The sequence below is a fragment of the Pelobates fuscus genome, chromosome 11 (assembly GCF_036172605.1).
Source record: "Pelobates fuscus isolate aPelFus1 chromosome 11, aPelFus1.pri, whole genome shotgun sequence".
NCBI lineage: Eukaryota > Metazoa > Chordata > Amphibia > Anura > Pelobatidae > Pelobates > Pelobates fuscus.
Window position 1 is genome coordinate 51,765,031 of NC_086327.1, and position 288,358 is coordinate 52,053,388.

The 288,358-nt window shown below is 42.5% G+C and overlaps 1 protein-coding gene across 1 annotated transcript; it reads left to right on the top strand.

Moving 5' to 3' along the window:
- The first annotated feature begins 74,160 nt into the window (after nucleotides 1-74,160).
- Nucleotides 74,161-238,525, top strand: CACNG6 (calcium voltage-gated channel auxiliary subunit gamma 6). The gene is made up of 4 exons (XM_063435874.1): nucleotides 74,161-74,929; nucleotides 210,819-210,893; nucleotides 236,327-236,464; nucleotides 238,204-238,525. The coding sequence occupies exons 1-4, from the start codon at nucleotides 74,611-74,613 to the stop codon at nucleotides 238,428-238,430; spliced, it is 759 nt and encodes a 252-aa protein (XP_063291944.1). The 5' UTR covers nucleotides 74,161-74,610; the 3' UTR covers nucleotides 238,431-238,525.
- The last annotated feature ends 49,833 nt before the right edge of the window (nucleotides 238,526-288,358 follow it).

Consider the following 288,358-nt stretch of genomic DNA (forward strand, 5'->3'; position numbering starts at 1 on the left):
TTTGACGTATGCTAACCGTACTGTAACCGCTATTTGTAAAAGACGATGTTACTAGGGTGTGTTATAGACGGGTAATTCATATATAGAGAATTATAGCGTGGGTGACTGTATAGTTACGCCAAAGGGCATAATATTGATTATTTAGTGACTGGTGTAACAGCTGTGTGTGTACGGGAATTCCCTGAGTGTTTATTGTGTTATTGTATACGTTTCACTTGGTAACTGTACCACGTGGTGCTGTTGCCAGAGGAAACGGGTGTGACTGTTGAATAGTACGCGTGCATAGTATTCGTTGTCGACGACGTTCCATTGTTAAGTATGGGTGCGTCGCAGTCAACGATTCCGGATCCCTTAGGTTGTATGGTGAAGAATTTTAAAAAGGGATTCAAGACATGTGATTTTGGGGTTAAAATGTCTCCTGTACGTTTGGTCACTTTGTGTACTAGGGAGTGGCCTACTTTGGTTGCGGCATGGCCGCCACGTGGCAGTTTGGATCCAACTCTGGTACAGCGCTTACACGTGGCTGTATCGGGTAGGCCTGAACTTTACGGCCAGTTTCCTTATATTGATTGTTGGAGACAGGCCGTAAATGACTCGCCAAAATGGCTCCAGACATGCCACGAGGAGCAATGTCGCCTCATGGTAGCTAGGACTTGTTTGTCCACTAGGACTGGTGTTAGGCCCATTTTGGACACGCCCCCTGAGTCCGAGATCCCTTTGCCGCCCCCTTACTTTCCGTTAAGAGGAAGTGACGCAAATGCAGGAAGTCCTGCAACCCTCCCCTCATTACCTCCATCCACTTCCGCTTCCTCCTCCAGTACAGGATCCACCCCCCCTCGTACTAAATCTCCCCTTCCGGAATCAGAACCAACCCCCATTAAAACCGAATATCCTGATTTGGCGCCACTTCAGACTTCCGGTCAAGCTTCTTCTAGCTCGGCTCGAAGTGTTTTATTTACAACCTTTTCCCAAAACCAAGCTCCCATATCCCCATACCCTATTTCTCCCCGACTGGAACCTATGACTGACGCCCCTCCACGTAGCCCCATACAGAACCGACAACTAACCGGTGCCCAACAATTAAAACACTATCAGATGCCTCTTCGTCTGAATCCTGGGCCAGCCTATATCGATGCCGCAGGCCAAATGGCACATGCTGACCCAGTCTTTGTATATGTCCCATTCACGACAACCGATCTCTTAAATTGGAAGACCCACAATTCCTCGTATACTGAGAAACCACAAGCTATGACTGATCTGTTCACCTCAATAGTACAGACACATAACCCGACATGGGCTGATTGCCAGCAGTTATTAATGACTTTGTTCAACAATGAGGAAAGGACAAGAATTAATCAAGCAGCCATTAAAGCACTAGAGGATAAAGCCCGTACTTTAAACCAAGCCAATCCATCAGCATGGGCCGCAACACATTATCCCAACACCGATCCCGATTGGAATGTAAATGGTGCTGATATGGTTCAACTCAGAGCCTATAGAGACGCTATAATTGCTGGCATGAAAGCCGGAGGAAAGAAAGCTATTAATATGTCGAAGACAGTTGAGGTGATTCAGAAAAGTGATGAAGCGCCCAGTGTCTTTTATGACCGAATATTGGAGGCGTACCGCTTGTATACCCCCTTTAATCCGGAAGACGCAGATAATTCCCGAATGGTGAACTCCGCCTTTGTCAGCCAAGCTTACGGAGATATTAAGCGCAAGCTACAAAAGTTAGAAGGGTTTGCAGGTATGTCTATCACCCAACTAATGGAGGTAGCGAATAAGGTATACATGAATAGGGAAACAGAAAGTAAGAAAGAGGAAGAGCGCAAGATGCGTAGAAAGGCAGACATGCTAGCGGTAGCGATCGCAGGCGTAGATAGACGGGGCCCAGATAGAGGCGATAGTAAGTGGAATGAGGAACCTCTAAGTAGAAATCAGTGCGCATACTGTAGGGAAGAAGGGCATTGGAGAAATGAGTGTCCTCGAAGAGAACAGTGTGAGAGAGACAGACCTAGGACAGGTTATGGAAACTTTAGAGGCAGAGCGAGAGGTAGAGGAGGCCCCGGAGGGAGTAATGGTAATAGAGGGAGTAATGGGAACAGAGGAAGTGTTAGGGAAGATAGGTATATCCCAGCAGCGCAAAGGTCCCGCGATAGAGAAGGCAGGGACTTTGTAGGATTGGCTGACACGGTCATGGAGGACTATTGATACCGACCGGGCTCCATCCCCCTTGGTCGAGCGGAGCCTATGGTCGATGTATCAATAGGGGGAAAAAGGAGTGCGTTCATGATCGACACTGGTGCTGAACATTCAGTGGTGACTAATCTAGTTGCTCCTCCATCTGGAAGGACTATTACTGTAATAGGAGCAACTGGAAGAAGTGCTGAAAAACCGGTTCTTAAAAGTCGACTCTGTACATTGGGAGGCCACGTAGTAAAACATCAATTCCTTTATATGCCTGAATGTCCAGTCCAATTGCTGGGACGTGATATGCTATCAAAATTACAAGCGCAGATTACGTTCCTACCAAATGGAACAACATCCTTAAAGTTTAATGGACCTTCAGGTATCATGACATTATCCGTACCAAAGGAAGAAGAATTGCGACTTTATACAGTGTTGACTAGCCAAAACCCTAGGAGTGATGAGTCCTTATTCAACATACCAGGAGTTTGGGCAGAGAACAACCCACCAGGACTGGCCCGCAATATTCCACCTATTAAAATTGAACTAAAACTTGGGGTTTATCCAGTGAGCCTAAGACAATACCACATCCCGCAGAAGGCTAAGAAGAACATCCAATCTTATCTGGATAAGTTCATACGGTATGGTATCCTAAAATTCTGTACTTCCCCCTGGAACACCCCATTGCTGCCTGTTCAAAAGCCCGGTACAGATGAGTATCGACCTGTGCAGTACTTGAGAGCAGTCAATGATGCGGTTGTTAGTATACATCCAGTTGTACCCAATCCATATAACCTGCTTGCTTTAATTCCGGGTGGGGCTACTTACTTTACAGTCTTAGACCTCAAAGACGCCTTCTTTTGCCTCTGAATTGCCGCAGAAAGTCAATGTATTTTCGCTTTCCAATGGGAGAACGCTGTAACGGGCTCAAAACGCCAAATGACTTGGACAAGACTGCCCCAAGGGTTTAAAAATTCACCTACCCTATTTGGTTCAGCCCTAAGTCAAGATCTACTGGATTTCGAGTCCATCCCAGGAGAGTGTGTATTGTTACAGTATGTAGATGACTTGTTGATAGCAGCAGTTACAAAAGAAATCTGTCAGCAAGCAACGCACGATCTACTACACATTCTCTGGAAGGCAGGATACAAGGTGTCTAGAAAGAAGGCTCAGTTGTGTTTGCCAACTGTCAAATATCTGGGATTCCATATCTCTGAAGGTCAAAGAATTATGGGGCCAGAGAGAAAAGAAGCTGTCTGCCAAATACCGATACCCAAGAATAGAAGACAAGTGCGAGAATTCTTGGGGGCAGCAGGCTTCTGTAGGATATGGATTCCCAGCTACGCGATACTGGCAAAACCTCTGTACGCAGCTATCAAAGGTACAGAGCACGACCCCTTCTTATGGACTCAAGAACAGCAAACGGCATTTGAAGATGTGAAGAAGGCTTTGATGAGTGCCCCAGCATTAGGTCTACCTGATCACACACGACCATTCTACTTATATGTACACGAGCAAAGAAGAATGGCTGTGGGAGTATTGACACAGTACTTGGGATCATGGCAAAGACCTGTTGCCTACATGTCTAAGCAATTGGATGCAGTGGCCAGCGGGCTTCCACCTTGTCTAAGAGCCGTAGCTGCAGCCGCCCTGCTAGTAGCTGAAGCTGACAAACTCACTCTGGGTCAAGAACTTTATGTACGAGTCCCACATGCAGTACAGACGTTGTTGGATTACAAAGGAAATCATTGGTTTAGTAACAGCCGTATGACCAAGTATCAAGCAATGTTGTGTGAAAACCCCAGAGTGCATTTAGAGACTGTAAACACCTTAAATCCAGCTACCCTTTTGCCACAACCTACTGAAAGTCAACATGATTGTTTGGAAGTAATGGATGAAGTATTCTCAAGTAGACCAGATCTTCGTGATTTTCCCATCCAGAACCCCGATGTTCAATATTATACCGACGGCAGTAGTTATGTGAAAGAAGGGATCCGCTATGCAGGATATGCAGTAACAACAATAGACAAGGTGATAGAAGCTCGGCCACTGGCGAAAGGAACATCAGCACAAAAGGCAGAATTGATAGCACTGACACGAGCGTTACAATTGGCTGAAGGTTTAAGAGTGAACATCTACACGGACTCCAAATATGCGTTTTTAACCACTCATGCCCACGGAGCTTTGTATAAAGAAAGAGGACTACTGAATTCAGAAGGAAAAGAAATCAAATACGAAGCTGAAATCCTACAACTATTGGAAGCAGTGTGGGAGCCGAAAGAAGTCGGTATCATACATTGTCGAGCGCATCTGAGAGGAGATGGTGATGTAACCAAGGGAAATCGGATGGCAGATAGTGCAGCCAAGCGTGCTGCTGAATCAGGAAGACAGGAGTATGTGGGGCATATAGCTGCTCTTATACCAACTCCACTGTCCCAATGGACTCCAGTTTATACAGCTCAAGAAGAGGAGTGGTTAAAGACTGAACAAGGAAAGTATTTGGAGAACAAGTGGTATCAGCTAGAAGATGGAAGAATAGTCATACCAGCATCACTAGCGGTAGAAATTGTCCAAAATTATCACAACGGGACACATTCTGGGAGAGACAGCACTGAAGAATCTCTCAGAAAACATTTCTACATACCAAGATTGTCCAACTTGACTCAGGCCATTGTACGAAGATGTGTAACGTGTGCTAAAAATAATGCAAGACAAGGACCAGTAAAGCCACCAGGAGTCCAGTTTATGGGGGGACTCCCCATGTCCGATTTACAAATTGACTTTACAGTGATGCCTAAATCGGGTGGACATCGTTACCTGCTGGTAATTGTGTGCACCTATTCAGGCTGGGTAGAAGCATGTCCTACTCGTACAGAGAAAGCAGGAGAAGTTGTGAGATTCCTGCTACGAGAAATAATACCTCGATATGGACTACCCTGTTCTATAGGATCGGACAATGGTCCAGCTTTTGTTCATCAGTGCCTACAACAACTGACTCATATGCTTGGTATAAAGTGGAGGCTTCATACGGCATATAGACCCCAGAGTTCTGGTAAGGTAGAGAGAATGAATAGAACTATTAAGAATCAGTTGGCTAAAATGTGTCAGGAAACCCAACTTAAGTGGAACGTTCTCCTACCCATAGCTTTATTGCGAATCCGTAGTACCCCTACCAGAAGGATGGGCCTCTCTCCTTTTGAAATCATGTATGGGCGACCACCTCCCGTACTTGGTAACTTAAGGGGGGACTTGAGTCAGTTGGGAGAAGGAATTACCCGGCAGCAGGTTGTAGAGTTGGGTAAGACTATGGAGGAGGTACAGAAATGGGTACAAGATAGATTACCTGTGAATATTTATCCCCCAGTTCATAGTTATCATCCAGGAGATCAAGTGTGGATTAAAGAGTGGAATAATGTACCGTTAGGGCCCAAGTGGAGAGGTCCTTATGTTGTTCTTTTGTCTACCCCTACAGCGATAAAAGTAGCCGAAGTGACTCCGTGGATACATCACTCCAGGGTTAAACCAGCAGCAGTCGATTCTTGGCAAGTTACAGCAGATCCAGAGAATCCCTGCAAGATCCGGTTAAAACGCACTACTCAGTCGGAGTAACGAGGAACTATTGTGGATTACAAATTTTATTGTTACAGGGATTTGGTGAAGTGAGTGTTTTTAGACGGCCATAATAAAGCCTGTCCGCTCACCGACATATAGTTTATAAGCCAGGGAAAGTCTCGAAGGGACTCCTGTGAAGACGAGCAGAACTCCATTCCCTGCAGCCCTTACATCCTGGAAGCTGAGGTGCCTTCGCACGGACGAAGACTGAGGATGACGGCGAAAGATGTGTTGATGATAGTGTTTATTTATGTGTATTTTTATATTCAGGAAGGTAGAGGTACCGACACTCCTAGCTGTGAGGTATGCATTAAGACTACAAGAACAGGTAACCATATTTCCCAAACCCTAATTTGGCATTCACAATACGAGTGTAAAGGAGATGTATCGAGATGTAGATACCTAAATATAGACTATAGTGTGTGCCATTTAGGAGTAGGAGAACCTAAGTGCTTCAGTCCAGAGTATCAACCTCGTACAATTTGGTTGACTCTCAGGAATGGAGATCCTCAGGGGACCCTAATTAATAAGACAGTGTTAGAATCCGTACATTCTTCGGGTGTTCTGCTATTTGATGCGTGTAAAGCAATATCAAGTGGTAGAAAGCCGTGGAATGTATGTGGGGATCTTAGATGGGAGAGGACGTATGGGTCTAATGATAAATATATTTGTCCCAGTAGTAAAAATAAATATGTGAGTCCTAGATGCCCAAATAAAGACTATAACTTTTGCCCATATTGGTCTTGTGTGGGGTGGGCGACTTGGGGACAGACAGTAGACAAAGACATGATAGTGACTAAGTTGCCTACCAGCCCATATTGTAAGTCTATGGAATGTAATCCCATCCATATACTTATAAATAACCCCGATAAGTTCTTAGACAAATATGGCAATTTATTTGGGTTTCAGATATACGGGACGGGTTTAGATCCTGGGACAGTATTGTTTATAGGGATAGAGACTGATACGGTATCCTCCCAAACTCATCAAGTATACCATTCCTTTTATGAAGAGATGAGTATAGATAATAAGATCCCCCATAATGCTAAAAACCTGTTCATTGACTTAGCTGAAAGTATTGCCGGTAGTCTTAATGTTACCAACTGCTATGTGTGTGGAGGTACTAACATGGGAGACCAATGGCCTTGGGAAGCAAAGGAGGTAATGTCCGGTTCTGAGGCAGTTGACCAATTAATATCTACACAAGCCGATTATCATATGAGTGTTAGAGGTAAATCTGAGTGGAGATTAAAGACCTCCATCATAGGTTATGTTTGCATAGCAAGGAAAGGAATAATGTATAATACTTCTGTAGGAGAATTAACTTGTCTAGGGCAAAAAGCTTATGATGATGATACAAAGAATACAACTTGGTGGTCGGCTTCAAATGTCTCAGAACCACCTAACCCGTTTGCTAGATACGCCAATTTAAAGGATGTGTGGTTTGATTTATCCATCACATCTACCTGGAGAGCCCCAGCAAATTTGTACTGGATCTGTGGTAAGAAAGCCTATTCGGAGTTGCCACAGGACTGGGAAGGGGCATGTGTGTTGGGTATGCTCAAACCATCCTTCTTCTTGTTACCGATTGAAACAGGTGAGACTTTAGGTGTTAAAGTGTATGATGTGAATCATAGGAAGAAAAGGGGACCCATAGAGATAGGCGCCTGGGAAGATGATGAATGGCCTCCCCAGCGTATCATAGATTATTATGGGCCAGCCACGTGGGCAGAGGATGGTACCTTTGGTTATAGAACCCCTATTTATATGCTCAACCGTATTATAAGATTACAGGCGGTGGTTGAGATTATTACTAACGAAACATCACAAGCGCTCAATCTTCTAGCGAAGCATAATACCAGGATGAGGACAGCAGTCTACCAAAATAGATTAGCCTTGGATTACCTTTTGGCAGTAGAGGGAGGTGTATGTGGGAAGTTTAACCTGAGCACATGCTGTCTTCAAATAGATGACGAAGGGCAAGCAATAGCTGAGCTTACTAGCCATATGGTTAAACTAGCGCATGTGCCTACTCAGGTATGGAAAGGGTATAATCCAAGTAGTTGGTTTGGTAGCTGGTATGAGTGGTTTGGAGGGCTTAAGGCAGTGGTAGGTGGAGTCCTACTGATTTTAATGTTGTGTCTACTCCTGCCGTGTCTTATACCCTTAGTAGTTAGGTCTGTGCAAAGCCTGATAGAAAATATAGCAGAGAGGAAGGCTGCTGCACAGATAATGGCGATTTATAAGTATAAGGCTCTAGATCAGGGAGAACCAATGCAGGAAGATGAGTGTTGAAGATTCACATCATAGATAAGTCTGGTCTGGTTCATGGTAACTTGCGGTGTATGCAAACCAAGGTTAAGTGATGCCTCAAGTAATTGTGAAATATCAAGAGGCATCAAAGGGGGGAATGTGGTGGAATCTCGGTAAAAATAAATTTAGTAGGCCGAGATTACCACGTGGCATGTGTACGTGCATATGCTGACGTATCGATCAGTTGGTTGCACGAGGCAAGATACGATCAGTAGTGTACGGAGCATGTGCAAGAATACAGGATGTAGTATTCCCCCTCCTCCATTGTGCTGGACAAGCCATGCGGTCAAACAGGAAGTTAATTCTTATTTGTATTGATTGGTCAAGAGAATGTGCGGGTGGAGCTTAATATGGGAGGAGTTATGTGCCTATATAAGGAGCCTGCACTATTGTCCGGGGCTCAGAACTTGTGGTATTTTGGTGACGCTAGTCCCTCTGAGTCCCGATCGGTGATCCAATAAAGAATTTCTTCCTTCCTGAAGAAACCTGTGTCCATCTCTCTGTGCTTCGCTTCCGTCAGTTTCTCCGGTATCACAACTGCACATGTGTAAATCCTTCAGGCATGCCAAATACATGTTCCCAGCTCTCCCTGGGATAGGACAACAGGTAGGTCAGTACCCTCCTGCAGTGGATGTGAGAGCATAGGTAAGAAGATGGTAAACACAACACAACAAAATTATATTTACCTGCTATTTTTCAGCCTGCAGAGACTGTTTCATTCAATGCTAACACTTTTGAATGAGATAGCTTTCTCAAAATGATGCATGCCTTTTTATAAAAGTGTGCAAGCATTGTGCATTATTTCTCAAAGTCAAACAGAATGTCAAAATAGTAAATAAACCAGGCACCAACCAATTTTGCAACACAAACACCTGTTTTTTTTTTCTTTCAATTTGACAATTTGTATTGGTTCATCATAATGCAACTGTCACAACGCACTCTACTCCAAGAGAGTGTGTGATGTAGTTGTGGTGGTGAAAGGGTTAAAGTTCACTATTTGTCTGCACCAGACCGGAAATAATGACAAAATCCCCCCTTTAACACCACCCACACTTACCATAATAATATAACTATTACTATTTTAACGCTGCCACCCGAAAGACAGTTTATAAATGGGGTGCCTTGGCCCCCCAGGTAAATCAATAATAAAACACACCAAATATTACTTAAGGAATTGCAAAGGTCTCTTCAGGTAACGTGATTCTTAACCAGACGAAGGCAGAACTTTATAAATGAATATTGATTATGAGCAAAAATAGTCACAGTGCATATACAAATATATGATGAATTATTTACACCAAGAACAGATAAAAACAAAAATGATAAAATACAGAAGTCCTAATTACTCACTTAGGTTTTCAAAGTACAACTTCTGCCCAGGGGGTCTCTGGCAAGGAAGGATGATGGTCACTCACTCACTCAAAATTAGATCTTTGGCCCCAAGCGAGTTCACCAACACCCCTCCAAATCATTGGATATATACCCTGTGGATTGTCAAGTCTTGCCAAGGGGTGGATTTAAGCTGTACCTACAGAAATAATTAGTTCCAAACCAACGTCAATCCAAATGGATACTATTGGCTCTAACTTCTCTTATGTACCCGCCACAGAAATAATAATTGCCTCTATGAATTTGTTATTATTTTCCCATTCTATACATATGTTGCATGCCGGCCTTGCGATCTAATAGGATGGACACCACAATTCCTTCCCCTATGGTCAAGTTAGGCCACTCATGTTTGGACTTGTTTAGAAGATGGAGCTTATCACATTGAAATTTATAACAAAAATGAGGCTTACTTATCATTCTGTGGGGTTAATATGACTTTTTTGTCCTTCCTTTGGATATTATACTGCAACAAGGCTAATGGCATTAACATATTAAAATAGATTGACTCATCACTTACAAGGTATTTGCCAAATGGATGAAGAGACATTCAGACTTTTTCCAAGTGTAGAACCTCACACCTTGCAGAGTCTTGATTTCTTCATATCCATATGATAAAATCCTTTTCACATTGCTATGTCATTCATACTACCCCTTCTGTCATCTGGGGTCCCAGCTTCAAAAGTTGTAACCCCTTTTGACCTCGACAATACCATCTCTGCCAGGCCATCAGGTCCTTAATATACTACACAAATTAAATGACAATATTCCATAGTGTAATAATAAATTATGCACGCTTGCCATGACACCTGCCCCAAATAAGAGATGCAATGGGAGAAGGCTCACATGCCTCTACCTTGCGTATCAATGTGGTGGAATCTCGGTAAAAATAAATTTAGTAGGCCGAGATTACCACGTGGCATGTGTACGTGCATATGCTGACGTATCGATCAGTTGGTTGCACGAGGCAAGATACGATCAGTAGTGTACGGAGCATGTGCAAGAATACAGGATGTAGTATTCCCCTCCTCCATTGTGCTGGACAAGCCATGCCGTCAAGCAGGAAGTTAATTCTTATTTGTATTTGATTGGTCAAGAGAATGTGCGGGTGGAGCTTAATATGGGAGGAGTTATGTGCCTATATAAGGAGCCTGCACTATTGTCCGGGGCTCAGAACTTGCTGTATTTTGGTGACATTAGTCCCTCTGAGTCCCGATCGGTGATCCAATAAAGAATCTCTTCCTTCCTGAAGAAACCTGTGTCCATCTCTCTGTGCTTGGCTTCCGTCAGTTTCTCCGGTATCATTTGGTGCATTGGCCGGGAAGCTCATCGTTCAACGGTAGCTGAGAGGCAGAGGCGTGAGACGGTCTATCTTTGCCCACGTTCTCTACGGCTGCACCCCTGAACTTCTGTGTGGACCTCCCTTCGTCTCGGCGCCACTGGTCTGTTGTCCAGGAGATCATCGGCCTCTACGTAAGAAGTGCTGGGGTGTCCCTGTCGATGAATGTGAACTCAGGTTCAGGAACGAGGAGGTAAGACAACTGCTGTTTTAGACGGCAGACCCACTAGGGGTATACCGATTGTGCGGTAGGCCCAAAAGGGGTTTAAATCTGTGTATGGAATCTGCCCCCTCTGTCGGAGGGAAGGAGCGAAGGCGCACCGCTCAATCGAACGCTCTTTAGTAAGACCGTTTGATTTGGTTTGGAGTCAGGCGGGGTTCTGTGTAAATAGCCCTAGCCGGACACCGGTGTCTTGTCTAGACTAGCGTTCTAGGGTGTATATTTTGTTCGCTAGGTCGGAGGGACCGGGAGACTAAGCGGCGTCTGTGTAAATTTGGTTCGCTAGATCTCAACCTATCTTGGCTAAGTGGGAAGGCGTGTAAATTTGGAACCCACTAGATTTTTGATAGAGTAAATAGACTAAGAGGGTTCTGTTGTAAATTCCGCCCTCTAGTTCGCTATATGTGGTGCTTGGGCAGTGTGGCTAACCAAAACGGATGTAGATAGTTTTAGGTAGTCCATTCAAGGTACTGGCCAATAGTTTAGTTGGGATTGTAAATGTGTTAAAGATTGTTAGTAAAGTGTATATCTTGTTAGATAGCGCGAGCTCAGCCGTCTAGCGAGAGTGTTAATAGTGTGTTGCTGTATCATAGTGCACGGTACCATAACCCTGTATATTTACTGACACTGTATATAAGTACTAATCATTGTCGTCCATTGCATGTTTAACACCATAACCACTAATAATTGTATTGTGACCTTAAATTGTGCTTTGACCTATGCTAACCGTACTGTAACCACTATTTGTAAAAGACGATGTTACTGGGGTGTGTTATAGACGGGTAATTCGTATATAGAGAATTATAGCGTGGGTGACTGTATAGTTTCGCCAAAGGGCATAATATTGATTATTTAGTGACTGGTGTAACAGCTGTGTGTGTACGGGAATTCCCTGAGTGTTTATTGTGTTATTGTGTACGTTTCACTTGGTAACCGTACCACGTGGTGCTGTTGCCAGAGGAAACGGGTGTGACTGTTGAATAGAACGCGTGCATAGTATTCGTTGTCAACGACGTTCCATTGATAAGTATGGGCGCGTCGGAGTCAACGATCTTGGATCCCTTAGGTTGTATGGTAAAGAATTTTAAAAAGGGATTTAAAACATGTGATTTTGGGGTTAAAATGTCTCCTGTACGTTTGGTCACTTTGTGCACTAGGGAGTGGCCTATTTTGGTTGCGGCATGGCCACCACGTGGTAGTTCGGATCCAACCCTGATACAGCGTGTACACGTGGCTGTGTCGGGTAGGCCTGAACTTTACGGACAGTTTCCATATATTGATTGTTGGAGACAGGCCGTAAACGACTCGCCAAAATGGATTCAGATATGCCACAAGGAGCAATGTCGCCTCATGGTGGCCAGGACTTGTTTGTCCACTAGGACTATGGTTAGGCCCATTTTGGACACGCCCCCTGAGTCCGAGATCCCTTTGCCGCCCCCTTACTTCCCTATAGAAAGAGGTGACGCGAGTACAGGAAGTTCTATACCCCTCCCCTCATTGCCCTCATCCACTTCCGCTTCCTCCTCCAGCACAGAATCCACCCCCCCTCGTATTAAACCTCCCCTTCCGGAACCAGAACCAACCCCCGTTAGATCTGAATATCCTGATTTGGCGCCACTTCAAACTTCCGGTCAAGCTTCTTCTAGCTCGGCTGGGAGTATTCTATTTACTAGCTTTTCCCAAAATCAAGCTCCCACATCCTCATGCCTTATTTTCCCCCGACTGGAACCCATAACTGACGCCCCTCCACGTAGCCCTATACTAACCCGACAACTGACCGGTACCCAACAACTTAGACATTATCAGATGCCTCTTCGTCTGAATCCTGGGTCAGCCTATCTCGATGCCGCAGGTCAAATGGCACATGCTAATAGGTATTATGACATTATCCGTACCAAAGGAAGAAGAGTGGCGACTTTATACAGCGTTGACTAGCCAAAACCCTAGGAGTGATTAATCCTTATTCAATATACCAGGAGTTTGGGCAGAGAACAACCCACCAGGACTGGCCCACAATATTCCACCTATTAAAATCGAACTAAAACTTGGGGTTTATCCAGTAAGCCTAAGACAATATCACATCCCGCAGAAGGCTAAGAAGAACATCCAATCTTATCTGGATAAGTTCATACGGTATGGTATCCTAAAATTCTGTACTTCCCCCTGGAACACCCCATTGCTGCCTGTTCAAAAGCCCGGTACAGATGAGTATCGACCTGTACAGGACTTGAGAGCAGTCAATGATGCGGTTGTTAGTATACATCCAGTTGTGCCCAATCCATATAACCTGCTTGCTTTAATTCCGGGCGGGGCTACTTACTTTACAGTCCTAGACCTCAAAGATGCCTTCTTTTGCCTCCGAATTGCCGCAGAAAGTCAATGTATCTTCGCTTTCCAATGGGAAAACGCTGTAACGGGCTCAAAACGCCAAATGACTTGGACAAGACTGCCCCAAGGGTTTAAAAATTCACCTACCCTATTTGGGTCAGCTCTAAGTCAAGATTTATTGGATTTCGAGTCCATCCCAGGAGAGTGTGTATTGTTACAATATGTAGATGACTTGTTGATAGCAGCAGTTACAAAGGAAATATGTCAGCAAGCAACGCACGATCTACTACACATTCTCTGGAAGGCAGGATACAAGGTGTCTAGAAAGAAGGCTCAGTTGTGTTTGCCAACTGTCAAATATCTGGGATTCCATATCTCTGAAGGTCAAAGAATTATGGGGCCAGAGAGAAAAGAAGCTGTGTGCCAAATACCGATACCCAAGAATAGAAGGCAAGTGCAAGAATTCTTGGGGGCAGCAGGCTTCTGTAGGATATGGATTCCCAGCTACGCGATACTGGCAAAACCTCTGTATGCAGCTATCAAGGGTACAGAGCACGACCCCTTCTTATGGACTCAAGAACAGCAAACGGCATTTGAAGATGTGAAGAAGGCTTTGATGAGTGCCCCAGCATTAGGTCTACCTGATCACACACGACCATTCTACCTGTATGAACATGAGCAAAGAAGAATGGCTGTGGGAGTATTGACACAGTACTTGGGATCATGGCAAAGACCTTTTGCCTACATGTCTAAACAACTGGATGCAGTGGCCAGCGGACTTCCACCTTGTCTAAGAGCCGTAGCTGCAGCCGCCCTGTTAGTAGCTGAAGCCGATAAACTCACTTTGGGTCAAGCCCCACATGCAGTACAGACGTTGTTGGATTACAAAGGAAATCATTGGTTTAGTAACAGCCGTATGACCAAGTATCAAGCAATGTTGTGTGAAAACCCAAGAGTGCATTTAGAGACTGTTAATACCTTAAATCCAGCTACCCTTTTGCCACAACCTACTGAAAGTCAACATGATTGTTTGGAAGTAATGGATGAAGTATTTTCAAGTAGACCAGATCTTCGTGATTTTCCCATCCAGAACCCCGATGTTCAATATTACACCGACGGCAGTAGCTATGTGAAAGAAGGGATCCGCTATGCAGGATATGCAGTAACAACGATAGACAAGGTGATAGAAGCTCGGCCACTGGCAAAAGGAACATCAGCACAAAAGGCAGAATTGATAGCACTGACACGAGCGTTACAATTGGCTGAAGGTTTAAGAGTGAAAATCTACACGGACTCCAAGTATGCGTTTTTAACCACTCATGCCCACGGAGCTTTGTATAAAGAAAGAGGACTATTGAATTCAGAAGGAAAAGAAATCAAGTACGCAGCTGAAATCCTACAACTATTGGAAGCAGTGTGGGAGCCGAAAGAAGTCGGTATTATACATTGTCGAGCGCATCTGAGAGGAGATGGTGATGTAACCAAAGGAAATCGGATGGCAGACAGTACAGCTAAGCATGCCGCTGAATCGGGAAGACAAGAGTATGTGGGGCATATAGCTGCTCTTATACCAACTCCACTGTCTCAATGGACTCCAGTTTATACAGCTCAAGAAGAGGAGTGGTTAAAGACTGAACCTGGAAAGTATTTGGAGAACAAATGGTATCAGTTAGAAGATGGAAGAATAGTCATTCCAGCATCACTAGCAGTAGAAATTGTCCAAAACTATCACAACGGGACACATTCTGGGAGAGACAGCACAGAAGAATCTCTCAGAAAACATTTCTACATACCAAGATTGTACAACTTGACTCAGGCCATTGTACGAAGATGTGTAACGTGTGCTAAGAATAATGCAAGGCAAGGACCAGTAAAGCCACCAGGAGTCCAGTTTATGGGGGGACTCCCCATGTCCGATTTACAAATTGACTATACAGTGATGCCTAAATCTGGTGGACATCGCTACCTGCTGGTAGTTGTGTGTACCTATTCAGGCTGGGTAGAAGCATGTCCTACTCGTACAGAGAAAGCAGGAGAAGTTGTGAGATTCCTGCTACGAGAAATAATACCCCGATATGGACTACCCTGCTCTATAGGATCGGACAATGGTCCAGCTTTTGTTCATCAGTGCCTACAACAACTGACTCATATGCTTGGTATAAAGTGGAGGCTTCATACGGCATATAGACCCCAGAGTTCTGGTAAGGTAGAGAGAATGAATAGAACTATTAAGAATCAGTTGGCTAAAATGTGTCAGGAAACCCAACTTAAGTGGAACGTTCTCTTGCCCATAGCTCTATTGCGAATCCGCAGTACACCTACCAGAAGGATGGGCCTCTCTCCTTTTGAAATCATGTATGGGCGACCACCTCCCGTACTTGGTAACTTAAGGGGGGATTTGAGTCAGTTGGGAGAAGGAATTACCCGGCAGCAGGTTGTAGAGTTGGGTAAGACTATGGAGGAGGTACAGAAATGGGTACAAGATAGATACCTGTGAATATTTATCCCCCAGTTCATAGTTACCACCCAGGAGACCAAGTGTGGATTAAAGAGTGGAATAATGTACCGTTAGGGCCCAAGTGGAGAGGTCCTTATGTTGTTCTTTTGTCTACCCCTACAGCGATAAAAGTAGCCGAAGTGACTCCGTGGATACATCACTCCAGGGTTAAACCAGCAGCAGTCGATTCTTGGCAAGCTACAACAGATCCAGAGAATCCCTGCAAGATCCGGTTATAGCGCACGACTCAGTCGGAGTGACGAGGAACCTTGTGGATTACAAATTTTATTGTTTCAGAGATTTGGTAAGTGAGTGAGAAGGCCATAATAAAGCCTGTCCGCTCACCAACGAGTGTATAAGCCAGGAAAAGTCTCGAAGGGACCCCTGTGAAGACGAGCAGAACTCCATTCCCTGCAGCCCTTATACCTGGAAGCTGAGGTGCCTTCGCACGGACGAAGACTGAGGATGACGACGAAAGATGTATTCTTAATAATGTTTTTATATGTGTATTTTTATATTCAGGAAGGTAGAGGTACTGACACTCCTAGCTGTGAGGTATGCATTAAGACTACAAGAACAGGTAACCATATTTCCCAAACCCTAATTTGGCATTCGCAATACGAGTGTAAAGGAGATGTATCAAGATGTAGATACTTAAATATAGAATATAGTGTGTGCCATTTAGGAGTAGGAGAACCTAAGTGCTTCAGTCCAGAGTATCAACCTCGTACAATTTGGTTGACTCTCAGGAATGGAGATCCTCAGGGGACCCTAATTAATAAGACGGTATTAGAATCCGTACATTCTTCGGGTGTTCTGCTATTTGATGCGTGTAAGGCGATATCAAGTGGTAGAAAGCCGTGGAATGTATTTGGGGATCTTAGATGGGAGAGGACGTATGGGTCTAACGATAAATATATTTGTCCCAGTAGTAAAAATAAGTATGTGAGCCCTAGATGCCCAAATAGAGATTATAACTTTTGCCCATATTGGTCTTGTGTGGGGTGGGCAACTTGGGGACAGACAGTAGACAAGGACATGATTGTGACTAAGTTGCCTACCAGCCCATATTGTGACTAAGTTGCCTACCAGCCCATATTGTAAGTTTATGGAATGCAATCCAGTCCATATACTTATAAATAACCCCGATAAGTTCTTAAATAAATATGGTAATTTATTTGGGTTTCAAATATATGGGACGGGTTTAGATCCTGGGACAGTATTGTTTATAGGGATAGAGACTGATACGGTATCCTCCCAAACTCATCAAGTATACCATTCCTTTTATGAAGAGATGAGCATAGATAATAAGATCCCCCATAATGCTAAAAACCTGTTCATTGATTTAGCTGAAAGTATTGCCGGTAGTCTTAATGTTACCAACTGCTATGTGTGTGGAGGTACTAACATGGGAGACCAATGGCCTTGGGAAGCAAAGGAGGTAATGTCCGGTTCTGAGGCAGTTGACCAATTAATATCTACACAAGCCGATTATCATATGAGTGTTAGAGGTAAATCTGAGTGGAGATTAAAGACCTCCATCATAGGTTATGTTTGCATAGCAAGGAAAGGAATGATGTATAATACTTCTGTAGGAGAATTAACTTGTCTAGGGCAAAAAGCTTATGATGATGATACAAAGAATACAACTTGGTGGTCGGCTTAAAATGTCTCAGAACCATCTAACCCGTTTGCTAGATACGCCAATTTAAAGGATGTATGGTTTGATTTATCCATCACATCTAACTGGAGAGCCCCAGCAAATTTGTACTGGATCTGTGGTAAGAAAGCCTATTCGGAGTTGCCACAGGACTGGGAAGGGGCATGTGTGTTGGGTATGCTCAAACCATCCTTCTTCTTGTTACCTATTGAAACAGGTGAGACTTTAGGTGTTAAAGTGTATGATGTGAATCATAGGAAGAAAAGGGGACCCATAGAGATAGGCGCCTGGGAAGATAATGAATGGCCTCCCCAGCGTATTATAGATTATTATGGGCCAGCCACGTGGGCAGAGGATGGTACCTTTGGTTATAGAACCCCAATTTATATGCTCAACCGTATTATAAGATTACAGGCAGTGGTTGAGATCATTACTAACGAGACATCACAAGCGCTCAATCTTCTAGCGAAGCATAATACCAGGATGAGGACAGCAGTATACCAAAATAGATTAGCCTTGGATTACCTATTGGCAGTAGAGGGAGGTGTATGTGGGAAGTTTAACCTGAGCAATTGCTGTCTTCAAATAGATGATGAAGGGCAAGTAATAGCTGAGCTTACTAGCCATATGGTTAAACTAGCGCATGTGCCTACTCAGGTATGGAAAGAGTATAATCCAAGTAGTTGGTTTGGTAGCTGGTATGAGTGGTTTCGAGGGCTTAAGGCAGTGGTAGGTGGAGTCCTACTGATTTTAATGTTGTGTCTACTCCTGCCGTGTCTTATACCCTTAGTAGTTAGGTCTGTGCAAAGCCTGATAGAAAATATAGCAGAGAGGAAGGCTGCTGCACAGATAATGGCAATTTATAAATATAAGGCTCTAGATCAGGGAGAACCAATGCAGGAAGATGAGTGTTGAAGATTCACATCATAGATAAGTCTGGTCTGGTTCAAGGTAACTTGCGGTGTATGCAAACTAAGGTTAAGTGATGCCTCAAGTAATTGTGAAATATCAAGAGGCATCAAAGGGGGGAATGTGGTGGAATCTCGGTAAAAATAAATTTAGTAGGCCGAGATTACCACGTGGCATGTGTACGTGCATATGCTGACGTATCGATCAGTTGGTTGCACGAGGCAAGATACGATCAGTAGTGTACGGAGCATGTGCAAGAATACAGGATGTAGTATTCCCCTCCTCCATTGTGCTGGACAAGCCATGCGGTCAAGCAGGAAGTTAATTCTTATTTGTATTTGATTGGTCAAGAGAATGTGCGGGTGGAGCTTAATATGGGAGGAGTTATGTGCCTATATAAGGAGCCTGCACTATTGTCCGGGGCTCAGAACTTGCTGTATTTTGGTGACATTAGTCCCTCTGAGTCCCGATCGGTGATCCAATAAAGAATCTCTTCCTTCCTGAAGAAACCTGTGTCCATCTCTCTGTGCTTGGCTTCCGTCAGTTTCTCCGGTATCATCAACACTTGTTCCTTTTTGCCCCTCCCCCCCCAAAAAGGCTTGCCTTTAGTCACAAAGCCATATCCACAACACAAATGCCTGATTTGTCTAATTTCATTTCCCACTGCTCTCTGGTCACATCTCTCAGGCCACACCCACTGCACCCATGTAAGTAGCTCTGTTTTACATCAAACCAATTGTTGTTTGCTTGAGTATCTGCCCCCTGTCCAGATTGAAAAGAATGTGTGCACGCTCTGAAGTAAATCACACTGAGACACAGGTTTCAGGTTACTGAAATATTTTGGAATGTTTAATCAGCGGAGGCGGCAAGCCCCTTATAAAGCAGAAAATACATCATATGCAAAACATGAGATAACAGAAAGAATGCATCTTTAATTGGTCAAGTGTTAAGTGTCTTATCTAATGCACTTCCTCCTAAGTGTGATATCACCATCATCCTGGGTGCTTCTCTCCCTGGGAGACGCCATCTTAATACATGACATTCTTTAGTCAATGGGGGGGGGGGCTCCAGCAGCCATTTTGAGTAGTTAATAAAGGCACAGATGCACATAGTAAATAGACATTTTACTAACAATTATTTCTATCCATAAAAGCTCTAAGGGGACGAAACCAACCGATTTTTGCAGTACTCCCCTGTAAGCACACAAAAGATGAGACAGAAAACACTCCCAGGGTACCTGCGCTGTATGCACACTCCTTATCTCTTTTATTATGTGGTCTGTCTGCTGGGCTCGTTGCACTTTTTGACTCTGAAACTTTGGTTCAGAATAAAAAAATTTGCTTAGAGACAGACTCCTGCACCTGAGCTGGCTTGGGTGTATGTGTAAGGTGTAATTGTGATAAGCTGACAAGGTACCTGGTTCCCCCATCAGCATGCCCACTGCAGCCATTCTCCCTGGACCCACAGGCTGAGTCTGTCCCTGCCCCTCACTTTGGGCAGGCCATGGACGGGTCCCCCTTCCTACCGATTGAACCTCTGTTTCTCCCTCACTTTCACTCCATGTCCTCACACATACAGAAACTTGGGAACTGACTGAGTCTGGCGCAGAGTAAGGCTCACACACACTCTGCCCTCCGTGCTTTCCCTCCACACTTTCACACAGCCCATCTGATACATTTGCTTCAGGCACATATATTCATTCATCCCTCTCTCCCTAGAAAGCTTTTCCTGCACATTGTCACATAACACTTTTGAACTTTTGACACCCCTTGGTCAGGCACATGATGTGGTACACACTCACATAATCTCCTTTCCCAGCCAGGCCATCCTCCCACAATCTCACATAGCCACTCACTTTCTCCTTGTTCTGGCACCTGACATACTCCTGACCAGGGGAGGGCTGGCAGCCTTAGGCTTGGGGGGCAAATCCAGTCAAGTGGCCCATTGCACCAAGAGAAGAGTAAAAACAACTTTCCCATGTGATTGAAGAGGGGGGGGCGGGGAGGAGCAGTCACCTAAACAGACACTCAATGACAGGCACACATACACACTTGCTGATTTGGCACACACTAAAAACACACACTCACTGACAGGCACACAGACACACACAGAAAGACACACTGTTACAGAAATACCGACTCAAATAGACAGACATACTGACACACACACACAGGCATACTGGCTGACAAACACACAGAGACATACTTGCACACACACAGACAGACAAACTGGCACACACATAGACAGACATACTGGCGCACACACACAGAGACATACTGACACACACACACACACACAGAGACATACTGACACACACAGACATACTCATACACCCAAACGTTACACTTTTAAAACCAGTAGACAGGGGCTGAGTAAGGGGACAGGGCTGTAGTGGGGGGGGGGGGGGGGGGCAGGGGCTGTAGTGGAGGGTATAAGCTGCAATTGGGGGTTTAGGAAATGTAGGAGGGGATAGGGGCTGAAGCAGGTTGATGGCTACAATTTGGGAAAGGGGCTGTTGTGTGGGTGATATGGGCTGCAATTGGGGGAGAGGAGCTGTAGTGGGATGTTATGGGGCTGAGGAAGGGGGCAGGAGCTGAGAGAGGGGAAAGGAGCAGGGAAAGGGTGGGACATGGGCTGAAAGGGTGGGACAGGGGCTGAGGAAAGGGGCAGGGGCTGGGCAAAAGAGGACAGGGGTTGAGGAAGGAGGACAGGGGTTGAGGAAGGAGGACAGGGGTTGAGGAAGGAGGACAGGGGTTGAGGAAGGAGGACAGGGGTTGAGGAAGGAGGACAGGGGTTGAGGAAGGAGGACAGGGGTTGAGGAAGGAGGACAGGGGCTGAGGAAAGGGACAGGGGCTGAGGAAAGGGACAGGGGCTGAGGAAGGAGGACAGGGGCTGAGGAAGGAGGACAGGGGTTGAGGAAGGAGGACAGGGGTTGAGGAAGGAGGACAGGGGTTGAGGAAGGGGGACAGAGGCGAAGAAAGGGAAAGGGAAAGGGGCTGAGTAAGGGGACAGGGGCTGAGCAAGGGCACAGAGGCTGAGCAAGGGAACAAGGGCTGAGGAGGGGAAAGGGGCTGACTAAAGGAACAGGGGCATGGGGAGGAGGGGGGACAGGGGCCGAGGAGGGGGGACAGAGGCTGAGCAAGGGGACAAGGGCTGAGCAGGGGAAAGGGGCTGAGGAGGGGACAGGGGCTGAGGAGGGCACAGGGGCTAAGGAGGGGACAGGCAGGGCCGTTTGAAGGAATTTGGGGGCCCCAAGCAAAACGGACATGGAGGCCCCCCCAAACTCCAACCCCCCCCACCCCCCACATGCACGCAAGGCCTACAGGGCGCCTGCACCCGGGTCCTTACCCCCCCCCCCCTCCCAGTCCGCCCACAGGGATGCAGTGTCTGCACGGCCGGTGCAAGGATTTTTGCCGCCCTAGGCAAAAGTAAAGTTTGCCGCCCCCCATGTGACATCACAGTGCCCCACCCATATGATCTGCCATGTTAACTAACACAGTGCTGCAGTGCCGCCGTGTTTACAATAAAAGGCCTGCAGGGACAGGCTATAGACACCAGAACCACTACATTAAGCTGCAGTGGTTCTGGGGAATATAGTGTCCCTTTAATGTGAGGTAAATTAGAGATTAGTGCCACGAATAATATAGTAGATTGCTTACTTACAACCAGATGAGGATGATGATGGGCTTCAGCTGCCGTCTGGCTCCACTGGTCTGGTGTAGAACAGGCTCTCTGGAGGCAGTTTGTAACTGTGGTCACAAAAAATCAATGTTCTGGGAGAACGGGAAGCAGCTCCATTTTTTGAGGGCCATTTACACAGCTCAAGGTCTGGGTCCAAGGGTCCACCTTCATGTTCCACCAATGAGTTTGTTCACAGGGGTGTGTGTGTGTGGGGAGGGGATGTCCTGATGTGTGTAAGGAATGCATTGTGTGAATCTGTGTTTGTATGTGTAAGTGCCAGTGTGTGTGTCTGTAAGGCAGTGTTTCCCAACCCAGTCCTCAAGGCACACCTACCAGTCCAGGATTTAAGGATTACCCAGTTTTGTCTAAGGTGTTTTTAGAAAAAAAAGAAAAAACACCTTAGACACAACTGGGTCACCCCTAAATCCTGGACTGGTAGGTGTGCCTTGAGGACTGGGTTGGGAAACACTGCTGTAAGGGATGCACTGGATCCCCCCCACCCACTCAAATTTCCTCCCTCCCTCTCCCCCCCACTCCCTCAAATTTCCTTCCTCCCTCCCTCTCCCCCCACCCACTCAAATTTCCTCCCTCTCCCCCCCACCCACTCAAATTTCCTCCCTCCCTCTCCCCCCCACTCCCTCAAATTTCCTCCCTCCCTCTCCCCCCCACCCACTCAAATTTCCTCCCTCCCTCTCCCCCCCACTCAAATTTCCTCCCTCTCCCCCCCACCCACTCAAATTTCCTCCCTCCCCCCCCACCCACTCAAATTTCCTCCCTCTCCCCCCCACCCACTCAAATTTCCTCCCTCTCCCCCCCCCACCCACTCAAATTTCCTCCCTCCCTCTCCCCCCCACTCCCTCAAATTTCCTCCCTCCCTCTCCCCCCCACCCACTCAGAATTCCTCCCTCCCTCTCCCCCCACTCCCTCAAATTTCCTCTCTCCCTCTCCCCCCACTCCCTCAAATTTCCTCCCTCCCTCTCCCCCCCACCCACTCAAATTTCCTCCCTCTCCCCCCCACCCACTCAAATTTCCTCCCTCTCCCCCCCACCCACTCAAATTTCCTCCCTCGCCCCCCACCCACTCAAATTTCCTCCCTCCCCCTCTCCCCGCTCAAATTTCCTCCCTCCCTTCTCCCCTCCCCCCTCAAATTTCCTCCCTCCCCCCTCAAATTTCCTCCCTCCCTCCCCTCCTCCCCCCTCAAATTTCCTCCCTCCCTCTCCCCCACCCCCACTCACTGAAATGTTATGTCCTCCCTGACACCCGGCAGGCGCTCGAGGGAGCACTCTCCCTGGCTGAGTGCTTCCTCTTCAGCACCCTCGCGCGCCGCGTACTGATGCCGGAGCCGGAAGATGACGTCATCTTCCGGCTCCGGCATCAGTACGGTGCGCGAGGGAGCGGAAGTGGAAGCACTCAGAGGAGAGTGCTCCCTCGCGCGCCTGCCGGGTGTCAGCAGGGCCAACCTCTGGGGGGCCCTGAGGTGAACGGCTGCTGGGCCCCCCAGGAGAAGAGGCTGGCCCAGTGGGTACATACCAGGGTCGCAGGACCCCTGCGACCCGGTATGTACCCACTGAATGTGGGGTCCGGACGACCTGCCGGCTCTGCTTGGGGCCCCGGGCCAGCTCAGGGCCCCAAGCAGTTGCTTGATTTGCCTGTCCGGTAGCAACGGGCCTGGGGACAGGGGCTGACTAAGGGGACAGGGGCTGACTAAGGGGACAGGGCTGAGGAGGGGGGACAGAGGCTGACTAAGGGGACAGGGCTGAGGAGGGGGGACAGGGGCTGACTAAGGGTACAGGGCTGAGGAGGGGACAGGGGCTGACTAAGGGGACAGGGCTGAGGAAGGGGGGCTGGGCTGAGGAGGGGAATAAAAAAAAAACTAAAGTGTATTTCCCCCCTTCCTGAGTCTTACCTTAGGCCAGTGAGGGGTGGGCAGCAGCCAGCAGGAGCAGCAACCAGCATACAGTAGCAGCCAGTGAAGTCGGCCTTTCCTGATGATGTCAGGAGGAGGGGGCGTGACTTCCTCTGCTCTTCTCCCAGACTCCCCAGCGATCCTGTGATAAATCAATGAAAGTCACGCCCCTCCTCCTGACATCATCAGGAGAGGCCAGCCGACTCCACTGGCTGCAGGGAGAGTGAGGTAAGTTGAAAAATCTGAGTCCTCAGCCAGAGGCTTCAGATTTTTCTTTTTTTGCTGGGTGTGGACGGCCCTGGGTTTAGGGCGGCCTGGGGGGCAATTGCCCCTTCCCAGCCCGCCCCTGCCTGAGATACAGGTGAACACATCAACTCATCCTGCCCTGACTTCCAATGGTTTGATCCACTTGTGTTTTCACATGGCATCTCAAACAACCCTGGCTCTGACATAGATAGGCACACATGCTCATCCAGCCCTACCTCCCGGTGCAGTTGTTTTTGTCCACTCACACATGGTATTGCAGGCACTCCTGGATCTGGCACAGATTGACACACAATTCCCTGGCAGACCTTTACCTTGCACCACAGACAGCCCTGGTTTTAGCCCAGCCTGGCATGCATGCTCATTCTGCCCTCTCTCCCAACAACTTTGTCTTGGAACACTCTCACATGATATTGCAGACGCCTCTGGTTCAGGCACAGACCCGCACACATGCTCATTCTGCCCTCCCTCCCAGCACAATTGTCTGCATACATTTTCACAAGTTTCCACAGACACCCCTGGGTTAGGCACAGATTGACACACATTCTGCCCTCCCTCCCAGCAAAGTTGCCCTGGCAAACTTTACCCTGGTACCACACACAACTCAGGTTTTGGCACAGCCTGGCACAGATGCTCATTCTGCCCTCCACCCCAGCAACGTTGTCTTTGCAAATTCTCACATGATATTGCAGACACCTCTAGTTCAGGCACAGACACACACATGCTCATTCTGCCCCCTCCCAGCAAGGTAGTCTATGTACGCTTTTACATACTGCCATCTGCACAGTAGGGCCCCTATGAGGCTTGGGTTTATTGATACCGGAGAAACTGACGGAAGCCAAGCACAGAGAGATGGACACAGGTTTCTTCAGGAAGGAAGAGATTCTTTATTCGATTCACCGAACGGGACTCAGAGGGACTAATGTCACCAAAATACAACAAGATCTGAGCCCCGGACAATAGTGTAGGCTCCTTATATAGGCATGTAACTCCTCCCATAATAAGCTCCAGCCACACATACTCTTACCCAATCAATCGAACAAGAACTAACTTCCTGTTTGACCGCATGGCTTGCCCAGCACAATGGAGGAGGGAAGTACTACATCCGGTATTCTCGCACATGCTCCGTACACTACTGATTGTATCTTTGCCACGTGCAACCAACCGACCGATACACCAGTATATGCACGTACACATGCCACGTGGTAATCTCGGCCTACTAAATTTATTTTTACCGAGATTCCACCACATTCCCCCCTTTGATGCCTCTGATATTTTCACAATTCCGGAGGCATAACTTAACCATAGTTTACATATACCTCAGGTTGCCATGAACCAGACCAGACTTTGCGATCAATGACATGAATCCCTCAACATTCCTCTTCCTGCACTGGTTCTCCCTGATTTAGAGCCTCATATCTATATATGGCCATTATCTGTGCAGCAGCCTTTCTCTCTGCTATATTTTCTATAATGCCCTGCACAGACCTAACTACCAAAGGAACAAGACATGGTAGGAGAAGACACAGCATTAAGATTAGCATGACTCCACCTACCAATGCCTAAAGTCCTCCAAACTGCTCATACCAATTACCAAACCAACTACTTGGATTATACCCTTTCCATACCTGAGTAGGCACATGCGCTAGTTTAACCATATGGCTAGTAAGCTCAGCTATTGCTTGCCCTTCATCATCTATTTGAAGACAGCAATTGCTTAGGTTAAACTTCCCACATACACCTCCCTCTACTGCCAATAGGTAATCCAAAGCTAATCTATTTTGGTAAACGGCTGTCCTCATCCTAGTATTATGCTTCGCTAGGATATTGAGCGCTTGTGATGTCTCATTGGTAATTATCTCAACCACTGCCTGTAACCTTATAATACGGTTGAGCATATATATATTGGGGTTCTATATCCAAAAGTACCATCCTCTGCCCATGTAGCTGGCCCATAATAATCTATAATACGCTGGGGAGGCCATTCATTATCTTCCCAGGTACCTATCTCTAGGGGGGCCCTTTTCTTCCTATGATTCACATCATACACTTTAACACCTAAAGTCTCTCCTGTTTCAATAGGCAACAAGAAGAAGGATGGTTTGAGCATACCTAACACGCATGCCCATTCCCAGTCCTGTGGTAACTCCGAATAGGCTTTCTTACCACAGATCCAGTACAAATTTGCTGGGGCTTTCCAACCAGATGTGATAGATAGATCAAACCACACGTCCTTTAAATTGGCATAACTTGCAAACGGGTTAGGTGGTTCTGAGACATTTGAAGCCGACCACCAGGTTGTATTCTTTGTATTATCATCATAAGCTTTTTGCCCTAGACAAGTTAATTCTCCTACAGATGTATTAAACATCATTCCTTTCCTTGCTATGCAAACATAACCTATAATGGAGGTCTTAAATCTCCAATCAGATTTACCTCTAACACTCATTTGATAATCGGCTTGAGAAGATATTATTTGTTCAATTGTCTCAGAACCAGAATACATTACCTCCTCTGCTTCCCAGGGCCATTGGTCTCCCATGTTAGTACCTCCACACACATAGCAGTTGGTCACATTAAGACTACCAGCAATACTCTCAGCTAGATCAATAAACAGGTTTTTAGCATTATGGGGGATCTTATTTTCTACACTCATCTCTTCATAAAAAGAATGGAAAACCTGATGAGTTTGGGATGCTACGGTATCGGTCTCTATCCCTATAAATAATATTGTCCCAGGATCCAAACCCGTCCCATATATCTGAAACCCAAATAAGTTTCCGAACCTATCTATAAATTGTTCAGGATTATTAATAAGTATATGGACTGGGTTACACTCCATAGACTTACAATATGGTTTGGTAGGCAACTTAGTAACAATCATATCCCTATCTACTATCTGTCCCCAAGTTGCCCACCCCACACAAGACCAATATGGACAATAATTATAATCCCTATCTGGGCATTTTGGATTTACGTACTTGTTTTTACTACTGGGACAAATATACTTATCATTAGACCCATACGTTCTCTCCCACTTAAGATCCCCGCATACATTCCACGGTTTTCTACCACTTGATATCACCTTACATGCATCAAATAGCAGAACACCCGAAGAATGTACGGTTTCTAATACTGTTTCATTTATTAGGGTCCCCTGTGGGTCTCCATTCCGGAGGGTCAACCAAATTGTACAGGGTTGATACTCTGGATTGAAGCACTTAGGTTCTCCTACTCCTAAATGGCATATACTATACTCTATACCTAAGTATCTACACCTAGATACATATCCTTTACACTCATATTGTGAATGCCAAATAAGGGTCTGGGAAATATGATTACCTGTTATAGTAGTCTTAATGCAAACCTCACAGCTAGGTGTGTCGGTACCTCTACCTTCCTGAATATTTAAAATCACAAAAATATACATTATCAAAAGCACTTCTTTCGACGTTTTCATCCTCAGTCTTCGTCCGTGCGATGGCACCTCAGCTTCCAGGATGTAAGGGCTGCAAGGAATGGAGTTCTGCAGGTCCTCTCTTCCCTTCACAGAGGTCCCTTCAAGACACCCTGGCTATGACACGTGGTTAAGTGGTCAGGCTTTATTATGGCCGTCAAAACACTCACTTGCTGATCTCTTTAAACACACTTGAAATCCCGATATCTCCTCGTCACTCCGACTGAGTCGTGCGCTTTAACCGGATCTTGCAGGGATTCTCTGGATCTGTTGTAGCTTGCCAAGAATCTACTGCTGCTGGTTTAACCCTGGAGTGATGAATCCACAGAGAAGTCCACCTTTATAGCTGTAGGGGTAGACAAAAGAACATCATAAGGACCCCTCCACTTAGGCCCTAACGGTACACTGTTCCACTCTTTAATCCATACTTGATCTCCTGGATGATAACTATGAACAGGGGGATAAATATTCACAGGTAATCTATCTTGTACCCATTTCTGTACCTCCTCCATAGTTTTACCCAACTCTACAACCTGCTGCCGGGTAATTCCTTCTCCCAACTGACTCAAATCCCCCCTTAAGTTACCAAGTACGGGAGGTGGACGCCCATACATGATTTCAAAAGGTGAGAGACCCATCCTTCTGGTAGGTGTACTACGAATACGCAACAGAGCTATGGGCAAAAGAACATTCCACTTAAGCTGAGTCTCTTGACACATCTTTGCCAATTGGTTCTTAATAGTTCTGTTCATCCTTTCTACTTTACCAGAGCTCTGAGGTCTATATGCCGTATGAAGCTTCCACTTAATACCAAGCATATGAGTCAGTTGTTGTAGGCACTGGTGAACAAAGGCTGGACCATTATCCGATCCTATAGAGCATGGTAGTCCATATCGGGGTATTATTTCTCGCAACAGGAATCGTACAACTTCTCCTGCTTTTTCTGTGCGAGTAGGACATGCTTCTACCCACCCTGAATAGGTACACGCAACTACTAGTAGGTAGCGATGTCCACCGGATTTAGGCATTACAGTATAGTCTATTTGAAGATCGGACATAGGGAGTCCCCCCATATACTGGACTCCCGGTGGTTTCACTGGTCCTTGCCTTGCATTATTCTTGGCACATATCACACATCTTCGTACAATGGCTTGAGTCAAGTTGGACAATTTTGGTATATAGAAATGTTTCCTGAGAGATTCTTCCATACTATCTCTTCCAGAATGTGTCCCGTTGTGATAGTTCTGGACAATTTCTACAGCTAGTGATGCTGGAATAACTATTCTTCCATCTTCTAACTGATACCATTTGTTCTCCAGGTATTTCCCAGTTTCAGTCTTTAACCACTCTTCTTCTTGAGCTGTATAAACTGGAGTCCATTGAGACAGTGGGGTCGGTATAAGAGCAGCTATATGTTCCACATACTCCTGTCTTCCTGATTCAGCGGCACGCTTAGCTGCATTATCTGCCATCCGATTTCCTTTGGTTACATCACCATCTCCTTTCAGATGCGCCCGACAATGTATGATACCGACTTCTTTCGGTTCCCACACGGCTTCCAGTATTTGTAATATCTCAGCTGCGTACTTGATTTCTTTACCTTCTGAATTCAATAATCCTCTTTCTTTATACAAAGCTCCGTGGGCATGAGTGGTTAAAAACGCATACTTGGAGTCCGTGTAGATGTTCACTCTTAAACCTTCAGCCAATTGTAACGCTCGTGTGAGTGCAATTAGTTCTGCCTTCTGTGCCGATGTTCCTTTTGACAATGGCCGAGCTTCTATCACCTTGTCTATGGTTGTTACTGCATATCCTGCATAGCGAATCCCTTCTTTCACATAACTACTGCCGTCCGTATAGTACTGGACATCAGGGTTCTGGATGGGAAAGTCACGAAGATCTGGTCTACTTGAAAATACTTCATCCATCACCTCCAGGCAATTATGTTGACTCTCAGTAGGTTGTGGCAAAAGGGTAGCTGGATTTAAGGTGTTAACAGTCTCTAAATGCACTCTTGGGTTTTCACACAACATAGCTTGATACTTAGTCATGCGGCTGTTACTAAACCAATGATTGCCTTTATAGTCTAGCAACGTTTGTTCTGCGTGCGGGACTCGCACATAGAGTTCTTGACCCAGAGTGAGTTTATCAGCTTCGGCTACCAGCAGGACAGCGGCAGCTATGGCTCTTAGACAAGGTTGAAGACCACTGGCCACTGCATCCAGCTGTTTGGACATATATGCAACAGGTCGTTGCCATGATCCCAAGTACTGTGTCAATACTCCCACAGCCATTCTTCTTTGCTCGTGTACATATAAGTAGAATGGGCGTGTATGATCAGGTAGACCTAATGCTGGGGCACTCATCAAAGCCTTCTTCACATCTTCAAATGCCTTTTGCTGTTCAGGGGTCCACAGGAAGGGATCGTGTTCTGTACCTTTTATAGCTGCATAAAGAGGTTTCGCCAATATCGCATAACTGGGAATCCATATCCTACAGAAGCCTGCTGCCCCCAAGAATTCCCGCACTTGTCTTCTATTCTTGGGTATTGGTATTTGGCATACAGCTTCTTTTCTCTCTGGCCCCATTATTCTTTGACCTTCAGAGATATGGAATCCCAGATACTTGACAGTTGGCTGACACAACTGAGCTTTCTTCCTGGACACCTTGTATCTTGCCTTCCAGAGAATGTGTAGTAAATCATGTGTTGCTTGCTGACAAATTTCTCTAGTAACTGCCGCTATCAACAAATCATCGACGTATTGCAATATTACACACTCTACTGGGATGGACTTGAAATCCAGTAAGTCTTGACTTAAAGCTGATCCAAATAGGTTAGGTGAATTTTTAAACCCTTGGGGCAGTCTTGTCCAAGTCATCTGGCATTTCGAGCCCGTTACAGCATTTTCCCATTGGAATGCGAAGATACACTGGCTTTCCGCAGCAATTCGAAGGCAAAAGAAGGCATCTTTGAGATCTAAGACAGTAAAATAGGTAGCCCCGCCCGGAATTAAAGCAAGCAGGTTATATGGATTGGGCACAACTGGGTGTATACTTACGACCGCATCATTGACTGCTCTCAAGTCCTGCACAGGGCGATACTCATCTGTACCGGGCTTTTGAACAGGCAACAATGGGGTGTTCCAGGGGGAAGTACAGAATTTTAGGATACCATACCGTATGAACTTATCCAAATATGATTGTATGTTCTTCTTGGCCTTTTGTGGGTTGTGGTATTGTCTTAAGCTCGCTGGATAAACCCCAAGTTTCAGTTCGATTCGAATTGGTGGAATATTGCGAGCAAGTCCTGGTGGGTTGTTCTCTGCCCACACTCCTGGTATATTGAACAAGGATTCATCACTCTTAGGGTTTTGGCTAGTCAACACTGTATAAAGTCGCCACTCTTCTTCCTTTGGTACAGATATTGTCATTATACCTGAAGGTCCGTTGAACTTTAAAGATGTTGTTCCATTAGGTAGAAACGTTATCTGTGCTTGTAATTTAGACAACAAATCACGTCCTAGCAGTTGGACTGGACATTCAGGCATATAAAGGAATTGATGTTTCACTACGTGGCCTCCCAATGTACAGAGTCGACTTTTAAGAACCGGTTTAGCAGCACTCCTTCCAGTTGCTCCTATTACGGTGATAGTTCTTCCAGATGGAGGAGCAACTAGGTCAGTCATTACCGAATGTTCAGCACCAGCATCGATCATGAACGCACTCCTTTTTCCCCCTATTGCTACATCGACCATAGGCTCCGCTCGGCCAAGGGGGATGGAGCCCGGTCGGTATCAATAGTCCTCCATGACTGTGTCAGCCAACCCTACAAAGTCCCTATCTTCTCTATCGCGGGGTCTCTGCGCTGCTGGATAGTACCTGTCTCCACTAACACTTCCTCTATTGCTACCACCATTCCCTCCAGGACCTCCTCAACCTCTCGCTCTGCCTCTATAATTACCATATCCTGCCCTAGGCCTGTCTCTCTCATACTGTTCCCTTTGTGGACACTCACTTCTCCAATGCCCTTCTTCCCTACAGTACACGCATTGATTCCTACTCAGGGGTTCCCTATTCCATTTACTCTCGCCTTTATCTGTTCCCCTATACACTTCCTTTTCCCTTCTATCTATGCCTGTGATCGCTACCGCTAGCATATCTGCCTTTCTACGCATCTTGCGCTCTTCCTCCTTCTTTGTCTCGGTTTCCCTATTCATATATACCTTGTTTGCTACCTCCATTCGTTGGGTTATGGACATCCCTACAAACCCTTCTAACTTTTGTAGCTTGCACTTTATATCTCCATAGGCTTGGCTGACAAAGGCAGAGTTAACCATCTGGGAATTCTCAGGAGCCTCCGGATTAAAGGGGGTATACAAACGGTATGCCTCCAATAATCGGTCATAAAAGACACTGGGCGATTCATCACATTTCTGTAATACCTCAGCCGTCTTAGACATGTTAATCGCCTTCTTTCCTCCAGATTTCATGCCAGCAATAATAGCATCCCTGTAAGCTTTTAAATGGACCATGTCTGCACCATTGACATTCCGATTTGGATCGTTGTTTGGATAATGGGCTGCGGCCCATGCTGCTGGGTTGGCCTGATTTTGTGTACGGGCCTCTTCTTCCAGCGCTTTAATTGCCGCTTGATTTATCCTAGTCCTTTCCTCGTTATTAAACAATGTCATTAATAATTGCTGGCAATCAGCCCAAGTGGGATTGTGTGTCTGGACTATTGAGGTAAACAAATCCATCATGGCTTGAGGCTTTTCAGTGTAAGAGGAGTTATGGGTTTTCCAATTAAAGAGATCGGTGGTTGTAAAAGGGACATAGACGAAGACTGGATCAGCATATTGTATCTGGCCGTCATCGTTAATGTGTGTCGGGCCAGGAGTCAATCGAAGAGGCATTTGATAATGTCGGGGTTGGAGGGTACCGGTCAGTTGTCGGGTTAGTATGGGGCTTCGTTGAGATGCGTCAGTTAGGGGTTCCGGTCGAGGGGTAGTAAGACAAGGGGATGGGGACGCTTTACTAAGGGGAAGGTTGGTGAGTAGAATATTCCGGGCCGGGCTAGGAAGAGCCTGACCGGAAACTAGATATGGCGCCAAATCTGAGTATGTGGAGTTAACGGAGGTAGGTACCGGAAGGGGAGGGTTTGAAACAAGGGAGCTGGGCTCTGAGCTAGAGGAGGGAGTAGTTGGGGACAACGGGGCAAGGGGAGGAGCGTTTCCAACAGCACCTCCTCTTCCTCTTCCGGTGGAGGAGGAGTAAGGGGGTGGCATGGGGATCTCAGACTCAGGGGGCGTGTCCAAAATGGGCGTGATTACGGCCTTAGTGGACAAGCGAGTCCTGGCCACCATGAGGCGACATTGCTCCTCGTGGCATACTCGGATCCATTTTGGCGAGTCATTTACGGCCTGCCTCCAACAATCAATATATGGAAACTGGCCGTAAAGTTCAGGCCTACCTGATACAGCCACGTGTACACGCTGTATCAGATTAGGATCCAAACTGCCACGTGGTGGCCATGCGGAAACCAAAGTAGGCCATTCCCTACTACACAAAGCAGTCAAGCGTGCTGGAGACATCTTTACCCCAAAATCACATGCAGTATATCCCTTTTTAAAGTTTTTTATCATACATCCTAAGGGATCCTAAGGGATCCAAAATACTTAACAATGGAGCATCGTCTCCAACAGAAACTACACAAACACTCTTCCAACGGTCACACCCGTTCCCTCGGCAACAGCACCACGTGGTACAGTTACTAAGCGAAACGCACACAACAAAACACTCAGGGAATTCCCGTACACACACAGCTGTTACACCAGTCACTAGGTAACTAACATAGGCGTGCGCACGGGGTGTGCCTGGGCACACCCTAATCCCCGCGGCACGCCTATGTATTGAGACCGGCAGGGGAGATCTCAGGATCTCCCCTGCCGGCTCATGCAGAGCCGGCGCTATCCGATCGCCGGCTCTGCTCTCAGCCTCCCTCCCCACCGACCCACAGGCAGGGAGGGAGGCAGGAGAGGACCCGGGGAGCTCAACCAGCAGCTCCGCCGGGTTCCTCTCGCGAGATCTGAGCGTTGCCGCAGCAACGCTCAAATCTCGCGAGAGTGAACTCTAGCCCCGCAGGGTAGAGTTCACTCTCCATTGGACCACCAGGGATGGCGGTAGCATGGTCCCCCCTCCCTACATAAGGTAACAAGGGAGGGGGGATATTAACTAAACAGCACCTCACCTCCACTGGACCACCAGGGAAGGCAGCAGGAACAAAAATCCCCCCTCCCTACATAAGGTAAGAAGGGAGGGGGGATATTAACTAAACGGCACCTCACCTCCACTGGACCACCAGGGAAGGCAGCAGGAACAAAAATCCCCCCTCCCTACATAAGGTAAGAAGGGAGGGGGGATATTGAGTCATGTACCCCCACCTCCACCCCCCACAATCACCCACACACATACAGCACACACACCCACAGCACCTACACACATACAGCACCTTCACACATACAGCACCTTCACACATACAGCACCTTCACACATACAGCACCTTCACACATACAGCACCCTCACACATACAGCACCCTCACATACAGCGCACACACATACAGCACACACACATACAGCACACACACATACAGCACACACACATACAGCACACACACATCACACATACAGCACCCCCACACACACACAGCACACACACAGCACACACACAGCACACACACAGCACACACACACATACAGCGCCCTTACACACACGCACAGCACCCACACACGGCGCCCTTACACACACACACACACACACAGCGCCCTTACACACACGCACAGCAGTGTGTGTGTGTGTGTATAAATATATATATGACCTTGTTTATATATATATATATATATATATATATATATATATATATATATATATATATAGGAAACATGGGGGGAAGGTTGCACTCACCTAAACATGCTTAAATGGGGTGCTGCTGGGGCCATATTATACAATAAACAATACACAAGATCCAGCGCACTCTCCTATCTACTAAACAGCAACTTCAATGTTGACAGATTTTATTAGTTTGTAAAAGTTTTTTTTAAAAACACCTAATCTAGGCAAAAAAAATAATGGGGATTTAGTTACATTATATGATCATACATTGCATAAGCCTGCCACAACGTCAATGTACCCCATCTTTGGCAGGTCCTACTCTCACAGTCTAATGTCTGCTCTTATGAGATTAACCACTTACTTGGGAAAAAAATTCCATCTGAGGCTCTCTGCAGTACAAGGCTAAATAGGGACCTGAGATGAGGCACGTGTAACAGGGAGGGGTGCAAAACCAAGGAGTTGGCTAGACTCCCAAATATATATAGGAAACATGGGGGGAAGGTTGCACTCACCTAAACATGCTTAAGTGGGGTGCTGCTGGGGGCCATATTATACAATAAACAATACACAAGATCCAGCGCACTCTCCTATCTACTAAACAGCAACTTCAATGTTGACAGATTTTATTAGTTTGTAAAAGTTTTTTTTAACACACATACATACACACATACATATACATGCGGCGTGTGTTTGTGCTTTAGGGTGCACACCCTAATGCAATAGGCTGCGCACGCCTATGGTAACTAATACTGTGCCCTTTGGCGAAACTATACAGTTACCCACGTTATAATTCTCAGTATCTGAATTACCCGTCTATAACACACCCTAGTAACATCGTCTTTACAAACAGTAGTTATAGTACGGTTAGCATTGGTTAGAGTACAATTTAAAGTCACAGTTCAATTAGTAGTGGTTATGGTGTTAAACATACAACATAGACGACAATTATTAGTACTTATTTACAGTGTCAGTAATTATACATGGTTATGGTACCGTGCGCTATAATACAATTACACACTATTCACACTCTCGCTAGACGGCAGAGCTCACGCTATCTAGCAAGATATACACGCTACTACAACAATCTTTAGCACATTTACAATTCCCAACTAATCTATTGGCCAGCACCTTGATGGACTACCTAAAACTATCTACATACGTTTTGGTTAGCCACACTCCCCAAGTACCACATATAGCAAACTAGAGGGCGGAATTTACAACAGTACCCTCTTAGTCTATCTACTCTATCAAAAATCTAGTGGGTTCCAAATTTACACGCCTTCCCACTTAGCCAAGATAGGTTGAGATCTAGCGAACCGAATTTACACAGGCGCCGCTTAGTCTCCTGGTCCCTCCGACCTAGCGAACAAAATATACACCCTAGAACGCTAGTCTAGACAAGACACCGGTGTCCGGCTAGGGCTATTTACACCAGAACCCCGCCTGACTCCAAACCAAAATTAAACGGGCTGACTACAGGGCGTTTAATTGAGCGGTGCGCCTTCGCTCCTTCCCTCCACTGGAGGGGGCAGATTCCAAATAACCCCTTATGGGCCTACCGCACAATCGGTATCCAATACCCCTAGTGGGTCCGCCGTCTAAAACAGCGGTCGTCTTACCTCCTCGTTCCTGAACCTGAGTTCACACTCATCGACGGGGACACCCCAGCACTTACTACGTAGAGGCCAATGATCTCCTGGACAACAGACCAGTGGCGCCGAGACGAAGGGAGGTCCACGCAGAAGTTCAGGGGTGCAGCCGTAGAGAACGTGGGCAAAGATAGACCGTCTCAGCTACCGTTGAACGATGAGCTTCCCGGCCAATGCACCAAATGATACCGGAGAAACTGACGGAAGCCAAGCACAGAGAGATGGACACAGGTTTCTTCAGGAAGGAAGAGATTCTTTATTCGATTCACCGAACGGGACTTAGAGGGACTAATGTCACCAAAATACAACAAGATCTGAGCCCCGGACAATAGTGTAGGCTCCTTATATAGGCATGTAACTCCTCCCATAATAAGCTCCACCCACACATACTCTTACCCAATGACCGCATGGCTTGCCCAGCACAATGGAGGAGAGGAGTACTACATCCGGTATTCTCGCACATGCTCCGTACACTACTGATTGTATCTTTGCCACGTGCAACCAACCGACCGATACACCAGTATATGCACGTACACATGCCACGTGGTAATCTCGGCCTACTACATTTATTTTTACCGAGATTCCACCACATTATAACACACATTACTTTCAGGCACATACAGGGATAACAATCTACCTATATCAGTACCAAGTAATACATTTGCAGGGATATTCTCATCTATCCCCACATTTCTGAAACCCTTCCCTGCTCCCCAATCGAAATAAACGTGTGCCATTGGCACTACAAGGCATACCCCCCCCCAATTCCTTTAACTGCCAGGAATTAAGTCCTCAGAGCGCACTAGCTCTGGACGTAGAAGAGTCACATCTGCCCCAGTGTCCCTGAGTCCCACAGTTACCTCTCTTCCAACTGTCACAGGTTGCAGATTCACATTGTTGCGGCCCTCTGATCTGTTTACAAACAACACAGAGGACATTGGTAATGAGAAGTATCCCCCCCCAGCTGATGATGCTGGCTGCCATTTCCCGGGGCAAGCAACACTAATGTGCCCCACTCGGTTGTAAATAAAGCATCTGCGACTATCTCTTTGCGCAGAAATGGCACTAGCTGCCCCTCTCCCTGAGGTAGGAGCTGAAGCAAAAGATGGCTTGCTAGGCCTGGTGATGGGGAGTTGTGGTGGTGTGGTCTTCCAACTGGATGCTCCCTTAGCAAAACCTGTGCTCCGGTCCACTGGTGCTCGCTTGGCAGTGTGGAAATCTGCCAGCTTACCCGCTTCCAATGGTGTCTTGGGTTTCTGGTGCAGCAGCCATTCCTGTACATCGGCTGGGCAGAGCTGCAAAAACTGTTCTTTTATTAACAGATCTTGCAAACCTTCTAAAGTGGTAATCTCCAGCCCTGTAGTCCACTGAATACTGTCGCCAGGTGCCCCACAACTGCTGCATAACTTTCTGTGGGATGCTTTTGCAAAGTCCTGATTTTCTGTCGGTACACCTCAGGAGTGAGGTTGTACCTTTCCTGCTAGGCAGCCTTAATTGCATCATAGTCCTGGTCAAATTCTGTTGGAAGTGCAGAAAATGCTTCCAGTGCAGGACCTCTGAGACCAGGGATGGAGGTATTTTGACCACTGGCCCTTTGGTAGCTGGTACTGCCTGCAAACCTTTTCAAAACTTTGCAGGAAAACATCCAAATCATCTTTGTCCAAAACTGGAAAATGTTCTGCACGTGGTTTGGGTGCAGAAGAGTGTCTTGAATTAGTACCTATAGGGGAGGCATTCCTCCTCTCCATTTTTAGCTCATGCTCTCTGACCGCTTGGCGCTCTTCTTTTTCCCTCTCAGCCTCCTGATAGTTAAGGATAAGCTGAAGTCTTTGGTTGGCATCTGCTGAGTCCACATATTTAAACACAGTTTGCAAGCAAGAATCCAAGGGATCTACAGATCTAGGTACATCATGGACAAAAACTGCAGGTACCTCCTCTGCAGTGTTTGAGGCATCACTTTGCACTGCTTGTTGCATATCATAGTCCACCCGTGCTTGTAATAGTTCCTCTTTTGTTTTTCACAGACAGGGAATAGAGCTCTCTCGGCAAAGCTGGTCTAGCGCTGCCTTGGACTGCGCCTGGTACTCCATTTAGTAAATAAAAGTTAGCAAAGAAAACAGAGAAGAGGTGGGGGGGACTGTTGAGGTGTAAATAAATTATATATGCACTGAGTTCAGCCTTTGGAAATTGAGACACAATTTCTTTTAGTGCCTGGATAAACCGACAAATCCAGCAACACTAAAATCTGGTACCAAAAGATAATTTTGTTTTTAGTTATCCCACTGCAAAACACCACCCACACTTAAACATAATAATATAACTATTACTATTTTAACTCTGCCACCAACAAGATAATTTATAAATGGGGTGCTTTGGTCCCCCAAGTAAATTAATAATAAAACACACTAAAATGGGGGGGGGGGGGGGGGATACTTGCCAGCCTTTTACCCTGTGACTATGACCCTTTAATGTATTGTGGTTAAAAAACCCTATGTAATGATACTGATGTTACAAAGTTTTTGACTCCAGTAGCCAGATCAGCAATGTTTTCTGCCAGAGGTAGCCACTCGTTACCCAGGTGGTTGAGCCCCTGAGACTTGAGTGGGCGTCTGGTCTTAAGCAGAGATGAGAGACTGGAACAGAAAGATGATAATCATAGTGAGGCAAGCCGAGATCAGTGGGAAGGAGAAGCAGCAAAGTCAAAACGGTCCAAATTCAGCAACAGGTAGGAGAAACAGGAACAAGCTTGATTAGAGAGTACAGGAACCACAATAATCTGGCAAAGGTACAGAGACAGGAAGTGGCTTTTATAGGCCAAGAACCAAACAACTGACCAGACACAGCTGAAGAGAGTTGTCACTGATACCATTGCTTGTAGAGTCAAGGTTATCAGATCTCAGGTAAATTTGCAAAAGGCAGGCTGGTGTACTGGTAAGGAAGAGGTTTAGCAGCATGTAAACCAGGGTTTGAAACCCAGCAGAGTCAGTTCCTCACACCCTATTTGTACCTATTAGGACTTTGAACTTTCAAAGTGGTTTGAAGTACCACCAAACAGCAGGACCACATGCAAGTGGAGTGTGCAGCCTATTTACCTCCCAGGCTGGTAGTTAACTGCAGCCAAATTGTCGAACGGCTGGGTGGTTGCCATTCGTATAGTTGAACACGCGGCGGCCATTTTGTTTAGTCGAACGTGTTCAGCTGTGTTTTGTTGTCAAGTTCATGGAACTCAAATCGGACACGTGACAGCGAACACTGCTGAACAGTTACATTCCATGGAACTTCAACTATTCGAACGGGAGTCTATCGTGTTCGGTGGGCAGAAGCCCATGAACAATGGACATATACTGACTACATTCACGAATGGCTACGTTCGGTAATTCGAACGGTATTTTGACTATTTGAAATAGACCAGCCATACAGCCTGATTCTCTGGAACTGTTTTGGGCATGAAACCATGTGTGCAGTCGGTTAAAAAGAGACTTGCAGGAATTTCCTGATCCTCTCCTCTGATCAGGGTGATTTTTGGATATGTTGTTTACCCAGATCAGGACTATCAGGGAGATGCCGTTTATGGGGATATATTGTGTTTTGGGGTACTTATGGGACTTTATAAAATATGTGTTTTTTCTGCCTGGAGATAATTGAGTTACATACAGTACTTTACTCAATTATCTCCCATGTAGAGGGCAGGGATTGTGTGCTGTGTGTGGGATGTCAGGCATTGTAACACTGTTTTTATTGGTTTGTCAACTTTGTAACCCTGTGCCCCATCAGGTCCAGATGGGTGTTCCCTTGCATGGCCAGCTGTGGCACTATTAAAAGTGAGTCCTGCTTAACCCCCAACACGTAGCTTGGTCTCCTGATTGGAGGGGAACTGCTATATCACTAGCTCTTATAAGAGTTATATAGCTATATCACTAGCTCTTATAAGAGTTATATAGCTATACTCTCCTGGAGGAGAGGTCTTTACCACACGGTACTGGATATCAGAGGTTGTTCCAGGGTGGGAGGAAGACGGTGAGATCCCAACTAAGCTACGGCGGTTGTGGAGTCTGCGGTGCTTGTGGTATCCAGTGCAGTGTCAGCTAGGAAGCATCTGTTGTCGGAGGTGCCCAGTCGGGGTGCCAGGTGATCCGTCACATTGGTGGCAGCTGTGGGATGGCTTCCTAGTGAGTGGAACAGCATCCTGGAGAAGGAATAATTACAGATTGATATGGAGGGATAGAGCCAGCCACTGTGCAGCATCCCTGTCTACAGTGATATTGAACTTGCTAGTCCCTGCCAGCGTTCGAAGTGGAGGAAGAGTTTCCCTGGAGGTTGCAGAACCTTTTGACCCTACAAGATGGGCCGGTATCAGAGGCGGCCATGTTGGACTACAGAGAGACCACCAGAAAAGAGCTACGGGGCGAAACCCTGGAAGGTGTACAGCGTTGGCGAGGTGAGCAACTCCCCAGCAAGAAGCAGCAACTACAGGCCCGAGTGGCAATGTGGATGCCTATGCTGGGAGAGCAGCCCATGAGGGAGTGGGTGAAGCAGCTTGATTTACTGGTATGGAGGGAACTGTGGCTCGATGACGCATACCAGGTGCTACGGTGGTACGCAGTTCAGCGTGTCCCCAGGATTGCTAAGTACGACAGACCTGAGGGCAAGGACTACAATGGTCCTGGCCTGTTATGGGAGGCCTTTGCCGAACCAGAGTTCGGGAATGCTGCAGAGTCACGGCTTTGGGACATACATGACTACAGAGAAGCCATGCTGGATCTCCCTAGTGCTACCAACCTAGGGCCAGACCTGATCCATTTGGCCGTCAGGGAATGGGATCTGGAGCAGGAGTACCAGCACCTACTCAGCTCAGGTTAGCCCCAATATACCCTGTAGGCAATGCTGGAGAGCAGGGTGGCAGATCTAGACCTAGAGCCCTTCAGCCGGGAAGACATCATAGACTGGTTCTGGAATGATCCCCAGATGGTAGGTGGAGATGGGACCGAGGTCTCTCCATCGGCCCTGTACCAAACCTGAAGGGATGCTGGATGGCCAGTCCAGATCCCCAACCAACCCCACAGGAATATCAGGAGGAGGAGGAGGTAGGCCTCCTCTCGACAGCCGATTCCCAAACAGGTCCTGGGGCTATTGGAGGAGACAGCAATACCCACTGACCCCCTTCCAGCAGAAGAGTTGGCATCAGGGCTGAGCACCGCTGGCCTCTGCCCTCCCCTTTTCCTTTGTCCAGGGCCTGATTACCAGACCTGATCCATTTGGCCGTCAGGGAATGGGATCTGGAGCAGGAGTACCAGCGCACCTACTCAGCTCAGGTTAGCCCCAATATACCCTGTAGGCAATGCTGGAGAGCAGGGTGGCAGATCTAGACCTAGAGCCCTTCAGCCAGGAAGACATCATAGACTGGTTCTGGGATGATCCCCAGATGGTAGGTGGAGATGAGACCGAGGTCTCTCCATCGGCCCTGTACCAAACCTGAAGGGATGCTGGATGGCCAGTCCAGATCCCCAACCAACCCCACAGGAATATCAGGAGGAGGAGGAGGTAGGCCTCCTCTCGACAGCCGATTCCCAAACAGGTCCTGGGGTTATTGGAGGAGACAGCAATACCCACTGACCCCCTTCCAGCAGAAGAGTTGGCATCAGGGCTGAGCACCGCTGGCCTCTGCCCTCCCCTTTTCCTTTGTCCAGGGCCTGATTACCAGACCTGATCCATTTGGCCGTCAGGGAATGGGATCTGGAGCAGGAGTACCAGCACCTACTCAGCTCAGGTTAGCCCCAATATACCCTGTAGGCAATGCTGGAGAGCAGGGTGGCAGATCTAGACCTAGAGCCCTTCAGCCAGGAAGACATCATAGACTGGTTCTGGGATGATCCCCAGATGGTAGGTGGAGATGGGACCGAGGTCTCTCCATCGGCCCTGTACCAAACCTGAAGGGATGCTGGATGGCCAGTCCAGATCCCCAACCAACCCCACAGGAATATCAGGAGGAGGAGGAGGTAGGCCTCCTCTCGACAGCCGATTCCCAAACAGGTCCTGGGGTTATTGGAGGAGACAGCAATACCCACTGACCCCCTTCCAGCAGAAGAGTTGGCATCAGGGCTGAGCACCGCTGGCCTCTGCCCTCCCCTTTTCCTTTGTCCAGGGCCTGATTACCTGCAGGCCACTCCAGCAGAAGCGCTGGCAACCGAGCAGAGCACAGTTAGCTTCTGCCCTCCTCTGGTCCTTGATCCAGGAACTAACAACTCCCCCCACTATGCAGCTGTAACACTGACTATAGGACAGAGACAGACTACTAAGTCACCAGGTCCAGCAATTGCTTATTGTGGGTGGGCTACTAAGCGACTAACTCAGGTACCAACTGACAGGAGGTCAGATACCTGCTTAGTCTCCCCTTGGGAGGGAAGATGTGTGGTGAAAGCCACTTTGCCACTGGGGTTTGGACGGGACTATTTGCCAGCCTTTTACCCTGTGACTATGGCCCCTTTAATTTATTATGTTTAAAAATCCCTATTTGAACCTATTAGGAATTTGGACAATAATTCTTCGAACTTTCGAAGTGGTTCAAAGGGCCACTTCGAACCAACAAACAGCCGGACCACACACAAGTGGAGTGTGCAGCCTATTTACCTCCCAGACTGGTAGTTAACCACAGCCAAATTGGCGAACTGCTGGGTGGTTGCCGTTCGTTTAGTCGAATACGCGTGAGGCGAAACTTGTTTAGAAATTGTGATTTTATTCTGTTTTATTTAATAAAGGAATTTGTTGGCTACTTTTATGTGTTTGCCATATTCCTTTTTATTTATTTTATACGTTTTATTGCCTGACATCTTTACCCACTGCTCCAAAGAGGACTAAAAGAGTCCAAGGTGGGGATTATACCACCAGTGATCTTCACATTGAGCAGTGAGCCTGCTCAGCCAAATGTGAGTATATTTTCTATATTACAATACTCAATATTGGTCTTAAAGCTACAGTGAGCTCTATATTTTGTTACCATTTTTATCTTTTCGATATTACCATATCATTGGAGGTTTTTGAAATACCACGCATATCCCAGAAGTGGGGATTATATCACTCTATGCCCTACAAACCAGAGCTGAATTTAGCTCTGGCAAATGTGAGTAATATTTACCTCATATATACTTTGATATAATTTTCACATACACACTGTACCATTGGAGTCCTTATTTCTGTTTTATTATATGAACTATTGGATCCCAAGTTGTGTTTGATATAGGAACTTCTATCAGCAATTTTGCTGCTTCCCCTCCGAATCTACCTCTTAATTTGGAGTTTTATTATTTTATGTACTTTTATCTATATATGCGCTACCCTTTCCTCTCCTTTCATCCTTATCTGTTTTGTGGGGTTTGAGAGGGAACACCATTTGCATAGGTGAGCTGCCATCTCTTGTGGTCTGTTCCATTTCTGATTTTTTTTTATCGTATGGTATAAAAAGTAGGAAATATATCCATGTGGATATACAGAATTTATGTATATACACATGTTTAAAGGCCATTAGGCCTGAATTTGTGGGAGGAGCTATGGCCCCTACTTAAACCCCTAGACCCTACTCACCTTTGCCGTGCAAGTTGATTGACTCACCTTGGCAACCAGCACGTCCGGTCTGAGTTCCCGCCAGAAAAAAACTACCGACGATAGTAGGAGTCTTGTCACTGCTGTATCCTCTGCCTCCGACCTCCGGTCCTGCCACCCGGCTTCTCCCCGGTTACGCTACTCTGCTTCCGGTCACAAGATCGGCGCATACACATTAGCATAAACGTAGGATAGCATTCGGCTATTTCCCACGTTCGGGCCTAAAAACTTAGGGGTAGGCTCCCTTTCACTATTAACTATACAAATTGTGGTTCATACGGCTACACAGTCGACAGGCATACTTACGTTCACTTAAGTCATGCGCGCGGTTAAACTACCGACCGCTGTAAATTTGTTTGCAATTATTAGTCTCACGATCATACTGTTCGTTCATACGAATGAACACCTCACTATATGTTATACTTACGTTCGTTAAAATTTTCTAAGTACAGCTAAACAGCCGAACGCAGTCTCTATGTATTCTTGCAGTTTTCATGCATAATAATAAATATTTAGCTGAGCGCCAGCCTTTTTGTACTAATGTCTTGTTGCTTTGTGCCTATGTTGCTGTTCGTTCATTCGAACGTTCAATGCACTACATTATGTATACTTATCCCCCGGATTCTGATAATCTTAAATAGAGTTGAGCGGACACCTGGATGTTCGTGTCTGGCGTGTTCAGTCGAACTTTGAAAAAAAGTCCGGGTTCGTGATCGAACTGTACCCTGAACTTGACCCCGAACCCGAACCCCATTGCCAATGCCTCTAAAAAAGTCCTGGAAAGGGCTAGAGGGCTGCAAAAGGAAGTAAAATGGGGGTAAGAGTAGGACAAGTGCCCTGCACACAAATGTGGATAGGGAAATTACTTAAAATAACATAAAATACCTAAAAATAAAAAATACAGCTGAGCCATAAAATAGCACTAGATCGAATCTTTGATTTTAGCTTTGGAAGAACATAAATCAAAATCTAAAGAATGGCTGTCAGGAGGATCACCAGAATTATCCATTTGAGAGAGGGTTGGAGTGCAGGGTATTCTCTTTCATTGTTCAAACTGAGCTCAACTCCTGATGCATGGAGAAAAGGCCTTCACAAGCCTCTGCTATTGTGTACATAGTTTATACTACGTGACCCATAGTTTGAGGCGGTGACCATGGTGGTGTAGGTGGAAGCGGCGGTGGAGGAGGAGGAGGTAGCCAACACTGTTTTTTAATTTTTTTAATTTTTTTTATTGTGGTAGCCCCCAAAATATTGGGACATATAAAAAAAGAAACATTTGCGGCCTGCGGTGCATTTCTTGCAGTCCTGATGCATGGAGACATTCTCAACTCCTGATGCATGTAGAAAAGGCCTTCACAAGCCTCTGCTATTGTGTACATAGTTTATAATAAATGACCCATAGGTTGAGGAGGCGGTGACTGTGGCGGTGTAGGTGGAAGCAGCGGTGGAGGAGGAGGAGGTAGCCAACACTGTTTATATATATATATATATATATATATATATATATATTTTTTTTTTTTTTTTATTGGGGTAGCCCCCCAAAAATTGGGACATATAAAAAAAAAAACAAGTTACCCTGCACCAGATCCTGCTAATACATTCCACACTGTGACTCCTAACTTCAACATCGGGCATACTGGGTCCCTGTCGTCCAACCGCCGCCTAAACAGTGTCTGGGTCCCGGTCACCGGACTGCCCCCCTGGCTGTGAAACTGTGAATGGCTCGTTAAAGCTGTTATGGTTCCTTTTATCGCTCCATCTGTTACTTGGATAACTGTGGGAATTCTAAAGATAATACATGCCGACGAGCGCTAGGGGACGGCCACTCCGCTTTTGCACCCTGCTCCCTCTTAAGCTGTGCTGGTGCCTCTGTGTGACCAGTGCCTTTCCTCCAAACTGCACACGTCACTCGCATGACCTTCATTCCACGTTGTTTTGGTGTTTGGTTTTTAACTTTGTAGTTGTGTCTTTGCACAATATAGAAATGTATATTAATGCTTCTGTATATTAATGCTTCTGTAAATGAAGTGATCACAATAACACTTATTTTTCACTTTTTTAAAAAGTCTTTAGACTTTCTTGAGAAGCGATAACTAGCCAGTGTTGCACACATATACACCAGATATGAAGTGCAGCCACCAAATTGACTTTTTAGCACCTAAAGAATTTGAATGTTTAAAAATGTGCTGTAAACACAGTATTTGACGGTTCTATTTGACACTCAGATATGAAGTGCACCGCAGGCAGCAAATGTACTATTTAGCAGCAAAAAAATTTGAATGTTTAAAACAGCTATGTCACAGCAGTATTTGACGGTTCTATTTCACTCTCAGATATGAAGTGCAGGCACCGAATTTACTTCTTAGCACCTAAAGAATTTGAATGTTTAAAAATGCGCTGTAAGCACAGTATTTGACGGTTCTATTTGACTCTCAGATTTGAAGTGCAGGCACCAAATTTACTTTTTAGCACCTAAAGAATTTGAATGTTTAAAAATGCGCGGTAAGCACAGTATTTGACGGTTCTATTCGACTCTCAGATATGAACTGCAGGCACCAAATTGACTTTTTAGCACATAAAGAATTCAAATGTTTAAAAATGCGCGGTAAGCACAGTATTTGACGGTTCTATTTGACTCTCAGATATGAACTGCAGGCACCAAATTTACTTTTTAGCACCTAAAGAATCCAAATGTTTAAAACTGCAATATAAGCACAATATTTATAAATCTTTATTTTTCAGTGCAATAAAGAATGCAAGTTATTGGTATGGCCACAACAGCCGTGTCAAAATATACAACATTCAACATTCAAATATGGTATATGTCCATATATTAAATACACAAGATCCAGCGCACTCTCCTATCTACTAAACAGCAACTTCAATGTTGACAGATTTTATTAGTTTGTAAAAGTTTTTTTTAAAAACACCTAATCTAGGCAAAAAAATGGGGATTTAGTTACATTATATGATCATACATTGCATAAGCCTGCCACAACGTCAATGTACCCCATCTTTGGCAGGTGGAATTTTTTTCCCAAGTAAGTGGTTAATCTCATAAGAGCAGACATTAGACTGTGAGAGTAGGACCTGCCAAAGATGGGGTACATTGACGTTGTGGCAGGCTTATGCAATGTATGATCATATAATGTAACTAAATCCCCATTTTTTTGCCTAGATTAGGTGTTTTTAAAAAAAACTTTTACAAACTAATAAAATCTGTCAACATTGAAGTTGCTGTTTAGTAGATAGGAGAGTGCGCTGGATCTTGTGTATTTATTGTATAATATGGCCCCCAGCAGCACCCCATTTAAGCATGTTTAGGTGAGTGCAACCATCCCCCCATGTTTTCTATATGTCCATATATGTTGCACCTTTTAAATATGGGTAAAGGTCAGATAGGTCTTAACGAGTTGTAGTAGGTTGGCATTAAGGGTTTATAGCCCTCTGAGGTCGTCTGCAGCGCTGTTGGGGCCAGCTTTTGTCTAAGCTAGGTGGACAGGGTTGAGTTCTGGGATTTCCTCGGTGGTTATACCTGGCGTCCCCGTAATAGCCTGTTAAGGTTGGACCCCCACGGTTTTGAGAGCAGTCGGCCCTCTGTGTCTAGGAGTGAGTCGCTGAGGTTTGTGCTGCCGTATGTCTTGTAAGTAGGTGTGAGGTGTGCATGGGCTGGGAGATATGCTATTGTCTGTGACATTTGTTGTGTGTGAGGTATAGCTAGTCTCTATAGTCTGTGTAAAGTGGGGCCTGTGTGAGCGGTTGTGGTCCGACTATGTGATTTGCAGGTTGCAAAGACGTGTGAGGGCAGACCAGTAAAGGGCTCATGTAGGGAGGCTCCATGGAGTGAAGCACCCCTGTACCTTGGGGCCTGGGGATGGGGGGGGTGCAGTATCGTGCACCAGAGCACAGTGCCCAATCTCTGGGTGTGGCAATCAGCTTGTACCAGCTTGGTGGGTAAGGTAAGGCAATTAACTTGTGTGAGATATGCCCTGCTATCAGTATATGAAGGCTAAGCAAAAAAACAGTAACATAACATAACCGAACATAAAGTGTCCTGGAGTTAAAACAGAACTTTGTGGCAGTAGTCTTGTGGTCAGGTAGTGTTGCCTCGTTTCCCTCTGGGTGTGGGGACGTCTGTGTCCTCCATGGGCGTAGTTCGAGGGCGAGTGGCGGCAGCTTCAGGTTAGTCAGCTAGGCCCAATGCGGCCAACAGGGCCGGGCCCTCCTTGGGATCTGAGGCCTTATAGTTTTGGCCTTCCTTAGAGACCCAGAGGGTTTTTGGTGTTGCCCATCTATAGGTGATTCCTGCGTTCCGCAGCTGTGCGGTGAGTGGCTGCATTGATTTGCGCCATAAGAGTGTGTCCCTGCTTAGATCCTGAAAAAGGGATATTTGGCTTGTTTCAAAGTCAAGCGGCCATGAGTCCCAGCTTGTCTGTCATCGAGCAGCATCGGAGGATGAGGTTGCGTGGTGCCAGGGTAGGTGCCTGTGGTGACTTGGCAATCCTGTATACCCGTCGTATAGGAATTGCTTGGCCTGTTTCGCCGACAGAACGGAGCCCACTAGGCGCCTGATGTAATGAGGCAATTCTTCTAAGGAAAGCGTCTCAGGGATCCCCCTTATTTTTATGTTTTTCCTCCTGCCCCTGTCGTCCATTATATTAAGCTGTCTGGCCATTGTGGCCTGTGTGGTTTGGATTTGTTGGACTTGAGGACTCAAGGTACGGTAGTCCTGTGTTAGGCCTGCGAGGCCTGTCTCATTAGCTTGGGAGCGCACTTCCACTGCTTGTACTGTGGTGGTTAAAGCTACTAGATCTGCCTTCCACATCTGTTTCAGGTTACTTTGCAGGCCTGCTAGCATGCTTTATATGGCTCTTTTAGAGGCCGGGCTGTGATCCCCTGCCGTGTCTGTTGGTGCAGGGTGTGGGCTTGAAGGTGAGCTGTCTAAGTGAGTCTCATCAACCGAGGACTTAGGGGAGACCGGCCGTGGTGGTAGGGCCTGTTGCAAGGGGGGAGTTGTCAGCATGTGGCTAATGTCCCGGTGCTGTTTGGGGGCTTGTGTTGGAAGTTTCTGTGTCTTGCGCCCCATCTCACCTTCCTCTCGGAGGCCCAGGTATTCCTGTATGTCCCAGCCTCTGAATTGTCTGGTAAGGTCTCCCGGCAGGCAGCCCACGCGGTAGGCCTTAGCGCCGCGGGTTCGGGTTTTCGCGCTCGGTGCGGCAAAGAAGGGCATCTGCAGTATCGGCAGTAGATGCTGCAGCTGTTCCCGTCGTTTCCAGCCTGTGTTTGTGCAGGATGCTCTCGCATTTTGGTAGATTGGGTTTTTCTGTGCCGGAGCTCACAGCAATGGTATCCGCTCTGGTGCGGTAACAAGCCCCGCCCCCCTATAAGCACAATATTTGACGGTTCTATTTGACTCTCAGATATGAAGTGCACCGAAGGCCGCAAATGTACTATTTAGCAGGAAAAAAATTTGAATGTTTAAAACTGCTATGACACAGCAGTATTTGACGGTTCTATTTGACTCTCAGATATGAAGTGCATGCACCAAATTGACTTTTTAGCACCTAAAGAATTTTAATTTTTAAAACTGCAATGTAAGCACAATATGTGACGGTTCGATTTGACTCTCAGCTATGAAGTGCAGGCACCAAATTGACTTTTTAGCACCTAAAGAATTCAAATTTTTAAAACTGCAATGTACGCACAGTATTTGACGGTTCTATTTGACTCTCAGATATGAAGTGCACCGCAGGCTGCAAATGTACTATTTAGCACCAAAAAGTTAGATTTTTTTAAACCAACAACAGTAGTATTTAAGGGTTTTATTGGACTGCAAGAACTGCAGTACGCAAATGTACTATTTAGCACCAAAAAAATTGCAGTATTTAAAAATGCCTAGATGTTGCCTACTGAGCTACCAGAACAGGATTAAAGTAGTGTGCCTGGCACACATGCAGTTGCAAGTGCACTGCACTCTCTGTGGCACTGGGCTCAGGGCAGGGTACCAAAATGTAGTATTATAGCACCCACAAAAATAATCGCTGTAGTTTGAATAATCGCTGTAGTTTGCAGATTCAACACCAGAATTCTTTCCTAATCTGTCCCTAACAGCTGCAGCATCCTCTCCCTACACTAATATGAGCTCATGTGCGTGCGGCACTACGCGACTCCAGCTTATATATAGAGGCTGGGTCACATGCTGCACTGGCCAATCACAGCCATGCCATTAGTAGGCATGGCTGTGATGGCTTTAAAGGGCACACGAGTCAAACGCCTGTTGATTGGCTGCCCTGCAGCCTTTCAAAACACACCATTAAATTGCCGAACACTGAACTCCAACCCGAACATACAGTGATATGTACGTGTTCGGGTCCGGGGTCCAAAAAACGTAATGTTCGGTACGAATCCGAAATTTACTGTCCGGGTTCGCTCAACTCTAGTGTTGAATATACAATGGTGAATATTGAATATACAATGTTGAGCATACAATGTTGAATATACAAACGTCCATTCTTTAGTTTATTACTGTATATAAATAGATGACAACCTGTCTCTGTATTGCGTAGAGCATGATTGGCTTATGATGTGTTACCTCAGAGGGTTCTTGGTATAACTCTTTAAGAGTATATTGGTCTCTCTGGTTTTTACCTCTATGGTGTGGACCTGGGTGGGTCTAGGTTTGTCTTGTTTTCTCTTCTCATACCTATAATATTGGTGTATTTTGTCTAGTAGCATCAAAACCTTTTTATAGTACATTTACATGATTATGAAGCTGAAGTGGAAGCACAGCTGACTTAATTATGAAATTCACTTTGAATTCCTAACATTGCTCATGTTAGTAAATAACTCTTTGTATTTTATACTATATTTATACTATATTGGTATAAATAGTGATGCACTACACTGCTCAAAAAAATAAAGGGAACACTTAAACAACACAATGTAACTCCAAGTCAATCACACTTCTGTGAAATCAAATTGTCCACTTAGGAAGCAAGTAGCAACACTGAGTGACAATTAATTTCACATGCTGTTGTGCAAATAGGATAAACAACAGGTGGAAATTATAGGCAATTAGGAAGACACCCCCAATAAAGGAGTGGTTCTGCAGGTGGTGACCACAGACCACTTCTCAGTTCCTATGCTGATGATGATGTTTTGGTCACTTTTGAATGCTGGCGGTGCTTTCACTCTAGCAGTAGCATGAGACGGAGTCTACAACCCACACAAGTGGCTCAGGCAGTGCAGCTCATCCAGGATGGCACATCAATGCGAGCTGTGGCAAGAAGGTTTGCTGTGTCTGTCAGGGTAGTGTCCAGAGCATGGAGGCGCTACCAGGAGACAGGCCAGTACATCAGGAGACGTGGAGGAGGCAACAACCCAGCAGCAGGACTGCTACTTTGTGCAAAGAGGAACAGGAGGAGCACTGCCAGAGCCCTGCAAAATGACCTCCAGCAGGCCACAAATGTGCATGTGTCTGCTCAAATGGTCAGAAACAGACTCCATGAGGGTGGTAGGAGGGCCCGACGTCCACAGGTGGGGGTTGTGCTTACAGCCCAACACCATGCAGGACGTTTGGCATTTGCCAGAGAACACCAAGATTGGCAAATTCGCCACTGGCGCCCTCTGCTCTTCACAGATGAAAGCAGGTTCACACTGAGCACATGTGACAGACGTGACAGAGTCTGGAGACGCCGTGGAGAAAGTTCTGCTGCTTGCAGCATCCTCCAGCATGACTGATTTGGCAGTGGGTTAGTAATGGTGTGGGGTAGCATTTCTTTGGGGGGCCGCACAGCCCTCCATGTGCTCGCCAGAGGTAGCCTGACTGCCATTAGGTACCGAGAAGAGATCCTCAGACCCCTTGTGAGACCATATGCTGGTGCGGTTGGCCCTGGGTTCCTCCTAATGCAAGACAATGCTAGACCTCATGTGGCTGGACTGTGTCAGCAGTTCCTGCATGACGAAGGCATTGATGCTATGCACTGGCCCGCCCGTTCCCCAGACCTGAATCCAATTGAGCACATCTGGAACATCATGTCTCGCTCCATCCACCAATGTCACATTGCACCACAGACTGTCCAGGAGTTGGCATATGCTTTAGTCCAGGTCTGGGAGGAGATCCCTAAGGAGACCATCCGCCACCTCATCAGGAGCATGCACAGGCGTTGTAGGGAGGTCATACAGGCACGTGGAGCCTTATTTTGACTTGTTTTAAGGACATTACATCAAAGTTGGACCAGCCTGTAGTGTGATGTTCCACTTTAATTTTGAGTGTGACTCCAAATCCAGACCTCCATGGGTTGAAAAAGTTGATTTCCATATTTTAATTGTATTGTGATTTTGTTGTCAGCACATTCAACTATGTAAAGAACAAAGTATTTCAGAAGAATATTTAATTCATTCTGATCTAGGATGTGTTATTTTTGTGTTCCCTTTATTTTTTTGAGCAGTGTATAAAAACTAGTGATGTCGCTAACATGAAATGAAATGAACGGGCAAACCGGGCGAACCGCCATAGACTTCAATAGGCAGGCGAATTTTAAAACCCACAGGGACTCTTTCTGGCCACAATAGTGATGGAAAAGTTGTTTCAAGGGGACTAACACCTGGACTGTGGCATGCCGGAGGGGGATCCATGGCAAAACTCCCATGGAAAATTACATAGTTGATGCAGAGTCTGGTTTTAATCCATAAAGTGCATAAATCACCTAACATTCCAAAATTGTTTGGGATAACGTGCTTTAAAACATCAGGTATGATGTTGTATCGATCAGGTAGTGTAAGGGTTACACCCGCTTCACAGTGACAGACCAAACTCCCCGTTTAACGCACCGCAAACAACCGCAAACAGTCCATTTGCACAACCGCAAACTCCCCATTTGCACAAGGTTGTATACCAAGCTAGCCATGTCCCGTTCCTTGTCCTCACTGATGTCATTGAAGGTCTCTTCCTTCACCCAGCCACGTACAACACCAAGGGTCCCCGGAAGGTGACAACAAGCCCCCTGTATTTTTTTTTTAAATGCACACTACTGTTACACCAGAACACTACTCCTAAGATTGGGTTGTATCCATGTCTCGGGTCTTTCATTTAGAAAAGGGGCAGCTTCGGTCTCCTTCAACACTGACACTCCAGTGCATATTATTAAAAGATTGGGCAGATGGAAATCCTCAGTCTACAACCGATATATTCCTCATCCCGAGAAAGAAATGAGGAAAGCTTTTAAAAGTTTGGCTTTGTAAATTTGATGCAATAAGTGTGTTTTTCTTTAATACCTTTTCACCCTCTTTGCATGAACCCGATTTACATATATTACTAATATGTTTCTGAACATATATATTATATTATTCACTCACTCACTCACTCTCTGGGCTGGCCTAAGACTTCATGCTGCCTAGGTCCAACGATAAATGACTATGGGGATAATGTATAATAAACACAGGTTACTGGCTATGGGGGGATAATGTATAATAAACACAGGTTACTGGCTATGGGAGGATAATGTATAATAAACACAGGTTACTGGTTATGGAGGGATAATGTATAATAAACACAGGTTACTGGCTATGGGGGGATAATGTATAATAAACACAGGTTACTGGCTATGGAGGGATAATGTATAATAAACACAGGTTGCTGGCTATGGGAGGATAATGTATAATAAACACAGGTTACTGGCTATGGGGGGATAATGTATAATAAACACAGGTTACTGGCTATGGGGGATAATGTATAATAAACACAGGTTACTGGCTTTGGAGGATAATGTATAATAAACACAAACACACACAAAAAATAATAATACAAAAATAAAAAATAAAGCATGCAGCTTCAGAATTAATCTAAATTGTATGCTGTCTAGGAGGTGGGAGGGTCTGGGAGGGAGGGTCTGCTGCTGATTGGCTGGAATGTGTCTGCTGACTGTGAGGTACAGGGTCAAAGTTTACTCAATGATGACGAATAGGGGGCGGACCGAACATCGCATATGTTCGCCGTCCGTGGCGACCGCGAACATGCGATGTTCGCCAGGAACTATTCGCCAGCAAACCGTTCGGGACATCACTAATTAAAAATTACACTTTTAGGGGGTTTAAAGCCGATCTCCTTAAAACATAAATACTTGACATGGGTTTTTGACAATTGTACTAATATTTTCATTTTTCATCTATAGTATATAATACAATTGTTATTTGTCTTATTACATTGTTTTCTGAAACTATTCTTTAATTATACATTTATTAGCGAAAATTTTACGTAGATGGTGATCTTGACATAGGAGGGGCCAGTATCTCTCTAGAATAGTCTTGACTTCTTTCCAGCGAGCGTCGAAGGTGTCAATGCACCCGGTGAGATCTTTGTGACCAGATTGTTAATATGGTTTTATTAGGAGATCTTCCCTAGTGTTGTGTTTTGCTTGCTTGTATATATGATTGAGGCACCTTCTAGGATACCAATTGTCCTTAAACCAGTTATGTAAAGAGTTGGATTTGACTTTAAAGTCATCACCAAAAGAACAATTTCATCTTTATCTGAGATTTTGTCTGATTGGTATGCCTCTTTTGAGAGACATGAGTCTATCAAGTTCAGCCTCTCTCACATTTGATTTTTGCTGTTGATCCAAAAAAAGGCAAACACCCCAGCCTGAAGCACTTCTAATTGTGCAACAAACTAGGGGGGAAAAAATCACTGTTGACCCTAGAATTGCAGTCAGATTTCTCCTTGGATCAATAAGCTATTACCCCACTAATTAAAATTTATATCACTGTATATTATGTTTTTGCAAGTATTTATCCAATTGCTGTTGTTGGGATGGTGACTATGTCAATTCACAAGTTGTTTATAGATGTAGGTTTACAGAATAGCATAGTCTTTATTTTTTCCTCAATTGTGATGTCGAGAAAATTTAGGGTCATAAAACCTATTCTGTCGTCAATCTCAGATTGATGCCATTTAAATTAAGGTTATCAACAAACTACAAAGGCAGTTCTTTGGTCCCTGTTTACACTATAAGTATGTCATCGATATACCTCTCTCACAAGGTGACATACTGAGTGAATTTCTGCATATGGTACTGAACCCTTGTGCATCTCCCACCAACCTAGGAAGACATTAGCATATGTAGGGGCACAAACCATCTCCATAGTTGTCCCCCTCACCTGATGGTAGTAGGAGCCATTGAAAATTAAGTTATATTATATCAGAATGAAGTGTAGTAATTGGACCACAAAGGCGGTATGTGCAGAGAGGCCTGGTTTTGTTTCTCCAAAAAACATAATGTCTGTATAACCCCAAGTCATGAGGTATTGACTTACAGAATCATTTGAAGTCTAACCTACAGTATTGCACCATGTGATGGTATGAAGGTTGGGGGGCATAGTCTGTTTAGTGTCCCTGAGATGTGACAGAAGTGCTGCTACCACGTTCCATAGTATGTGGTTAACATATACACTAAGGTTTTTAGTTTTAGCATTGTCTAAAATAAGAGGACATAGTCTTAAATTAGAGGGGCAAAGGTTTAAAAATAATTACAGGAAGTATTACTACAGAGAGAGTAGTGGACGCATGGAATAGCCTTCCAGCTGAAGTGGTAGAGGTTAACACAGTGAGGGAGTTTAAGCATGCGTGGGATAGGCATAAGGCTATACTAGACTTAAGTCAAGGCCAGAGACTAAAAAGTATTTTTTTTTTAATTCTTTATTTTTGTTGTGCAGGTGAGTACATAGGTTAGTCATACGCCACAACAGCGTGTATTTATACTTGAACATGAACAGGTGAAACAGTGGCATAGAGAGTTTGCACATATTTTGTTTTGAATAGCATAATGAAAAGTTAGGCAGTTATGTCTGAACTATAATAAACAATTTGTTAAGTAACTCGCTTGTTTTAGTGAACAGTGGAGGGTTTGACAGCTAATTCTGTCACATGACTAAAAGGTAACTTCGCTGGTGTATCTAGACTGCTAATTTTGAGGATCATAGTGTAACATTCAGGCTATGTCGCACAGGCTTAGTCTAGCTTTTTGTAAACTAAACAGTTAATTTGCAGAGTAGGCTTGAATGAAATAAGGTAAAGTTAAATACAACAAAAAAAGCTAAACGTTGAACATTGCTAGATTGCTTATTTTAGAGCAGGTATAAGGTAAACACACTTTAAAGCAGTGTCTTGGTACAATACAATGCCTATAGACGCTATGCTGTAAGCGTTTAGGCTAAGAAACCTTGCTTCGTGGATAGTAGCGTTAAACCTTGTCTTTCAAATAGGCAGGTATATCCTCAAAAATATGCCTATATCATGCTGGGGTACATCTACTGGGGTACATCTACTGCAGTATAGAGGGTGTCTGTTAAATAGGCAGGTATGCCCTCTGAAGTATGCCTATGCTATAGTGCGTGCTAGACAGAGTGTGGGTACAACATTCTTAACTATGTGCAGTCTTAGCTAGTACACCATTATAGAGCAGTTTAGGCACTTGAGTAGTGATTATGTATCATGGAAGTTCGTTTGGGGGCATAAAGGGCTGAGTGCCAGTGGCTACTATGCCTCACATTAAGTTCAAGTCCCCGTCGCATCAGCCGATGCCTCTTCGTGACTGAGTGTGTGCCCCTCGGGATGGTCGTTGCAGCTGTTCAAAGGGTCCTGGTGAGTTACATAGTTACATAGTTACATAGTTAGATAGCTGAAAAGAGACTTGCGTCCATCAAGTTCAGCCTTCCTCACACCTGTTTTTTGCTGTTGATCCAAAAGGCAAAAAAAAAAAAAAAAAACATTTTGAAGCACAATTTTGCAACAAGCTAGGACAAAAAATTCCTTCTTGACCCCAGAATGGCAGTCAGATTTATCCTTGAATCAAGCAGTTATTACCCTACATTGAAAGATTATATCCTTGAATATTCTGTCTTTGCAAGTATGCATCTAGTAGCTGTTTGAACATCTGTATGGACTCTGATAAAACCACTTCTTCAGGCAGAGAATTCCACATCCTGATTGTTCTTACAGTAAAAAAACCTTTCCTTTGCCTTAGACGAAATCTTCTTTCTTCCAGTCTAAACGCATGGCCTCTTGTCCTATGTAAAGTCCGGTTTGTGAATAGATTTCCACACAATGGTTTGTATTGGCCCCGAATATATTTGTATAATGTTATCATATCCCCTCTCAGGCGACGTTTTTCTAAACTAAATAGGTTTAAATTTGTTAACCTTTCTTCATAGCTGATATGTTCCATTCCTTTTATTAATTTTGTAGCCCGCCTCTGCACTTTTTCTAGTGCCATGATATCCTTCTTTAGAACAGGTGCCCAAAATTGCACAGCATATTCAATATGTGGTCTTACCAGTGATTTATAGAGAGGCAAAATTATATTCTCGTCCCGAGAATGAATGCCCTTTTTCATGCATGACAATACCTTACTGGCCTTGGCCACTGCTGATTGACATTGCACATTGTTGCATAGTTTGTTGTCTATAACAATTCCCAAGTCATTTTCGTGTGTTGTTATCCCTAATTCACTTCCATTAAGGGTATACGTTGCTTGTGTATTCTTTACGCCAAGTGCATAACTTTGCATTTTTCAACATTAAATTTCATCTGCCATTTGAGTGCCCAGTCCTCCAGTCTATCTAAATCCTTCTGTAGTAAGGTCTGTATGCTTTTGGGACGAGGTTCTCCTCCATGTGGGTTGCTGTGGGGCGTTCCGCCCGTTTCTCTTTCTGGCATTCAACTTCCCTGTCTCTCGATCTGCAGCGCGGCCGGAACTGTGAATGTTCAAGCGTGGGGTTGCGCCCTGCTGGGCAATGGCCGTTAGGGCCGCTGATGTACTGGCGGGTCTCACATGTTGGTGAGGTCCCCTCCGGTGTGTGCGGGCTTTAGTGTTGGTGCCCAGGGCACCTGGTTTAATTTCTCTCTGTGTTGGTCTCCTGCTCCGCCGGGGGGCCTCTCTGGAGATCTGAGGGGGGTTCCCGCCTAATTGGCGCCGTAGTGCCGGGCGGATCCACGCCGCCACCTCTGTGATCGCCATCTTGTAGGACCGTCTCTGGGCCTGAAGCCTCATCCACAGGCTTGCGCAGATCTGCTCGTAGAAGTCTCTTGTGTGCATAGGAGGCTTGATTAGAGGACGTTTTTTGTCAGGCTGAGTCAGTGCCACCCTCCGGTGTGGGCCTATGCATGCTCATGTTGCTTTGGGTGTTGTCGTTGGGTCAGACGGTGACTTGGGGGTGATCATCCCCAGCGAGGACCGGGATATCCCCCACCGGTCCAGAGGGGGGGGGCAGCAGGGTCGTGTCGGGTTCACGCTTGTGAGCAGCTCCCGTGCCGGGGGATCGGCCGTCTCCCCCAGGCCTCAGGCTCCGCTCCATTATAGGCCGCACGGTCGGAGTGAGTCGTCCCGCCTCGCTTTGGTGCCGGATCGGTATCATTCTGTTACGCATGTCGTCGTGAATAGATCTCCGGCCACCATGAGTTGCTAGCGTTAAGGGGTCGATCTGTGGTAGCATGTTTGTGCCCTTTACTGCAGGAGCTCTTGAAGTGTGCGACCGGCCATCTTGGCTGTCAGGCCCCGCCCCCCGACTAAAAGTATTTTGAAAAAAAAATAATTGGACAGACTAGATGGGCCAAATGGTTCTTATCTGCCGTCTCATTCTATGTTTCTATGTTTCTAAAATCTTTTTCGCATCTAGAACCGCCAAAAAACTCCTGTGATAAATAGTTTAAGAATTTTGTTTAAAGTTTAGAAATACCCAATGTTAACATGTTCTTAGCTTTTTTTGGAAAGTCATAAGGCAATAAGTATAAGTAGCACTTTGCTATTTCCAAACCATTTTTTTTTTCTTGAAAATTAACGAAAGTTGCATTGTAACACTGATATCTGTCAGGAATCCCTGAATAACGCTTCGTGTGTATATATTTTTTAAAAGAAGACAACCTAAGGTATTAACCCCTTAAGGACCAAACTTCTGGAATAAAAGGGAATCATGACATGTCACACATGTCATGTGTCCTTAAGGGGTTAAACTTGGGTTATTTTGACTCTTTTCATGTAACTATTTTACCACCAATCTATGCAAAATTAAAAAAAATATATATATTTGGTAATTTTATTTTGTCACACATAGCAATTTAAGAATACATGTACTGAGAACTTTAAGGATTACTGCCAAAGAACACCCCAATATGTGTTCAGCAACATCTCCCAAGTACAGTGATGCCACCCATGTATAGGTGTGTCAGGTTCTCTGGGGGCTAAAATACCTTATTTGGAGGGTGCACATTCCAGTTTGCCAACTTGGAATTTTCACAGCTGGTCATCATGCACCCATGTCCTATTTGGGACATTTTTTTAAGCCAGCCAATGTAATTTACCCCCATCAAACCATATATTTGTGAAAAGTAGACACCCTAGGGTATTTAAAATGGTGGTATTTTTTTATGTATCAACAATTTTTATTGAAGTTTTTATAGGGGTACAGAAGAGAAAGGGGGGTGGGGGGAATATTGTTAGTACCGTATCATACATACATTTGCTTAAAAGGCGGTAAGCTTTATACATACATATTATGGTCAACATATTGATACGTAATCGGCGTGTCGTGTTGGGTGTGTTTGACATGTCAGGTTTTCCCAGCGTTGTGGGGGGGTGTTAGGTCGAACCTTGCGAGGTTCCCCTCTTTGTCCTGAATTGTTTCGTTTCTCTATGCCATGAGCACCCCATGTGTGGGGGAATTGGGGGGGTGAAGTGATAGATAGAAGGGAAGTAAAAGGGGGTGGGGGTGGTGGGGTTTTAGGATTTTCCCAGGTTCCTGTTCAGTGATGAGTGCATCTGTCAGGTTGTCGTTTTCCTAAGTTGGCGATTTTGCAAAGATGGAGTGTCCATTTTCATTGTGTGGTAGTTACGTTACTTTATAGTTACATATGTCAGTCGACTTTATATTGCATGTACATTTGGTTCAAGGAAGGGCACAGCTGTCGGTCCGTAGGTTTCTGCTTCGATCGTCTCATGTGGGGGGTATGGTATCACGCTCCATATATGATTGCCATATATTCCAAGCTTGCGACCAATCTTTTTTGGGGCTGCTGGAGCGCCTGGCTGCAAGCTCGTATATCTTGGTCGTTTCTATAGTTTTGATACATTCTGTTGCTGTGGGCAGGGTGGTGGATTTCCAGTGTCTGCTTATAGTTGTTAGCGCAGCTATAAGTATATGGTATATTAGATATTTTTGCTTACCCTGTACGTGTGTGGACAGGAGTAGGAGCAGATATGTCTCTGGCTTGCGGGGTACAGAAGTGTTGGTGCTATCATATATGATGGCTGTGATGTCGTCCCAGTATTGTGTTAAGGAGGGGCAATCCCACCAAATATGGAGCATTGTGCCTTTATGTTGTTGGCATCTCCAACAGATGTCGGAGGCGTGTGGGTAGGTGGCTTTGATGCGTGTGGGTACTAAATACCACCGGTATAGTATTTTCCTAGATAGTTCTAAGTGTGAGGTGCATTTAGAGAGGGAATGATGTGCGTGGAGTATCTCGCTCCATTGTTGTTCATCAAGAGAGTATTTAAACTCTTTTTCCCATGCTGCAATAAATGAGAGTTGGGCATGTGTTTTAGGGGTTTGCAAATTTTTGTATAGTTCCGAAAAGAGTTTTTTAGGGGTTGCGAGACGTGCGCATATTTTCTCTACTACCGTCAGCTGTAGCCCTTTTACATTCTTAGACCCTGTCAAGGTTTGTTTGAGTAACCATGATCTTAACTGCATATATGAGAATGAGGCTATTTGGGACAGGTGGTACGAGGTTGCTAAGTCTTTGAAGCTTCGAAGTGTGTATTCCTGAAGTAATTGGTGCAAATGTGTCACTCCATGTCTGTGCCATACCATATAGTTGAAATTTGGTATTAGGTAGTGTAATGCCTTCATGGGTATTGCTGGTGAGATTTTGTCTAGCCAGCCCACTGTGCGGCAGTATTGGTCCCAGATGGACAGGGTGAGAGCTGTGGTAGGTAGTAGGTCGGTCCTTGCGGGCCTGTTGCGTCGGGGTAGCCATGCTAGTATCGACAAGGGAATATTGTTAGCATGTTGTGCCTCCAGATCCATCCATTGGGTTGGGCTCTGTCGGTTGCAGGCTGTTAGTAGGGGGCCTAGGTTGGCTGCTCTGTAATAGTTAGATAAATTTGGTACTCCCATGCCCCCTTTATTGCGTGATAAGTATAACGTGCTTTTAGCCACTCTTGCTTTGCGTTTGTTCCAAATAAAGTTTAATAGCGTTTGTTGTGCATCTTGTAAGAATTTTGGTGGAACTTTTATAGGTAGTGTTCTAAACAGGTACTGCAGTTTTGGTACAATAATCATTTTGAGTGCGGCTATTTTCCCAGACCAGGAGATGAATTTCCCCTTCCAACCCAGTAGGACATTTTTTATTTCATTCAGTGTTTTCTGATAGTTAGTTTTGTATAAGTTTGTTAAGGTTGGCGTGATATGGATTCCTAGGAATTTTAGGTGGTCATTGCGCCAGTCGTAGTTGAAGGAGGAGCGTAGTCTATTTAGGTTGTCAGACGGGATATTGATGCCCATTGCTTGGGTTTTAGTCATGTTTAGTTTATAGAAGGAGCATTTGCTGTATTGGGAGAGGGTGTCGTGAAAGTTAGGTAAGGATATATGTGGTTGTTCTAGCGTCAGGAGTATGTCGTCAGCGAAGAGTGTGAGTTTATATTCTTTCCCTTGTCTTGTGATGCCATGTATATTGGGGTTATCTCTAATGAGTTGAGTGAGTGGCTCCAGGGACAGGATATAGAGGAGGGGTGACAGTGGGCAACCTTGTCTTGATCCATTGGTTATGTGGAATTGTTTCGAGCTAAATCCGCCGTTTGTGACTTTTGCTGTCGGTTTAGAGTATAGTGCTCCCACTAATTTCAGGAAGGTGTCTGGGAAGCCGTATTTAAGTAGGACAGCGCGGAGGAAAGGCCAGTGCAGTCTGTCAAATGCTTTTTCAGCATCCAGTGATAACATAATGCACTGGGTTCGCCCCCCGCGTCCCCCTTGTAGTAGATCTAGTACCTTTCGGGTCCCGTCTGCCCCTTGCCTGCCACTGACAAATCCCACCTGATCTTCGTGTATCAGGGTCGGGATTATGTTCGTTAATCTGTTGGAGAAGATTTTCGCCAGCAGTTTAATGTCTGTGTTGAGAAGTGAAATGGGTCTTAAGTTTTGGCATTTCATGGGGGGTTTACCTGGTTTTGGCAGCGTAGCGACATGCGCCATGAGCATGTCCTGGGGCATTTGTCCTGTTGTGAGGATATGGTTGAAGGTTTTTCCTAAGTGTGGAGTGAGGATTGCAGCTAGCCGTTTATAGTAAGAATTTGTAAGCCCGTCGGGTCCTGGTGATTTGCCGTGGGGGAGTGAGTGTATGGCTGTTTGAATTTCTTCGTGTGTGATGGGGTTTTGCAGTATAGTTTTCTGTTGTTCCGTCAGTGTTGGTAATTCAGTCATTTGTAGGAAGCTTTGTATTTCCTGGGGTGTGGGTTGGTGTAGATTAGGGTCGTCTTTGAGGTTATATAGTGTGTGGTAGTAGTCTGCCATGGAGTCATTGATATCTTGTGGGTTGTGTATTTTAGAGCCTTTGGGTGTTAACAGGTATGGGATTTTTGCATTGGCTAGTTTCTGACGTAGTGAGGTTGCTAGGTATTTGCCTGCTTTATTACCTTGTGAGTAGAAGTTTTGTTTTAGCCTGTGTGATATGCGTGCTGTTTTAGAGATTGCTAGGTTGTTAATACTTGTTGTGGTGTCCTGTATTAGTTTTGTTAAATGTGCTGAGGGGCTCGCTATGTTCGCTGCCGTTGTGTCCCTTAAGGTGCGTAATAGGGTTAGGTGTTCCTGTTGTGCTTTCTTTTTTAAATAGGACGCCCTGCTAATCATAAGTCCTCTAATAACTGCTTTATGGGCTTGCCATACAGTGGTTGGAAGCACTTCTTGCGTGTCGTTAATTTGGAAGTATGACGTTAAGGCTTCTGATGTTTCGTCTGAGAATGTTTTGTCCTGTAAAAGGGAATCATCCAGTCGCCATGGTGGTCTGCCTCTATGTTGATAGTCCGCAGTCAGTTCTACTGTGGTCGGGGCATGGTCTGACCATGTGATATCCCCAATCTCACTATGGGTCACCCTAGTAAGTAGTGGTCCGGTCATGAAAATAAAATCGATCCTTGAGTAGGATTTATGTACTGCTGAGTAGAAAGAGAATGATTTCTCGTTTGAATGGAGTGTTCTCCAGGAGTCGTATAGGCCGTGTTCCCCTAGTAGTTTGTTAAGTGCTTTGCTCTGTGTCTTGAGCGTTTTGTGTCTAGGGGATGTGGATTGTAGCGTAGTGTCCATGTGTGGATCGAGGGGGTGGTTCAAGTCTCCACATAATAAGATTGAGGCTGTTTGACCGGGTGGGAGTTTGGAGAGTACCTTATGTAAAAAATTCCTTTGATGTACGTTAGGGGCATAAAAACTTATAATGGTATATGGCAAGTTATTTATGATACATTGCAGTAGTACAAATCTGCCCTGTTTGTCCCTAATGACATGTAACGTTTCAACCGTTAGTGAGGAGTGCAATAGGATAGAGGCTCCCCTAGATTTGGAAGAGTGCGTTGCATGAAATTGGTGCGGGTAGTGGTGTACGCCTAGTGTGGGCACTTTGGAATTAACGAAATGAGTCTCTTGTAGACATACAACGTCTGCCCGACTCCGTTTGGCTTCCTCTAGTACCATACGCCTCTTGTGGGGGGTGTTTAGTCCCCTACAGTTGTGCGAGTATATTCTCATGTTATGGGAGAATGGTAAAGTGTGTTTAGGATCAGTTCGTCACATTCAATATGGTGATGTAGTGTGAAGCCAGTGTGGTTGCTGAGCAAGTTATGCATCGACATTCCTGAGGTGGTTTTGTGCCTGGGAATCATAGGATCAAGGGGGGTAGGGAAACAGGATGAACAGTGGGAGTGAAAACAAAGTATATACAGGTGGACCCAAACGTGGGTCCTGGCACTATGGCGTTGTGCCATGGGGGATGGACGCCCAAGTAGCGTCTGTAGTGATGTGGCCAGTGGGCTCTCTTAATTTTACTTTTCACGTTTCTTCCCAGAACCATAGGTCAGTTGTTATACGGGGATTGTGTGTGCGGTCGTGGTGCCGACCGGTGAGCCTAGCTCATTGTGCAGTTATCTTATGAGTAAAACAGTAATTGGGCATATAGTGTCGTCACCACATTCTCTTATATACAATAATCTGTTTGCATTCAGTAACATCTTTTATCACATTATTTCCGTTAGTCAGTGATGGTGCGTGCATTTTGCAACCTGCATTACATTCAGCATGAAATTTGTGAAGTACCCTCAGTGTACTTGAACCGTCTATGTTGTCCCACTGCACGTTACTGGCATGGCATGTGTAGCGATGTGTATTATAGACATAATATGTGTGGAAACGTTTGTTTATTGGGTAGTTGGGGTACTTTGTGGTAAGTGGCTCCTATGACGCTAAAGAGTGAGGTATGGCGCTTACTGGTGCCATCTTTATGTGTCACTTGTGGCCCACGTGCAGGTCATGATTATCTGTTCTTGCGGACACGTGATATAGTTGTATGTGTGTCCCTCTCGCCCCTCTAATAGTATACACATCATGTGCGATAACATTCAATGGGTTAAGTAATACAATTGTGTGTGGAACAGACATTTACAGTTTTATCTGAATAAAGACACCATACTTCGCAATCTGCTATGTGGTCTTATATAACCTTATTACAAACATGGCGGCCCAGATCGCCGTATATCTATTGATATGCTAGGTGGGGGTATCCCCTTCTCCCGCGTTTAGCGCGTGATGGGAGATAATTTGATTAGGTTTGTGAACGTAGTGCTAATCAAAGCAATTAACCTCATTGGAAAAGAATAATCATAACTATGGTAACGATCAACTACCGAAATTATAACATAGAGAAATCTCACGTGTCCCTGGTTATGGCCGTGGCGGCCTAGTCCAGCGTTAGGCTCAAGGGGATTTAGCTTGTGTTGAGATCTGGCGCCATTCCGGAGTCAGTCGCCTGGGTGGGCTTGCTTGAGTCGCGGGGAGACCTTGGAGGAGTCCCCATTCTCGCAGCAGGCGGGTGCCGTCATCTGGCGTATGGATGATTTTGAGCTCGTTGTTTTTTGTGATCAGCAATTTCGTAGGGTATCCCCAGCGGTATCTGATCCCTGCGCGGCGTAGTTCTTCTGTTACAGGGTGGAAGTCTCTTCTGCGTTTGAGGGTTGCAGCAGATAGGTCCGCCAGTATCTTGATTTTCGCGTAGGCCTCAGGCGGTGTCGTGCGGTTTCTGCTTGCCTTCATTACTGCTTCTTTTATGTGGTAGTAGTGTGCTCTCAGCAAGACATCTCGCGGGATGGAATCAGGCAGATTGCGTGGTTTTGGTACTCTGTGTACCCTATCTATTAGGAACATATCAGTGGGTATATCTGGAGCGTAGGCCCGCAGCAGGCTTTGTACGTATACTTGCAGGTCTTGTGGTAGAATATTCTCTGGGACTCCTCTGAGTCTGATATTGTTCCATCTCGAGCGGTCTTCGGCATCAGCCATCCGCGCTTCCATTTGTTCAATTTTTTGCTCCAGCGTCGCGACATGGTCAGCCATATCATTGTGTGCTGTGGCATATTCGCTTAGCTTGTTTTCCAGGTGCGCGGTTCTGTTGCCGACGTCCTGTATTTCCTTCTGGAGTTGAGCTATGGAAGATTGCCACGTTTTGATGAGTCTGTCTGCCATGGCGTTCATTGCCTCATCGAGGTGTGTTTTGGTCAGACATTCCTGGGTATTGTGTAGCGGGTCCGCGGGTGAGATGCTTCCCGCCGTTTGAGTAGTGGCGCCATCTTGGATCACCTCGCGGTCGTCTTCTTGATTATTTGCACTTTTCTGGTGGAAAAAGTTAAGTTTTTCATGTTTCTGCATGTTCTTCTTCCCTTTAGTGCTTGCCATTTTGAGTTTGTTGGTATTTTCAGTAGCTCTGGGAGGCGATGTTAGTGGATTTTGAGAGCCCGGGTGCCGGAGCAAATTCCTAAGCTGCCAGGTTGCTCGGCGGTTGGCCACGCCCCCAAAATGGTGGTATTTTAACACTTCCCATGCACAAATTTACCACCAGTCTTTGTCAAACTTTTGGGTAGTCATTTTTTTGTGTTATTTTGTACAGGTTTTATGGGTTTTTGCAAACTTACAGGGGTCAAATGTAGGGCTTTCCCCTTTTCCATGTTTGCACATTGAAATTTGACAGATTGGTTTGCTGGGCCTATGTTGCCTTTGAGACCGTATGGCAGCACAGGAATGAAAATTAACCCCATCATGGCATACCATCTGTAAAAGTAGACAACCCACAGTATTCAAAATGAGGTATGTCTAGTCTTTTGTAGTAGCCACTTAGTCACAAACCCTGGCCAAAATTTGCGTTTATATTTGTTTTTTGCATTTCTTTACACAAAAACTGTACTTTTACTGGTGACTTCATTGTCGTGATAAGTTTTACTGTTTTAAACACTAATATTTGTGTTCAGCAAAGTCTCCCGAGTATAACAATAACCCCCATGTACAGGTTTTATGGTGTTTTGGAAAGTTAAAGGGTCAATTTGCCCAATTCGGTTTGCCAGATTGGTTAGCAGGGTCTATGTTGCCTTTTGAGACCATATGGTTTCCCAGGAATGTGAATTAACCCCATCATGACATACCATATGTCCAGTCTTCATTTCAAGTTACTGGATTAAATATAGGGCTTGCCTATTAAATTCTCCGGACTGTCTGTCTGGGTTGCCAGGCAGGTCCCTCAAGTTATAATTTATAAAATCAAATAATTATGTATTTAATAGTTATATATGTAGAATGTGTGTGTGCATGTATATATATATATATATATATATATATATATATATATATAAATAAAATGTTTTTTTCAAATTTATTTATACACACATATACATATATATATATATATATATATATATATATATAATACGTGTGTCTGTGTGTATATATATATATATGTATATATATATATATATACACACACATATACATATAATACGTGTGTGCGTGTGTATATATATATACATATACACACGCACACTTATTTACTATATATGTATAATATATTATAATTAAAGCATTTTATAATATATTATACATCTAAAATGCATATATGTGTATATATCTCAAAGTACACTTATAATGAAATCATATATATGCATTATACATTATAAAATTCTTTAATTATTTTATAATATATTATACATATAAAATATATGTATAATATACATTTTTTTTTACTTTTTAGCAGCCTGTGGGACTGCCTGGCAGCTCAGAGAATCCCCCTGTTGGCAGCTCCATAGACTCCTATTGTGGCCATGTGATCATTCTGAGCACCAGGTTTGCACACATCTCAGGAGGGATTTTGCAGATCCCCTCCAAGTCAAGTTTCGAGACTGATGTTTGGCAAATCGAACCTTCAGCTCCCTCCTCAGATTTTTAATGGAAATAAGATCTGGAGACTGGCTAGGCCACTTAATGTGGCCTAGCCTTATTAAGAAATAAGGGTTGGGGAGAAAAGAATAACTGATCTCAAAGTTATAAGTGCCATGTGGGAGATTAACGAGATGTAGGGTTAGTTCTTGAGCAACTCCTTTGTTGCCTTGGCCGTGTGTTTTGAGTCATTGTCATGCTGGAACCCCCATCCACGACCCATTTTCAATGCCCCGGCTGAGGGAAGGAGGTTCTCACCCAAGATTTGACGGTACATGGCCCCGTCCATCGTCCCTTTAATGCAGTGCAGTTGTCCTGTCCCATAAGCAGAAAAAGACCCCCAAAGCATAATGTTTCCACCTCCATGTTTGACGGTGGGGATGATGTTCTTGGGGTTATAGGCAGCATTCCTCATTCTCCAAACACGGCAAGTTGAGTTGATGCCAAAGTTCAGACAGGCCTGTACATGTGCTTTCTTGAGCAGCGGGACCTTACAGGCGTTGCAGGATTTCAGTAGTGTGTTACCAATTGTTTTCTTGGTGACTATGGTCCCAGCTGCCTTGAGATCTTTAACAAGATCCTCCCGTGTAGTTCTGGGATGATTCCTCACTGTTCTCATGATCATTGAAACTCCACAAGGTGAGATCTTGCCTGGAGCACCAGACCAAGGGAAACTGACAGTTATTTTGTGTTTCTTCCATTTGAGAATAATCGCACCAACTGTTGTCACCTTCTCACCAAGTTGCTTGGCGATGGTCTTGTAGCCCATTAAAGCCTTGTGTAGGTCTACAATCTTGTCCTTGACATCCTTGGACAGTTCTTTGGTCTTGGTCTTGGTGGAAAGTTTGGAATCTGATTGATTGTTTGTGTGGAAAGGTGTATTTTATACAGGTAACGAGCTGAGATTAGGAGCACTCCTTTAAGACACCTGGGAGCCAGACATCTTGCTGATTGATAGGGGATCAAATACTTATTTCACTCATTGACATGCAAATCAATTTATAACTTTTTTGACAAGCGTTTTTTGGATTTTTTCAAAATCAGCAGAGGATCAAATCCCTCACTGTATATAATATACATACATATACAATACATGGGGCAACACATATAAATAACATAGGAGAATATATATGTGAAAGGATTATCGAAAATGTGGGGAAATTGTTTCTTATCTGTAACTTTATTATTTGGAAAATAATTTTTTGCTCAACCAAAATTTTCATTGTAGTTTACAATAACTCCTTCACATCTGCAGTTATGCATACACCCCACAATACATATATACATGATTAGCATAATTGCAAGCTAGATATGTTTATTGTAAATTACTTTAGTTTGCAAATTATGCAATCAGAGAGCTCACAACGCAGTGGCACAGGGAGCCGCAACACTGCCAGCCACTAACGATGAATATAGAGACTACCTCTCTATCCAGTGCTGCAAGTCTGCCCTTCAATATGACTACGACTCCTTACACACACACACAACGACACCCCAATTTTTCACTATTGGTGATAGTGGGGGCTTCATGTTTGAGTTTCTTTTAAAGCCTCCCAAAGGCTAGATTCACTACTGATCTCACTACACTATAAACACACGTATTCTCCTTTATGCTGGGATTGGCTATTCAAGCGCTACTTCATTCTTTAGGAGACATGACTAACAAAATATCAACCATCCTGCTTTTGTTTCAAGGCTCCTCCTACTCAGTTGCCTTCCAGTCCCTAGCCCACCACAACAGGAAATAACACGTTGCTTGAGGTTTGAAGCCCAATATCTGTATTAAGCCATCCCCATGTACTCTCCTTATATTCAACTAACTGGCCTGCTCAACTGACAATGATTTGCCTCCAACTCTGGGGTACTACATGCGTTCATTTGAGCTTTTCCCCCCAAATATTAGTGTCGTCATTGCCTCTTTTTTTAATCCCACCTTTTCATGACCTCTCTCTACCAAGTCTATCTTTAATTTCAACTTTGCCACACTGTCCTGTTTACTCATACTCTTTTAGTTTAATTTAATGTGAGCTTCCTCACAACACTATCATTCTTTTTATTTGTGCTCTGCCTTTAAATGCTAATTGTCTAAAATAATCCCCAATATAACTTCCTATCCCTATATCTTCATGTCACTTAGCCAGCTGGACACATCATAATATACCCATACTTGTATTGGATCATGAATGAGATTTAGGGTTTTTCGACCTTCATGCTCACATGCTGCAGGGGAGGATCTTTTAGGTTGTGCCAGTATTTTTCTTTTTAGATTTAGAATACACTGCAATGCCGACGCCGGCCAGTGTGTGTGGAGAGAGGCAGGGATAGGAAGCTACTTCTTACCCCTGCTTCTCTTTCCTGACTGAGTCTGCGGGGGAGCAGCACAACGTGAGCCATCAACTCCCAGACTGCAGAGAAAGCCTACAGATCAGGCAAGTGAGGGATGGGGAGCAGCCTACAGGAAGGGTCAGCAAGGAACAGGAAGGTAAAGTAGGAGAAGGATCAAAAATGAGCAGGAAGGGGCAGAAAGGAGCAGAAAGGGGCAGGAAGGGGTAGCAAGGAGCAGGAAGGGTCAGCAAGGAGCAAGGAGCAGGAAGAGTGTGTGCAAGGAGCAGAAAGAGTCAACAAGGATGAGAAAGGGGCAGTAAGGGACAGAAAGAGCACAAAGGTAAAGGATATTGATGTCGCGGACATAAAATTTTCGGTTCGCGAACCGCAAACGTGAACTTCCGCAAATGTTCGCGAACCGGGCGAACCGCCATAGACCTCAATAGGCAGGTGAATTTTAAAACCCACAGGGACTCTTTCTGGCCACAATAGTGGTTGAAAGGGGGGGAGGAGACCTACTGGCCATAATGATAATGAGGGGGGACCTACTGTCCTCCCCCCCGGCCCCCACCCCTGGGCGGCGGGTGGGGGCCATAAAGATAATGAGGGGGGGGACCTACTGTCCTCCCCCTCTAAGGCCCCCACCCCTGTGCGGCGGGTGGGGGCCCTAAAATTAACAATAAGGGAGGACTTACTGTCCCCCCCGGCCCCCACCCCTAAGCGGTGGGTGGGGGACCTAAAATTAAAAATAAGGGGGGACCTACTGTCCCCCCCGGCCCCCACCCCTGTGCAGCGGGTGGGGGCCCTAAAAAATAACAATAAGGGGGACCTACTGTCCCCCCCCCGGCCCCCACCCCTGAGCGGCGGGTGGGGACCCTAAAATTAAAAATAAGGGGGACCTACTGTCCCCCCCCGGCCCCCACCCGTGAGTGGCAGGTGGGGGCCCTAAAATTAACAATAAGGGGGGACCTACTGTCCCCCCTCCGGCCCCCACCCCTGAGCGGCAGGGTGGGGGCCGGGGGGGACAGTAGGTCCCTCCCTTATTGTTTCTTTTATGGCCCCCACCCACCGCTCAGGGGTGGGGGCCGGGGGGGACAGTAGGTCCCCCTTATTGTGTTTTTTAGGGCCCCCACCCGCCACTCAGGGGTGGGGGCCGGGGGGGAGGACGATAGGTCCCCCCCTATTGGTATTTAGGGCCCCCACCCGCCGCTCAGGGGTGGGGGCTGGGGGGAGGACAATAGGTCGCCCCCCCTATTGGTATTTAGGGCCCCCACCCGCTCAAGCTCAGGCTGCTCACTGTTTAATAGACATGCCCCTACTCGCGGTATTGCGAGTAGGGGCACAATTTACTAATACTAAGTAATTTTTACTTAGTATTAGTAAATTTGGCCACAAAAAAAAATAGGGGGCAGACCGAACATCGCATATGTTCGCCGTCCGTGGCGAACGCGAACACGCTATGTTCGCCAGGAACTATTCGCCCGCAACCGTTCTGGACATCACTAGTAAAGGAGCAGAAAGAATCAGGAGTGCAAAGGTAAAGTAGGAGAAAGAGCAGAAAGGAATAGAAATGAGCAGGAAGAGGCAGCAAGGAGCAGGAAGGTAAAGAAGGAGCAGAAATTAGCTGAACATGGCAGCAAGGAGCTGGACGGAGCAGCAAGAAGCTGGAAGGGGCAGCAAGGAGCTAGAAGGGGCAGAGGGAGCACAAATGTAACGTAGGATAAGGAGCAGAAAGGGTTTGCAAGGAGAAGAAAGGGATCAGAAAGAGAAGTGAGAAGAAGGGCGCAAAAAAAGCAGAAAGGTAAAGGAGCAGAAGGAGCCAAGGAGGAGAGAAGACAGTGTCAGAAGAAAAAGAAGACTGTGTCAAATGAAGGAGAAGAAAATGAGATTGGAGCAAGAAGGACAACTGAAGTGATCCCTCCACTTAATTCTGGACACCACATCATAAGGCTTTTGTACCTGGGCCTGGCTGGGAAACTTTGCACCTTCTCATCATCCTCTCATTAGGAAGCATAGAGTGCCACAGGGTAGGGGTCCCGCTAAATGGCTAGAGCGGTCAGCTGGAACTCTAAGCCAATCAGTAGCTCCCCATTCATAAAAAAAGTGAAACATTTTTATAAACTGGGACATAGCGTTTGTCTTGGAGCGTCTACTGACCACTCTAGCCAATTAGTGGCACCCATGCCTGACGTCAGACTGCACTTCCTGACACTCCATTTCATACCACTGAGCGACCTGGAGATCTGGAGCTGGAGGAAGCCTTTGGGGTTATACCATTTGAGAGCGGTTAAACCCCTTAAAGGAAAGAGAGAACCCAGGGGCCTCCTTGCATCATAGCATTTTCATTTAGATAAAGTTGTTACAAGAATGTTCCTTTAATTTGATTAAATGAACACTATAGTGTCAGGAAAACAAATATATTCCTGACACCATAGTTGTGAAAACACTATTTACCCTGGCTTTATGTGATAATGACTATGCCCCTCCCCTTCATGACACTGCCAAGCATGGATGTCATTACAATTATGCCTCCCCTTCCTCCCTCCCCCCCATGGAAAAAAACCCTGCAGACACCCATGCATGTAGGTAGAGCCTTCAGCATAAGTGCCAATTACAGCAATCAGCCAATGACATCATAGTGTGTTGCAATAAGCCCTACCCAATGATCTCTAATAAGAGGGGACAGACAACATGATTTAGCATGAATTTGCTCTAAATGTGCTCTCCCTGAAAAGGGGCAGATGATAATTATTCATGTATCTATGTGTGAATAAGTGTGCAAAATTAATGATGTGTGTAATGAACATGATTTGTATGCATATGATAAATGCAGATACCTAAATAGTGAGACACATACATAATCGAGGAGACACATTGGGTGAGCATGGCACAAATTGAAGGCGGTAGAATTGAAAGGAATATATTGACATATTTATAGAAAGAGAGCATTGTCCATTTAAAAAAAAAATTTTTGTTAAAAAAACAACAAAAAATATTCTTTGTATCCTTGCCACCCTATTCACTGGCCTAACTGGCCTATGGATAAATATGTCACTGAGCAAGCACAGCATAGATGGATGAAGGAATGGGGGTTGGTGTTTAACACTATAAACCTGGGATTATGGTGACAGTGCTGGAAAGAAGGCATTTCATTAAAAACCTTAAAACATAGAATTTATATTTTATCTTTATGGTAGATTAAATATATTTTTCTTAAGGATACAACATTATTGTGTCAGGTTCACTTTAATTGAATGATTGTTTTATGAATTAAAAACAATTATAAAATTAACTAAAAAAAAAAATACCCTGAATGTTCGTGATTGCATAGAGATAAGTTTGTGAAGCGGACGAGGCTTTGTTTAAAAGACATCAAGAGACAACTTTCACTGCAATATACAACCAACAGAAAAAAATGCAGAATAAATGCCGTAAATGTATTTTTTCTAAATAAGATGAACAAGACTGCAATAGATATACTCATTATCCTAAAAAGAACAATACATCTTGTATATATATATCATTGATTGGTGGTGCTATCAGTATGTTTTAGCAAGGTACATAAAAGCAGTTTTCCTAATATATTGACATTACATAATATTGATATGCAGCATCAATATACAACGGAAGGAGATAACATTCAGCTCATTGGAATTGATAAATCAATCTACATAGGAGAATAATAGAATACCATTAAAAATAAATCAATACATAAATAAAATTAAATAAAGAAAAAAATCAGAGCAGCTCTAGATAAATTTGCAACTGAATGTCTTCTCGGTTATTCTGGTTTGCATTTCTGTTTCACCAGACTGGTTTTAACTGGAGGCAGTTTTGGTCCTGACAGTGCATTACAGAGCTGCCTACCCTGTTTGTAAGAGCTCACATAATTCTAGCCACACAGATGCAGTGAACAAAAAAAAGCTATTTTTTTTTTTCCCTATGTGCAGTCGCAGGATTTCCCAGCAGTATTCTTTCTGGAAAAAAAGAAAATGGATGCTTTTCACACTCTTTGTTCCATTTCTTTAAAAAGCATCATTCTGCATGTTTGCCTCTGATCAATAAATAATTTGCCGAGGGACATCTTGGAAGCAGGGGGCCAATATATTTTCTTGTGTTTATAAAACAGTCTGCTTCGGTTCTCACAAATTATTTTATTGTAGCTATTATTTAGGTATTTTAGAAGAAATCCTGGATCAATAATATGCGATAGACAGCAGAGAATTAGGCCATGATTAAACACTAAGAATAATAATAAAAAAAAAAAAAGCTAGTCAGTAGACTAGCAGCAATGCATAAGTGGCTCTGGGATTTGAGGAAAGTAGGAGCTACATCGAAGGAAGCTGAAAGCAAAGCGTATTAAAAGCCAGAAAAAAAAAAAAAATACAACAGCTTGGCATGTGAATATGCAGCACAGACACGGATAGGATGTAGCAGAAGCCAGGGCAGGTGCACACATTATCGAGGGCTGAACTGGGATAAGTTTACTTCATTTCTGTCTTAGAATGATTCTGATCTCTGGCGTTTGTGCATCATAAGGCTAGTGCCTTTAAGGGAACCTTAAAATAACAGCACTGCCTTGGAGATCTGATGAATGTAACAGGTGCAGAGATTATTTCCAGGCCATGTGTGTGCGTCTATGTGTAACAGCAAGAGGGGGAGAGGAAAAGCAGAAAGGGGAAGAGCACATTGATGTCCCTGCTGCGTCTCTGTAGCCTGTGAAACTTGCATCAGATTGCCTTCAGCAACCTAAACACTGGAGAGAAAAAAATAGAAGGAAGATCGGAGAACGGAGGAAAAGGGTGTAAACCTAAAGGGTTACTGAATCCAATTCTCTTCATTTCAAGGAAGAAAGGGGAAAAAAAAACGATTTCACAAATGATGTGGCCTAATTTTTTCATGCAGGAAGAGGAGCAGCGCTTCTCGGGAAGAGGTAGAGGGCAACGTGGAAAGGGCCTTACCGATGCTCAAGAGGGCAAGATTAAGCTGGCCTTCTTCGTGGCCCTCGTTGGGGTTACTCTCACTGTGTTAGCAGTTGGGACAGAATTTTGGGTTGAGGTGAATACATATAAGCAAAATAACACCGTAAGCTGTGAGGCAGCTCATTTTGGTCTTTGGAAGTTCTGCTACAAGAAACTATTGCTTATAGATGTGGATGACTACCGTGCAACCTGTGGCCCCGCAGAGCTTCCTGGAGGTACGGTATTTTTCTTTATGTTCTACTTGTACTGCTTACACATGTGCCAAGTTAGTGCCACTTTTGCTTCAGGGCATGGCAGAGTTCATAGAACAGTGTTCTGACTCCCAGGGGATAGCAATCTAAACAAAGTGGCATTCTGCTGAACGCTTCATGGAATTTTAAATCTAGAAATAATTGCACGAAGCACTTTAGAATACAGCTAGACATAATGGTATCTCTTTACTGATTTAATGGTTTTCCGGCATTAGTCAGACTTCTGCACTTAAATTTGATATGTATGAGTAACTAGTTACAACCAAACAACATGTGCAGACAGACTACATTTTCACTTTTATTGTCATATTTATTCATTTCAAATATTTGCATGAGAGTGATTGGCAAAGGCCATTTCAGTAATTACCAGATATATTGAAATGTATCTTACAGATAGGATGCGTTTTAGAAATCCCCCATTCTCAAACAAACACATATTAGAACAAAGCAAGTCGATATAGCCCTATAGTATAGAAGAAAAACATTGAGAACTCAGCAATGCCAAAACTATAATAACAGTTAAGAGAAAATATGCATGATACACTTTTCATTGCAATAACTCACTATCAAATGGGTGCATGATAATTTAATTACTACAGTGTTGTACAGTTTTAATTAACAAGGTAGAATGATAAATTCTAAAATAAATTGCAATCTCCTGTATAAACGGACTCGGTACATTTAGGTAAAGTTACTCACAGGGTCATTCACTAAACTTCAAATGGTAGCAAATTAAATCCTATTAAATTACAGAATTTAAATAACAATTGCTGCACTGAAAAAAAGCATCCAGCTAAGCTCTAATTTAGCTAGTTTACCTAAATTTTACAATTCAGTTCTTAATTTGGTTAATTGTCGTTTCATGAATAACCCTGGAAAATTCCAAGTAAAACCGCAAACAACAAAAGTTATTTCATATGTTTATTTTTTTGTTTGCTTTTCTGGTTTGTCTACGTGAAATTGCTCTATTATTCACAAAATTAAAAATAAATGAGTCATATGCGTGTTTTAAATTTCTTAACTTGCATTGTGCATTAATGCAAACCTTTTGAAGATCAATGTATAAATATTAATAGTAATATTACTATAAATATTGGTAGCAATAGTAAGTAGTATTAGTATTACAGATCACTTAGGAAAGGATAATAGCTGTATTACAGATAAAGTGTGTGCATACAATTAATTTCCTAAAACTATAATACATAACATAAAAGGAGATCATTCTTGTTAAAATGACAGTAAATATTTACATTCATTTTTCTTTAATAATAGGAGCGAATGAAAGTGTATTTGGAGCACAGTAAAATGAAAAGTATCATTGTATTATTTTAGACATATGCTGTTTTTACACAGACTGTGGCCTGAAAGCTCATGAGGTTGGGGTAGTCTACTGCCACCATCAACATGCACCCTAGCCAATCAACAGGCGGTCTGTAGGCTGCTGTCACAACAGCAGTGTAATGACTGTCTCTCACTGTTCCTCTTGTGAAAAATACTTTTTTGTATGATATCAATACAGGGAACCTGCCTGTGGTCCATTCTATAGAATACGTTTAAAACAACATTTTATTCACTTTGAGTAGCATTGAGTAATTGTCAGGTGCTACAGTATCCTGCATATTTCAGTGAGAAACTTTTGTGCAGGGGGAAAACGCATGTGTGGCAAATGTTGAACCAAACGCTAGCTCCCTGGCAGAGCACCCCGTATTTTGGACACAGGAGCTCTTGGAAGTTGACCTGCAAAAGCACCAAATGACCTGGAACTATTTTGGGCATTGGACCACGTGTGTGGCTGGCCAGAACTTTAACACGATGGCATTTCCCCTACATTGCATGAATCTGAGCGCTATTTGCAGAACTTGAGCGCTCAGATCAGGGCTATTTGGGGATGTATAATATGTGGGGTTACTGTATATTTTTATGATGTTTTGGCGTATCTTTATATTTTATGCTTTTGTGTTCCTGGGAGATAATTACCTTACCGGTCTCTCTGTTCCTGGGAGATAATTACCTTACCGTCTTTAACGCAATTATCTCCCAGGCACAGAGATCTCTGGGAGGGGTTTGTCTTGTATTGACTGGAGACCGCATTTGGGGGGCTGTGAATATAAGCAGGCAACTTGGCCATAATAATACAGTTCCTTGCACCTTTCACTCAGTCTCGACTAATGCTTGGGTGAACCAGCTATACAGCTATTCTCTCTGCAGGAGAGGTTTAATCACTTGAAGCTACATCCAGGACCCTGTTTCAGGGTGGGAAGCGACAATGAGACCCTGGGCCAAGCTGCGGCGGCTTATGGCTGGAGCGCTGCTGGTGTCCTGGTGATAACTTGGAAGTGTGTTTGGTGGAAGTACCCAGTTAGGGTACCAGGCGGTCCGTCATAGCATGTATATTGAAACATGACCATTTTACGTCATAGAAACTGCATTAGTTATAACATTTACTTAAAATAATGAAGAAGAGCATGTGTGTTTTTGTGTAGGAAAAGTAAAATGTGCTAGTAAAAAAAGAATAACCTAAGCCATTGAGATTCAGTCATTTCAGGCAATCATGCTAAACCACTTGGATCAATGGTTCTAGAGAACCAGATAACCAAAGTGCAAAAGTGTCTCAGAAGAACTTCCTTAATACGAATAGGTCCAAATAGAATTTATCCAGACAAAATAACACAGTGGAGCACTTTTCAACACACAAAAGATTCAGCTAAACAAAATAGCAAGTGCTCCGCTGTTTTATTTTATGTTGTAATGTTATTTTGTTTGCTTGACTCTTTTGCATGTTGAGAAAGTAGCACATTACGGTGCAGTAGCAGCTATTGAATTATTATTCGACCAATACAAATTAAACTTACCACATCCTGCGAAATGGCAGTTCACCTTTAAAAACCCGGTTATAGAAAAGAGAGATGGCACTAACCGAGTGGGTAGGCAGCGTTTTAAAATGCAGTGCATGGATCCCAGATGGCAATCCCAACATAGATATCACAAACAAAAAAAATCCAGCACTTATAATCTCCCAAAAACAGCATTTTTTTATTTGGAAGTTGATGGGTGGTTACCAAACAAACATTTCTGGGAGATTGTGAGTGCCAGATTTTTTAGTTAGTTAACAATTTAAAACCCTAAACTGATTGCACTTGATGTGATGAATGTTAATAATTGTGAATAATAATGTCAAAGTTGCTGTCTTACCTTTCTTTACAAAACTAACTTAGACTACCATACTTCTTGTATGTTTCTACTACAAGTGTTCAAGGTTTTTTTTCTAAACTACTTCACTCTATTCATACCTACATCAACATATTTATCTTGAAGAATGCATTGAGTTTATGTTACATAGTTACATAGCTGAAAAGAGACTTGCGTCCATCAGGTTCAGCCAAGTTCAGATCCAAATGTTGTTAAATTTTAACAATGCCTACCTCAATGGTAATATTTACATGTACCTTGGAAAAATGGAAAACTAAAACCACTTCTTTGGGAATGGAGTCTTGGATTCCAGTTGATGCATTTACCAATTGAACTGATGTAACATCTTTTGAGAGCAGAGGTGGTAGGCAACCTTCGGCACTGCAGATGTTGTGGACTACATCTTCTCTGATGCTTTGCCAGCATTATTACTATAAGAGCATTATTTTAGATGTATTTTACAAAATCTGGAGTGCAGAAGGATGCCTGCTCCTGCTCTTGAGAGCTCATTCCTAAATTCCCCACATTTCACAATATTTAATTCTCTTGAGAGCACTGCATCTGTAAAGTAATCCTGCACAAGACTGGTTTTCATGAATTATATATTATTCTATAAATATTGTTTTCATTTTACTAATGTGTCTTGTAAAAACATCCATTTAACTTTTTCCCCCCAATTAAGACAGTGGTTTCTTCTTTAAGCCTTCATCACTGAAGCACATAGTATATATAAATAGAATTAGATCTAGAAAAATACATTTGGTTGCATTAGACCGTGGCTTAAAGTCAATATTAGACAAAACCAAATTGATTGGTAGCCTTCTTCACAATGTGTACAACGTCTTTCTGATTCTATTAATCAGCTCAATTTATTGTGAGTATATGAGCAGGCTAACTGTTAGACTGGTGCTAGGGTATATTATATGTCGTAACTTTTAAATCTAAACTCTTAGCAAGTGGATGAGGTTAACAAATAAGCAACTTTAATAGTCAAATCTTCAATTCAATGTATCTTCGATGGCAATATGGCAGAATTGCTGTATGTGATGTATTATTTGAAGTAAACATGTTACCGTATATACTCGAATATAAGCCGAATTTTTCAGCACATTATTTGTGCTGAAAAACCCCAACTCGGCTTATACTCGAGTCAATTGTCTCTATTATGGCAATTTACATTGCCATAATACAGACTGGGGTCTGGCAGCGAGCGCTTACCTCTCCTGCAGCTCCTGTCAGCTCTCTCCTCCTCCGCGCCGGTCCTTTCAGCACCTCTGTCAGCTCCCAGTGTAAGTCTCGCGAGAGCCGCGGGGTCATAGTGCGGCTCTCGCGAGACTTACACTGGGAGCTGACAGGGGAGCTGCACGGACCGGCGTGGAGAGGTAAGTGCTCTCTGCCAGCCCCCCTACCCCCCCACTGAACTGCCAATGCCACTGGACCACCAGGGAAGGAGAGCCTCCCTCCCTGCCATGTATCAAGCAGGGAGGGGGGGACGAAAAAAAATAATAATAAAATAAAATAATAAATAAAATAATATTAAATAAAAATAATAATACAAAATAATAATATTATAACAAAAAAATTTAAAATAATAATTTTAAAAAAATAATAAAAAATGCCCACCCCCCACCAAGGCTCTGCAACACAAACACACACACACACACACTCACACTGCACTCATACACACTCACACTGCACTCATACACACTCACACTGCATTCATACACACACACTGCATCTCACACACACTCAAACTGCATTCATACACACACACTGCATCTCACACACACTCACACTGCATCACACACACACTCACACTGCACTCATACACACACACACACACTGCACTCATACACACACACACACTGCACTCATACACACACACTGCACTCTTACACACACACTGCATTCTTACACACACACTGCATTCATTATATACACACACACTGTAAATAAATATTAAATTAATATAATTTTTTTAGGATCTAATTTTATTTAGAAATTTACCAGTAGCTGCTGCATTTCCCACCCTAGTCTTATACTCGAGTCAATAAGTTTTCCCAGTTTCTTGGGGTAAAATTAGGGGCCTCGGCTTATATTCGGGTCAGCTTATACTCGAGTATAAACTGTATTACAAATTGTGCCCTAAGTTTTTTTTCAAAATGACGCATCCATATGGTGTCTTATTAAAATTACAATAAGCCGTTCATGTTTGTAATAATTTCTACCCAACAGCAGAGAGTAATTTGTTTTATTGCCCTAAAGACATTTGCAAGCAATACTGTAATATTTGTTCTAAAGAAGCCAATAACTATTTTAATGTATGCGGTTATCAACATTGTAGACATATTATCTATCATTGTAGATACATTATATATCTTGTATGCCAAAGAAAGTTGCCTAACCCGGGGATCGTAATAAATTGCTCTCACTAGAAAAAATAATACAAGACAATTCTAATGTAAACAGAAATGAATCTGGTTTATATTGTATATATGTGACTAGTTCTGCAAGGATGTTACTAAGCACCCAAGAATGTTGCTCATAAATATCAGTAGCCCTGCTTCTCAATATATCATCGGAGTATCAGAATTCACTTTTTTTTCTATATTTTTACTGAACTTATTACAAGAAATTAAATGAATAACCTTTATGTTAAAATAATAGAATGTTCCTGCTCAATAAGTCTGCAATCTGAAATGTAATCCTTTGCAGAGTATTTGCTGCATTGTATTATACAATTATATATTTATATTGCTACTGTAGTTTTGCCCTTCCTCTATAAGCCTAGTCCGATGACTTTGGCAAAATTACACATTTAGGTCCCTCCCATATTTATCGTTCACATATTTAAACTGACAATTGGTATGTACATTCTATAAATAAGCAGATGGGAATGTTGACCTCGGAATAAAAACAGTCCATGGTATTATATATATATATAAAAATATAATTGTTTATTTAGAGCCATGATAAGATGTATTCTAGACTGGAACTTTATATTAGTTTATGAACGTTTTCAAACTTTGACTTTTAATACAGTTCGTGCTAGGTTCGGATAGAAGCAGATAAATGATGGCTGGATATCAACTTTTTGGTGTCTTATTTTTACCATCAATTAGAGCAGTGTTCCCCAACCCAGTCCTCATGGACCACCAACAGTCCAGGATTTAAGTGTGTCCCTGTTTTATTCCAATAGAGATACTGACAAAACCTGGACTGTTGGTGGCCCATGAGGACTGGGTTGGGGAACACTGAATTAGAGTATCTTATTTTTATTTATTATTATTACTGTATAATAGAACCAACATTTTCCAAAGTGCTTTATAATTATGAATATGAGATATTCAGCAATATTTAATTGATATACACAAATATTGATGACAGAATCGATGGGCTTCATTCTCTTAGCAGAGTGAGAGTTTATTGTGCTTACTGAATGGCACATTTTCCTATAAACTTCAATGGAAGAATTATTATTTAGTAAGTAGAGTAAATGCTCACACTGCTAAAATAATCCACCAATGTATGGAAATAGGGTTTGTGCAAGCTCAAACAAATTTCACATATGATAAATAGAGCAGACATCAAAGATGTCGCCTTTCAAAATAAACTGATATATTGTGTTCCATGAGGATACATTAAGTCCATTTTCCTGTGTGATCAGTTTCTTTTATACTGATATCTTAATCATTATAACTAGTCATTTTACGTCTCATCTGCCTCTTGATAGCGGGTGAATGGTGTAGGTTGCTCCAGTTAATTTCAGTACACGGCGGTAGCACTAATCAATGAAATGTTGAAAATTTACCAGGGAAATGCACATTTTGGACAAAATAGAAAAACTGGCAAATTCCAAACCATTTACATTTCCAGCATGGCTATTTTAGCTTTAAATCCATAAAACATAAGTAGTTGAGGATTTAAATTCCCATGTGGTTTCCTGGGTTGGGGTTGAATTGCTTATATATATATATAAAGATTCAATAGAGAAACCAGTACTTTTACAAAGCACTTTGTGATACATGAGCCTCAATTTAATATTATTGGCTAAGCTTTCCAAATGATTTGATATTTTTTGATAAACATTTCAAATGACTTTTTAAACATCTTAAAATATCAAAACATATCGAAAAATATTAAATCGCTTGGAAAGCCTGTCCAACAATATTAAGTTGAGGCCCTCATTTGTAGAATAAGGTTTGGACCAACAAGCATTTCAACAAAACTTCCTGCAAACTCAACATTCGATTTACTTCCAAGTAATTAGATGTGTAAAAGTTTGAATTTCACTCAAGCAGCTGATGTCTTCAATGAGATAAAAGTACAGTCTGTTTTATTGGTCTTTATCAGGGATTTTTATTCATTCATTTATCTATTTATTTTGATCAGGTAATGCATCGAGTCAAATGACAGCAGACAATTTTTTTATTTTTTTTTAAATTTAGCTCTGTATTTAAAGAAAACAGAAAGAGGTCCATCAATCTATTTTAAGTTATTCAACAATAAAAAAAAACATATGATTGAATTTTACAATTATTTACTATCTGTTGTGTTACTTGAAGCAGGAAATACACTATTATTTTGATAATATTTGAATATAGTCCATTGTTCTTCTGTGTTTGTCATTTGGAATATTATGAGTAAATAACGTGACTTTTTTTTTTTTTGCAAATGTGTTTGTTTTTTGTCAATTACTTGCAGCCAAGTATACTATGCAATTCCATAAATGTAAAACACTGTGAGTTATGTTGGTTCTATAAGACTAATAATATGTTAAGTAGGAAGTATCGTGCAGGTAAAGTACAGAACACAAAAAAATAGTGTTTAGGAGGACATGGAGGTTCCTAATGGTTGAGTGAACATGCTAATTTAACATGACAGTTTAAATATTTCATTAATGTTCAAGGGAATGTCACTGTGCTCAAATTTATACCTTTAAATAAAACTTTGAAAATCATCTATTAGTTATGCTAACTTTTTTTTCTAATGGATGCTCTGTTTTCTTTTAAATGTAAACTAAATATTTAGCAATTGACATCATAATCCAGTATAGCCAGGGTGAGAATTGCTAATGAAGAGGAGAAATAGAAACCGTATTTAATTTCTCCTCTACTCTGTATGCTTTCTGTACACTGACTGCCAGGTGCAAAATACATAGCGTATAGCTTTGATTGACAGGGGGCAAAGATGGAGACACCCAGGGCCGGTGCTTGGATTTTTAGGTACATAGGCGAAGATGCATTTTTCCGCCCCCCCAAAAAAAACATCTTCACCTATGTGCCTCTTAACCATTAGTGGTTACACTCCCCTTCCTGGTGTGCCTTCTACCTCTATTGTTGCATTGCCTAGCGGAGCAGATCCCCTAAAGGAGCTTCAGTTTTCTGTACCCGGCCGAACTGACAGGGAGTGCTCTCTCTGTGAGCACCTCCTGTCAGTCTGGCCAGGTACAGGAAACAGAAGCTCCTGTACTGCGCTCTGCTCCGCTACACTCTGTACACACTGACAGTCACACACTCAATGACAAACACACAGACGTCACTGACAGACACAGACTCATTGACACTCATTGACAGACACACGGATAGTCACACACATACTCAATGACAAACATACTCTCACTGACTTGACAGACACACACTCATACACTGACAAACACACTCATCATACACTGACAGACACACTCCTAAACTCACATGCACACACACAGACGCACTCACTCACACACGCTGTCACTCATAGACGCACGCTGTCACTCACAGACGCACACTCTGTCACTCACAGACGCACACACTGTCACACACAGACGCACACGCTGTCACTCACAGACGCACACGCTGTCACTCACAGACGCACACGCTGTCACTCACAGACGCACACGCTGTCACTCACAGACGCACACGCTGTCACTCACAGACACACACACAGACACTCACAGACACACACGCTGTCACTCACAGACACACACGCTGTCACTCACAGACACACACACAGACACTCACAGACACACACACTGTCACTCACAGACACACACACTGTCACTCACAGACACACACACACACACAGACACTCACAGACACACACACGGTCACTCACATACACACACACACTCACAGACACACACACTGTCACTCACAGACACAGACACTCACAGACACACACACAGACACACACAAATACACTCACAGACACACACACTGTCACTCACAGACACACTCACAGACACACACACTGTCACTCACAGACACACACACTGTCACTCACAGACACACACACAGACACTCACAGACACACAGACACTCACAGACACACACACTGTCACTCACAGACACACACACAGACACTCACAGACACTCACAGACACACACACTGTCAATCACAGACACAGACACTCACAGACACACATCACATACATTCACTAATTATTTTAATAAATATACATTTCCCACCCAGCCTCCTTACCTGGAGAGCTGGTGTGGATGATGCATCCTTCCCTGGGGTCCTGCTGAGCGGCGTGCGGCTGTGCTGTGCGGAGATCAGACGCGGCGAGGGAGCTCTAATCTCACCGCTCTGCTCCCTTGCACGCTGTCTGCTGATACCGCGGGAGCCGGAATATGACGTCATATTCCGGCTCCCGCGGTATCAGCAGACAGCGCGCGAGGGAGCAGAGCGGTGAGATTAGAGCTCCCTCGCCGCGTCTGATCTCCGCACAGCACAGCCGCGCCGGGGGCCGAGATGGTGGCTGGCAGGAGGGAGAGCTTCCCTCCTGCCGGTCACTGAAATTTTGCGCCCCCAGAGCCCGTGCGCCCTAAGGCGGCCGCCTGTGCCGCCTTATGGACGCGCCGGCCCTGGAGACACCCACTGCTGGATAAAGAGGTGTGGATTTCTAAATGTAATTTTATTTTTCATACCTCATTAAAACATACTTGCTATATATAGAGATAAGTAAACAAAATATAAAAATCGTGGGAAATGACAGTTTTCCTTTAATAGTTATGTAATAGTTATATCAAGTTTCTCTACTGAAACCTTGAAAGGAAACTGTTGGTACGGTATGTGCTCTCATTGAACTAGTTAAAGTGTCTGAATGAAAAGTTAGAATTAGAATTCAGAGTTAAGCTGTTTTTAATGTGTTTTAAAAAAAAAAGTTTTATGGTTTAATGCTAAAAGAGAGTTGACAGCAGCCCATTCAATCTGTGCTGCTTGGGATAATGACAAAGGATTAGCCTGAACAGAAATGCTCCATTGTGATTGGCCAAGAGTGTCTGCTGACTGCTTTTAGCCACTATTAGAGGGTCTATTAGTGGTATGAATGGGTACAAAGAAGCATGTCATTTCTGTCTTGGTTAGACCTCCAGTAGGGGATGAACTGTGTGTGGCCAAGGGCCCTTATTTAGTGTAACACTGCATTAAAACAGTTTAATAATGAAAGATGAAACAGTGCCATGGGACTCCAGCCGCTAAAACCAATTCACAAAAATAAAATGTTTGTAGTGTCTACACTTTTAAACTATACCATAAAAAAAATGCTTAAAGTTCATAAAAACATTGTGAGCAATAGATTTGGAGATTTGCATCACTGAATCACTGATCAACCAAATGCACAATGACCAAGCATGTTAACTTTGGGGTTCTAAATTCTGCTTGTGACACGTATAAAAAGATGATTGATTGCTAGGGAACAGTCACTAAATGTTGATTCAGTTTCAGGGCCGGACTGGGGATACAAAGCAGCCCTAGAAAAAAAAATATGCCAGCACCATAAGTCATTGCCCCATATATTGTCACATGTAATATGTAAGGCTATGTGTTGCCACCCCAGATGATTCAGTAATATATATAACATAAATATATATTTATTTTTCTAATATAAAATATTGGTCCTTTCAGAGTAAAACATTTAAGTATACAGTAAGCATATTCACATGCAATCACAGACACAGACAATCTCACTGACACACACAAGATCATTGAAACACAGCCTCCTAGTCAAACAATCTCACTGATATATATTAGCTCATTGACATAAAAACACAAGCTCCCAGATGCACACACAGGCTCACTGACAGACAATCACGCTGACACACACAGACAAGCTTATTGGTATACACACAAACGTAGTGCAGACAAGCAAGCTTACTGTCACACGCACACATGCTCTCTGCAGAAAAGATACACACATGCTTCCTACAGACACGCTCACTGACAAACACATGCTCCCTGCAGAAAAGTTTGTAATAAGCATGGTTTAGATAATCTGTGGCCACCCTTTACTTTTTCCTGCGAATGAGTCATTGGCACAATGCCACACCTACAATGGAACAGATAGATATGCTTCTAAAACCTTGCTTTAGAGGGATCTGGTTATATATGCAGTGGAGTACATCAGGCTTTATCAAATTGTTCCAAAACAATCGAACAGAATTTGTGAGCGGTATGCACTGATTTGTAGAGCTATAATCAATGACACACGTACACACACAAGCACACTCACTAGCAGGCACACACACACAAGCTCACTCACTAGCAGGCATACACACACACAAGCTCACTCACTAGCAGGCACACAAACACACACGCAAGCAAGCTCACTTACTAGCACACACATCTTAATGTGCTTTTTTTTGTCTCCACTTGAGAAAGCCTTCATAGGTGAAACGCGTTGTGGATATTTTAATATTTTATTCTGTATTCCAAATAAAGGTATTTTGGCTACTTTTAACTCACTTTGATTGTGCCATTTTACTCTTTTTATTTCATTATTTTTATTTTTGCTTGGTATCCTGATTTTATTACTCCAAAGACATCCGATGTGGGGATTATACCACTCACGACTGAGTCATTGAGCAATCTGCCTGCTCAACCCTATGTGAGTACCCATTTTATTAATACTCCTTATATGACATTTTTATACAGCGAGCACTATTAGTTGTCTCTTCTATTTTATGATCTACATATCGAAACAAGACTCAACCCTCTAAACGTATCCTACAAGCGTGGATTATACTGCTGTACACCATTCACACTAGAGCTGGTTTGAGCTCTACTTCACGTGAGTAGGACTATAGTAGACTCTGTTGTTGCATATACCACCTCTACCAGACGTATTGCCCTATTATCTGTCTTTTTTTTTCCCACATACGGATTTAAAGACCAATACCTCCCTACGTATCCTACAAGCGGGGATTGTACCGCTGTATGCCATCCACACTAGAGCTAGTTTAGCTCTACTACACGTGAGTAGGATTACTATAGATCTCTTCTTCCTGCAATTGTATCAGACGTATTTGCACTATTATTTTTTTTTCTCTTTACATACGGATCCTGAAAACCGTCTTCATTTGACCCAAAGAGAGAATATTCCTCCACAAGAGCTGTCGGTGCCCCATCAGGCCCAACTTGACACTTTGCTTTGGCACTACTTATTCTCTGGACTTTGTTTATTTTAGTCGTACCATAGCCATCTTTGGCGCAACCTTTTTCTATTGTGTCTTGTGTATTACCTTAGAGGGACCCTATTTTTAGGTTGCTGCCTCATACATTACCTATCTTAGTATTGGTTTATTTTAGCGCTGTTTCCTTCTTTTGTTTATTCCTGGTGTCTATAGCCTGTCCCTGCAGGCTTTTCTATGTAAACACGGCCTTATCAGATAAAAGGCAGTGTTTATATTGCTTCATAGTGACAGTCACTCAGACGGACACTAGAGGTGCTTCCTGTGTAGCACCTACATTCAGCGCAGCGCTGAACGTTCCCCATAGAGATACATTGATTCAATGCATCTCTATGAGGAGATGCTGACTGGTGTAGCATTTTGCAGCCAATCCTATAGCAAAACATTGGATTGGCTGAGATCATCAAGAGGCAGAGCCAGCCAAGGGGAGACCAGCATGGCGTGGGAAAAAAAAAAAGGTGAGTAAAAACACTATTTCCTTGCCAATCGAAGGGGTCTGGTAACCTAAACACACACACAGACACACACATACACCATGACAGACACACACAGACACCATGACACACACATACACACATACAATGACAGACACATACACACACACCATGACCCACACATACCATGACAGACACACATAGACACACCAAGAAAGACACACACCATGACAGACAGACACACACACACACACACACACATCCACACACCATGACAGACACACACATAGACACACCATAACAGACACACACAGACACACCATGACTGCAAAGTGGCGCTATATACTAACGCTGCCCACAATGACATCACTAGTGACGTACGTGTGCGACATCACGTTTTCACCGTGCACACACGTTCTGGGGTCATGGGACCCAAATCAGCCAATAACAGGGTTTACTGGGTTATTTAAACCCAAATCTGCAGTTGTTCAGTGCCTTGTCGTGGTTTCCATCCTGTTGGTTATCCGAGAGCGCGTTCCTGATTCTGTTTATTGGTTTTTTCATCTTGGCTTTGCTTGACGTCCCATACTTCTGTTATCCCTGACCCTTTGGCTTTGTTCTTACTGTATTTGTTTCTTTCTAAATTCCTGACCTCGGCTCATGACTGTTTATTCTATTGCGTTAATTCTGGCCATTCTAAGGCCCGGTAACAAGTTGTTACTGTTTGTCTTTGTTATGTGTTTTACTTAATTCTGCGTGTTGGGCCTCTGATTCGTCCTGACATTACAACAGGGTCATGGACCCTGCAGAGTTAAGTCAACACATGATGGCTTACGAAAGAAGACTGGAAGATAATGATCACCGTATGGATCAATATGCCCAGGACTTTCAGACATAGTTGGCCCGTACTGCTCACCTCCAACCGGAGGATCAACGACCTCCTCCAGCCACTCCTGTTGCTGTTGTACCCATAGTATACAAGGCTCCGTCATTATCCCGCTCACCATCCCCTCATTAGGTAATGCTCAGGAATGCAGTGGTTTTCTTAACCGAGTACCACTTGGAGCCCTCCCCCGGCTCCTTTCCTTCCGATAGATCCAAGATTGGTTATCTGATGAATCAGTTGATAGGGAAGGCATTAACCTTGGCAAATCGAGTATATAACTTATGTAAAAAAGATAAATAACAGTCTAAGAAAAAGGGAAAGGATCAGAAACAAACCTAGAAAAAATAGCACTTTTCTTGCTCCTCGCTTCTCCAACTCTGTTGTTCACAAACCCCATATAGTAGCTACTGAACCTATGCAGTTGGAAGTACAAGAATGGAAAACAGCGTTTAATACCCGTAATGGGCATTATGAATACCTATATGTTGGGCTATATAATGTCCCGCTGTTTTCCAGGATATCATCAATTATGTATTTTATTTTTTCCTTCGTGTTAGTATATCTAGATGATATACTCACCTGAGAGAGATATTCACCAAGCACAAGTTAAACTAGTTCTACAGACCTTACTCAAGAATGATCTGTATTGTAAACTAGAAAAATGTCTATTTAATCACAAAGAGGTACAATTTCTTGGCTATACGATATCTGACTCAGGATTCAAGACGAATCCCAAGAAACTAGAGGTGGTGTTGCAATGGCCTCCACCTTATGGTTTAAAGGCTGTCCAAAGGTTCATCGGGTTTTCCAATTATTACCGTAGATAATATTAAAAACTTTTCTATGATAATAGCCCCAATCACCAATTTAACACGCAAGACGGTAAAAGGTACATTATAGTCCAGAGAAGCCATTAATGCCTTTAAACAACTCAAGGCTTTATTTGTGTCAGCCCCTATACTTGCTCAACCTGACCCCAGCAGATCTTTCATATTAGAAGTAAATGCCTCTTAAACAGGGGTTGGTGTTATACTGTCCCAGAGAGAAAGTCATGACAAACCCCTGCACCCATTTGGCTTCTTTTCAAAAAGCTATTCCACGCGGAAAGAAATTATGACATAGGTAAGAGAGCTATTGGCTATCATATTGGCACTTAAAGAGTGGAGACATCTAGTGGAAGGTTCCAAAGACCCCCTGATCATCATAACCGATCATAAAAACCTGGAATATATCGGGCTAAAATATTGCCATCCAGACAGGCTAGATGGTCTCTATTTCTTTCTCATTTCAATTATATCATAACTTATAGGCCTGGTACTAGGAACATAAAGGTTTATGCACTATCTAGACAGTTTGAGATGGAGGAAGTAAAAGATAAATAAAATATACCAGTCTACATGCGAACTCCAAATATGTGAAATAATACAAAAAATAATACTACCATGAGTAGAGATATATTAGAATAATACCTATAAAATAAAACACAACATAGTGTGAACCGTTTAAAAACAGAAATAATGCTGTTACTTAGGACTACCACTCACATTTCCCAGAGCCGTACCAGGCTCTGTATAGCAGGCTCAGGGGTGCCAATTCAGGCTAGCGGTCCCAGTTTCAGCAGTATATGAAGATAAAAAAGGACTTGGAATAGGTTAAAAAAATATAATTTATTGAATACAAATAAAAATAAAGTAACTCTCAGAGTGCCATGAGGGTGGAACCCAGCAAAGAAGGGAAATGACGCGTCGGCATTATGAAACCGCTAACAGATGATTAAGGAAGGGAAGCTATATTTAAGGAGATTGTGGGGACTTGGAAACCAGCACTTGAAGAAGGCTGATCGCCGAAACGTGTTTGCTGCTATAGGTTTTTACTTATATTTGAACTCTGGGTGACTTTTCATAGGGGTGAGTGGAACTCTGGCTTATATATATATATATATTTGTATTTGTTTTCTAATGCTGGGTTCCACCCCCATGGTACTCTGAGAGTTACTTTATTTTTATTTGTATTCAATAAATTATATTTTTTTAACCTATTCCAAGTCCTTTCTAATATATCTCTACTCATGCATGGTAGTATTATTTTTTATATTATTTCACATATTTGGAGTTTGCATGTAGACTGGTATATTTTATTTACCTTTGATTTCTTATGTTTGGTGCCACTGGGAAGCACTTGTATATCAGTCACATCATCCACCTGCACTATTTTTGAAATATTGATTGTGAAGCGCCACGCACTATTTGCTTGTATTTGAGATGGAGGAAGAACCGGAGCAAGGGAACACTCCTATTATTCCTCCTGAATGTATTTTGGCTTCCACTGTCCTTTCTTTGTCCACGCCTCTTCTTGGTGTCATAATCACGGCTCAACCTCTGGCACCTAGTAATGAACTTCAAGTCTCCTGGTCATTCCTGAAAATGAAAGAAAGAAGATTCTTGCTATGTTTCATAATCACGATACAGCTGGGCATCCAGGTACACGCAAAACCATTTCAGCGGGAACCAGAAAGTTCTGGTGGCCCTCTCTTAAGGTTGATGTTATCACTTATGTCAATACTTGCCAGACTTGTGCTGTCTCTAAGATTCTGCACAAATTGAAATGTGGGATGTTACAACCGCTGCCTGTGCCTCTCATTCAGTGGTCTCATATAGCCATGGACTTCATTGTGGAGTTGCCTGTCTCAAAGGGCTATAACACTATATTCATGGTCATAGATCGATTCTCTAAAATGCCCCATTTTGTCCCGCTTAATAAATTACCTTCTTCACAAGACCTTGCTCAGATTTTCATTAAGGAAATAGTGTGGTTTCATGGGATTCCTCAAAACATTGTTTTTGACAGAGGTTCTTTTTGTAAAGAATTGGGTATCAACCTGTCGTTTTCTTCATCTTATCATTCCCAAACTAATGGGGCTGCTGAAAGGGAAAATCAGTTTCTGGAAGTATTTCTATGTTGTTTCATTAACGCTTCCCAGGATAATTGGGTTGACCTCTTGCCCTGGGCGCATGACTCTTCCAAACGTAGTCCTTTTTATGTTGTATATGGTGTCCACCCTACTGTATTACCTTCTGTGTTCTCTGATACAGATATTCCCACTCTGGATGAGCCCTTTGATCTCTATGAGGAAAACATGGGATCTGGTTAATTCTGCCTTAGCTGGCGCTGCTTTCCATTTTAAGCAGCATGCTGATAACACGTCGTGCCGCACCTTCTTATCAAGTTTGGGACAGGGTTTGGCTGTCCACTAGACACATTAGACTCAGGGTACCCTCTATGAAGTTCACTCCCAGATACATTGGTCCTTTCCGTGTTTCACATAGGATCAATCCGGTGTCTTATGTTCTTGACCTTCCTGCCAACCTTCAAATACCCTGTACTTTTCATGTTTTGTTTCTTAAAGCCACTTATCTGCAAAAGATACACTACTCCTTTCACGCCTCCCCGTCCGTTGGTGGTTGCGGGTCAGGAGGAGTACGAAGTCTGTTCTGTTTTGGACTGCAGGTTCTTATGTGGTTCTTTGCAGTATCTGGTGGATTGGAAGGGTTATGGTCCTGAGGAACGCTCATGGGTTCCTGTTGTTGGCATTCATACTGGACGCCTCCTTCACTCTTTCCATGCCCAGTACCCTGATAAGCCTGGTCCTGCCCGCCTGGTGGGCAGTCTTTGTGTGTGGGGTACTGTCACTACTACTTCCCCACTACTACAAATGATACGCCTGAGTCCTTTGTCATAAAATGCTTGGTCCCATGCCATTCGGACACCATTTTAGTAAGACTCCATTCTAATAGAAAAGATGTCAGCCCATTATCCTCCCATTTGGAGATGGTCTAATGATCCTTTCACTAATGCAAAAAACCCAGACCAAATTCATCATGTGTCTATAAACACAGTGGCTTCACTATTTACCAGCATTCCCCATGCTTAATATGAAGCAAAACCAAGGTTTTGGGCTGAGCTAGTGGCCATGGATCGAGGTGAAAATCGAGGATCGAGGTGAAAAGGAGAGATCAAGGCATCTCCCTGGTTGGGCCCTGTAAGGGGCTCCACAACCTGCACCCTAATGCTGGCCACCCTAATGCTGGGGGAGATGAGGTAACCAGAGGCTTGGTCTGCACTTCCATTATGATGTACACAGTCCACAGATGTACATAGTGTGTCCCTTACTACCATAGGAAGGAATTCTAGTTTTTAAGTTCTTAAGATGTAGAATTTTTCAGTCCAAATAATACACATATTACCACAGCATATATTTTTGCTTGTTTGTTTGTTTTTAATCTATGTATAACTCAGCTGGATGACAAAAAAAAAAGATTCTTACATTGGTTGGCCTCATTTGAATGCAATATAGATATCATTAAGTTAAAGGATCACTATAGTGTCAGGAAAGCAAAGCAGTTTTCCTGACACTATAGTGCCCTGAGGGTGCCCCCTCCCGTGGCGCTGAAGGGGTTAAAACCCCTTCAGCAGCTTACCTTAATCCAGCACTGGGCTCCCTCGGCGCTAGTGACCTCTCCTCCCCCGCCGACGTCACCTCCCCCGTCTGACATCAGTGGAACCGAATGCGCATGCACATTCAAAGTGTCCATTGGAAAGCATTTCTCAATTCTCTCCTATGGACGCTCTGCGCGATGGAGGCATAATATGCCTCCAGCGTCGCAGATGCGCCTCTAGTGGCTGTCCGGAAGACAGCCACTAGAGGCTGGCTTAACCCCAAATGTAAACATTGCAGTTCCTCTGAAACTGCTATGTTTGCATATAAAGGGTTAAAACCTGAGGGACCTGGCACCCAGACCACTTCATTGAGCTGAAGTGGTCTGGGTGACTATAGTGTCCCTTTAATAATGTATTTGAGTGCATGTTTACCAATGTATGTGTATGTTTCATTTTCTGTTTACCATATAAACCAATATTAGTCCCAATCTTGCAAATATATCGCCCTTTATAATGAATTGAAGCCTTTAGTTTTGGTCATTGATAATTTTAATACTACATAATAAGACATAATTAGCATTACTGACTTTTCTCTGTACTAGTCTAGGATAATATGTCCTATTTGCTTTCTTTCTTTCTGCATCAAATGTGGGTTGCAGTCCTGAGAAGATCTATGTTTCTTCCTTTTCTTTAAAATACATTATATGTTAGATAATTCTATTTATTTCCATTTTTGAAATCAACATATATGCTCGTTTCCCTGCCGATTTAGAAGTAGTAAGTGTTGTTGTTTTTTTTTCATATGGTATGTTATATATTTTTGCCCTATTGAAAAAGAATCTATTTTTTAATGTAATATGACAAAAGGAATAAATCAAAGCTTAATTTAAATCTCAGTGAGTGATTTTAAAAATTTGCTTTCTTATGTTACTATTTACAGTATCTTTCATAGAAAAGAAATGTGTCTCAAATTTGAGTTGCAATAGGAGAGTTACAACAACAACAACAGGATATCAAATATACAGATCCGATCAATACAAATGCATATCAGATACGTGGAATGTAAACATTCTGATCAAAGCTGAGATATGGAAAAGAGTGAGTGGAACAGATAGGAATCAGAGAAAAAAATATATATATATACAATTTCAAATGTATAAGTATTAACGTACACATATATGCAACATGTGCATACACACACAAATATACATTAACACACAAACACAGGCACACAAACACAAAAAAGTAAGAAAATGTGTGAACAGGTTTCTAATATGCATAGAAGTGTGTGTACATGCCTCTGTGTCTGTCTTTCGAAAATCTCTCTCTATTTATTAATTGATACAAATTCTATCATCAAGAAAAATGTTTCCTTGATGCATATGCTCATGAATAATTTAATTGCAAATCAGTTCATATTTAATTCAGTAATCATAGAAGGGTCAGGGCACAACGGGGTCATTCCAAGCAGATTTTATTCTAAAGGAAAAAGCAACGTATCAAAGCCATAATAGAGTCTTTATCAAGTCATATTTAATTCAGGATCTGTTTAAACTAGAAGCAAGTTTGTTTAATTTGACCTTCATGGAGAATGATTTATTGCTTAACTAATTACAGCATTAAAAAAAATTAACCAAAAGGGAAAGATATCTACACATTTAAATGCACTTGTTCCTATTTTCTCAAGGATCCACATAAGATTATAGCATTTATAGCACACGACTCTTTGCACTTGTTTCTAGAAGCTAATGCTAACTTACAAAGCAGACCAAATTCTAAAGATGATGTCATTGACTAAGGTTCTATATAAAGAGCTCCCTGAAGTTACCATGGCAACTAGGATTCCGAAATTAACCAGAAAAAGATTAGATAATCAATGCAATGAGCAGCTAAGAGCAGATATAATAAATGTAGCAGTTGTGTTGTGTGTACAAAACAATTATATTTATCAGCATATTGACTAGTAAAAACATTTTAAAACAGAATAGACAAACCTTAATGTGTGAGAGACCAAACGATTAAGTATTTTATTTATTGCAGTGGTAATAATACCCTTACTTTTCATAAAAAAAAGTCAGTACATTATTTATAATCTTTAATGTTTGACTGATGCTTAACACTTGATATGCAGGAGGGAAATGTTTGAAATAGATCTTTTCCCCATATTTGTCACACCTACCCCATACATCTACAAGTAAATTAGGTTTCCCCTCCCCTGGTTTAGTCTCCATGGTAAAATACTGCAGGTACTGTAGCACATTATTCTTGCAGTATCATCACATTTAATAGTTACCATAGAGACACAAACTAAAACATTCTCAGAATATGCTCACAGCTCCGTATATGGCCACCATATTTACACGGAAGAACATTACATACTGTTCTCTCTGCAGGTCAAACAGTGCAGTTACCTAGTACAAATATTTTTAAGAGATTAATTATGACATCATTATTTTTATTTATGCAAGCACGTTTCATAAGATCTTGGAAGTGATTACTAATACACATCACCCAAACAAAAAGCAAACATAGCTGAACATTTTCACATGAAAATCAATTCTCCCAAGCAGCTATTAAAAGATATTAACATTTGACACTTCTTGGCTAGTAAGTTGACCGGACTGTAGTTGTACTCTTGCATCCCAGTTGCTGTGAGGTGTTCATCCATGCCTATTCTCAAAACAACAGCACATGGAGAGACAAAACAATATAAGAACAGCCAGGTGCAAACAATATAAGCACTCCCTCAAGTGCTTTAAATATTCAAATGTATATAGAATATAGAATGCACACCATAACAATCTCAAAAAAATATTTAAATTTTATTATGTACAAAAAAGTACCAGAATGAAAACATAAAAGAAAAAATGAATATAAACAAAGTAACAGAAGTAAAGGCAGATACAATAAAATAATAGTAATAAATTACCACAAAAATCCTTACAAGCCTCAGACAGAAACACGAGTCACCAAACCCCCCAACGTTTCGGCACCAACTGGCTGCCTTTATCAAGGGTACCTGTGTTCATCCATGCCTAACACCACAACCCCAGACAGCATGTTAAAACACAGCTAGTAAAGTGAATCATAGCACAGGTCAGACGTAAAGCATAAACAAATTGACTGCAAGGCGGTCCTTTGGTAAGTTACAGAAGAGGAAAGTCATAATCCGCATCATTCTATAAGACAGGCACAAAAATGTGGTCAGCGTACATGTATTGATGACATTTTTAAATCAAGTCACAGCTAGATGTGTCACACCCCAAAGACCAGTTTTGCAAAGCACTATCTTCCTTATTCTTACTGGACAGTGTACAATCAAATAGTTATCATAGAGAGGCATTCTAGATATAGTGAGAAAATTCAGAAGCTTCGAAAACCATACATGAAAATAGATAAAAGTCAAAAAAAAGAAATCTGGAATAGGTTAAAAAATTAGCTTTTCTAGTGTAGGAAAGTTCACAGTTTGCAATGAAAGCTTGTATCTATGTATGCAACTAATTATTGTACCTATCTGTGAAATGTTGATCTCGGCTTTCTTTGACTTCATTGAAGGGCTGTTTTGCACTGGCAGGCAATTTGCAGGGAATGTGATAAGAACTTCTACAGTAGACACACTCTCCTCAGATAAGTTTGAAATTACACCTTTGTTTGGGGAATTGTGTACAGTTGTTAAGACTGCACTATTGAACTGTTTTAGCTATTATATGGCAGTTAATTAAACTGTGATACTGCAGGAGCATGATCTACACACCAAAACCACTCTATTAAGCTTAGGAGTGAGTCACATGTCACAAACATCTGGGTGCAGGACCTTTCAATGTGCTGTGTAAGGAGAGAGCTAAGTTGCTCTCCCCTTTCCACAGCCCCTCCCTTCATACATCTGCTCATTCTATGTGGTACTTTCCTTTCACAATAAAGGACATCATAGTTCTCTGAAATCTAAGGAAATGTGATCATTAGTAAAGGTGATTAACTATAACACTGCAGATATTGATGGAACACCCTTCCCATTCCCAAACTTTTGAAGGAACACTCACAGCACCAAATGGTTTTAAAATGGTTTGACTACTTGCAATGCTGTTGCCAGCATACTCCTGGTATCATAACCACGAGAGTGTGCTGTAGTATGTATGGTGCTTGGAGTGTTCCTTTAAACGGAAGGTGCATGTTTCTTGCACATGTGTAACATAGGATGTTGGATTCAGAGAGAAATATTTGGACACTGATAAGTTTTGTGTTTTCAGCCGTTTGCCAAAATAAATTCAAGTTACACCTAAATATTGAATATGGGCAGTGCAGTCTCCCAGCTTTAATTTGATTGTATTCACAACCAAATTGGAGGAAGGATTGAGGAATAACAGCTCTTTAATATGTAGCTGTCCATTTTAAGGTGCCAAAACTAATTGGACAATTGACAAAAAGCTATTTACTGGACAGGTGTTGGATATCCTATGTTATTGCTACATCAATAAAGCAGATAAAACGTTTGGAGGTGATTCCAGATGTGACATTCCCAGTTGGATCTGTTCCTGTGAACCCTCCACATATGATCAAAGGAGCTCTCAATGCAAGTGAAACAGGCCATCCTCAGGCTGCAAAGAGAAAAAAAATCCATCAGAGAGATAGCAGGAACATTTAGAGTGGCTGTTCAACACAAAAAGGCCTGGACGTCCATGTAAAACAGTGGTGGATGATCGTAGGATCCTTTCCATGGTAAAAAAAAAAAAAAAACCTTCACAACATCCAGCCAAGTGAAGAACACTCTCCAGGAGGTAGGTATATCATTATTCAAGTCTACCATAGAGAGAATATTTAAATGAGAGCAAACACAGAGGGTTCAGCACAAGGTTCATACCATTCATAAGCTTCAACAGTAGAAAGGGCAGATTGGACTTAAAAAGATAAAAAAGATAAAAAAGACAGCCCAGTTCTGGAACAGCATTCTTTGGACAAATTTATCTAAAGATCAACCTGCACCAGAATGGTGGGAAGAAAAAAGTATGGAGATGTCTTGGAACGGCTCATGATCCGAAGCATACCACATCATCTGTAAACTACGGTGGAGGCAGTATGATGGCATGAGAATGTAAGGCTTCCAATTGGTACTGGCTCACTTGTGTGTATTAAAGATGTGACAGAAAACAAAAGCAGCCAGAGGGATTCTAAAGTGTATAAGGATATATTGTCTGCTCAGATTCAATCAAATTCAGAAAAGTTGATTGAACGGCACTTAACTTTACAGATGGTTAATGACTCAAAACATACTGCGAAAGCAACGCGGAAGTGGAATATTTTGCAATGGCTGGGTCAATCACCTGATCTGAACCCAATAGAGCATGCATTTCACTTGCTAAAAACAAAACTTAAGGCAGAAAGACCCACGAACAAACAACAACTGAAGACAGCTGCAGGAAAGGCCTGGCAAATCATCACATAACCCAGTTTTGATGTTCATGCATTCCAGACTTCAAGCAGTCATTGCCTACAAAGGATTCTCAACAAAGTATTAAACATTATAATTGTATTTATGATTGTGTTAATTTGTCCAATTACATTAGAGCCCCTGAAATAAGTGGACTGTGTACGAAAATTGTTGCAATTCCTAAACATGGTATACAATATTTTTGTTCAACTCCTTTTTGCATCTTGGTTGTTTCATTTAAAAGCCATTGCAGTGGTGTAAAGATCCAAAATTATAAAAATCATATCAGTGTCCAAATATTTCTGGACTTAACTATATGGGTGGGTTGGCAAGTGTGGGTAACAGCATGCAAACGGGAATGTGGATGATGGGTAAGATGTGACAGAGTAGGTTGTTGTGGCTATTGGTAGGTGATTGTGCCTGGTTTGTGTATATATGTAATTCTATGGGTGGAATGACTCTTAACTAAGTTAGTGGATGTATCTGACAGGATATGTGGCTGAGTGAATGTGACCAGGCAATGGTATGTAACAGTATAAGAGGTATGTAACAGGTTATAGAACATGTGACTGTAACTAATAGAGGCTGGTGACAGAGACATGGTGGTTTCATGTTGCAGGCACACATACTGTTAACATACAAGTTGGCTGGAAAGAGAATCCACAGGAGCTGTAGAGAGTAAATCTGCCTTCAAAGACGAGAAGCCAGAGTAAACTGTAACCTGTGCACATACCTTGGTTCACCAATTAGTTAACATTGGTTTCGTTCTTTAACCCATTTTGTTCTTTCCCAAATTACATGTTCAAGTGCATTAAGTACAGTAACATTTTTGTACCTAAAATTCTGTATTTCAGCATCAACATCACTACAAGTGGTCCAAAAATCTTTAATAGATTTAGGGTAAAATTTAAGGGAAGCTACATCTAGGTCTATTTTTATTCAAAATGACTATATACATGTGATTTTTCAGACTTAAATTAAAAATCTGTACTCTTTCTTATGTTCTCATTTTCTTAGAGCCAATGCATTTTATATTTGAAAAAGTAAATCATTAATGATTTAAATATTTCAGAAAACAATTCTACACAAAATGGAGTCATATTAAGGATAGGGAATTATGATTACAAACAGGCAGTGTGGAACACTTTTATATATATATATATAATATGTATTTTTTTATTAATCATTGAAATGTGTGAATATTGCTATATCCTCTATCTTCCTTGACCTCTTGACCTTCCCATTTCATAGGAGAATCTGAAAGAGCTTAAATATATTTTCCCTACTCACCTTAGGCAGACTTGAGTAAAACAAGACTCACAGACCAATCTCCCACCGCAATCTCCACCAGGTTAGGCCCAAGACATTGTGCTGCCTGGATCCAATTATGAAATGCTTGGCTTTTGCTGGCTGTGGCTGGTGGGAGTTGGGGGTCTGCTCTCCTGGTCCGGCCCCATACTCGCAGATCCCTCCTCCCGCACAGCTCGGTGTCGGTGTGTAAGCTGGGAGCAAGTGCTGTCACTTCCTCACAGCTCTCCCTACGAGTAGAAGGTGCCTGGTTGTGCTGTTAAAGTGCCACAGCACATGACCAAGCCACTCATTGCATATGTCCGTCGGGTGGCCCTAAGGGCATGGCCCACCCAATGGACCTTCACACAGGTTCCCAACCCGTGCGGTGCTGCAGCACCGCCGACACGGGTTGGGAACTCCTGCTAAATGCCACCCCTGTTAAAGTGCCGTCTGGAGCCATGGCTCCAGTGCAGTCTATGGACGGGCCAGCCCTGATTTTCACCATTATGTTATTTGAAATATATATTATTTTGAGATCACAGGCATATTGTAAATGAGGAAATAGAAATGATGTTACATGGGATATGTAGTTTTCCTTTTTTTATATGCTAATCTAAAATAGTTTTCTCTACACTTACATATGGTTTTATGATTACATAACTGACATTTTGACATTTATCACAGTCATGGTGATGCTCTTATGCATAGCTGACCAGTACACCATCAGTATATTTTCTTATCAATTGCGAAATTAAAGGACCACTATAGGCACCCAGACCACTTCAGCTCAATGAAGTGGTCTGGGTGCCAGGTCCATCTAGGATTAACGCTGCCTCCTGTAAACATAGCAGTTTACATATGGGTTAATCCAGCATCTAGCGGCTGTCTCATTGACAGCCGCTAGAGGCGCTTCCGTACTTCTCACTGTGACTTTCACAGTGAGAAGAAGCCAGCATCCATAGGAAAGCATTGAGAATGCTTTCCTATGGACTGGCTGAATGCACGCGCGGGAGGAGAGTCCCCAGCACAGAGGGAGCCCGGTGCTGGAGAAAGGTGAGTGTTTAACCCCCTTCCTCCCCATTCAGCTTTAGGGTTTATAGTGGTCCTTAAGGACCAAACTTCTGGAACAAAAGGGAATCATGACATGTCACACATGTCATGTGTCCTTAAGGGGTTAAATAAAATGTTGTCTCTTGCTAAGCTTCACAAATATTTTGCAAAACACGGCAGTTACAAGATTAACCCCATCCGTATGTGAAATGGAAACAGATAAAATCAAAATGGCTTCTGAACAATATTTATCAATAAAACTAAACAGCTGACTGCCGATGGAGTGAGACATACTACTCTTGAGCTCCTAGGCCCCAACCTGCTAAACCCTGTAAAACAGCATCGCAAACAAGCTGAAAATGGGGAAATCCAAGAAAATAGGCACTGCAGGTTCCTCCAGTGTGACCCCAGCAAGACACAACCCCGGGCCGATGGACACATTTTTAATAGCATCACAGGGTCCGCGGGGCCCAGATGGCACCACCACGCCGACGCCGTCATCTCCGACTTCCAGTGTGGCACACTCGGACCGGGCCTCACCGGCGACCCCCACACTGACCCAAATATCAGCAGATATAACTAAAATCATGACTAACATGCTTACCCGCTAGGATAAGGCAGAAATGGTCGCGGAACTGAGAACCGTCATTAGATAGGAGTTTACGGCGGTCCGTAGAGACCTTACAGCTCTTGAGCAGCGCATGGACAGCCTGGAAGAGGACCGTCTACAGAGTGCCCAATCCAGGCAAGCAGCTGAACTGGCAATGGAGAGGCAAGGAAACATCCTGCTGGACATCCGCCGCCAAGTAGTAGACCTCGATAATAGAGGCCGCCGCAAAAATATAAGGATCCGAGGCCTCCCAGAGACAGAGGGGGAAATCCCCCAGGCGGCCCTCACTGGCCTGTTCACACACCTCATGGGTGAAATGGCCCCCAGCAATTTCGGCATCAAAAGGGCGCACCGGGCCCTGCGGGCGCCTAGAAGAAACGGCCTCCCGAGAGACATCATATGCTCACTGGAATCCTTCCAACTAAAAGAAGCTATAATGCAAGCAGCTAGAGAGCAACAAAGGATCACATACATGGACTCCCAAGTCTCCCTCTATCAAGACCTGTCCACAATCACCCTAGATGCTCGCCGAGCACTGAGACCGCTAACCCAGATGCTACAGGAGAGGAGAATACCCTACAAGTGGGGATTCCCATTTAGCCTCTAAGCTAAGACAGGCAATGTCTGGCACATAATCCGAAGGCCGAACGATGTCCCCCGCTTTCTGCATGCTGCAGGCCTGCCCATGATACAGATCCTGAACTGGATCCTGGAGGGTCCTCCAGCCCGGGCAACGGGCCCGTCAGAAGATGCACACAAGCTCCAAGCAGGCCCTACTCCGCCACAATGCAGGGGAGGCCCTAAGAACCCCGAAGAATAACCAGCCAATACCCTCAACAGGCAGCAGAGACCTCCACCCCGAACCGTACCGACGGCGCGCACCCCTCCACCATGACCCGTGTGCCCTCGAGGTCCCACTGGTCCGGACCACATCGCACGAAGGCCAACCTGGGGTATATACTTTTCCTACACATCGCCTACTAGCATTAGCCAGGGGACATGGGCGGGAACTGCCTAGGTGGGGAGGGTGGATTGCCATGGGGGTTAACAGCAAGAGAAATATCTCCCCAGCAAAATCCCAAGACCAGGTCGCAAGCAGAGGGGGTCCCCACCAGGTTGGGAGGGAAAGGTTTATAAGGGGGTGAAGGTGGGATGTTAAGAAATCCACTACCGAGAACGACCGGCCCTCAACAGACGTCGGTCCCTCATGAACAGTCACCACGCTTGGACTACCTCGAGGACTGCAGTCCGGACTGTGGGGGGACGGGCTGGGGGGATCCGGGGGGGGCATGGGCGGGTGCAAGATGGGGGGAATAGGCGCTGAATGTTAGGAGCTCTGAGCTGTTGAAGAGGGAGACAATCTACTGTACAAAGTGTATTAGACATGTTAAAGTATACAGCTAAGTTGATGGCCACTCACTAGTGCAACACATAACCTCTGTTTACGCACTGGATGTAGAAACTCGCACACTAGATTACAGCCATTGCACTAACGTGGCATGAAAAGGTATAAAATGGGGAGTTACACAGAGAGGTCAAACATGGAGCGGGCACAAAACTCCGGAACTGCTTGGGGGGAAATAAAAGAGAGAAGGGGGAGGGACAATGGAAGCAGCATTTTATTAACGGGGACAGATTAAGGGATATATGGAGCGTATGGGCAATGGAGGAATAGGACAGGGAAGGAGACTCAATAGCGGATACAACCCGCCCCAGAAATCCCGCCCCCCATGCGCACATGCGCCCAGCCTTGATCCAACACGTGTTACATACGCCTAACACACGGACATACTACATGACTGACACGATAGCACAACACTGATCCTTATAAGCACCCACCCAAGTAAGGAAGGACCCCCTAGGTTAGAAGACGGCAAAGAACCACGGTAGCCCAGCAAAAGACCCGAACTATGATATTATAGCCCACTTAACAGGCTCCACACCATAGACGAACACAAACTGCGTCACTGCTCGACATGTAGACCGGTACACTGCCCCACAGATATCTCGCTGAGTGGGGATAGCGCACCGCAGCCTGACACTAAGGATGGCACTGACCCACTAACCACTCAAACACTAAACTACACCTGGGTTCTCTGGAGGAACCCCGACCCATCTCCAACAGGGGGCGAACTGAAGGAAACACGAAGAACCACCGACACACACGGAGATGAGGGAGACTTGGGAGGGACACACCAACAGAAACCAGATAACGGGGTACACAGATTGCCACATTACAACACACGGGTCCAGAGGGACACAAACAAGTACAACATCCTCAATTTTACACAAAAGGACATAGCGCCCACACACGCCCCAGACTGGTTGGGAGCTGACGGAGACGGCGGAAGACAACTGACTACTTGACCAAATCACATCACTGCCCACGACGGCGCCGAACCTCACTGAGATAGACCCACCTGTAAAAAAAAACGGGGCTCCGAGGGACGGACTGATAGCCAGTCCCCAGGAACTTCTAAACCCGGTACAGGGTCGACGTCCCACCCATACAATCCCCACCCACGGGGCAAGTCGGACCCCAAACCACACCACCCTCCTTGACCCCCACGACCAAGACAAATCCCTACCCTTCATCCCTCCTGTGCTGCGGCAAGCGGGGTACCCCCCGGCTCCCCCCCCCTTTTGGGATGACGGCCACGCAGGGGTTTACCCCGGCTCAACTGACGTACTGGTCCAATAATGTCCAGGGACTCAACACTCCAGAAAAACGTGCCCACCTGCATCGCCGACTATGGAGCGCAAAAGTGTCCGTGGTGTTTCTGCAGGAGACTCACCTCAGGGGCGGGGACGCACCTAAACTAGAGAACCGATGCTTTCCTATGGGATTCTACGCGAATCATGCCGAAGCCAAAAAAACTGGAGTTGCAATTTTATTCACTCACTCAGTACCACTGTACACAGTCTCTAGCTGATCCAAACGGAAGATATCTCTTCCTAAAAGGCACCGTCGTAGACCACGTTTACACCTTTGCGTGTTTGTATAGTCCAAACAGAAAACAACACACATTCCTAAGCCGGATGCTAGCCAAACTGGAGGGGTTCAGAGAGGGCCTACTGGTCATGGCTGGAGACCTGAACATGCCGCTGGACCCCCTACGGGACACTTCCAGGGGCCAAAGTGCGATCCCCACACACTGCCTGAGAGCCGCACAACGTTCCCTGCACAAGATGGGGCTAGTGGACTGCTGAAGAACGTACCACCCAGATGACCGAGACTATACCCACTACTCCGCGGTCCACACACAATATAGTCGCATAGACTACATTTTCATGGCCCATAAATACCTGAACTTACTACGCAATGCAGACATAGGCCTCATGGACCATTCTGACCACGCGCCAGTAATAGTCCACACAAACTCCCCGCTCTTCAAACCAACAGAAAGGCAGTGGAAGCTAAATGAATCCCTACTGGATGACTTGGAATTCACCACCACAGTGTCCCGAGCCTTAACCGACTACTTTACGACGAATGAAAACCCAGACACGCAACCATTGACACTCTGGGAAGCCCATAAATGTGTTATCCGGGGACACCTCATAACAGCCAGCACCAGACGCAAAAAACAACGGACGGCACAAATTGCTGACCTGACAAGACAAATAGCAGAACTTGAACATGCCCATAAGACCACCCTGGACGACAGCACATACCTCCGCCTCACGGAAACCCGCAGAAAGCTCCGGGATATATTATCCCAAGGGCTGCTTCACACCGCCAGGAAAACATCTAGATACTTCTACGAACACTCGAATAAAAGTGGCAGACTGTTGGCAAGGATGCTCCAGGAGAAGCGGAGATCCTGGCACGTCCACAAGGTTCACACGAGAGAAGGAGCCATCACACGGCTCCCAGAGGGCATTCTAACAGCGTTCCGAGAATACTACTCGGCGCTGTATGACCAAACACAAAACAATAGGGGAATAACTGCAAGACTCCACCAAGACCGGATTGCAACGTACTTGGAAGAACACGTAACCCGTAAATTGACCCCAGAACAAGAAGCTGAACTGGAACTACCTCTGACGATCGAGGAACTAGCGGGAGCGCTGAAAACATCCAAACCACACAGGGCTCCAGGACCTGATGGACTCTCTGTCACGTACGTACGAACATTCAAGGACATTCTACTACCCAGACTCCTGACGGGAATCAATTCCATACAGGACGGAGGTTGCTTTCCCAAAGACACCCTGAGAGCGACCGAAAGAAGGCAAAGACCCAACAAATTGTGCCAGCTACCGGCCAATCTCGCTGCTAAACGCAGATTTAAAACTCTTCGCCAAGGCCATGGCCACCAGAGTAGCGCGGACGCTCCCAGACCTGGTACACTCGGACCAGGTCGGGTTCATACCCAGGAGGGAGGCCAGGGACAACACCATCCGAGCCCTTAACATCATTCATGCAACAAAGGCCAGCAAATGAGATATGGTGCTACTATCCACCGACGCCGAAAAGGCGTTCGACAGGGTAGACTGGACCTTTATGGCGGAGACCTTAAGACATATGGGTTTTGGACCGCGACTGCGAACCAGGGTAGCCGCGCTATACACCACACCGTCGGCTCGCATACGGGTCAACGGAGCGCTGACTGACTCGTTTGACATAAGCAACGGTACACGGCAGGGATGCCCCCTGTCCCCCCTTCTATTCGCCCTCACTCTCGAACCCTTTCTTGAGGCGGTCAGGCAAAACGGAGGGATCACAGGGCATCGCATAGGCGGGAGAGAGCATCGAGTGGCAGCATACGCCGACGATATGCTTTTCTTCCTAGAGCAGCCCAGAATATCGACACCGAACCTCCTGGAGGCATTCCGAAAATACAGTGAGGTATCCAACCTAAAACTCAATCTGGATAAATCGGAGGCGATGCCACTCACAAGGGATGCGGCACTCCAGCAACACATCCGAACACAATACCCCTTCTGAATATGCACAACCAAACTGCACTACCTTGGCATCTGGCTACCAAAAGACACGGCGCACATATACCAACTGAACTTTGCGCCTTCTAGCTACCCTGCAACAAGACATAAAACAGTGGACGACTCAATACATCGCATGGTTTGGTCGAATAAGTGCTATAAAAATGAATGTCATGCCTCGTATTTTATACCTATTCCAAACACTACCCATGACCATCCCAAGAGGCTTCTTTCAATCGGTATCGACTACCATCCGTGGTTCGTTTGGAACCACAAACCTTCACGCGTGCAGCGATCAACCTTAGAATGACCAAAGAACGAGGGCAGTGCGGGATTGCCGTCGATCATCACGTACTATCAAGCAATGCACCTTCATCGACTGGTCGACTGGCACGCCAACCCGAATACTAAACAATGGGTTCACATGGAATTACAACAGGCACAAGGGAAGATCCCCGCCCTGCTGTGGCTGGGCGAAGCATCACACGGGGACCTGCGTACAGGCAACCCAATGATAGATGCCACGCTGCAGGTCTGGTGCAGAGTGCGCTACCCTAAGAAACTCACGACGTCCCCCATCCCGCTCACAACAACCCGAAACTAGCAGGTGGGCTTGGCCCAGCCGACCTAAGGAACCTTGGGGCTAAGGACTGGGTACACATAAACCAATGGTGTGACGGGCCGAATCTAAAGACTCAAGTAGGCAAAGTAGGCAAAACTACTACAAGACCGCAGACCGAGCAGACTGGACGAATTCCGATACCATCAGGTAAAAGCGTACGTCGCCGCTGTGAAAGGCAGGGACCACCTGCACCGCCCATTGCTACACCTGGAAAAACTCTGCGCAGATAGGCTACACCTCACACACGGGGTATCGATCCTATATGCCATGGTTCAAAACAACGGAGACAAAAGACCATTGGGTTTCACGGAACGGTGAGAAAGAGACACGGACGTGATACTCACAGACAGTGAATGGGAAAAATATTCCAATTGGCACACAAGGGGTCTATAAGCACCAAATTCCAAGAGTACAACTATAAAATATTGACGCACTGGTACAGGACACTGGATGTCCTACGGCACGTACACGACTCGATCCCAGGTGAATGTTGGCGGTGCGGCACAGAAGATGGCACAGGAATACACATTTGGTGGAAATGCTCGCACATCGTACCATATTGGCGAATAATTCACCAAAAGATCAAAGACATCACAGGAACAGAGGTCCCCTTCCAGCCGCTACCAATGCTGCTCAACCATACCCACACACCCCTGAAATACATACCCTGTATACAAAAGAGGCCTTATCGTACACCTGCTTACAGCGGCGAAAACACTCATACCTACAATGTGGAAAAGCCCGACAGTACCCTTTTTCCAACAATGGATTGACAGGGTGGAAATGATCTACAACATGGAAATGATGATGGCCTCCCTGCAGGGACCCTCAGACAAATGTGCTCTGACATGGTTCCCGTGGATGGACTACGTATCTAAGAGAGCAGCGGGAGCCGACAAGGGGGGAGACGGGGGCGCTACCGCGGCGGCACAAGCCCACCCGACAGAAGGACGCACACCCACCAGAATCAACGCACTCGGATAAACCCATACGACTGGACACCTTCCACAACCCTCCCCATCCCTATCCCTTCCCCAGGATTCACAGACATCCGACAGAGGCATACGACCGAAAGACACTGTAAAGACTCAATATAATCCGAGCCAGAATAGACACCACACGATTGTACGACAGGGAGGTTAGACAGGAGGAGACTCGCAAGAAAACCTTGGAGAACACCACTAAATATTGATCTCGCAAAGAGAGGGAGCGGTAACAGACAAGGCGAACCACTACCTGAAATAGGAACAGGACCCCTGACATACGGGGGAAGACGACTAACTCAGACAATCACAACACAGATAACCTCGAGACTTGCGCTTATTCAAACACGACGTTCACAGTAATATACCACTGAACCGGACACTCCCTGCCGCAATAGGGATAGCTCCCAACGAACTCACGCAGAAACGCAACGTGAACACAAACAGTTCCAAAGCCAACTAAATACAAACTGCATCGACAGAGACCAAAACCCGTCTGAACCAGACGTGACTCTGGCCAGGCACACTGCATAACGCAAATAGACCAATACGACACCACACCTTGTTTCGTCCCTATAAACCACATACACCCAAAACTCAGTCACTTGCACTTAAAACGCCACTATCACAACTAACACAGGACCCGATAGAAGACAGGCACAAAATAAGCAGTGAATACAGTGATCCAACGACAAACATAGAATACTGCAAAGGAAACCGACGTAGATACCAGAGCTACAAATAACACCCGGTGACACTAGACCACATTATAGCTAAACACAGAGACCTAAGCTAACTACGAACTGAAGGCTACCCACACAAACAGAGCAAGGGACAGCTCAACACCTGCCTGAGTTACCACCCCTCATTTCTCCCCACTAGTGGATATAAAAATACGATTACGCCAACACATGAGCTAAGGCAGATACCAATGCTTATTAATTCTCAGGGTAACAAAACCCTAATCTAGCAACTAAGCGTTGGTGTTATTGCCTGTGTTCACAGCAAACAGCCGAATGTACAATTGCAATATGACTGTTCCGACAACTATGTTCAAAGTTAAAACGCATAATTGATGTATCCTGTCAGTTACGAAAAATAATTTTTGGTACACTTTCTTCTGCCACCTAGAAGCCTGGCATATTGCAAAACATTTGCAACCTTACATTTTATTCAGGTTGGCCAAAACCAATATTGCTCAGGTTGGTCAAAATGGATATTGATGATGTGGAAGCGTAAGATCAATATTATCAATGCAGCTGAGAATTTGTGGTGTAAAAAAAAAAAAGCCTTCTGTTTGTATATTCAGTGTGAAAGCATGTGCATAAATGTATGGTTGAGTATGCATAGTGTTAAATTATGTTTTTTCCAGTTTGATTCATGCATGTATTAACATAGTGAGTGTTTTGGCAGAATGAGTAGTAATGTCATGTGAATGTATATGCTTGCAGGAGTATCTGTAATTATTGACAGTGTATTTTTGTATGAATTAAGAATGCAGAGGTATATTTGTGGACAGTGTTGATATGCAAAATATATCTGTTGGCAGTACAAGTATGTAAGAATGCAGATACATCACTTATGTCAGCCGTTGAGTGCAGAGTTGCATTTGTATGCAGTCTGTGTGCATAGATGTGAGGTGGCTCGGTGTCATGCGGAAATTCGATAGAGAAAGATACCCTCCAAAATTGGATGCAATGTTACTTTGTACTTATTATTTAATTATGTAGTATTTTAGAGCAGCATCTCTTTTCAGAAATTCAAAGTAACCTGTTATAGTAAGAATAACTGGTATGAAAACCAAAATATCTGGTAACCAGTTTATTAGCAGGAATATACAACAGAAAAGGTCATCCTTGAAATTGGAAGAAAATTTTTTTCGCTTAAAATATTCTTCATTCCCTTTAAATATTTAAAAGAAACAAACGTTCTGGTGCTTTTGAAAAATAAGCTATTCAATGATGTAGTAAATATACATGGGGCATGTTATTGATCCAATGAGAATTCGTATTGCATTTATGGAGTCAAGAAAGAATGGCCACTGTTTTCTAAGGCACACTCAGCAGTTACCGTATATACTCGAGTATAAGCCGACCCGAATATAAGCCGAGGCCCCTAATTTTTCCCCAAAAAACTGGGAAAACTTATTGACTCGAGTATAAGACTAGGGTGGGAAATGCAGCAGCTACTGGTAAATTTCTAAATAAAATTAGATCCTAAAAAAATATATTAATTGAATATTTATTTACAGTGTGTGTATAATGAATGCAGTGTGTGCGTATGAGTGCAGCGTGTGTGTGTATGAGTGCAGCGTGTGTGTATGAGTGCAGTGTCTGTATGAGTGCAGCGTATGTGTATGAGTGCAGCGTGTGTATGAGTGTAGTGTGTGTGTGTATGAATGCAGTGTGTGTGTGTATGAATGCAGTGTGTGTGTGTATGAATGCAGTGTGTGTGAGTGCAGTGTGTGTATGAATGCAGTGTGTGTATGAATGCAGTGTATGAATGCAGTGTGTGCAGGGCCGGTGCAAGGATATTTGCCCCCCCCATATGTCCTGACCTCCCCTCCTCCTCCCTCAGTGGTCCTTACCTCCCCACCCCCGTGTTCCTTCACCCCCCTCCCCCAGTGGTCCTGACTCACCCCTCCCCTAGTGGTCCTTACTTCCCCCTCCCCTCCCCTAGTGGTCCTTACTTCCCCCTCCCCTCCCCTAGTGGTCCTTACTTCCCCCTCCCCTCCCCTAGTGGTCCTTATCCCCCCCTCCCTCCCCTAGTGGTCCTTATCCCCCCCCTCCCTCCCATAGTGGTCCTTATCCCCCTCCCTCCCATAGTGGTCCTTATCCCCCCCCTCCCTTCCTCCCATAGTGGTCCTTATCCCCCCCTCCCTCCCCTAGTGGTCCTTTTCTCCCCCCCTCCCTCCCATAGTGGTCCTTATCCCACCCCCCTGCCTCCGATAGTGGTCCTTATCCCCCCCTCCCTTCCATAGTGGTATAGTGGTCCTTATCCCCCCCCTCCCTCCCATAGTGGTCCTTATCCCCCCCTCCCTCCCATAGTGGTCCTTATCCCCCCCTCCCTCCCATAGTGGTCCTTATCCCCCCCCCCTCCCTCCCATAGTGGTCCTTATCCCCCCCCTCCCTCCCATAGTGGTCCTTATACCCCCCTCCCTCCCATAGTGGTCCTTATACAACCCCCCCCTCCCCCAGTGGTCCTGACTCACCCCTCCCCTAGTGGTCCTTACTTCCCCCTCCCCTCCCCTAGTGGTCCTTACTTCCCCCTCCCCTCCCCTAGTGGTCCTTACTTCCCCCTCCCCTCCCCTAGTGGTCCTTATCCCCCCTCCCTCCCCTAGTGGTCCTTATCCCCCCCCTCCCTCCCATAGTGGTCCTTATCCCCCTCCCTCCCATAGTGGTCCTTATCCCCCCCCTCCCTTCCTCCTATAGTGGTCCTTATCCCCCCCTCCCTCCCCTAGTGGTCCTTATCCCCCCCCTCCCTCCCATAGTGGTCCTTATCCCCCTCCCTCCCATAGTGGTCCTTATCCCCCCCCCTCCCTTCCTCCCATAGTGGTCCTTATCCCCCCCTCCCTCCCATAGTGTTCCTTTTCTCCCCCCCTCCCTCCCATAGTGGTCCTTATCCCACCCCCCTGCCTCCGATAGTGGTCCTTATCCCCCCCTCCCTTCCATAGTGGTATAGTGGTCCTTATCCCCCCCCTCCCTCCCATAGTGGTCCTTATCCCCCCCTCCCTCCCATAGTGGTCCTTATCCCCCCCCTCCCTCCCATAGTGGTCCTTATCCCCCCCCTCCCTCCCATAGTGGTCCTTATCCCCCCCCTCCCTCCCATAGTGGTCCTTATCCCCCCCTCCCTCCCATAGTGGTCCTTATACCCCCCCCTCCCTCCCATAGTGGTCCTTATACAACCCCCCCCTCCCACAGTGGTCCTTATACCCCCTTTTTTTTATTATTTTTTTTATTATTATTATTATTTTATTTTTTTTATTATTATTTCTTATTTTATTTTATTTTTCGTCCCCCCTCCATGCTTGATATATGGCAGGGAGGGGGGCTCTCCTTCCCTGGTGGTCCAGTGGCAGTTCAGTGGGGGGGAGAGGGGGGCTGGCAGAGCTGTACTTACCTGTTCTGCAGCTCCTGTCAGCTCTCTCCTCCTCTGCGCCGTCCGTGCAGCTCCTTCTATCAGCTCACACTGTAAGTCTCGCGAGAGCCGCGGCTCTCGCGAGACTTACACTGGGAGCTGACCGAGGTGCTGAACGGACGGCGCGGAGGAGGAGAGAGCTGACAGGAGCTGCAGAACAGGTAAGTACAGCTCTGCCAGCCCCCCTCTCCGCCCAGTCTGTATTATGGCAATGCAAATTGCCATAATACAGACCTTGACTCGAGTATAAGCCGAGTTCGGGTTTTTCAGCCCAAAAAATGGGCTGAAAAACTCGGCTTATACTCGAGTATATACAGTAATTTAAATTGAGTTTTGACTATTTTTAGGTCAACAGCATACAATGTGTTCAGAGGTTGAATTTCATGGACTTGAGTCTTTTTTCAAACTACTATGTATTTTTGTAACAAAGTCCCTACAGTTGAATTTAGTATATATTCTGTCTAAAACAAAAAAAAAAATGGTCGAGTTTACAGACTATAAAATAAAAGCAAAAAGGATGTGCTGGAGTTTGAATTGTTATTTCACATCAAATATATTGAAATAAATTTACTTTCACACCCTTATGACTGCTATTTATTTTGTGTGTTCCTGTCCCTTACCAGAGGCTAATGTTTCTGCACAGTATTTTAGCTGTTCCTACAACGTCACTCTTCTATACACATCGCAGAGGTCGCACCTTGGGAGTTACAAGCCTGGATGCTCCCATCACAACAGTGACTGCTTTTGCCTTCACTGTCCACATCCTTTCTAGCTCTTCTTACGGTCCTTTTCCTTGATGTTATGGTCACTGGGTATTCCACCACAACATTAACCACCACTGCAGTCGTACCTGGTCTACCACCACAATGTCCCACAGTATTTTAGCCTTTTTACTCCCAACTACCTTTTATGGTCTATCCCATATTCTGTGCAGATGTTTCGGTACACAATCCCAGCAAATTAGTTGTGCCAGTTGTGCTGTCACTGCTAACATCTTGCACCTAGCTACTATGTGTTGTATTATCTCAAAGGCCTGTTAGGTCCTGTCTGGTGTGGTAGACCACCAGTTCTATTGATCTGGTTTTAAGTACCTATTACTGTGCTTCTTTCTTTTTGATGTTTTTCAATCTCGGCTCTGAGTGAATATATTGTTACAATGCAGCTGTGTGCCCCTTGGATGGCTCTTTGTGAAACAGGGCATTTATTTAGGCTATTTCCACAACCTCTGGTATTGGCAAGTCTTGTATTTCCTCGGTAGCCAGGATCTATCCTTTATCTTACCCCACTGACTTTAACTTGCTTCTGGTCACACCAGTCCCCCCCCCTGTACTATACTAGACGTTGGGCAGCAATAGTCCTCATGGTGGGCATTGTTTCTCTTTCAGCCTGACCTTGTAGTTAAAACTTTGGTGGGTCACTAGTGCTATGGCACATATAAACTTGTTCATCATTAACTACTGCTAGCTGTATTGTGGCAGCTTTCCAGTGATCTTTGGTAATCTTGTCAAGGACTGACAGCTTTATGATTATCATCTCTCTGATATCTGTGATGATGCCATCTTTGGTCACAGATGCAGGCTTGCAAACCTCTGTAGATAGAGGTGTGTGTATGGGAGTTTCTTACTCCTCATGTCTTATGTATGTTCTTTTATGAGTTCTATATAATTCCACTTGTGACACTAGTTACCTCTTCACTATGTTCAGATGCTCTGTAACTAGCTGTTTTGTTGTTAGTGTAGATGGTCGTATATTCATCCATAGTTTCCACCGCCCCTCTCCTTGAAATACTTTCACTCATTGACTATATGATCCTCTGTGACACTCACTATGGCCTTGATTTGATATCAGCCAAACACATGTATCAGCAATTATTCTGCTTCTGATAATCCATTTAACAAATTGGATTGGTTTAATCAAGTAGTCAAATGCTTATAATTAGCAGAAAACTTTGTTTTGAATACCGTATATGATTCTTATATTTTACATAAAAATATAGATTTTTGCAGTTCAATTCCATTCAATGGGTGTATAGTACCAGTTAAATAGGCCTGTTAGATTTAGCAGCTAAAAGATGCTGATAAATCTTTTTTTTTTCTGTTTGCTCACTCACAGCACTAGCATCCAGCTATTGCTGCCCAATGTCTAGTAAAGTAAAGGGAGGATCTGGTACAGGTTTCCCCAAGCCCCCACTGTCTGTAGCCAATAGATCAGGGCTGCAATTTAAAAATAAAGGGTGGACAGATCACTGTCCACCCCCCATACCCTATGGTGTGGCTACAGACTTAAATAATAATGCAGAGGGGCATATATATGTGCTCACAACTTTGCATACCCTGGCAGAAATTGTGAAATTTTGGCTTTGATTTTGAAAATATATAGTCACCCAACTAGAAGGGGAGACCCAGCTAGAATAATGGTCAGTGAAGTCATCAAGGTAGACCCTAGAACAGGGGTAGGCAACTTTTGGCCCACAGGCCTCACCAGGCCTGACTCCTGCAAACTGCAATCCTGTATTTCCAACGAGAATATAATGGGAATGGGACTTAAAAATTGATGCTGCTTGCCGCCAGGTCTAGGGCCTCTAATCCAAGCAGAGGAACATTCTTTAAGTACTTTGGGCAAGGAAGCTTGCAGTCTATAAATGCATAGTTAATTGGCTCAGTTCCACAAAACACAAGGATATTCTTGATTTTAGTAAAAACACCACAATCATGTAATATCTGAAGATTTATACACAAGGAGTAGAGATTTGAAAATTAAATATGTAAATATTTATATTGAAATTCGAGACCATTGATAGGGGGAATCTTGGGAAAATAACAGTCCACATCCTTTTATATATAACAGTTTAAAATGTCACTTGAATGTTTTAACACACTTTAAATAATAATTAGTTATGAGTTATGTTACAATAAATGGACTGTGTTTTTTTAATTGGGTCAGAAATTATCCTTCTAATAATCCTTAAAATATATAATAATTTTCTCTTTAACTACAATTCAGCTTGAACAAAGATACATAGCATTTTTTTTTCAAAATTTTATTTTTATCTCTGCAATAAGAAATGATTTCAAAAGGTGAGGCCACTAGATCAGACAGACTATACAAACCACTGAAATCTTTTAAACTATTCACTTTGTTGAAATAAAAATAGAATGTTTCTTCTCAACAAGCGTCACAGGAGAAAATAACTTGAAACACATTTGCTTTTAACTTCTCTCCCTTTCTCTTTCTCTCTCTTTAGTTCGCTGTGATTTTCTAAAGAATCAAGCCCACTTCCTTAAAATTCCTGTTACCATGGCAACTTCAGTTAATTATTCTACACCATAGTTAAAATCAAGGTGATGTCTATAGGGCACATATGCTACACATACAATGCAAATGTAAAATCTAAATATATGATGCTATCCGTTTCACATGTACTTGACAATCAAGAGAGAAGTCCTCTTATTGACATCCTCAAGGTCAGGACAGAGGTCACAGATTATTAGAATAAACAGCAGGGAATGGAAAGTAAAGCTCAGTTTTAATGAATATATTTTCACTGTACTGTGATTACCAATACATTTCAAATATAATCTATGTTACAACAAAAGCAAAGAATATGATAACTCTGAGAATGGGCAAAAGCTCAAAGAAACCTCAATAGATTCCTATTTGGTTAAATCCTGTTCAAGCATCAAAAATGTGTTTGCCCACTTGTGCCACTACAGAGAGAACCAATATCATCTGAATATCAGTGATCCTACCCATAAGAGCAGTCCAGATCTGAAATGCTGGTAAATTCAAGCTATTGAGGTTTCTCTGAGCTTTTGCCCGTTTTTTTGCTATGCATTTACAAAATCTTCTTAAAACTGTAATCCAGAAGTGGAACCCTTGCACACTGTGCCTATAGGGGTATCAGCTACACCTTGCTGTCCTCCTTGGGAAAAGAAACTCAAGAAGTTATGTTTCCAAAGAAGCCTGAAATGTTTATTTGGGTTTGCTCTATTTCCCATGTGAAGTGAACTTGACAACATTTCGGATCTGGGCAGCCCTTACAGGCGGGGTCAGTTTGATATACAAATGGTATATGTTCTCTCTGTTATGGCACAAGTGAGCAAAAACATTTTTGATACCTGAGCAAGATTAAGATATTTGTGCACTTTTGCCCATTCTCAGGGATCTTATATTCTCTGGGTTTTTTGTTATGTTAAAGCCTTAAAAGTACCTTAGGTGAAACCTAAAACAGGTTTTTATCAAGTTTACATTACTGAATCCATTCAGCTCTATGTAGGACTTATGTGTGATATGTGAAATGCTCCCTTTGGAAATATGGGAGGATGGCTAGATGTTTTCCTTTACTTCTTTACTACTTTAATACTATGTGCGGTCATCATTGCAAATGGAGTAAATCGTGGGATGTGCTTCAAATAAGGAACATTTTGAAGTGAGAAAATTTGAGATAAATATATATATATATATATATATATATATATATATGAGAAGGCTGAGCCGTAGGCAAAGCCTGTAGTTGTGGAAGAAGTTAACTGGCCTACAAATACTTAGGCTGCCCCCTTCCACAGGACAGAACCATCTAGTTTCGGTTCAGGTCCACGATAGTTGCAAAGTTACGCTGACATGCCATCGGACTAAACTTACCAGCTGGTTCCCGACTGCTGACAACAGATAGAGTACCCATTATCCACACGGCCTTGGGCCTCAAGGCAAATGGCCTCTGATTGTCCTGGAGCACCACCTATCATGAGCTGCAGTGATCTTCCGGTACACCTTTCCCACGCTTCCACGTCACTCTATCCGGATTTCAGTTGCTGTGCAATCAAATTGTAAGTATTTGATTTTGCCCATGGCAGGCCCTTGATGCACTGCATTAGGTATTGCTATCAATCACGTTCGGCCCAGTCAGGTATTCACGTGTTTCTCTGCCTTGCTCCGCCATTTCAGGTATTTTCTAGGCCATATTCACCCATTTCAAGTACTTATTGTATTTCTTGGCTCTGGTTTAGCCGTTTTTTTTCTCCTCCTCTCTGTGTAGGAATTTAGACTAGTTTCCCCTTTCCTTATCATCACTTATTGATTCTGCTTAATAGCAAGATATCCCTCTATAGTGGAATGCCTGTCCGCACCCTATGGTGTTTCCCTATACAAAATATATATATACTCTGTTCCTATTTGGGACCATTTCACTGTGAATAGTAGATCTATGCCTTATGGACTAATAAAGGTTTTTACTATATTTCTTAGCATGTAAGCTACTTATTTAACCTAAGTTGTACCTATTCCTAGACATTCACTTCCATTTGGATTGAACGCCTTGGATATTGTCTTTATTCCTTTTCTTATCTAGTACAACTAGGTGACCTCTTTTTTGACTAGGAGATAGTCAGCGGCCTTCCCCAACTTATGGTTTTAGTTGGTAGGAGACACCCTGACCTGTCCCTTGGTCAATATCCTTACATCATATATTTATTTATTTCTTGGTCGAATTGTGCTGTTTTAGGTATTATATTTGCTGGCCCACGATCGGGTTTTCAAGTATTAATGTATTTCCTAAACAATATTCAGCTGTTTCTGTTTTTTTTTTTTTATTGTATTTCTCATCCCACGTTTGGACGTTTCAAGAATTAATGATTTATAGGCAATATTCAGCCGTTTCAAGTTTTATTGAATTTCTAGGCACACATTCTGCTGTTTCAAGTATCTTGGCCACAGGATTATTGTATTTGTCTGCCACATTAGGCCATTGTTTCAAGCAAATACTGTATACTCATGCAGTCTTTCCCGCATTCGGGCCATATTCGATTATTTCAAATGTTGGGCCAGATAGTTTTTCGAACAGTATGGACCAACATTCGGCCTTGTTCCATTATGGCAAATGTTATTGTTTCAACTTATTCACAGACTATTTGCTATCACTATACTTGTTCCCTGTTTAAACCATGCCTATAAATATTACATTCGGTCTATTTCAAGTCACATATGCATAGTCAAATCAACCTACTGTCACGTGCAAAGCTACAAGGTTATGTCTTATACAGTTTCTGTCTACCCTTTCACGTACAACTACTGTCAGCCAGCACAGCCTCGAGCATACTTTCTCAGTTTTGAGAAAATAAATAAAAGAAATTATAAGTATCTTTTGTTACTACAATGACTAACTAAGTTATTAGTAGTGATATCCCATTATGTTAATTACTTTAGGATTTTTGTGTGTTGTGTTTTGCAGTATGTTACTCAAAAGTCTCATCTTTTTCATTTAATTGACTATACTACCCCACAGCCCTCTCAAGGGTAAACTGGTTATGAGCTTGATATTATACAAGAACAGGTCTGCTAATTTGCATCACTTTGTGTTACTTGCAACTGCCCCACAACTCAATAACTATTGATCAGCCCAAGTCCTATAATTTCATACGCCAGTTAATTTTCATACTGCTCATGCATGGCCGTCCCGCTACTCAAGTAACATATTGGTAACTCCCAGTCTTCAACTCCTATACCTAGACACATAGAGCTCACTACGTCTTCACAACATAACCTTCATACGGCCCTCGGTAGGCTTACCACTACAACGTAATTTTGACCAATTATCTGAGGTTGTATTTATTGCCTACGCAGAGTAAGCATATCTTTTCACTTCATACATTTTATTCTTACCTCTTTTCTTCTGCCACTTCGGTATAGCACAGTATTTACTATGTCATGCGCAACCATGCCACCTGCTTCAAGTCACATACAATATCTATCATGTCCCTTATATGATTAATTTTCCTTGGTCACAGACTTATAGACAGCCCTCCACTATGTTCAACATGAAAATAATTCATGTCGATTCCCTCTACCATTATCAATAGTTCTCATCAAATGCCAGGGCATCGTTGCTGTACTTAAGCAATTCCAGTTTGTTTTACTACTCCTAAAACCTTTGTACATTTAACCTACAGTTTTTCATGCCACAATCTGTGCATTTTTTTATCTTGGTCCTCAGGACTTAGTTTAGACTATCTCAGTCTTCCACTGCAATGCCTCTACCCATGACCCCCACTAGGTCTTCAATCTGCTACATGCAATCCTCCTCTGTAATCCACCACCACACAATTCCAGCACCTCACTGGGGCTATTACATATGACTTTCCAGCTTTACAAGGTTCAAATGCAACTCTATCATACTACAATCTACTATTCCTTTTGGTCTCACTATTACTTCCCATACGACCCTCTCTCTAAGGAGGTAGGTCAGAGATGCATTGAATCAATTCATCTCTATGGGGAAAGTTCAGGGTCTCCATGAAGAGGGTGAAGATACAACATGTCAGTGCAGCACACTGTGCAGCACTGCCCCAAGAAGCACCTCTAGTAGCCATGTGAGGAGTGGCCAGTGGAGCTGTAATGTGAACACTGTCTTTTCTCTGAAAATACAATGTTTTCAACAAAACATCTACAGGAACATGTTATACTCATCAGAACAACTACATTAAGCTGTAGTGCTGGTGACTATAGTGTCCTTTTAAGGGAAAGCCATAAACAATGGAGAATATTTTCCACAGTAATGTGTGGCAAATCTATGCAAGACATGCTTCCAAATGCTACATTAATGGGATTGTCCACGAATTTCAAATAAGCATATAACATGGACATATGATAAAGATAATAAGGGCTTTGTCATTGCTGCATTCAGTAACTAACATTTTACTAGAAAATAACATTAATAATACTAAATTAGTCCAGCAAAAAAAAAAAAAATAGCATTAGTTGTAATGAAGTAGGCATATATGGATTTATAACGTCTTATTGTCACTTTATACATTATATGCATACTGTATTGCAGAGGCAAAAATTGCAAGCCTTCAGGTAATTGCTGTCATGTATTCACAAACATAATATTTTCTTTACAATAATGTGATTTCAAACCTCATATGCCTCATCGTTTCTTTATCATGAAAAAAGAAAAGATAAAGCAGTTAATTATACATTAAGTTCCATTCAAGTGAAGTAAAGTTTACTGCGTCACTAACTGCTTATTACCCAGTTTCTTACTGAGGTGTAATTACCAAGGCATGTCGTGGCAGACCGACAGATGCTGTATAGCTAAATTCTTACTATACGATAAATATATTAGAAGAATATGCTCACTTATACTTTTAGGAGCTAATGCATATTTTTGCATGTTTGTGCTCCAAACATGCATAAAAAATGCTCAAGAATCTATTTGTGAATGTTGTGATTATTGAGAAGGTTCTTGTAAATTGGGTTAAAATAATGTTATTACTTTTTTATTTCCTTTTTTGAGCAGACCTCTTATGCTTTTTGCTACCAGGGCATGGTATATTATATATTTGTAACATAGTAAACATAAAATATATTTAGAATCCTAATCACTAAAATACAACAAACACTTTAGCTTGTTGAAAAGCTTGTATGTGAGAAGAGTGTGTCCTTTTTTTTTTTTTCATTTTGGAAATAGTGCATTAAAATTTGCATTTCAATAGAAATTGACACTTTTACAAATTGTATTGGTTACACCACCCTGGCTTTTCAAGCAGACAATAGGTCCTGGTACTTCCTGTTTTGGTTATCTTAGTTGCACTGAGCTCAAGAGGCAATAATTGCCCAGAGCACTTGCCTTGCAAAGACTTCTCATTAATCTGTATTGGGAAGTCTGTGATTGGACAGCCACTGAAAGTGTGGGTGGGGTTTGAAGGGGATGACTTGCAAAGGCAGCAGACAAGAGATTTGCAGCTTTTGCAACCTGATTTTATATATAACTCCAATGAAAAATGCTTAAATAAATGCATGCAAGTATTAATTTGGGATATATCTACTAAATATAGATTTATTTATTCATATTGTATTTGGGCAGCGGAGTGTCCCTTCAATTGTGAAAGTCTGGACAGAGTGATATATTTTTGTGGTTTTGTTGTTTTCACTGGCAATAATATTACACTTTATAGTGGAACTGTCAATTTCCACACCTATTTATGCTGCAACTGGGTTTCTCCCTCAAGTATCATTACAAGCTCTATCCCTTGGACATGGACAAAGTATATACAGAAATAAGAAAACATGAAACAATGTTTCTATTTCTCTTCCTCATTTGCAAGGTGTGCCTTGGTTGTGCCTCATTTGAACTGGATTGTGATGTCATTTTTTTTAAATCTTTAAAGTGAGTTTAAATGAAAATGGGTCATGAAAATAGCTCACATTAAAAATATGGTTAGCACAACTTCTGCGTTATTTTCAATGTTTTTATTACATGCAGTAGGTTTAGCTAATGCAAGTTAATTTAGTTAAAATGTATGTACATTTATTTCAGTTCTCGGCATGTTGCATAGTGAATTGACACATGTTTGTTCCAAATAATGCATCTATACTTATCAATGTTTTATTTTACTGTTCAGAATTCCTGTTGGTTTATTTTACAAGGAAAGTTTAATCACTTTGAGTTACATTTTGTATCCTGCTTAACATATTCCTGGAAGCATGGCTAGAATAACTTACATAACTAGCATAACTAACTCCTTGTTTTTAACCAGTGTTAAATCCCCTGACATACAGATGAATATCTATAACATTCAAATGAAAACTCTACATGTGCCCAACAGAAAAGTAAAAAGTGGACAATGCTGGCACTGAATGTCTTATTGTATAGCTATTTAACTACTTAGAATGATACATTGTATATTATTTTTATTTTGTTATGGCTATTGAGATTAAGTATGTGCAAGTAATTATTTTAAACTAGATAGCAGAATATTACCATTTCCATTTGGAAATTAACTTCTAAGGTTACGCAAATTAACCATTTTTGCATGTGTTTGGTCAATCACAAAGTTCTATAGTTTAATATATAAACATATTGAAATATTAAAAATATTCATTAACCCCACGGGTTTATACTTGGAGACTGTTCATATTTGGGTGACAGGAGAACAAACTCAATGCACTAACAATAATGCAAATAAGGCAAAGTGTTATACAATAAAAACTTTTTACATAGTTATCCAAAAGGTAGGTTTAAAACAGAGCTATATAAGCTCATAAAGCAATTTTGTCAGCTCATAAAATGTTCTGATGGTATTTCATAATATAAAACTGAAAGGTAACTCAAAATGATGGAAAGCAAGGCGCTGCTAGACTCCATGGGATAAAATTTCTTGTTACAGCTTAAAACAGCAACCCATGTGATCATTTTAACACCAGTGGTAGAAGGGTAAAAGTACTTAATTACAAAACTATTAATCAATAGTGAAAAGAGGAAAGTATTTTACCTGTTCCAATTATAACCACAAATTAAGTTTAATCCAAATCTTGGGACTATCACATACTTTATTTATTACTTTTAAATATACACTTTAAAAATGTTTTATTTACAACCCCCTACATCCTATGTCCTCAATTTTAATATTGTTGGATATGTTTTTCAAATGATTTCATATTAAAATGTCAAAAAGATATATGGAAAACGTAAATATGTTGAAAAAGTTATTACAAGGTTTATCCAAAAATATGACATCATTCGGAAAGCATATTAAATTGAGGCCTATATTAGTATTGATTGAACAAGGCTCAAACCTTTAAGTCCTACACAAACTGACCTAAACGTTATTGGTCAGTCGACATTTTAAGCCCTGGAGTATCCATAGCATAATCACCATGGGTGAATTTCTACTCACTAGGGCTGAATTTTCAGTTGCCAATGGCTAGTGAGCAAATAGAAATTTTGAGCTCTGTACAGTGTTTCCTCCCTAGCTCGGGCATAGTATAAATCCATATGGGAATATTTGATGCTGAATTTGAAGTGTTGACCTACAGTTGGGCTATAATGTTAGGTGAGAGTCAGCATTGAGACAGGATTATCTGTTTAAATGTTTTCTATAACATCCTTAGTCACTTTCTTAATCCAGCTGCTTCTACCTACTATTAAAGGATTGATTTCAAACATTGGCCTCAATTTAATCAACTTTCCACATGATTCAATAAAGTTGGAAAAAATTTCCAGGTGATTTGTTTACAGAAGTCACCATTAAAGTCGATGGGAATTTTTATGGATTAATCATTTGGACAGTTTTTCTAACAGCAATGAAACATGTGAAAAGCTTATTAAATTGAGGCCTTTGGCCTTAGTTTAATATTTAAGCTTATAGGTTTAAAACAAAGTGCAATTAGGCGCTTAAATATGTGAAAATGACATGCAGCTGTAAACACCTGGTGGGTATGCCCCCGAAACAAATATATATATATATACTAGATACTACAAACAATACACTACAAAATGCAAATACTCCAAATGTTTACCTAAACAATTGGCTTATAGACTTAAGCTTTTGAACATTTAAAATTATTTAACATTTTGAAAATAATTTTAATATTTTTATATATGAAGGGAGAAAAATAAATGTTTATCTATAAATATTAACCCCTTAAGACCGCAGCCAAATGTACAAGTTGTGAACAGAACAAAACGTAAACAAAACCTGGCATTTGCTCTATATGTCTCTCCAACCGTAATTCACCTCTTTTATATTAAATGCGTCCCCCTTATTATATATCATTTTATTCAGGGGAAACAGGGCTTTCATTTAACATCAAATACTTAGGTATGGAACATAATTTAATATAAAAAAAATATAAAAAAATGGGAGAAAATAAGAATTTTTTAATTTTTTTTAATTCTACGTGACATTTTAACTGTGGATGTCAAAATACTGTTTGCTTTTACTGCAATACAATACACATATTTGTATTCAGCGATGTCTCACATGTAAAACAGTACCCCCTATGTACAGGTTTTATGGTGTTTTGGGTTACAGGGTCAAATATAGCGTGTTACATTTGAAATTGAAATTCGCCAGATTGGTTACGTTGCCTTTGAGACTGTATAGTAGCCCAGGAATGAAATTTACATCCATAATGGCATATCATTTGCAATAGTAGACAACCCCAGGTATTGCAAATGGGGTATGTCCAGTCTTTTTTAGTAGCCATTTGGTCACAAACACTGGCCAAAGTTAGCGTTAGTATTTGTTTGTGTGTGAAAAATGCAAAAAACGACAATTTTGGCCAGTGTTTGTGACTAAGTGGCTACTAAAAAAGACTGGACATACCCCATTTGCAATACTTTGGGTTGTCTACTATTGCAAATAGTATGCCATCATAGGGGTAATTTTCATTCTTGGGCTACCATAGGGTCATAAAGGCAACGTAAGCAATCTAGCGAATTTTAATGTGAAAAAAATGAAACACAAGCCTTATATTTGACGCTGTAATTTTTGAAAACACCATAAAACCTGTACATGAGGGGTACTGTTGTACTCGGGAGACTTCGCTGAACACAAATATTTGTGTTTCAAAACAGTAAAAAGTATTGCAGCAATAATATCGTCCGTGTAAGTGCTGTTTGTGCGTGAAAAATGCAAAAAACATCACTTTTTCTGCCGATATCATCGTTGTAATACATTTTACTGTTTTGAAACACAAATATTTGTGTTCAGCGAAGTCTTTCGAGTAAAACAGTAACCCCCATGTACAGGTTTTATGGTGTCTTGGAAAGTTATAGGGTTAAATATAGTGCTAGCAAATTAAATTTCCTATACTTTCGGCATGGGTTGTCAGGCAGGTCCCGCTAATTGTAATTAATTAGGATACCTAATTATGTAAAATGATTACATAAATAAAACACATCTATATATTTTTTAATATTTTATTTTTAATTTTTTTTTTTTTTTTTTACGTATTTACATTTTTTTTTATATTATATATAAATATATATATAACAATAATTTTATATATATATATATATATATATATATATATATATATATATATAATCAGTATCAGTCTACGTGTAATTTGATATTAATATTTATATATATATAATTATATATATATTAATATTAAAATACACCTATACAGTGTACGTGTGTGTATGTATATGTGTATATATATATACTTAGATCATATATATATATATATAATAAATATATATATATGATCTAAGTATATATATATTTTTTTTTTTTACACTTTTAACATTATTTAATTAGATTTTCAGCCAGCAGGGGGACTAACTGTCATTACAGTTAGTCCCCCTGTTGGCAATACAGAAGCCAGCTATCCCGGCCATGTGATTGTGAGGTCCTCGCAAGGACCTCACTCTCACATGACCGGGGGGGACCGGAGGAGGAAGATCTGCCGCGGGGGGGCTCCCGCGATCGCCGGCGTGGGACCGCCGGGGACCAGATAAGTAAGGAAAAACCGGAGGGCGTACTATTACGCCCTGCGGCGTTTAGAGCCGCTTTAAAAAGGACGTAATAGTACGTCCTCCGGTCTTAAAGGGTTAAATTGAGACCTTCGTTCTATATGTGTTAACTTATTTTAAGTTTACAAAAGTAGACATTTACAGTACATGCACAATTGATATCCTAAACATGCTTAGGCGTTAAGTCAGAGTCACACATTTCAACATCTACATCAGAGGCTGAGGACCTGAGTGACAAAAACAGATTAATCTCTCAAGTTCATAAGTCCTGTGTTCTGATATATAGCAAGACAATAAAGGGGCTGACATACTTTTAGCATGTAGGGTGGTACTGATAGCCTTTCAATAGCCCAAAGTAATTTAATATAGGCAATTTAAAGCTATCAGGAACTGATACATTTCCTATTGATTAGCTTCAACTTTCAGAACATTTCAATATTTGTGATTCAATATAAATGTATCTAATATTTACCAACCCTGAAATGAGCGTATCGAGTTCAACAGCAGAAAGCTGTTGAGAAATAGGTTTTCATGCATAAAACCAAAAAATCCACAAAACCATGTCGGCTTGTCACCTAAACAGTGCAGGCATGTCTACTAAACAATGAGCAACCCTTAGCATTTATATAGTGCCAACATATTCTGCAGTGCTTTACAATTATATACACAGTTTGCTGTCTTGTCCAAGAACACCTGCTGGTAAGGTGGACTTGACTGGGATTTGGAATCTCCCAGTTCTAAAGCAGTTGCATTAGCACTGCTCTTGAGAGACGCACAGTAGGATTTGCCGGCATATGCGCTAACCTTACCCAAACCCCCATTAAAACACAGACACAGGTTATACTGTTGGAAATAATTAGTCCACAGCTTTATTAAATTATTAATAAAATAATTAAGGAATAACAAATGGGGTCATTGCCAACAAATCTTATTAAAGTTAACATCCCCCCATATACATAACATACCCCTAGCAATGACCCCACAATAATAACAATAGATAACAATCTAAATAACATGTTAATACAGAAACAGGCTGCCCAATATGACCACATTTCCACCAGGTTAAATTGTAGGGGTGTACCGAGACACCGCTACCCACCATATCGATTGTAGGGGTGTACCAAGACACCACTACCCACCATATCCATTGTAGGGGTGTACCAACACACCACTACCCACCAGTTCCAGTGTAGGGTGTACCAAGACACCACCACACCCCCAGGTTCGGAGCCACTGACGGGCTTGAACCTACCAACCACATCCACACTAAACCTCAGGATGCCCACTTTCTCCTCCATCTACCCTCCAATTTAACCAGGCCATTCCCCGCCGCTGTGAAAAAATGGGAAATCAACTAACATAACCAAATACAGGGTGGGAGGGACAACTGACAGGTAAGCTTAGGTTCAGTTAAAATGACCACTTCATATAATGGCTGGTATAAATAATCCCATATCGCTCCGCCCTACTCAGCATGCTAGCTGTCACTAACTTCCTGTGGCTGCTATGCCTACCTCCTGGCTCTGTCAAGGCCTATTCCTTTTAGCTGCGCTGATCCATGGGCTACAAATCAGCTGATATTGTTACATACATTTAAACTAATTTATACAATCACTGCACATACACACATGAAAGTAAAACTTCAAAGGTGGCTAACTGGAACACACACACATCAGTAGTTCAGATAATCAATACAAAAAAAGAATCAGTGTTGCCAATTCATTGAATATAGGAACTATTTTATCATGCAGTCTCAGCAGCATCAGGGACAGCAAGTCAGAACTGGCCGGCTACATACACCACGGAGATTCAAGGCCCCTGACATCATGTGCCAGAGATTAATTGGAATACATAAGAGATCTAAAGACTAAAGGAGAGGTATCACTTAACTCATACAAGTCACCTTAAATTGTATGACTTATCTTAAGGATGACTTTGAACCATTGACCATTGCCCAGGGAAATCGGGCAGTACCTGGCGTGACGTAGATTTTAAGCGCATACATTTCCTTGCACCTGGCAATTTCTATAGGATTGAGAGTGTTGTGAGTAAATTAAGAAAACAAAAGAACATAATCTATCCTAATGAAGTCACTAACATAGTAAAGTTGACACATAAAATAGGACATTTAATAGGTATTAGGCAAAAAAAAGTGGCTCAGCCGCACTCCTTACCCTGCAGAAAAAAAAACACCTTATCCTACATTGATATCTTCAGATAGATCAAGTCTCAGATTCATCCAAATCAGATTAATCTCTTGTTTGTATTTTTACCTTGTAGGGATGATCTTTGGGGCGGGCAGGGAGTGTTCAGTTATTGTAGTGCATTTGCAGTAAGAATTTAGACCTAGTAACTTTTCTAGCTCAGCAATATATTAGGTGCCCTCGAAGGCACAGACTTAGGGTTATATATTATTAATAGAGATTGGTATTGATCCACTGCTAGATATTGACTGAGTGGACATCCTAAACACCCTTACGTTACAGTTTGGGGCTTCTACATGCTATATTTATCTATGAGTACTCTTTCACTGCCCGCCCCAAAGATCATTCCTATAAGGTAAAAATAGAAACAAGAGATTAATCTGATTAGAATGAATCTGAGACTTGATCTATCTTAAAATATCAATGTAGGATAAGGTGTTTTTTTTGCAGGGTAAGGAGTGTGGCTGAGCCTATTTTTTTTTTAATAATAACTATTAAATGTTATATTTTTTGTGTCAACATTAGTGATGTCGCGAACATAAAATTTTCCATTCGTAAACGGCGAACGTGAATTTCCGCAAATGTTCGCACCAAAAACAACCGCAAGCAGTCCATTTGCACAACCGCAAACTCCCCATTTGCAAGGTTGGATACCAAGCTAGCCATGTCCCGTTCCTTGTCCTCACTGATGTCATTGAAGGTCTCTTCCTCCACCCAGCCACGTACAACACCAAGGGTCCCTGAAAGGTGACAACAAGCCCCCTGTATTTTTTTTTTAAATGTACACTACTGTTACACCAGATATGAGTTGCACTGGTGTGACACTGTGCCCTGGCAGGCCTGAAATGCACACATGTGAAGGAAACTAACTGCTATTATTTCACAGTCAAATTTCTAGTTTGTTTTTTTTAATGTACACTACTGTTGCACCAGATATGAGTTGCACTGGTGTGACACTGTGCCCTGGCAAGCACTGAAACGCACATGTGTGAAGGAAACTGACTGCTATTATATTACAGTCAAAAAAGTTTTTTTAAATGCAAGCTATTGTGACACCAGATATGAGTGGTGGCACTGGGACCACCTTAAAAATATTGGATATCGCTAAAAATCATGATCACTATATACTTTCTCTACAAACCTCTAAAACGAACCAAACTACTCATCCATCCGCTATACCACTTTATCCCACCTAGAACTAGTTCCCAGTTAAAATACTTGACTCTTACTTACCCACACTCAGTCATGCCACACACATTTCACCACTACGCTCACTGAATCCCTCTGACTACGGCTAAATGCATCTTCTACATCAGAACACTACTCCTAAGATTGGGTTGTATCCATGTCTTGGGTCTTTCATTTAGAATAGGGGCAGCTTCGGTCTCCTTCAACACTGACACTCCAGTGCATATTAATAAAAGATTGGGCAGATGGAAATCCTCAGTCTACAACTGATATATTCCTCATGCCTAAAGTTTGTGACCATGCTGACTGACAGCCCTGCCTTAAGGCAGACCATGCATAGTGCTCTGTGCATAGTTCTAGTGCAGGCATAGGAACCTTCGGCACTCCAGATGTTTTGGACTACACCCCCATGATGCTTTGCCAGCCTTATGGGTGTCAGAGCATTATGGGGGATGTAGTCGCCAACATCTGGAGTGCCGAAGGTTACCTACCCCTGTTCTAGGGCCTTGTCCCTTCTCGATATTGAACTGCTGGTGATTTAAGAATGTGATGTTACCTGAAAACTAAACTAATGGACAAATGTGAGAATGTGGAACCCATTTTTGCTGAAACAGGAGTACATAATGCAGGACTGTCCAGGCAAAATCTGGACTGTTGACACCTATGGAATTAACAAATGTAGACATTTACAGTATGTACATCTAAACATGCATATGTGTGAAGTTAGAGTTCTACATTTACATAAAAGGCCAAAGATCTGGGTGACAACTTATACACATCTCTAAAGTACAGAAAGCCTGTGTTATTATATGTAGAAAGACAATATAATTATCGTATAATATCTCTTCCAGAGTGGGACACTTGGAAACTATGCAGCATAATTATTGTATTATATACAGGGAAATCACATTTGCACACCATGCAATATCCCAAAATGCTCTGTGATTGACACAGTGCAGTAAAGGACCTCTAATCCCAATAAGCACCATGACATGCCCAAGATTAATGCAGTTACTATTTGTGACTGCCATTATTAATTAGGCCATTCTCCTGTTGCTGGCACACAATCCTGTTGAAACAGACAGTGTAACTTTCTCTCTCCATGTCCTATCTCAGCATATAACTAAAGGGAAAGATACTGAATTAATGTCAACAGCTGCAAAATGGCAGTTGCTGCCCGAGTGTGTAGCTCCCACTAATCTTGTGTTTCCTGGCATTGTCCTAATATTAAAGGAATCGTAGTGCTTAACATATATTTAAAAATGGCAAAATATAAATAAAAAGAGTTATGGAGACAATGATAAACCATGATATATGTTTTTTTTTTTTTTTTGAGGTTTCCATGAGGATTATAGAACCCCTCAATGGCATTATTTTCCTATAATACAATTTTTTAGCATGTATAAAGTAGTGTATATATGTACACTATACTGTGTTTTATATTAAGTTTAGAAAACATTTATTTCTGAAAATTTAAAAAAGTGCAATTTGAACTGAACACTAATGTAATGATGGAGACCGTGATGTTAGAGGTGGCAGCCTCCCTGTTATTCCAAGTGTGTGGAAATGGAAAAGGCACTTTAAAACAAGACACAGAAACATGTAATTAAAATGCAAGGAATTACTGCAGCAATGTAACATACAGATCAGGATTACTCATAACGTGGTATAGTCTGAGCTCTATCGTCACTGAGCTGGAAATGAGATCTCCTTACTCAGAGGGAGGGAACATTGTGGTCTGCAACTCTATCAGGTGCAGATCTCTTTGAGTTCCCCTGGCAATTCACAATTACTTAGAGAACCGCAATCAGTGTTCTTAGTCATTGACAGAGTGCCAGACTATGAGGGAGCTCTTAAAATGATTTGCACCTGGTAGAGGTGAAGACCACAATGCTCACCCACAAGACCACGAGGGAATGCTCTCTACCAAGATTATATCCCTTCCTGACAAAAAGTAAGTGGGAAGGGGGCAAATATAAAACCTTCCCCATCCTCCACATCCACCACTTAATCTTGACAATGTACATACAACATTTATAGAAAGAGCAGGGGCCACAATTTTGTATCATGCTAAGGGCCCATGGGCAATATTATTTGGCTGGTAACAGCTAGATTCCAAATTATCACATGCTAGATTACAAATCATTACAAATCATCACAGTGCTGCAAAATTAACACACAAACACACACACGTTTCCAAAGGGAAATCAAGTATTGGTTGGGATATGTTATAAACCACCTAATGTAAATATTAATGAGGAAGAACAGCTGTTAGAGCAAATTGGGAAAGCTGCAAATCTGGGTAACACGTTAATTATTGGAGATTTTAATTACCTGGACATAAATTAGGATAGAGAGACTAATACTTCAGCTAGGCTAGGGGAATCAGGTTTTTGAATGTGTTAAATGAGACCCTTATGTCACAACCGGTACAAGCACCAAATAGAAAGAATGCTTGTTTGGATCTTGTTATATCATATATATGTGCGTGTGTGCACATGCGCACATATATAAATCCACACACGTCTATCCTCAAAACCAGACTTGAACATGTTGGCAAATGTAAGGGTCATATACCTAATAGAATTTTGAACATCTTAGTAGATCTTAGCCACATTCAATACATACGGTTTAACTCCTTAAGGACTGAGCCAAATGTACACGTTGTGATCAAAACAAAACGGAAACAAAAACTTGAATTTGCGCAATATGTCTGTTCAGGCGTAATTCGCCTCTTTCATATTATGTGCACCCACACTTATCATATATAATTTTATTCAGGGGAAACAGGGCTTTCATTTAACATTAAAATGTTTAGGTATGAAACATAATTTAATATGAATAAAATATTTAAAAAATGGGAGAAAATAAGAATTGTAAAAAATGTTTTAGTTCTACGTGACATTCTAACTTTGAATGTCATAATACTGTTTGCTTTTACTGCAATAAAATACACATATCTGTATTCAGCGATGTCTCACGTGTAAAACAGTACCCCCTATGTACAGATGTTATGGTGTTTTGGGAAATTACAGGGTCAAATATAGCATGTTACATTTTTCAGTCTTTTCACATTGAAATTCGCCAGATTGGTTACGTTGCCTTTGAGAACGTATGGTAGCCCAGGAATAAGAATTACCCCCATGATGGCATACCATTTGCAAATGTAGACAACCCAAGGTATTGCAAATGGGGTATGTCCAGTCTTTTTAGTAGCCACTAAGTCACAAACACTGGCCAAAGTTAGTGTTAATATTTGTTTGTGTGTGAAAAATGCAAAAAAACGAATTTAAACGCCAATTTTGGCCAGTATTTGTGACTAAGTGGCTACTAAAAAAGACTGAACATACCCCGTTTGCAATACCTTGAGTTGTCTACTATTGCAAATGGTATGCCATCATGGGGTAATTTTCATTCCTGGGCTACTGTACGGTCTTAAAGGCAACATAACCAACCTGGCGAATTTCAATGTGAAAAAAATGAAAAGGAAGCCTTATATTTGACTCTGTAACTTTTGAAAACACCATAAAACCTGTACATGAGGGGTACTGTTATACTCGAGAGACTTCGCTGAACACAAATATTTACATAATTAAGTAATTTTAATAATTACAATTAGCGAGACCTGCCTGACAACCCAGGCCAAAAGGGAATTTAATTTGCTAGCACTATATTTAACCCTTTCCAAGACACCACAAAACCTGTACATGGGGGGTACTGTTTTACTCAGAAGACTTCGCTGAACACAAATATTAGTGTTTCAAAACAGTAAAACGTATCACAACAATTATATCGTCAGTATAAGTGCCATTTGTGTGTGAAAAATGCAAAAAAATATACTTTCACTGACAATATCGTCGTTGTAATACATTTTAATACAATCATGCCTCTCCTTCAATTTTTCTATTGGACAGGCTTTTTTCTTTGTTCTTTTTTAAAAGGTGGCAACAAAATTTGGTTCTTCAGGTGTTTGCACAATTTTCAACTTGAGTCAGACCGTACTGTAATGTGGCCAAAATTGGTTGGATTGATCGCCGAAATTCCAATATCCAGATTATATATATATATATTTTGTTGCCACCTTTTAAAAAGAACAAAGAAAAAAGTCTGTCCAATAGAAAAATTGAAGGAGAGGCATGATTGTCCGGTAGATACTAGATAAGGGAGATTCATAAGTGAGCTTGTTTTTCTCTATATAGTAAATTTAATTGTGTGGCATTTCCATCCTGGATGGTCTCTTTTAAAAATGTAAACATCAGAAATGCACAGTGACATTGTTAATTAAAATATTAAAATAACACACACTTGCCAAAATTAAATTACGTCAAGCAGCTGGGAGGCATTGCAGTGGTCCTTTACTGCAGCCAAAATTCTTTCAATAGTTTGGACTATCTGATAATCCCATTTGGCATCAACAAAAGGATATGTATTCTGAAAAGAATAACAAAGTAACACCTTTAAGATACATTGAATATTTTTTTTTTTTTCTGGAAATTATGACTGAGACATCTTTTTAGGGGAAGTAAATACAATGCTCTCTAGTCAAGCTTTTTTTTTTTTTTTTTTTTTTTTAATTCTTTATTTTTGCAGCGCATATGAGGGTTAACATACAGGCAGGTGGTACCCCAAAGGCAATCCACATGCATATTTCAAAACAAAGGTTACGTAACATGGAGAGCAATGGGGTATGGTAGTACAATGCGCTAATTTTTTGTTTTACAAGTAAGCTTAATACACGCTATTTAGGCAGGTTATAGATTGAGTTTCTATCAACGTTAATTATAATAGGCTAGCTTTGGTAGGTAATTCGGTTGCTATAACAGAGTTTTAACATGGAGCCTATACATTTCTAAAGCAATTTGTTATGTTTAGCGTTTCAGCGGTATCAGGTGCATTAACAATTGACATTCATATTTTCATGCTGGTATTTAGAGACAGTGAGTTGGCAGGCTAGGGGTGTAAAATCGCAAACTGGGCAAGTTGCCAGTGCTATGGCAAGGCTGCGGTCAGTGCTAAGTGTGGTGTGCTAGGCGACACCTGGCCTATCCCTACACTGAGTGTAACAGGCTAAAGAGACATACAGTGCTTAAATGCCCCAGCAGTAAACAATTCTTAATCAGCAGTGCACAATACGGGCTAATGCTTAAGGCATAGGTGTAATGCAGGAGTGTAATGTTTAGAGTCCACCTGGGCGTTCTGATGCTCAAGAGTTCTTTGTGGTCGCTAATGTGGCTTGGTGGGGCGAGTTTGCCATCGGTGGCTTGCTGGTGCGTGGGCATGAAGCTCCAGGCTTAGTCTCTGTCAGCCCATGCCATTCTGATGGAGGCGGGGTGTGTTTGTCGCTGGGTCTTAGCATCTTGCTACACTGTGTTGTATCTGGTGTCCAGGTGGGCTTCGTAGTGTGTAGGTGGGTATCCGGAGTGGCATCGCGCCCAAGGGCATTTCACCCGTCTGTAGCGTGGGTAGCTTGTGTAGGGCTGCCAGTTGCCGCTTTATGCGAGTATCCCAGAAGCGGTTTTGTTGTGCCGTGATTTTCTGCATAAGCTTCGTCCATTGCAGCTGTGACGGCCGCGTGGAGTCAAGCTTTTTTTAATTGTCACCGAATGCCATTCTACAACTGCAATTCCTGCTATGCCTGTCATAGATTATCTTGTTTTATTAAAAGCACCTAACAGATTATAATGCTCACATTCTTTCATGATGAATCAAAGTGAGAAATTCCTACCACAAATTTGACAGTTTGGGATTATAGAAGGTGCACTTTGTCTAGAAAACAAATGGTTTGTTTTCTATTAATGTGTGTTGTAAAATTAATTAAGATTCAAACACATTCATTTTCTATTTATGAATGGATATGCATTTATAGCACAATACACATCAAGGTCATTCTTCTCTTAGTTGATTTAAATACAGTGTATGATAGACAATATCCACCAACAACTTTTTTTTTTTTATTGCACAGCAATTTTAACTTATTGGGGTTTATTCACTAGAACTGTAATGTGTGTGAGTTTCAAAGTGAAATCCATATTATGCCTAAAAACTATTTCCCAGCTTGACTGTTTTGACTTAAAAATAGACTTTTCTTGTTGGTTCGCCATAATTCTTATTGAGTGAATAATGAATGTACTAATCAGGGAATTGTAGTAGAATAAAAAAAATAAATCTCAGTTACTTGTCCATTTAATCAACATTTTACTTTTTGCTTGCAAAAAGGAAATCAGGACAGTCATGGACATTTTTATGTATTGCCAACCCAACACCAAATATGACAAGGGAGGGAAGTACATGCTTACATATGCATGGCAAACATCCTCTACAGAGTCAATATTTCACCATCAGAGAGGCAGTATGGCACTGTATCAAACAATACCTCCCAGCCTTTCAGAGGGTAAAAAAATGTAGGTGACACACTAATATCAATTGAAGAAACAAATGTAATTTTGAACAAGAAGAATGTATCATATTTACAAGGAATGATTTCTAAAATCATTTATAATTATTATTATTGGCATTTATATAGCGTCATCAAGGCAATCCTCAAGATGGGAGCGAGGCATGAGGAGAGAGCAAGGGACAGGTATGTGAGGTTACTGGAAGGCAATACGCTTTCCTGAAGAGTTGGGTTTTAAGGCACTTTTTATATGATTGAAGACTAGGGGAGAGTCTGAAAGTGGTAGGCAGGCTATTCCAAAGGAAGGGAACCACCTGCTGAAGTCCTGCAAGCGTGAGTTGGCCGTACAGGTGCGAGCAGCGGACAGGAGAAGGTCATGGACAGAGTGGAGAGACCGAGAAGGGGCATACTTATGGATCAGTGAAGAGATATAGTAATAGTTAAAATACATATTACTATGATTATTATTATTTTATTATGTGGAACTTTGTTATACATTCAAACACACCAACACCAATATGGATGAACATTAAGGCAGAAAAGAGGGACAGCGGGATTTTAATAAAGAAATAGGGACACTTAAAAAGTATGGTAAACAAAACACTGTTTCTCAGGGAGAGCATGATTTTTTTGTGCATAACACCGAAAAAACAAATTTAAGGTTTGTATAAAGAGTCTGGCACCCATTTATTATTTAGATAGTGACATATAGCACCTTTGTTTAAGCTTCCTATCCTATGATCAGTGATAACAGCAAATCAGCCCAAATTTAGTTTGTAATGTATCTTTTGCATTTGAACAATATTTGATAAAAGGAAGTTTTAAATAATTAAACAGTAAAGTCTTCTATCTCATTCTGGAAATATATCCTTCTATGTATCCAGAAGCCTTTCTGGTGGAAGGTGGGGACAATGAGGACATGGCATGTTTGAATAAATATGATCAAGAAAGAGAACATGGTCAAATTTGTGGAGAACCACAAAGCCAAGACAGTTAAGTAGCAGATAGGGTTACTAAACCACAAGATGACTTTGGGACACATGTAAAATACCTTTGAGATTTGTTTTAATCAGTACATTGAGGTAATTCCTAAATAGCAAAAAGACCAGATACGTCAACCCATTTTATGCCCTTTACACCTTATATGTACTTGCTAATCAAAACTCATGTATCTTACGTAATTATGTAGTTTTTAATTACATAATTATTATTGGTAGGTCAGGTTATTTAAAAAAAAAAAACTGCAATTGGAAGTGTTATTACAAATACTGAGAGAGAAATAACACCTCCATTTTCACAAACCTGGAGGCTAATAATGAAAAGGTGCTTCATTCAGACACTGTTTTTCAGGTGCCTGATTGGGGCTCAAGCCTAGGTCAGCAGCTATCGCCTGGATGCATTTGGTGTCCAAATTAAAATTGCTTTTGCATCCAAAACCTATACAAAGTATAGCATTTGGAAAAATCACAAATCACCGATTTTAAACTGAATAGGGACTAGCTGTAACCAGCAGGATGCTTGTTCGCAAATCATTGTTTACTTGCTTTTATGCAAGCAAATTATAATTTTAAGTACTATTTGCCTGCTGGTGGTAATAACAGCTTGCGTGTAATTAGGTAAATAAAGTCGTGGCAATGCAAGGGTTAATTATGTGGCAGCTGGTCAGCGTTTGCAAGCTGGCTACCACATTAAACAGGAGGGGATAGCTCTAAATGGACAGGAGAGGAGAGCTCTAAGAAACAGGAGGGGAGAGCACTACGGGAAAGGGGGCAGAGAGATCATCTAAGGGACAGGGGAGATCACTAAGGGACAGTGGGGCAGGGGAGAGCACTAAGGGAAAGGAGGGGGATGGAGGCTAGGGAAAGGGGGAAAGAGAAGCACAAAGGGGCTGGTAGGACTCAGCTCCTATCCTACCCCCAAAAACTCTTTCTTTCACACTACGCACACTAATGCATCCCTATACATACACAGAAACACAACATGCTTCCCTTACACACATATAAACACACAATGCATCCATTATACACACACACACACACACACACAATGCATCCTTTGCACACATACTCAGAAACACACAATGCATCCCTTACACACACACACCTTGCATCCCTTACACACAACCAGAAACACACCTTGCATCCCTTACACAACCAGAAACACACAATACATCCCTTACACACAAACACACACTGCATCACCTACACAAACTGGTATCCCTATACACTACATTCCATAAGCACACACTTTAGATCCTCTACACTAACACGTAACACATCCCCTACACACTCAACTCCCTGTGAGAGAACTCATGTAGAGCCTGTTCTACACCAGACCAATGGAGCCAGACTGCTGCCAGAGCCCATCATCATCCTCATCTGGTTGTAAGTAGGCAATCTAGTATATTATTCGTGGCACTAATCTCTAATTTACCTCAAATTAAAGTGACACTATAGTCCCCAGAACCACTGCAGCTTAATGTAGTGGTTCTGGTGTCTATAGCCTGTCCCTGCAGGCTTTTTTTTAATGTAAACACACACTGTGTGCAGCACTCGTGTTAGTTCATATGGCAGATCATATGGGTGGGGCGGCAAATTTGTATTTTGCCTAGGGCAGCAAATCCTTGCACCAGCCCCGAAGACTACTTCCTCAATGAGGGCAATTCACAAGAATAAGTAAAGCAATGCACATGTAAAGCCTTTCTGGTTTGCTAAAAATGCATTATTTGCAAGTAAAGCCTAAAAAAAAATAAACATTTTCAGAATGGAGACTTTCCAAAACATCAAATAGTTACTTACCTTTTCTTTAGTAACTTTACATTAGTTCATACACAATGCTTATCCTGGATACAGTTGCTCATACAGATAACCTAAGCAGTGTCCCTAGAAATATGTTACCTTTCATTTTATATGGTTAGAGTCCAGATTTTTTTTTTCTGAATGATTCTTTTTCTACTGTAGTGTGACCCTGGAGTCACAGACAGATACTGGCTTGCAAACAAGTTGATTTGCTTAACCCTCAGCTCAAATGTTAAGAGGCTAAAATAGTTCACTGGCTCACAAACATCTACTGTTGTTGGTATGCCGGTGTAGCCATAAATGAGGGTATTTATGGGGTTTTCCTCTGGCACTGTGTCGTGTCCTAAATGCATTCTTAAAGATGGTGGTGGGACACCATAATTGGTGGAGGAATACTCACTTAAAGATTCAATGTCAGAGGCTGTCATAGTGTAACTGTCTGTGAGTGTGTTACTATCAGAGCCTGCCAGAATGGGGTACGCCTCCTCTGCCGTACAATAGTGTGCCATCTTAGGGACATTAATTTAAGCTATATCACTAAATTCCCACTTCCACCCACATAAAACCAAATCAGCTGCAACCAGAACTTTATTTGTATTTTTTTAAAAAGAAATAGCCCCCCCCAAAATATGTTGGCTTGATCAGAGAGCCCTCTCATCACACTGACCACTGATACAGTACCAGTACCAGACAGCAGAGATACTGTACAGAACAGTGATCAAGCAGCAGGGAAGGGATTTAAAAAGAGTAAAACATATAAAAACAAAGGTTATAAAGGACAGGGCCAACGCACCTAGAGAACATCCCGAATCCGGACCATAAGGATGCTTATTATTATTTTAAAAGAGCCGTTTTAAATGATTTATTTTACTATAATTCAGGGGATGCAGTTTTAAATTAGTTATATATTTCTTTAGGTGGCTGTTATGAATCTTATAATGACCTGGTATTTTTCCATGTATAAGATGCCCCCATGTATACAACAACCCCTATTTTTATGAGCCCAAAATTAAGAAATCAATATTTAAAGCATCAAATAGAACAACTTTGATATTTTCGAGGTGACTTCTGAGGAGTATAACACACTTCTGTTTCTCATGCCTCCCCTGTGGTATGGTACTATGTGAAGATAGTGGCTCTGTAGTGCATGCTGGGAGACCACAACTCCCACAATACAGCAGGTAGTGTAAGGGCATGCAGGGATATCACCCAGTAGTATTACCTCTGCTCCCTGATCCCCGTGTCATCTCTCATAAATATAAGTCAGAAAGCAACACCTACCTGAGGTGGAGCAAAACTTAATATGGCTGCTCCTTTTATGTTGTTGCATGTCTCTGGAGCTCCGTTGTTTGTAAGTGCTGATGTGTGCTGCAGCTCCTACGCAGATAGGGACCTATTCCTCCTTGCCACACCATTTAGAAGTGGATCGGCAGGAGGGAGGCCAGGTATGTGGGTGGGCCATGGCACACTGAAATGCGACAGGCACCATCTTAACTTAGGCCTGCACACAAGTACCCCTACAGTGACGTTCCGTGTATAAGACCACCCCTAATTTTAGACTAAAACATTTAGAAAAAAACAAACAGTCTTATACATGAAATATACTGTATTTGCGTATGCATTTGGGGTTTAATATAGAATAGGCTTTACAGTATATTTAATCTATGGACACAATGGAATATAAATATTTTATTGCTGATTGAAAAGCTTAGCTTTTATTTACAAATCATAGTGTAAATGATTCTTACTGACTAACAGGAAAGGATGTCATTTTGTTGTGTTTACTAGGAAGAAAAAAAAGTGTGTATAAAAAGCAAATGAAAAGCAGTAAAATAGTTCCGATTGCACTGCTTAACACAACAAAGTTGCTTGCTCTTCTCTTTTTTTTCATTCTAATGAATGCTTTTTATTTGGACTTCCGTCTGCTGCAGTTTGCCATTATCTCCTGTGCTGGTTGCAGGTGAAACATTACGCAGGACGCCCACACAGGCCTAGAAATCCTGTGGAATCTGTAGTGCACAATGGAAAAGCCAGCAGCAGGAGAGATTGCAAGTCCTGTACGTCTGTAAACAGCAAAGGGCCTGATTTTCATTCATTCGAAGTCCATGAATCAATTTTGAGAGGTGCTTACACAGTCTTTTCTAGTAAACACATTTGCAAACGGTAAACCAGCAATTTTGTGTTAAGAAAAAAAGAGCTAATTAAAATGATTATATTAAAAAAATAAGACTACAGAAGTGAGCACTTTATTGAAATTTCATTTATTCATATTTGAGCACTGTGGAAATAATAAATATACCTTTTCTCCACATATTGAAATCAAATAACATTAAAGAATATATGTATGTGTATATATGTATGTACACACAAACACACACACATTCTATAATAGTCTTTGATGTTAATCTGTGGAGAAAATATGTTCTTTCCACAGTGCTCAAATGCGAATAAATGAAATTTCAATAAAGTGCACACTTCTATGGACTGATGGACTGAAACGTTGATTTGCAGTAACCCGTGTGTTACTAATAAAGACGAATACTTTTCTTCAAGAAGCCCAGCGTGTGCCTTTCTTAGTGGAGGTTTATGTTGATTTGGCTGAAACAGCACCGTGGCACTTGTACTACAAATGTGAGTGCAGGATTGTGGAATATATATATATATATATATATATATATATATATATATATATATATTAAAGACACGTTATCCTTTCATCTCTTTAATTGTTTGTTTAAAGGGTTATTCCAAACACCATCAACACTTCAGCTTTTTTAAATGGTCATGAGGGTAGGAATCTAGATGTGCAGGGTTTCAGCTGTAAACATTGCACATTAAGAGTTATTTGCAGTTATGATCCAGGGGCTAGTTACAGCCATGGGATATATAATCCCCCACCTCCCCCCCAGATGCCCAATGTCAATTATGTACATATTTTATGTCTGTCATTTGTGAGCATTACACAGCTTCTTGATCAAATGACAGCTCAGACTGCTATTTTGGAAGCAAGAAGGATTTTTTTCTTCCCAATGTGTTCTTAAATTAGGAAACTGGGTTGGCAACAGACATTCTGTTCTTCTCTCTTGCAAGCACAGCCTGCAAAGGGCAGCTTATGTCTACCATCCCTCTTCTTGTCTGCAGCCACCCTGACTCCCATATCCTAGTTGCAATTTTTTTCCTCCCACCCACCATCTTCTTCCTACTCACTCCTTCTCTCTTTGCTTGCTCAGAGAACACAAAATGGCTCTGAGCCAATTAAATTGTCTAATCAAAGGCTCTCTATGAGAAACCTTTAACCCCTTAAGGACCAATCTTCTGGAATAAAAGGGAATCATGACATGTTACACATGTCATGTGTCCTTAAGGGGTTAAATGGACCTCTGCACAGCTCTTGTGATGACACAAGGGACATGCCAAACATGGATCAAGGTATATAAAACTTCTAAAAAAAAGTCCGGATTTTTCAGGTGGAGGCAGTCCTAAAAAATAATGCCCAATAGGACATTAAATTGACCAAAAAAATAAAAATAAAAGGTTGGAGAGGAGAGAGACAAACTGAGAAGGATTTACAAATACCAATCGTGTACAATGATGCCCATGATCAAAGGTCTGTATCTTGCCTTTACTATCAGATTGCCTGTTAACCCCTTAAGGACCAAGCTTCTGGAATGAAAGGGAATCATGACATGTCAGACATGTCATGTGTCCTTAAGGGACACTGTAGGCACCAAGACCACTTCAGCTAATTTAAGTAATCTGGGTGATGTGACCCTTTTACACTTATTGCTGCAATCTAAAACATTGCAGTTGAAGAGAACTGTAATGTTTACATTGCAGCTCTACGTCTTCCCTCTGTGGCTGTCTAACCAACAGCCACTAGAGGGCTTCCGAAACCCAAACCGACCTTTGGTCGGTTATCTGACGCTGTATGTACTCGCGGACCTCCAGCGTCAGATTTTCCCCATAGGAAAGTGGATGAAGGGGTTTTAACCCATTGAGCCCCGAGGGAGGGGGGGACCTATTAAATCTATTGTGCCAGGAAAACAGGTTTGTTTTCCTGGCACTATAGGATCCCTTTAACTGCTAAAAATGATGGTCCAAACAGACAACCTTGTCCACCCTTGCTATGCTGGAAAAAAAATCATGCAGTGTACATGACTGTTACATTAGTGTAACAACCAGTCATGCTTCCAATACTTGCTTCCATTGCATTGGATGGTCCTTCTTGAGGTCACTTCTCCAAGCAAAGAGCTTTGTCAAAATATGACCAATGTGAGAACAGACCTGTCTGCTAGCATGGTACGTCTGCTCTCCCCTGTCACTTAGTTGCTGGCTTATAGATCCATGCCATGTGCATAGATCTCTAGCAGCAAATTAAATGGTAATGAGAGGGCATTTTTTTTTTAATCTATATATTTGTTTGCAATTATTCTAATACAATTTACAGATAAATTGAACTAGTTTGTAACATGACACAAACACTTTAAAATGTATAGAAACAAGATGCACAATAAAAAATATATCAATGCATCATCCAATTATCCATAAATGACACACTGGACACAAAGCAATGTTTTATTTGTGTGTATAGTTTTCTGCTACAAATGTTTAGTGCATTATACATATTTTATAATCTGAAACATGTAGAACATTCAAATCAGCTTTAACTGTAATAAGAAATGTTACTGTATATCATGTTTATTTGTAATATTTCTTATTGGATGTGGCGATTTGTTTCAGCTCGACCTGCAGTTTGTCCAAATTTGGGCCGATTGGGTGATAGATGAAATTCACAAACCCCTGGCTGAATGTATCCTGAATTATGAACCAACTGAAACGTGCAACGATCAAGCATGTTAATTTTCGTTTTTGATTCTGGAATCCACCCATGAAGCCAAAAAAAATTAATTTGATTGGTGGGAGAAAAAGATGATTAAATGCTAATGGACAGTTAATCTCTGGATTATTTACAAAAGTGAGAGGGTGAATTTCAAATTTAAGGCCAGACTAGCTGAATGGAAAGCATAGACAGTTTGACTATTTTGATATTAAGTTTGAAAAACCTTGAATTCTCATTTTAGTGAATAACAGAGTATATGTTGTATTCACAGATCAAGTATGAAGAGGAGGGAATGGATGGAAAAAAGGGGTAGCAATACTGGTACATTATTTATATTTAATACACATAATATATAAATATAGAATTTCTACTCTAATCACCCTGTTTTTCCCTCTTTTGGTAACTTTTTTCACTTGAACCAAAGGGTGCGAAAATGCTTCTATCATTGCCTGGATTGAACTGGATTTTGATGAAATTTGCTAAATCTTTAACTCCTTGACGACCGATGACGGTTCAAGACCATCATTGGAAACATCCCCTTGGGGTCCTGAACCGTCATAACGGTCTGGGGCTACTTACCTGATCAGCACCACTCCCGGTCCGGCAGGCTCCCGCGGCAGATCAGGACCCCGTGGCCACGTGATCACTCGATCACGTGGACGCAATAGGTGCCTGTGTATCTGCCTGCAGGGAACCTGTCTGTGCTGACAGGCAGTCTCCCTGCAAGTGAAAAATCATAAAATAAAGTTACAAAATAAAGCAATAAGTGTAAAATTTTCTTTTTTTTATATATATATATATATATATATATATATATATATATATATATATGATATATATATACACATGTATTATATCTATATATAATATATGTATATATATGTATATATATTATATATATAATGTCATACTAAGTGTATTTTTATATTTATATATACGTATATTAATATAAAAATACACTTATATTTAAATTACACACGTATATATACACAATATATATAATAGCTATATATATTGTATATATATATATATATATATAATACATTATTAATAATATGTTAATAAAAATAAATAACAAAAAGTTAAAATTATTTTAAATTAAAAAATAATTATATATATATATATGTAATTTTATTCTAACAGTATTTTGATATTAATATATATATATATATATATATATATATTTATATCAAAATACACTTAGAATGTAATGATATATATATCTATGTATAAATAAATAAATAAAAATAATACGAAATATACATATGTCCGTATACATAATTAAATAAATAATTTCATAAATGTACACGTAGACGTCAAATTATTTTTTTATTGAAATTTGTCAGATTGGTTAGGTTGCCTTTGAGAGCGTATGGTAGCCCAGGAATGAGAATTACTCCCATGATGGAATACCATTTGCAAAAGAACACAACCCAAGGTATTGCAAATGGGGTATGTTCAGCCGTTTTTAGTAGCCACTTAGTCACAAACAGTGGCCAAAATTAGCGTTTTTCGCATTTTTAACACACAAACAAATATAAATGCTAACTTTGGCCAATGTTTGTGACTAGGTGGCTACTAAAAAAGACTGGACATACCCCATATTGAATACCCTGGGTTGTCTACTTTAAAAAATATGTACAGGTGTGTGATTCGGGGATTTATGACAGATAACGGTGTTACAATGTCACTATTGATACATTTAAAATATATATATATATTGAAACAGCAATTTCCTACTTGTATTTATAGGCCTATAACTTGCAAAAAAAAGCAATAAAGCATGTAAACACTGGGTGTTTTTAAACTCAGGACAACATTTTTTATCTATTTAGTAGTTTTTTTCATTAGCTTTTGTAGATAAGTAAAAGATTTTTTTCAAGAAAGAGTCCAAATGTGTTTTTTTTCAATTTTTCACCATATTTTTTTTAAATAAAATATAAGACATGATACAAATAATGGTATGTAAAGAAAGCCCTTCTTGTCCTGAAAATAACAATATATAACTTGTATGGGAACCGTAAATGAGAGAGAGGAAAATTACTGCTAAACACAAACACCACAAAAGTGTCAAAACTGCTCTGGTCCTTAACGTACAACATCGCAAAAACAGGCCAGTTTTTAAGGGGTTAATAATTATTTAAAAAAACAAAAACATAGCCTCACAGGAAAGAAAGGTTATCATATGTTATAGGGGATTTTCAAATTTGTATTTTAGTGGTAAAGTGTCAAGAGATATGACAGATCCTATTCAAATAGCTACATTTTTAAGGTTTGTGAAATCTACACTAAACAATATGAAAATATTTTTTTTCTGTAAATCCTTATATATTCATATTGTCATCACAACAGTATATTTAATCTTTCAAGTCAAAAGTCTTAAGGACTGAAGCAACTGTACCAATTCTCAATCAAAAAGGCTTGAATTTGCGCTATATGTTTGTTCTGCCATAATTATAGGTTTCTCTTTAAATGCCCATGTAAATATTTTTTGCTTATAATAATTGCAAAATGCCTCAAATGTATAGGATCTAAAATAAAATTGGAGGGGCGGGCGGAGGGGGAGAGGGTGTTGATATAGGGTTGTGTTAATTACCAATCACTATGCCAACCCTACTTTTAACCCTATGCTAACACTATCACTAACCCTATACCTACCCTAACCTTAAACCCCTACTATCTGTAAACCTAAAACATCATTAGCCCTAACCTTACCCCTAACATTAACCCTACCCTTAACACTATGTAAGCCTCTGCTAATATCAGCAGTAGAGATGTCCCGAACGGTTCGCTGGTGAATAGTTCCTGGCGAACATAGCTTGTTCGCGTTCGCCACGGACAGCGAACATATGCGATGCTCGGTCCGCCCCCTATTCGTCATCATTGAGTAAACTTTGACCCTGTACCTCACAGTCAGCAGACACATTCCAGCCAATCAGCAGCAGACCCGCCCTCCAAGACCCTCCCACCTCCTAGACAGCATACAATTTAGATTAATTCTGAAGCTGCATTCTTTTTTTTTATTATTATTATTTATTTATTATTTTTTAGACAGAAGTGTGTTATATTTGAGCATGCTAGGCTGAACGTGCGTATATAATGGCTAGTTGCACTGAGGGTATGGAAAAATGCCGATGACGGTCCTGAACCGTGGCCCGTCCTTAAGGGGTTAAAGCATGTTATTCCAAACAATTTAGGAATGTTAGGTGATGTATGCCCTTTATGGATTAAAACCAGACTCTGCATCAACTATGTAATTTTCCATGGGAGTTTTGCCATGGATCCCCCTCCGGCATGCCACAGTCCAGGTGTTAGTCCCCTTGAAACAACTTTTCCATCACTATTGTGGCCAGAAAGAGTCCCTGTGGGTTTTAAAATTGGCCTGCCTATTGAAGTCTATGGCGGTTCGCCCGTTCGCGAACATTTGCGGAAGTTCGCGTTCGCCGTTTGCGAACGGAAAATTTTATGTTCGCGACATCTCTAATCAGCAGTTTAAACAGTAGAAAGATTTATGTGACCACCATCTACTGGCTATTTTTAATAATGTAGGGAGACTTAAAATCATTCTTTCCATGCCAATTATACTGTAATTGGTGCTGGGCAGCTGACAAAGAACTGATCACAATCAGTCTGAAGGCATGAAGGGAAAAGCTGATAGGATCTATTTAGACAGTGTGTTGTCTCTCATCAGCATTTGAAATCCAAAATCACTGGGGTTGAGTGTGATCTGCTCAGCTATGATGTTCTCAATTAATTTTCACTTTGAGAATTGCATATAGATAATCGGTCAGTTTGAAGCCACTAAAAGGGTACCTCAGCTTACAGAGGAGATCTTCAAATATTGATTCATACCTGGGTCTTCATGATGAGAGCTGGGATTTAACACTGCTCACAACAAGTTGTAGCAAACGTTTAAATGCCAGTTTTAAAGGCTGTAACCAGCACTCGCTTTAAGCGTTGCATACAGCTCATCTGTCAGCCCTGAGCCACTAAAGTTGATGGAGGGGAGGCCCCTAGTATCGATTGAGCTGGTGTGAGCAAGGACTGAACATATCAATAGGTCCTATTGGCTTTAAAGCCTCAAATTATTAGGATGTAATTACATGCCCTAATGTCGTTAAAGGAACACTAAAGTATTTGAAACACAAACCCGTATTCCTAACACTTTAGTATTCCTGTCTCTATATAGGATGACCCCCATGCTGATCAGCATAAAAATAGTAAATAAAGTATATTTCTACTTTTTTCAGCTGCAGTTATGAGAGTTTTACAGCAGAAAGAAGCACCTTAAGGGGGGCTGTCTTTGTAACAGCCACTGTAGGTGTGTTTAACCCTGCAATGTAAACATTGAAGTTTCCAACAAATTGCAAGATTAACTACACAGGATCGCAGCACCCAGGCCATTTAATTTAGCTGAATTTGCTGGGATGACTTTAGTGATTCTTTAAGGTGTTAAAAGAACAATACTGTATAAAAAATCTATTAGTCAGTCTGATATATAATGCATGTATTGTAATATTTAATTATAAAAAACAGGTAAATTCTGGATGTAGCTAAAATAATCAGAGTAGGGTCAGCGCTAGTATGCCACAGGAAGTATATTGTTTACCCCTTAAGGACACATGCCATGTGTGACATGTCATGATTCCCTTTTATTCCAGAAGTTTGGTCCCTAAGGCGTTAAAGGGTATAGGCAGCACACCTAGATGGTGAGGGGTCCCCAACAGTCCCCTCAAAATAAATTTAATAAAAAAGAAAGAAGAAAACGGTGCGCCTTAAAGGAGTGACATTGTGAAAAACACTTTATATAAGTAAATAATATAATATAGTCCAAGTATATTAACACTAGTCCAGAATAGTGTGATCCACAGCAGTAGTGAGAGTTCTTTATGGAACAGCAAATGGGATGGGTAATCACGAGTTTAGGCTTGTAATCCAATGGAACATATGGGGAAGAAACCAAAGAAAAAACTCCAATGGTACAGTATATAAATGCACTTGGATAATGGGGTTATGATAGTAAGGAACTACTCACAATATCCAGATCTTAAATCCAGCTCTGGTTTGAAGTGCGTGAAGTGGAATGATCCCCACTCAAGGATATATGGAGTTCTTCCATTCTACAGGTGTATATAGCAGCAGAGTAGTTCAACAGCAGAGTAGTCCAACCCAGAATAAAATGAATAAAATTTAGTGCTGGTAGATTGTTTAAAGAAAAAATCCAGGCACAATCACCACTACAGCACTCTATAGTGGTTATGGTGCAAGGAGTGCCGTGGTGCCCTACCAGAGTAAGTAGTCAACTGTTTAAGAACAGTTTGACAACTTACCTATGGTCTGCCAGGATAGGGGCTGTTGTAGGGAATAGGTGCAGTAATGTGTGTGTGTGTGTGTGAAGGGTGCAGTGTGTGTGTGTTTGTGTGAGGGGTGCAGTGTGTATACAGGGGTGCATTGTGTTTGGGAAGGATGTAGTGTGCGCAAGCTAACTTCAATTAATTTAAGTGGTCTGGGTGCCTAGAGTGTCCCTTTAACTATGAGGGGCTGGATTATCTTAGTAGAATAAGGGTTTACTCTGCTTATTGAATAGCACTTTCCCATAGATTTCAATGCAGAAATTGTTTACTCTGCTAAGAGAACCAAAGGATTACTTGACACCTCAATTAAGCAAGCCGGATGTTTTCAAGGTATCTAGCTTTATAATTTCCATAAACGTAAAGGGATTCTATAGTGTAAGGAATACAAATTTGCATTCCTTATACTATAGTCCTCTTTAACCCCCCCCCCTCCCCCACCCCCGCCACTGCCTCATGCCTCACAGCATTGAAAGGGTTTAAAAAAACTTTTAAAAAAGCATTAAGGGGGCATGGCTACCACCGGAGCGAGATGGCCGCCTCAGCTTTAGCTCCGGCACATGGGCTCCATAAACCAGCGATTTTATTAACAAATAACGGGTGGAAAACTACCAAACACACCATGTCTCAACCCAAACACAAGAGGCAACCCGCAAAATCGGATAAACATAATTTTTTTTGGGAAAAACACGCCGGCGACGAAACAGACCGTGCGGGCTCAACAAGATGGCGGAGATGAATCTGATGGTGGCGATCCAACAGACATGGCGGATCAAGCCCTGGAAGAAACAGTCACCAAACAATTCCTGCTGGACCAACTCGAAGCCTTATCCACCAAGCTCATGGCAGGCTGGATGTCTGACCTGGCAAGCTTAAAAAAGGATATTGGGGAGCTGGGAGCACGAACATCACACGTGGAGGTAAGACTGGAAGAAAATGTAATTGCCCACAACCAATTAGCACATCAAGTGCAAACGCTACAATCCACAGTGAACACTATGGAGAATAAACTGATGGACATGGAAGACAGGGTGCGCAGGAACAACCTGCGACTGCGGGGTATTCCTGAAGCGATAACACAAACAGACCTGCAAGCCTACCTCCACGAGCTCTTCCGTGCACTGTCCCCAGACACTCCACCAGATATGCTACTTTTGGACAAGGCTAACCGGGTGCCTAAACCCTGAATCTTCCCCGACTCCATACCCCGCGATGTCATCATATGTATGCACTACCACCATGTAAAGGAGGAACTACTGAAACGGAGCAGACATATCCAAGACATCCCTGAAAAATGTACCAGCGTTAAAGTATTTCCAGATCTGTCGGCGGTGACACTCAGGAGGAGAAAAACGTTCCAACCGATTACAAGCACCCTCAGGCAGCATCAAGTGGCCTACCGATGGGGATTCCCGCTTAAACTCATCACCACCAGAAACGGAATAACAGAAACAATCTTCACACCAAAAGAAGGAGAACAACTTCTCGGGAAATGGAAGATGTCCCCACCAAACAAACAGCCACATAGAAACACCATGGTGGCAAGAGAATGGAACAAACAATGACTCTTAGTGAATACTCACCAGCCGAAACATATATGTGACTGTCTTACTATATGCAGAGGATGGTAAAGTATATACACCTCTAATCCCCACCCAAAATGTTTACACCAATAACACATATCGCTAGGATATCGCTAGAATATACACAAATCCTGTCGCGCCGATAACCGCACCACCTCTATGCTAAAAGTTGTTCACTACCGCCCCTGACCCAGACACTACACAAGTTAAAAAGGGTCTCGACATACCCTCTATACCACCATGCCTATAGGATGAATGATAGCCGACATATTTCAGCACCTAAGGACCCAGACCAAAAAATAAAAAATAAAAAAATGGGGGTGGGGGGGCAGTTATCTAACACCTGAACTGCCACACCAAAGAGGCAACACCATACCTACTTTCTAAAAGCAGCAAGGGGGAACACCACGAGCGCACAAGTCTGAAATAAAGCCATCCTAGATGACTATAAACTTCAAGAGGCCCCCGGACACTAACACTAAAAGACACAGGATAAGTGGCTTAATCAGTGAACCAAGCAGTCCCCTGTGCTCAATATTTATAGAACTGTCAGCCCCAACAAACTCCACCAACATTAATGCTCACAGATTAATTTACAATACCAATGTACATATTTCTGTTGATATTAAGATACTCTATAATGCTGATCAATTTACAATGTTCTCATTCTCCCCCACCGCTGCTAAAGTGAAGAAACTGCACATTCCCCAAATCATATCGAGACACAACTGACACAGAATATATATAAAAAAAAAGGTGTATACGTGTGTGTGAATGGGTATCTATATATATATCTGTGAATAGGTGTACGTTACGACGTACACACGTATATATATGTAGGTGTGTGTAAGTATCTATGTGTGTGTAGATGTGTGTAGGTATGTATAAGTCTATAGCTAATAATAACCTGCTGCAAGATATGGCAGAGAACAAATAGCGGCGACAACACAGGGTTTTCCATACATATAACAAATAGAGGAGCACATTTAGCCTCAAGGTGAACACCCCGTACAAACTCACTTAACCCGCGGCACCACAAATAGGTGCCATGCTCACCACCAGAGCACAAATGTACATAGTTGAGCCTAAATCCAGGCTTATGTCATACCCGCTGTTAAATCCCCACCTACTCCAAACTCGAGCCCCCCAGACAGAACTAGACACACACCAAAAAAAACCAACAACATAATACCAAGCATGCACTGCAGAACGGAACCAATAGCCCCAAATTCATCCTTAACAAGAAGAAGAACAATCTCACACATCGCATAAACTCTCACCACCCTAGTAAGGCAATTCATGACAGTGACACCCTACACATGCTACAGACCATAAATAAATCAGGATCCAAGAAAAAGCTATATACAATGAGCACTCCCCCATACATCTCACATAAATAATGAAAATATACTAACATAATGTAAGGGGGTTAAATTCTCCCGAGAAACGCAACTTACTATTGACAGAAGTTAAGAAGCTGGATGCAGCTGTGGTGTGTCTCCAAGAAACCCACTTCCAATGTCTGAAACAACCTTCATTAGGACTCCAAACATACCCACACCAGTACCATTCCATGTACGCTCACAAGTCTAGAGGTGTCAGTATTCTCATACACAAATCCGTAGCTTATGAACTGATTAGACTAATCACAGATAGCAAAGGTCGATACATAGTTCTCATATGTAACATCAATAATGTAACATACACTATAGTCAATATCTACGCACCTAATGACAACCCAAGACAATTCCTACAACACCTATTAATCAAAACCAGCCACTTACAGCAAGGCCTCCTAATCTGTTGCGGAGACATAAACCATGTTCTTGACCCGGAATTACCACACTAAATCCTAAAGCGCCCAGATCGAAAAAACTCAACACGGCCTGTACCCTTCTAAATAAGCTCATAATTCAGTTTAACCTATACGATATATGGCGCACACTGAACCCCAGAGACAAGGACTACACCTACTATTCCCACGTTCACAAAACACATTCCAGAATCGACTACTTTTTCACAATGTCAGCAGGGCTCCCCCAAATCCACCAATGTACACATGGAGATATCACTTGGTCGGATCACGCACCAGTTATTCTGACACTTACGGACACATTCTCATACAAAGGCAAAGGCTCATGGAGACTAAATGACTCACTACTTTATGACCAAAAATTCGCTGAACACGTAAACCAAGAGATGGAACACTACTTTGTCACTAACACAAACCCGCAAACGACCCCCCCAATACTATGGATAGCACACAAACCAGTCATTAGGGGCCTACTGATTAGCAGAGCGTCCTACCTAAATAGGCAGCGCCGACCCACCCTAATAAACCATCTTAACCAACTAAGGGACACAACACAAACCTATTACCAAACGAATAAACAGCACCTCCTAGAAGAGATACGGACAATAACAACCAAAATCAATGACATCCAATTCCAAAAAACTGCATACACACTACAACGGCTCAAAATGACACAATATGCTCAAGGTAATAGAGCAGGCAAACTACTAGCCAATATGCTATGGAAAAAATATATGCAATCTAAAATCCCGTACATTCTATCTAAAGATAACCATAAACTATGGAACCCGCAAGATATGAATAACGAGCTGGCAGCATTTTATAGCAACCTATACAACTTGCGAGAGAACAAATCCCTTCACCACCCCACAACCCCAGAAATAGATAACTATCTGTATAACATACCCCTGCCGCAACTCACGGAAGACCAGAAACACACACTATCACAATCAATTATGACAGACGAGCTACAAACAGTAATCTCTCAACTCCCCACAGGGAAATCACCAGGCCCGGACGGCCTTACCAATTACTATTACAAAAAATTCGCCCACATACTTATCCCACACATGCAACATGCATTTAACCACATTATAACCACTGGAACCATACCGCCAGAAATGCTCATGGCCCATGTAGCAACACTTCCTAAACCAGGCAAACAACCTGACAAAGGACAAAATGTACGCCCAATTTCACTCCTTAATACAGACACCAAAATTCTCGCTAAAATATACTCCAATAGGCTGGTCCCAATACTACCTACGCTGGTACACGAGTACCAAGTTGGATTTGTAAAAGGCAGACAGGGCACTGACGGGACCAGGAAAGCCCTAGACCTAATTTACACTCTTCAACACCATAATACAGGAAGCCTTTTCCTATCATTAGATGCAGAGAAGGCTTTCGATCGTCTCAACTGGCGATTCCTTGAGGCGGTGCTAAGAAAATTAAATTTCCCCATAGAATTCCTGAACACAATACAAGCACTTTACAGCCACCCCACCGCTAAAATAACCAATGCAGGCTTCCTTTCATACCCATTCAGTATCACGAATGGAACTAGGCAAGGCTGCCCTCTCTCGACCCTTTTATATGTACTAGCTTTGGAACCACTCACGACTCTTATTAGAAACCACCCACACATCTCGGGTATCAAAACGCAACACAAAGAATATAAAACAACACTATTAGCAGATGACATACTTTTGACGATCCAAGACCCAGAGACATCATTACCACACCACACAGACTAAAACAAACCTACACATACGACTGGAGAAATGACCACATTACATTTCTGGGAATAGCATACACAAAGACACAAGCAACACTTTTCAACTCGAATTACGGCAAAATGCTCTCAACCATAAAACAACAGCTGCAAGACTGGAAATCTTCATTTATAACCCGGTCAGGCCATATAGCAGCTATTAAAATGATAATACTCCCTAAACGGCAATATCTTTTCCGATCCCTACCAATCCATGTCCCCCATGCCTATTTCAGCACATTGCAGAGATGGATCTCGAAGTTTGTCTGGAACGGAAAACGAGCACATATAGCCCTCAAAATAATGCACAGACATACCTCTGAAGGCGGCATGAGCCTACCTAATTTTAAAACTATTACCATGCAGCCATATTGAGTTGCATTATACAAGCCAGACCCAATCCCCATGAACCTCAATGGAAAAAAACTGGAATCTGAATGAGCAAGCAATGTAAGTGTAGACAATCTAGCATGGCTCCCACCTAACAAGAGACCACATATCCCAAATTGCCTTCCGACCACTACGCTGACATTAGCAATATGGGACATCCATAGAAAAGCACTAACAAACAATGCCCCCATTTCCAAAGCTATGGCAATTAAATCCTTAACAACACTTATTCCAGACCTTAACTTTAGGATATGGGAAAGACACAGAGTACACTTCTTAAATCAACTACTCACAAACTCAACTATAACACCCTTCACTGACTTGCAAACATCTCACAAATTACCAACGATAGCACATTTCTCCTACCGTCAAATTTCCTCATGGTTACATACACACACCCAAACAACTTCAGCACCCCTTAGCGAGCAGCAAATGACAGACTTTGAAAGACTGTATGTCAGTAATAAAGCCCCAAAGAAAATTATCTCCACGATATATAACATGATACCCCAAAAACTAGTGTTGAAGGAACATAACTTCATTAAAGCCTGGGAAAAAGAATTAAATTACACGTTAAGCGAATCTGAATGGGAACGAATGATTGTGACCCAAAAAAAACTAACCCTCTGCTCAAAACATGTCGAATTAGCAAAAAAGTTGTTATACAGATGGTATTTTACACCGGCACGCTTGCACAAATTCAGCCCAACTACACCACAAAGCTGCTGGAGATGCAAAGCTGGGGTGGGAACCATGTCACACATGGAACTGCCCACACCTGACTAAGTTTTGGAAAGAGATAGCCACCCTTATTAAAGACAGCACGGGAACCACCCTACCACACAGACTAGAAAGCTTCATTTTACTCAACATCCCAAGCCCTATCTCAAAACCAGATAGATATCTGATATTCCACATAATTATAGTAGCACTTAATATGATTGCACGAAACTGGGCTTCACAAACAATACCTACAGTAAAAATGTGTATACAAAGGGTGAATCAATCGCAACATTATGAATCTACTATCCGACGCTACAACACCCCCCCCTAATAAGAAACACCCACGATACAGACAATACTGGGAAATAGCATGGGACAAATGGGACACGTTCCGCAACAGTACGCCCACTAGGACCTCACCGGGATAATGAAAAAAAAAAAAAAAGACCGTACTCTTAACATCCTAAATCTTACTTACACCATAATGAGATAACAAACCAGTGATCTTCTGGTACGGCCCCAGCTGGGAAATAAAACTAAACCAGAGAACCATACCGCAACACAAGTACAATAACTATGGACATGACCCAACTCACCACCGCAACTCAGCACCAACCACCTGTGTTTGGAGACGTACACAACATTACATTACATAAACTTTTTCACAAAATGAAATATAACCAAATATAACACTGTGAATGTATGCATGCAATACATGAAACTTGTAAAAAAAAAAAAAAAAGTGTGCCTATTCATGCCTTAACCAATATCTTTATATTGTTACCCCTCTCCTTTTCTTTTTCTGTACCCCCTTATTGCTCGGTTTATAAGTTGACAAAAAAATACAAATTTTCAAATTCAAAAAAAAAAAAAAAGCATTAAAAGGGTTTAAAAAACAAAACACCACCTGATTCCAACACTGATCTCCCTTAGAACGGTAAGTGTTCCACTTCGTCCAACATCATCTGGCATTGCTTCAATGCTTTCCTATGGGGACTTTACAGATGCTGAATATCCTCATGCAGAGTGTAAGGACATCTAGCATCAAGTGACCAAAAGTCGCTTAACCACCAGAAAGTGCCTCTAGTGGTTGTCTGACAGCCACTAGAGGCAGTCTTTGTCCTGCAATGTAATTATTGCAGTTTCTCAAAAACATTGCAGGACTATGACCAACATATACTCCAGAGTTATTCAAACATCACAATCATGTATCTACAATTCATACAATGTTAACTGCAAACTCTCCAGCTTGGAGTCGGCTAAAATATAATTCTTGGCATGGAGGAAGACATAGTATCTCTTTTCCTGAAATGCAACTGGTGATGGCTCTAGCAGACTAAAAGGCAAATGAAAAGAAAAACCTTAACAGCAGTGTTTAGCAGTGCAGAATTGATCATGTCATTTTTGAAAATGGTAGTGCATGAATGAAAAGGAGACCTTCTATAGAAGTCCAAGGATAAATATTAATAATGCACTAAATATGGTGCTTGAACGTGCTTAAGAAAGAAAAGTAAGGTGAGAGAATAAGCAAAAATGTGTTAATGTATTATACAAGATCTTCAAGCCCAGGGCCCAGAAATTAACCTAGTTTATAGAAGCATAGAGACACATCCTAGTTTTCAAAATCTAAGGCAGTCACTTAAAGGGACACTATAGAGACTCTGACAGCTTCACTAAAGTGGTCTGGGTGCAGTGTACTTGTCCCCCTGATCCTGCAGCTGCAAACATTGCAGATTTAGAGATATTGCAATTTTTACATTTCAACGTTAAGATTGCCTCTAGTGGCTGTCTTCCAGAAAGCCAATAGAGGCGCTACCTGCAATTTAAAGGGTGTTTGACTCTTTTAAACGACGCTGGATGACCTCACATGAGGACGTCCAGCAACTTAAAACACCCCACAGGAAGGAATTAATTCAATGATTTCTATGGGGAAGGTCTAATGCCACCTCATATCTAATGCCACCTCATGTCTAATGTCATCTCATCAGACGAGGAGCCCGACCCAGCACTGGAATCGGGTAAGTGAAAAAATAATGTTTTTGCTTTATTTGCAGCTGGGAGGTGCTGGGAAGGGGAGTTGCAGAGGGCACTATAGTGCTAGGAATACCGCTTTGTAGCTCTCGCAGAAGTCAAGTCACACTAGATAATTCACTACAGTAGAAATCATTAAATCATCAGGAAAAAGTGCTTCTGCGTTAGCTACATTTTCAGTTCAACTATTTTAGCATAAAATTAGAAATTCACTTTGAACTACCATTATTTCAAAGTTGTGATTAACCCTATATGTCATTACTGTTGGCAAAAAGGGAGGAATGTTGTTGGTTGTGAGCAGAAAAAAAATAGATATGATCTCCGTCATAGATTTAGCTTTTAACATTATCTACAGCTGATGTAATTATGAATATTTTAAGTTATACCCATAAATGCGCCTATGTAGCATATTAAATTAATATATCTGAGAGTTTAAAACATAAAAATAAATTGTAACTGCAGCATAGGAATATAAAAACTGATTATCATCAGACATGAAATTAAATAGGCACAAATCAAATTAAAGTTAAAAGGAGTATAGAGAATTGAAATAAATTAACAGATAAATTAAATGTTTAAAAATGCATTTATTTTAATTTAAATGTGTCCCTTCTTTTTGTTATCACTTACACTGTTCTGATAGAATCCAGAACATTTGTTCTGTTATTTGGTACTCTGAAGTGCCAAGAGTCATGAAAAGGACACCAAATGCCTTGTCACCACCACCCTATCACAACACTCTCTGCAAAATAACAAGCTTCAAAGAACGCTGGAAATTAAAATTCAGAAAATTATGAGAAAATATGTTTTGTCTTTCAAACAACCACCAAATTTAAAGCAACATTAGGCAATGGATTTTCTGGAACAATAGTGTAACGGCCCATCGTTCTGCTTCCAAAAAATAAGCCATATCTGCCAATACAGTTATACTGCTGCCAACATAACTGTAACCTAATCTGAATGTGTCTTTGTTTAGCTACACATCATCCAATGTATTGTATGTCATAATGTGAAATCAATCCTGTTGTGCTTACTCTTTGTGAAACAAACCTTTGTCTTCATAAAAGAATACAATTCTCACATATCCAATATCAACAGCAAAAAGAATAATATACTGATAACATTTCTGTAAATAAAATTGAGTATTAGACATAAATCCATGTACAACCAACATGCATCTCTACTAAATGTGGAATGGACTTTTGAGCAGTAGTGATTGGTAAAGTTTTAAGAGGGTGGGGTGCTAGACCGAACCCCTGGGATTTTACTCCATCATTTTGCTGGACTTCTGATCTAATATTAGTTTTGACACATGGATTTATTCACAAAATGCCAAACTAACGTGAATTCAAAGCTAAAAGGCAACATTTTGTCTAAAAGTCAAGCTGTAACTATAGTAGAGTTAGCTATTTTAGCCGAAAGTTTGCAATTTTATTTCCAATCACTGCAATCTGGAGTTTAGTGAGCAGACTCTTAAAGTCCCTAAATCTATTTCTCGTGCCAAGGGGCAAAATATGTAATAGCAGCATATTCTATAAATCATATCATATAGATCATATCCTAAATCTGTTAATAACAAACACACAAACAGAAAATAAATTGAAAGAAAGAAAATGGTCAAGTTTTTCAAAAGTTACACTTCTTACAGGGTTTTTAACTAAAGTCAGAATTCAAAGTGAATTTCACATTTAGGATCCAAATCGATACACTGGAAAAATTCTATAAGACCTATGCTTTCAGGTCCTACTATCCTATGCACTATGGCCAGTGGAGGACAGCAACTTCTGGTAGCAACCTATTAGTGCCTGAGAACTACACCCTCTCAGTTACTACGCAGGCCTCTCTTCCTGAGCATACATAGCTGAACATATGGGGATTTCTGGGGTGGGAAAGCCTGGCAGGGATAAATGAGAGAGTAGAGCATAGCTAAAACGTACACTTCAATCAAGCCAGGCAGAGCAGAGATCCCAACCAACCAGAGCACAGGCTTATTCTGTATTCCTATAGTGCCCCCCTCGCTCCCCCCCAGCTCCTCTCCCCCAGAGCAGTAAGGTTTGTCACTTACCTGAAACCAGCACCGAGGTTTTAGCTGACGCTGGATGTACTCATGCATAGCGTGAGGACGTCCATCATCAGGTAGGTGACCAAAAATGTCATAACCACCCGGAAGCAACTCTAAAGGTAATTATTGCAGTTTCTCCATAATTGGAATAATTATCAATGCAGGCTAAAACGGGCAGGGACAGTGCATCCACACCACTTCAATGAGCTGAAGTGGTCTGGGTGCCCATAGTGTCCCTCTAATATTTTATTCTGTGATTTTGCATCTGTCTCTTTAGTAACTCTTACCATGCCAAGAGAGGGTTTACTTTTGATTGTTTTATTTTAATGTATTTTGTTTTTGTTATATTTAAAAAAAAAAAATTAAAATTAAAAAAAATAACTGGTAGGGCGTTGACCCAACTGCACTTATGCCTACTTTTGATGACTCCATAGGCTGGATTCAAGAAAAATATTTATAGCAAAAAATTATGGAAATTAAAATCTAATAATTTAATCTATATATAGACCAGTGTTTCCCAACCCAGTCCTCAAGGCACACCTACCAGTCCAGGATTTAAGGATTACCCAGTTTTGTCTAAGGTGTTTTTAGAAAAAAAAGGTGTGCCTTGAGGACTGGGTTGGGAAACACTGATATAGACATTGTAACAGGTGATGATGAGCGCTAAACAATATAGAATCTATTGCAATTCTACCATTCCAATACTTTTTGATACCACTTTGAAATTTTTTTATTTGAACAAAAAACAAATACTAATTTAAAGTGTTAGCGAATTAGCAGAGCAAATAAACACCTCCATTAGTTTAATGACATTTGCAAGCTGTGTTAACTAACAATTTCTCATTAATTATTTACATGAATTGGAGGACAAATGAGCAATTAAATTAAAATTTAGCACAGCCATATCAATAAAATGAAAATTAAATCTGCATATATTTGTTATAAAAAAAAAAAAAAGAAAAGAAAAAAAGACGCCCTTTGATGTCTTAAGACTACTAATGAAACTTTAACATTTTCTAGTGGAATTCTTGGCAGAAAAAAATGTGGATAGTGATTACTTGACATAATCATAGGAATTCTACTATTTGTGAACTATTTACACATAAATAAAGTATATATGTAAAACGTTTGTAATCCAGAATGGAGTATGCACTTCATTCGATTCATAAATGTAACATTTGTGTGGGCACAAATTTACCAGCATTTTTTAGTATAAAAGGTGGGTATCCTGTGCCAACAAAATTAAAGTAGACCGTATCCAACTAGCTCTGTGTTTCTGAATGTGACCATATGAACCTTAAGTAGTGGATCTTTTGATTGTACACACACACACATATATATATATATATATATATATATATATATATATATATATATTTGTAGTCAGGGCAATCTGGCCGTAATTAAAAAAATAAAAAGGTAACATAACATATTAAACTAATAAACATATACCAATGGACACCAGTCGGTTGTGGTGTGCCGGAACCAACAAAGCAGTAGGCCTGTAATAAAAGTGGGCCCACCTTAGAGGGTGATATGATTAGAGGGAGTGGTGGGAGGGGTGACTCTCCAGACAATCCACGATAAGTTGGGAGTGGATTGTCAGCCCTTTTAAGGGGAAATCAAGCCCCTCCCACAACTACAAGCCAAGGCCTTACATTTGTAGTCGGGGCAATCTGGCCGTAATGAAAAAATGTAACATAACATATTAAACTAATAAACATATACAAATGGACACCAGTCGGTTGTGGTGTGCCGGAACCGACAAAGCAGTATGCCTGTAATAAAAATGGGTAAAAAGAAAAGTACCATACAAAATTTATTCACATAACAAAACATTGTTTACTTGGACGAGTCATGAAAAGCTTGTCTTAACTCTTAAACTGGGTTTGGAATGTAAAGAGTATAGGAGGAGGGTTTCCAGCGTCCCATAGCCTTGATGATATGAGCTAGAATGTAGTTGGAGGAGGTTGCAGATGCTGCACCTATACGGAAGGAGTGTCCTGAAAAAAGGTTTGCATTTAGGCCGAGCCTAGTTAATAGTAAGCGAACTTAAAGCACGAAATATAGATGTCGTAGGGATGGAGCCGTGAAGTTCTAATAATGGTTGGTTTGGTTGTTACGGGAAAGTGACAAAATATTATCCCGGACACCATAGTTTTGAGTAATTTTAGGTTAAGGTGGCAAAAAGAAGTGTACCCCAAAATAGATTCCACAGCAAACATTACTATTCTGAGACAAAAGTGGCCGGGTACTGGTAGGCTAGCTAGATGCCAAGTGGCGAAGAATTATGCTATTGAGAACGTGACAGAGGAGTCCCTACTAATTGCCAAGCAGCATGAGAGGCGCTACCTATGCGTTGGCCCGAGGGGAAATAGGAGACCACCGAAATGTTGTGGCGGGGTGTCGGCCTCTCGGTGATAACTAAAGCATAAGATAGAATGGGAGTGACATGGGAGGCTCTCTCTATGCGACCATGCGAGGCGGCTAACTATGATTTGGAACGAGAGACGTTTACCTCCGAGTATGTGGATGGGTGTCGGCCTCGCGGGACCACTACTTCATGGATTAAGACCAGAAACAGAAACCTAGTTGGAAAACCTAAATCTCAGAAAGCAAGTACCACACTAAATAGAAAATGTACAGGGTTATGACATCGTACCTGAAAGTGTGAGTCAGGCTGATGCTAAGCGGAAAAATATGAACGAGAGGGTGGCAGTAGATGACGTGCTGCGACCCATGGATAGGACTTGCATGAGTATTTTTGCATATGGGTACATTGTAGTGGGCCAGATCGTGGGCCCGAATTAAAACAAGGAACCTACCATATACTATTGGCGAGCAGTGAGAATATGACAGAGGCAGATGACGGGTTTTTGTGCTTGTAAAGCAACCGTCAGTATGACCAGGGCACCCAAGTAAAATGAAATGTTAATGTAGCCATGGATTTCAGAATAAAACTTACCAGGAAAGGTTAAAGGATCTTAACATGTATAGCTTGGAGGAAAGACAAGACAGGGGGGATATGATAGAAACATTTAAATACATAAAGGGAAGCAACACAGTAAAGGAGGAGACTATATTTAAAAGAAGAACAACTACCACAACAAGAGGACATAGTCTTAAATTAGAGGGACAAAGGTTTAAAAATAATATCAGGAAGTATTACTTTACTGAGAGGGTAGTGGATGCATGGAATAGCCTTCCAGCTGAAGTGGTAGAGGTTAACACAGTAAAGGAGTTTAAGCATGCGTGAGATAGGCATAAGGCTATCCTAACTATAAGATAAGGCCAGGGACCAATGATAGTATTTAGAAAATTGGGCAGACCAGATGGGCCGAATGGTTCTTATCTGCCGTCACATTCTATGTTTCCATGTTTCTATGTATACTAAATACTAAGTTATAGTAGTACAACCTAAAATAACCTAATAAGGCAAATATTCTGACAAAGTTATCACAATCAAGTTATTTGAAGATCATAAGCTTAATTCCCTTAATGAAACTGTGGGAACAACATCATGACAACAGTCAGTTACATATAGATATATCAACCAGTCTAAATTATATACAAAACCACAACTCATAAACACCTAATTTTAACTGTAATATAGTTTATTACCAATAGGGGGCAACTGACTTAACAATCAGGATTAGCAGCTGAATTTGTGAACAGTCTCATAGCTATTAAAACTGCAGAATGGGGAGGATTCCCCCAGTGGCGTCTCTAGGATTCATTTTTAGGGGGGGCACAGGGTGGGCCAGGGACAAAAGTAGGGGGGCACATTCAACCCCGCCGCAGTTTGACCCCGCCCCTGCCGCATGTTAAGCCCTGCCCCCGACAACATGTGTGTTTTTTTTTATTTTTATAATCCCTGGTGGAGGATTCATTATTTTCCACCAGGGATTATTAAAACAACAAACACATTTCCTTTGAGTCCATACACACACACAGACACACAGAGACTGCTGAGTCCATATACACACAGAGACTGCTGAGTCCATACACACACACAGACACACACAGACTGCTGAGTCCATACACACACACAGACTGCTGAGTCCATATACACACACAGACTGCTGAGTCCATGCACACACACAGACACACACACAGACTGCTGAGTCCATACACACACACACATACTGCTGAGTCCACACACATACAGACTGCTGAGTCCATACACACACACACACACACACACACATACACACACACACTGCTGATTCCATACACACACACAGACTGCTGAGTCCATACACACACATAGACTGCTGAGTCCATACACACACATAGACTGCTGAGTCCACACACACATATACACACTGCTGAGTCTATACACACACACATACACAGACTGCTGAGTCCATACACCCACAGACTGCTGAGTCCATATACACGCACAGACTGCTGAGTCCATACACACGCACAGACTGCTGAGTCCATACACACACACACAGACTGCTGAGTCCATACACACACACACACACACACAGACTGCTGAGTCCTTACACACACACACAGACTGCTGAGCAGGGCTGCCATCAGAAATTGTAGGGCCCCTGACACAGCTCAAGATCTGGGCCCCCGGGGCCAGCCCCGAGTCCGCCCACAAGGATGAAGTGTGTGTGTGTGTGTGTATAGTGGATGCGGTATGTGTGTCATGGATGCAGTGTGTATAGTGGATGTAGAATGTGTATAGTGGATGCGGTATGTGTGTCATGGATGCAGTGTGTATAGTGGATGTAGAATGTGTATAGTGGATGCGGTATGTGTGTCATGGATGCAGTGTGTATAGTGGATGCAGTGTGTGTGTCATGGATGCAGTGTGTATAGTGGATGCAGATTGTACATTTTGTGTAATGCATGTAATGTTTGTATGCATGCATTAGATGCAGAGTGTGTGTGTAGTGAATGTCGGTGTGTGTATAGTGAATGCAGAGTGTGTGTTTTTGTAGTGGAAGTAGTGTGTATAGTGAATGTAGTGTGTTTGTAGTGAATGTAGTGTGTTTGTAGTGAGTGAAACGTGTGTATAGGGAATGTAGTGTGTGTGTAGTGCAAAGTGTGTTTAGTGAATGTAGTGTGTGTGTAGTACAAAGTGTGTTTAGTGAATGTAGTGTGTGTGTAGTGCAGAGTGTGTTTAGTGAATGTAGTGAGTGCAGAGAGTGTATAGTGAATGTAGTGTATGTGTAGTGCAGAGTGTGTTTAGTGAATGTAGTGTGTGTGTAGTGTAAAATGTGTTTAGTGAATGTAGTGTGTGTGTGTGTAGAGCAAAATGTGTATAGTGAATGTAGTGTGTGTGTGTGTAGAGCAAAGTGTGTTTAGTGAATGTAGTGTGTGTGTGTAGTGCAGAGTGTGTTTAGTAAATGTAGTGTTTGTAGTGAGTGCAGAGTGTGTTTAGTGCATGTAGTGTATGTGTAGTGCAGAGTGTGTTTAGTGAATGCAGTGCAAAGTGTGTTTAGTGAATGTAGTGTGTGTGTAGTACAAAGTGTGTTTAGTGAATGTAGTGTGTGTGTAGTGTAGAGTGTGTTTAGTGAATGTAGTGAGTGCAGAGAGTGTATAGTGAATGTAGTGTATGTGTAGTGCATAGTGTGTTTAGTGTGTTTAGTGAATGTAGTGTGTGTGTGTGTAGTGCAAAATGTGTTTAGTGAATGTAGTGTGTGTGTGTAGAGCAAAATGTGTATAGTGAATGTAGTGTGTGTGTAGAGCAAAGTGTGTTTAGTGAATATAGTGTGTGTGTGTGTAGTGCAGAGTGTGCTTGTAAGGATTCAGTGTGTGTGTGTAATAGGGGGGAAGGGGAGTATTATTTTTTCTATTTATTTGTGTATATTTCAATTTTATTCCCCCCTCCCTGGTTCTTACCGTGCCAGGGAGGGAGGAGATCGCATTTCCTGTTGATCCAGTGGCATGGTGGAGGGAGCCAGCCGCGATACATTGAAGAGGGGGCCCAGCAGCACACATTGTCTTCCTTTCCAGCTCCTCTCTGATTACATCTCACGAGACAGGCCTGCGTGCTGTGCGGAGCGTTGCCATAGTAACCCGTGGCAACGCTCTGGCGGCCGCAGGGTGAAGGAAAGTTAGACAGAGAGCAGCTGGAAAGGAGGACAGAGTGTGCTGCTGGGCCCCCTCTTCATTGTACAGGTAGCAGGGTGCCCTCTGTGCACATATATATATAGCGAAAATTGCTATATATATATATATATATATATATATATATATATATGTGCACATAATGAATGTGGGGCTCGGGGCCCCCCAGGACCGCCGGGCCCATGGCAACTGTTATGGTTGTCATGTCTTGATGGCGGCCCTGCTGCTGAGTCCATACACACACACACACACACACACACAGACTGCTAAGTCCAGACACACACACACACACACACACACACACACACACACACAGACTGCTGAGTCCATACACACACACACACACACACACAGACACACACCTGATCACATCAAACCTACCTGTTGCTGAGGGTCAGTCAGCCATCTTCTGGCCTTTGTAGCAGCAGCATGGGCTGCTGCTTAACGGCGGGGCGGGGCGGGGCTTATGAGCGGGAGGCGGGGCTTCGTTTGAGGGCGGGGTCTGTGCCGGGGAGCCTGTCAGTGCTCTCTCCGGCCACAGACAGCCCCCAGCCTCCAGCTGAGCTGCACTGCCCTGCATTCCCTCGGGCTGTCACAGTCTGAACACATGGCCAGCAGGTTGCTGGCATTTGGGGGGGCCCAAGGGGGGGCACAGCATGATGCCATGGCCATGCCCCCCCCCCCAGCGACGCCACTGGATTCCCCTGCATAGAATAATAGTTTAACCTAATCGTTCGTATGTATTGCAAAATTTGAAACGAATTTGTATGAAATGACTTGATGAAACATACGAACGTACAGAGTAGAGAAACAAAATGAATGACTGCATTTGTGCGTTTAAAGCACGAAACTAACACGTATGCAAACTGTGTATAAAACTAACTGGAACATTTTTAACTAATGCACCTGCAAATAGACGGACGGCTATGTAAGTTAACGAACAGAGACTTTAACCGAACGGCCAAAGTAAACGAAAACCTTACCATGAAAGCGTGTCACTTTGCGACCGTTGCTTATGGTAAGTATGTGACTTACGGTTCTGGAATCACTAGCCGTGCCGAGACCGGGCTGCGAGGACGCCGGAAGGGGCCGTGGGATAACAAACGGTTTGGAAAGCGGTCAGGTAAGCGTAGAACCGGAGCCAGGACCACGAGGAACAATGAGGTAAGAAACAAGATGGCGGACTGAAACCGGAAGTAGTCCTCAGACTCGCCAGACAATCCATGATAAGTTGGGAGTGGATTGTCAGCCCTTTTAAGGGGAAATCAAGCCCCTCCCACAACTGCAGGCCAAGTCCTTAAATATATTATATATATATATATATATATATATGGCTGGACCTGTAGTTGTGGGTTGTGGGAGGGGCTTGGGCCCCCTTTATAAGGGCTACCAATCCTCTCCCACTTTACCATTGTTGGTCTGGAGAGTGACGTGGCTACATCCTGTCTACTTGCTATTTTGCTTTCTCATACCTGCTTCCTTGTGTCCTGGTCCCTGGTTTCGTCCATACACCACATACCTCACTGCTTGCCTACCGTTCCAGGCCGTGGCCTTCTCTGACTTGCTCGGTGACTTATCCATGAACTATTCGTGTCAAACAGTAAGTTGGACCCACACCGTGGCACCTCAGTCACACTCATTTAGCGTCATCACGATGTGGGCCCATGTCTATTCATGCTATTTTGTTGGTTTCCGTCTTGGTTCGGCTATGTAGCCTTTGTACACAACGTGGGCATTTGTTTCGTTCACACGCACCAACACCAGCACCCCCTGGCTCTGTACGGCAAATTCTAAGTGGACGGATACTTGTTTGTAAGATCACTCGTGCAACATGTTATACATACCGTCAGTGTGTATTGCAGTTGAACCTGGCAAACGGCTATTTCTACAAATAGACCATTCGCACGATTCTTCCCGTGTGCCTTACATATCTAATTTCATTACTTACCTTAAGCAGGCCGACTTGTTATTGTGTGTTCCGGTGACCCCTACTGGTTATGGTTGCTATTACAATTTGATTGGATTACATGGCTATCCCTGGCATATATAATGCATTATTAATTCTGGTATATCTATCTTGCTGTTTGGCTCACATTTTACATACTCTATGTTCTTTCCACAGGTGTGCTACTTTTTTGGAGATAATTGTGAGAGACTAGTGCTAGCTAGGACAAGCCACAGACAGTTATGTCTTCCTCTCCTCAGCAAAGGCTGTTATATTGACTATAAACCAATACTTGTCTCTTACTTTTCTTGTAATAGATAGTTTTTCTCAAATTAGATCAGTGTAGAAAGAGTACCTGGTTATGTACTCTAAATGAAAGTCACTGGTTAAAATGAAAGTCACTTGGTGCTGGAAAATGGATGGTCTGTTTTCTGTCTGATTCCTACTGAAACAAATAGGCTGTAGGCATAATTTAAAAGTGAAGTGCATTTTTAAAGAGAAGATGCTATCTTAATAGTGATGAACTTCCACAAATGTTCGCGAACGGGCGAACCGGGCGAACCGCCATAGACTTCAATAGGCAGGCGAATTTTAAAACCCACAGGGACTCTTTCTGGCCACAATAGTGATGGAAAAGTTGTTTCAAGGGGACTAACACCTGGACTGTGGCATGCCGGAGGGGGATCCATGGCAAAACTCAAATGGAAAATTACATAGTTGATGCAGAGTCTGGTTTTAATCCATAAAGGGCATAAATCACCTAACATTCCTAAATTGTTTGGAATAATGTGTTTTAAAACATGAGGTATGATGTTGTATCGATCAGGTAGTGTAAGGGTTACGCCCGCTTCACAGTGACAGACCAAACTCCCTGTTTAACGCTGTTTTTTTTTTAAAAATGCAAGCTATTGTGACACCAGATATGAGTGGTGGCACTGGGCAAGTGGGCACAGTATACACTGTGAGCCTGACACACACGCTGGCAGGCAGGCAACTTCAATTAGATTACACAGAAAAAAAAAAAAAAAAGCAGACTCATGTTCTAGCCCTAAAAAGGGCTTTTTGGGGTGCTGACCTTACAGCAGAGATCAGATGAGTCCTTCAGGACTGTAGTGGACACTGAATACACTAGCCTAGCTATCGATTTCCATATTAAATCAGCAGCAGCTACACTGTCCCTCCTCTCACTAAGAATGCAGCTTCCGGGAGGCGGGGCCTAGCTGTCATGGAGGAAAGACGCATTTCGTGTGAGCTCCCTCAATATCTCACTTTAAGCAGCTATCAACAAGCGAATTTCACCCCAGAAGGGGCTCCTACCTGACCGACCCGACATGCTTAATAGCGGTCAGCAACTCGACAGAGTCTTACTTACCTCCGCGTGGCAAGTGTGGCCTGGTGCTCACCAGGCGGGAGAGGCGGCTGATCTCCCGAACCTGGGATGCCCAGGAGCAGCTACTTCCCGGCAGGAGCTCCGTTCCCCCCCCCCCCTCGGAGGTCCCGGTCCACCCCTGAGAGGCTGTCTGGAGCTAATGGACGCACAGAGCACGGCCGCCCAGGCTGACATACTCATCTGCGACTCTTCCAATATGGCGGCAGCCGCGATTACTCCTGGTACCAGCAAAGCATGGCAGGATATTGAGTCTAAGCTGGACAGACTCTTTTATCAATTTTGAAAGCAAATAACAAGCAGGAAGCCCCAACAAGCTCCACCACAGCCCCAACAAGCTCCACCACAGCTAAGCGAATGCAGTCCCCATTAAAATCCACCAACGCAAAAGGCGTCGAAGACGGGACCGGAGGCACAAACAGAAATGCAGAGCCTGCCCCACGTCAAGCACTCGCCTCCACCTTAAGCCACCACAATCCAGCACCGGACGTGAAGCACCACCGGGACAGATCCGACCACCCGACAAAACAAGCTTCCACCACCTCAAGCCGCGGACCCGGCACTCAGCCAGAGACTTTCCTTTGTGGTTCCAGGTATCAGGGACTCCCAGGGTCTGCACCTGGCGCCCAGAAGGGATTGGATGAGCACAAGCAGTAAACAGCAGCCTGCCAAGCATGTCCCACTATAGCCGATCCTCCACACCATGCCTTTGATCACATTAACTGCTCTCTGCACATTAACTAATCGTAAAGTAGCAAGCGTTTAAACATGTAATTATTTCATCTCCTAAAGAGTTTATTGTCGTAGTTCCTTACATGCCTTTACCTTAACTGTTCATGTATTATGTTATTCACTAGTCTCATCTCATGGGGCGACTCACACTTGATTTATAACTAGTGGTGGAGCTGCTGATATAAAAACACAGTTGATAACGTGCTAGATACACCCTAAACATGACAGCCAACAATGTACTGATATATACTCATACCCTCAGTGCATGCTCAAATATAACACACTTCTGTCTAAAAAAATAAATACAAAAAAATACAAAATACAAAAATGAATGCAACTTCTGAATGAATCTAAAATGGATGCTGTCCAGGAGGTGGGATGGTCTGGGAGGGAGTGTCTGCTGCTGATTGGCTGGAATGTGTCTGCTGACTGTGAGGTACAGGGTCAAAGTTTACTCAATGATGACGAATAGGGGTCGGACCGAACATCGCATATGTTCGCTGTCCGTGACGAACGCGAACAAGCTATGTTCGCCAGGAACTATTCGCTGGCGAACTATTCGGGACATCTATAGTCAGGATAGATGCCTCTGGAATGGGAGGTACGGGTTGAGATGGTACGCATACCAGTGTCTCAGGGGCCAAATAAGCATTTCTGGACAAAAGTGTGTGATGGGCCTGGGCAATCTGGTCCATACGGTGATCCTGTTCTTAAAATCTTGCCTCATAGGAGGCCATTTGCTGTCCTAAACCTGCAGGGCCCATGGTCCTTTCATAATGTCATGATGTAATACCCCAACACGCAGAGTTTAGGATAGCAAGGGACAAGACTAGGATATAACTTATTACCTGGACTCAGAATGGCCAGACTAAACGTCAGACAGAGATAAAGCGTAATCAGAAACGAGACAAGGTCATGGTAACAGAGAGACTACGAAAACAAGAACAAGCCTGAGTCAGGTAGATGGTAATCAGTCACACGGGCAAACAAGACAGGAAAGGGTTAAAGATAAATTCAGCGTCAAGAACAAAGCCATGGTCAATAACAAAATAAACAAAATAGATCAAGGAACGCACTAAAGGGTACTGACACAGAAACCACGATAGGACAAAGTGGATAGGGCTAGGGAAGTTTAAATATCCTTTAACATTTGATTGGCCCACGTCATGCCTATGCCCCAAAATGTTCATGTGTGGGGGTGCTGGAATGACGTGGGCCAATGGGAGCCTGAATCAACTTTTGGCTCCCACTGCCCCTTTAAGAGCGAGCTCGTGACTCGAGCCGTGCTCTTAGTGCCAGGTGGGACACTTGACCGATCACTGCGGTCAGTGCACGCGGCTAAGTCAGAAGAGGAGATCAAGCTGCATGCGGCTCGTGTGGAGGCAGGAGTGATCCAGCCACGCGCGGCTCAAGCTTAGGAGCCAGGTCGGTCCCAGGATAAGGTAAATAAAGCCACAACCACTTATCCCAATCACACACCTTTCCTAACAACCTATCCCATTAAAAGCATATTACCGCGTATTTAATAAAACAGATAGACCCCCTACTTCATCCTGGTTACCGTTCGATGGTTCGATATTCTGAGCCCTCTCTGATTTACTGTACACGACTATTCGATATTCCCATACATTTTATATAGCATTTTATGTTTGTTTGAGACCACCTTAAAAATATTGGATATCGCTAAAAATCATGATCACTATATACTTTCTCTACAAACCTCTAAAACGAACCAAACTACTCATCCATCCGCTATACCACTTTATCCCACGTAGAACTAGTGCCCAGTTAAAATACTTGACTCTTACTTACCCACACTCAGTCATGCCACACACATTTCACCACTACTCTCGCTGAATCCCTCTGACTACGGCTAAATTCATCTTCTACATCAGAACACTACTCCTAAGATTGGGTTGTTTTCATGTCTCGGGTCTTTCATTTAGAATAGGGGCAGCTTCGGTCGCCTTCAACACTGACACTCCAGTGCATATTATTAAAAGATTGGGCAGATGGCAATCCTCAGTCTACAACCGATATATTCTTCATCCCGAGAAAGAAATGAGGAAAGCTTTTAAAAGTTTGGCTTTGTAAATTTGATGCAATAAGTGTGTTTTTCTTTAATACCTTTTCACCCTCTTTGCATGAACCCGATTTACATATATTACTAATATGTTTCTGAACATATATATTATATTATTCACTCACTCACTCACTCTCTGGGCCGGCCTAAGACAACATGCTGCCTAGGTCCAACGATAAATGACTATGTGGGATAATGTATAATAAACACAGGTTACTGGCTATGGGGGCGGGGGGGGGGGTAATGTATAATAAACACACGTTACTGGCTATGGGAGGGATTATGTATAATAAACACAGGTTACTGGCTATGGGAGGATAATGTATAATAAGCACAGGTTACTCGCTATGGGGGGATAATGTATAATAAACACAGGTTACTGGCTATGGGAGGATAATGTATAATAAGCACAGGTTACTGGCTATGGGAGGATAATGTATAATAAACACAGGTTACTGGCTATGGGGGGATAATGTATAATAAACACAGGTTACTGGCTATGGGAGGGATAATGTATAATAAACACAGGTTACTGGCTATGGGAGGGATAATGTATAATAAACGCAGGTTACAGGCTATGGGAGGATAATGTATAATAAGCACAGGTTACTGGCTATGGGAGGATAATGTATGATAAGCACAGGTTACTGGCTATGGGAGGATAATGTATAATAAACACAGGTTACTGGCTATGGGGGGATAATGTATAATAAGCACAGGGTACTGGCTGTGGGGGGGATAATGTATAATAAGCACAGGTTACTGGCTATGGGAGGATAATGTATAATAAACACAGGCTACTGGCTATGGGAGGGATAATGTATAATAAACACAGGTTACTGGCTATGGGGGGGATACTGTATAATAAACACAGGTTACTGGCTATGGGAGGGATAATGTATAATAAACACAGGTTACTGGCTATGGGAGGGATAATGTATAATAAACACAGGTTACTGGCTATGGGAGGGATAATGTATAATAAACAAAGGTTACTGGCTATGTGGGGATAATGTATAATAAACACAGGTTACTGGCTATGGGAGGGATAATGTATAATAAACACAGGTTACTGGCTATGGGAGGGATAATGTATAATAAACACAGGTTACTGGCTATGGGGGGATAATGTATAATAAACACAGGTTACTGGCTATGGGAGGATAATGTATAATAAACACAGGATACTGGCTATGGGGGATAATGTATAATAAACACAGGTTACTGGCTATGGGGGGTAATGTATAATAAGCACAGGTTACTGGCTATGGGGGGGATAATGTATAATAAACACAGGTTACTGGCTATGGGAGGGATAATGTATAATAAACGCAGGTTACTGGCTATGGGAGGATAATGCATAATAAGCACAGGTTACTGGCTATGGGGGATAATGCATAATAAACACAGGTTACTGGCTATGGGAGGATAATGTATAATAAACACAGGTTACTGGCTATGGGGGGTAATGTATAATAAGCACAGGTCACTGGCTATGGGGGGGATAATGTATAATAAACACAGGTTACTGGCTATGGGAGGATAATGTATAATAAACACAGGTTACTGGCTATGGGGGGTAATGTATAATAAGCACAGGTTACTGGCTATGGGGGGGATAATGTATAATAAACACAGGTTACTGGCTATGGGAGGGATAATGTATAATAAACGCAGGTTACTGGCTATGGGAGGGATAATGTATAATAAACGCAGGTTACTGGCTATGGGAGGGATAATGTATAATAAACACAGGTTACTGGCTATGGGGGGATAATGTATAATAAGCACAGGTTACTGGCTATGGGAGGATAATGTATAATAAACACAGGTTACTGGCTATGGGAGGGATAATGTATAATAAACACAGGTTACTGGCTATGGGAGGGATAATGTATAATAAACACAGGTTACTGGCTATGGGAGTGATAATGTATAATAAACACAGTTTACTGGCTATGGGAGGGATAATGTATAATAAACACAGGGTACTGGCTGTGGGGGATAATGTATAATAAGCACAGGTTACTGGCTATGGGAGGATAATGTATAATAAACACAGGTTACTGGCTATGGGAGGGATAATGTATAATAAACACAGGTTACTGGCTATGGGGGGATAATGTATAATAAACACAGGTTACTGGCTATGGGAGGGATAATGTATAATAAACACAGGTTACTGGCTATGGGAGGGATAATGTATAATAAACACAGGTTACTGGCTATGGGAGGGATAATGTATAATAAACACAGGTTACTGGCTATGGGGAGGATAATGTATAATAAACACAGGTTACTGGCTATGGGGGGATAATGTATAATAAACACAGGTTACTGGTTGTGGGGGGATACTGTATAATAAACACAGGTTACTGGTTGTGGGGGGATAATGTATAATAAACACAGGCTACTGGCTATGGGAGGGATAATGTATAATAAACACAGGTTACTGGCTATGGGAGGGATAATGTATAATAAACACAGGTTACTGGCTATGGGAGGGATAATGTATAATAAACACAGGTTACTGGCTATGGGGGGATAATGTATAATAAACACAGGTTACTGGCTATGGGAGGATAATGTATAATAAACACAGGTTACTGGCTATGGGGGATAATGTATAATAAACACATGTTACTGGCTATGGGAGGATAATGTATAATAAACACAGGTTACTGGCTATGGGGAGGATAATGTATAATAAACACAGGTTACTGGCTATGGGGAGGATAATGTATAATAAACACAGGTTACTGGCTATGGGAGGGATAATGTATAATAAACACAGGTTACTGGCTATGGGAGGGATAATGTATAATAAACACGGGTTACTGGCTATGGGGGGATAATGTATAATAAACACAGGTTACTGGTTGTGGGGGGATACTGTATAATAAACACAGGTTACTGGTTGTGGGGGGATAATGTATAATAAACACAGGTTATTGGCTATGGGGGAGATAATGTATAATAAGCACAGGTTACTGGCTATTGGGGGATAATGTATAATAAACACAGGTTACTGGCTATGGGAGGATAATGTATAATAAACACAGGTTACTGGCTATGGGGGATAATGTATAATAAACACAGGTTACAGGCTATGGGGGGATAATGTATAATAAACACAGGTTACTGGCTATGGGGGGATAATGTATAATAAACACACGTTACTGGCTATGTAGGATAATGTATAATAAACACAAACACACAAAAAAAAATAATAATACAAAAAAAAAAGAATGCAGCTTCAGAATTAATCTAAATTGTATGCTGTTTAGGAGGTGGGAGCGTCTGGGAGGGAGGGTCTGCTGCTAATTGGCTGGAATGTGTCTGCTGACTGTGAGGTACAGGGTCAAAGTTTACTCAATAATGACAAATAGGGGGCGGACCGAACATCACATATGTTTGCCATCCGTGGCGAACACGAACAAGCTATGTTCACCAGGAACTATTCGCCAGCGAACCGTTCGGGACATCACTATATCTTAATCATTCAGACTCCTTTGCAAACATAACTGTTGCTGCTACAAAAAAATAATAATAATAATAAAAAAAATAATTATATAGCCTCTGTTTATTTAAATTTTCTAGCTACTCTCAGCCAACCTGCACCTTTCACTTTCAGGCACATCTTCTACTATTTATGACACCCCACTCACCCTCCTTCCCTTCCCTAACATCAGTTGTTTTAAGTGTTAAACTCTATCAGATTGATCAGTATTGCTTCAGACCTGAGGAAGAGAGGAAAACTCTTGAAAGCTTGTCTTTGAAATATTATTAACAATTATTAACAATATTATTAACAAAAAAGGTATCATTGCATACTGCGTTACTCCGGTATTTTGGCAAAAAAATAAATAAATATATATATATATATATATATATATATATATGTTAAAAGGCCTGAACTTGTGGAGGCCTGAATTTGTGGGAGGAGTAAGTCCCCTACTTAAACTCCCAGCCCCTACTCACCTCTGCCTTTCAGCTGATTGTTTTGTCCCCATAGCAACCAGCACTTCCTGTCCAGCTTCCCTCCAGAATTTTTTCCTGTTTCCAGCAGTCAGACGTCCTGACCAGTCCTCTGTCCGTTTGAGGCCTTCCACTCGGTTCCCGGTCAAGGTACCCGGTTTCCGGTCACGAGACCGGCACGTTCACGTAAGTTAGGCGTAGGAAATAGCGCCCCGCTATTTGCCGCCGTTCGGGCCTAAAAACGTAGGGGTAGGCTCCCTCTATCATATTCGTACAAATACACGCTTTTTTTAACCGATTTCAGTGTTCACGCCAAAACAGACGAACGCTCGGCACTTTATCACTGCTTTTACATATTCGTACGGAAACTACCTAATCTATTATTATTTATATACACAGTAATATTATTACGGGCATTCTCTTATTTCCGTTTGGTCACCCAGGACCAATCTATTTCGTACGATTAAAACACAAACACCTTGCTCTAAATCCATATTCGGCTAGTTCTTATTCAAATAGGCTACAGTATGCACTAAGTTCTATTTCACGAATTCTACTTTTCTTTACGTATATTCCCTGTTCGGTCATATTGCTACTGATACCTTTTTTTGTCAGTTTGGGGATATAATTAGCTTGTTTAAAAATCTGCCCTCACAGCAGAGTTCGGTTTACAAGGTGACTTCTCTATTCAAACCATGGTGGCTTTTGCCTCTTTTTTCCACCTACACCTTAAACTATCTCGCAACACCATTAAACTATATCTCACGGGGGTCCAGCACCACAGCCTCACCTTTTTTTCCTAACACACCTTTCCTGTCTTCATACCCCGTCAAAAAGGTTTTGAAAGGAATATCAAAGGTTTCACCTCCACTCTCTACCATTAGATTACCTATAGATGGGCCTATCTTCAGGTCACTTAGCAATCTCCTTGACACAGCCCCATTCGACATCGGCACAAATACGGTGATCAAATCTGCTTTATATCTCGCTTTCTACGGTTTTCTCAGACCTAGAGAGTTCACCGTAATTTGTCAAGGAGATACGAAGCTAAGACTTAAAATATCACACCTCACTAAAATAGAGGATCACTACCAACCTTCGATCCCTACAACTAAAACCAACCGGTCACTACACCCTACTATAATTCCTCTCTTCCCTACTGATAATGCCTGGTGTCCGGTAAAAGTACTAGACCACCTACAGTCAACTCTGCACGGTCCCCTACTGGACTCTCCGCTCTTAACACTACAAGGGCACCCGTTAACCACAGCAAAATTGATGGTTCATATCAGAATTCTGTTATCTAAGCTCGGACACAACCCGATTGCATTCTCTAGGCACTCCTTCCGTATAGGAGCAGCCTCTAGCACTAACACACCGGTCCATATCATCAAGAGACTGGGGCGGTGGAAATCCTCCATATATACTGCATATATTCCACAGCCGGAGAAAGAGGTTCGCCAAGCTTTCAGCAACTTGGTTTTGTAAAAAATGCAATAAAGTGTGTATTTCTCGAATTTATCTTTTTGCCCTCTTTTATTTACAGGCCCACTCGTACGTTGGTTTCGGCACAGCACAACCAACTTTGCTCACAGTTACTATCCATTACGTATTTAAATTCCGAGCACAAGTTAAAAGGCCTGAACTTGTGGAGGCCTGAATTTGTGGGAGGAGTAAGTCCCCTACTTAAACTCCCAGCCCCTACTCACCTCTGCCTTTCAGCTGATTGTTCCCACCCACCTACACCCTGTTATAATTACATTCTCCTTGGTGGGCCCTCTTTTATTTACAGGCCCACTCGTACGTTGGTTTCGGCACACCACAACCAACTTTGCTCACAGTTACTATCCATTACGTATTTAAATTCCGAGCACAAATATATATATAGATTTTCTCACCCCTCCTGGGTAGTATGTTTATTCCTCATCCTCGGGCCCTCTACAAGAGGCCTGGAAATTTTGAGGGTTCTGAGCAGTATCGTAGCTGTTCCTAGAACTGCACTCTTCTGGACAGCGATCTCAGATGTCCCACCTGGAATCTGTTGAAGCCACTCCCCCAACTTGGGAGTCACAGTCCTGAGTGCTGCTATCACAACTGGGACTACTACTGCCTTCACTTTCCACATCCTTTCTAGTTATTCTTTCAGTCCTTGGTATTTCTCCACCTTCTCATGTTCCTACTTCCTGATGTTATAGTCACTGGGTATTGCCACATCCACCACGACTGCGGTCTTCCGTTCCTTGTCTACTACCACGATGTTGGGTTGGTTGGCCAGCACTTGCTTGTCTGTCTGGATCTTGAAGTCCCAGAGGATCTTAGCCCTGTCATTCTTGACTACCCTTTGTGGTATCTCCCATCTGGAGAGGTCTGGCAGGTCCAATCCATATTCTGTGGCTCACATGACAAAATCCAACCAGTGGTTGGAAAAGGTGTGTGTGTGCGTATATATATATATATATATATACACACACATATATACATATATACACACCTTACTTTGCAGAAGTGAATGTAAGCAAGGTCACACTAGATGAATTGGTTCCTTTTTGGCCAGGAATATGGAATGGCACCAAGGTGCAATGTATTTAGCCTGGCTGTAATGCCAGCTAAGGTGGTCCAAACAAACTTCATGTACTTTCCCAATATGAGAACAAAAATTGGTACATCTGCCTACGTCTGTTCTGTCATTGCCCTGTGTCTACGAACATACACCTCTATATGGTATGGGGAAATAATACGTTGTAGTCATCAAGCAGAAGTGTAATCCTATCTTTACAGTCAAGGCTAAATTGACCTGGCACCTTTTTAAGCTACTGCTTCTTTATTTTAAGAATCCAATTACATTAAGATGTGTGTTACTGTCTGTAAAGTTTCCATGAAACACTGTTTGTGTTACAGTAACCCTTGGTGTGCTGGTCTGCTTTCCTGCATACAATATGCGCAGAATATATAAGCACCTTATATTGGATGAAACAGGCCACATCATTTATTAAACATACAACTGCAGGACTCATACAAACTTTATTAACCTTCAATTCAAATATAAATAAGCACATAAATATATATACATAAAAAACTTAACATATAAATTACCACCTATTGCCCTACAGCCTTTAGCTTAAATAACCGTCCTTGCCAACAAACTTAACGAGGTGCCTATGCACCAAAACTTGCCCACTGGGCTCTCACCTCCCCCCTTGTCCAAACCAAAATTCCCTTTTCCTTTAAATGCTCGCCATCAGCCGGCTTTTAGCTCGGTGGGCACGTCCAATTCGGCAACAAAAAAGTTTACCTTACAGAGCAGGGGAGGTTGAGACCCACATTGTCCATCTCCTGACACTCCCCAACCCTGTTGGCAAGGACATGATCCCGCTAGCTGTGACAGAAACAAACCAAAAAAAAACACACACAAAAATAGGGTGGGTCGGAGGGAAGTTGTTTGCCCAAAAGGCACTGAGGTAAGATGATCCCTGCCCCACTCCAAACCCATAACCACTCCTCTACACACATATAGCCAATCACTAGCACCATCCCAACACTCATACATGTGCCCTTGTCCGTTGAGCTGTGCTTACTTCCCAGGGTCTTGACCTGTTAAAATCACTGAAGTGGTCATGGTGCTTTGAATAACTGAGAATAGATTTATTAAATTAAATCTGCCAGTTTTTGAGAATTTGTTTTGGTTTTTTTTAATATAAAAAGCAATAGAAAAGAAATAAGTGCTGGGAAAGAGAATGAAATATTAAAATACTTAGACTAAACTGTTACAACTCTTTAATCATTATATAAAAGTAGGTATGTTGCCTGAATTTGCAAGAAAATCAGTCAACATTGATAAATAAATATTGCCTAGTTCCTACGAAAAAAAAAAATGTTCCCTATGACATCAGAGATGTATTGGCGATGTAAGGAAAATGCAGATCATATCTTGGTATACAATGGAATTATTCACAGATTCAGTTTATATGGGAAATAGCGGTTTTATTTTATACAGTAAATCACAAATCTAAGATTAAAAGGTACGCCAGTGGAAGGTTTATTACATTTAGAGTGACCTCCTCAAAAAGAAAAAAAAAAAAAAAAAAAAGCAGAGAAATTCATTGTCATTCATTGCTTTGTTGCCTTTAAAATATTGATTGCTAGGCATTGGAATATATCAAAACAATTCCAACTTGGAACACATTCTCACTCAATTACTGTTCCAACTACACATGGAGCGTGCAATTCCCTAGTGATATGTGAAGAAAGTAATACTTTATGGGATAAGTAGATCAAAAAAGTTTATCAATAGGGTGGTCCCTAGCACATGAGAGATCAACAATGATCAACTTAAAGTGACACTATAGTCACCAGAACAACTACAGCTTATTGAATTTGTTATAGTGAGTAGAATCATTACCTTCAGGCTTTTTGCTGTAAACACTGTCTTTTCAGAGAAAATGCATTGTTTACATTACAGTCTAGTGATAACTTCACTGGCCACTCCTTAGATGGCTGTAAGAGATCCTTCCTGGGTCATAGCTGCCTAAAATGCATCCAAATATTCAGTGTCTCCACCCTCTGCATGCAGACACTGAACTTTCCTCATACATATTCATTGAATCAATTCATCTCTTTGAGGAGATGATGATTGGCCAGGGCTGTCTTTGAATTGTGCTGGCTCTGCCCCTGATCTGTCTCTGTGTCAGTTGAAGCCAATCCTATGGGGACGCATTGTGATTGGATCAGGCTACCACTTCTGCTGATGTCAGCAGGCAGTGGGCAGGTCTAAAGGAAACAGGGCCAAAGCAAGCAGCTGCAGACTTTAATGCAAGTACGATTTTACTATATTTAGGGAGGCATGAGGGGAACAGGGGGGCTAGATGGTAGTTTTCACCCTATAGGGTCAGGAATACATGTTTGTGTTCCTGACCATATAGTACTCCTTTAATAAAAATATAGCATTATAGTTCAGGCCCAATCTCGCAAGAGTTAACTCTAGCCCCAAAGGCTAGAGTTCACTCACTACTAGCACCACCAGGGATGGCAGCACGGTCCCCCCTCCCAGGCTAAAGGTAAGAAGGGAGGGGGGATATAATGCCTAACACACAGCACCCTCACACATACATTTCACCCCTCACATACACACAGTGCCCCTCGCATATACACTACACTCCTCACACACACACACTGCACTCCTCACACATACACACAGAACTCTCCCAAGACACTGCATCCCCTATACACACACTCTCTACAGCCCCTAGCCAAATATGCATTAAATTACACCATGACTAAAACTGACCTTTTTACACAATACCACAATCAGCTCACTCGCTACACACTTAATACTCTTTCCTGGCCCTTTTGTCTCCTGGTATCCCATTTATAGAGACACCAGAGACAAGTTGCAAGGAAACATAGTGCAAGCATGTTATTACATTTGCTTGCACTGTGCAGAACAAATACAGGGCCTTTTTCTCATGCCAGAGCTCTGCGCATGATCTGCCCTGGAAAAGCATTTAACCAACATGCTCACTTTGAGAAGTGGTCATTGCTGATGACAAAAGTGCTTGTCATTGTTGATGACAAAACACACTCTTCTCTATCCCGCCCATTCTTACTGGGCCTCTGTAATAAAAAAATGCCTGGGTAGAATTTTTTTTCCCCAGTCCGGCCCTGCTATAGTCACCTTTTCTGTTTTTTCCATTTGACACAATTATTGTCTATATGTTTGTCTATGTATTTGAGTGATATATTTAGTAATTTATTTATTTTTTTAATTGAGATTTCTTTGTCTTGGTATCTGACTGTACTACAAAAAATATAATAAAGAAAAAAAGAGGGGGGAAATAATGTAGAAAGCAATACCTATTTAAGAACTAGTATTTCATTGTGAAGGTGATCTAAAGGTCAGCATTAGGTGCATTAGTACCCAATGCTAAAGTCTTTTATTTACTTATTGATTTTTTTTAAAACACACAGACACACAATTAACAGCCATTCCAAGACTTTAACACACCACCATCAGACATGTGGCACAAGGTGACAATTTCTTAACAATCACGATAATATATGACCTACCACAACAATTCAACTCATTCCTGACTGACATTCTGGACCTTGAGACATCCATGACTCACAGCATCAATATGTGAGGTTTCAACATACAGTAGGACGGTGATACAGATACCACTACCACAGTACTTGCATTTGTCATTGAGCTTCTCTCAGCTGATTGCAAATTCCACTAATGTACATAGATGACAGATCTTATATACCAAGTTAAACATGGGACTACACGCCCAAGGTATCACTACTGCTGGGCAGGAATTGATCCCTCTGCCTGCTCCTAACACCGACTTAAAGACACTTTTGGCTCACAATCCCAGGAGATAGTGGTTTGCCAACAGTTCTTTAGATTGTAGCAGGTTCCAACCTGTCACTGGAATCTCTGAAAGCACCAGTAATGGCTCTGCAAAGAATTCCCACAAATTCTTTATTTTAAACCCAGGACTAGCTTTTCAACAATGCTAAAGCCATTAAATGTTGACTTTATTCACAGCCAAGTGACTAGTGACAATTTACTAGTGTGCACCTTCTCATTCATCTGTATTTGATTAGGAATCACCTTATATAATAGAGACAGTTGAGACATTGGCTGCACCAGCTGTCAGTGACATCTTAAATTACACACTGTCATTGTTGCTATCACCACATTCAATATCAACATTTCAACGGAAATAAGTAGAGAAGGAGTAAAGAGTTAGACAGAAGCATTTTGAACATGAACAATAGGACCCGTCATTAGACATGTGCAATTCGTTTCGGTCTGAATTAGAATTCGGACGAAATTCATGCAATTCGGACATTCGGGTACTTCTGAATGTCCGAATTGCCGAAGTCCCGAAACAACCGAATTTCAGAAGTACCAAAACTACCGAAGTTTCGAAGTTGCCGAAGTTCCGAAGTGTCAAAGTTCCGAAGTGTCAAAGTTCCGAAGTGTCAAAGTTCCGAAGTGTCAAAGTGCCGAAGTGTCAAAGTGCCGAAGTGTCAAAGTGCCGAAGTGTCAAAGTGCCGAAGTGTCAAAGTGCCGAAGTGTCAAAGTGCCGAAGTGTCAAAGTGCCGAAGTGTCAAAGTGCCGAAGCACAGTATTGCCTAAGTACTAATATTCTTACCCAGTGAAAGAAGAAGAATGTTACATTGTAAACAATTTTAAATAAAAAGTATATTAAGTATATATAAACATAGCCAGGATTCAGATGTAAGCATTTGCAACATTTACAACAATCAAGTAACATACATTCATATAAAATGTAAGTTACTTGGCCAGTCAATGTAATGACAGGAATGAAAAAGTAGATAACTCCCTAATTCCCACGTTATAAGGGAGCTATCTATTAAAAGGCTGAAAGACCTAAATTGGTCTTTCAGCCAAATTTACTAATACTAAGTAAAGATTACTTAGTATTAGTAAATTATGCCCCTACTTGCTATACCGCGAGTAGGGGCATGTCTTATAAACAGTGACCTGTGGCTGCTCACTGTAAAAAATTTATAAAAAAAAATGTCCCCCCTCTCAAGCCCCCACTTGCACGTCAAACTAAAGGGGGGACTTACTGCCCCCCCGGCCCCCACCCCTGAGCGGTGGGTGGGGGCCCTAATGTAAAATAATGGGGGGGACCTATTGTCCTCCCCCCAGGCCCCCACCGCTGAGTGGTGGGTGGGGGCCCTTAATCAGAATAAGGGGGGACATAATGTCCTCCCCCCTGGCCCCCACACCTGAGCGGTGGGTGGGGGACCTAATGTAAAATAATGGGGGGGACCTATTGTCCTTCCCCCGGGCTCCCACCGCTGAGTGTTGGGTGGGGGCCCTAAATCAAAATAAGGGGGGAGACCTAATGTCCTCCCCCTGGCCCCCACCCCTGAGCGGTGGGTGGGGGCCCTAAATTATAATAAGGGGGGGACCTAATGTCCTCCCCCCTGCCCCCCACCCCTGAGCGGTGGGTGGGGGCCCTACAGTAAAATAAGGGGGGGGGACCTAATGTCCTCCCCCCTGACCCCCACCCCTAAGCGGTGGGTGGGGGCCCTAAATACAAATAAGGGGGGGACCAAATGTCCTCCCCCATGGCCCCCACCCCTGAGCGGCGGGTGGGGGCCCTAAATTGGAATAAGGGGGACCTAATGTCCACCACCCTGGCCCCCACCCCTGAGCGGTGGGTGGAGGCCCTAAATTGGAATAAGGGGGTGGGACCTAGTGTCCTCCCCCTTGGCCCCCACCCCTCAGTGGCAGGTGGGTGCCCTAAGTACTAATTAGGGGGGGACCTAAGGTCCTCCCCCCTGGCCCCCACCCCTGAGCGGCGGGTGGGGGCCCTAGAAAAAAAAATGTCCCCCCAAGTGACTAGGGATCCCCAAACCCCTAGTCACCCCCTCCCCCCGCAATAAAAATTATCCTCCTACCTACCCCCCTCACCCTAAAAATAATGAGGGGGGACCTTTAACTAAGTACCTGTAAAAAAAACAAAAAACTTACCATTTTCCCACGCTGTGTAATTTGACTCATAACTCTCTGATTGGTTACTTAATCCACCAATCAGAGAGTTACGATACAAATTACACAGCGTGGGAAAATCCCAAAGAACTTGCCCACGCTGTGTAAAATGACACAGAGCACTCTGATTGGTGGATTTCAAACCAACCAATCAGAGTGCTGTGACAGGTAAATGTAGAGACTTACCTGTCAGTCTCTTCATTTACCTGTCAGAGCACTCTGATTGGATGGCTTAAACGCACCAATCAGAGTGCTCTGAGCCTAATTGCAGGGCGGGGCAAGGATTTATAAGCCTTCCCCTGCCCTGCAGAGCTCAGTCTGCGCGGAGCCCTCGCCGGGTGAAGGAGGATTATTTTTTTTGGCGCTTGTTTTTTTATTTTTTTATATATATATATATAATTGCATTGGTTAGTATGGTTTTTTATTTGGCCTTTTTTTGGGCTGAAAAAAGAAGATTTTAGAAAAAATCGAATGGTAAGTTTTTTTTTGTTTTTTTTTACAGGTACTTAGTTAAAGGTCCCCCCCCCCCCCCCCCCATTAGTTTTTAGGGTGAGAGGGGTAGGTAGGGGGAAATGTTTTATTGTATTGGGGGGGTGAATAGGGGATTGGGGACATTTTTTTTAGGGCCCCCACCCGCCACTCAGGGGTGGGGGCCAGGGGGGAGGACACTAGGTCCCCCCCTATTCCAATTTAGGGCCCCCACCCGCCGCTCAGGGGTGGGGGCCAGGGAGGAGGACATTAGGTCACCCCCTTATTAGTATTTAGGGCCCCCACCCGCCGCTGAGGGGTGGGGGCATGGGGGGAGGACACTAGGCCCCCCCTTATTCTTGCTTAGGGCCCCCACCCACCCACCACTTAGGGGTGGGGGCCGGGGGGAGGACATTAGGTCCCCCCCTTATTCTTGTTTATGGCCCTCACCCGCCGCTCAAGGGTGGGGGCCAGGGGGGATGACATTAGGTCCCACCCCCTTATTTGTATTTAGGGCCCCCACCTGCTGCTCAGGGGTGGGGGCCAGGGGGGAGGACAATAGGTCCCCCCCCATCATTTTACTTTAGGGCCCCCATCCGCCGCTCAGGGGCCGGGGGGGCACTATTTTTTTTTTTTAAACAGTGAGCAGTCACAGGCTGCTCACTGTTTAATAGACATGCCCCTACTCACAGTATAGTGAATAGGGGCAACATTTACTAATACTAAGTAATTTTTACTTAGTAAATTTGGCTGAAAGACCAATTTAGGTCTTTCAGCCTTTTGGTAGATAACTCCCTAATACCGTGGGAATTATTTACCAAGTGGCTGCAAGAGAAGTCCCGAGGTGCCGAAGTCCCGAAATTCCGAAATGCTGAAGTTCCGAAATTCCGAAGTGTCGAAGTGCCGAAGTTCCGAAGTTTCTGAATTTCCAATGTGTCGAAGTTCCAAAGTGCCGAAGTTGCCGAAGTTCCGAAGTCTTGAAGTGCCGAATTGCCGAAGTCCCGAATTGCAAAAATCCAGAATTTCGGAATGCCGAACCGAACCGAAATTTTTCCCCATGCACATGCCTACCCGTCATCATCGAGTGATTAAAATACAAAAAAAACAAAAGGAAAAATGCCTAACACAGTGGTTTCCAAACCAGTCTTCAAGGCACACTGACCAGTCCAGGATTTAGGGGTTACCCAATAGTGTCAAGGTGCTTCATGGTTTTCCTTTCTAAAAACACCCTAGAAACAACTGTGTAATCCCTAAATCCTGGATTGTAGGTGTGCCTTGATGATTGGTTTGGAAACCACTAGCCTAGCTGCTAGTGCCAGTGCCACATTAATTCACTGGTTTGGAATTGCTCTACTGATCTGTTATATATATATATATATTTTTTTTTTTTTTGTAAATGTAAATTTCTAATTTGGGACTGATTATTTGATTTGCAGCGTACTTCCTTGCCACTGGCTGTGTTTTGGAAATTGGAAACTTCTTCTCTCAATAATACACACAGAGTGTGTCTGTAAATTACTGTACAAGTGATCCTGAGTGTGGCAGGTCTTTTTTGTTTTAACTTTTTTTTTTTATAAATATGGTGGTTCTAGTGGTGTTTCTACGGTTTTCAAATGCCTTCCATTGTAGTGCTTTTGCTCAGTCAGGCTGAGTCTTACAGTGTGATTATGCCTGCTAGTTCCACAGATGAAGTTGGTAGAAGTAGATTGGGCATTGTTTTTTTCACACTGATTTTTTTTCTATTTCTTGTCAAAGACAGATTATTTAATTTCCAGTTGTTTCAGTGCCACAGGTCGTGATTTGCAAATTGCAATACAGTGCGTGGTAGCAGTTTACTGCACAAGAGAACTCTGCCTCTACTGAGTGTAATGGTAGTGTTGTCATTTAAAACTAAGGGAAGAGCAACAGCAGCACCACCCTTAGGCAGAGCAGGGGGAAAGTGTTAAGGATAATGCCAGTATTCCAGTGCAATCTTAACAACATTATGGGCCCCCGGGCAAAGCAGTGCACTGGGGCTCTGCTTACACAAAAACTCACAGGAATAAAAACGTAAATTATCGATAAAATTAAGCTTATATTTATTGGTATCTTCAACAAATGCAATACATACATACACACAGACTGCTGAATACATGCACACACCAACTGCTGAATACATGCACACACCGACTGCCGAATACACGCACACAGCGACTGCCGAATACACACACACAGCGACTGCCGAATACACGCACACAGCGACTGCCGAATACATGCACACAGCGACTGCCGAATACACGCACACACGATCGTTGGGGGGAATGACACTTATCACTGGGAATAAATAATTTATTAGATTGAACATTTGAACTTTCATGCTACTCAGTCTTGCATGGTTCCAGCCTCTTGCCCACACCGCCAATATTACCTAGAATAAACTGGAGATCTTGTGCAGTCGAGTTGGAACCAGGGAAATGCAATGAATAGTATGCTTCACTAATAATGTTTTAATCCATAAAATTGTTTTCCCAATATCCACTTCCCATTTTACAAGAGGGGCAATCTGAAGATTTTGTTCTGTTGATTCTATTAATTTGATAGCTCTATAGATCAATCCCTTAGATTTACTTAAAACTGAAAAAAAGGGTCTTTAGTATTAATACAGGAGAGTGTCCTAGTCATAACAAAATTCTTAATTCTTAAATATTGGAAAAGTTCTTTAGAAGGAAGTTTATATTTTGCCTGTAATTGAGCAAAGGAAATAACATTATTCTTGCAACATAAGTCTGAAATCTATATTATTAGGGATGTGCATTGGCAAAAAATGTGGTTCGGTTTAGCAAATTCGGGTAAGTAAAAAAATTCAGCACTTCAGAACTTCGGCAATTCGCAACATCTGTAGGGCTCCCTACACCTAACCCTACCATTACCCCTTATGGCAATTTGACATAAGCGAAGCCATTGTTGCATATTGAAAGCAAATGTCAGTTATCAAAAGGAATTATTGCACATTGATGGCAGTTGGCATGCGCATTACGTCTCCCCATCGGAAAGCATTGAAAAATCATTTCAATGCTTTCCTATGGGGTTTTGAGCGACGCTGGAGGTCCTCACACAGCGCGAGGACGTCCAGCGACGCTCTAGCACAGGTTTCCTGTGCTAGAAACCAGGAAGTTCCCTCTAGTGGCTGTCTAGTAGACAGCCACTAGAGGTGGAGTTAACCCTGCAAGGTAATTATTGCAGTTTATAAAAAAACTGCAATAATTACACTTGCAGGGTTAAGAGTAGTGGGAGTTGGCACCCAGACCACTCCAATGAGCAGAAGTGGTCTGGGTGCCTAGAGTGTCCCTTTAATAAATTTCTTCCAAAGTGTGTAACATATGTGACAGCATATAGCCTCATTTATAGATAAAATACGGGTTAATATTTACTTTACTCATAGCTATTAGTGTTTAACCAAGGAATTACAGACCAAATTTAAATAAAACTGTATCATTATCCCCTCATTAGTGTGTTTCATATATCTTGCCTTTTTTTACCCAAATAATATTGGTTACACATCCTTAGACACAATATATCCTAACCAGACATTGCATATACCCATTCTCCATCCCCTCCCCTCCATGCAGAACAATCCATCATACCCCAATAGTATTATCTAGTTTGAGGTTAGTAGAATCAATATGGGTTACTTCATTAATTTGATTATTGTCAATATAGCATCGTAAAAAGTAAGAAAAATATAGGAAACATCCCCATGATTACTTCATTCAGAACTAGAATAATTTATCCAAGAGTTGCCAATATGACCCCTTAATAGGTCAAGGACTAGGAATAAATATATTATTCTTATAAAAAAAGACTGTCCGTTTAATCAACAGGGGCAAAAAAATGATTACAACACATTCGTGTTGAATTAGATTGTGGTCTTTCTTAGGTAGAGTCCAAGATTGAATTGCATCTTGCACTGCCAAGACATCTTTAACCCCTTAACAACGAGTGACGGACAAGGTCCGTCACTCAGGGGAAACACTTAATGACGAGTGACGTGGTGCTCCGGTCTGCCTCTGTATTAGAGGCAGACCGGGAGCACCGGATCGGGCTGTCCCAGTACATGTGCCCGCTCTGACAGCATGTCAGAGCGGGCACATGTGCTCAGTATACTCACCTCTGCCTCCCTGCACTTCCGGCCAGGGCCGGTGCAAGGATTTTTGCCACCCTAGGCAAAAGTAAAGTTTGCCCCCCCCCCCATATGACATCACAATGCCCCATGTTAACTAACGCAAGTGCTGCAGTGCCGCCGTGTTTACATTAAAAGGCCTGCAGGGACAGGCTATAGACACCAGAACCACTACATTAAGCTGCAGTGGTTCTGGGGACTAAAGTGTCCCTTTAATGTGAGGTAAATTAGAGATTAGTGCCACGAATAATATACTAGATTGCCTACTTACAATCAGATGAGGATGGTGATGGGCTCTAGCTGCAGTCTGGCTCCACTCGTCTGGTGTAGAACAGGCTCTCTGGAGGCTGTTTGTGTTCTGGGAGAACGGAAAGCAGCTCCATTTTTTTAAAGGCCCTTTACACAGCTCATGGTCTGGGCCCCAGGGTCCACCTTCATGTTCCACCAAATAGTTTGTTCACAGGAGTAGGGGATGTCCTGATATGTGTGTAAGGAATGCATTGTGTGAATCTGTGTTTGTATGTGTAAGGGCTGCAATGTGTGTTTCTGTGTATGTACGGGATGCAGTGTGTGCGTCTGTAAGGGGTGCATTGAGTGTGTGTAAGGAATGCATTGTGTGTTTCTGTGTGTGTAAGGGATGCATTGTATGTAAGGGTTGAATTGCTTGTGTGTGTGTGTCTGTGTGTGTAATGCATTGTGTGTTTTTCTGTGTGCAAGGGGTGCATTGTGTGTGTGTGATGGATGTCAATCTCTCCCTCCTCCCTTGTCACTCTCTTCTCCCCCTCTCCCTCCCTCGTCACTCTCTTCTCTCCCCCCTGTCACTCTCTTCTCTCCCCCCTTGTCCCTCTCTTCTCTCCCCCCTTGTCCCTCTCTTCTCCCCCTTGTCCCTCTCTTCTCCCCCCTTGTCCCTCTCTTCTCCCCCCTCCCTTGTCACTCTCTTCTCCCCTGCGTGTCCCTCTCTTCTCCCCCCTCCCTTGTCACTCTCTTCTCCCCTCCCCACTCTCATTCCCCCTCCTAACCCCGTCAATTCCACTCCCTGTCAATTACTTCCCCCCCACCTTGTCAATTTATTTCCCCCCCTTTCAATTTATTCCCCCCCACCCTGCCTGTCCATTTATTCCCCCACCCTCCCTGTCCATTTATCCCCCCCTCCCTGTCCACTTATTCCCCCCTCCCTGTCCATTTATTCCCCCCCTCCCTGTCCATTTATCCCCCCTCCCTGTCCACTTATCCCCCCCTGTCCATTTATTCCCCCCCTGTCCATTTATTCCCCCCCTCCCTGTCCATTTATTCTCCCTGTCCATTTATTCCCCCCTCCCTGTCCATTTATTTCTCCCCTCTCCCTGTCCATTTATTTCTCCCCCCCTCCCTGTCCATTTATTTCTCCCCCCCTCCCTGTCCATTTATTTCTCCCCCCTCCCTCTCCATTTATTTCTCCCCCCCTCTCCATTTATTTCTCCTCCCCCTCTCTCTCCATTTATTTCTCCTCCCTCTCCATTTATTTCCCCCCTTCCCTCCCTCTCCACTTATTTCTCCCCCATCCCTCTCCATTTATTTCCCCCCCTTCCCTCCCTCTCCATTTATTTCTCCTGCCCCCCCTCCCTCTCCATTTATTTCCCCCCCTCCATTTATTTCTCCCCCCTCCCTCCCTCTCCATTCCCCCCCTCCATTTATTTCTCCCCCCTCCCTCCCTCTCCATTTATTTCTCCCCCCTCCCTCCCTCTCCATTTATTTCTCCCACGCCCTCCCTTTATTCCCCCCACCCTCCCCTACCTATGTTGTAGCGTGGCCGAGCTCTGTACTGTCCGCGGGTACAGGGAGCTTTTGTTTCCTGTACCCGGCCGGACTAAAAGGAAGTGAACACTCAGTGTTCACTTCCTGTTAGTCCGTCCGGGTACAGGAGACAAATGCTCCCTGTACCGGCGGATCATACAGGGCTCGGCCACGCTACAGTGAGGGAGTGACAGGAGGGAGCGCTGAGCGCTTCCCTCCTGTCAGCCCCTCTCCTCATGCTGCGCCCGGGCGGTGCGCCCTCATGGATGAACCAGCCCGGGCGAAGCTGCAGCCGCCTGAGGCGCTCTACAGAGCGCTCGGGCGGCTGCAGCATTAGGGGGGCCGGCGCTCCTGGCGGCGCCCCTTCCCAAGGGGTGCCCTAGGCGGCTGCCTAGTCCGCCTTAATGGTAGCGCCGGCCCTGCTTCCGGGTTCACTGTGAAGTGCAGGCAGACGGATCAGTGCTGATCCTGCCCCCTGGTGGAAATAAAACAAAGTTAAATTAAAATCCCACCCCCCTTTACCCATTTTAATAAAAAATTAACCTGACTACAGTGATCAATTGGCAGGGATTACATTTTAATATGATCTCATTTTTTTTTTTTAACCCTCAGGGGTTAAATTTATTTTATTAATTAATTTAAATATTTTAAAATTATAAATTTAGCTAGCTGGGGAGGGTGGAAGTTAGTGGGGAATTGGGGGATTTAGTGTTAGGCTAACTAGGGGTTAACGTTAAAAAAAGTTTTAAAATAAGCTTTAAAAAGTTAAAAAATTAAGTTAAAAAATAAGTTTATTAACGTTTAAGTAAAAAATAAAAAAAAATAAACCCTTTACCCAGTCCAAATAAAAATTAACCCCTTCCCTGCCAGTCGATCACTGCCTACAGTGATCAAAATACAGATCACAGTATTATACTGTGGTCTAATTTTTTTAACCCCTGACGATTAACTTTTATTTATTTTTTAACCCTCAGGGGTTAAATTTATTTAATTAACTAATTTAAATATTGTATAATAAAATATTTTGCTAGCTGGGGTGGGTGGGAGTTATGGGAAAATGGGGAATTTACTGTTAGTGCTGCTTACTGCTAGTTAGGGGTTAACGGTAAAAAAAAAGCTTAGAAAAATGTTAAATCTGTAAAAAAAAGTTTTACGAAAGTTTAGGAAACTTTAAAAAAAAATTAATAAGCAAAACAAAAGTTTAAAAAATAGTTTTAAAAAGTAAAAAAAAGCTTTAAAAAGTTAAAAAATACATTTAATAACGCTCATTACCACTACACTTGGTACAAGCTAGCGGAAAAATGATCCCACGCTAAGGTTCAAAATATGCCTTTTGAAATACCCTGGGATGTCTTCTTTAAGAAATGGTATGGCTTTATAGGGTATTTGGATTATATAGCCTGGTAAATACTCTAAAATGGGACATGGGCACAGTGTAAAAATGTAAAGTTTGGAAAAAAATGGAATGGCTGTGTCCCAAATGTGCCCCTCCGATGTCCACATATACCTGGCAAAGGTACATACGGGGGTATTTTTGTACTCAGCAGACATAGCTGAGCAACATATGAAGTATTATACAGTGGTAGTACACATATGGTTTGCAAAATATACTGTGCAAACTCACTTTGTGTGTCAAAAAGGCAGAACAAAAACGCTTATTACCACTACACTTGGTACACGCTAGCGGAAATATGATCCCACGCTAAGGTTCAAAATATGCCTTTTGAAATACCCTGGGGTGTCTACTTTAAGAAATGGTAGGCCTTTGTGGGGTAGTTTGAATTTAAAACCTGCGAAGATGCTTGGAAATTGCACATAGGCCCAGCGTGAAAATTCAAAGTTCGGTAAAAACTGATATGGCTTGGTCTCCTATATGGCACTGTAGCTTCACGAAATAGTGCCAAAGACATTCATTGGGGGTGTCTTTTTACTCAGAAGACTTAGCTGAGCATAATTTGGGGGGCTTGAACTTAGTGGCACATATGAAATATACAAAATGCCCAGCAAAAGTGTCCGTATGTAAAAGTGTATGTAAACAAATGCCCAAAATTATTTTTTACCACATACTTTGTCATATATTGGTGAAATAATGGGGGCATGTTAAGGCACAATATGCACCTTATGAGATACCTTGGAGTGTCTACATTTACAAATGGTAGGCCTTTGTGGGTTTTGTTTGAACAGTCAAACTACTAGAATACCCCAAATGGAAGCATAGGATCATTAAATCTGTCTCTCAAAATTAGTCTGTGAATACCGAAAAGGTCAGGTCTCCTATATGGCACTGTAGCTTCACAAAATAGTGCCAAAGACATACAATGGGGGTGTCATTTTACTCAGCAGACGTAACTGAATACAAAATAAAACTTTGTACAGGAATAGCACACACCAACTTTACAAAATACACATGAGAAGTTCTTTGTTATAAGTTTGTGTGCCAAAACCCCCAAAATACTAAATTTTACTCCAATATTTAGCAGAGGTTGGCGGTGAAATGGCTATGTAGAAAGTGTCAAAACAACCTTAGGTAAATAGCCTGTGGTGTCTACTTTATTTAAATATATACTTTTGTGTGGCAATTTTGTTTTCTTTTATGGCTATTAAGCTTACAAACAAACATACCAAATTCTAAAATCGCTCCACATTAAAAGTTTATTTTACTCCTTGTGCTTTGTGACCTGTAACTACCAAAAAAACTTAAAATCCCAGACACATTATATATTCTGTAAATCAGAACAACTAAATGAATTTATTTTTTATTACTTTCCTTAACCTGCACTAATTGTGGACACATTATTATTGCAAAAACTGTAAAAAAAAATCAAAATTTTTCATTCTTTTTGCATTTTTCTGTATTTTTTAATAATAAATAAGCATTTATGTATACATATGTTACATAAAATTAAAGCCCTTTCTGTCCTTTAAAAACGGTATATAGTATGCGTCGGTGCAATAAATTAGTAAAATGCAAATTGCAGTTGAACGCAAACAGCAAAAAATGCAAAAAATGCCGCTGTCATTAAGTGAAAGACAAGCTTCTAAAGCTCTGTCCTTAAGGGGTTAAAGAGATGCTGTTGATCTTGGAAAAAAAACAAACAAACTGTTAAGGCAGTAGGGAAGTTCCATCTATATTTGATATTATTTGCTCTAAGGATGGAAGTCTGATTCATGTATTTCTTTCTTGCTTGACGCGTTGCCAAAGAAAGATCCGTAAATAGCTCGATATCCTTAAATTGTGGGTCCAGAGTTGGATTTTTCGTATAATTATTATTCGAGAAACATACAATAACATCTCTTGGTACACCTGATGGTGCACTCTTTGGCCTGTAAAGTCTGTGGAATCTTTTGAATGGGTAGATTCCACAGATTACTATATATACTCGAGTATAAGCCGACCCGAATATAAGCCGAGGCCCCTAATTTTACCCCAAAAAACTGGGAAAACTTATTGACTCGAGTATAAGACTAGGGTTGGAAATGCAGCAGCTACTGGTAAATTTCTAAATAAAATTAGATCCAAAAAAAAATATATTAATTGAATATTTATTTACAGTGTGTGTATATAATGAATGCAGTGTGTGTGTGTGTGAATGCAGTGTGTGTGTATGAGTGCAGTGTGTGTTTGAATGCAGTGTGTGTGTATGAGTGCAGTGTGTGTGTGATGCAGTGTGTGTTTGTGTATGTGTTGCAGAGCCTTGGTGGGGGGTGGGCATTTTTATTATTTTTAATTATTATTTTAATTATTTTTTTTGTTATATTATTTTTTTTTTAATTTTATTATTATTTTAAATATTTTTTTTTTCGTCCCCCCTCCCTGCTTGCTAGCTGGCCAGGGAGGGGAGCTCTCACTCCCTGGTGGTCCAGTGGCAGGGGCTGGCAGAGAGCGCTTACCTCTCCTGCAGCTCCTGTCAGCTCCCTTCTCCTCCGCGCCGGTCCGGTCAGCTCCTCTGTCAGCTCCCAGTGTAAGTCTTGTGAAAGCCGTGGGGTCATAGTGCGGCTCTCGCGAGACTTACAGTGGGACTTGCAGAGGTACTGACTGGACCGGCGCGGAAGAGAAGGGAGCTGACAGGAGCTGCAGGAGAGGTAAGTAAACGCTCTCTGCAGCCCCCACAGCCCCATGTCTGTATTATGGCAATGTAAATTACCACAATACAGACATTGACTCGAGCATAAGTTGAGTTGGGGTTTTTCAGCACAAAACATGTGCTGAAAAACTCGACTTATACTCGAGTATATACGGTATATTTAATTTCTTGATTTACTTTCCCACTAAGCCACATTGGTTTCAATTTGTTTCTTTTATATTTATTACCCAATGGAACATACTGAGAAAGGTACCTTACTAATATTTGTTTGAAGATATTCCATTTATCCTTAATGTTTGTTTTTTTCACTAAATAGTTTATGCCAGTCAATATATTATGTAGCTGTCCTTATTGTATTAAAATTGGTCCTATTTAAAATTGTTTGTTTTAGTACACTCGATGCTCTTTTGCGTTTATCTCAAAATACACCATATTGTTTTTACTATTTCCTAAGTGCTCCCCTAAATGATAAACAATTTGCAAAAACTTTGTAACATCATCATGAAATTCTTGATAGGATGAAATTGGATTTGCATTGCCACTGGTTTTTAATCTTCTGTGATAACATATACTCACCCCATTTTATGGATGGAATTTACTCGTGTCTATAATTAAGACTACAACCAATTCAATTTAAGACATAATTTTTAATATAGAAAGTCTGTTTATGCGATGTATTTTAAGTGCAAAGTTTCTAACACCATGTGTGGTCAATACTTTAATTTTGTAAGTTATTAGGAATTTTCAGTTTAATAATGAAATTAAAATTTTCATTTTGGTTGTTCACCAGTTTTGCAGTGTGGCAATGCTTGCTACATCTGCAGGTAAAAGCCGATAGGGCACTGTGTTTCTTCCACACTAAATGAATGTCTATCATGCTACCAATTGGATGTGTGGGAAAGCATTTTTTTGGTCAGGGTTAAAGTGCTGCCTGGGTGTTCAAATGACCACTGACTTTTCCCCATTAATTTTTTTGAAAAATAACTTTTTAATTTAAAATGATGCCTGCGACTCTCTCTCACTTAATATTTTTTCAATCCATTTATAATGATCTAATTTTGCCAAATCAGAATTGGTATTGCTGTAATGCCTGATATTATGTAGTCATTAAGCAAATCACGTTATCTTTTTTTATAATTTTTTTTTTATTTTATTGCAGCACCCTAGATGCACCTTTTTTATGCTTTGTTGGCTTCCTGAATTTTAATAAATTTTGGGGGTAAAATTATTCTGAGGAGCCAAGCCACAGCATGGACTAACTTTTGCCATACATTTGTTTCACCTCAGCTGAAACAGTTTAGGCAAATACATTTCTATTGTGCACAAGTTAGGGGACCTACTGCCTCCCTCCAGCCCCAACCCATGAGCGGCATATGTGGGCCCTAGTAAAAAAAATAGGGGGAGGAGGTGGGTGGAGGACCTATTGTTGATCCCCCTAGCCCTCACCCATGAAAATAGGAGGGGTGGGAGGACCTATTTGGGGGCCCAAAAGGACAACAGGGTGGACCTTTCGGCGGCGGGTGGGGGCTAAATGTAAAAGTAACCCCCAAGGTGACTAGGGATCCCATAGCCCTTAGTCACCCCCATCAAATAAAATCAATTCCCACCTATCCCCCTCACCCTAAAAATAGTGAGAGGGGAATAAAAAACGAAATACCTGAAAATGTATATTAAAAAAAAAATCATCCTTCCCATTAGAGGTCTTTTTTCTAAAACCTTTTTTCAGCCCCAAAAAAGGCCAAATAAAATCCCGTCTTACTTGTAAAATAAATGTAAAAATCCCAAGCGCAAAAAAAACATGGGGAATTTTTTTTAAAAATTGACGCTTAAAATATATTCCAAATTTGCCCAGCGAGGGCAACGCGAAGACTGAGCTCCGCAAGACGGGGAAAGGCCTCTGAAGCCTTCCCATGCCCTGCAATTTGACTCAGTACTCTGATTGGTTGATTTAAGCCACCCAATCAGGCAAGGCTCAAGCATTACCTATCAGAGCATTCTTATTGGTTGGCGTAAACCAACCAATCAGATTGCTCTGAGTAAAATTGCAGGGAGTGGGAAGGCTTTATAAGCCTTTCCCTGCGCTGTGGAGCTCAGTCTGTGCTGTGCCCTCGCTGGGTGAAGTTGGATTATTTTTTTAGCATCTGGATTTTTTTTTTCAGCATGTTTTTTTTGTACTGTTGTACTGTACTGTTCAGCATTTTTTTTTATTTATTTTACAAGTTCGATGGGAATTATGGATTTTTATTTGACCTTTTTGGGGGCTGAAAAAATTAGGTTTTAGAAAAAAAAAAGACGACATCTAATGGGAAGTATGATTTTTTTAAAATGTTTTTATTTTTTTTACAGGTATTTAGCTTTTTATTCCCCCCTCATTATTTTTAGGGTGAGGGGGGGTAGGTAGGAATCAATTTTATTTGAGGGGAGGTGACTAGGGACTTGGGGACCAGCCACCTTGGGGTGTTACTTTTACATTTAGCCCCCATCCGCCACCCATGGGCAGGGGCAAGGGGGGACAATAGGCCTCCCATTGTCACTAGGGTCCCCACCTGCTGCTCATGGGTGCGGGGCCAGGGGAGGAGACAGTAGGTCCCTATGTTATTTTGGGCTCCCACCCACTGCTCATGGGTGGGGGCAGGGGGGACAATTTAACTAGGGCCCCAACCTACCGCTTGTGGGTGGGGGCCGGGGGAAACAGTAGGTCCCCCACCCGTCACTCATGGATGGGGGCCTGGGGGATCCAGTAGGTCCCCCCCCCATTGTATGTGAGGGCCCCCACCCGCCGCTCATGGGTGGGGGCAGGGGGGAACAATAGGTCCTCCCCATCTATTTTTTTTACTAGGGCGCCCACCCGCTGCTCACGGGTGTGGGCAAGGGCGGAGGCAGTAGGTCCCACCCCATTGTATGTAAGGGCCCTCATCCGCTGCTACTGGCTTCTCACTGGTTAGTAGACATGCCCCTACTCACGGTATAGCGAGTAGAGGCAGAAGGGAGATTTTAATTTCCCTTAATTACTAATACTTTTACTTAGTATTAGTAAATTTGGCTGAAAGACCAATTTAGGTCTTTCATCCTTTTAGTAGATAGCTCCCTAATACCATGGGAATTAGGGAGCTATCTACTCACCAGTAGGATCAGGGTTTCATTCATTCAAATGAAATTCCGATCCGAACAAAAACTCTTGAATTGCATCCTAACACGAATGGACAAACTGTTCTCATTCTGTTAGAATGAAATTCGGTAGTTTCGCCGGCGTTTAAACGTAGAAAGAAGCAGTAGGAGGAAGGTGAGAATTGTGGGGAAATTGATTTGACCACAGGAAATAGAGCAGACTTTGCTCCTCCCCTGGGTCATAGCTGGTAAAGCGTAGGAAAAAAACATAAGAAAAAAATAGTCCCTACTTTGTCTTATGTTTTAAAGAAAACTAGAGCAGACAGGAGGAAATTAAGAACGGATCCTGAGAGAGGGAGAGAAGAGGAAGCGATTGGAGAAAGTTAAGTTCGGCATGACAGTGCCGCTTTAAGTCTCTTCACAAGCGGGATAGGCCTTAACTTTGATATTTACACTGGGATGCCTGCAGGCTGTAGTATAAATTGACAAAGCTACACAACTAGCTTTAGATAAGTAAAGATGGCTAACATAGGTTACTGGTATCCCCTTATATAGCATTTTATACACTCTTTTATAGATCTCCATTATAAAGACATTTAGAACTTACCTCAATGCTCATCAACATGCTCCTAAATGTGACCTTGTATAAGGACATTTCTACTGTAAGCAAAATACGAATTGTTCACCACACTGACCCAAAGTCAAATAGTTAAAGTTAAAATATAACTAGGAAAATAAGCCTCAAATGTAGGGTTTGCAGGTTGCATTTCTCTTAAATATGTGCCCATATGCTGGACCATGGTGTATAAACAAGCAAACAGCAAATCAAACATAGGAATTACATAGAAGCTTGGCTGCAATTACCACTTTGATCTCTCTTAGGAGAGAGTGAGGCAGAGGCCTAAGCTCACTAAAATGGGTTTAGAAATGGGTCTTCAGAAGTCAAGAATTTAAACTTTCCTGCCTTGACCTTTCACAAAAATGTCCCAGTGACAATAAAATACCACTTTCTTCTGTATGGAGGACAGGAACTAAATGCAAACAAACGACGGTCACATGGAAAAGGAGCCTCTTTATAGAAAAAAAAAAATAGGAGCATTATGTCTGCATTTCTCATGATATGCAAATATATGTAAATAAGCACATTGTATATATCATGCACAGAACTGTAATACATCTTCAACCAAAATATGGTGCTGTACCAACTAATTCCATCTGCCATTTAAGGACAAAGAAGGTAAACTTTTCCAGTACCGTACGGTTTTCTAAGGTAAGGAAAATAAAAATTCTTAACTTGTTTAATCCATCTTTAAATATAGTTATAAAACAGATATGACAACCTCAATTTTACTTATTAAATACATTTTTCAATAACAATTAACCCTTTACATTTCAAAAATATATATTAAAGATCAAAATATTTCAGTTTCTTGAATAGTTAGATTTCCAATACCTCTTATTGCAAATATGACTAAATACCAAAAATGTAAACAATGAAAACAACATATGGGTATTTGTCTTAATACTTTTAAAATGACATTATCAATTATTATTATTATTATTATTATTATTGCCATTTATATAGCGCCAACAGATTCCGTAGCGCTTTACAATATTTTGAGAGGGGGGATGTAACAATAAATAGGACAATTACAAGAAAACTTACAGGAACAATAGGTTGTAGAGGACCCTGCTCAAATGAGCTTACAGTCTATAGGAGGTGGGGTATTAGAGACATTAGGATAGGAAATATCAAGTAGGAGTGAAGCAGAGCTGGAGGAGAGAGCAAAACACTGTCCCATAGGAGAGAGCAAGAGACAGGTATGTAAGGGAGAGATTACTCTGGGAGGCCATACGCTTTCCTGAAGAGATGGGTTTTAAGGCCCTTCTTAAATGATTGAAGACTAGGGGAGAGTCTGATGGCAGTAGGCAAGTTATTCCATAGGAGAGGAGCCGCCCATGAGAGGTCCTGCAAGCGCGAGTTGGCCGTACGGGTGCGAGCAGCGGTCAGGAGGTGGTCGCGGGCAGAGCGGAGGGTACGAGGAGGGGCATACCTCTGGATCAGTGAAGAGATATAAGAGGGGCTGGAATTGTTCAGTGCTTTAAATGTATGGGTTAGCACTTTGAATTGACTCCTATAGGTTACAGGGAGCCAATGTATCAATATACATAACAGGATTATTTTTGAGCCATTTTTGGTCCAGCCCTATTACTGTCCTTGTGATGATGTAGAGGTACGTTACTCAATGACATCATTGGACATGACCAGAGGAGGCGATGCTCAACACACGTTCTCTAATGTCCACAAAGTGTAGGTGGATGCACTAGATTTATTTTTTACTTTTGTAATTAATATTTGTTGCACTTTAATTTGTTAATTATGAAGTTGATCCACTTGCTTTAGTTATTACATTGTAGATATAGTGACATATTGGTGATAAACATGGATTTTACTCTATGCACAAGTGCATGACATTTTTATTGTGAGAAATTGTTTATTCACCATCAACATGGCTTATGTAAGTGTTAGACTACAATAGGCTCTTGCAAACCGAAAAATACTTAAACAAATATGCCATGGTTTTAATATAATTATGTGCCTAGTTCATATTCTTTTGAATTAAAGGAACACTAAAGGGTCAGGAACACAAGCATGTATTTCTGACCCTATAGAGATAAAAACACAATCTAGCCCCCCTGTCTCCTCTACCTCCTTTTATACATATAGTAAAATCTTACTTTCATTACAAATCTGCTAGTGCTGGCTCTGCCCCTGATCTTCCTGCTTGGCTGACAATTATCAAAAGTTATAATCTGAGCCAATCACAATGCTTTCCCATAGGATTGGCGGAGCTTGTCAAGGAGGCAGATCAGCACAAGTCAAATAAAGACGTGGCCACTCAGTGTCTCCTTATAGAGATGCATTGAATCAATACATGAGAAAAGTTCAGTGTTCACTGCCCCAGGAAGCCCCTCTAGAAATCATCTGAGGAGTGACCATGGAGGTATCCCTAGGCTGTAATGTAAACATTGCCTTTGAAAAAAAAAACAAAAAAACTGTTTACTGCAAAAAGTCTGAAGGAAATGATTCTACTCACCACAACAAATATAATAAGCAGTAGTTGTTCTAGTGACTATAATGTCCTTTTAACCTTACAAAGACTTCCTCTGATGTGCTCAAAGCACTCCCGCTTCTCATCTACCGATCTCCTAGAATGCAGCCAGGAAAAATGGCATGGGGGAGAAAGCCATTTATAGTTTCTTTACAGAGATGAAGAATATCAAAATAGGACTATGCAAATCAACAGTTAGCCCTGGTATTTTGTTGGGAAGGTGCAGTTAGTCAATAACTGTAATTTTATTATAAATGTCCTTCATGAGGGGTTGGTGAATGCAAATAATACAAAAGCAAACATAGAAGTGAGCCCAGGCTCAGTATTTCACAAGTATTTTCTACAAAGCTTGTGGTCAATGAAGTTTGCAGTTCCAGAATTATTTGCTAATCTCTCTGACTCCAATGTAAAGTCTGATGACAACTTTGATCCGGAACAGAATAAGGTCCAATGTCAGCATTACCAAGATGAAAGAGTATAAAGCATGTGTCATGAGCGTTGACTGACAGTTCTTTCATCATTCAGAAAGGGTGAAGATTTTATGTTGTCAACATGTATAGTGCAATTCAATTGTTTGTATCTTTGATGGAATCTTTTCAAAGTTGAATTAGATACAGTTACACTATTCCAATACCATCCGTTTAACCATTGTGCATAATTGCGAAATTTAAAACCATTATAATGGAGACTGGATATTAAGGCTGACCTCTGGGATCCAAGTAAAATATTGTACTAGAACAGATCTATCAAGTGGTTGACCAGCAAGAATGCGTTAACCCATTCAGCGATTGAAGCTGTCTGAGATTAAATTATTTTGAGATTAAGACCTTTTTAATGCATTTGCTATGTGTTTGTTCAACTTTCATTTCTCACTATCCCATTAAGTGCACCTATTCATGTTACATATTGTTTATGAATGGACAGATAGGGCTTTCTTTGATTCATTAGATATCGCATTCAAATAAAATATAAAATAGGAAATAAACGAAAGAATAAAAACATTAATCGTTTTCCTTATAATAATTTTACACAACTAGAGCAACTAGTTCAATACATAAAAACTGAATCATTATTCCTGATTTTTAAAGTGCATTGTATGTCTAGGATTTCTAATTTTTGGATGCTATAGGACAAATATTCCATGGAGCAAATTGTGGTTTTAAGGCTATACCTTTGCAAAATAAGGTCTGCTTAGACTATAACTTTAAAAAACATATACAGAATACAAAACTTGGAAATAAATTTATTTATTAGTAGGAAGTAGACCCCCTAGAGCAGGGGTGGGCAATCTGCAGCCCTCCAGATGTTTTGAACTACATCTCCTTGATGCTTTGCTAGCATTATGGCCCTAAGAGCATTATGGGAGATGTAGTCTAAAACATCTGGAGGGCCGCAGATTGCCCACCCCTGCCCTAGAGTATTTAGCTAAGTGCATTTTGACACTATAAATGTAATAATAATTTTACTATTCCGACACTTTCTAGTCTCCGAATTGCATGCCCACTCTATTAAAAGGAAAGTTCAAAAACCCTCAATACTAACCCTAATATTCTGCCATGCGATACCATGATCAGTATGTAATACTCTAACCTGCAGACAGCTTGGTACTCCTACTTACATACAGGTATCCAATTCCTGGAGAAGCCTGCTGGCTAGCCTCCTGCCCAAGGCCATGTAACTGACCCCTTAAAATACTTGGTTCATGCGTTTTTCCTTGTCAGTTCGGGAACTGAACAAACTCACAAATTGCGGACCACCTCTGGGCTTGTTAACCCCTATTGACCTCTCCGGACACCTTCATCATCGTTTCACACTTTGTATTCTGAGTGTTCGGCTGGGTGGCCGCCGTACGTATGCACGGACACGTGGGAACTGAGTTGGTGGCTATCTTGTCGCACGAACGCAGACAGCGGTGTTTGGTTGTCGAGTGTATGGAATTGAAATCAGACAAACAAATTTGCTAACACCACTGAACTTAGATGAACACCAGCTTTTTTTCTACACATGTCAGGAGAGCGCTGTTCGGATTAACTAGGTGAACAATCGCTACCTAAGAGCCAGAGATTCTGTTCGGTATTTATTTCGTATTGGGAATCCCGAAAGTGACCGACTGCTACCAGTTTTCTTATGGAACTATTTTGGGCAGAAACCACGTGTGCGGTAGGTCAAAACTTTACCCAGGTGACAATTTGGCTGTGTTTGTGGGATCTGAGCACTTGTTGGATATGTTGGGCATTCAGATCCAGGGATATATACGACTTGTGGGGGTCCCTTGTAATATTGTGTGTGTTTTGGGGTGTTCAATATTTTGTGCATTGTGCGTCTGTGCCTGGGAGATGATTAGTTTAAGCAAAGTACACTCAATTATCTCCCAGACACAGAGACTCGGGGAGGTGTCTCTATTGAATTGTATGGAGACCCACTGCTGGGGGTCTGTGTATAAATTGACTGTACCATGCCCCATTAAACTCCGTTGACTGACACTATTAAGTCTCGGCTAATGTGTGTGGGGGGAGGGCTTTACTCACTACAGAGCTCTAATCACATGGCAGCTATAATCACTACACAGCTGTACTCCCTGCAGGAGAGCTTTGATAACTGGAAGCTGGATTCAGAACCCTATTCCAGGGTGAGAAGCAATGGCGAGATCCTAGCCAAGCTGCGGCGGCAAGGGGCTGAAGTGCTCCTGGCGATAGCTAGGGAGTGTGTTTGGCGGAGGTACCTAGTCAGGCTTGATATCTTTTGCAACAACTTAGGTGTCTGTAAATGCAACAAATTGAGCTTTACAATTGCAATAATGTGAATCCTCTCTCACAACTGAAGCATGTATGTATTTCTATAGGTATCCAAACAAAATCTTAAGATAAACTAGAAAAGCTACAAATTGTGTGAAGCATTCTTGCCTCCACCAGTATATAAATATATATATATATATATATATATATATACATACATATACACACACACACATATAAGTATATACGTATACATCCCATGTGTTCCCTATTAAGGATACATAGGGATTAAGGAGAGAGCGCAGGTAACTTTTTCTTTTCTTTGGTTGTTACTATATATTGGGGCTGATGTGTACTGTAGTCATTGCTGCCGGCCCAGTAGTGATGGGAGTGAGCGCAGGACTTCTCTTTTTGTATTTGTATTTAATTTGCATCACACAGCCTTGTTACAATGCTGCCGCCCATCCCGTGTGTTCCCTATTAAGGGTTAATAAGTATATAGGGGTGTATATAAAAAATACCCCTCTCTGTCTCATTAGATATATATTTGCCGGAAGCTCAGGGGGGCAGGCTGAAGGGTCGGTGTTGGGAACCGCTTGGGGGGGTCTGCCTTGGCGTTGGCGGGCGGGCATTCCCTCCAATGGCCATTGGAGCAACTGAATGACCTCCATTAGTCTAAATATACATAGGGATTAAGGAGAGAGTGCAGGTAACTTTTTCTTTTCTTTGGTTTTTACTATATATTGGGGCTGATGTGTACTGTAGTCATTGCTGCCAGCCCAGTAGTGATGGGAGTGAGCGCAGAACTTCTCTTTTTGTATATATATATATATATATATATATATATATATATTGATATCAAAATACATGTAGAACAAAATAATATATATATATATATATACACACATAAGTATATATGTATATATCACTATATATATATATATATATATATATATATATATATATATTTGTGCTCAGAATTTAATACGTAATGGATAGTATCTGAAAAGGCAAAGTTGGTTGTGGTGTGCCGAAACTAACGTACGAGTGGGCCTGTAAATAAAAGAGGACCCACCAAGGAGAATGTAATGATAACAGGGTGTAGGTTGGTGGGGACAATCAAGTGGAACAGCAGAGGTGAGTAGGGGCTGGGAGTTTAAGTAGGGGACTTACTCCTCCCACAAATTTAGGCCTAATGGCCTTTCTACTTGTGCTCGGAATTTAATACGTAATGGATAGTATCTAAAATGGCAAAGTTGGTTGTGGTGTGCTGAAACCAACATACGAGTGGGCCTGTAAATAAAAGAGGGCAAAAGAGAAGTTTGAGAAAATACACACTTTATCACGTTTTTTACATAACTAAGTTCCTGAAAGCTTGACGAAGCTCTTTTTCTGGTTGTGGTATATATGTATGGTATATGGATGATTTCCAACGACCCAGTCTCTTGATGATGTGGACCGGGGTGTTTGTGCTAGAGGTTGATGAAGCAGCTCCTATGCGGAAGGAGTGCCCGGAGAATGAAGCCAGTTTGGATAGTAGTGTTCTGACGTGTGCCGTGAATTTAGCCGTGGTGAGTGGGTGCCCTTGTAGTGATAAGAGAGGAGAGTCTGGTAAGTGCGCGTGATGGGTTGACCGTAGGTGGTCTAGCACCTTGACCAGACACCAAGCATTATCGGTAGGCAGAGAGGAATTATGGTGGGGTGTTGTGAGTGATTAGTTTTAGTTGATGGGATCGTAAGTAGGTAGTGATCCTCCACCTTAGTGAGGTGTGATGTTTTTAGGCTGTGCGTGATATCTCCTTGACAAACTACGGTGAACTCTCTGGGTCTGAGAAAACCGTAGAAAGCAAGATAAATAGCAGATTTGATCACCAGGTTTGTGTTGGGATCGAACGGGGATTCGTCAAGGAGATTGCTAAGTGATCTAAAGATAGGCCCATCTATAGGTAGTCTTGTGGTGGTGAGTGGAACCGCAACCTTTAATATACCTTTCAAGACCTTTTTAATGGGATAGGATGACAAGAAGGGGGCATTGTTAGGAAAATTGGTGAGGCTATGGTGATGAACCCCGGTGAGGTAAAGTTTAATGGTGTTGTGAGAACGTTTAAGATGTAAGTGGCAGAAAGAGGCAAAAGCCACCATGGTTTGTGTAGAAAAATCACCTTATAAACCGAATTCTGCAGTGAATTTGTTAAAAATGGTAAGTGCCCTATTGTATGAAATAGCTGTGTTAGGTGATAGTGCTTGGTGAGTGAGAGTCCTAGCGTGGTGCATTAGTGCGCTCAATCCAGGATTAGTTCATGAAATCGTGGTGTCCTGGATGGCTGGTGGTGAGCCGTAGGGAGTGCCAGGAAGAATACCTGGAATTGAGAGCGAGAAAGAGCGTCAGCGGCCGTGTTGTGGATACCCGGGATGTGAAAACAAACTAAGTGAAACTGGACGGTTGCTGCCAGCCAGGTCAGCTTGCGAATCAGCCGCATGATGGTCAGGGACGATGAGCGCCCCTTGTTAATGATTTTGCAAGCCGCCGAGTTGTCAGAATAGCATTTTACTGCCTTGCCGGACCAGAGATGACCCCAGGTGTGTGCGGCTGCCACAATGGGATAAATTTCGAATAGGGCTGAGGTCTCCCTGAATCCTGGCAAGGCATCCATCTCAGTGGGCCAGTGACCCCTGAACCAGTGGTTCCCGAAGATGGCTGCGAAAGCAGTGTTGGCTGCAGCGTCTGTGTAAATGATGGGTGAAGAAATGGAGAGAAGGGGGATAAACATGGAGATACCGTTCCAATCTGCTAAAATCTTCACCCACATAGCTAAGTCAGCCTTGGCGTGGGGGTCCAATGAAACTGGGCAAGAGTTCGGTACCCCGTGGAGCAGGCAAAGAAGCCTGGATATAAAAGACCTTCCCTGCGGGATGATGCGCAGAGCGAAGTTAAGGGATCCCAGAAGGGACTGAAGTTCCCTTCTGGTGCAAACATCATTCCGCAGGAACATGTCTATCTCCCCTCTCAAGCGGTCCAGTTTGTCGTGGGGAAGGCTAGCTCGGAGGGTAACAGAGCCTAGCTCTATCCCCAGAAAGGTTAATTTAGTTGTGGGGCCGATTGTTTTTGATGGAGATAATGGTAAACCAAGTGTGGAAAAAAGTGCTGTAGTACTGCTGATAGCGGTGGGTGTTTGTGCCCCTGGCTCTATCAGTAAGAAGTCGTCTAAGTAATGGATAACAGAGTGACACCTGAGGATGTTCAGAAGCAGCCAGCATAGCGTCTCAGCAAAGATATCGAACAGTTTGGGGCTGCTTCGAGAACTGAAAGTGAGTCGTGTGGAGAAGTAGTACTGTTCTCGCCATTTAACACCGTGCAAGTGCCAGAGTGAGGGGTGCATGGGTAGTAATTTAAAAGCATTTGTGATGTCCGTTTTGCTGAGCCAGGGGTGACTACCAGATGAGATGATGGATTGTATGGTATCGTCAATTGTTACATAGTGAAGTGAGAATTCGTCTGCGGGTATGAGTGCATTTATGCTGGGAACAAAAGAGGAGTGCGGTGCCGATAAATCAATAATTAGACGTTTTTTATTAGAATACTTGTGTACTGCGACACCAATGGGGTTAGTGCGCCAGGAGGAAAACGGTGAGGAGGTGAAGGGGCCGATCATGAGACCGTTGGTAATTTCAGAGGAAAGGAGAGTGTCTGTGGAAACTGGATCTTGGCATGCTGACAATAGATTGGGACATTCCAGTGTGCCTGTGGGGATGGCTACAATACCCGTGAGAAAACCCTGTGTGAACCCAGTGGTCAGATATTCCACCAAATGCCTGCTAGGGTGTGTCCATAGGTAAAAAAAAAACAGGTTGTCGACATTGATGTCGGTTAGTCATTTGTTAGGGGACAACCTGGCCGGGCACATGGTCTTGGTATGTGCCCTAAAGCATATGGAGCAGATGTGCAACAATCTACAGGCACTGAAACTGCAGGAGCCTGCGTTGAAATTATTGCACACCTGCGCTTTACCTAGAAAGGAGATGGGCCTACCCAGCTTATCATGTAGACCACCCGCTGATTTGTTGTGAGGGGTGAAAGTGGGATGAGTGGTGGGAGTGGAGGTGGTAGGATCAGCTTCGGAAGGACATAAGTCCGCCGTATGAAGAGTTGCATATGGAGCAAGACGGGGGACTGAGACCAGCGAAGTGGCGATAGAATAGTTCTGTATCCATCTGACACCAGTTAATTCTGACATTGAACTGTTTCAGATGGGTCACCGCCTTCGCTGATACCGACTTATGATAGTCGTAAAAGGAGGAGCCCCCGTACTTGATGCCTAGATCCACCACCTTGTGGAGGTAGAGGTCTATCCCGAAGGCTATCACAAACTGGGGGATGGATAGTTTCTTGTTCAGCCTAGGGTCTCTAGTCTTAAGCACCACTGAGATGTCCCTGTAATTGTATGTCCTGTTCTCCAGTATGTCTTGGGATGCTATAAGCAGAGACACCAGACACACGTCCTTCCCGTCTAGGATTTCTTTCCTGATGGAGTCTGGGACGGAGTGAGCTGGTGACTCGAAAGGCGATATAGCTGTGGCTGGTGCTGGAGAGGGGAGTATGGGGGGGCATAGTGGCATAGTGGTACAGCGGGGACTGCTGGGTGGAGACTGGGAGTCCCGGGGTATTACCTGGGGAGGCAATGGCGCTCTCCACCTTAGATAGTCTGTTATTTATAGTCTGCAAGTTGGCCAAGATTGCTGCTAGGGTATCCTGGGTGGCCGTGCCAGCGCTTGGTGTCTGTCCTTGAGAGCTAGTGCCTGGCCTAGGCTCAGGGGCTTGGTAGGTGAGCAGTCTGTAGAGTTCTGCCTTCGTAGCCGTAGCTGGAAAGGGGATTCCCCCGAGCCTAAGCTCAGCCGTAATTTTAGGAATAGTCCATGCTCTCAAGGACGTGGGAGTTGAGGGGGTGAGAGATTCGCATGGAGACTCTGGTCTGATGGGTGTACACTGAATCTCTTCGGGCAACTCTTCGATGGGAGTTGGTTCTTGGGACATTCTAAAAAATGATTTAGTGAATGAGATATTAGAAGGGGAGTAGGGGAACCGGGAGGGATATGAGGGGGAGATCTTTTTTAGAAGAACTGGACTGTAATGCTAGTGCAGAAGTGAAAAAATTAACTGTGGATTGGTGATAGGTGAGGCCCTGCTAATGCCAAGTGGCGGTGAGAGGCTCTACCTATGATTTGGCTTAGGAAAATCGTGGCCCCAGACGTGGTGGCGGGGTGTTGACCTCTCGGTGACTGTAAAGAGATTCAAAACGTGTGGCCATGACAGGTGAGGCCCTGACTACAGCCCTGTAGTAGGGTGGGGAGGCGTATAACTATGATTTGGGCGTGGGGCCGTACCTCCATGTTGAGGTGGGAGATGGCCTCGCGGGACCGGATTTTCTACTAGGGTGAGCTAGGGCAGTAGCCTAGACCCTGTAAGCCAGTTCACTTGTATACGTAAGGTTGAATGGTAATTCTGGTGTAATGTGTGGATACTAACTGAAGGGGTTATAATCGAGAACTAGAACCTTCTAGTATTTTTATGTAGCGAGTCTTGGCTGCTGCTGTCCTCGTAGAAGTACACTGTTTGCTTAAGTCAGCATACAATAAAAACTAAAATGTAAGAAAAAAAAATACATCTGCCAGCTTACCAGCTTTCAATGTTGTCTTGTGCTTCTGGTCTTGCAGCCATTTCTGTACCTTTGCTGGGCACAGCTGCAAAAACTGCTCCTTTATCAACAGATCCTCCAGGATTTTCATCCCCATCTCTCTGGTCAATGTTGAAAAAGTATTGCCAGGTGTCCCACAACTGCAGTGTAGTTTTCTGTGGAACTTTCTGCAATGTCCAGAATTTCTTTCTGTAGACCTTAGGGGTAAGGTTTCATAGTTTCTGAAATGCAGTCTTAATTGCGTCATAATCCTGATCAGCCTCTGATGCTTTCAATGCAGTACCTCTGGTCCTGGCTGCAATTCTTTTCAAAGATGCACAGGAGCACATGCAAATCCCCATCCTCATCTAGCTTTGGGAAATTGCCTGCACCTGGTCTCATTGCAGAGCAGTCACTCCAATCAATACGGGCAGATGTAGTTGATCTCCCCAACTGGGCCAGTTTTATAAGATGCTCTTGCACCCTTGCCTGGTGATACTTTCTTTCAGCTTGGCACTCTTGATATTTTAATATTCGCTGTAAGCGTAAGTTTGTGTCTGCTGAGTCCACATATTTCAAAACAGTGTGCAGTTAAAGTCCAGGGTATCTCCAGTACTGAATTACAGACTGTAGCTATCTCCTCTCTGGTTAAGTTTCCTACAGCTGTGTTTGACAACTGCCTGTTGTGTGTCAACAACTTGAATATCTCCTAGTAAAGCTGGTCCGACACCCCTCTAGACTGTCCTTGATATTCTATTTGAAAACAGGCCAAAAACAAAATAATATCAAATAAAGGCCGAGGGGATTAAGGTGGCTATCATTAAGCAAAATCACAATTTGCATGTCATAGATATTATACCTTTTGCACCCATCTCAAGTTTCCAAGGAGGCCCCATACAAGAAAAGGGCGGAGAGTATGGATTCTAGGTTAGTAAAACCTCTTATCTAATCTATTGAATTATTTTACGGAACACTACTGGCACCAACAGCATCACCCGGTCCCCAAACCTTCCTTACTTTTAGGGGTTAAAGCATTTACAAACAGTTTAACACCAAATTCTGTGCTCCAGAATCCAAAGTGTACCTTTAAAAACAAATTTACATAAAATAATTTAGGAAAAAAACTCTCTCTTGCTGTTCACCTGGCACAGAAATAGATTTACAGCAGTGGAATTATTTATTATACTTTTTTGTAGTAATTTGTGTGTGGAAAACTGAAATAAAAATCACAAATACCTTATGTGCATTCCCAAAAATGCCAGCAGATTCTATCTACAGCGACAGGCACAGCGAGTACAAACATCATAATTCAAAACAAAATAACCCTCATATAGTAAATATATAATGTAAATGATTATTGTTAAAGGGACACTATAGGCACCCAGACCACTTCTCATTGAAGTGGTCTGGGTGCATATTCCCAGGTCCCTTAGCCATGGAAAGGTAATTGTTGCAGTTTTTAATTAACTGCAATATTTACCTTTATGGGTTAACTCCACCTTTAGTGACTGTCTTACCAGACAGCCACTAGACGGACTTCTAGGTCATTAGGCGACTTTTGGTCACCTAACTGATGCTGGACATCCTCACACTATGCATAAGGACATCCAGCGTCACCCAAAAACCCAAAGCAAAGCATTGTATAATGCTTTCCTATGGGGCTGTTCTAATGCGAGCGCGACCATTGCCTCACATCCGCATTAGGTATCCCCTAAGGGACAAGCGGGTTGGACTCAGGTAAGTGACAGAAGGTGTTTTTAACCCTATAACTATATGGAGCTCTAGTGCCAGGAAAACAACTATGTTTTCCTGGTACTATAGTGTTCCTTTAATATCACATTTTTTTTACCATAGCATGTTAAGTTAAAAATTGAAGGTTTTTGGAGGTTAGTGGCATTTTGATTTTGTGAATAATGGGTTTAGAAACTCTACAGTCTATTGTTTAGCATTTTTAAAATATGGTTTTCAATTGTGTTTTTCTTTTGTTTGCAAAAAATTCTTATTTCACAATTTCATTGGCATATGGCACAATGTAAACATAAATCTTGCAATGTAACTTTTGATCTTATACCATGTCTGTTACCTTAGTTTCTCATATTTTTATCTTTCCAAATTCTTTTCTAGAATCAAATTGTTCATATTTCAAGTTCTTCACTACAGGTGAAAATGCACACATATTTCAACGCATCACACACAAAGGTGAGTTGCTTTTTTGTGCCTAAATAAAAATGTATCTTGCTTTAATTGCATTAATGTTAGGCCTGTTAGTCAATTGGCTTGTTACAGGCTCATGATTGAACATGCATCTCTAGTTTCTATGTTGTACTATTCCCTTTATTGAGAGCAAATATAAAAGTATGTCTGTTCTATCATAGTTTGTGTATTTTTCCTTTAGCGCTGAACTGCAATTTGGCCGAATTTGTGCAGATTGGGTGATGGACCAAAATTACAATATTCAGGCTGCCATGCTTAAAGGGCAACTATAGTGCCAGGAAAACAAACTCATTTTCCTGGCACTATAGGGTCATTAGGTCCCCCCCCACCCTCATGCCCCCCCCCCCTCCCCCCCCCCGCTGGGCTGAAGGGGTTAAAACCCTTCAGTACTTACCTTTCTTCAGCACTGGGGAACTCTCCTCCTCCTGCCAAAGTCTGCGCAAAAGAGCCGCGCTCGCATTCAAACCGCTCATAGGAAAGCATTACTCAATGCTTTCCTATGGACGTCCAGTGTCTTCCACTGTGATTTTCACTGTGAGAATCGCGAAAGCGGCCTCTAGTGGCTGTCAGTGAGACAGCCACTAGAGGCTGGATTATCCCTCAGTATAATCATAGCAGTTTCTCAGCTGCAGGGTTAAAACTAGAGGGACCTGGCACCCAGACCACTTAATTGAGCTGAATTAGTATAAATAGTACCCCCCACTCCCTGTCACACAATCGGTTTAATACAAAAAAAGAAATTAGGCGCTCACTAAATAAACTAAAGGTGGGCAGCAGTGAACCGAGCAGGAATTCCCAATACCTGCTCACAATAGTAAAACAAACAGAACAGAAGTGGTAAGCCGCGCCCAAACAGTGCAAGTAATAATTAAAATATATACATACAGATAATCCTATAGTTAGGAATGTATGAAATCTTCAATAAAAAAAAAGTACAGAACAATAATAGTGCAATATGTCAGACGAAATAAGAGTTTATAAAAAATTATAAAAGACTCACTCACACTTTGCAGAGCTACTCAGAGCTCTGCCGTATAGCGCCTAGACGGTACAATCCCCGTCTCAGGATATCAAATGATGGTGTGGTACGGTGTCCAATCCTCCACAGTAATATATGTAAAAAATAGAAATAGAATCCAATAGTATAGTATATCTATTAAACAATTAGTAAATAAAGGAAAAGTATCCTACTTACGAATTTCAGAGCAAATATCTTGCTCTAGTATGTACAGCATATGGTGGTATAATCCCCACCAGAGGATATAGATCAGGATTCAGGTGTATCAGGGTCATGATTCAGGTGTACTTTTCCTTTATTTACTAATTGTTTAATAGATATACTATACTATTGGATTCTATTTCTATTTTTTACATATATTACTGTGGAGGATTGGACACCGTACCACACCATAATTTGATATCCTGAGACGGGGATTGTACCGTCTAGGCACTATACAGCAGAGCTCTGAGTAGCTCTGCAAAGTGTGAGTGAGTCTTTTATAAGTTTTTATGAACTCTTATTTCGTCTGACATATTGCACTATTATTGTTCTGTACTTTTTTTTATTGAAGGTTTCATACATTCCTAACTATAGGATTATCTGTATGCATATATTTTAATTATTACTTGCACTGTTTGGGCGCGGCTTACCACTTCTGTTCTGACAGTCTGTTTAATAGCTCCAGGCAAGTAGGGTGAGAACTTAAAGGTACACTCCAGTGCCAGGAAAACAAATTGTTTTCCTGGCACTGCAGGTCCCCTCTCCCTCCCACCCCCATCCCATATTGCTGAAGGGGTGAAAACCCCTTCAGTTACTTACCTGAGACCACCGCCGATGTCCCATTAGACATGCGCAGCGGGATGAGACCTAATGTGCATGCAAAATGCTTTCAATGCTTTCCTATGGGGATATTAGGACATCCAGCAACGCTATAGCACAGAAAACCTGTGCTATAGACCAGGAAGTGCCCTATAGTGACTGTATAATAGACAGCCACTAGAGGAGGAGTTAACCCTGCAATGTAATTATTGCAGTCTATGAAAACTGCAATATTTACAGTTGCGGGGTTAAGGGTAGTGGGAGTTGGCACCCAGACCACTCCAATGGGCAGAAGTGGTCTGGGTGCCTGGAGTGTCCCTTTAATGTTGCCATAGCCAGGGCTGGTGCAAGAATTGTTGCCACCCTAGGCAAACAAAAATTTGCTGCCCCCCATATGCTCTGCCCACCATGTGACATCACAATGCCCCACCCATATGATCTGCCATATGAGCCAACATCAGTGCTGCACAGTGTTTTTTTACAGGCAGTGTGTTTACATTAAAAAGCTGTAGTGGTTCTAGTGTCTATAGTGTCCCTTTAATGTGGGGTAAATTAGAAATTAGTGCCCCTAATAATATATTAGATTGCCTACTTACCACCAGATGAGGACAAGAGGATGATGATGGGTTCAGGTTGCAGCTCAGGTTGCAGTTTGGCTCAAATGGTCTGGTGTTAAAACAAGGCCTGCCCATAAGTTCGCACACATGGAGTGGAGTGTTTATCTGTGTATGGGATGTGTTATGTGTAATTGTAGAGAATATAATGTGTGTGTTCATATGGAATGTAGTGTATAGGGATACCAGTTTGTGAAAGGAATGTAGTGTGTGTGTGTGTGTGTAGGGGATGCGGTGTGTGTTTGTGTGTAAGGAATGCATTGTTTGCTTCTAGGTGTGTGTGTGTGTAAGGGATGCATTGTGTGAATCTGTGTTTGTATGTGTAAGCGTTGCAGGGTGTGTGTTTCTGTGTATGTATGTATGTAATGTAATGCAGTGTGTGTGTCTGTAAGGGGTGCATTGAGTGTGTGTAAGAGAAGCAATGTGTGTGTGGCAGGACCACTGCCTAAACTGTGAATTTTTGTTTATATGTGTGTATGTGACCTCCTAGAATGTGTGTTTCCTCTCTTTCGTTTTCCTCTTTCTGTAATTTTGACCATAAAATCCTGCAATATACCTTTTGACCAACCCGGCACTTCATTTAGAACATTTACTCAGAATGTTCACACCTCGCTAACGAGGTGTGAAAACCGCAGACCGCAAGGGAACGAGCGACGCATGTTTCCCCTGGGTGGATGCCGGTTCGTATCGCCGAACGCCCACCAGGGGGAGCATTCGACTTACGAACCGTGCTGCGTACACTGTCTTCGATCTTGGTGTCAGGGATCACCCTTCCTGCTCCCCAACGGATAATATATAATCACTCATCCCTTTCCCTTACCTGGGAGCTACGAGGCTACGCTTGTGGCTGCCCAGGAGAGTGCTCTCTCCGGTGGATACCTGCTTGAGGAGAGAGAGGGACGCGTGCCAGCAGGGAGTCCCTGGGGTTGTGAGTCAGTCTCACAGCCGCAGGGTTCCCGCTGGCCGCATGGAAGTCCGTGCTGACCAATGGGAGAAGGAGTGCCTATTCAAACTTGGTTTGCGCCATTCTCCTGGTTGGTTGGCACGAGTAAAGTGCTGATTGGTCCCTGCAGGGAGCTAGCGACCAATCCTAGAATGAGCGCTTGTTCAAACTAGGTTTTGCACCCTATCTTCTGATTTGGCCGATAAACCACTCTCCTCCCTGAGCATCGATTGGTGCAACCGAGTTTTGCACCCTTCCTTCGGATTGGGTAACGAAACTCCTTCCTCCCCCTAACGCTGATTGGCGCGATTTGGTTCACGCCATTTTGGCTGATTGGTTGTTGCTTGGTTTAGGCGCGAAGTTTGAATTAACTAAACCAAGCATCACCATGGAACTAATTTTGGGGATGTACAGAGCCTCGAGCCCCAGACTTTCGATGCTGATATCTCTGTACATACGAACTCCCCGCTTTTTGCAGGGGATCTAGGGGGGACCCGGGGCTATTCATCCATATAAAATGTAACCCTGTACCCCCTTCCCGTCCCGGGGCGCCGAGCCCCAAAGTTAACCCCCCTGTCTGTAATGTGTACTCATGTGTGTCCCTGTGTCCTGTTAGTATCTCCCAGAGAGGGAGATAGTTATCTTTCCCCCAACCCCCTCCTGCATGAGATTGTGTTGGGTTGGATGGAGACCCCCTGTGGGGGTCTGTGCATAAAAAGCTGTGTGCCCAAATAAACATTGTCAAAGATTGTATCCTGGAACTGTGTCCCATCCAGTTACTGGGGAAATGGGTCTGACCTATCCTAACAAAAGGGGATAACCGGCCAGGTTCCCCAGGTCCCGCTACAGTGTGTGTGTGTGTGTGTGTGTGTTTGCATGCATACGGGATGCATTGTGTGTTTTTGTATGTAAGAGATGCATTGTGTGCTTCTGTGTATGTGTGCAAGGGCTGCATTGTGTGTGTGTGTGTGTGTGTGTGTGTGTGTGTGTGTGTGTGTGTGTGTGTGTGTGTGAGGTATGCATTGTGTATGGGTGTAATGGATGCATTGTGTATGGGTGTAATGGATGCATTGTGTGTTTCTGTGTGTGTGTGTAAGAGAAGCATGGTATGTTTCTGTGTAGGATGCCTTCTATGTTTCAGTGCGTCTGTGTGTGAGACCCTTAATGATCTTTCACTCCCCCTATCCCTTAGTGGTCTCCCCTCCTGTATCTTCGTGTACTCCCCTTCCCTCCTGTCCCTAAGTGCATTCCTATCTCTTAAAGCTCTACCATCCCTTAGTGCTCTCCCCTGCCCCCTGTCCCTTAGTGCTCTCCCCTGCCCCACATCCCCACGTCCTTTAGTGCTGTTCCCTGACCCTTCTTAATGCCCCCCATCCCATAGTCCTCTTTTTTCCCCCCAGTCCCTTAGTGCTCTTCCTCCCCCTATTGCTCTCCCCTGCCCCCTATCTCTTAATGCTTTCCCCTGACCCTTCTTAATTGCTCATGAAATCAGGTTCAACCCAGTTGTTCACATGCAGAAATGAAAATTGCCCATAATTCAGCCACACTATGGCTGGAAGCCCAGATAGTTGGTTACCTACTGGTAATTAAATCACCCGAAAAGAACAGCAAATCTAAATTCGAACTGAAATGGTTTAGTTTAGTCTCACAAAAGTATGATTTCACACACACACACAATCACACACACACACCTGCCTAATATTAGGTAGGTTCCACTTGTGCTGCCAAAACAGCTCTGATGCATCAAGGCATGGACTCCACAAGACTTCTTAACAGGTCTTATGGTATCTGGCACCAAGACATTAGCAGTAGATCCTTTACATTCTGCAAGTTGTGAAGTGGGGTCTCCATGGAGCAAATTTGTTGGGTCAGCACATCCCACAGATGCTCAATTGGATTGAGATCTGTGGAATTTAGATTCCAAAACACCCCCGATCCCACCCCCCTGTGTGTGAGACCCTTAATGATCTTTCACTCCCCCCATCCCTAAGTGGTCTTGTGTCCTCTTGTGTCCTCTAAACTCTTTGTCATGTTCCTCGAACCATCCCTGAACAATGTTTTAAGTGTTGCAGTGTGTATTATCCTGTTGAAAGAGGTCACTGCAATCAGGGAACACCATTGCCATGAAGGGTTGTATGCGGTCTGCAGCAATCTCTAGGTAGGTGGGTACACATGAATGCCAGGACCCAAGGCACCCTTGACCCTAACACTAGTTGACTGGTTCTCCTCTTTGCACCACTTTTGATAGATACCAACCACTGCACTGGGAACACCCCACGAGACCCACTCAATTAGTCATTACTATTTGGCTCTTGTAAAATTCAAATATGTGTCTGTTAGCCCACCCATTGTACAGCGCTGCGGAATTTGTTGGTGCTTTATAAATAAATAATAACAATAATAAAAATATACCGCAGACAAAAACTAGTGAAACAAATATGCAAGACAGTATTATAATCGTATACATTTAGAATCTGTATACAAAATGTGCATTCCAATTTATAAACTGTAGGATTTAATCTAAATTTGCTAAGTCATACCATAATTTAAAATGGTACTATAAAGCTTGTATTTCAAGTTATATATAGGTCATTAGGTTTAAACCTAAAACACCTTCCCTGATGAATGAGGAACCATACATGTCAAATAGGTTTCAGTAAATGCAGTATTATGCAGCTGAAAACCTCCCAAAAAACTAACCTTCAATTTAAATTCAGTCTAACCGAAAATTGTATCCAAATGGAAAAGGACAGCACGCAGGTACTTGCCTCAAAAGTACCTGTGTACTTTTTTTTTTTAATTATTATTCACATCTTAATTGTTCATGAAATCAGGTTCAACCCAGTTGTTCACATGCAGAAATGAAAATTGCCTAAATCTGGGAAGACAAAAACTACTTAAAACCTATAACACAGATGTGTGAAACTTTAATTCCATTCCTGCAATTCCACATATAAAGTATTCCATAGCATTTAGCCACACCATAATTGGAAGCCCAGAGAGTTGTGCAGATAGCTGTGTGAAGTAATCAAAAACTGCACTGTGCTGTTAAGCGGAGGCATGCTGTTGCAACCTCTATTTACTGGGTGAGTCCCAGTCTATTTTATTTGGCCACGATTCAGAGTGCAACATGGAGGGGTTTCTGTGAACACTGACTACTACTATGATAGGCTGATCCTGTGTCTGCCTACTGGTTTGTGCCTTCTACAGGGGTTTCCCATACTACAATAAACCTACCTGCCTATTTCTTTCTGGGGATCCTCAGGTAACTGAAGGTGATGGAGTCTCACACGCTACTGACCGAGAAGACACGGAAACGACCCTGGACCCTACTGGTTACTGACTGTGTAACCTACATGTCCGTCACCCACATTCGAGAGACTGGCCCCTCTCGATCACCTGGCTACCTTATGCGCCCGTGGCTTTGTAGCCTCTATATAAAGATGTCTATAACCGCTTGCAGTCGGACAACCCATACCCTTCCCTCCCTGATAGAGTGGCACAGACGACCACGTTTGACCAGTGGATGATGTCCTTCATGGTTCTTGGTGACCGCGACTCTGCAGGGGAGTCAGGAAAAGTCTCAGAGACACCCAAGACTACCTGCTGGACTCAATCATGGGTATGATACCGGACGACGCCAACACCGTCCAGGTATTTGCTCACGATAATCATGAATGGGCTCAGAGATGTTTCTGTTTTCATCAGAAAACCCCTGTGTTCGCCTCTCCTATGCTATGTGCATAGCAGCACTCCTCCGTATTGATGGATGGTTGGCGGATCTGGGCGCCAAATCATTGGGACCCCAGGCAAAAGGCACACAAATTCCTGAGGGAACTTATTACACATGTTTATGGTCCCGCTGCCCTCATCAAGACCCAAACCTGCAGGAGGAAGGTGTTACATGGTTACCTTCATAAGGGGTTTGTCGCCAACCACTTCAGGACATCTGACCTGGTGCTCTGCTATCGCTATCTCTATTACCCATATGGAGCGAGAGTCAACCTCTGGTGCTCCAGATAATCGGGCAGAGAACACAGAACGCACATATGCGCTAGGTACCGTTTTCCTCAGGGGAGTGCCCCTAGTGTACCATCGATTTACTTTCTACTACACCCACAGGAGATTCCATTGCATCTAGGTGGAAGGCTTTCAAACCTAATTAAAGGACCACTATAGGCACCCACACCACTTCAGCTTAATGAAGTGGTCTGGGTGCCAGGTCCATCTAGGTTTAACCCTGCCTGCTGTAAACATAGCAGTTTCAGAGAAACTGCTATGTTTACAAATGGGTAAATCCAGCTTCTAGTGGCTGTCTCATTGACAGCCGCTAGAGGCGCTTCCGAACTTCTCACTGTGATTTTCACAGTGAGAAGACCCCAGCATCCATAGGAAAGCATTGAGAATGCTTTCTATGGACTGGCTGAATGCGCGTGCGGCTCTTGCCGCGCATGCGCATTCAGCCGATGACGACCGAAGGAGGAGGAGAGCCCCCAGCGTCGAGGGAGCCCAGCGCTGGAGAAAGGTAAGTGTTTAACCCCTTCCTCCAACTTCAGCCCGGCGGGAGGGGGGCCATGAGGGTGGGGGTACCCTCAGGGCACTATAGTGCCAGGAAAACGAGTTTGTTTTCCTGGCACTATAGTGGTCCTTTCAGGAGCCATTTTGCGTAGATGACTGGATTGCGAAACTGACGTTATCTAGGTTTCCTGTAAAAAAACATTGGCTCTTCACCTGATCCCTCAGCTCGGATCCTTGGGGGCTTCGTTAAACTACCAAAACCAGTGATTAATTACGTGTGGGGAAGGCGAGGTATTATCGAGTATGCAAAATACTCGCCTCCTGTCATTACTAAAATTAAGATTATTAGTACACTAAAGCTAGCATAATCTTCAATTATGGTAGAAAAAGGAGCAAAGAATCCCTAGGAGCAGGAGCCAGTACTCATTCCAGTGCAGAAGCTGACAGAGTCTCTGCATACCGTCGCTTTAAGATCAGATTTGGTGGTTCAATGAGAGCTTGAATATTTTTGTGCACTCTAGCGGGGCTGTTGCCACCATCCCTGGCCAGGTTATTAAGTGGTAAGCCCAAATGGAAGATAAACCCCTCTAGGTTGTTGGGAGACTCCATATTTGCATATTTAACAGGCTGGGGTGTAGCATTTTTCCTATGTCTCCAGCCCATACTGAAAGGGTGTGCATCAAAAAATTTGATCTGTATAGATAAATTCCTCATGAAATTCATGGGAAGATTGCTTTTCAAGCAGTATATTCCATCTAAGTGGGCTTTCTGTCACGATTCCGGGAACCAGACACGCTAACACACACACAGAAAAGGTGCTGTACCGGACCTTAGAGTGGCCGGGCTAAGCACACAAAGAATAGTCAGGAAACAAGCCGAGTAAGGGGAACCAGAAGACAGAATAACGAGAAACAAGCTGAGGTCAAAGGGTAGGAGAAAGTCACAAAGTCAGATAAACAAGCCAGTGAGTACGTAACCAGAAACACAAATTCAGTAGCAATGCTAGCAAGCAAAGACCACAACAGGGCAGGGAGGAACAGGAAAGGTAAGTATTTAAACCATAAGGTTAACTCTGATTGGATAATTTCCAATCAGAATTAACAATCACAATCACAATCACAATCAATTATCTATACCTCCCACTGTGATTGAGGCACTGTGCCTTTAACGCTGGGTCAGGTGGCTGACCCCGGCGTGTAATAAAGTGGGCGGTCTCCCAGCGTGCAGCATCATGCATGCTGCTGCTGGGGGACGTAGAGGAAGACACGGGCAGCATCCGAGGCTGGGAGGATACCGCTCGCCGAGCGCACGAGGAGGAGGGGACCGCAGTAGGCCGGAGGGTGAGTGCCGTGAGCGGAGTGCAGCCTCCCCTCGCAGCCGCCCGCGGGGTCCTGACACTTTCTAGGGAACTAAATATTATTAATTGTGTAAATGCAGTACATGTTATTCCTGGCCAGCTAGAGATTGTCATTTTGATCCACCAGACTGCCCTGATTCTTTGGGCACAAATGATAAAATGGTGTTGGATATCCTCCTACTCTTGCTGAACAGTTACAGTTACAGTTAGGATGTAATCTATATACTACTTCTCTGCCTGCCAATGTCTGGTTAATGGTTATTCTGGATTCCTGACCTCCACTTGTCCTGATTACTCTTTGGCAGCTGCTTGTACAGACTTAGTGGCTTGTTATACTCTAATTTCTGTGTCCTCTGACCTTGGCCTATCCCTGTTTACATTAAGCCCAGGCACACTACAGTCATAAAGTGGCTACATCAAATAACTCAAAATACACCTTTTGAAATATGCTGAGTTGCCTAGTTCTGAAAATGGTAAATAAATGGTATGCCATCATGGGGGTAATTTTATTTCATAAGGTGCCATACTGTCTCATAGGCAACATAGCCCAAAAAAATACATTTCTACATTTCCAAGTTTGAAAGAGGCATGTAATATACACTGATTAGCTATAACATTAATGTCAAGTGAACAGTTAGTTCTTGACTTTCATGTGTTATTATCAGGAAAAATGGGCTACTGAATAGATCTGAGTGACTTTGACAAGCACTGGGTCACAGCATCTCCAAAACGGCAAGCCTTGTCCAATTCCCAGTATGCAGGGGTTAGTATCTACCAAGAGTAGTGCAAGGAACGACACGTGGGGAGCGAAGGCTAGTCTATCTGGTCTGATCACACAGAAGAGCTACTGTAGTTCAAATTGCTAAAAAATGAAAAAAAAGCTGTTGGAACACACAGTGCATTGCAGTTTGCTCATGATGACACCTGTCAATTGCCAGACACACTTTCAAGGGGGACATAAGCATCAGAACTGGACCATGGAGCAATGGAAGAAGGTTGCTTTGTCTTATGAATCACATTCTTTTAGATCAGGTAGATAACTGGGTGCATGTGCATCATTTACTTTGGAAAGAGATGGCAGCAGGATGTACTACTGGAAGAAGACAGGGAGTGGAGGCACTGTTAGATTCTCTGCAATGTTCTGCTGGGAAACCTTGGGTCCTGATATTCACATGGATGTTACTTTAACATGTACCACCTACCTAGAGATTGCTGCAGACCACATACACCACTCCATGGCAATGGTGTTCCCTGATGGCAGTAACCTCTTTCAGCAGGATAATGCACCCTACCAAACTGCAAAAATTGTTAAGGAATTGTTCGAGGAACTTGACAAAGCCTTGGCCTCCAAATTCCCAAGATCTCAGTCTGAGCATCTGTGGGATGTGCTAGAGCAACAAACCCAATCCATGGAGGCCTCACTTTGCAACCCTGCAGGAATGAAAAGATCTGTTGCTAATGTATTGGTGCCACATACCACAGGGCAAGTTTGTTGTCCATTGATACATCAGAGCTGTTTTAGCAGCATGAAGGGGACCTACATGATATTAAGCAGTTGGTTTTAATGTTGTGGCAGTGTATGTGGTCCTGTAAACCGTGGAAAATCAGTAAAAGGGGACAATGTTACATTTCTGAGATATTGCTAAATAAAAATATTGGGGATTTATTGCAATAATACTGTAGAAAGAGCACTTCTTATAATATATATTTCTCTTCTTTCTTGTTCTTGTTGGGATGCTCAGATGTTCATTGGCAAACTTCAGACAGGCCTTTACATGTGCTTTCTTGAGCAGAGGGACCTTCCGGGCGCTGCAGGATTTCAGTCCTTCACGGCGTAGTGTGTTACCACTTGTTTTCTTGGTGACTATGGTCCCAGCTGCCTTGAAATCATTACCAAGATCCTCCTGTGTAGTTTTGGGCTGATTCCTCACCATTCTCGTGATTATTGAAACTCCACGAGGTGAGATCTTGCATGGAGCACCAGACCGAGGGAGACTGACAGTTATTTTGTGTTTCTTCCATTTGCGAATAATCGCACCAACTGTTGTCACTTTCTCACCAAGCTGCTTGGCGATGGTCTTGTAGCCCATTCCAGCCTTGTGTAGGTCTACAATCTCATGCCTGACATCCTTAGACAGCTCTTTGGTCTTGGACATGGTGGAGAGTTTTGAATCTGAGTGATTGCTTCTGTGGACAGTTGTCTTTTTACAGGTAACAAGCTGAGATCAGGAGCACTCCCTTTAAGAGAGTGCTCCTAATCTCAGCTCGTTACCTGTATAAAAGACACCTGGGAGCCAGAAATCTTGCTGATTGATAGGTGATCAAATACTTATTTCACTCATTGATATGCAAATCAATTTATAACTTTTTTGACATGTTTTTCTGGATTTTTTTTCTGTTATTCTGTCTGTCACTGTTAAAATACACCTACCATTAAAATTATAGACTGATAATTTCTTTGTCAGTGGGCAAACAGTCAAAATCAGCAGGGGATCAAATACTTTTTTCCCCTCACTGTATAATTAAACTACAAAGGATGGTACAGGATAATGAACAGCATATGTTATTTGCTGTACTCTGGAAGAGAGAGTGTCTGGTTGATATGTCATATTTTGTGTATGTGTATATGTGTAGGGCTGCTTGTGGTATGGCATGTGAGTGGCTACCTTTATGTTTTTGTGAGTGTATGTGGATTGTCAGTGGTATTTGTTGGGACTTTGTGTGTGTTTGTGTGTGGGTTGTTTGTATTATTTGTATAAGGGGAGGTTTCTTCTGCAGCTATGTGAAGTCCCACTGGGACTCCTGATAGATCAGAGCATGTTTGACTCTGGCAGCCTTGAGTGCCGTGCACGTGCCATAGGTTGCTGACTCCTGATATAGACAGTGAAATTCAGGGTTTTTAAGAGAAATGTATGTATGTATATATGTATATATATATATATATATATATATATATATATATATATATATATATATATATATATATCCAAATTATTCAGATAGCACTCCAAGGACTTTAAGAGGATAAAAAAAACCTTAGCGTTTATTGCTCAAATTAAAAAGATCAACGTTTCAGTTTGTAAACCAAACTTCCATTAGGATGAGCTAATACAGTAAAAGATAATCATTATATACCCACCACCAACATATTCAGTTACCCAATTAGTAAGGGGATTCCGCCTGCAACCGGGGTCTTGACGTCATCAGAGGTCTTCTCCATGGTGAGAGTGAGAGATTATCAAATCTTTATCCACAGACATCAATATCATTATAAGACCAGGGTGGCATAGTCCTGAAAAACTATTCTGATTACAGGACGGAGCTCCTACGTCAGCTATCTGACACAAACATTTATTTACCTCTTACAGGTGACCCTACTAGCTTGGTTCAACCACAAATCACAATGTGACAAACTGCCCTTTGTCCCTGGCTTTTGGAGGAGCCTGATTGCCAGCCTCCTGCCTTATGTGCCCTGGGGTGTATGGCCCTTTAAAAATATTATATGGGCATATGGAGACTTTTGGGAACAATGCCCCTTAAAAACTGTGTCCCCAGACTGTGAAAATACTCTTTTCGTGTCTTTTTCCCTTATGGTTTGGTAAATGGGGCTTACCGAACCAACTACCAAACAGGCGGACCACACACAAGTGGAGTGTGCCACCAATTTACCTCCCAGGCTGGTGGTTAACTGCAGGTTAATTGCTGACTGCTGGGTGGCTGCCGTTCGTACAGTCGAACACGTGGCGGCGGCCATCTTTGTTAGTCGTGTTTTGCCGTCAAACTCATGGAACTGAAATCGGCTATGCGACGGCATGAACACCGCTGAACCTTACCTTCTCCTTCACTTCGACACTGTGCTGGAATTCGAAGTGCGTTCGACTATTCGAATGCCATGTTAAACTGGGCTATTTGCACAAACGGCGCCCAGGAAAGCCATGCTTGCGGTCAGTCAAATAGGACTTCCATATAACTTTTGAACCACTGGACCAAAGTGTATGATTTTTGGATATGTATGTATACTGATTATGCTGATCCAGAATATGTAACCAATTTTGGGACCACTTTTGCACTGTCTGTGTCAAGATCACATGTAATGCAGACCTTTTATTTAGACTGTTGCATACAATGCCTCACATCACCTTCACCTATTATCATGTTTACCAGAGGGTAATCCATCCCAAACACCATCAGGGAGTTACGTGCTTTGCAACATTACTGAATATATATATATATATATTAAATGTACTTAAATAGTTACTTTTGTATTTTGAACAATGTTTTATTTAATATATAACATTTATCTCTGAGACATTTTGGGATGGACATTGTCTTTTGTATTCTGTCCTGCACTACAACCAGGAAAGAAGCAAACATAGAGGTTAGGCAGCCTGGGTTATTATGACTTTAAACCCAATTTTCCTTTTGCTCATTGCCCTGTTGTGGTTTCATCCTGATCGAAATCCGATAGTGCGTTCCTGATCTTGATTTTCTGGTATTTGATTTTGGCTTTGTTTAACTTCCGTGAATTCTGGTATCCTTGACTTTTGGCTTTCCATCATCATTGCGTCTGATTCTGTGTTCCTGACCTTGGCAAGTATTTTGACTATTCTTGGATATGTTAAGTCCGGCCATTCTAAGGTCCGGTTATACTTTATCCTTAGTCCTAGGTGTGACACAGTTCTGCATGCTGGATCAACTTGTAATCCTGACACACACACAGTACAGGCACACAGTCAAACACAGTTACAGGCAGACAGATACACACACTTACAGACACACACACACAAGTACAGGCAGAGAGCCACACATAGTTATAAGCAGACAGATACACACACACTTACAGACACACAGAGTTACAGATAGACAGTTACACACACATCAACAGGCAGACAGTCACACACAGTCACTGGCAGATAGATACACACACACAGTTACAGATATACAGTCACATACACATTTACAAGCAGACAGTCACACAGTTACAGTCAGGCACACAGTTAAAGACACACACACACACACAGTTACACACACACAGACGGGTACCTTTCTCCATTATGCTCTGGAATGGGAGGAGTGGAGGCTGCAGTCCATTTCTAGCAGTTGAGGAAGCAAAAAGTCCTTAAGTGTGCAGCGATACCGGGCAGCGGGAAGAGGCCACACTTAGCCCCAACTCCCTGTCAGGATTATAGTTGATCCAGCATGCAGAATTGTATCACACCTAAAGACTAAGGATAACGTCTAACCAGACCTTAGAATGGCCGGACTTAACGTACCAGAGAAAAGACAAAATACTTGCCGAAGTCAAGGACACAGAATGAGACACAATGATGAGGAAAGTCAGAAGTCAAGGATACCAGAAATCAGGGAAGTCAAAACAAAACCAAAGTCAAATACCAGAAAAAAGATGATCAGGAACACACTCTCGGATAACCAACGGGGCACTGGCAAAAAGTTATTTTGGGTTTAAATAACCCTCTACAGGCTGTAATTGGCTGTCTCTGACCTCTGACCCCAAAACGTGCGTGCATGTCTATGACATGACAACGCACGCATGTTGGCGCTATCTTTAATGTGGGCGAAGGTAAGCTTATTATAAAATTCCTGATCCGCAGCGGACACCGTTCCTAAGAACGTCGCACCCGCTGGGGAGCGGAATAGAGGGAGATCGGGCAGCTGTCTGCCGCGTCCAAGGTAAGTTTAAAACCTTTCTGTAAGGAAACCAAGTGTATTTAAACCTCCTTCGGTAGTTTCCTCCCGAACCGCCAGAGCCTAGTGTATATAGCTCTCCGTTCGGTAGTTGCAATAGACGAAATCCATACGAAATAGCTATAGCTTCACAAGATAATTCCCTTAGTAAAGCATACGAATTCCAAATAACAGCCAAAGTCAAGAAGCAGGGTACAAGAAGAACTGGCTTTAATTAACACACACAGGCTTTTATGCAAGTCCCCATGCAAAGGGACATCCCACAGGGAGGGACAACATGTAACCAATCCCGTACAGTAAAAACATAAAGCACACCCAGCACAAACATATAATTCCCTCCCCTAGCCCTGGAGATAATCAAGTCTGATAAAGTAATAACTTGATTATCTCCAGGCAGAAAAATCACTGTTTTCCCCAATATCTGGAACACCCCTTTCCAGATATCCCCTGATGGCCACCCAGATCGGGGCTAACGTATTCAAATTTCACCCAGATTGGTTCAGGGGTTCTCAAAAACCATGGAAGTCCTTTGTGACCGGTTTGGGTGGGCTGCCCAAAATAGTTCCACAAGTTTGGGTGGTTTTGCCGGTCACTGTATAAAAAGGAGAAAAACAAACAAAAGTACCGAATGGATTCCCCTGGCTCCTAGCAGCGATTGTTCCCCTCATTCGTATGCACAGCTGTACCGAATAGCGCTCTTCTAGCTAATCGGTACATATAGTTCCAGCGTTCGTGTGTTTGAGACCGGTGTTCGGGAAGTCGAGTGTCTGATTTTAGTTCCAGACACTCGACGACCGCTGCCTTTGTTCGTATGAAAAAAGATGGCCGTGGTTTTCTCAGCCACGTGGCGTTCGGTAGTACAAACGCTGGCCGCACGCGTAGAGGGTTTCATTGATGCCGGTTTTGAAGTTAAATGAGCCAGGGGGTGGTCTTTGTTCGGTAGTTTCATCTACCGATTGGAAACACGCAGAAATAGAAGGGAAACATGAAGAAATACCGAATAAAAGGTTAATTTCCCCTATAAGTCCATGGGTCGGCATACCCGCCTAGACCCTGTCGGGTTTGCTTGGGGATGAACGAGAAAAAAGTATTTTTAGGAGTCCAGTTCGGTCTGTCAGGGCATACCATCCGCATTACCATTTTGTTTGCCCGGACGGTATTGCATTGTAAAGTGATATGGCTGGAGGGCTAGGCTCTACCGTAATAGCCTGGGGTTGTCGCCAGCTACCCGGTTTAGTCACACAAGGGGGTCGTGGTTGGTCATAAGGGTAAATGCCCATCCATATAGATATGGCTGAAGTTTCTTGAGTGCCCAAACAAGAGCTAAGCACTCTTTCTCCACGGTGGCATAGCTGACCTCTCTGGGCAAAAGTTTACGGCTGAGATATGCCACCGGGTGTTCCATGCCGTCGTCTCCCACTTGGCTCAACACGGCTCCCAACCCAAACATGGAGGCATCTGTGTGGACAAGAAATTGTTTAGTGTGGGTGGGTGCTGCCAACACAAGGGCCTCCCTCAATGCCGCTTTAAGTTTCTGTAAAGCGTCCGCGCACTCTGGGGTCCAGGAGACCTGTTTTGGTAGGGCCTTTTTGGTAAGGTCGGTGAGGGGTTTGGCCAGGGCACTGTACTCTGGGACAAATTTTCGGTAATAACCGGCCGTCCCTAAAAAGGCTAGTACCTGGGTTTTGGTACAGGGTTGGGGCCAATTAGCTATAGCCTCTACCTTAGCTGGACGCTGCCTACCGGAACCCACCCTGTGGCCGAGATACTGTACCTTGGCCATGCCTACATGGCATTTGTCCGGTTTCAAGGTGAGCCCTGCGAGGTGGATTCGCTTGAGTACCCTGTACACGTGGTACATGTGCGGCTATAGATGGCAATATCATCTAGATATGCACATGCAAAGTCCTGGAACCCCTCCAGGAGCCTATCGGCCATCCTCTGAAAAGTAGCCGGGGCATTCTTCATCCCAAAGGGCATAACCTTGAATTGGTATAGCCCAAATGGGGAGACATATGCTGACTTGGGAATGGCCGCAGGCTCCAAGGGGATCTGCCAATACCCTTTGCACAGGTCCAGGGTAGTCAAGTAATTCCCCCCAGCCATACGTTCTAAGAGCTCATCTATTCTGGGTATGGGGTATGCGTCGGTTATGGTGGGATCATTGAGCCTCTGATAGTCTACACAGAAGCGCGTGGTGCCGTCGCACTTCGGTACTAGTACTACCGGGGACTTTGGGAGGGTTCTATAACCCCTAGCTTTAGCATATCCCTTATCTCGGTGAGCATACTCTCACGTACTGCCTCAGGGATACGATATGGTTGCTGCCGTAACAGCGTTTCTCCCTGGGTTTCTACACGATGTACCGCAGCGGAGGTATAGCCTGGGATGGCTGAAAACATTTCTTGGTATCCCTGCAGCAGTTGAGCTGCCTCACCTTTCTCTAAGGGGTTTAAGTTTTGACCCAAGCTTACTTGGTCAATAGTACACGGGAAGGTGTCTAATAAATGAGGGAGGGGTTTATCCTCAGTGGCGGGAGCACACACGGCGCCCACATCTTCCGTCCTCTCAAAATAGGGTTTGAGCATGTTCACATGAAAAGCTTTTGTCAGCCTTTCATCTGAACATTTGCTCACAATGTAGGTAGTATCGCTGATGTGCTCTACCACTTTGAAAGGTCCCTGCCAGGCTGCTTGCAGCTTGTCCTTCTTAGCAGGCCTCAGGGCCAATACTTTCTGCCCTAGGTCTAGTACCCTATCGTACCACTTCTTCTGGCATTCCTGGGCCGCCTGCAGGATCTCCCGAACAGATTCGGTGAGAGCCCGCAAACGGCCCTGGAACTCCAGAACATACTGGACGATAGGCACTCCCCCCTCATCTGTCTTGCCCACCCAGTGCCCCCGTACGAGATCCAGTGGGCCCCGAACTTTTCTCCCGAAAAGGAGTTCGAAGGGGGAAAACCCAGTGGATGCCTGGGGCACCTCGCGGTAGGCGAACAGAAGGTGGGGAAGATACTTTTCTCAATTCCTGTGGGACTCTGTGAAGGTTTTTAGCATCTGTTTGAGTGTGCCATTGAAACGTTCACAGAGCCCGTTAGTCTGGGGATGATAGGGGGCGCTAAATAGGGGTTTCAATCCACAGCTCTGCCACAATTGCTGTGTCAGAATTGCCGTGAACTGAGTTCCCTGATCGGACAGGATCTCCTGGGGGAAACCTACCCGGGTGAATATTTTAACTAGGGCCTCTGCCACAGTCTCTGCCCCTATGTTCGTGAGGGCGACCGCTTCTGGGTATCTAGTGGCGTAGTCCACTACGGTTAGAATACACTTTTTGCCAGACTGGCTGCGTCGGCTGAGCGGGCCTATCAAGTCCACAGGGGGGTATCCCAGAAAGGGGAAGGGGGGTCGGGGGTCAACTCCTACCTGGTTTTCCTCAGAGTGCAGCGGTGCTTCCAGTCTGGCTTGAGCTCGGGTGGTAACCGGGTATGCCTCTGAAGGGATGTCACATGCTAGTTGGGAGGTTAAGCATCCGACGTCATACCCCAATATGACCTTGGCTGGTAGTTCCTGCATAATGCCGACCTCCAACTGTTTGGACCCCGAGCCCCAGTCGACAAGGACGTTGGCGGTGGGTAGTTTGTGTATAGCACCCCCAGCCACACTTACAGCGACTGTGCGTCCGGTGCGGGTTTGAGCATTGACCGTTTGAGGTTGTACCACAGTTAAAGTAGCCCCAGAGTCTCTCAGCGCCCGGGCCCCCACACCATCCACTGTAATCCATTGGCGGTGGTGGTCCCGGTTGTCACCCCCAGCTTGCACTGGGTTGACCTCCTGTAACACACTCCACTGTTCTTCCTGGTTAGGGATGTAGGTCGTGCTTTCTTGCTGCAAACAATGAGCGGCTGCCCTGGGTTGTTGTGGTGGTTGCCTTTCCCAGACTCCCCCGTTCAAGCGAGGGCACTGTTTTTTATAATGTCCAGGTTGCTTGCAATAATGGCACACTGCAGTGGGTCGAGATGTTATTGTGTGGGCTTGGTGGTGGGTTGCTCATGGAGGTTCTAGGAGGTGTAGGGGTTGCTGGAGCCGTGTAGTTAGGCTTAAAAGTTGGACTGCTCACCCCCTGTTCCCTCCTCCTGTTATCCTGATATTCATCCGCTAATCTGGCGGCTTCCTCCACAGTTTTAGGCTTTCTATCTTTTACCCAGTCTTTTATATCCTCTGCAGTGTGATTAAAAAATTGCTCCAATAACATGAGTTGTAAGGCATCCTCCAGGGTTGTTGCTTGGCAGCCCTTCATCCAATTACGGGCGGCCCTGTGTAGCCGAAAAGCCCATTCAGTATGGGAATCTCTCCCTGTCTTCCTCAGATCGCTAAACTTTTTCCGGTATGCCTCAGGGGTTACAGCATATCTGGCCAACAAAATGTCTTTTATCTTTTCATAATTTTGTATGTCCCCCTCAGGTACTGCTCGCTCTGCTGCTCTTCCTGACAACTTGCTGCTAATTACTGCAGCCAATTTTGTGGAGTCTAATCCCTCCAGTGCACATTGACGTTCAAAGTCTTGTAAATAACTGTCAATTTCCATTTCATTGTCATTAAAAGATTTAAATGCTGCATAATTTACCTTCTTTGGTAGGTCATTAGTACTTCCCGGGGAGTGTAGTAAATCTCCCTGTGACGGTCTGTCTCGGTCCTCTCGCTCTTTTTGCGATTGCCTGGCTTGTGCAATGACCCGCAGAACCGCCTCTGTAGCTGGATTGGGTCCCAATAGACTGAGCATCCATCTGATGTCCTTCTGCATTGCGGTTTCTTCCTCGTGCTCCATCTCTGTATTACTGGTTCCGTCGCTCTGTATTAATTCTGAAATTAACGTGGCTTTTGTCTTGTTACTTGCCACTATGCCTCGAGCTTCCAGTAAATCTTTTAGCGTGGTTCTTTTAAGTAGCTGGTACTGCTGAGCCATTCATTCCCTTGCTTGGTTTGAAACGTCCATTCGGGATTCGAATCTATCCGCTTGCCACCAGTTGTAAGGAAACCAAGTGTATTTAAACCTCCTTTGGTAGTTTCCTCCTGAACCGCCAGAGCCTAGTATATATAGCTCTCCGTTCGGTAGTTGCAATAGACAAAATCCATACGAAATAGCAATAGCTTCACAAGATAATTCCCTTAGTAAAGCATACGAATTCCAAATAACAGCCGAAGTCAAGAAGCAGGGTACAAGATGAACTGGCTTTAATTAACACACACAGGCTTTTATGCAAGTCCCCGTGCAAGGGGACATCCCACAGGGAGGGACAACATGTAACCAATCCCGTACAGTAAAAACATAAAGCACACCCAGCACAAACATATAATTCCCTTCCCTAGCCCTGGAGATAATCAAGTCTGATAAAGTAATAACTTAATTATCTCCAGGCAGAAAAATCACTGTTTTCCCCAATATCTGGAACACCCCTTTATACATGGAGTATCCCCACAAATAATATGTCTCCTGATAGGCCCGATCTGGGTGACCAACATATTCAAATTTCACCCAGATTGGTTCAGGGGTTCTCAAAAACCATGGAAGTCCTTTGTGACCGGTTCACCGTGGGTGGGCTGCCCAAAATAGTTCCACAAGTTTGGGTGGTTTTGCCGGTCACTGTAGAAAAAAGAGAAAAACAAACAAAAGTATCGAATGGATTCCCCTGGCTCCTAGCAGCGATTGTTCCCCTCATTCGTATGCGCAACCGTACCGAATAGCGCTCTTCTAGCTAATCGGTACATATAGTTCCAGCGTTCATGTGTTTGAGACCGGTGTTCGGGAAGTCGAGTGTCCAATTTTAGTTCCAGACACTCGATGACCAAGTCCCGCTGCCTTTGTTCGTATGAAAAAAGATGGCCGCGGTTTTCTAAGCCACGTGGCGTTCGGTAGTACGAACGCTGGCCGCACACGTAGAGGGTTTAATTGATGCCGGTTTTGAAGTTAAATGAGCCAGGGGGTGGTCTTTGTTCGGTAGTTTCATCTACCGAATGGAAACATGCAGAAATAGAATGAAAACAAGAAGAAATACCAAATAAAAGGGTAATTTCTTCACACTTTCTGTCAGCGTGGTTGTCTAGTTTATGTGCAGCCCCGCTAACAGAAGAGCCGAGAGCCGTGACACAGATTTATTTTCACCTCCGCTGCCGATTTAGCTCTGCCTCCATATGTATTGCCCTTTTTCATCACCACCAGACCCCAAGTGTGTGAGCTGTGTCGGGCACCTGCGTCCTAGCTGCCAGGGCGCCCTGTGCAGCCCCACAGCTCGCACACCCCTAAGGTCGGCCCTGCCTGCCACTTACCTGGCTTGCCCAGCAGTGAGTGCACTACTTAGTTGTCCTTTTCCTTTAACGTTTGACCTGCACACTTAATGTTTTTTTCTTTTTTACTGCTCCTTTTTTTCCTCTTTCTTGTTCACTTTGCACTTCAGCTATGAATAAAATCAACGTTTAGTGGCTTTCCACAGGTAGAATTCTAAATCACAAATTAAAATGTGCATGCTTGTCTATTGTGCATTTGGTTTGTGATATGGCTACATTTCAACTCATTGTTTCAGTTGGTCACCTGAATGCAGCTGATCACCTGAATTGCTGTTCAGAATGAATCTCCAAGTCTAGTGAAAAAGTATTTTACAAAATGTGTTCACAAATAATGAGGATCACATAAATTGACATGGAATAATATAAAGTCTGGCATGTGAGTAAAGGGTAGACTTGTGCAATCGGATACAGCTAGCATGCACCGTGGTTGCTATTAATGGTGCTTTGAATGACTGCATATGGGTGGTCTTTTCTGCTCTCATTTATCAATCAATTAATCAACAATGCTAAATCGCGGATGGGAGAAAAAGCTATTTTTAAATAGACTTTTCTCTCAATATATACATTACTAGTAAAACTTCTACATTTGTTCTACTCAGTGTAGAAGTGGTAAAAGGCTTGTCAGTTGCCTATTGCCCTTTTCCATTCATTTATTGAGAAATTCCCTTTTTTCAATTTAAAATTACACAGACTCTTCATGTTGTACCACCAAAGTCCCTGATGCTCCCCACTGGTATCTTATGTCATGCTCTCCTAGCATTTTGGTGATTGGTAGAAATCTATGCCTTTCTGGACTGCAAACGGCATATCATCAAAAACATTTATCTGACTGTCCTCCACAGTGACAGTGGGGTGGTATCTAGAGAGTGCTAAGAGAGCTGTCTTAACAGAAATGTCCTGAGAGATAGCTATTATATCCCTTGAAGCATCCGCAGGGGCGGTGGGAGCATTCCGAGTGCGGAGTGCCGAAAGCATTGGAATTAGTGATGTCCCGAATGGTTCGCTGGCGAATAGATGAGTAGTTTGGTTCGTTATAGAGGTTTGTAGAGAAAGTTTATAGTGATCATGATTTTTAGCGATATCCAATATTTTTAAAGTGGTCCCAGTGCCACCACTCATATCTGGTGTCACAATAGCTTGCATTTAAAAAACAAACAAAACTTTTTTGACTGTAATATAATAGCAGTCAGTTTCCTTCACACGTGTGCGTTTCAGGGCCTGCCAGGGCACAGTGTCACAACAGTGCAACTCATAGCTGGTGTAACAGTAGTGTACATTAAAAAAAACCTAGAAATTTGACTGTGAAATAATAGCAGTCAGTTTCCTTCACACGTGTGCGTTTCAGGGCCTGCCAGGGCACAGTGCAACTCATATCTGTTGTAACAGTAGTGTACATTTAACAAAAAATACAGGGGGCTTGTTGTCACCTTTCGGGGACCCTTGGTGTTGTACGTGGCTGGGTGGAGGAAGAGACCTTCAATGACATCAGTGAGGACAAGGAACGGGACATGGCTAGCTTGGTATCCAACCTTGTGCAAATGGGGAGTTTGCGGTTGTGCAAATGGACTGTTTGCGGTTGTTTGCGGTTCGTTAAACGGGGAGTTTATGCCCTTTATGGATTAAAACCAGACTCTGCATCAACTATGTAATTTTCCATGGGAGTTTTGCCATGGATCCCCCTCCGGCATGCCACAGTCCAGATGTTAGTCCCCTTGAAACAACTTTTCCATCACTATTGTGGCCAGAAAGAGTCCCTGTGGGTTTTAAAATTCGCCTGCCTATTGAAGTCTATGGCAGTTCGCCAGGTTCGCCCGTTCGCGAACATTTGAGGAAGTTCGCGTTCGCCGTTCGTGAACGGAAAATTTCATGTTTGCGACATCACTAATTGGCATCATTCCACTGTCTCCCCTCACTGTCTCCGCTATGCTACCTTGTTAGCAAGTCCATGTAATAAAACCGTTCTGTTTCTGTCTTTTTCCAGGTTGATTGAAATAAGTATTTTATGTATATTCTTCTTGGGTAAAAGGCTCGCCATGTTGATATAGATCTATATTAACCAAAAATACTAATACACAATCTGACTAACAGTTTCTTCAAGTTTATTTTTACAGTTACTGAAACATAATAAAACAACAAAGAATGTTACAGGATAATGGATGTTCAAGAGCAGATGGTAATTGCTGGACTCCTTGTAGCGTTTCTCGCCGCGCGCGGTCCTGCTTCTGCAACGAGCCACGCGCGGCTCATCCGACGGCGATATCAGAAAGGCGGGCAGTGACCGCGAGAAGCGGTCACGTGTCCTGCCTGACTCTAAGAGCGCGCCGTGTGTCTCGGGCGCGCTCTTAAAGGGACAGTGGGAGCCGAAATATTAAACTGTCTCCCATTGGCCCCTGTCATGCCACATTCCCCATACACTCACGTTTTGGGGGCGTGGATATGACAGGGGCTAATCAGATTGAAATCTAGGGTATTTAAACTCACCTTTTCCCTTAGTACCTTGCCCTATCGTGGTTTCTGGTTCAGTTCCCTTTAGTGCTTGTATCGTTCAGTTGTGTTTTTTTGGTGCTAGACCTTGGCTTTGTTCCTGACTCTGTTTTCTCTTTATCCTTGCTTGTCTTGTTCGCCGGTTTGCTCTCCTGTGTACCAGTCCTTGGCTTGTTCTAGTTTACGCTGTCTCTCTGTCCCCTTGACCTCGGCTTGTTCTGGACTCTGTCTTTTCTTGTCCTCGTCTAGTCCGGCCATTCTAAGGTCCGGTAAGACTTATTTTGTTTTCTTGCTTCTAGACTATCTGGACTATTCTTGCGTGTTGGGGTATATTACCGTGACACTCCTAAAGGGAAAGTTAGTCTCTACATAGTTAGAGAACAGTCGGACAAGAACCTTGTGCAGCAAGACCTTGTGGCCCTTTGTCCCCTATTCTATATAGCTATGACCATAATGATGTCAGAATATAACCCTAGCCCTATAAGGACAAGACACCCAATCCACATTCCAGACTTCTCACAGACAAAGAAAGCCTTGCGACTTATTGATACCATCTGCTACTTATGCCAATTGAAACATCCATACCTAATCAATAGAAACATAGAATATGCAATATTCTGCAGTCCATAAGGGTCCCCAGGCCCACAGTTTCTGGAACTCCACATAGCCTTATGTTCCTCCGGCGGTGCCTCAAGTGATGCTACTGTACGGGTGAGTCGTTGGACCTGCTGGATATATGTATCCATTAGCATTCGGCCTCCGCCAGCCGGTCCTCTCGTTCCCCTTCTTGGGATTCTGCTTTGCCTAACCGGGAGTTTAGGCTGCTGATTTCTGTTTGCACCCCAGCTAGGTCAGCTTGCAAGGTTGCACTGAGGTCAAGCAGTGGCTTCTTGATATCTCCTTTAGTGGATGGAGAGGTATCCGTATTGGAGTCCGTTCCCCTGGTGTACTCCGCTGGGCACCTGTGAGGCTACAGACATTTCTTCAAGATGGCCTCCCAGATATAGTGTGAAGCCGGAGTCTTCTCAGACACATCTGTGCCCCGTGCTCAGCAAACCACGCCCCCGACAGGCATCTTTCTTTGCTTGTTTGAATGCTTCCCCGAATTGTTTCCTATGGACGATATACAGCCAAGCCAAACTGTCACATCAATGAGTATCAGGAAAACTAAAAATCTTACTTTCAGGAAAAATGATTTGGCTGGACTGAATTATTCTGCCATTCACAAAACTAATAAAGGCACATGGTATAATATATCAACTTATGGTTCAAGGCTATTAAGTAGAAACTATTATGCAGGCTGTTGAATCACAGCAAGCTTTCCAGTTTTATTTGCAAATATTAAAATATATTCATTGTATAAGGCAGTGTAAGGCTAATATTGGTGGAGATACAGGTAACGCTCTTTATATCATGTCCATGTAAACTTAAATATTAACTTTTAATAAAGTTATTGTCTTTAAGATTATAAAACAAGCAAAGCACAAACTTTTAAGAGCATCTAACTTATAACAGTCATTGAAACAATGTTACGGTTTGTTATAATTAATAGCAATACATTATTGGTTAGTGAAGGATGACATTAATATGATACGATATTGATAAATTATTTGTATTCCACTTTTGTATTCCACAGATCTAAATATCACAGCTGCAGTTATGTCTCTGTTGAGTATAACACTTATGGTAATGGGATCAATCTGCATCACCATGGTTCTAAGCAAAGGAGTGGAGTTCCTTCTGAAGCCTGCTTGTGTCTTTTTTGTTCTTTCAGGTAAGTAACATAATATTATACAATTATACAGATAAGAAAGGCACTCACAATTCAGTTATAGAAAATGCCACAATAAGGAATAATACTACATATAAAAATCGCAAACTATTATTATTATTACATATTTCCATCTGAAAGCTTTAAAAAAGCAATATATGATTCATAATTCACAGTTGCCAACATCTGAACAAAAATGTTCAGGGACTCTTTTGGGAAAATTATTAAGCTATTAAAACTGTCAGTTTCTTCATATGTGAGGAAGGCTGAACTTGATGGACCCAAGTCTCTTTTCAGCTATGTAACTATATACCCTTACTCTCATTTATGAATATACAGTATAAAAGGATAATAAAACAATAGATAATCACTAATAGTTCTAAGGCAGGTAATCTGTAAGCAGCAATCAGTGGGCGTAGAAACCCCTCTATAGTACAGAAACAGGTTGCACCAAATCAATTATAGCAAAATAATAGAAAACAAAGAGAATGAAACAAATAAGTAATTTGCAAAAAATAATAAAAAAATATGGAAAATACAGTGTTTACATTGAAAGCTAGGAACACCTCCAGTTGCAGTCACTCAGAGTGAACCAGATCTGCTGTGCACGAGCATCTTGTGATTCAGTATCTCCTCCCACTGCATGCAGACACTGAACTTTCCTCATGCTGATTGGCCAGGGCTGTGTTTGAATCATGCTGGCTCTGCTCCTGATCTTCCTCCTTGTCAGTCTCAGCCAATCCTATTGGGAAGCACTGTGATTGGATCAGGCCACCACTTCTGATGATGTCAGCAGACTGCTTGTTTTTTGTGAGGCATGTGAGAGTTTTTGTGAGAGTTACAGGTTTAAGCTTGAATATAGTAAGATTTTGCTATATTTATGGAGGCATGAGAGGACCAGGGGGTGGTTTTAACACTATAGGATCATTAATACATATTTGTGTTCCTGACCCTATAGTGATCTTTAATATATTGTGAAGGAGCAACTTTTTGTTTTTGAAATAAGATATTTTCTCACTATACTGATTGACTACTGCTTACTACCTCAATTGAAATATACAAATACCTTGATTGGTTCTTGCCAAGTAAGAGATTTTTAAACTCTCTTACTTGGCAGGAGCCATACTGTTATTTCAAGTCTGATCTTTTTCACATACTAGTCAAGCTCCAAACAAATTATAATTTACATAGATGCTAGTTGAGAACTAAACATTTCTAATGAAAGATCATTTGGACTCTAAAATACAGATTAACAGCATTATTAATATCATTAGCTTAATTGCAGTCAAGCTAACCCCAGTGAATACTTAGGTTTATAAATTCAATATTTCCTAGATAAGATGAACATGTATCATATATAATACACCAACAGTTAGTCTCTATGATTTTACCTGCTTCTGTGCAGGGAGTGAAGCAGTGAGACCACCGAGACTAATGGTTGGTTTTCATACACTGTCTGACCCAAGGTGCATGTATATGGCTGACGAATCCTGTCACATACTTAAGGTTGGGATGAGATTTTCCAACTATATTTTACATGTACTTCATTTAAAAAAAAAAAAATAACAATTTATTTGTAAAACTTGATGAAAGGGTTATATGAAAAATAGTTTTGAGACGACACTTGTCCTTTAAGACTTTTCTGCCTTTTTGTTACTTAAAATGAACTGTCAACACCCACACTATACATTCCCTTATACATCTATAATTTGCACGTCTTAATATGTCATTGTTTATTTCAGGTACATTCGTCCTTATTACCATGGAGGTATTTCGTCATGCTGTGAGATGGCTTATGGCAAGTAACCAGTATGTACGTCTGGAATATGAGTACTCATGGTCAGTAGCTTGTGCTGCAGCTGCCGGAGCCATATTGATATTTGGAGGAGGTTGTTGCTTGGTCCTGGTAATGCCTCCTTTGCCCAAGAAACCATGGGAATACTGTATGAAGAAAGGAGGCAGTTCATAAAGAAGCACACGGAGATCGTTTTTACATATTTTAATGGCCATAGGGCTAACGAACGATCCACTGTGACCTAGTTTTCTATGAAGAAGTCCTTTGCAGAGAAAACATAAAGGACAATTGTTTGTTTACGTAATTGTATTTTTATGCACACGATGCAGGTTCACAGTCATTATTTGGACTGTAAAGATGATGGCACCCTACAGTGGAAGATGCTTTAATAGAAGGACAGTCAATTTTCATTCTATTGGACCGGATGTTTTGTCTCTTTCTATCTTTGTAAATAAGCTTTGTAGCACCCAGAACTTTGTTGATGCATTTTATTTCAGGGCATGAAATGGGAGTGGGGGATCCGAGGGTTGTGGGTAACTATTGTATAAAAAAATTACTGATTTGGTGTTATACTATATTGTGCTATTAAAAGTTATTTTTATTCCAGTGAGTGTACTGAATTGATCTAATAAGCTATGTAATCCACACATGCAGTTTTCTAATCCAAAATACTGCTCATAACCACTATGGAAGTCTGGCCAAGTATGCTTCTCTCGAAGTGTATTCTGAGTCAGTTTGTATGATAACCAAAGAATAAACAATTGAACAGTTGTGTCAGTTAAAATCAGATAAGAATGAGTTCAATTCATACTTTGGTCAGTTGCCAATGTTTTACAAAATGTAGGACCAAGTAGAATAGTTACAAACATGTTCTTAATTAGCCAAATCTTTATTTAAGTTTCATGTAAATATTCTTGTTGCTTAGACACAGCTTCTTATTACATGAACAAAACCTTCAAAATACGTGAACAAAACACTTCAAAATTATTAAAGTACTGTTAGGATAGAGGGACTGGATACATATCTATTGTGAGATATTTATTCAACGTAGATTGCCAAGGGGACTGCTCAATATGTAGATTACAAGATATATATAATCCTACAAGATCTGTGGGTGCGTTTGAACACTTCTGTTTAAATGTTGTGCATGCTAATCAATTTCAGGTTGACCTTTGTTTTGCTTTTAATATAAAATGTGACAAATACAAATTCATTGTTTTATTATATGATTCTGTATGTTGTTTAGCTGCGTTTGCTACAGAATCTCAGTGCAGTGTGATCTCCCTGACCTGTGAGTAGTAGGGTTATTTTGTTGCTGACAGGGCAGGATCACACGGATAGTTTACTCTGCTGTAGTTACAAAGCTTAAAATAACTGGTTACCATCTGTGAAATGCAGTCTTGATTTTTGGCATTCCACCACCAATTTTTGTCTGTGTAGTACTAAAAAATTAAGTAATGCATTGATTGCAATTTTTTTTTATTTACCATTAGGATGACATTTTTTAAATGAAATGAAATAGCTAAATATGCTATCCAGCAACCTATGATAAAATGGGATTTAAAAAAGGCAGCAAGCCAATTAAATTAGTTGTGATTTAAATTGCATATTGATGCCATTAAGCGAATTAGGGGAGTCAGTCAGTTATTAAGGATTTAGGATTACTGCATACACAGTAAAAACATCAGCGTTTTTAAAGTAAATCTATACTGTACATGTACACTTTACTTGCATTGTCCCCAAATACATTGAATACATCATATATTCTAGAGATACATGATGCATTCTATGTAATATACTGATATTTACTCACCTTACCTTGTTGCAGTGCTGCTATTTCCTCATCTTCATGGGTGTTACTCTACATGTAACACCTACTTCCTGTCAGTCCTCCACTTGTCCTGCAATCTTCCTTGAACACTTACCCAAGCAGGGAATACCTCCTCGGTGGCGCTGACATATATATGTTGGTGATTCATAAAATACTAATCACATTTATAAGATACCATTGGAGTTTATGTAACTATTCAGCAAATCCCGGTGTTCACATTATTTTCAGTTTGAGTGTTTATGACAACCAAAACCCACAACAAGTAGGGGCTTACATAGCAGGATATATTGTTTAGGAGTCTCCATTAATTTTATACATATAAACACATGAGTGAAACTGCAGTTCAAATAATTGCTGTAAAAATACAGGTATGTTGTCAATAGAGTTAGAGACTTGTTTTGGTCCAAACTGAACATTGCCAGAATTGGGTGATTGCTTGAATTCCCCAACTCCGAGGTGAGAAATGTGCAGTTGCCAAGCATGTTCATTTTGGTTCATAATTCTGAATTCCACCCATGGTTTCAAAAAAAGATGACCAATTGGAAAACATATGATTGATGGTTAGCGGACAACAACTAGTTGATTTTATTCATAGATCAAATGAGAGAAAAAAAAGGAGCAACAGTACAAAAATAAATCTATATTTATATATTAAATATATAAATACCAATTTTTTTGGTGATAAAATTTGTATCTTATAGTACCTTTTTATTGGACTAACAGACTTTTGTAATAACAAACTTTTGGGAGAACCTTCTCAAGTCTAAAGCATTTCTGAACAAAGACGACACATAGAATTTAAACTTGAGTTATGATACAGGAGTTAAAGCGACATGAGTGCAGATAAGACACATGGTTGGAAAAAAAAATAGATACCTTTCTCGCAGAGGGTCATAAATATCTTGTGTGAAAATCACAGAGTGAGGGGGGTAGAGAAAACAAGTTAGATAGATAGTATATTATTATTTTTTAATATACTTAAGGTGCCTTAAGACTGCCTATTATGAACTAACTGGAAATATGGTGGTGAGCTGTGCTGTCACTCAGCTCACTGCTTAAGCATGTTGTAGCCTTCACTGTATCTCATGCGATCAATGCTTCTCTTGGAGAAGCATTTGAATGTTGGGTCGTGGTGAATGCTGCACATGCACCTTAGGTCCACAATACTTCTCTATGAGAAGCATTGGATTGAAACGAAAGCAACACAATTGATGACTTCCCAAGGGGCAGTGCTGAATGCCACAAGAGGACTGCTGTTGGCACTGTAATAAAGATAATGCATAGGACAAAAAAAGCATTTCAGCAAAGAGAAAAGGTATGTGGGGTTTATGAACTTAATATCAGTTTGTATTCATTTGCATTACAAAACAAATGTAGGCAAAAAAAGTTGTTTGCTTTGAGGGAAGGAGTTAATCAACTGTTGTCCATTTAGGGTTCACTACAAATGAGATATCATTACAACAGTCATTTTATCAAAAAAGGAAACATACATAACTATTAAACCATTTTTATCTGCACTGCTCTTCAAATTTAACAATCCTAAAATTGGTGGTTCTTTTTGGCCCCAACAAATTAAATAATCTTGTTGTGATGCATGTAGACTTTACAACAGAATTGCTATTTTGTGTTTTACAAAGCCTGTTGGTTAAAAAGGATTCTAAATATACGAAAGGTTGAGCTCAGCTATCTTCTCAAAATTTTAGAGAAAAGTTATTTCATATCAGATTATTGAAGATATAGTTGAAAACGGGAGGTTAAAGTAGAGGAATCATATTAGTGTTAGCTCAGGAGCAGCTAAAGTAATAGTTATTCTGGTCCCTGCCTAGCTCTGATTACATCGAGCAGGATCGTAAACATGCTTATTTTCCGCTAGTACACTAACCGCCATATGTGGAACATGTCAGTGACTTTTAAAAGAACTATTATTTATTTGACAGGTTGCCTAAGCAATACATAGAGCAAACTGTAAAACAAATATTCTAGCTGTCACACAAACTTTTAGGGGAAATTTATCAAGACAAAACAGGTGCTATTAGGAGGGAAAGTGCGAAATATTTACAAACCCAACTGATTTCCACACTGACTGCTCCTAATTTAGCACTCTGTACCGGAATAGTAACTATTTTTGCATTGATTAACCTCTACTTTAGTTGAAACATAGGCATACGAATTGAAATGCTTCTTAAATAAATATTTTACTTTAGTCCAATTTTTCTTGCAAGCAACTTTTAACAGCTCAGCTTTTGACTTGCTCTCTGAACCAAATAATGCAAAAATCAGTGTACTAGAAAATATTTACATAATATTTATAATTGTTTTTCGGTACAATGATTTTCCCATGCATGTGCTGAGGTACAGCACCTCTCTGATGCCCCTCCGACCCTGTTGTGTTCTATCAGACCAGCTCACAGGGCAAACTGCTCCATCTGTCTCTCCCTTGCTATGCCACTCCGTTACCCTAGCTGTCTGTCAGAGAGTTTTACGGTTCTATCAGTATGCAAGGCTGAATTTTCAACATGCAAGTCTATGGCATTGACATAGAAGAATATGCGGAGATGACAGAATGACGGAGAATAGACACGTTTTTATTTTTCATTCATTTTATTTCGTTTTTTTAGATTTACATGTTTGTTTGCCATTTTGCCCTAATGTTAACATAATGATTAGATTATATTTTGTGCACTTTTCTGTGAATGAGTTTTATGACAGGTACACTTTAGTTACAGTATGGTTATATCACGAGGTGATTTACCACATATTTCCTGGCACAGAAAATACTTTGTTATATTGATTGTCTAGGTCAGGGGTAGGCAACCTTTTAGCAGCACTGTGCCGATATAGGATTGTGATGTTCCACAGCGTGCCGATCCTATTTTTTTAAATTGTGTGTATGCTGCCGTATTCTGCTTGTGTTATTTTTACTGTAATTGCTTTGTATCGTTGTATTTGTGCGTATATGAGCTTTTATAATGTATATGTTCATTATTACCGTATATACTCGAGTATAAGCCGACCCGAATATAAGCCGAGGCCCCTAATTTTAACCCAAAAAACTGGGAAAACGTATTGACTCAAGTATAAGACTAGGGTGGGAAATGCAGCAGCTACTGGTAAATTTCTAAATAAAATTAGATCCTAAAAAAATTATATTAATTGAATATTTATTTCCAGTGTGTGTATAATGAATGCAGTGTGTGTGTGTGTGTGTGTGTATGAGTGCAGTGTGTATGAGTGCAGTGTGTATGAGTGCAGTGTGTATGAGTGCAGTGTGTATGAGTGCAGTGTGTATGAGTGCAGTGTGTATGAGTGCAGTGTGTATGAGTGCAGTGTGTATGAGTGCAGTGTGTATGAGTGCAGTGTGTGTGTGTATGAGTGCAGTGTGTGTGTGTATGAGTGCAGTGTGTGTGTGTATGAGTGCAGTGCGTGTTTGTGTATGTGTGTGTTGCAGAGCCTGGGGGGGGGAATTTTATTATTTTTTTTTACATTATTTTAATATTTTTTTTTCATAATTTTTTTATTTACTTATTTTTTTTAATTATTTTCATATTTTGTTATTATTATTTATTATTTGTAATGTTATTTTTTTTTTTAATTATTATTTTATTATTAATTTATTTTTGTTTCGTCCCCCCTCCCTGCTTGCTAGCTGGCCAGGGAGGGGGGCTCCTTCCCTGGTGGTCCAGTGGGGTTGGCAGTTCAGTGGGGGGGCTGTGGGGGCTGCAGAGATGTTACTTACCTTTCCTGCAGCTCCTGTCAGCTCTCTCCTCCTCCGCGCCGTCCGGTCAGCTCCCTCTGTCAGCTCACACTGTAAGTCTCGTGAGAGCCGCGGCTCTCGCTAGATTTACACTGGGAGCTGACCGAGGTGCTGAACGGACGGCGCGGAGGAGGAGAGAGCTGACAGGAGCTGCAGGAAAGGTAAGTAACATCTCTGCAGCCCCCAGTCTGTATTATGGCAATGAAAATTGTCATAATACAGACTATTGACTCGAGTATAAGCCGAGTTGGGGTTTTTCAGCACAAAAAATGTGCTGAAAAACTCGGCTTATACTCGAGTATATACGGAAGTTTATGGTATCGTGTATGATACATATGAATGTGGCTTGTGTATGAGGGCTGCTTGTGGAATTGTGTGTGGATGGATGTCTCATTGTGTGTTTGGTAGTGTGTGGGGGCTGTTTGGGGTATTGCACATGAGAGGCTGCATGTGGGGTTGTGTGATTGTTAGTGGTGTTGCGTTTGTGGGGATTGTGTGGTGTGTGTGTGTGTGGGGGGGGGCTGTTCATATTATTTGTATGAGGGGAGGCTTATTCTGCAGGTCTGTGTATATCTAGCAGTGTGGGTGGGTTCCAGTGGGGACCAGGCTGGCCAGCTACAGGTCAATGACAGGAGCTGCGATAGCTGTCGAGGGCTGCTCTACTACAGTGTGGATTCCCATTCACAAGTGCTGGGAGGAAGTGATCAGAGATCACTTCCTCTATGTGCTGCAATGCATAAATTGAGGATTGTCCTTCACCACCTCTTCATATTAGCAGATATCTGAAGTTTTACTGGGACTCCTGATAGGCCAGAGTGCGTTTGGCTCTAGCAGCCTTGAGTGCCGTGCAAAGACACATCGAGTGCCGTGCATGGCACTAGTGCCGTAGGTTGCCTACCCCTGGTCTAGGTTATTTCAAATGCAGACTGAAATAAGACTATAAGACTGAAAAAAATACAGGCAGCCAAAACAGTGGGAAAATGATGCTGACTGTAACTGTGCTGACATGCAAAATGGCTACAATAAAAAATGGCTACAATATTTCCTGGACTCATGGTTACTCAATATCAGGTGTTTTTGCAATGCCAATTTAATGTGGCCTAAACTGGATCATTATAAATATGGATTCAAAAAAATAAGAAGTATAACGTTTTATAATGACTGATTTAATCTTTTTTCCTTTTGATATCATGTATTAATGAAAAAGAGGGAGCAGAAGTAATTTCAAGTTGAAAATTGAAAGTATCCAATTTTGGTTTTGGGAGTAGGATATGCCTTTGATGATGGTGGGCTTCTTTTTCTTATTATAATTATTTATAAATGATCTTGAAGACAGCATTGAAAGTCATGTTTCAGTGTTTGCAGATGACACAAAACTTTGTAAAATAATACAATGTGAGCAAGATATTACTTTGCTGCAGAGGGATTTAGATAGACTGGGGGACTTGGCACTCAAATGGCAGATTAAATTTAATGTTGAAAAATGCAAAGTTATGCACTTCGGCGTAAAGAATACACAAGCAACGTATACCCTTAATGGAAGCAAATTATGGATAACAACACACGTAAAGGACTTGGGAATTGATATAGACAACAAACTATGCAACAATATGCAATGTCAATCAGCAGTGGCCAAGGCCAGTAAGGTATTGTCATGCAGGAAAAAGGGCATTCATTCTCGGGAAGAGAATATAATTTTGCCTCTTTATAAATCACTTGTAAGACCACATATTGAATATGCTGTGCAATTTTGGGCACCTGTTCTAAAGAAGGATATTATGGCACTAGAAAAAGTGCAGAGGCGGGCTACAAAATTAATAAAAGGAATGGAACATATCAGCTATGAAGAAAGGTTAACAAATTTAAACCTATTTAGTTTAGAAAAATGTCGCCTGAGAGGGGATATGATAACATTATACAAATATATTCGGGCCAATACAAACCATTGTGTGGAAATCTGTTCACAAACCGGACTTTAGGTTTAGACTGGCAGAAAGAAGATTTCGTCTAAGGCAAAGGAAAGGTTTTTTTTACTGTAAGAACAATAAGGATGTGGAATTCTCTGCCTGAAGAAGTGGTTTTATCAGAGTCCATACAGATGTTCAAACAGTTACTAGATGGATACTTGCAAAAACAGAATATTCAAGGATATAATCTTTCAATGTAGGGTAATAACTGCTTGATCCAAGGATAAATCTGACTGCCATTCTGGGGTCAAGAAGGATTTTTTTTCCATAGCTTGTTACAAAATTGCACTTCAAACTGTGTTTTTGCCTTCTTTTGGATCAACAGCAAAAAACAAATGTGAGGAAGGCTGAACTTGATGGACACAAGTCTCTTTTCAGCTATGTAACTATGTAACTATGTAGGTAAGGTATATGGATGATTCTGTAAAGTAACACTACGTTATTCAGCAAGAATGAGTATTTGTGTTGCAAAATGGGTTAGTAATTTCTGGTTTTACTGCTGTAAAGTGATTATGTTTGACATTAACAACACTGCACAATGCTAGCACCCATGCACTGCAGATACTAGACTGAACATACTGAAAAAAATGAATTTTCTTTCCTACCAAATGTTAACAAGAGATTTGTAGTAGGAGTAACTGACCCAGCCTAGACAAAAGGATTTTCTTTCTAACACAGCACCGTTTTGTAAAAATAATAAAAATAGACACATATAGCAAACATGTCTGAATTTTAGACTTAAACAAAGAGAGTAGTTAAAGAGAAGCAAATAGATATGACATAAAATAATTAGAGATAAGAAATAAGAATCCACTCGTTCACCTAGCATTATACTGATATAGTACGATGTCATTTAAAGCTTAGTATGTGATCAGGTGTTGCAAAGGGAAAACAAAAACACATGTGTAAAGCACACAGTAAACATTTCCATGAGAGGACTGTGTTGGCTCAGGGAGATCAAGATGGCATTGGCAAGACACAGGAGAATCCTGCCTAGGTTAACAAGAGCATGTCGAGCCGATGCCCAAATCAGGAAAATGCCTGTCATACAAGGATGCGGTCCATGGAGTTCCACCCTGGAGCCCATGCCCACGGAGGATCTGAGGTGATGATCTCCGGGATGACAACTCTGGCCTTGGGCAGAGCTTGCACCCGCAAACATGTGGTCTTGTGCTCCGAGCAGCTTGAGAGTAAGGCTACCGGATCAGACAAAGAAGCTTGTTTTCCTCCAAAGATAGCGTGATTGATAGTGGATAAATTGTATATGATGGTGCATGGCAGCCCATCATGACTGGTTATTGCACCTTTATCTGCGCTGCACTGATCTGGAGCCATGTGGGGGATACTTAGACTTGCATCAACGACCAGCAGGATGGCTCAGGGGTGCCATGATTTGGGTAACAGGAGTAGAGGTAAGCACCTTGCAGATACCTTCGCCAAAAATAGGTCATAGATGTAGTCAAATGCATCCAGGGTTGGGAACAAGAATTAAGCTGAAAAGAGTGCAAGAAAGTCTAGTTTTTGGCTTAAGAAAAGTTTTTCCCTGAGGAACTCCAGCACCATGCGACTGTCTTGGTCAGCTGTCAGGCCCCACTCCCCTAGATGCATTCGCGAGTCAGTTCCCTAAAGATGCTGGTGTGTGACATTATGCTAACTGGATTTTTGGTTGATCACCTACATGGTCCTAATTCGGCTGAAATTGTAGTTTGGCCCTAAATGTATCTCTAAGTCTAGCTATTGCTGTAATGTTCAGAATCACACAAGTAGATGCATGTTTTGTGCCTTTCTACAAAAATAATATTTATGATAGTTGTAATGCCCATGATAAATATCAATATTGGGTCAGTACTACTTTAGGAATGCAATAACAACAATTTGAACATATAATACAACTCATGGCATACAGTTCTGAATGTAATGTTGATGCTGCACATATCTAGTGGTAATAAACAGACTGATAAATAAAGACCCATAGAATCTACTGTTGCTGACAGACACATACACAAACAACTTGAACCCAAGTGCTCTTTCTTTAACTTTAGTCACAGTGTCTCGTGTCCAGAATTCTTTCAATTTATTTGAGTCACCATGGAGCTGAATATGTGCAATCCCTACTGGGAAACTTTGCTCTGGCCACACATACTACACATATGTAGCCTATTTCTGGTGTCTTCATTATTTTTGGGACATACCGTAAATCTCTACACTGAAGTGGTAACAAATGCAAAAGTGGAAAACATTGATATTAAATCAGTTTGGTCTCAGAATTAAATTATATTTAGACCATATATAGGCACCTGGCCAATTTACAGGCAAATATGATGCAATGCCCTTGTTTCGATTACCACTAATAACCCACTTGCTCTATTTTATAGCTACTGACTTTTTCTTGCTAAAAATACATCTTAAAGAATAAGTATACTATTTGCTGATAAAGGCAGTGGGATATAGCATGAGAGAGCATTTTCACACTAACTGGAACTGTTTCCTACTTCTCCAGTTAACAGTCATCGTAATTTGAGATCCAGCATTGAGTGTGTGTAAGGGAATAAGGTTTAGTTTCTGAAACGTTTACACCAGTATACATGAGGATACCAAGAGGAGCTGAGCTGCAGGCTGTTTTAAGCATGGTTTGCTCAGTGGATTCTAATACTGCTATGCTGTACTGTCAGTGGTGTATTCTGGTTTTGTGCTGCCCTAGGCATGACAAAACTCGGGCACCCTGCCCTTCCAAATTTCTCTTCCTGACAGACACACACCCTCACTGATAAATGGACCGATATATATTCACTGACAGATACACAGTCATTGTCAAACACACTGTTTAACTAACACACACTTTCACTGAAACATACACATTCACAGACATACAAACTCACTCATTCACAGTTACACACACTCACATTCACTGACAGATGCACGCGTACCCCGACAGACACACATTTACTGACAGACATACACTAGCTGACAAACTGACAGACATACAGATTCACTAACAGATACTAACCCACTCAATTTTTTTAATGTTCAATTTATCCAGCCTCCCTACTTTTGGGCGTGCTGGAGTTGATTCTTCCTCGGGGTCCAGTGGGGCAGGCTGCAACTCAGCTGGCAGGGCATGCACAGGCGGGCTGGCGGTAGAGCAGGCATATAGTGGAGGCATATAGTGGAGGCAGCAAGGGATTCATAATCTTCCTGCTCAGCTCCCTCTGATGCCAAGGCTGGAGTGATGTCATATCCTGGCTCCGGCATCACTGCGCGGTGCACGCGGGAGCTGAGCAGGATGCGCTCAGGGAAGAGTGCTCCCTTGTCAGTAGATGTCAGCCTCAGGGGGGCCCCAAAGTGGCCAGCCGGCCAGCTCTTGGTCCCCCAGGACAAGAGGCTGCCAAGGCATCTGCCAAGGTGTTTAGGGGGCTGTTTTTTTTGCTGCCCCCCTGAAAGTGCCGCCCAAGGCAAATGCCTTGTAAGCCTCTCGCTAAATACAATCGCTGTGTACTTACCTTGTCTTTGCTATTGTTACCAGTGAAGGGGATCATAAAGGATTTCTTAAAGGAACACTATAGAATTAGGAAAATGTATTCTTAACGCTATAGTACTCTGCTACCTATCTAGGTACACCCCTGTCTGCCATGGGAGATTTTGAAAGGTATTGTTTAAAGGGACACTATAGGCACCCAGACCACTACAGCTCAAGTGGCCTGGGTGCAGTGTCCTAGGTCCCTTTACTCTACAAAGGTAATTATTGCAGTTTTATTAATAAACCTTTGAGGGTTAACTCCACGTCTAGCGGCTGTCTGCCAGACTAGAGGGACTTCTCGGTAGCAAGGTGACTTTTCGTTGCCTAACTGACTCTGACCGTCCATTGCTCGTATTACTATTTTTCCCACAGTAAAACTGGGGTTGTGACTCTGAGGACTGATCTAATGGTGTTCCTCGACCTATAGTGTTCCTTTAAGTATCTCTGTACTGCATAGAGAGGAGTAAAATTCTGGGGGAGGAGTCTGGCACCCCACCATCTTAAATAATAAACATATCTCTTAGTAAAATATTTACTTTATGAATAGAAGACAGCATCATTTTCAGGATACCTCATATTGGAAAGCAGATGTATGATTAGTAGGCTAGTTAGATTGGACAGCTGCTTCCTATATTAAGTTTAAGTAAGGTATTGTGTTAAATTATGATCTCTCTAATTTAAACACAGGACTTCTCCCAGTTGGATTTTTAAAAATATTTATCAAAGGCATACCTACGCAACTTATTCATCTACATTTAAAGAGTTAGCGCATAAGGACTGTTGAACATCATGTGTGATATAGGGAACTGCTTGAAAAGGCAAGACAGACAATTTTGCAACTCCCATCTTGAATTGTTAACGGAACACTTCAAGCAAAAAAAGCACTTTAGCTCGCTGTAGTAATTAGGGTGCCATGAGTACTCTGGGGTCACCTCTGGTAAGTAGTCAAATCGTTTTTGGAATAGTTTTACCTCTTACCTGATGTCCACAAAGCCCCATTCCCCACCTCCCCTGCCAACATTGGAGATCAGAAGCTTAGATGTAAGCTCATTAAAAGCCAACCAACTTACGAACTTCAAGCTCTCCTGTGCTAGTAGTGGAGGCAGAGAGCAGCATCTTGCAGACCCCAGGTAAGAAGTCAGCAGGAGCTTCCCCTTCTCCTGTTAACCCTGTGATTGCCCCCATCCCCCCTTGGCAGCAACGCACCAGACCGAAGGTAAGCTGTCCAATTGGGAAATTTCTCATTGGGCCAGTCCAGCCTGCCTCACGCAACACACCTGCACACTTCAATAGACACACTGAGTATTGTTATAGAGTGTTTAAAAAGTACTGACTCAACCCCTTAACTACCAAGCACTTTTTTTAATAAAAAAAAAATTAGCATATCATTTATTTGAAGCAAGGGGTGCGTAGCCAGCATGTACACACATCATAACACAACCATTTTGTATATAGCTTGTTTTGCAGACACTTAAGAATTTAAAATATGTAAATTTTCACAATTATTATTATTTACTTATTCATTCATTCTTCATAAAAAAAAAAATAATTTGACAGTATACAGTGTCCTTTAGCAATATTTTGCTGATATAAAAAATAAAATAGTATGTTTCTCACATAGAGTAGGTGTGACAAAATATATCAATAAAAATGGTCAGAAACCTTGCCTACAGGTATTTGTAAGGGCTGTGAATGAATGCATTACTAGTAGTGCAGTTTACTAAAAACATATTTCTAAAATTAAGGTTTTTAAAACTACTATACTATATCAATGTTTATCAGTCTTTTGAATCCTAAAGACATTCTGCATTTCTTTGTAGCCATAAGAAAGATGAAATTAGGGATATCTAAAAAAAAAGTTAATATCTTTTCAGGATATTATAACTGGCAACATTTGTAAGGGGTATATACGTTTGGGGAAAATTATACTCTTAACCCCTTAAGGACAGAGCTTCAGAAGCTTGTCTTTCACTTAATGACAACGGCATTTTTTGCATTTTTTGCTATTTGTGTTCAACTGCAATTTGCATTTTACTAATTTATTGCACCAACACATTATATATACTTTTTTAAAGGACAGAAAGGGCTTTAATTTGATGTAACACATATATATATATAAATGCTTATTTATTATAAAAAAAATACAGAAATATGCAAAAAAATGAATTTGTGTGTGTTTTTTTTTTACAGTTTTTGCAATAATAATGTGTACATAATTAGTGCAGGTTAAGGAAAGTAATTAAAAATAAATTCATTTAGTTGTTCTGAATTACAGAATATATAATGTGTCTGGGATTTTAAGTTTTTTTTGGTAGTTACAGGTCACAAAGCACAAGGAGTAAAATAAACTTTTTATGTGGAGCGATTTTAGAATTTGGTATGTTTGTCTTGTAAGCCTAATAGCCATAAAAGAAAACAAAATTGCCACACAAAAGTATATATTTATATAAAGTAGACACCACAGGCTATTTACCTAAGGTTGTTTTGACACTTTCTACGTAGCCATTTTACCGCCAACCTCTGCTAAATATTGGAGTAAAATTGTGTTTTTTGGGGGTTTTCGCACACAAACTTATAACAAAGAACTTCTCATGTGTATTTTGTAAAGTTGGTGTGTGCTATTCCTGTACAAAGTTTTATTATGTGTTCAGTTACTTCTGCTGAGTACAACGGTACCCCCATTGTATGTCTTTGGCACTATTTTGTGAAGCTACAGTGCCATATAGGAGACCTGTCCTTTTCAGTATTCACAGTAGAATTTTGAGAGACGGATTTAATGAGCCTATGCTTCCATTTGGGGTATTATAGTAGTTTGACTGTTCAAAAAAACCCCACAAAGGCCTACCATTTGTAAAAGTAGACACTCCAGGGTATCTCATAAGGTGCATATTGTGCCTTAACATGCCCCCATTTTTTTACCATTACATGCCAAAGTATGTGGTAAAAAATAATTTTGTGCATTTTTTACATACGGATTGCATTTTTGCTGGGCATTTTGTATATTTCATGTGTGCCACTAAGTTCAAACCCCCCAAATTATGCTCAGCTAAGTCTTCTGAGTAAAAGGACACCCCCATTGTATGTCTATGGCACTATTTTGTGAAGCTACAGTGCCATATAGGAGACCAAGCCATATCAGTTTTGACCGAACTTTGAATTTTGACGCCGGGCCTATGTGCAATTTCCAAGCATCTTTGCAGGTTTTAAATTCAAACTACCCCACAAAGGCCTACCATTTCTTAAAGTAGACACCCCAGGGTATTTCAAAAGGCATATTTTGAACCTTAGTGTGGGATCATTTTTCCGCTAGCGTGTACCAGGTGTAGTGGTTATAAGCGTTTTTTTCTGCCTTTTTGACACACAAGTGAGTTTGCACAGTATATTTTGCAAACCATATGTGTACTACCACTGTATAATACTTCATATTTTGCTCAGCTATGTCTGCTGAGTACAAAAATACCCCAGTATGTACCTGCTGTGTGTGTACGGGAATTCCCTGAGTGTTTTGTTGTTTGCGTTTCGCTTAGTAACTGTACCACGTGGTGCTGTTGCCGAGGGAACGGGTTTGACCATTGGAAGATTGTTTGTTTAGTTTCTGTTGGAGACGACACTTCATTGTTAAGTATGGGCGTGTCAGATTCAACGGTTTTGGATCCCTTAGTATGTATGTTAAAAAACTTTAAAAAGGGATATACTGTATGTGATTTTGGGGTAAAGATGTCTCCAGCACGCCTGACTACTTTATGTAGTAGGGAAAGGCCTACTTTAGTTGCCGCATGGCCACCATGTGGCAGTTTGGATCCTAATCTGGTACAGCGTGTACACGTGGCTGTATCAGGTAGGCCTGAACTTTACGGCCAGTTTCCATATATTGACTGTTGGAGGCAGGCCGTAAAGACTCGCCAAAATGGATCCGAGTATGCCACGAGGAACAATGTCGCCTCATGGTGGCCAGGACTCGCTTGTCCACTAAGGCCGTAATCATGCCCATTTTGGACACGCCCCCTGAGTCTGAGATCCCCATGCCACCCCCTTACTCCTCCTCCACCGGAAGAGGAAGAGGAGGTGCTGTTGGAAACGCTCCTCCCCTTGCCCCGTTGTCCCCACCTACTCCCTCCTCTAGCTCAGAGCCCAGCCCTCTTGTTTCAAACCCTCCCCTTCCGATACCTACCTCCGTTAACTCCACCTACCCAGATTTGGCGCCATATCTAGTTTCCGGTCAGGCTCCTCCTAGCCCGGCCCGGAATATTTTACTCACCAACCTTCCCCTTAGTAAAGCGTCTCCATCCCCTTGTCTCACTACCCCTCGACCCCATACTAACCCGACAAATGACTGGTACCCTACAACCCCGACATTATCAGATGCCTCTTCGATTGACTACTGGCCCAACACATATTAACGGTGACGGCCAGATACAATATGCTGATCCAGTCTTCGTCTATGTCCCTTTTACAACCACTGATCTATTTAATTGGAAGACACATAACTCCTCTTACACTGAAAAGCCTCAAGCCATGACGGATTTGTTTACCTCCATAGTCCAGACACATAATCCCACTTGGGCTGATTGCCAGCAATTGTTAATGACATTGTTTAATAATGAGGAAAGGACAAGGATAATTCAAGCGGCAATTAAAGCGCTGGAAGAAGTGGCCCGTACACAAAATCAGGCCAACCCAGCAGCATGGGCCGCAGCCCATTATCCAAACACCGATCCAAATTGGAATGTCAATGGCGCAGACATGGTCCATTTAAAAGCTTACAGGGACGCTATTATTGCTGGCATGAAAGCTGGAGGAAAGAAGGCGATTAACATGTCTAAGACGGCTTAGGTATTACAGAAAAGTGATGAAGCGCCCAGTGTCTTTTATGATCGATTATTGGAGGCATACCGTTTGTATACCCCCTTTAATCCGGAGGCTCCTGAGAATTCCCGGATGGTTAACTCCGCCTTTGTCAGCCAAGCCTACGGAGATATAAAGCGCAATCTACAAAAGTTAGAGGGGTTCGTAGGGATGTCTATAACCCAACTCATGGAGATAGCCAATAAAGTATATATGAATAGGGAGACAGAGACAAAGAAGGAGGAAGAGCGTAAAATGCGTAGAAAAGCAGATATGCTAGCGGTAGCCATCGCAGGCGTAGATAGAAGGTAAAAGGAAGTGTATAGAGGAATGGATAAAGGCGAGAGTAAATGGAATAGGGAACCCTTGAGTAGGAATCAATGCGTGTATTGTAGGGAAGAAGGGCATTGGAGAAGTGAGTGTCCACAAAGGGAACAGTATGAGAGAGACAGGATATAGTAATTATAGAGGCAGAGTGAGAGGTAGAGGAGGTCCTGGAGGAAATAGTGGGAATAATAGAGGAAGTGGAGACAGGTACTATCCAGCAGCGCAGAGACCCCGCGATAGAGAAGATAGGGACTTTGTAGGTTTGGCGGACACAGTCATGGAGGACTATTGATACCGACCGGGCTCCATCCCCCTTGGCTGAGCGGAGCCTATGGTCGATATAGCAATAGGGGGAAAAAGGAGTGCTTTCATGATTGATACTGGTGCTGAACATTCGGTGGTGACTGACCTAGTTGCTCCTCCATCTGGAAGAACTATCACCGTAATAGGAGCAACTGGAAGGAGTGCTGCTAAACCGGTTCTTAAAAGTCGACTCTGTACATTGGGAGGCCACATAGTGAAACATCAATTCCTTTATATGCCTGAATGTCCAGTCCAACTGCTAGGACGTGATTTGTTGTCAAAATTACAAGCACAGATAACGTTTCTACCTAATGGAACAACATCTTTAAAGTTCAATGGACCTTCAGGTATAATGACAATATCTGTACCAAAGGAAGAAGAGTGGCGACTTTATACAGTGTTGACTAGCCAAAACCCTAAGAGTGATGAATCCTTGTTCAATATACCAGGAGTATGGGCAGAGAACAACCCACCAGGACTTGCTCGCAATATTCCACCAATTCGAATTGAACTGAAACTTGGAGTTTATCCAGTGAGCTTAAGACAATATCATATCCCACAAAAGGCCAAGAAGAATATACAATCATATTTGGATAAGTTCATAAGGTATGGTATCCTAAAATTCTGTGCTTCCCCCTGGAACACCCCATTGTTGCCTGTTCAAAAGCCCGGTACAGATGAGTATCGCCCTGTGCAGGACTTGAGAGCAGTCAATGATGCGGTCGTAAGTATACACCCAGTTGTGCCCAATCCATATAACGTGCTTGCTTTAATTCCGGGCGGGGCTACCTATTTTACTGTCCTAGATCTCAAAGATGCCTTCTTTTGCCTTCGAATTGCTGCGGAAAGCCAGTGTATCTTCGCATTCCAATGGGAAACGGGCTCGAAATGCCAGATGACTTGGACAAGACTGCCCCAAGGGTTTAAAAATTCACCTACCCTATTTGGATAAGCTTTAAGTCAAGACTTACTGGATTTCAAGTCCATCCCAGGAGAGTGTGTAATATTGCAATACGTCGATGATTTGTTGATAGCGGCAGTTACAAGAGAAATATGTCAGCAAGCAACACATGATTTACTACACATTCTCTGGAAGGCAGGATACAAGGTGTCCAGGAAGAAAGCTCAGTTGTGTCAGCCAACTGTCAAGTATCTGGGATTCCATATCTCTGAAGGTCAAAGAATAATGGGGCCAGAGAGAAAAGAAGCTGTATGCCAAATACCAATACCCAAGAATAGAAGACAAGTGCGGGAATTCTTGGGGGCAGCAGGCTTCTGTAGGATATGGATTCCCAGTTATGCGATATTGGCGAAACCTCTTTATGCAGCTATAAGGTACAGAGCACGATCCCTTCCTGTGGACCCCTGAACAGCAAAAGGCATTTGAAGATGTGAAGAAGTGCCCCAGCAAGTGCCCCAGCATTAGGTCTACCTGATCATACACGCCCATTCTACTTATATGTACACGAGCAAAGAAGAATGGCTGTGGGAGTATTGACACAGTACTTGGGATCATGGCAACGACCTGTTGCATATATGTCCAAACAACTGGATGCAGTGGCCAGTGGTCTTCCACCTTGTCTAAGGGCCGTAGCTGCTGCCGCCCTGCTTGTAGCTGAAGCTGATAAGCTTACTCTGGGTCAGGAACTCTATGTGCGAGTCCCGCACGCAGTACAAACGTTGCTGGACTATAAAGGCAATCATTGGTTTAGTAACAGCCGCATGACTAAGTATCAAGCTATGTTGTGTGAAAACCCAAGAGTGCATTTAGAGACTGTTAACACCTTAAATCCAGCTACCCTTTTGCCACAACCTACTGAGAGTCAACATGATTGCCTGGAGGTGATGGATGAAGTGTTCTCAAGTAGACCAGACCTTCGTGACTTTCCCATTCAGAACCCTGATGCCCAGTACTATACGGACGGGAGTAGTTATGTGAAAGAAGGGATTCGCTATGCAGGATATGCAGTAACAACCATAGACAAGGTGATAGAAGCTCGGCCATTGTCAAAAGGAACATCGGCACAGAAGGCAGAACTAATTGCACTCACACGAGCGTTACAATTGGCTGAAGGTTTAAGAGTGAACATCTACACGGATTCCAAGTATGCGTTTTTAACCACTCATGCCCACGGAGCTTTGTATAAAGAAAGAGGATTATTGAACTCAGAGGGTAAAGAAATCAAGTACGCAGCTGAGATATTACAACTACTGGAAGCCGTGTGGGAACCAAAGAAGTTGGTATCATACATTGTCGGGCGCATCTGAAAGGAGATGGTGATGTAACCAAAGGAAATCTGATGGCAGATAATGCAGCTAAGCGTGCCGCTGAATCAGGAAGACAGGAGTATGTGGAACATATACATAGTTACATAGTTACATAGTTAGATAGCTGAAAAGAGACTTGCGTCCATCAAGTTCAGCCTTCCTCACACCTGTTTTTTGCTGTTGATCCAAAAGGCAAAAAAAAAAAAAAAACCAGTTTGAAGCACAATTTTGCAACAAGCTAGGACAAAAAATTCCTTCTTGACCCCAGAATGGCAGTCAGATTTATCCTTGAATCAAGCAGTTATTACCCTACATTGAAAGATTATATCCTTGAATATTCTGTCTTTGCAAGTATGCATCTAGTAGCTGTTTGAACATCTGTATGGACTCTGATAAAACCACTTCTTCAGGCAGAGAATACCACATCCTGATTGTTCTTACAGTAAAAAACCTTTCCTTTGCCTTAGACGAAATCTTCTTTCTTCCAGTCTAAACGCATGGCCTCGTGTCCTATGTAAAGTCCGGTTTGTGAATAGATTTCCACACAATGGTTTGTATTGGCCCCGAATATATTTGTATAATGTTATCATATCCCCTCTCAGGCGACGTTTTTCTAAACTAAATAGGTTTACATTTGTTAACCTTTCTTCATAGCTGATATGTTCCATTCCTTTTATTAATTTTGTAGCCCGCCTCTGCACTTTTTCTAGTGCCATGATATCCTTCTTTAGAACAGGTGACCAAAATTGCACAGCATATTCAATATGTGGTCTTACCAGTGATTTATAGAGAGGCAAAATGATATTCTCGTCCCGAGAATGAATGCCCTTTTTCATGCATGACAATACCTTACTGGCCTTGGCCACTGCTGATTGACATTGCACATTGTTGCATAGTTTGTTGTCTATAACAATTCCCAAGTCCTTTTCGTGTGTTGTTATCCCTAATTCACTTCCATTAAGGGTATACGTTGCTTGTGTATTCTTTACGCCGAAGTGCATAACTTTGCATTTTTCAACATTAAATTTCATCTGCCATTTGAGTGCCCAGTCCTCCAGTCTATCTAAATCCTTCTGCAGCAAAGTAATATCTTGCTCACATTGTATTATTTTACAAAGTTTTGTGTCGTCTGCAAACACTGAAACATGACTTTCAATGCTGTCTTCAAGATCATTTATAAAAATGTTAAATAGAAGGGGTCCCAGAACAGACCCCTGAGGGACACCACTTGCCACCTCTGTCCAGCTTGAAAATTTACCATTAACGACAACTCTTTGTATTCTGTTTTTAAGCCAATGTTTTACCCAAGAACAAGCATTTTCATCGAGACCGATTTCCTTGAGTTTGAACACGAATCTTTTGTGTGGAACTGTATCAAATGCCTTGGCAAAATCCAAATAGATCACATCCACTGCAACACCCTGATCTATACTTCTACTTACTTCTTCGTAGAACGCAATCAAGTTAGTTTGACATGACTTGTGCTTCATAAAACCGTGCTGATTTTTGCTGATAACCATATTCTTCTCAAGGAATTCTTGAATATTATCCCTTAATAACCTTTCAAATATTTTACCAGCCACAGAAGTTAAGCTCACAGGTCTATATAGCTGCTCTTATACCGACGCCACTGTCTCAATGGACTCCAGTTTATACAGCTCAAGAAGAAGAGTGGTTAAAGACTGAAGCTGGGAGGTACCTGGAGAACAATTGGTATCAGTTAGAAGATGGAAGAATAGTTATTCCAGCATCACTAGCTGTAGAAATTGTCCAGAACTATCATAACGGGACACATTCTGGAAGAGATAGTATGGAAGAATCTCTCAGGAAACATTTCTACATACCAAGATTGTCCAACTTGACTCAAGCCATTGTACGAAGATGTGTGATATGTGCCAAGAATAACGCAAGGCAAGGACAAGGACCAGTGAAACCACCGGGAGTCCAGTATATGGGGTGACTCCCTATGTCCGATCTTCAAATAGGCTAGAGGTAATGCCTAAATCCGGTGAACATCGCTACCTACTAGTAGTTGTGTGTACCTACTCAGGTTGGGTAGAAGCATGTCCTACTTGTACAGAGAAAGCAGGAGAAGTTGTGCGATTTCTGTTGATAGAAATAATACCCCGATATGGACTACCATGCTCTATAGGATCGGATAATGGTCCAGCCTTTGTTCACCAGTGCCTACAACAACTGACTCATATGCTTGGTATTAAGTAGAAGCTTCATACGGCATATAGACCTCAGAGCTCTGGTAAAGTAGAAAGGATGAACAGAACTATTAAGAACCAATTGACAAAGATGTGTCAAGAGACTCAGCTTAAGTGGAATGTTCTTTTGCCCATAGCTCTGTTGCGTATTCGTAGTACACCTACCAGAAGGATGGGTCTCTCACCTTTTGAAATCATGTATGGGCGTCCACCTCCCGTACTTGGTAACTTAAGGGGGGATTTGAGTCAGTTGGGAGAAGGAATTACCCGGCAGCAGGTTGTAGAGTTGGGTAAAACTATGGAGGAGGTACAGAAATGGGTACAAGATAGATTACCTGTGAATATTTATCCCCCTGTTCATAGTTATCATCCAGGAGATCAAGTATGGATAAAAGAGTGGAACAGTGTACCGTTAGGGCCTAAGTGGAGGGGTCCTTATGTTGTTCTTTTGTCTACCCCTACAGCTATAAAGGTGGCTGAAGTGACTCCGTGGACTCCAGGGTTAAACCAGCAGCAGTAGATTCTTGGCAAGCTACAACAGATCCAGAGAATCCCTGCAAGATCCGGTTAAAGCGCATGACTCAGTCGGAGTGACGAGGAGATATCGGGATTTCAAGTGTGTTTAAAGAGATCAGCAAGTGAGTGTTTTGATGGCCATAATAAAGCCTGACCACTTACCCACGTGTCATAGCCAGGGTGTCTTGAAGGGACCTCTGTGAAGGGAAGAGAGGACCTGCAGAACTCCATTCCTTGCAGCCCTTACACCTGGAAGCTGAGGTGCCATCGCACGGACGAAGAATGAGGATGAAGACGTCAAGATAAATGCACCTGAAAATGTATATATTTGTGTTTTTAATTGTTCAGGAAGGTAGAGGTACCGACACACCTGGCTGTGAGGTTTGCATTAAGACTACTAAAACAGGTAATCATATTTCCCAGACCCTTATTTGGCATTCACAATATGAGTGTAAAGGATATGTATCTAGGTGTAGATAGTTAGGTATAGATTATAGTGTATGCCATTTAGGAGTAGGAGAACCTAAGTGCTTCAATCCAGAGTATCAACCCCGTACAATTTGGTTGACCCTCCGGAATGGAGACTCACAGGGGACCCTAATAAATAAGACAGTATTAGAAACCGTACATTCTTCGGGTGTTCTGCTATTTGATGCATGTAAGGTGATATCAAGTGGTAGAAAACCGTGGAATGTATGCAGGGATCTTAAAATGGGAAAGAGCGTATGGGTCCAATGATAAGTATATGTGCCCCAGTAGTAGAAATAAGTATGTAAATCCAAAATGCCCAGATAAGGATTATAATTATTGTCCATATTGGTCTTGTGTAGGGTGGGCAATTTGGGGACAGACATTAGATAGGGATATGATTGTTACTAAGTTGCCTACCAGACCATATTGTAAGTCTATGGAGTGTAACCCAGTCCATATACTTATTTATAATCCTGAATAATTTATAGATCGGTTCGGAAACTTATTTGGGTTTCAGATATATGGGACGGGTTTGGATCCTGGGACAATATTATTTATAGGGATAGAGACCGATACCGTAGCATCCCAAACTCATCAGGTTTTCCCATTCTTTTTATGAAGAGATGAGTGTAGAAAATAAGATCCCCCATAATGCTAAGAACCTGTTTATTGATCTAGCTGAGAGTATTGCTGGTAGTCTTAATGTGACCAACTGCTATGTGTGTGGAGGTACTAATATGGGAGACGAATGGCCCTGAGAAGCAAAGGAGGTAATGTATTCTGGTTCTGAGACAATTGAACAAATAATATCTTCTTAAGCCGATTATCAAATGAGTGTTAGAGGTAAATCTGAGTGGCGATTAAAGACCTCCATTATAGGTTATGTTTGCATAGCAAGGAAAGGAATAATGTTTAACACATCTGTAGGAGAACTGACTTGTCTAGGGCAAAAAGCTTATGATGATAATACAAAGAATACAACCTGGTGGTCGGCTTCAAATGTCTCAGAACCACCTAACCCGTTTGCAAGTTATACCAATTTAAAGGACGTGTGGTTTGATCTATCACATCTAGTTGGAAAGCCCCGGCAAATTTGTACTGGATCTGTGGTAAGAAGGCCTATTCGGAGTTACCACAGGACTGGGAAGGGGCATGTGTGTTAGGTATGCTCAAACCATCCTTCTTCTTGTTGCCTATTGAAACAGGAGAGACTTTGGGAGTTAAAGTATATGATGTGAATCATAGGAAGAAAAGAGGACCCCTAGAGATAGGTACCTGGGAAGATAATGAATGGCCTCCCCAGCGTATTATAGATTATTATGGGCCAGCTACATGGGCAGAGGATGGTACTTTTGGATATAGAACCCCAATATATATGCTCAACCGTATTATAAGGTTACAGGCAGTGGTTGAGATAATTACCAATGAGACATCACAAGCGCTCAATATCCTAGCGAAGCATAATACTAGGATGAGGACAGCCGTTTACCAAAATAGATTAGCCTTGGATTACCTATTGGCAGTAGAGGGAGGTGTATGTGGGAAGTTTAACCTAAGCAATTGCTGTCTTCAAATAGATGATGAAGGGCAAGCAATAGCTGAGCTTACTAGCCATATGGTTAAACTAGCGCATGTGCCTACTCAGGTATGGAAAGGGTATAATCCAAGTAGTTGGTTTGGTAATTGGTATGAGCAGTTTGGAGGACTTAAGGCATTGGTAGGTGGAGTCATGCTAATCTTAATGCTGTGTCTTCTCCTACCATGCCGTGTTCCTTTGGTAGTTAGGTCTGTGCAGGGCATTATAGAAAATATAGCAGAGACAAAGGCTGCTGCACAGATAATGGCCATATATAGATATGAGGCTCTAAATCAGGGAGAACCAGTACAGGAAGAGGAATGTTGAGGGATTCATGTCTTTAGGGAGTCGCAAAGTCTGGTCTGGTTCATGGTATATGCAAACTAGGGTTAAGTGATGCCTCTGGAATTGTGAAAATATCAGAAGCATCAAAGGGGGGAATGTGGTGGAATCTCGGTAAAAAAAAATTTAGTAGGCCGAGATTACCACGTGGCATGTGTACGTGCATATACTGGTGTATCGGTCGGTTGGTTGCACGTGGCAAAGATACAATCAGTAGTGTACGGAGCATGTGCGAGAATACAGGATGTAGTATTCCCCTCCTCCATTGTGCTGGGCAAGCCATGTGGTCAAACAGGAAGTTAGTTCTTGTTTGATTGATTGGGTAAGAGTATGTGTGGGTGGAGCTTATTATGGGAGGACCTTCTTTACCAGCTCGACCGCTTGGACGAATGATGTGTAGGAGAACGAGCAAAGACCCTCGTCCATGTCATCATTCACCGACTCCCCTTTTGGATAGGAGAGGTGGTGAATGAGCCTAAACTTACCCGGCTCCTTTTTTGGAACCACCCCTAGAGGCAACACCTGTAAATTAGTCAGAGCCGGCTCTCCAAAGGGGCCCGCCATCCTGCCTAACTGCACCTCCTTCGCCAGCTTCTCCCGCACCACTTCCGGGAATTCTGCCACTGAACGCAGATTGCGCAGCACCCGTGGCCCCTCCCAGTCCCGGAAAGGAATGAAAAAACCTGACTTGAAACCCTCCCGCAGCAATTTTGCCGCCGCCTGGTTAGCGTTGCGGCTTAGCTCGAGCATCCCCCCCACTTGCACTGGCCCTCATTGAAGAGCCAGCATAAGCCCTTTTGCAAGGCGGACTGTCCCCTTGTGCCAGCCATCTGCTGAAAGGGTTGCACCTTCTGTGCCATCATTAGCGTCATCCAGAGGGGTAGGTCCATCTGGTCCCACCTCATACCCGGTTTAGCTGCCAGCCACTGCCTAAACTGCTCGTCATAGTGCCACCATGCTAGCCCACTATACATACGGTACGCCTCCCATGTGCCATCCAAGTAACAAAATAATGATGAGCACAACCCCAGCGCCTTCTCACCCAGAACGCTGCCCAGAATGCAAAAGGCCCACGACCAGTTACCAAAGGATTTCGGTATCTTACGATACCGCTTCCTCTTCTCTTCTTCCTCTTTCTTTTTGTCTTTTTTGTCCTCGTCTTTGAGGTCAAGAAATTCCTCCAAAGGGAGGAGGGAGAAAATCTTGCAAAACTCCCACTTCCACAACTTCTCTTTTCCCTCCATACCTGTAACACGCCAGCTACCTGACCACCGCCCGCTTGCAATGAAAGAATGAGGGACTGCAGTGTGTTCAGCAAGGTGTGTGACTTAAGTGCAATGTTAGACTTACCTGTCCCAGATAACCCTAACATTATCAGTGGAATTGTGTTTACTCTTCATTTTACCACAAGATATACCCAACGTTTTAAAAAGGATTGTGCATGTTCTGGTATCGAGCATTACACTAGTTTGCTCTTTGAAGAATAACTCATAGATCAGATAACACTAACAGGAAATACAAATGCATGATCGCATACCAAACAGATGAGATCCCACACAGAACATAGTTGAAGTTTCACTTCCTAACACACTCTATTAACATGTTGAGAGGTATGTTGAGTTTCCCCAGGAAACCATGTAATACAAACATGTCACCAAGTTTTATCTATTTGATTTTGATCCCCCCCCCCCCAACAAAAAAAAATGTGACTGTATCAATGCATGAATCCCAACTCGTCTCTCACTTCCCACAATTTCCTTTTGTTTTACTTTAGACTTGCACATAACTGCTTATGTAACAAATACCTTAAACTATGCAATACTGTATGCTAATGTAGCATTGTGTGTAAACTCAATGATATTGTCAAATTAAAATAAAGAAAGAAACAGGGGGGGTAGTTTCTCAAACAATTCTACGCTTATGTTTCTTACCAATCTTGCCCCTCAACTGTTTCTCTCAACTATCTTTACCCAACACGCTCCCATTTGTGTCCTTCTCTATGTCTCAATATACTTTTTTTCCCACACCCTCATTTCTCTTACTTTCTTTCCTCAGTCTTAGAGTATGCCAAAATGGTCCAATTCTCCCTTCTTTGTTTTAGAACCCTGACTCTCTATTCCCTCCTGCTATCTATTCATATGTGTAGTACAAGCATCTTGTGTATAGTTACAAAGTTGGGAATGCAGCACAGCATCCATGCTGCAACAGCCATGAAGGGGGAATAACGATACAGCTCTCTACCACTTCAGACTTCCTGCAATATTATTAGTAGAAAGGGCCAACAAATTCCACAGTGCTGTTCAATGGGTGGACTACAGGCCCCGACTGGCCATCGCGCATACCGGGCATATGCCTGGTGGGCCAAGATGGCCATGAGCCGAGGCAGGCAGGTTGATCACAGAATCTCTTCTATTGGTCCATGCAGGGCCAGCGCTATCCAAGCGCAGGCACTGCTGTGTGCCTTCATGGGCTACAGGCACTTTGATGCAGCAGTCGGCAACGAAGAGCCGGGAAGCAAAAGCTTCATCCCACGAGCTTGACAATCCAGAGCATTGAAGCGCGTTACTCTGGCAATGCTCCGAGGATCTCATGGGAGGACTAAACTCAGGCAAGCTAGAGCTGCTCACTTCCACCGGAGCACCAGGGCAGTGTCCACCTTTCTCTGGAAAAGCTGAGAAGAGGGGAGAGGGGACATAAAGTCTATTTATGTTTTGTTATTTATTTTTTTAAAATAATTAAACTCATCTACTTATCCAAAAGTAAACTGTAGCTAATGAGCAGACTTTATGTATTGCCTGGTTCCTAACTAGCATAAACTATTTTACATGGTTAATAACCTGTCTATACTGTCGTTCTTTACAATAGTTTTCCCCTTTATTTATTTTACTAAAGTTCACATTGACTTTAGAATTTCTGGGGTAGAAGGGTATCTATCTGTGTTCCCTTCCACCATGGAATATCACAGATCAACAATTCACCAAATTTCCTCATCACATTTTACAAAAGTTCAGTTTTGGAACCGAGCCCCGATGAGGTTAGAACAACAATTTGGCAGCATTCAGAACACGTCATGGCTGCCCTCTAAACTGTGCAAAAATATTTCACATTTTACATTACATACACAATGCAATTATTATTAATAGTTTTTGAAGGAAAATATATGGCTTGATAAAAATTCAATGCTTATTTCATTTGATAATTCTGAACTGTATGTTTGTATATATGCTGTTTTTCAAGAATACATCAACCCTATATTAGACATGTGCAATTCGTTTCATTCCGAATTTAAATTCGGCCGAATTTCGTGCAATTCGCACATTCGGATGCAGAAGTGCAGAATATCCGAAGTGCTGAACCGAATTGCCGAAGTTCCGAATTACCAAAGTTCTGAAGTGGGTTAGGGGTAGGAGTAGGGTTTAGGGTTCATTGGTTAGGGGGTAGGGTCCAAATTACCGAATTTCCAAAGTGACGAACAGAACCGAATGCCCATGGTCCGAATCATACTAATTTTTTTTCTCACCCGAATTTCCGTACCGAACCAATTTTTTTGCCCATGCACATCCATACCCCATATTGTCTAAACTGCTCAATGCTGAAAAGTTAGATAGCATTAGCAACCTAATATCAGGCTTAACTTTTATAATTACAATACAAATGCTGAGATCATGAACAATAAATAAAATGGAAATAGTGTGAGTTTTAAAAATACATCACTTACAGACAATTTTTGAAACATGCACATATTGGGAGCCAAGGATGGCACTACAAAAACCTCCAACTCTACAAAAAACATTTTTGATATTTGTTGATTTTTTTTGTTGTTGGTCGTGCAAAAAAATGTTAGGTTTCCGGCATTTCTCAGGTATATGTAATTTGTTTAAAAAAAGTGATAAAATTGGTTTATTAAGTCCTTTGTCTGATGATAAAGGCCTGGTTTTTAATAAGGAAAAATTGTTTTGTTAATGTGTCGATAAATCTTATTCTGAATATTTGTTATAACTTAAGCTTAAATGATAAATCTAAGGTATAAGGCCTAGTTGCCAAACTGAAAATGCATATTTTCTGGAAGGTCACTCAACATATGCAGAGCTCTGTAGGAAAAAGCTGTTTAAACCACTTCCTTTTTATAACTGTAGTTCAGAAATAAACTATTGCACTTCTGACACAAGCCAGTGTCTCCTTTATATTATGTGTTTGGATGTAATGGTTTTATTTTTAGTACTGTAACTACTCTTAGGTGGATATCTGCACAATATTATATCTGCTCTACCATCCAGTGTGCAAAATTTTAATTACATGTGTATGCCCTAGTATGGTAACATTGCAATGAAAGTGTAAACCAAATGATATTTAAAAGTTATTCAGAGAACAGTATTCATTCTTGCTGGAAATACTAACACTATCGCACCTTACTCCCCTTGTACAGCTTTGCATTTGTTCTAATAATCTCTGGTTAAAATCAAACTTTAGCTTAACACTCTAAAGGGTTTGATTGTAATCAACTTGGCATCACTGAGAAAAAGCAGGCTAGGTCTCAGTCATTATGTATGCACTAAGGCATTTAGCACTAATGTACAGAAGGAGCATTAAAAATGTATATTTTTTCTATGTACATTTTACATTCTTAATAAATATACATTCCAATACCAGCCGTTTATCCTCATCTACCAATATTCAGTGTGCACTCTGGAACGCCCCGCTCCATCTGCTGCAATCTGAAATCAACAGCTATACATGACATCTTCATCTCAAACTCGCTCACACTACTTGCACTCACTGAGACCTGGCTGTCCTCAACTTTCAACCAAACTTTCCTGCTCCTACCCTATCTTTTCCTTCATTTCAAGTTAGCTAGTTTAGTCTGCATACCTTGCATGTCCTCTCTGAGAGCGTGCAGTTCTCCTGTGATAGATTGTTGTAGTGCAGCGTTCGCCTCCTTTAAATCTGCTCTAGTGGGCAGATTCCAGATCAGGGCCACCCAGTCTGGTTGCGGTGGATATGTTGGATCCTGTGAGGAGTCGTCCGGCTGGCTCTCCAGCGGGGATGCCGGCGAGGAGAGGTCTGAGGCCTCTGTGTCTCTTGGGGCCTGGGCGGCGTGTTCCACCGGCGCCGTAAGGAACTGGCGCATGCCCGCCGTGTGGGACCCCCGCGGGGTGTTAGCTGGGTGGGCGGCCTGCGTTGCCCTGTGTGTCTTGCCCATGGTGCCAGGTATAGGTGCTGGTTCTGCGGGTTAGTGCTGGGAGCCTGGAGGGAGCTCGCAGGTTACACTGCCATCTTGTCCGGCATCCAAGCCACGCCCCATCAAAAGTTATTTCAATCAAACTTATAACAACATTTTAACTTTTTAAACATTTTAACAGGTCACGTTACATTTTAACATAGGACCCCTATGGTAGCAGCTTCACAAGTGTTGCATCCATTGAATTTGTGAGTTTTTGGACAGTTTCTGCTTAAATTTGTTTGCAAGATGTCAGAATAGCCTCCCAGAGCTGCTGTTTGGATGTAAACTGCCTCCCACCCTCATAGATCTTTTGCTTGCGGATGCTCCAAAGGTTCTCAATAGGATTGAGGTAAGGGGAGGATGGAGGCCACACCATGACTTTCTCTCCTTTTATCCCCATAGCAGCCATTGATGCAGAGGTATTCCTTGCAGCATGAGATGGTGCATTGTCATGCATGAAGAGGATTGTATTACGGAAAGCATAGTTCTTCCTTCTGTACCAGGGAAGAAAGTGGTCAGTCAGAAACTCCACATACTTTGCAGAGGTCATCTTTACACCTTCGGGGACCCTAAAGGGGCCGACCAGCTCTCTTCCCATGATTCCGTCCCAAAACATGACTCCACCACCGCCTTGCTGACGTAGCAGCCTTGTTGGAACAAGGTGGCCTTCCACCAACCATCCACTACTCCATTCATCTGGACCATCCAGGGTTGCATGGCACTCATCAGTGAACAGGACTGTTTGAAAATTAGCATGTATTTTTCTGCCCAATGCAGCCGTTTCTGCTTGTGAGCATTGGTTAGTGGTGGCCGAATAGAAGGTTTATGCACAGTTGCAAGACTCTGGAGGACTCTACACCTTGATGTCTGTGGGCCTCCAGAGGCACCAGCAGCTTCAAATATATGTTTGCTGCTATGTAATGGTATTTTAGCAGCTGCTCTCTTGATCCAATGCATGGATCTGGCAGAAATCTTCCTCAATGTGCCTTTATCTGCACAAACCCGTCTGTGCTCTGAATCAGCCACAAAGCTCTTAATAGTGCGATGATCACGCTTAAGCTTTCGTGAAATATCTAATGTTTTCATACCTCGTCCAAGGCATTGAACTATTTCACTCAATTTTGGCAGCAGAGAGATCCTTTTGCATGAAAATGGTGCTCTGCTTAATCATGTAGAACACCCTCTTTTAGTAGTTTTTCCTTAAATTGGGCTTACCTGGCAATCTAATTATCATAGGTGTTCAAGATTTTTTTCAGTGATTAAAAGAGCCCTGAGACACAATGCCATCCATGAGCTAACTGAAAAACTAAATATTTAATCTTTGTGACACTGAAGTAGAATTTGCATAATAATTTGGAACAGGGTGTATATCAGATGCCGGAACCCAAGAATGATTGGCTGGTCCATAACCTTTCCAATCCACCAAGTACTGTAAAGTGCCCCAAGAAAACCTGGAATCAATTATGGAGGAGACCTCATGCTCTTCCTGTCCAGAGCCAACTAAGGGAGGAGAAGGGACACTTGAGACAGTATATTTATTGGAAACAAGAGGTTTGAGTAAGGACACATGAAAGGTATTAGGAATTTTCAAGGAGGGAGAAAGGGCCAGAGAGTACGCAACAGGATTGAGCCTATGAAGGACACGAAAAGGTCCAAGGAACCTAGGAGCAAATTTCATGCTAGGGACTTTGAGCCTGATGTTACGAAAAGATAACCAAACCCTCTCACCCACTTGGTAAACAGGGTTGGCACCTCGAGATGTATCAGCATAATGATTGAAATGGTCAGCAGCAGTACCCAGAGCATATTGAACTTTAACCCAGGTATGACGGATGGAAGCCAGACGGTCATCCAAAACGGTATCAGAAAAAACAGCCGGTAGGACAGTAGGATGACTGCCATTATTAACAAAAATGGACTATGCCCAGAAGAGTCATGGTCAGCAGTGTTCCTAGCAAACTCTTTAATATATTCCTCCATTACACTAATCTCCTGAGGAGATAGAGCATAGACTGCTCCCTTAGGTGGCATAGCGCCTGGTAGTAAGTTAATGGAACAGTCATTTGATCTGTGAGGAGGTAGTGTGGTGGAATCTCGGTAAAAATAAATTTAGTAGGCCGAGATTATCACGTGGTATGTGTACGTGCATATGCTGGTGTATCGGTCGGTTGGTTGCACTTGACAAAGATACAATCAGTAGTGTACGGAGCATGTGCAAGAATACAGGATGTAGTATTCCCCTCCTCCATTGTGCTGGGCAAGCCATGTGGTCAAACAGGAAGTTAGTTCTTGTTCGATTGATTGGGCAAGAGTATGTGTGGGTGGAGCTTATTATGGGAGGAGTTACATGCCTATATAAGGAGCCTACACTATTGTTCGGGGCTCAGATCTTGTTGTATTTTGGTGACATTAGTCCCTCTGAGTCCCGTTCGGTGAATCGAATAAAGAATCTCTTTCTTCCTGAAGAAACCTGTGTCCATCTCTCTGTGCTTGGCTTCCGTCAGTTTCTCCGGTATCAGTAGAGTATTAGACTGAGTCTCGTTGAATACTTCTTTAATGTCTTGGTATTGTACAAGGATCTCGGGATTTTGAGGGTTATGCTTGCTAAGCCATGGGAATCCTAATATGATAGGACAAGAAATGTTACCTGAAATGTAATCTCTTCCTTATGTAAGGTACCAATGGAAATATTAATGGTTAAGGTTTCATGCGTTATCAATGGTTGTGAGAGCGGTCTCCCATCAATAGCTTCAAAAGCAACAGTGATAGTCTCTCCTTGATAGGTATAGTATAAGTTTCCAGCAGCACCAGAATCAGGGCTTTGCATAAAAAGTAATTTTTGTCAAAGGCGATAGAAATATCATGAAGAAACCTATTTTTATTCTTTCATGAGGACGTTTCCATTACACCTAAGACCTGTCCCCTTAAGGTGCGGTATTTTTCCGGACGTATGGGACAATTGTTACTCATATGTCCCTTCCTACCGCAGTATAGACATAGGCCTTCTTTTCTCCTATATTGTCTTTCTGCTTCCGACAGTCTAGTGAACCCCAACTGTATGGGTTCGGGTTCGGACTCTACAGGAATTTCAGGGACAATAGGTCGGGAGAAATGGGGTGCTAAATGCATAATCATGCGTCTGTTCTTGTTTCTAGTAGCCTCTCTGGTTCTCAATCTATTATCAATCTGCATGACAAAAGTGATAAATTCATTAAGCTGTTTGGGTAAGTCTTTGGTGGCAATCTCATCTTGCATAGTTTCAGATAGTCCTTTTTTAAATGCAGAGATTAACCCACTATTAGTCCAGTCTACCTCGGAAGCTAGGGTACAAAATTCTATGGCATATTCCGAGATAGACTGGTTCTGATATGCATCATCCTCTCTGCCTAAAGGTTCAAACGTAAGTTTGAATTCCATAAGGAACTCCTGGTAATTGTGTGCCACACTCCTATTACTCTCCCATAATGGATTGGCCCAAGCTAAAGCTTTACCTTTTAACTGATTCATTAGGTAACCAATTTTAGCTCTGTCTGTGGGAAAAGATTCCGGTGAGGCCTCAAAATGATACTCCATTTGGTTAAGAAATTCCCGGCATTCTTGAAAATTACCATCAAAATGCAAGGGAGGAGATAGGGAGATAGTAGATGCCTTGTGTACTATAGGTGGAGATACATAAGGTGGAGGTGAAGCCGCAGGTTGCAGGTGCGCTGTTCGGGTAAGAATCATACTGAAGGCCTGGGCAAATTGATCCATGCGGTGATCATTATCCTCCAGTTTCCTTTTGCAAGCAGCTATGTGCTTACACAATTCTACGGGATCTATGGCCATGTCGTAATGTCAGGATTACAGTATGATCCAGCACGTAGAATTGTGTAACACAGAGGACTGTTAGGTAAAGTATACTGGACCTTAGAACGGCCGGACTAACGTACCAAAGAATAGTCAGGAATAGCCAAGGTCAGGAGACACAGAAAGAGACACAATGATAAGGAAAAGCCAGGGGACCAGGGATGCCAGAAAACAGGGAAGTCAAAATCAATGCCAAAGTCGAATAACCAGAATCAATAACACGCTCTCAGACAACCACTAGGAAAACCACGACAGGGCACTGAGCAAGAGGAGAACTGAGCCTAAATACCCCGCCTGTGGATCCGATTGGTTGTGACCGGCCTTTGACCCCAAAGGCAGTTACCAGGTTCCTATTTGCATGATTGTGTCAGGGTGGCGGTCCGATGCCCGGGACCCAGACACTGTCCGGGCGGCGGTGCAGGACCGGGACCCAGTATGTCTGATGTTCAGAGTAGGAGTCACAGTGTGGCACAGTATGGCCCACATACCAAGACCCTGAATAAGCGTAAGCGGATACCAGGAACTAGGAGCTTGGCGCTTGGAAATTAAGCAGACCCCCCAGGAGCTTAATAGGGAGGCTATGCAGCAAGATTGTATCCAGTACTAGAAACAAGGCAAGATAGGCACCAAATATGAAAACAGAACTAATAGAACCCAGAACCAGAGAAGGATAGTAAGCTAAACCCAGGACATATACACAAGACATGAGGAAAACATGAACATAACATGGGCATGACTGGACAGGACTGGGTATACAAACTAAAACAAGAGGAGAAATAACTAAGTACTACATATGGAAATCATGGGGATTTAGTCACACTATATGATCATACATTGCATAAGCCTGCCAACAACGCCAATGTACCCCATATCTGGCAGGTCCTACACTGCCTAATGTATGCTAAAATAACCACAGATTCAGAACACATATATAGCACTTACCTGCAAGAAAGGGCAGAAGTTTTGAGCAGCTGCCTGCAGGAACTCTGACACATAATGAATGACTGAAAACAAATGGGTGTGTCACCATAAAACAAACATTTAAATGAAACCTGGAGACTGGGAATCCCAGGGATGAACTATAGGAATGAACCCAGAAATCCCAGCATAAAGAAAACCAGACACAGACTAGAAAACCAAAAAAACAAGGAAAACTAAGCAAGAATAACAAAAAGAGTACTGGATACCAGAAGCCAAGGCCAGACATCTCCACAGAACAGAGCAGGACGTGACAGATTGCTGCTCAGCACAGACCCTCCTGTGGATTGATTGCTGCTCGGCACAACTTTTCCTGTCAGGACAGTAGTGTTGCTCAGCACAACTTTTTTTTTGTCAGAACTTTTCCTGCCATTAATTACATTTTTATGTGTAGATGAATACGTGACAGGGAGGTCAGGTTCTATTTTGTGTTAGGTGACAGGGGCTGTAGAATGGGGGATAGGTACTGTGGTGAGGATAGGATGAATGTGGACTATAGTGGGGTGGAGGGAGCAGGCACAGTCATGTGGGTCTGGTATTAAAAATAATACATTAATAAAACTAAGTTCATTCCATCCACCCTCTGGTTCGCCTGGGGTCAGGGAAGGGAAAGCTTTCTGATAGTCTAGTAGGCAATTCACTTGTCTGCAACTCCGGCAGGTGCAGACAGCTCGTTTTGACCGGCCTGTACAGGGTATCAGAGCGTTACTGTGGTAACCCATGGCAATGCTCTAATGCTGAAGCTGGAGACAAAACCTGGGATAATTCCTCCCACCCAGCATATAATTGGCTGGTCAGTGAGGGAGACCTCAACGTTCATGAAGCCCTCTGTCTGGGCCCAACAATTGAGCGGCAATGAAAGCCAGTCCAACTGCACAGTCAGCTACAAAGAATTGCTTCTCACAAGTGCTATTCCTAGAAAACAGGCAGACCAAGGCATGTATGTAAGAGTATGTCCTAAGATTATATGAAATTGATATTTAATATAACAGAGTAATAGCAGTCATGCATGTGTAGAGGAAAAATGATTAAATCTTTTCTGGAGATATTCAATCTTCATACTTCTGTAGGATGCTGCAAGTATTACTGAAATGCGCAATTACTCTCTCCACTAATCCTTAATACGTTTTACTTTCTCCCACATTCCTTGCAATACAATTGCAATGTTTTTATCAAAATTCTGGTGGATTGAATTGGGTTCTAGACAAAATTAGATGAAACTGAAAGGGGATCGAATTTAGAACAATTGATGCACTTGAAATAAAAAGGTTTCATCATGTAGTTAAGTATATCCAGTTAACTATAAGCTAACTGCTTTATAAGCAGCTTTAAATGTATTTTCTGCTTTTATCAGTGACTATGAATACACTGAGGAAGAGATTATGAGAAGGCCAAGGTAGGAAAGGGAATGCTCCTTACTGGAATGGTGTATCCCAAGCTATTGTAAGCACAATACAACTGGAGTACTGCAGAATTGAGAAACGGTGACTGGAATTTAAATGAGGATCTGCATGAACAACCTGCGTCAGTCTCTAAGTAGTCCTTCCCACTCACCCCTCCTTACTCTACTGCCAATCCTTGCTCCATTTTCAGTTTTCATTCATATGTTTATCTGCGCCTGTAAAATGATAAATAAAAAAGTAACTTAAAAAAGGAGAGGCGAGCAGGATACAATGTCTGAAAACTGAACAATTCCACAGATGCAGGCATACACATCAACACAGCCTGCATACAATGATCTAACAAACACTGCAATGATAGATGTGGTAAATCAGTGTAACAAAATGTTTCTGCTCGAAAGTAAAATATTTCTATTAAGTTGCTGTGATGCATTTACTCAAGGTGATTACAATCCTCTAGCTCTTCTGCTTTCTATCTGCCATAACTCTCTAATTAAAGGGTTACTCCAACAAAACAAAAAATAATCTTTTTTTTCTTTAAAGCACTGTTTTTGGAAGGAGCAACCCTTACTGGCATGCCCACCGCCTGATCCAGTGCCAGTCCAAGTTCTCCCAGCAGTTTGATTCTCCTCCAGTGGACGTTAGAGAGGATGGGCTGAGGGTAGAACTGGGAAAGTATAGGAAGGAGGCTGTGACAACTATATACAGAATTGACAATAGCCAGCCCAGGCTTCTGGGAGCATTTTATATGTATGTGCAGCGTGAAATGTAGCATATAGAGATGTCAAGCACCACGACCACTTTAAATCAGTGAAGTTGTCATGGTGCCTAGAGTAAACCTTTAATCACTATAATACAAGCTTCCTTACTAATTAAAAGCTACGCATGACGGTGTACTCTGCTGGAAGATGCCTAGTAAATTCTTGGAATTGATTTCCATGGGATCATAAATTCTATCATTTTTCTCTATGACAGGTCTTCAACCACACACCATACAATATGATGCTCAGGCCAAATTTAACCAGGACCTAGACCTACTGGACACATTTGCAAATGGAAATAAGACCTAAATAATGTATGTGGGCCCTGACAGTGTGAAAGCACTTGGGCTTACACACTTAAGCCCAAGCAGGAATTCATTGCGTTAGCACATAACTTTCTCAAAGTTTTTTTGCCCTCAAATACTTCTGATATAGCTGAACATAATGCAGGATCTTTACAACATGTCCTGCAGAATTAATTGAAAACAATAGTGGTCCACGAGGGTGCCATAGATCTTCAGGGCTCCTCATAATGTTAAGTCTCTTCAGATGGACAGAATTCATATTTTATTAAATATTTGTCACACTCCCAATCGTGCTAATCTGAGGGCTCTGAAGATAGTTTCAGATATGCTGCAAGCTATTATACTAGAAAGAAAAGAAAGGATATCCCTTAAACAGGGACTATGAAGTGTGTCCAGACCATATCTAGAAAGGGGGTAACCCTTATTGTGTACTACAAAAAAAGAAAGAATAAAGTGATCCTTGGACAAAAAGTCCAGGATACACTAATAGGATATTGGTCTGAGTACACTGTTACTTTGAAAACATAAATTTATTAATCATAAGCATGAACAGAGATAAAATGAAAAAACAAAAACACACTAATAAATCAAGAGGAAATAAATGAAGCTCAGAGAGCTGAGGGGGGAGCCTACACAGGGGGTAATAGGAGATAACTTAAGTGCATAGCATATAAGTGCCCAATGTAGAGAAATGAGAGAAAGTATAAATCCTAAAAAGGGCTTGATGGACCTCTCAAAAACCGAGCAGTTACTACTCCATAGTCTTATAGTAAAGATATCCTCCAGCCCCAGTAATAGCTACACATACGGATTCTCATTAAAGCACTTAGTATCTATGCTACAATGTAACACACGCTACAGACATATGTAGAAAAACTACCTTCATATCTTAAAGACACTAAAGACACTTTAAGATGTATAACGTCTATTGAAGTACCACAGGGGGCCATCCTATGTAGCCTTGACGTGGAGGCACTGTATTCCTCTATACCCCATTTGGTAGGTATACAACATGTAGGCTCATTTTTAGAAACAAGGGGTCCACCACATTCGCGACACACCACCTTTGTTCTTAATCTTCTACAGTTCATCCTGACTCATAATTTTTTTCTTTTTAACTATAAATTTTACCACCAGGTGCGGGGTACAGCGATGGGGACGCCTTGTGCCCCCTCATATGCGAACCTGCACCTGGGCTGGTGGGAGCAACACATTGTTCGTTCAGACCGTTTGAAATATTACATGGACTACGTCTATCTATGGAAACGTTACATAGACGATATCCTAGTAATATGGACAGGTACAAAAGAACTATTCATTGAATTTGTAGAAACCTTGAATACAAATGATTTAAACCTGCGGTTGACCATGGAGATAGGTATATCCACTTTGAATTTTCTTGACTGCACATTTATCATCACGGATGAACTTAAGATTCAGACTTCTCTATACCGCAAACCCACATCGACCAACAACATGCTACATTGGCCTATCCGTTGATGACTGTATAGAGAATGCTGCCTTACTAAAAGCCAGATTTAAAGCTAGAGCTTATCCGAATAGATGCCTATAACAGGCATATCAAAGAGCACTTCGGAGTGACCGTGAGACCCTTTTAGATAATGGTCTCAAACCATGCCCCCCCAAAATAATCAGATGCGTGGCGAATTTTGATGCGGGGGGGACACAGCTAAAAAGATCTTGGCAAGATTCTGGCCATTGCTTACACAAGATCGACATCTAAAAGACGTGATTCCCCCACGTGTCTCGATAACAGCAAAAAGGGGTAAAAATCTTAAGGACTTGCTGGTACCAAGTCATTTCTCTAAACGTAATGAAAACAAGAAAAGCTGGATTAATGTGCAGGGTACCTATCAGTGTGGACGGTGTATAGCCTGTCGTTACATAGATAGAGACTTTAAGTCTATAACCGACTCCTCTGGTACACAAAAAATTCCAATTAAACAGTTTTTCAATTGTAATTCAACGGGGGTAGTCTACCTTCTCACATGTAAATGCGGTAAAAAATAGGTAGGGAAAGCAATACGTCCCTTTAAAAGACGCATGATGGAACATATCGATTCAGTTTCATCCGAAAGAGACACCCCCGACATGCTAGATTACATCATAGCAACGCACTTAGATGCTTTAAATTTGCTGGAGTTGAAAAGGTAATTTTGGGGAAAAGAGGAGGTGACTTGGATCTGATCCTAAAAAGGAGAGAATGTTTTTTGGATTCAGAAATTGGACACTTTATTTCCAAATGGCCACAATGAAGGTTTAACCTTCACCCCCTTTATTGCATCCTAATAGTCTTTCCTTCTTATGTATATATATTAGTTTACATGTTACTATTCACATTTATTGTATACACCATAATTAAAATATGTCATTATCATGAACCATTGACGGTATAATAGCTACATGGATTATATGTAGCTATTGAGAAAATTGGTTGTTAACCTGAGCTAACTTATGTGCATCATATCGCTTTAAATAAAGCCCTTTATGATATAATCCCACAATAGGAGCTTTATTATTTCAACATGGTTGGCTTTGCCTTATTATTTTTTGTAAATACAGGGCTATTTATTCCTGGTAGTGTGCACCATAGTACCTTGAACTTTATTGTGATAGATAGATATTTTGAATACACAAGAATATATACTCTTGTCTTTATATACACAATGTATACCCGTCACGATTAGGTCTATAAGTATAAGGGTATGAGTGCACCCTTTTATTAGGTTTTATGCTGTTTTTGGATGTACAGTGGTCCTTAATAATTAATATTTATTTACTTGTTGCGATTTGATGCCATAGTTAATATTCCACGTATGCGAAACATGAGCTCGTGCCCATGGCAACGCAATACACAAGCGTTTCCGGGTTCGGCACTCCGCCTACTCCATTTTGATTGGAGAAAGTCTATATGATTGATGGAAGGGGGGCACTATCCTGTTAGGTAGGCGTGCAAACGTAACGCCGCCCGCAATCCCCTCTGATTGGCCCACTAATGCCGCTCAGTGTATAAAATACGAGCTCAAGTGCATACCCTTGATAGCCTTTGAGAAAGGTGCTTGTTGTAGCGCCGAAACGCGTTAGGCGTACTATGATTTTATTATCACTTCACTTATTATTTTGACACTGTTTGGGGTGTTTATTTAGGGTATGAGGAATTGAAGCCTGATTGGAGCGAAGTTTAGGGAGTGAGTTAGCCTGCTTTGACCTTATTCACTTAGGATACAATCTGACAGCACTAGCCAGCGTGTGTTACATTGAAGCATAGATACTAAGTGCTTTAACCCCTTAAGGACCAAGCTTCTGGAATAAAAGGGAATCATGACATGTCACACATGTCATGTGTCCTTAAGGGGTTAATGAGAATTCGTATGTGTAGCTATTACTGGGGCTGGAGAATATCTTTACTATAAGACTATGGAGTAGTAACTGCTCGGTTTTGGAGAGGTCCATCAAGCCCTTTTTAGGCTTTATACTTTCTCTCATTTCTCTACATTGGGCACTTATATGCTATGCACTTAGGTTACCTCCTATTACCCCCTGTGTAGGCTCCCCCCTCAGCTCTCTGAGCTTCATTTATTTCCTCTTGATTTATTAGTGTGTGTTTTTTTTTCATTTTATTTCTGTTCATGCTTATGATTAATAAATTTATGTTTTTAAAGTAACAATGTACTCAGACCAATATCCTATTAGTGTATCCTGGATTTTTTGTCCAAGGATCACTTTATTCTTTCTTTTTTTGAAGCTATTATACTACCCTCAAACCAGTGGTGCAAATGACAGCCGATCACTTACTTCCAGTTTGTATAGAGAGGGAGGAGGCAACACAGGCAGCAGGGGAGGGGCCCATTGGCTGTCCCTCACAAGGGCCCTGTCAGGTGCTCATCGCAGTACACATGGATGCTGTCTGCCACTGGGATATGACATCATCCTGGCGGCTGAAGAGAGAGAGAAGAGGCTGCTCAGATTGGAATATCAGAAGCTGCATGTGAACAATCCTGCGCTGTTGGGTCTGCATGAGTCAGTGTGTGTGACTGAATGTGTATTTGGGTCAATTTGTTTGTGTATCAGTGTTAATTTTGTCGACTAACATTTTTAGTAAAATTGTATTCAACTAGCATTTTTGAGATTTAGTCGAATAAAACAAGACTAAAACAATTCGGATGACTAAAAATACGAGTAAAACTAAAATTGCATTTTAGTCAAAAGACTATGACTAAAACTAAATTTAAATGTAGTTTTAGTCATAGTCAGCCAAAATTAACCCTGCACAGAGAGGCTGTGGAAGGGGCAAAAGAGACAGACCAGGGCTTGGGAGAGAGACACCAAGTGGGGCTGGGATGACACAAAGAGACACAGAGGGGCTGTAGAAGGGGCAAAAGATACAGAAAGAGGCTTTATTTAAACTACACTAAAACAATTCAGATTACTAAAATACGAATAAAACTAAAATGGCATTTTAGTCAAAAGACTATGACTAAAACTACATTGAAATTTGCAGCCAAAATAATCACTGGTGTGTGGATCACTGTGTGTGTGGATTACTGAGTGTGTATATGGGTCAGTGTGTGTGTTGTATGGGCCAATGTGTGTATCTGTCATGTGTATTTGTAGGTGTACCTGTGTCAGTATGTGTATGTAGCAGTGTATGTGTATCTTTGTCAGAATGTAGCTGTATGTGTCAGTGTGTATGCATATCTGTATGTGTGTTTGTATCTGCACGTGTCAGTGTTTATGTGTATGTCAGTATGGGTGTTTATCTATACGTGTGTCATTCTGTATGCATATATGTGTCAATATGTGTGTGTGCCACTGTGTATGTGTATTTATATTAGAATATGTGTGTATCTGTGTAACAGTGTATGTGTATATGTCAATACATCCAGGCATTCAAACCAACACAATACGCAAATACACCCCTGCATTAAAACACCAACACTACACACAAATGCACACCTATATTCAGTGGCATACACACAATACATGGGGCCCCGGTGCAAAACTGATCCGTTGCCCCCCCATATGTGCCCCCCCCCTGATCCGTGCCCCCCTTTTCTCCCTGACATACATACAGACACAGACACACATAGAGGCACACACACACACACATACAGACACACACATACAGACAGGCACATACAGAGACACACACATACACACAGACACATACATACACACACAGACACACACATACATACACACACACATACATACATACACACACACATACATACAGACAAACACACACACATACAGAGACACACATACATACAGTCTGTATGTGCCTGTGTGCATATCTATGTATGTCTGTATGTATGTATGTGTGTGTGTGTGTGTGTGTGTGTGTGTGCCTATGTGTGTCTCTTATACAGACACATACATACAGAGACACAGACACATACATACAGACACGTACATACAGAGACACAGACACATACATACAGAGACACACACAGACACATACAGACAGGCACACAGACACATACAAAATGTTTAAGTCATTCTCCTGTTTCCTACCTTTTGCAGGAGGGTGACTTCCCTGGGGTCCAGTGTGGGTTCAGCCTGATGGGAGTCAGAGTTCCCACTCTGACTCCCTCTTCCTTCCTCCCGCGCGGCTCCCTGTGACCGTGGTATGTATGCCAGTGCCTATATTAAAACACCAACACTACACACAAATGCACAACTGCATGCAAATGCCAATACTACATACAAATACACTACTACATTCAAACGACAACAGAATGTACAAATACACTACTACATTTCAGAACATACATATTCCATGCAGAAACTTACTTCATTCAAACACACATATATTCTTCACAAATACAGTCCTGCAAGGATGAGAAAATGGCAGATCTCGAGCTGACAAAGCATTTTAGGAATTGCACTATAAAAGGATCTACCTTTTAGTGCTAGAGGGGGCCCAAAAATGTTTCTTTCACCAGGGACCTCTCTAAATTAGTTCCGTAACTGCCTCAAAAATATTACTACAGAAGTCATATTTTATTTTACAGTAGATATATAGAAGACCTGTTAATAAATTGGAAATGGTGTAAAGAAGGTCTTATTGTGTTTGTCGATTTGCTTAATAACAATGTCTATAATCCATCGTTTACAGGTCAATGGAACGAAGTTCAGATTATGTTTTTGGATATTTCATTATCCATAGAATGTTCCCCAAAAGGAGAAATTAATATTATAAGTGAAAATTATAAATAATAAATAGCAGGAAATTATTTATTGTTATCATTATGCTGTCATCCTCAAATATATATTTACAGGGATTCATGTAGGTTAATGTATTTGTCTCAAACTCAATTGTTTAAATAATAAGACTTTTGAAGGACAGGTTACTCTTTAAGATCGGTAGAAAGAAATGTTATAGCATTAGAAATATAAATAAGAAGCTATAATACAGCTAAAAATAAAACAAGAACTTCTTTGTTAAGGAATGTAAGTCAAAATGAGTATAGTAATGCTGATTATGAAGTTGATTATCATAGAAAGTCTTCCAATTGGAAAGACAAGGGTCCTATATTCTGTTTTCAGTACAGTTTAAAATTTAAAGAAACAAATTATTTGAAATAATTTTGATATGCAAAGATTTGATGAAATCTTGAAACATGAAATTCCTAAACGAGTAAGATGTAGTGCATGCAGAGCTTTGGGATCTTTGATCTCTTTTAGTGCCTTAAAAGAAGGTACAGCTAAGATCACTGAACCCATATGGTTATGCTGAAAAGTATTGCATAAATTTAGAGGTCTGTGTAAATACTGTCCTTATGCAATTAATGAATCTACCTTTTAATTAGCTCATGTCGGATATTTCCAGATGATTTAGTCTTTCATATGTTAATTTCACCCTCAGGCTATTCTAGGCCTACGTGGCTTCACTTTTCAAGGCTTCCTTTAGAAGCCAGCTGTCTAGTCTGGCAAATCACTATCCGGTATGTTCATGTTTAGGTTTAGTAGCTACCCTTATGACGTTTCAACCGAGGGGGGCATCTTTATGATTTCGGTTTACTTTCTATGACAGACTCAAACCTTTTAGGTCAAGTCGCAACTTAGTAGTCATATTTTGCAATGAATCCCTCATTTACTAAGGTTGGTATATAGTTTTTTTTTTCTTATATAATGGTAGACACCTATTTGGTGGTCCCATTGTGAAAGTATTGTTTTACGTGTTTTAGTAGCAAAGTTCCAGGTAGAACCAGAAGTCTATGAAGTAGTGTTTTCACAAATCTTCCAGGTATATATGTTTGGTTTTCTATTGAATGAAAAAAAAATGGTATTCCAATTGCTGGAATTATTCTTCACTTATGGTTGGTAATGTTTTAGGCCAAACAACGCTTCACGGTCAGGAATTGTTAGAATGTCGTATTACAATCTGATTTCAGGTATAAAATAATAATAAAAAAAATAATAATAATTTCTTATATAGTTTCCCACCCCCCATCCCCATCCATATGGTATTTTATGTTTCTTTTTTGTGGTCCCACATCAAGTCCATTCTGTCTTGAATCATATAGTCGATTCCTTGCCAAGGAATCCAGGGTGCTTCACTGGATATGTCCCAGTACCAAAATGGACCAAATATAATAGTAAAAATAGAAAATGAATCCAGGCACTCCAAATGAATTCCAAGAAAAAGGCAATTTATTGGAACCAGCAGCTACAAAGCGACGTTTCAACCCCTAAGGGTCTTTATCAAGCTTGATAAAGACCCTTAGGGGTTGAAACGTCGCTTTGTAGCTGCTGGTTCCAATAAATTGCCTTTTTCTTGGAATTCATTTGGAGTGCCTTAATTCATTTTCTATTTTTGAATCATATAGTCGTCACCGAGAGGCCAACACCCTGCCATATACGGTTGTAGCCCCTTTTACCCTTTCATGCCAAATCATAGGTAGAGCCTCTCTAGCATCTAGACAAATTAGCAGGGCCTCACTTGACCCCATTTACTTTAAAATAGTTTTGCCACTTGGCTTTCTACTAGGTAGCCAGTTCCAAATCATAAAAAAAACCAAAAAAAACCATTTTACATATTTCAATAATTTCCTTTTTCATAGCATGTCTAACGTATCGATCCAGGGTGATGAGTTATCACTCCCACTAGGACAAGTTCTCCCGGCAGACTAAACAAACCTCCTAGCCCTGCTTCTAGCTACAAATCTTGGACTATTCCAAAAATAACGGCAGAATTAAAAAGAAAAAATGTACCTTATCCTACCACTACTAGGACAGCGGAATTGTCCATTTACTGAAAGCCCATAACGATAGTGAAAGGCCAGGTACCAGTGGGGAAGATACTATTCAGAATAGCCTGTCTGAACTGCATAGTATGATGTCATCCCTCGCTGCATCTATGAACACGATTAATATCCATTTAGAGTCTCTAGAAAATTATAACCTGACCAGCAGTGCCGAAAATATAACCAGTATTCCTGTCACTCCTATTGAACAGAGCCAATTTGCAAACATCAGTGTTTCTAATGCTCCTTCCCACATTGTAACCCCAGCTCACCTGGTACCACCTAACTTATGGAAGGATATTTTGGAAGGTAAGGATGTTAATCTAGTATCATTACTCATAGCTTCCCAAGACGTTGTTGACAATAAGTCCTGTGCATTTGGCGATCTCTCAGTAGTAATTAAAGGTAGAGATCCTAGGCTGAACAAAAAATGGTGTATTCCCGAGTTCATGTTGGCCTTCGGTCTTTTCAGGGATGTAGTTTGCACCATTCACCTGAACCATAGGCATGAATTGCACAAACTGGTGTAGCTTGGGCATAAGTACGGTGGGTTTGATTATTTTGTCTACCACAAGTTGTTTTCCGCAAAGGCCGCAGCTGCCTTGGCCCAGTTCAATGTCCATATGGAATGGAGCCAACTTGATAAGGAATTATTTTGCAGGCACTTTGCGGGCCTCAAGGTCCACTTCACATGCTACCAACCTTTGCCCTTACGTTGTTAGCTTACCATCCAAACTATTATTTTTCCGGACAAGGTGCAAGTTTGCAATAACTTGCGGGGGGTTGCGAGTATAGTGCTTGTAAACTGCTTCACATATGCTCGAGGTGTTTTACAGCACAAGCTAAAACAATGTGCCCTAACTTGTTCTTTCCCAAGCAGTAACTATCCCTGGTAAAGATTGATGTTTTCGCGGATCTCCTGTCGAATCACCCTTCCAGGTAGAGTTCTCGCGAGTATGGTTTTCAGTAGCGTTCAACGTGGGTATGGTTTCTTTCGCCACTGGTATTTTGGCGTGTTCTAATTTACAATCTGTCTTGCAAGATTCCTTGTCAGTTTTTTGCATTTGGACAAAGAATTAGAGCATGGTTTTGTGATTTCCCCCACTTTCTAGCTGGAAAACCAGTCCACTGGGTATTGCTACTGGGAAATTCAACAATAAAATAAAGGCTGATTAAATATTTCTCGGCTCCTCATTCATCCATGACACCTAGTCTCAATTCCCTGACTTAATCCGCTGACTTCTCACTACAATAGGCTAAAATAGACAATGCCATAAAAACATACAACAATGAGTAAAACCGATATCTCTAACGCCTTTAAACTCCTTCCCATACACGAATCACTTTGGCATCTACATGGAGTCAAGTGAAACAATAGGTACTATTTTGCTACCAAACTTACCTTTGGTTCTAAGAGCAGCCCAAAGCCTTTCAACATTTTTTGCGGAAACTTTGTGCTGGCTATTACTGAATTCTTGGAGATGTCCATTGGTAATTCACTATTTGGATGACTTCCTTATTTTGGAAAAATTCGATACTACTCCCACAGGCTTACGACAGTGACTCCAGTTGTTCGAAAACTTGGGTATTCCTAGTAGCATTAGAAATAACAGGAGGCCCTAGTGACGTAATCATTTTTTGGGGGATGCAACTCAATTCAGAGACGTTAATGGCTAGTCTACCTTTGGAAAACTTAAGAAGGATTGAGGAGTATGTCAATGCTGGTTGTACACAGGGTTCCTGTATCAGTCAATGATAGGTTCACTGAATTTCATGATGAGAGTAATCAACCAGGGACGTTCCTTCATATCATGACTGCTCTACCTATTAAACAATCTCCCTAGACGCCAGAGCAGACTTAGACATGTGGGAAACGTTTTTGTCCTCTTGGAATTTCAGACAGTTCACCAGTAATTCGGACTGATTCAGCTTAAATTAATGAAATGGCCTTCATGCTGCAGGAATGGATGGTTTGGGTCTAAGGAAGAGAGATAAGACAGTTACTTTACTTTAAAGGAATTTACAACTGGGAGTGGCAAGGGGGGAGGGGGGGGGGAGGAATGGAGCAGGCCAGCCATTTGTTATAAACAATTAAATATTTGCTAACCAAAATTCTATCAGCCAGATTATTAATACCAAATGTAACAGTAAGTACAAAAAATTACAGTAGTAAACTATATGTAACAATAGTAGCATCATTATAGTAAAATAATAATCTAGAGGGGCGGGGCTAAGCCAGCAAGCAGAGCAGACGCCTGAAAGCAGAGCTCCCGAGTAAATCACCGATTATCGCCGATAAAGTGCTAAAACAGTGTCACAAACTGAACCGGGATTCGTTACCTGCATCAAGGAAGACCTGGTGACTAGACTGACACCCCTCCTGAGCGTCTCGGTGACCGGGAACCTAATATGGCTAGCTGGGGCCTGCAAGCGACGAAAACGGGGAGAGGCAGCCGCTTCCCCAATCGATGTACCGAAGAAACAGACCCGCAAGCACCCTCTCCCCCCCCCCCCCGGACCGGAGGGGGTTATCCCGGCCAAACTCTAAGGGTACACACTCGAGCACAGAATCTAGAGAAAGCAGCATATGAGCAGAGAGACGACGCACGGTCCTGCAAAATGGCCGTCGCCATGTGCGCACTAAATGAGGAAAGAACAGACCTTCAGTCCAGGTTGGAAGCAATAATGGCCGCATTCTGGGAGAAAGTGGAGGCTAGGGAGCGTCTAGCGGAGGCACGCAGAAGGGCCTTGAGCCCACCGAAGGTACTGCCGACGAAACCCCACCGCGGATGCCCACTCTCCCTCAAGGCCGGCAGCCGGCGACAACCTAGACGGAGCTCCCGGCAGGCCCACAAACTTAAACGTCGGACCTTGCTACACTCGGAGCACCGCCGGAAGAACCATCCTGAACTCCCTAAAGCACAACCCTGGCGGGCAAAGGAGACCCTCTGGGCTCAACATCAAACCCTGCGAAGGGAATCGGCATTAATAAAGGGGCTCCGGCTACGCACTTCAGGACTCCTCCGAACTCATTCCACGGCCTCCACCTCCCCCTCAAACATGCTACTGGGCTTACCTGCAACAAGGGAGACTGTGCGGCTGCACACTCCACTGGGCACCGTGAGAGCCGACCACTTCAACAGAGACAGCGGAGTAAAGGGACATAATCAAGCAATCAAAGTGCAGCAACGTATGGGAACCGGCAAGAACCTAATCCCCTACCTGAGAGATGCATACAAGCAAGCACAGGGTACAGAGGGGCAACTCACCAATGGAACCTACCGGCAGGTACCCGCGACTTTCAGACAGGCTACCGACGGGTTGATACCCATAGCAGGCCCTCACTCACGTGTACTACCGGGACTGGGAATCTCGCACAAGGGCCAGGTGTCCCGAATCGGTGATCGTAAGCATGATCACATCCTACCCCCAAAGGGTATGGGCTGAACATCGGGACAGATCACTCACTGCTCATTCCATGTTTGTTTTTTGTTCTCTCCTTTTTTATTTTATTCTATTCTACTCTATTTTTACAACGGAGTGTGAATACATAGCTGACTCTGCATGTTTTAATTACTTACTTCACATTGTTAGTTCTGCCGCTACTAATCTTAGCATGCCTAGCCTGAGATTTCTCTTGAAATTATCGTATTACATAATTTAAAACGTGCATTTCTTATATCTTACCTAGACTTATATGGCCTGCTCTCTCCCTGTATCCCTTAGCAGCCACGGGGAGACCCAGCATGTGGGTATAAGCAAGGGATCTAGTATGTTTATTTCCTCAAAAAGCTACACATATATCACTACTTTACTACTATCTTGTACATTATTTTTACCTAATCGTTAAGCTACTGGTTCACGAGAAATGCTTATTGTCTATAACACGTGCAGCACTATTGCCATTCATGTTATATCTGTGCCTAATCGTTATACTTTATTGCCTCATTCACTCATGCTATATGTTGTACGTTCTGTTGAGGACCTTGTGAAATAAGCTTATGTTTTTAGCCTGTTTCCTTAACATGTTATCCTATCTCAAAAAAAAAAAAAAATGTGCAACTGTATTTTACCACGACTTTGTAAGCATCACTTCACCTGTGCCTGCTGTCGTGGCACCACAGGAATGTCTGTTAATCTTATTTGCACCAAAAATAAAGAATTTAAAAAAAAAATAATAATCTAGTAAAATAATAATCTGCATCTGTTTGTACATTTTAAACCTGCAGTGTTCAAAATTAAATGGCCTTCATGTTGCAGGAAAGACACCTCCCTGGACTGACAAGGAAGGGGGGACATGACTGCGGCTAGGATAAGGAGTCTTAAAGGAAGAGCAGATGGGAGGGGGATATATGGATACATAGTTGCTAAGATGGAAGACAGTTATAAGGACAGTGAGGGGAGGGGACTTACCAGTCAGCTCTTGGAAGTGCAGGGATCCTGACTTTCAGATTTTCAGATTTGCATCTGTCTTTCTTTGCTGACCCCTTTAAAAAAAAAATAAAAAAAATATTATAGACATTATTCTTAAAAGTTTTATACTTACCTGTTCCTGAATTTTGAGAGGGATGGACGTTTCCCAGGAATCGTTGGTGGCCCTGTTGCAGGCTTATCGGGCTGCACATGGTGCAGGCTCGTTAGCAGAGGTGTTGGCCGGCATGGATGGCGTCCCCGGTGAAGAGGCTCGACCTGTGGAAGGTGGGCGGCGGGCCAGGCGTTCAAGGCCGCCGTCGCGACTGTCTCCCAGCCCGGTGAGAGGAGGTTGTGAAGGCCGAAGAAGCCGGCGAGCTGGAGTGGCTGGGAATGTGGAGCCGAGCCTGGTGTCGTCCCCCCGAGCGATCCGGTCCCAGGTGAGAGCTGCGGCTGCGTCCGGCAGCCATTTCCAAGATGGCGATTCGGCGGGAAGATCCAGGAGCCCTCCACCTTCTCTTCCGGCGCGGCCGGAAGTGACGTCACGACGCCGGTCGCGCACGGCCGGCGCGCCGGATATGACGACAGCAGCCGGCGACGGGCAAAACCCGGAAGTGGGTGCCCGCGCCGGAAATAGGACGCCGGGCGCCCGGAGACCACAAGCGCCGGCGGAAGAAGGCGGCAATAGGGGTGCTGTGAGCCGGACAGCAGCCCCAAGGAGATGGGAGTCCCCAGGACCGGCCGGTTCATGGGGTGCCGCGGATCAGGCGGCAGCCCCAAGGTTGCAGTACTGCCAGGATGCCGGCGGTCGGGAGGCCGTGTCGGCTGCAGCCCCTCTGGGAGCTGGGAGGCTCCAGGGGGAGTCCGGTGAGGAGGAGGAGTCTGAGGAGGAGCGAGAAGGTGATGGAGGACGGCCCCTGCGCCTCCCCTCATTTGGTGAGTCAGCATGCGCAGGCGCCTGGGGTGCTGCAGGGG

Bases quoted from the DNA above. Each gene is read 5' to 3' on its own strand.
- CACNG6 (XM_063435874.1), top strand. From the start codon at position 74,611: ATGATGTGGCCTAATTTTTTCATGCAGGAAGAGGAGCAGCGCTTCTCG. The intron at 210,894-236,326 runs GTGAGTTGCTTT...TGTATTCCACAG, and splicing joins TCAACGCATCACACACAAAG to ATCTAAATATCACAGCTGCA. The intron at 236,465-238,203 runs GTAAGTAACATA...TGTTTATTTCAG, and splicing joins TGTCTTTTTTGTTCTTTCAG to GTACATTCGTCCTTATTACC.